This window comes from Scyliorhinus torazame, chromosome 7 (genome assembly GCF_047496885.1).
Source record: "Scyliorhinus torazame isolate Kashiwa2021f chromosome 7, sScyTor2.1, whole genome shotgun sequence".
Taxonomy (NCBI): Eukaryota; Metazoa; Chordata; class Chondrichthyes; order Carcharhiniformes; family Scyliorhinidae; genus Scyliorhinus; species Scyliorhinus torazame.
This window is the reverse complement of record NC_092713.1, coordinates 204,217,654-204,477,894: the sequence shown is the minus strand read 5'-3', so window position 1 is coordinate 204,477,894 and position 260,241 is coordinate 204,217,654. Positions and strand designations below refer to the sequence as shown.

Genomic DNA, 260,241 nt, shown 5'->3' with positions numbered 1-260,241 from the left:
GTTTCATTCTATGTTGATGACCGGCTCCTCTATGTGTCAAACTCCCTGGCCAACATGGGAAAGATAACCAGACTCCTCAGGGAGCTCAATGCCTTCTCAGGTTACAAACTCAACCTGGGTATGAGTGAAATCTTCTTGGTAAACCCCCAAGAGGGAGGAGTGGAGCTGGAGGAACTACTGTTAATGTAACGCAAACTAAGTTCACGTACCTGGGGATCCAACTGGCCCACACCTGGAGGAGGCTCCACAAATGGAACCTCCCCAGCTTGATGGAGGAGGTGACGAAGGACCTGTAAAGATGGGACTCACTCCCTCTTTTGCTAGCCGGAAGGATATAGACGGTCAAAATGAACAAGTTACCTAGGTTCCTCTTCATATTTAGATTGCTCCTGATCTTCATCTCCAAATCCTTCTTCATCATGGTTGACAAACTAATCATGGCCTTTGTCTGGGATGGAAGAGTACCTAGAATATGGAAGTCCATTTTACAATGAGGGCGGCATGTGGGGGGCCTGGGCCTACCAAATCTTCTGTTCTACCACTAGGCAGCCAACGTGGAGAGGGTGAGGGAGTGGCTAAGGGAGCCAGAGGCAGATTGGATCCGAATGGAGAAGGCCTCCTGCATGGGAACCTCTCTCCGAGTGCTGACAACCGCATCACACCCGAAGTGAGTGGCTGATGTACCACACACATACACCACGAGCCTGGTGGTAGTAGCCACCCATCGGACGTGGAAGCAGTTCAGATGCTATTTTGAACTAGTTAGGTGTCCACGGGGGCCCCCTCCTGCAATAACCACTGGTTTGCGCCTTTGGGATGTGGGGAGGAGACAGAGGAACACTGACGGTAGAGGACATATACGTAGACTTGTGACCCTGGGGGAGCTCACAGAGAAGTTCCACACTCCCGAAAGGGAACGAGCTCAGATATCTGCAGCTATCTAGCTTTCTCCGCAAGGCGATGAAAGAGTTCCCCAAAGACCCACGCACACACTCCTGGACACGATGGTCGGGCTGGACTGGTTAGGGGACGACAAATGCAGTGACATATACAGGAGGCTCATGGAAAAGGTTAGGACTCCACTGGATGAAACCAACGAAAGTGGGGAGAGGAATTTGGCACGGAGATAGGGGGAGGACTCTGGATCGAGGCGCTGCACAGGATCAACTTCACCTCCTCCTGCACTGGGCTAAGCCTGATGCAACTCAAGGTGGTGAACAGAGCATACCTTACCAAGACGCGAATGAGCTGGTTCTTCCCAGATGTGGAGGACAAGTGTGAGAGTGCCAGGGCGGTCTGGCCAACCACACTCACATGTTCTGCTCATGCCTCAGGGAATTCTGGTTGATCTTCTTCGAGGCTATGTCCATGGTGGTGGGGGTCGAGATGGAGCTGAGCCCATCTGTGGCAGTCTTCGGGGCAGGGAAAGAGGCGGACACCCTGACCTTCGCCTCACTGATAACCAGGCGAAGGCTTCTGCTAGGATGGAAGTCGGCAGCACCGTCCCGGGCCTCGGAATGGCTCCTAATCCTGGCTGAATTCCTGAGGCTGGGTAAAATAAGAGGGTCCGAACAGAGGTTCCACACCACGTGGAGCAGGTTCACAAACGTATTCACGGACCTGGTTTCAACCAGCAGCCAGTCGGGGAGGGGGGTGGGGGGGGGGGGGGGCAGGGGTGAGCGAGCTAGCTGGGGGGGAAGGGGGCAGAGAGGGGAAAGGAGGGAGGGGAGGATGGATCCGGAAAGCAGGGATAGGGACAGCCGCCCAGAGAGAGGAGAGCTAAAGAAGAATAGGGAAGGGAGGAGGAGGAGTGCCATCTATTGGAGGGAGCACATGCCTCACCTAAATGAGGAGAAACAGGGGTAACAAGCAGACCCACCCCTCTCGAAGGCATAAAGACCAAGGGGGAGGGAGTCCCCCTCCACCAAACAAGAGGGGAAACCACAAACACACCCAGGATACAGAAGGGGGAAATGAGAAACGACTCCTACTGCTAACTGGCAGGAACACAGACTGTTCTGAAAAACGAACATTGTTGTACAAATGTAATTACTATCTAGCGTTAGAACCCAGTCACGGCTATGGTGACAAAGAGGGGCTGGCTGTTCAAACTGATGTCTTTGCACGATATTTAAGGTGTGAAACATAGTTTTTTTTTCTCTGCGTTTCTTGTTTATTCTGTAATTGTTATTTGAAATACCAATAAAAATATTTTCAATAAAAAAATTAAAAACCAAAAAGTTCAAATGTTATGTTTCCATGTTGTAAATATGTAACATTCATTAAGTCGCAAAAAAGACACTTCTAGAGTGAACTTTTAAAAATGAAAAGATAATCTCTAAAGAGATTACTAATCTAACAGAAAATACTCAACAGGTCGGTCAATGTTGGTGAGGAGAGAACCACAGTTAGTTGTAATAAAAGTGAAATACTGTGGATGCTGGAAATCTGAAATAAAGACATTACAGCCTTGGTTCGAACATGGTCAAAAGAGCAGGGGCGTCATTCTCCGACCCCCCGTCGGGTCGGAGAATGGCCGTTGGCCGCCGTGAATCCCGCCCCCGCCCCCGCCGAAGTCTCCGAAGGGAGAAAAGTCGGCGGGGCGTTAATGGCGCCGCTGCCGCGGAGAATGTCACGGGTCTGCGCAAGGCAGCCGATTTTCGGCCTGCCGATATTCTCCCTTCCGGATGGGCCGAAGTCCCGTCGACGTGATGACCGTTCACGTCGACGTGAATCAAACCTCCTTTTCATCGGCGTGACCCGGTGCTCCAGGCTCACGCCGACCAGCGAGGAGGTGAGTGACGGCCTGGGGGGTTGGCTCTGGGCAGGAAATGGCGTGGCCGCAGACTGATTGCCTGAGGAGAGGTGTGTCTCGGCTTGTGTGTGTGTGCGGCGGGGGGGGGGGGGGGGGGGGGTTAGAGTAGGCTGGGCTCCGGGGGAGTGCCGGGAGGGGGTCCGTGCCGGGGTGGAGGTTGGGGGTTGTGGAGGGGGTCCGTGCCGGGGTGGAGGTTGGGGGGGGGTCCGTGCTGGGGTGGAGGTTGGGGGGGGGTCCGTGCTGGGGTGGAGGTTGTGGAGGGGGTCCGTGCTGGGGTGGAGGTTGGGGGTTGTGGAGGGGGTCCGTGCCGGGGTGGAGGTTGGGGGGGGGTCCGTGCTGGGGTGGAGGTTGGGGGTTGGGGAGGGGGTCCGTGCCGGGGTGGAGGTTGGGGGTTGGGGAGGGGGTCCGTGCCGGGGTGGAGGTTGGGGGGGGGTCCGTGCTGGGGTGGAGGTTGGGGGGGGGTCCGTGCCGGGGTGGAGGTTGGGGGTTGGGGAGGGGGTCCGTGCCGGGGTGGAGGTTGGGGGGGGGTCCGTGCTGGGGTGGAGGTTGTGGAGGGGGTCCGTGCCGGGGTGGAGGTTGGGGGGGGGTCCGTGCTGGGGTGGAGGTTGGGGGTTGGGGAGGGGGTCCGTGCCGGGGTGGAGGTTGGGGGTTGGGGAGGGGGTCCGTGCCGGGGTGGAGGTTGGGGGGGGGTCCATGCTGGGGTGGAGGTTGGGGGTTGGGGAGGGGGTCCGTGCCGGGGTGGAGGTTGGGGAGGGGGTCCGTGCCGGGGTGGAGGTTGGGGGGGGGTCTGTGCTGGGGTGGAGGTTGTGGAGGGGGTCCGTGCCGGGGTGGAGGTTGGGGGTTGGGGAGGGGGTCCGTGCCGGGGTGGAGGTTGGGGGGGGGTCCGTGCTGGGGTGGGTGTTGGGGAGGGGGTCCGTGCCGGGGTGGAGGTTGGGGGGGGTGGGGGGGGTCCATGCCGGGGTGGGTGATGGGAGGGCAAATGAGTTGGTCCACCTGGCCAGGTGCCAGCCTCCAACAGTTGGACCCATGCGGTCCATGCCACCTGGCTGGGGGGAGGAGGGGATATGGGCAATGATGACATGTCATCGTTCCCCTCCCCCCCACCAGGCTGTCATGTTTTCAGACCATCCAGCGATGTTGGCCGCCGTGGTGGCAGCCGCTCATGTCTATGTTGCCCTGGATGTGGAGGAGGAGGAGGAGGAGGAGGAGCGTGCCAGAGAGGCGGCGCAGGCTGCCGCAGAGGGGCAGGCGGCAGCCGCCCAGGCTGGAGGGACAGCTGACTGACAGGACGAGGAGGGGGAGGAGGACGTCGCGGCCCCACGGCAACGGAGGCATCCGAGGGCGCCCCGTGTGTACCGGCCCCGGCAGTCATACCAGGACCTCACGGACCGGGAATGCAGGAGGAGACTCCGGATGAGCCGGGAAACCGTGGCACACATCTGCCACCTGCTGGCACACCTGTCACCGCGTGGCACTGGCGGGGGACACCCTCTCCCCGTGTCCGTCAAGGTTACGGTGGCCCTGAACTTTTATGCAACGGGGTCATTCCAGGCACCGAGTGGGGACCTGTCCGGCATATCGCAGACATCGGTGCATCGGTGCATCCGGGCAGTGACAGATGCCCTTTATGCCATGGCGCACCGCTACATCCGCTTCCCCGTGGACCGGGCCAGCCAAGATGCCCGGGCCGTGGGCTTCTCTGCCGTTGCCGGGTTCCCCATGGTCCAGGGCGCGATCGATGGGATGCACGTCGCCGTGCGGCCACCTGCAGATAACAGGGCCGTGTTCACTAATAGGAAGGGGACCTATTCGATGAACGTACAGGTGGTCTGCGACCACCGCATGATGATCCTGCACGTCTGCGCCCGTCACCCAGGCAGTGTACACGACTCATTCGTGTTGTCGCGGTCATCCATCCCCGGCATGTACGAGGGACGCCATCCCCGGCTGAGGGGCTGGTTGCTGGGCGACAGGGGCTACCCATTGCGATCGTGGCTGATGACGCCTATACGGAGGCCACGCAATGAGGCGGAGAACCGCTACAATGATGCCCATGTAGCGACAAGGGGAGTGATCGAGAGGTGCTTTGGCGTGCTGAAGATGCGTTTCAGGTGCCTGGACCTCTCTGGGGGCGCCCTCCAGTATCGGTCAGATAGGGTCGGCCGCATCATTGTGGTGTGCTGCGTCCTGCACAACATAGCCCAGCAGAGGGGCGATGTGCCGCAGGCAGAGGAGGGCGGAGTGGAGGAGCAGCAGGAAGAGGCCCAGTCCTCCCCAGATGAGGGGGATGGGGGCAATGGTCAGGGCAGACGGGGTAGACACAGACGGGTGGCTGTCCACCGTTACCGGCTGGCCCAGCGGGCACGGGACAGACTGATAGACGCCCGCTTCACTGACTAGATGGGCGTGGGAATCGGGTAGTATGGCCACAGACCGCACACCATGACAACAGCCGACCACCCACACCCCCCACCCATCCACCCACCCAGCACCCTCACCCCCCTCCCCAACCCCACACACCCCACCCGCATGCACACCACCCCCCCACTCCCAATTGCCGATCCACCGGCGGCACAACGGGCCGGGCTCACCCAGTTGCGGGTGGACGCGTGTCTATCGCAGGCCATGGAGAATGATGACAACCCGCCTCCGATGAGCTCCTGGCTCTACATCGTTGGACTATGTCTGACCCATGGCCACAGTACCACCAACCACCCGGACCATCCCTGCATGCGGCTGTGACACTGCAGCGCACGGTCCCGTCCTCTGCCCGGGGGATGTTGATGGCGGCCCAGGGGGAAGGGGGCAGACTCACCTGGGGCTGAGGTAAGACCACCCCTCACACACACACTTGCGCTCAACGTACATGACACCCCCGCACACTTTGGACAGAGCACAAAGGCAGCTTCGGTAGGTGTAACATTGACTTTAATAACCAAAGGAGTTCATGCACGTGCCCTAGCGCCTAAAACTCATCTGTGCCCTGCACCCGTGCCAACTTACTCAGTGTCTAATTGTTTGGCCTTACGGGCCCTTTGACTACGTCTACGTGGTTCCCCAGACGGTACAGCAGAACTGGAGGTGGATTCCTGTGATTCCTGCCCTCTGACACTGGATCCCTTTGGCGGCCGTTTCCTGGGGCGTCCTGGCCTAGATGGGCCAGGCTGCGGCCCGGGCGACTGGGATGGCGAGCTGCCAGCCTGTCCTGCCCGTTGCCCACCCGATGCACCTGGGACGGAAGGGGGGGAGTCCGAGGTGTCGCGGTGTACCGGGACCTCCCCTACAGAGGGAGCCGGGACGGACCACACCACCTCCTCCTCCCTCGGGGTGCCCGATGGCCCCCAGGCCTCTACATGGGTGGGGGATGCGAACGGACTGGCCATCCGACGCGCCCCCGACATCTGGCGCTGCCAGTCCTGGAGGCCCGTGCTGGTATCGACAGGGGTCTGCAGGTTTGCAGCCATGGAGCCCAGGGGGTTGTCGAACCCTGTCTGCGACAGTGCGACGCCAGCTCGCACATGGCCACTGGCGCCGATGCCCTCAGCGATGGCCTGCTGAGACTGGGCCATGGCCTGCAGAGACTGGGCCATGGCCTGCAGAGACTGGGCTATGGCCTGCTGAGACTGGGCCATGGCCTGCTGAGACTGGGCTATGGCGTTGAGCGCCTCTGCCATCTGGCGCTGGCACTGGCTCATGGCCTCCTGTGAGAGGGCAGCCATTTCCTGGGCCACAGACGCCGCCTGCACGGAAGGCCCCAGGCCTCGCAAACCGTTCCCCAAGACTGACACCGTCGCACCCATTGCCTCCACCGCGGACGCCACCCGTGCGGTGTCAGCCTGGGTGGCACGCATGACCGGGACCACTCCCAGCTCCTGGACGCGGGTGGACTCCTCCACCTGCGACCGCAGCCGCCGCAAGCCACCCGTCACCCTATTCGCTCGTCTCCGTGTCGGTGGTTGCATCGGATCTATGTGTGGGTGTGGTAACTGCAGGAACCCGGGATCCATCTGGGCGGCAGATGTTCGCTTGGCCTGGGCTGCCCTCCGACCGCCCGGTCCCTCTGCTGCTCCTACCTCCACCTGCTGTACCGGGACGGCTGTGTTGTGCGCACCAGTGAGTGTACCAGACGCCTCATCACTAAAGTGCCCAACCGTGGTGAGTGTTTCTGCGATGGTGGAGGGTGTTGGTGACAGCAGTGGCGTTGTGTCGTGCTCTTCATCCCACTCTGAGTCCATGGCACTTTGGGGTGGGGGTTCGTCTCCACCCATCCACTCTGAGTCACTGTCCGGTATTTCGTCTTCCCCGGTAGGGGTGTCCTGGGTAGTGCTGTCCCGGGTAGTGCTGTCCCGGGTAGTGCTGTCCCGGGTAGTGCTGTCCCGGGTAGTGGTGTCCCGGGTAGGGGTGTCCTGGGTAGTGGTGTCCCGGGTAGGGGTGTCCTGGATAGTGGTGTCCTGGGTAGTGGTGTCCTGGCTCGGATGTGACGGGGGCCTGTGGCTGCCCCCCTCATCGCTGGGTGGTCGCTCCCGCACGTGACGGGGGTGTCGTCTCCCTGTTGCTCCAGGTCTCTCCGTCTCCCGTGGTCTCCGAGGGGCATCCTGCGGGCGTCGCATGCTGGAGGGTTCGGGTCTCTCCGTCTCCCGTGGTCTCCGAGGGGCATCCTGCGGGCGTCGCATGCTGGAGGGTTCGGGTCTCTCCGTCTCCCGTGGTCTCCGAGGGGCATCCTGCGGGCGTCGCATGCTGGAGGGTTCGGGTCTCTCCGTCTCCCGTGGTCTCCGAGGGGCATCCTGCGGGCGTCGCATGCTGGAGGGTTCGGGTCTCTCCGTCTCCCGTGGTCTCCGAGGGGCATCCTGCGGGCGTCGCATGCTGGAGGGTGCGGGTCTCTCCGTCTCCCGTGGTCTCCGAGGGGCATCCTGCGGGCGTCGCATGCTGGAGGGTGCGGGTCTCTCCGTCTCCCGTGGTCTCCGAGGGGCATCCTGCGGGCGTCGCATGCTGGAGGGTGCGGGTCTCTCCGTCTCCCGTGGTCTCCGAGGGGCATCCTGCGGGCGGTCTGCATCTGCGGGGATGGGTGCCTGGACGTTTGGTCCTGCGATACACAATGAAGCATGCATGGTTAGACATCAGGCAGTGATCAGGTGATACGGGAGAGGGGGATATAGGGGAGGGGGGATATGGGGACGGGCTGTTGGTGGCTGACTTGCTCGTAGGGCCCCGACCTCTGCATCAGCAACCTCCCGGTCCTCAGGTCCGCCAGCCAGTTCCAGGGCCCTTACCTCGTGTACGGTCAGTGGCCTCTCATCAGCGGGCCCTCCTCCAGTCCTCACATGCTCCCTATTGTTGTGTGCGCGCTTCTCCTGGGGGGGGGGGGCGGGGGGGGGGGGGTGGCAGGGGTAAAAGGCAACAGTGTTAGGTAGGTATATGAATGCACGCCATCGGTTGCGCGTGCATTGCAGAGGTTAAGGTTAGGGCTGGATTCACTTGGGGATATGGGGGATATGGGGGAGGGGGGATATGGGGGAGGGGGGATATGGGGGATATGGGGGAGGGGGGATATGGGGGATATGGGGGAGGGGGGAATATGGGGGATATGGTGGAGGGGGGATATGGGGGATATGGGGGAGGGGGGATATGGGGGATATGGGGGAGGGGGGATATGGGGGAGGGGGGATATGGGGGATATGGGGGAGGGGGGATATGGGGGATATGGGGGATATGGGGGAGGGGGGGATATGGGGGAGGGGGGGATATGGGGGAGGGGGGATTTGGGGGAGAGGGGATATGGGGGATATGGGGGACGCTCACCCTGCCTGCTCTGACGAGGTCGTTCACCTTCTTGTGGCACTGGGTGCCTGTCCGTGGTGTTAGGGCCACAGCGGTGACGGCCTCTGCCACCTCCCTCCACAGACGCCGGCTGTGGCGTGGGGCAACTCTGCGGCCGTGCCCGGGATACAGGGCGTCCCTCCTCTGCTCCACCGCATCCAGGAGCGCCTCCACATCGCGTGACTCGAACCTCGGGGCTGAGCGACGGCCAGCCATCAAGTCGGGTGTTGCGGTCGGCTGTTCCGGTCGGGTGGGGGGGAGCTGCGCGGCCTTATGAGCCGTCACGCCGTGCAGCGCGTATGACGCTGCACGGCGTGAACCACTGCGCAAGCGCGGATCCCGTTACGTCGCTGCTAGCCCATTTCGGGCCGCAGACTATCGGCCCATTTTTATGACGTGACGCAAGTGGGATTTGCGCCGTTTTTTGCGCCGATCGGCGGAGTTTCCGCCGATAACGGAGAATTTCGCCCCTGAACTCCAGAGGTGAGGTGAGAGTGACTGCCCTTGACATCAAGGCAGCATTTGACTGAGTAAGGCATCTAGAGGGGGGGGGGGGGGGGGGGGGGGAATCTCTGCTGGTTGGAGTCATACCTGGCACAAAGAAAGATGGTTTTGGTTATTGGAGGTCAATCATCTCAGTCCCTGGACATCACTGCAGGAGTTCCACAGGATAGTGTCCTAGGTCCAACCATCTTCAGCTGCTTCATCAATTCCTTTCAACAAAAGGTCAGATGTGGGTTGTTCACTGATGATTGCACAAAATCCAGCACCATTCGCGACTCCTCAGACACCGAAGCAGTCCACGTGCAAATGCAGCAAGATCTGGACACTATCCAGGCTTGGGCTGTCAAATGGCAAGTAGCATTCGCACCACATAAGTGCCAGGCAATGATCATCTCCAATAAGATTGAATCAAACCAATGCCCATTGACATTTAATGCCACAACCAACACTGAATCCCCCACTATCAACATCCTGGGGCTTACCATTGATTCGAAGCTTAACTGGACCAGCCATATAAATACTGTGTCTACAAGAACAGTTCAGAAGCTCAGAATCCTACGGCGAGTAACTCACCTCCTGACTCCCCAAAGCCTGTCGACCACCTACAAGGCATAAGTCAGGTGTGTGATGGAATACTCTCCACTTGCCTGGATGAGTGCAGCTTCAACAACACTCAAGAAGCTCAACACCATCCAGGACAAATCAGTCCACCTGATTGACACTCCTTCCAAAACTATTCATTCCTTCCACCACCAACCCACAGTAGCGGCAGTGTGTACCATCTACAAGATGCACTGCAGGAACTCATCAAGGCTCCTTAGGCAGCACTTTCCAAGTCCGAGACCACCACCGTCTAGAAGGACAAGGGCAGCAGATACATGGGAACACCACTTGGAAGTCCCCCTCCAAGTCACTCCCCATCCTGACTTGGAAATATATCATCGTTCCTTCACTGTCGTTGGGACACAATCCTGGAACTCCCTCCCTAACAGCATTGTGGCCGTACCTACACCACATGGACTGCAAAGGTTCACAAAGGCAGCTCACCACAACCACTCAAGGGCAATTAGGGATGGGCAACAAATGTTGGCCTAGCCTGCGAAGCCCACATCCCGTAAAAGAAGTGAATTAAAAAAAACCTGGCAGCATCTGTGAAGAGAGAAACAGAATTAAAGTTTCAAGCCTATATGACTTCTTCAGGCTATTGTGTTATTTTGGCCAGAATTGTGCACTCAATGCAGTGACAGAGCTTGCCACTGACCTCAAGGAAAATTGCCCACAAGGAACTAGCTATTTCCATTTTGTCAATTTCCCCTTTTCAGATGTCAGTTTTAATCTGGCACCAAGTTAAAGGGATCTCCAGTCATCCAGCACCAGTGATGTCATCAAGCAGAGTAATTAGCCAATCATATTGAAGAGTTCTCTCAGTCACCAAAAGCAGGCGGTAAAATGCACTGATAACTCTTCATTTTTAATTCACTTTTACAGAAAGCAAAATAAATGATTGGAAAGGGATTAAGCTTGAAGCTAAAATGTCATATTTTAAAAAATTAATTTGAAATTGTGATTATGCTTATAATTATGGAGAATTTGACATTCCAGATATAAATCTTGTTTTCCAGATTCAGAGAGATTTTTTCAAGCAGTAGCTATGAAAATAATTAACTGTTAAAAACCAAGTTACACTTCAACCAATAGGAGTTTTATAGGGTATTTACTGCAAAGCCAGCTCCATAACAGGACATCCTCTCGTCAGTTCAGTGATTTCTCCTTGATTTCTGACAAGGGGTGTGGAGTGAGTTCAATGGTGCACCCAATGGGACAGCAGAGAATCACTGACAGCAACCTCTGGATTTCTATGTTAACTTCGCACGTGTGGGCTCCAAAAGTTACTGACAATTTCAGAGGAGTAATCACAGTGAACCCTGACAATTTCACCATTGCAAAATCTGGATCATAAACAGAAAAGTCTTGATGGTTGAAAAGGTCAAATTTGAACTGAGGGGAAGGATGGAGAGGTTCTCCAATTCATGGGCGTTATTCATTATGCACTTTCGAGAATTGGATTACATCGAACATTGGGGGGGGGGGGGGGAAAGGGCTGGGAGAGTTGGGAGGAGCGGGCCTGTATGGGAGGCGATTCTCTGAGCCCTGCGCCGGGCCGGAGAATCGGCGCAACCGCGCCACGACGCCCCAACGCCGGGGCGCGATTCTCCGGGGTGCGGAGAATCGGCGTCATTTGCGACGGCGCGTTTGATGCAGCGCCGGCCGCGGGCCGCTGGAATCGGCGGGGCCACCGATTCTCCGGCCCGGATGGGCCGAGCGGCCGCACCCAATACGACAGAATCCCGCCCACGCCGTTCACCGCGGCGCCGTTCACCGCTGGTCGCTGCCGGTGGGAACGCTGCGCAAACAGTCGGGGGCGGCCTATGGGGGGGAGGGGGGCTCCTCCGATGGGGTCTGGCCCACGATCGGGGACCACCGATCGGCGGGCCGGCCTCCCCCCCCCCCCCCCCCCCCCCCCCCGGGCCTACTTTCTGGCGCGGCTGGCCCCTGAACACTGACGCATGTTGAGTCGGGGCTGGCGCGCTAAAGAAGTCCCCTGTGCATGCGCAGGTTGGCGCGGCCAAGCTGCGCATGCGTGGGTTGGCGCGGCGCCATTTGGCGTGAACCGCTCCAGCGCCGTGCTCGGTCGTACCCGGGTCCGGTTCGTGCCGTCGTGAAACGAGACGGCGTTCACGACAGCGCGAACACTTGGGCTCCATATTAGAAAATCGCCCCCTATGTGTTAATGGTGACTGTGGGCGATTCCTGATTCTCCTGTGTCATTTGTTTATGTTAACATGCAGGCTAATGTTTGGGGTTTGGTGGGAAGATGGGATCATTGTTATTGCTATGGGGATTGACATTACATTCGTTACTGATCATTGTTTATTGTTGGGTGTAAATTTGGGAGAAAATGTGAAAAAGGAGAATAAAAATATTTTAAAAACACAAAAATTCTGGAAATCTACCAGATGCTGCAGAAATAAAATAATAATCTTTATTGTCACAAGTAGGCTTACATTAACACTGCAATGAAGTCACTGTGAAAATCCCCTAGTCGCCGCAATCCGGCACCTGTTCGGGTATAGAGGGAGAATTCAGAATGCCCAAGTTGCCTTACAGCACATCTTTCGGGACTTGTGGGATGAAATTGGAGCACCCGGAGGAAACCCACGCAGACACAGGGAGAAGATGCAGATTCCGCACAGTCACCCAAACTGGTGACAATGATGGAAGTCACCAAAAGGCCCAGAAGCAATAAACAGGCTGAGAGAAAAATGTGTTTTGTGACCCATTTTTAAGAGCTGCTTCAATCGGGATTGGTACCCTTGTGAAAATATGCGGGGAGAGTAAATGACATTAACGCGGCATTGACGAGGGTTTGCAGGGTACGTGTAAAGAGCACTGAAAACACGGGCCGTCGTTTCACACGGTGAGTGTGTTTGTGGATCCATCCCTGGGGTTGTGAGCAACCAAAATGCCACTGAAAAAATAACTGGGGAGAACAACGGGAAATGATGCCAGACAGTGGAGCGAGGAGTCTTTGTTTTCTGGGAAATTTGAGCCAACATTCATACCAAGGAACATGTACAGGGTATTCCTGCGTCCGAGGGGCCGAATGGGCTCCTGTGCTGTGCCAATTCCGTGAATCTTTAATTGTGCAGTCAGACCTCCCAATTTGGGATTTGGGGCGGCGCTGGTGATAATTTATTTCAAATAAAGTTGGCTTGGGAGTGAGAAACATCAAAAACGAGTATTTAAAAAAAAACTTTCAATTAAAAAACTGCTAGCTTTCTGCAATGAGTGTGACTGGGTCCGTGTTTAGCCTCAAGGGTTCACATCCTGAAGCGAAATAAATTGCATTTCGTGCCGAGAAACACGAGTCCACGATCCACGTCTAAACGTGTAGCGTAACCCCACTGCGCCGATGGTGCAGAGCTGGATGTTTAATCGCGGGCGGGTGCGTCGGTCCTTGCTGATCGGCCCTGTTTGCACTAACTGGCAGGGTGGACTCATCAGGATGGAAGGTGTAAGGAACCTATCATCTTCCTCCACCTCTGATTGGATTACATGAGCAGCCCTGCCTCCCGAAGGCAGACTGTTATTGGTCCATTCCCCTGTCAATCACTAAGAATGCTACACCAGCAAGGCCCTGATGAACCAATAGTGTTACAAAAAGAGGAGCGGATGATCCTCATACACGAAGGGGAATTAGCTCAAATGGTAGAGCGCTCGCTTAGCATGCGAGAGGTAGCGGGATCGATGCCCGCATTCTCCAATGATTCTTTTTTGTGAAGGTTCATGTAAAATTAATGCAACCACCCGCCATTGAGAGCCATACTTTTTAAAAAACTTATATAATTTGTTTATATTTTCCTCTTTTTTCCTTTTTTAAATTTAGAGTACCCAATTCCTTCCCCCCCCACCCAATTAAGGAGCAACTTAGCATGGCCAATTCACCTACTCTTCACATTTTTTGGGTTGTGGAGGTGAGACCCACGCAGCCACTGGGAGAATGGGCAAACTTTGTTTATACTTTTCATTCCATTTAACATCAATAAGTGAGAGTGTGGTGGAGACAGATGCATTCTAAAGGGAATTAAACTGTTATCTGAAAAGGAATTCAGGGTTCAGAGGAGAGGAGGGAGAATGGCACTCAGGGAATTGCTTCATGAACCACCTTTGGGAGTGTAGCTCAACGGCTTTTCTGTAGGTTAATGCTAAATAGCAGTGCAATACTGGGTGCTGGATTCTCCGATTTCCAGGCTATGTCCGGAGGATCTGTGGCATTTTACGTCAAAACAATCTGCGTCGCCCCAGCACTGAACTTCTGACCGGTGAGGGGCTAGCAGCCGCGTCACGTAAAACGCCCGGCCTTCACGAAATAAACGGTCGGAGAATTGCCGGGTACGACCTGCAGCAGTCGCACAATACATCATGGCGCCGGCCATGCGCGGACCCGACCTGCCGGATTGCGCACCCCTTGACACCCACTCGCCACCCCCCACCAGTCCCCCCAGCCCTCGCCGAAGCCCCCCAGCCAGCAGCACGGCTCCCGCCCGACTGTGGCAGCGCTGGACAATGTTCGCAGCCGCCACGCTGTGTTCCCAACCACTGAGACCATACGTCCCCCGCGCGGTCGGGAACTCGGCCCATCGGGGGCGGAGGATTGGGGGAGGGCCTTCAGGTAACATCTCGATGATGCTGTTTTGGAGGGAGCTGAGCATACGAAAACAGGTGCTGCCCTCATTCCATCGTAAAAAGAGATTCTTCGCCTGATCGCCGGTTACGAAATCGGCTTTGGGGAATGGAGAATCCCGCCCTAGGTATTTTAAGCACTATTTAATGGAAGGTTTTAAGATATCTCTCAGGCTAAGGTTTTCATACAGAGCATATGTAATCAACATATCTCCTGCCTGTAGATATGCTAGTTATCCTTGATAATTGCTGTTCTTGCCGTATCCACCACTTTCACTGTGTACCTATGTGATGGCAAGTGGAAAATTAAAATATGCTGATCACTAACTTCCAAAAATCTGGGGCGAGGTTCTCCGTTCCCCGACGCCGATTTCATAATCGGCAATCGGGCAGAGAATCCCTTTTTTCCGCCGATGTCGGGGGCGGCGCCTGTTTGACGCAGGTTTTGTATGCTCCGCCCCCTCTGAAATGGGGTCTTCACGGCGCGCACCGCATGTCGTTGGGACGGCCTCAGTGCGTCACCTGAAGGCCCTCCCACGATACTCCACCCCCGATGGGCCGAGTTCCCGACCGCACGGGGGACGATGGGCTGAGTTCAAGATGGTGTTATGGCCCAGGGTTTAGAGAACTCCGAAGTGTATCATGGGGTTCACCTGACACCCAACTTTAAATAGATTTTGGTTATGTGGAACACAAGGGTGCACTTTACAGGTGTGATGCAACAGAGAACTAAGGGTATTTTTAAAGAAAAACAATGTTTATTCTATGAACCCAGGTAACATTTTATAAACATACAGTACTCTACAAGACATCCATAAGACAATAATCCTTTTTAAGAAGGACAGCAGGTTTAAATTCTCTACTGAGAGCAGTTACCACTTTGAAATCACCAAATGAACATTCTTTAGCTTGCAGAGATCTAAAACGAAACTAAAACAGAGCCACAAAGCAGCTTTTCAGTTCAAAATGAAAGTGAAAGACAGCCCAGCTCCACCCACACTCTGACATCACTGCTGCCATTTGAGAAACACACATTTCTTAAAGGGATTCTTATATGACAATGGCACTGTTGATTTTAGTCCCAGCCGTACAGGAACCCGGCGTGGCAGCTGCGGACCGTGCCCAGCGCCGCCACAGTTGGGCGGGAGCCTTGCTGCTGGCTGGGGCGGGGGGGGGGGGGGGGGGCTTCTGCGAAGGCTGAGGGGACTGGCAGGGGTTGGTCAGGGGGTGGCGAGGGGATGTCCATGGGGGCACTATCTGGAAGATCGGGTCTGTGCACGGTCGCCGCCATGTTTTACGGTGCGACCGCTGCGGGTGGTCACCGTGCGCATGCACGGCCACGGACCCGGCCATTCTCCGGCCGGTTTATTTAGTGGAGGCCGGGCGTTTTACGTGGTGCGGCTGCTAGCCCCTCACCGGTGAGGGGGCGCCGTCGATTTTTTCCACATAAAACGCCATGGATCCTCTGCACTTAGCCTCAGAATTGGAGAATCTGGCCTGTGGTATATCAAGAACACTTTGATACATACAAGTTCATGATGTTGCAATAATGTTGCCATTCCTTTATTATGCTGCAACAAGACAAAGCAGATCAATCATGCAGGCGCAAATCCAATTGTGATGGGGTACAAAATCGGTGGTGCATTTATAGGTGGGACATAGCTTCCACCCCCAGCCACCCCCCTCACCAACACCCATCCACCAACATCCCCTTGAAATGTTTTTATATTTATTTAAAAAATATATATTTTGGTTAACTTTAAGCTTTTTTTAAATTCACAATTTTCAGATCTGTGAGTGAGAAAGTTAAAAACATACAACATCCACTGTTCCAGACACAATTCATAAGATACTCTACCTCTTCAGATGCTGTGAGCCTAACTCACATTGCTCTTACCATGCTCCTCCACACAGTCTCTTCTTCCTCCCCACCCCTGCCCAGTTTAAACCGGTGGATTTTCCCCATCCACGCTCCTTAGTTCAACATGATCTTTCAACCTCAACATGTTTTGTACTGACACTTCCCCTCCTACACCACATTCTTCCCCAGTTCATGCTCAGACTTGCCTTCCCCTTCTTAGTTAATGCTGAAACAGTCCGATCTCTGTCTTTGTTCATGCTTGAACTCTCATTTCTGAAAGGCTACTTCCAGCCCCATTAATCCCTTATGCCCTTAGAGCACCACTCCCAACCTCTGTACCTTACCTCTCCCGCTCCTTCCTGTCTCCTTTTGTCCTTCCCTATCTCTGTAATCTCTTCCAGTTACATAACCCTCCAAGATATCGACATCCTCTAATTCTGGCCTCAGGAAAGGAAAAAGAAAAAAATAACTCAGCAAAGAAACTTCAAAAAACACATAGAAGATGATACACGCAGAGCTTCTGATCTAGTCCAGAAGGCCGAAAAGCACCAAGGTGAAAGATGATGGATGTGCTGTTCCTCTAGCTTGCGTTGAACTTAATTGAAAGACTGTAGGAGGGCGATGGACAGAAAGGTCAGAGTGGAAGCAATGTGGAGAATTAAAGTGAAACAGGAAACTTAGGGTTACGCTTCCAGACTGAACAGAGGCATTCCGCAAAGCGGTTACCCAGACTACGTTCGATCTCCCCAGTGTAGAGGAGAATACAGTACACTAAATTGAAAGTAGTACAAGTAAATTGTTGTTTCACTTGGAAAGAGAGTTTGGGGCCTTGGATTTGAAAAGGGAGGAGGTGAAAGGATAGGTGGTGCATCGCCTACACTTGCATGACAAGGTGCTGAGGGGAAGGGAGGGGGTGTTAAAGGTGACTGAAGAGCGGCGCAGGATATTGAAGAGGAAACCATCCCTTCAGCATGTTGAAAGAGGAGGGGAAGATGTGTTTGTTGGTGGCATCATGCCAGAGCTGGCAAAAATGGTGGAGGATGATTCATTGAATACGGAGTTGGTGGGGTGGAACGTGGGGAAGAGGGGAACCCTATCATGGTTCTGGGAGGTGGCTGGGCGTGTGCAGGTGAGAGCAGAAATGTGCAAAATGCATCCGACACGGTAGAACAGCCCTGTTAATCATGGTGATGCACTATCAATTACGACGAGACGAGAGTAGAGTGTAATCGAGGCTTTATTAAGCAGAGATGTGTAGCCTCCTGGCTGCAGCCCGGTGAGCACACACATTTATACTCCGCCTACTGGGCAGAGCCAGCAGGCAGGGATCTACTCCCATACCTGTAGTACAGGAGCCTTACCGTATTACATCTCGTATGTGATATATACAACAGTGGTGACGACCACACACGGAAACTTCACTTGAGGAAAAGGAAGACATATCAGCAGTATTGGTGAGAAAGCATGCAACGTCAGAACAGATAACTTAGGGGGCACAGATTTAAAGTAAGGGGCAGGAGTTTTAGAGGGGATGAGAGTTGGGATCTGGAACTCACTGCCTGAAAGGGTGGTAGAGAGCGGAACCCTCATAATATTTAAGAATCATTTAGGTGAGCAATTGAAATGCCATAGCATACAAGGCCATGGAGCAAGTGCTGGAAAATGGGATTAGATGGGTGCTTGATGGCTGGCATGGAGACGATGGGCTATAAAAACTCTTATGACTTTATAAGAAAGACAAAATGAAAATAACATAAGACAGGGTCACAAAGAGCCCTTAATATTTTTAATATGAATCTCTGACTTCCAAAGATTCACCACCCTCTGAGTGAAGAAATTCCTCCTCATTTCAGTCCTAAAGGCCTATTATCCCTTATCCTAAGTCTGTGTGACCATTCTAGATCCTCCGAGCCAGGTAAACATCCTTCCCCAATCTACCCTTTGCAGCCTTCTGTTACAATGAAAATGCCTGGCGCTGGAACTGCGCATGCGGCAAGTGCGGGCACGCATCTTGACGCATGGGCATGCGCACAGCTACGAGGAACGGAGCCGCAGCCTCTGGAGAACGAGCGGCGGAACCGCGCAGTCGCAGAAATCTTCCCCGCACCCCTTTCTGCCCTAATGAAATATGGCGACCCTGCCATTCTCAAATGGTCACAGCCCGGCGGCACGCATGCGTGAGTGAGGTCACTGGTGCTTGGAATGCCATTGGAAGCTGTCAGCGGCGCGCTATTTGAAAAAGGGGGAGTCGTTAGTGAGCGGCGCGCGGGGTGGAGGCGAGGTAATCGCGAATAATCCGCAACAACTCAAGGAGGCTGTGGCTCCCAGGTCAGTGTCATCGCGGGGGCGGGGGTTGGGGTTCGCATTAACTGGACTAGGTTGCGCGTCCCCCCTCCCCCCGATTCCGATCACTGCCTCGGGCTCCGGCCGGTTTACTGTTTCAGCCGTGAGGCAGCGGGTCAGCCTGGGCCCTGTCCCTGGTGCAGCACCCACCCTGCCCACCCCCATAGAGCTGGCAGCCAGTGTGCTGCAGGCTCGGAGCGTGGTCCAGCACAGCATCCCTCTCCCTACTGAGGAGAAAAGTAGATGCCTGCAACTTCCTGGAAAAGAGCAGCTCCGTCAATATCGACAGGCAGAGCAGGCTGCATTTGTTTACTTTGGAAGAGTTTGTGATCACCCACCTTGGGGTTCCTGCATATTTACATTGGGGCATCAATTTGCTGGCCAGTTGGGTGAGGGCTGGGACATTGTGTGTTTATGAGATGAGGGCAAGGTTGGCTTTTATGCCCATGCCTATTTTCTGAGTGAACACCAGGCAGGTGTTTTGATTTGACTGGGTGAAAGGCTAGTTCCCTTCTGAGAGTAGTTAACCAACTGTGGAGTCATGTATAAGCCAGACAAAGTGAAGGCAGCAGGCTTCCTAAAAGATATTCTCAACCCAGCTGACAATTTGATTGCTTATATCGTTTCCAGTTTTTAAAAGCTAAAGTCAAACCTTAACCTGGCATGGTGGAATTTGGCCTTCCATCCTGTTGATTTAACAGTCTTGCACTCCATAGAATCCATCCAGTGCTGAAGGAGGCCATTTGGCCCATCGAGTTTGCACTGGTCCTCTGAAAGAGCACCCCCTACCACATTACTGCAACCCCACTTAATCTTTGGACACTAAGGGGCAATTTAGCAGGGCCAATCCACCTAACCTGAAAATCTGTGGGAGGAAATTGGAGCACCCAGAAGAAATCCATTAAGACCTGGGGAGTTCAGTTCACCAGTCCAGTAATACAACGTGTTAGTGTACCCTGTTATGGTTTGATATTTTTAAAAATCTATTTTATTGTTGGAGATATTTCCAGGGATTCTAGTTTTAAAACCGTCAAAATTAGTAACTGCAAACCCCACTGGAGATGATCTCTCAAAGCAGACCATATGGAAACAATTTGACAGAGGGGCCACCACAGGAAAAAGGAAAGGAAGCAATCTATAATAAAATTCACTTGAGTTTAACCATTCTGCCCTGGGGCAGTGCTTTTGTTTGTGTTAAGATATAAAGAGGCACTTGAGCTGGTTTTCTGAATATGTGTTCCTCAGAGCTTTGCCTGCTGGCTAACCCTAATCCTATTGACAGATCTTGGACATACTGCCTGTGGTTTTCTGAATATTAATTGTGTGGAAAAGTATGGGCAGCATGCCTACAGTGTTTGTGTGATTATACAATTGATAGTTTGTGCTGATAATGTTGACTCATGAAAAAATGATCACACAGCAAAATAACTTTAGTCCTGGCATCCAAATGATGTTCTTGCAGAAGAGGGGTTTGGGTGACTACAGAACCTGTAGGGTGAATCAACTAATATGCTGTTTAAATGAAGATCCCCTTCCAGCAAGTACATGAAGTTGGTCTGCTGCATTTCTATCCACTTGTGTGTCTCTTGTGTAACTGGGACCAAATTTATTAGCATGACAGAGACTGGCATCTGATGTCCATCTTTTTTTTTAAAAGGGCTGATGACACAGGTCAATTTCCTGATATTTCTTAAAAGAGTTTATATCAATGGGATCTTTTCAAACTAAAATTGGAGAGTTTACCAGATATCACTGATCTGAAGTGCAGCAATTATTATTAAATGAAAATCATTCACATACAAATTCTTTATGTACAAGGTTTTATTTTCAAGAATGGGCAGCACGGTAGCACAAGTGGATAGCACTGTGGCTTCACAGCGCCAGGGTCCCAGGTTCGATTCCCCGCTGGGTCACTGTCTGTGCGGAGTCTGCACGTTCTCCCCGTGTCTGCGTGGGTTTCCTCCGGGTGCTCCGGTTTCCTCCCACAGTCCAAAGACGTGCAGGTTAGGTGGATTGGCCATGCTAAAAAAAAAAAAAAATTGCCCGTAGTGTCCAGAAGGGTTGGGAGGGGTTATTGGGTTGCGGGGATAGGGTGGAAGTGAGGGATTAATGTGGGTCGGTGCAGACTCGATGGGCCGAATGGCCTCCTTCTGCACTGTATGTTCTATGTAATCTATGTAATGCAAGCAAGCCACACCAGTCTACCAGTAATGCATTTTGTAGGTATTTATTTTATGTGCAAATCCAGTTTATATGCAGCTAAATGTAGATTCAGAATATTGCTGATTTATACTATCTGATATCCTTTGTGGAACTTTGTATTTTCCTGCTATGGCTTTCATGTTGTCTGTTAGGAATGTGCAATCTAGCAGCAATGTTTGCCAAGGAGAGTGCAACCAAAAGTCAGTTTGCAAATGATGGTAATGCACTCAGTATTGCAAAGACGTGTGTTGCTTTTTGAAGAAGGGAAGACTAGCTCCCTTTTCTCTCCAGGAACTGATGAGATTCATTCAGGATGGTTTAATTTAATGATTATTAGCTTGAATCTATTTTTAAAATATTCGTACTGTTAAATTGTCTCTGAATTTACCCAGTGAACAACTGAGCGATGCAGCCCAGAAAAATCCCAAGTCTGTTGAGTTGGCTAAACTCAGCTGGGGTGACTGTACAGGCATGTAATTTGGCTTCAGTGTCCCTAGTTTAGGACGGGTCGGGGGAAAAAAGAGCTAGAATTCCCTCTCCTGGTTGCTCCCTTTTGTGGATTTGTGGATTTAAATGTCTTATGAGAACAAAGAAGAACCATTGGATAAGGTCCCAGCAATGCACATGGAACTGGTGATGCAATGGGGGCACCCCATTTTGCCCCTTGAACTTTTCCATCATTTAATTAGATTGCAACTGTTCTGTATTTTGACTCAATTTGCCAAATGTTCCATTTCCTTTAATAAAAATCTATCAATCTCAGTTTTTGGAAGAAAGCGTTCTAGATTTCAGCTACATTTCCAGAATGCCTCCATTGTTGGTTCACCTGACTAGACTTCTGAATTCTAGGACTCCGAATCTAGGCATTAGCTATTGAGCCTGAGAGTTTAAGTTTTGCTAACTCGGCTGAATGTAAATTATCGCTTCTGAATGGCACTAATTAAAGATGAGCAGGACATTTCCTGTCTTTCTCACCATTCCTCCCCCAAACAATATGGTAAATGCATTGGGTGGGATTTACCGGCTGTTCATTTCGGTGGGATATTCTGATCCCACGACAATGCATGGGTTTCCTGGGAACAAGGGGTGCAGTCGACAGGAAATTCCGTTGACAACGGTGGGACCAGTAAATCCCACTGGCGGGCTGCCTTCGCTGCCGAAGAACAAGTGGCGGATTGGTCAGTAAATCCTTCCCATGAACTGATCACTCAGTTGACTTATTATTTTGGCAGTTCGGCATTGACCTGGAACATCTCCTCCACTTTGAGTGTTTCCTGCATTTTCTATTTCTAAATTTGTGGTGTTTGTGGGATCTTGCTGTAACTCACCACTCAACAATAGTGGTTTTATCAGAAAAAAACAAATGCATTGCTTGCGAAGCATTGGGACATTGAGGAAGAGGAAGTTTGCACAGTTATCGGTATAAATATAAATTAAGCTTTCAATGAGAAAATGTTAAAATATTAATCATGTGAAATAAACTCAAATGGAGATAAGTAAGGATGTAAGGATAATGGTGATTTGGATAATGAGATTCCACTGGGTTACAAACCCCTGAAGGATGTTTTATTTTTTATTTCACATGTATTTTTAGTTCTAGCTGAGAAAGCGTAGTTATTTGTCAATTGTGCGTGATCTGTTTTCTTGTGGAAACGTATCTCTTATTCTATAGCCTTGGCATTAGTTAAAACCAGTGTCAAAGTTTACTTGTTAACTGAGGCAGCCTTTGCTGCATTGGAGAGATCATTAGCTGGAAGTTAATGACTATCCTGCACTGTGGACAAGGGGGCAAAATTTCAAACGTCCAAAGATTTTATTTCTGTGTAACCAGAGCAGGCCGTTTTTAGATGCCCCGGTGACCGAATTCTCCTAACGATCTCTGTATAACATCAAATTACTGCTTCCCCTTTTGTGGATAAAGCACAACTTGTGACGGGGGCCTGTTTGCTGGAACAGTGTTCAGTATATCAGCGAGCTGTTGTCTGGAGCCTGGTCCTTACTCCTTGTGTAGTGTGATGATTGATCTAAACCAAAATCAAACCACCCATCTGGTTTCACTCTAAAGACAGTTGGTCCTGAAGTCACTATATTTAACATCTGGAGTGAATGGGAGTCTTTTTTTTTTGTGTGGCTAGAAATTTTGAATTTGATTGTTTGGATCACTGGCAAATGGGAAGCTGATCCAGCCCACTTTTAAATTCGCTGGGTCTTAAATGTGTTTGAAGGATGCAAATTCAATTCCTACCAACTGACATCAGTTCCATTGGTTTTCTTTTTCTCATTCTGGTTGAGAACTGTAAAGTTTCTACAAGCATATCTGAAAATCATTTGCTAATTATTGCTGACCCCTCTTGCATTTTAATACCTTTTGCAATAATTGGACATTGTGTTTGGAATGGTGAGTGGAGCAGGGAGTGAGATTGAGTGGGTCTAGATTTTGTGCTTAACTCTCAATCTTTGGTATTACTCAGACTTTTGAAGTGTCCTTTGTTAACAATGCACAGCAGTCTGATTTCAAGTTTCCCCTCCCCCTGGAATTTTTCCTGCCTCGCTGTAGGTGCCGATTATATGTGATTACGATTCCACAGATGCCAGCAGCCCTCTGGTAACGCATTATTTTTCTTGTGAATCAGACAGTGGATCGACACCTCCATCCTGTGTTTACAATTAATATAACATCTTAAGTATTCAGCCTGTTGTGCCTGTGTTACTTCTAAAGTGCTGCCTATGTTAGTCCCACAACCTTGCTTTCTCCCTCACAGTCCTGCCTTTTGAGGTTCCTGTGGAAACTGTCTCTATATGGGGATGGAACATTTTTAAGTCCTGCCCTCTGGCAGAACCCCCAAGACCATTGATATGTGGATTGAAAAATTGTGATTAGAGTTTCTGATATTGCTTTTTAAAAAAAAAAAAATTTTTTAATTGAAGTTTTCACAACAAAATATCAACAACAAAATGAAGAAGGAACCCAATAGAATTAAATATAAAACGACCCCCGTGCCCCCCTCCCCCCATACATAAATAATAAATTAACACCCCAAATTAACACATAGCAAATATATACCCCCCCTCAGATCCCCCAGTGTAGACAAACAAAAATAAAATAGAGCCCCCCCCCCCCCCCCCCCGGGGTTGCTGCTGCTGCTGACCATTGTCTACCGTTCTGCCAGGAAGTCCCAAGAACGGTTGCCACTGTCTGAAAAACCCTTGCACCGATCCCCTTGAGGCAAATGGTGAGGTTCCATCGCTATAGGGACAGGGAGATGGTCCTGAGTTGGGCTAAGAGGACACGGAGCAGCAAGTAGGAGAACGCGGTGATATGCGTATATCAAGATTGGAGTGCGGAGGTGGCGAGAAGGAGGCCGAGCTTCAATCGGGCCAAGGCGGTGCTCCATAGGAAGAAAGTCAAATTTGGGATGCTGCAGCCGGCAAGACTGTGGGTCACACACCAGGGCAAACACCACTACTTCGAGACGGCGGAGGAGGCATGGACATTCATTCAGGAAGAGAAATTGGACTAGACTTGAGAAATTGATGTCTGGAGAGAGGTAGCGAGGTGGTGGCACAGAAATGTGAAGTGGGGAGAGGGGAGGGCTAATATGTAATAATGTTGGACGGGGGAATTTTTTTTCTCTCTCTTTCTTTCTCTCCCCCCCCCCCCCCCCCCCCCCCCCCCCCCCCCCGACGAGGTGGGGGGGGGGGGGGGGGAGTTAACGGCCCCCCAACTCGGCTGATCACGTGGAATGTGAGAGGTTTAAATGGGCCGATTAAGAGGGCAAGGGTGTTTGCGCACCTAAAGAGACTGAAGGCGGATGTGGTTATGCTCCAGGAGACGCACCTGAAATTGGCGGATCAGGTTAGACTAAGGAAAAGATGGGTGGGACAGGTATTCCACTCCGGGTTAGATGCAAAAAACAGAGGGGTGGCAATACTGGTGGGGAAACTGGTATCGTTCGAGGCTAAGACCATAGTGGGGGCAGGTATGTGATGGTGAGTGGCAGATTGCAAAGTGAGGCGGTGGTGCTGGTGAACGTATACGCCCCGAACTGGGATGACGCGGGTTTCATGAAGCGAATGCTGGGACGTATCCCGGACCTCGAGGTGGGAAGCTTGGTAATGGGGGGGGGGGGGGGGGGGGGGGGGGGATTTTAACACAGGGCTGGACCGATCCAGATCCAGGACCGGGAGAAGGCTGGCAGCGGCCAAGGTGCTTAAGGGATTTATGGAGCAGATGGGAGGGGTAGATCTGTGGAGATTTGCCAGACCGATGGGGAAAGAGTTTTCCTTCTTCTCCCACGTCCATCAAGTATACTCCCGGATAGACTTTTTTGTCTTGGGAAGGGCGCTGATCCCGAAAGTGGCAGGAATGGAGTACTCGGCTATAGTCGTTTCAGATCACGCCACACATTGGGTGGATCTGGATCTAGGAGAGGAAAAGGAACAGCGCCCACTTTGGAGACATGGGACTACTGGCGGACAAGGGGGTATGCGGAAGGGTGAGGAAAAGGAACAGCGCCCACTTTGGAGACATGGGACTACTGACGGACGAGGGGGTATGCGGAAGGGTGAGGGGATGCATCGAAAGATACCTGGAGGTCAATGACAGTGGGGCGGTCCAGGTGGGGGTAGTATGGGAAGCGCTGAAGGCGGTGGTTAGAGGAGAGCTGATTTCCATTAGAGCCCACAGGGGGAAATGAGGGTGAAGAAAGAGCGAGATTGGTTGGGGAAATTCTGAGGGTGGATAGGCAGTATGCGGAGGCCCCGGAGGAAGGGCTATACAGGGAAAGACTAAGACTACAGACGGAGTTTGACCTGCTGACCACGGGTAAGGCGGAGACGCAGTGGAGGAAGGCACAGGGAATACAACATGAATATGGGGAAAAGGCGAGCCGGCTGCTGGCCCAACAACTTCGAAAGAGGGGGGCGGCGAGAGAGATCGGAGGAGTTGGGGACAAAATTGGAAAGATGGAGCAGGGAAAGTGAACGAGGTGTTCAAGACATTTTATGAGAGGCTGTATAAGTCCCAACCCCCGGAGGGGAAAGAGGGAATGATACACCTTTTGGACCAGCTGGAGTTCCCGAGGGTGGAGGAGCAGGAGGTGGCAGGTCTTGGGGCGCAGATTGAGGTGATCAAAGGAATTGGGAATATGCAAGCAGGGAAGGCCCCGGGACCAGATGGGTTCCCGGTGGAATTTTATAGGAAGTATATGGACCTGCTGGCCCCGCTTCTGGCGAGAACCTTCAATGAGGCTAAGGAAAGGGGGACACTACCCCCGACAATGTCAGAGGCGACGATATCGTTAATTCTGAAACGAGACAAAGACCCGCTGCAGTGCGGGTCATACAGGCCCATCTCCCTCCTAAACGTAGATGCCAAGCTGCTGGCCAAAGTGATGGCGACAAGGATAGAGGAGTGTGTCCCAGGAGTGGTACATGACGACCAGACAGGGTTTGTTAAAGGGAGACAATTGAATGCCAATATACGAAGGTTGTTGGGGGTGATGATGATGCCCCCACTGGAGGGGGAGGCAGAGATAGTGGTGGCGATGGATGCAGAGAAGGCATTCGATAGAGTGGAGTGGGACTATTTGTGGGAGGTGCTGAAGAGATTTGGGTTCGGGGAGGGGTTCATTAGATGGGTTAGACTCCTGTACGGGGCCCCGGTGGCAAGCGTTGTTGCAAATAGGCAAAGATCGGGTTACTTCCGATTACATAGGGGTACAAGACAGGGGTGCCCCCTGTCCCCGTTACTGTTCGCGTTGGCAATTGAGCCATTGGCCATAGCGCTGAGGGACTCTAAGAAGTGGAGGGGGGTGCTTAGCGGGGGAGAGGAACATCGAGTGTCACTATATGCAGACTATTTACTGCTATATGTGGCGGACCCAGTAGAGGGGATGCCAGAGGTAATGTAGATACTCAGGGAGTTTGGAGAGTTCTCGGGATATAAATTAAATATGGGAAAGAGCGAACTTTTTGTGATGCACCCCGGGCAACAGGGCAGGGGGATAGATGCTCTGCCGCTGAGGAGAGTGACAGGGAATTTTCGATACCTGGGGATTCAGGTGGCCAGGAACTGGGGAACCCTACACAAACTTAACCTGACGTGACTGGTAGAGCAGATGGAGGAGGACTTTAAGAGGTGGGATATGGTGCCCCTGTCATTGGCGGGCAGAGTACAGGCGGTCAAGATGGTGGTCCTCCCGAGGGTTCTTTTCGTGTTTCAGTGCCTCCCCATCCTGATTACTAAGGCCTTTTTAAAAAAAAAAAAAAAATAGATAGGAGCATTATGAGCTTTGTATGGGTGGGAAAGACCCCGAGGGTAAAGAGGGGGTTCCTGCAGCGCAGTAGGGACAGAGGGGGATTGGCACTGCCGAGTCTGAGTGACTACTATTGGGCCGCCAATGTGTCGATGGTCCGTAAGTGGATGAGGGAAGAGGAAGGTGCGGTGTGGAAAAGGCTGGAGATGGCGTCCTGTAAGGGAACAAGCCTGAAAGCGTTGGCGACGGCGCCGCTACCGTTCTCCCCGAAAAGGTACACCACAAACCCAGTGGTGGTGGCGACCTTGAAGATCTGGGGGCAGTGGAGACGACACAGGGGAGTGACGGGTGCCTCGGTGTGGTCCCCGATAAGGAATAACCACAGGTTCGTCCTGGGGAGGATAGATGGGGGATTTTAATGTTGGCAGCGAGCAGGAATTAGGAAGCTGAAGGACCTGTTTGTGGACGGGACGTTTGCGAGTTTGGGAGCATTGGAAGAAAAATATAAGTTGCCACCAGGGAATGCTTTCCGATACTTGCAAGTGAGGGCATTTACGAGGCAACAGGTGAGGGAATTTCCGCAGCTCCCGACGCAAGGGATCCAGGATAGAGTGATTTTGGGGGCATGGGTTGGAGAAGGTAAAGTGTCAGAAATATACAGGGAGATGAGAGACGATGGTAGAGGAGCTGAAGGGAAAATGGGAAGAGGAGCTGGGGGAAGAGATTGAGGAGGGGCTGTGGGCAGATGCCCTAAGCAGGGTAAATTCCTCGTCCTCGTGTGCCAGGCTTAGCCTGATTCAATTTAAGGTTCTACACAGGGTGCATATGACGGGAGCAAGACTGAGCAGGTTTTTTGGGGTGGAGGATAGGTGTGGGAGGTGCTCGGGAAGCTCGGCGAACCACACCCACATGTTCTGGTCGTGTCCCTCACTACATGAGTTCTGGGAGGGTGTGGCAAGAGTGGTCTCAAAGGTGGTGGGGGTCCGGGTCAAACCAAGCTGGGGGTTAGCTATATTTGGGGTTGCAGAAGAACCGGGAGTGCAGGAGGCGAAAGAGGCCAACGTTTTGGCCTTTGCGTCCCTAGTAGCCCGGCGAAGGATTCTACTTATGTGGAAAGAAGCGAAGCCCCCGGGCGTGGAGGCCTGGATAAACGCCATGGCAGGGTTCATAAGACTGGAGCGAATAAAATATGTGTTAAGAGGATCGGCTCAGGGGTTCACCAGGCGGTGGGAACCGTTTCTTGACTATCTCGCGGAACGATAATGGAAAAACAGAACAGACAGCAGCAGCAACCCGGGGGGGGGGCGGGGGGGGTTATTTCGTGTTTTTTTTTTTTCTTTCTCGCTTTATGCTAGTTGTGGATAATTGCTTCTTGTGTAATACTTTTTTCTCATTTGTTGTTAGTTTAATATATTATTGGTTAATGTACATTTTATTATTATTAAGTTGTAAAAATGGAAAATTTGTTTGAAAAACTTCAATAAAATATATTAAAAAAAATATACTGTATGAGGCTGAGCCTTGCGCACGAAGAGGAAGAGTTCACCCTCCCAAGGGCATCTGCCCACGTCCCCTCCTCTATATCCTCCCCCCAACTCCTCCCACTTACCTTTCAACTCCACCACCGAGCCCTCCTCCTCCTCCTCCTGCATCACCTGGTAAGTTGCCGAGATCTTCCCCTCTCCAACCCACCCCCCCGAGAGCACCCTGTCCTGTACCGTGCGTGGCAGCAGCAGCGGGAATTCCACCCACTTGCTGCCTGGCAAACACCCTTACCTGTAGATACCTAAAGGTGTTCCCCGGGGGGAGCCCATACTTCTCCTCCAGCTCACCTAGGCTCGCGAACTTCCCATCCACAAACAGGTCCCCCAACCTTCTTATCCCTGCCCTGTGCCACCCTGAAAACCCTCCATCTATTCTCCCTGGGACAAACCGGTGGTTCCCCCGTATTGGGGTCCACACCGAGTCGTCTCCCCCCCCCCCCCCCCCCCCCGTGCCGCCTCCACTGCCCCCAGATTTTGAGGGTAGCCGCCACCATCCGGCTCGTGGTATACCTCATTGGAGGGAGATGGCAGCGGCGCCGTTGCCAGCGTGTCCAGACTCGTACCCTCAAGACGCAGTCTCCAGCCTCTTCCATGCAGCCCCCTCCCCCTCCATCACCCACTTGCGCACCATCACCACATTGGCGGCCCAGTAGTACCTACAGCGGTTGGGCAGTGCCAGCACCCTCCCATCCCAACTCCGCTCCAGGAACACCCTTCTCACCCACTGAGTCCCTCGTGCCCACACAAACCCCGTTATGCTCCTGTTGACCCGCCTAAAAAAGGCCTTTGGGATAAGAATGGGGAGGCACTGGAACAAGAACCTTTGGAGCACCGTCATCTTAACTGACTGCACCTACCCGCCAGGGAGAGCGGGAACGGGTCCCACCTCTTAAACTCCTCCTCCATTTGCTCCACTAGCCTCGTGAAATTAAGTCTATGCAGGGCCCTGATATTGCTTTTCTTAACAATCTAGGATGCATTCCATCTTGACTGGATGATTTGTTAACTTTGAGCAAAATGTCAAGCTCTTCAGCACCTCCTTTATCTATTTTTATCCTATCCAAAGCTGCTCTTCCTGACGGTGGCATTAACTTCATCATTTTCTTTGGTGAAGGCTGGTGCAATATCTGTTATTTCCTCTCCCTTTCACCGTTTTTGGGGGTATGGCAGCATAATGGTTATGTTACTGGGCCAGTAGGGTGGCACGGTAGCACAGTGACTAGCACTGTTGCTTCACAGCGCCAGGGTCCCAGGTACGATTCCTGGCTTGGGTCACTGTCTATACGGAGCCTGCACCTTCACCCCGTGCCTGTGTGGGTTTCCTCCCACAAGTTCCGAAAGACGTGCTTGTTAGGTAATTTGGACATTCAGAATTCTCCCTCAGTGTATCCGAACAGGCGCCAGAGTGTGGCTACTAAGGGATTTTCACAGTAACTTCATTGCAGTGTTAATGTAAGCCTACTTGTGACAATAAAAGATTATAATCAAGAGATCTGGACTAGTGCTTCAGAGAAATAAGTTCAAATAGCACCATGGTAGCTGAGGAATTTGCATGTGGCGAATTAAATAAATCTGGAATAAAAAAAGAAACAAATTTATCACAAACGGTGACTGAAACTACCAGGTTGTTTAAAAACTCATTTGGGGACTCCCGGTTGCGGCAGGGATGAGCTAGCCGCACGTTTCGGCGGCTCCAGCTCCGACGGAACTTCGGGCTCTTTTAAGAGCCCCAACGGGGACTTTGCCGGCCGAAAAACCCGGTGCGAGGGAAGGGAGTCTCTCTTCCCCGCCCCCCCCCCCCCCCCCCCGAACGACGGAGGGAAAAACCGGCGGCGGCGGCCCGAAGAATCTGCAATCAGAAGGTCAGAGGGAGTGGAACAAAATGGCGGGGGAGGGATCGCAGGTGACATGGGGGCCTGAGCAGGACAAGGTTGTGAGACGGTGCGTGGACCTGCTGAAGAAGGAGGTAATGACCCCGTTGTGTGGGTTTCTAGGTCTCCCGGAGGGATACTAGGTCTCCCGGAGGGTGTGGAAGGAGTGGACTGTGGAGCGTACGCAAGTAAGATGCTGAGCTCACTGATGGGTGCTGAGGCCCCTGCGGGCCCCATGGAGGTGGAGTGGGCAAATCGGATCCCGGCGAGAAGACCAAAAGCGGGAGAACCACCGAGGGCGATAATCGTGCGATTCTACCGCCTTAAGGACAGCGAAGAGGTTCTGAGATGGGCTAAAAAGGTGCGGAGTAGCAGATGGGAGAATGCTGTGGTAAGGATCTACCAGGATTGGAGTGCGGAGGTGGCGAGAAGGAGGGCGAGCTTCAACCGAGCCAAAGAGGTTTTGCACAAAAGGAAGGTGAAGTTTGGGATGCTGCAGCCGGCAAGACTATGGGTCACGCATCAGGAGAGACACTATTATTTCGAGACGGCGGAGGAAGCATGGTCCTTCATCAATGAAGAGAAACTGGACCGGAACTGAGGGACTGATGCTGCAGGGAACTGTTATTGTTGTTATTATTGTTTTTGTTAATGGGATGGTGAAAGTTAATCGAGAAGTAAACAGGGAAGGTGGGGGGACACTGGGGAAATGTGGGTGCCGGTGAGGGGGGAGAGGCGGGACATGGGAGGGGGAGGGGAAAGGGAGCTGCGCCATAAGAGGCGGGTCAGGTAAAGGGATGTTCCCGCGCCAGAAAGAATAAGGCGGGAAAACAGGCGCAAGGCGGATGGGAGTTCCCTCACACCGGGGGGTCGAGGAGCGAGCAGGAGTAGCCGGGGTCAGTTGAAGTCAGCTGACCTACGGAAGTGATATGGGGGGAGCAATCAAGCTAGATAGGGATCTAGCGGAGGGGGGAAGGGGGACAACTGGGTTGCTGCTGCGGAAATCCAAAAGGAAATGGCTAAAGACTGGGTGGGCGGGGGCGGAATGCGCGCTGGGGGAGCGAACGGGAGTGCGGAGGCGGGATATGGGACTGGCCTAGAGAAGGTAATGGCTAGTCGACACTGGAGGGGAGCAGGTAGCCCCCCAGTGAGGCTGATCACGTGGAACGTGAGAGGCCTGAATGGACCGATTAAAAAGGGCCCGAGCGCTCGCGCATTTGAAAGGACTAAGGGCAGACGTGGTTGTGCTCCAAGAGACGCACCCTAAAGGTGGCGGACCAAGTTGGGCTAAGGAAAGGATGGGTGGGACAGGTGTTCCACTCCGGACTGGACGCAAAGAACAGAGGGGTGGCCATTTTGGTGGGGAAACAGGTAGCATTTGAAGCAAAGACCATCGTAGCAGATAGTGGAGGTAGATATGTAATGGTGAGTGGTAGGCTGGAGGGAATGGAGGTCGTGTTGGCTAATGTGTATGCCCCAAATTGGGACGATGCGGGGTTCATGAGACGGATGCTGGGGCGTATTCCGGACCTGGAGGCAGGAAATTTGATTTTAGGAGGGTACTTCAGTACGGTGCTGGACCCGGGGCTGGATAGGTCCAGCTCAAGGACCGGAAGAAGGCTGGCAGCGGCCAAGGTACTTAAGGGGTTTATGGACCAAATGGGGGGAGTGGATCCATGGCGATTTCTTAGACCCAGGGCTAGGGAGTATTCCTTCTTCTCCCACGTCCATAAAGTGTACTCCCGGATAGATTTTTTTTGTTTTAGGAAGGTCGTTGATCTCTAGGGTGGAAGAAGCTGAATACTCAGCCGTAGCGGTTTCGGATCATGCCCCACATTGGGTGGACCTGGAAGTAGGAGAGGACCGGGAGCAGAGAACACTCTGGCGATTAAATGTGGGACTGATGGCGGATGAGGGAGTGTGTGCAAGAGTGAGGGGGTGTCTCGAGAGATACCTGGAGGTCAATGACGACGGCGAGGTCCCTGTGGGAGTGGTCTGGGAAGCACTAAAAGCGGTGGTCAGAGGAGAGCTGATTTCTATTGGGGCCCACAAAAGGAAAACAGGCCAAGGAAAGGGATAGATTACTGGGGGAGATTTTAAGGGTGGACAGGGAATTTGCAGAGACCCCGGAGGAGGAGCTGTACAGGGAGAGGAGACGACTCCAGACCGAGTTTGACCTTCTGACCACCAGAAAGGCGGAGGTACTGTGGAGGAAGGCACAGGGGAGGAGGTATGAATATGGGGAAAAGGCTAGTCGCCTGTTGGCGCACCAACTGCGAAAGAGGGCAGCAGCGAGGGAGATAGGAGGAATTAGGGATGAAAGGGGAGACACTGTGCGAAGGGCAGGAAAGATAAATGAGGTGTTTAAGACCTTTTTATGAAGAACTGTATAGGTCTCAGCCCCCAGAGGGAGAGGAGGGGATGCGGCAGTTCCTGGACCAATTGAGGTTCCCGAAAGTGGAGGAGCAGGCGGTGGTAGGCCTGGGGGCACCGATTGAGGTGGACGAGGTTATTAAGGGACTGGGAAGCATGCAAGCAGGGAAGGCCCCGGGGCCGGATGGGTTCCCGGTGGAATTCTACAGAAAATATGTGGACTTGTTGGAACCGTTGTTGGCGAGGACGTTCAATGAGGCCAGGGAAGGGGGGGACATTGCCCCCGACAATGCCGGAGGCGACGATATCGCTAATTTTGAAGAGGGACAAAGATCCGATGCAGTGTGGGTCTTATAGCCCTATTTCACTATTGAACGTGGACGCCAAACTGCTAGCAAAGGTGCTGGCATCGAGGATAGAGGACTGTGTCCCAGGGGTGGTGCACGAAGACCAGACAGGGTTCGTAAAAGGGAGACAATTGAATGTTAACGTGCGACGGCTATTAGGGGTGATAATGATGCCCTCAGTGGAGGGGGAGGCAGAGATAGTGGCGGCAATGGACGCAGAGAAGGCATTTGATAGGGTGGAGTGAGAGTATTTATGGGAAGTGTTAAGGAGGTTTGGGAACGGGTTTATTCGCTGGGTTAGACTACTTGATGGGGCACCAACGGCAAGCGTAGTTACAGGTCGACATAGATCGGAGTATTTCCGATTATATAGGGGAACAAGACAGGGATGCCCGCTGTCTCCATTGTTGTTTGCGTTGGCAATTGAACCTCCTGGCCATGGCGTTGAGAGACTCCAGGAAATGGAGAGGGGTGACTAGAGGGGGAGAAGAACACCGAGTCTCGTTATACGCGGATGACCTATTGCTATAAGTGTCGGACCCCGCGGGGGGATGATAGAGGTTATGCGAATCTTGAGGAGGTTCGGGGAATTTTCGGGGTATAGGTTAAACATGGGGAAGAGTGAATTATATGTGATACATCCAGGGGACCAGAGTAGAGAGATAGAAGGCTTACCGCTAAGGAAAGTGGAAAGAAACTTCCGATACTTGGGGATTCAGATCGCTAGGAGCTGGGGAACCTTGCACAGACTTAATCTGACACGGCTGGTAGAACAAATGGAGGAGGACTTTAAGAGGACATGCAGCCTTTATCGCTGGCGGGCAGGGTGCAAGCAATTAAGATGATGGTCCTCCCGAGGTTCTTATTTGTATTTCAATGTCTCCCTATTTTAATCACCAGGACCTTTTTTAATAAAATAGATAGGAGCATTATGAGCTTTGTGTGGGCAGGGAAAGTTCCGAGAGTAAGGAGGGGGTTCCTTCAGCGCAGTAGGGACAGAGGAGGACTGGCACTACCGAACTTGGGAGATTATTATTGGGCTGCCAATGTGGCAATGATATGTAGATGGATGATGGAGGGTGAGGGAGCGGCGTGGAAAAGGCTGGAGAGAAGGTCCTGTAAAGGGATGAGTCTAGAGGCGCTGGTGACAGCGCTGCTACCGTTCTCACCGAAAAAGTACACCACAAACCCGGTGGTGGCGGCAACACTGAATATCTGGGGACAGTGGAGGCGACAGAGAGGGGTGTGGGGAGCCCTGGTGGGGTCCCCTATCAGAAACAACCATAGGTTCGCCCCAGGAAGAATGGATGGAGGATTTCAGAGCTGGTACCAGTTGGGAATTAGGAGAGTGGGAGATTTATTTATAGATGGGACTTTTGCGAGCTTGGGAGCATTGGAGGAAAAGTATAAGTTGCCCCGGGGAAATTTCTTAAGATATATGCAGGTGAGGGAATTTCCGTTGCTCCCGACACAGGGGATACAGGACAGGGTGCTTTCAGGGGTGTGGGTCGGAGAGGGCAAGGTGTCAGAGATTTATCGAGAGTTGAGGGAAGAGGGGGAGGAGTCGGTGGGCAAACTAAAAGGAAAGTGGGAAGAAGAATTAGGGGAGGAGATAGAGGAGGGTATGTGGGCTGATGCCCTAAGCAGGGTGAATTCCTCTTCCTCATGTGCCAGGCTTAGCCTGATTCAATTTAAGGTGCTACATAGAGCACACATAACGGGAGCAAGATTGAGCAGGTTCTTTGGAGTGGAGGACAAATGTGGGAGGTGTGGCGGGAGCCCGGCAAACCACGCACATGTTTTGGGCGTGCCCGGCACTGGAAGGGTATTGGAAGGGAGTGACTGGAGTGATTTTGCAGGTGGTGAAGGCCCGGGTCAAACCAGGCTGGGGGTTAGCTCTACTTAGAGTTGCGGAAGAGCCGGGAGTGCAGGAGGCGAAAGAGGCCGACGTTGTGGCCTTTGCGTCCCTAGTAGCCCGGCGTAGGATCCTACTCATGTGGAAGGAGGCGAAACCCCCCGGACTGGAGGCCTGGGTAAACGATATGGCGGGGTTCATTAAACTGGAGCAGATAAAGTTTGCCCTGAGAGGATCAGCTCAAGGGTTCACCAGGCGGTGGCAGCCATTTCTCGACTACCTAGGGGAACGTTAGAGGGAAGACAGATGACCAGCAGCAGCAACCCAGGGGGGAGGGGGGGGGAGAGGAGGCTTAGTTGAGTATAGGTCAATAGAGTACGAGGTTTTGTTACTTGTATATTATTATTATTATTATTATTAAGTTTAAAAAAATTCTGTTTTGTTATTGTTATCGTTTCGGTGGGTAACTGTAAGAGGGACTGGGAAAAAGCAGTCAGTGCAGGGTTTCCCTGCGGTCGTTCCCCTGAGAAACTAGTATACCGCTTTGGCTACTTGTGGGGGGGACGACTTACCAGGGGTAAGCCATGGGGTACGGGCCTCTGGCATGGAGTCTGTCCCTGTTGCTCAGAAGGGAAGGGGGGAGAGGAGCAGGGCATTAGTAATTGGGGACTCTATAGTCAGGGGCACAGATAGGAGATTTTGTGGAAGCGTGAGAGACTCACGTTTGGTATGTTGCCTCCCAGGTGCAAGGGTACGTGATGTCTCGGATCGTGTTTTCCGGGTCCTTAGGGGGGAGGGGGAGCAGCCCCAAGTCGTGGTCCACATTGGCACTAACGACATAGGTAGGAAAGGGGACAAGGATGTCAGGCAGGCTTTCAGGGAGCTAGGATGGAAGCTCCGAACTAGAACAAACAGAGTTGTTATCTCTGGGTTGTTGCCCGTGCCACGTGATAGTGAGATGAGGAATAGGGAGAGAGCGCATTTAAACACGTGGCTACAGGGATGGTGCAGGCGGGAGGGATTCAGATTTCTGGATAACTGGGGCTCTTTCTGGGGAAGGTGGGACCTCTACAGACAGGATGGTCTACATCTGAACCTGAGGGGCACAAATATCCTGGGGGGGAGATTTGTTAGTGCTCTTTGGGGGGGTTTAAACTAATGCAGCAGGGGCATGGGAACCTGGATTGTAGTTTTAGGGTAAAGGAGAATGAGAGTATAGAGGTCAGGAGCACAGATTTGACGTCGCAGGAGGGGGCCAGTGTTCAGGTAGGTGGTTTGAAGTGTGTCTACTTCAATGCCAGGAGTATACGAAACAAGGTAGGGGAACTGGCAGCATGGGTTGGTACCTGGGACTTCGATGTTGTGGCCATTTCGGAGACATGGATAGAGCAGGGGCAGGAATGGATGTTGCAGGTTCCGGGGTTTAGGTGTTTTAGTAAGCTCAGAGAAGGAGGCAAAAGAGGGGGAGGTGTGGCGCTGCTAGTCAAGAGCAGTATTACGGTGGCGGAGAGGATGCTAGATGGGGACTCTTCTTCCGAGGTAGTATGGGCTGAAGTTAGAAACAGGAAAGGAGAGGTCACCCTGTTGGGAGTTTTTTATCGGCCTCCTAATAGTTCTAGGGATGTAGAGGAAAGGATGGCGAAGATGATTCTGGATATGAGCGAAAGTAACAGGGTAGTTATTATGGGAGACTTTAACTTTCCAAATATTGACTGGAAAAGATATAGTTTGAGTACAATAGATGGGTTGTTTTTTGTACAGTGTGTGCAGGAGGGTTTCCTGAAACAATATGTTGACAGGCCAACAAGAGGCGAGGCCACGTTGGATTTGGTTTTGGGTAATGAACCAGGCCAGGTGTTGGATTTGGAGGTAGGAGAGCACTTTGGGGACAGTGACCACAATTCGGTGACGTTTACGTTCATGATGGAAAGGGATAAGTATACACCGCAGGGCAAGAGTTATATCTGGGGGAAGGGCAATTATGATGCCATTAGACGTGACTTGGGGGGGGGGGGGGGGGGGGATAAGGTGGAGAAGTAGGCTGCAAGTGTTGGGCACACTGGATAAGTGGGGCTTGTTCAAGGATCAGCTACTGCGTGTTCTTGATAAGTATGTACCGGTCAGACAGGGAGGAAGGCGTCGAGCGAGGGAACCGTGGTTTACCAAGGAAGTGGAATCTCTTGTTAAGAGGAAGAAGGAGGCCTATGTGAAGATGAAGTGTGAAGTTTCGGTTGGGGCGATGGATAGTTACAAGGTAGCGAGGAAGGATCTAAAGAGAGAGCTAAGACGAGCAAGGAGGGGACATGAGAAGTATTTGGCAGGAAGGATCAAGGAAAACCCAAAAGCTTTCTATAGGTATGTCAGGAATAAGCGAAAGAGTAGGACCAGTCAAGGACAGGGATGGGAAATTGTGTGTGGAGTCTGAAGAGATAGGCGAGATACTAAATGAATATTTTTCGTCAGTATTCACTCAGGAAAAAGATAATGTTGTGGAGGAGAATGCTGAGCCCCAGGCTAATAGAATAGATGGCATTGAGGTACGTCGGGAAGAGGTGTTGGCAATTCTGGACAGGCTGAAAATAGATAAGTCCCTGGGACCTGATGGGATTTATCCTAGGATTCTCTGGGAGGCCAGGGAAGAGATTGCTGGACCTTTGGCTTTGATTTTTATGTCATCATTGGCTACAGGAATAGTGCCAGAGGACTGGAGGACAGCAAATGTGGTCCCTTTGTTCAAAAAGGGGAGCAGAGACAACCCCGGCAACTATAGACCGGTGAGCCTCACGTCTGTAGTGGGTAAAGTCTTGGAGGGGATTATAAGAGACAAGATTTATAATCATCTAGATAGGAATAATATGATCAGGGATAGTCAGCATGGCTTTGTGAAGGGTAGGTCATGCCTCACAAACCTTATTGAGTTCTTTGAGAAGGTGACTGAACAGGTAGACGAGGGTAGAGCAGTTGATGTGGTGTATATGGATTTCAGCAAAGCGTTTGATAAGGTTCCCCACGGTAGGCTATTGCAAAAAATACGGAGGCTGGGGATTGAGGGTGATTTAGAGATGTGGATCAGAAATTGGCTAGCTGAAAGAAGACAGAGGGTGGTGGTTGATGGGAAATGTTCAGAATGGAGTACAGTCACAAGTGGAGTACCACAAGGATCTGTTCTGGGGCCGTTGCTGTTTGTCATTTTTATCAATGACCTCGAGGAAGGCGCAGAAGGGTGGGTGAGTAAATTTACAGACGATACTAAAGTCGGTGGTGTTGTCAATAGTGTGGAAGGATGTAGCAGGTTACAGAGGGATATAGATAAGCTGCAGAGCTGGGCTGAGAGGTGGCAAATGGAGTTTAATGTAGAGAAGTGTGAGGTGATTCACTTTGGAAGGAATAATAGGAATGCGGAATATTTGGCTAATGGTAAAGTTCTTGAAAGTGTGGATGAGCAGAGGGATCTAGGTGTCCATGTACATAGATCCCTGAAAGTTGCCACCCAGGTTGATAGGGTTGTGAAGAAGGCCTATGGAGTGTTGGCCTTTATTGGTAGAGGGATTGAGTTCCGGAGTCGGGAGGTCATGTTGCAGCTGTACAGAACTCTGGTACGGCCGCATTTGGAGTATTGCGTACAGTTCTGGTCACCGCATTATAGGAAGGACGTGGAGGCTTTGGAGCGGGTGCAGAGGAGATTTACCAGGATGTTGCCTGGTATGGAGGGAAAATCTTATGAGGAAAGGCTGATGGACTTGAGGTTGTTTTCGTTGGAGAGAAGAAGATTAAGAGGAGACTTAATAGAGGCATACAACATGATCAGGGGGTTAGATAGGGTAGACAGTGAGAGCCTTCTCCCGCGGATGGAAATGGCTGGCACGAGGGGACATAACTTTAAACTGAGGGGTAATAGATATAGGACAGAGGTCAGAGGTAGGTTCTTTACGCAAAGAGTAGTGAGGCCGTGGAATGCCCTACCTGCTACAGTAGTGAACTCGCCAACATTGAGGGCATTTAAAAGTTTATTGGATAAACATATGGATGATAATGGCATAATGTAGGTTAGATGGCTTTTGTTTCGGTGCAACATCGTGGGCCGAAGGGCCTGTACTGCGCTGTATTGTTCTATGTTCTATGTTTGTTTTGTAAGCGGGAAAAATGTTGCTCAGGGAAAAATATTTCAATAAAATATATTTAATTTAAAAAAAATTTCATTCGGTTCATTTGTTTTGTTTTGGGAAAGACCATCTACTGTGTTTGCCTGCTTTGGCCCATATGTGGCACCAGATTTGTATACGTGTTCTGAAATGGTCTAGCTAGCCACTCAGTTGCACAGGGATGGGGAATAAATACTGGTTTTGCTAGTGACATCCACATCCTTTGAATGAATCCAATATTGCACAAAGATACTTGGTAATCTATTCTTCAAGGATGAAAGTTACATTTTGCAAATCTATTGATATTTTCTGCATCCCCTGACTCAATAAGAAAAAGCATGAAATGTTGTGAGGCAGGACTTTAATTGTACGATTTGTATTTCAGTACAGAGACGAAGCTGCAATTGAAATGGCCACAGGACTAATTTCTCCGAATGGGCTCTCTGATGAGGAGGAGGTTGGCGTTTGGGAATCAACTGCTGTTGATGTGAACGTTGTGAATAAGCAATTGTTTCCAGAACTCTCTGTCATCTCACCCGGAGCCAACGTACCAAATTGCCGTGATGCAGGGCAAACTCTTGTGGAGACCTCTCCAGAAGGTAGAATGAAGGTTTACCTCCGGGTTAGACCATTCACTGAGACCGAGCTTGAGAAAGGAGAATCACAGGTCAGTGGCAGATTCAAAGGTTTCATTTATAACGTTCTTTTCAATTTCAGTGATCGATTGCCAGAAAGCCCATCTGGTTCACCAATGTCCTATAAAGGAAATCTGCTGTCCTTGCCTTATCTGGTCTTCATGTGACCCCAGAACCCCCAGCATTGTGGTTGACTCTTAACTGCCCTTTGAAATGGTCTCAAGCCCTCCAGGGTGATTAGAGATGGGCAACAAATACTGTCATTTCCAGCGATGTCTTCATCCCATGAAAGAGTATTGAATCATACAAACCATTCCACTTCTCCTGTACCATCCAGATATAGTGCAGCCGTGTACACCACCCACTCTCCAGGTAGTCTTGGAAGTTCCTTCAAGAGACCGATAACCGTAGGCCAATTTGTGGGAAAATGCTGGGAAATTCTTCTCTGACCAATGTGCTCTCTCAGTTTTCCAGTGTGCATGGCCTGTTCATTTGAATGTTGTAACTGTAAATATTTTGTGCAGCCATGCAAACACAGTAATTTGAAGGGGACAACTTGAGTGGCCTGCTTGGTACCTCTTGGTTGCTGTTCTGTGCAAACATTTATGTAACTTACAAAGAACAAGATGTTGATTCCAAAGGCAATGAAGCCTTGGGAGACCACCAAACCCATGAATATCTCACTACCTTTTATTTGAAAAGAAATCCCCACAGGCATTTAAAAATCCATACACATGCTCCCTGGTTCTCTCATAGAATTAAATCCTATTATCACTTAAAAAATCTATTTCCCTGATTCTTTTATTTTTCTGATAAGACATCTCTTAACTTAATCACCACATCCGGATAGTTTAAAAACCGCAAGCCTCTATATACATTTCCAAAGCCTTCATCATCCCCTTCCATGCATGGGATGAGCACGCAATGTATACTCAGTGGTGAATATGTGCCACCCGATTGAATGATTGAAGCACTTTGAGAAACAAATAGAAGGACACATTGATGGAATAAACTGAAGTAAGATGGGAGGAAGCTAATGTGGAACCTGAACATGGGCGTAAAGCAATTGTCAACTGGCCTGTTTCTGTGCTGTAAAGTTCTTTCTAATATTCTAAGTGTGGCTGTACAAGGTTGTTGTGCAGTATAAGCATATCATAGAATAGAATCCCTACAGCAGAAGGAGGTCATTTGGCCCATTGAGCCTGCACTGACCCTTGGAAAGAGTACCCTACTTAAGCCCACGCCTCCACCCTATCCCAGTAACCCCACCTAACCTTTTGGACACTAAGGGGCAATTTAGCATGACCAATCCATCTAATGTACACTTCTTTGGACTGTGGGAAGAAACCGGAACACCCGGAAGAAACCCAGGCAGACATGGGGCAAATGCACTAACTCCACACAGGCAATCGCCCGAGGCTGGAATTGAACCTAGGTCCCTGGAGCTGTGAGGCGGCAGTGTTACCATTGTGCCACCGTGCCGCCTAAAGTGCTTTAGGTTTTATGTTAAATTGTCTTAGCAGTATAACCCCAAACTCTTAATTGTTTTCCGGATAGATTCGTCATACTTGTTGAACACCTCAATTATTTAATCAGCTCTGGCCTTCAGGTTACTGCCCTGCTCTGTATTCCCTAGCAGGACCCTCTGCATTTCATGTTCCAGAAAGAAATCTGTGTTAATGGGACCTCTGCCATATATGGGCTCATTCTCCCAATTTATCTAAATGAGCTTTGTATGTCTGATCTAAAATCCCAACTCCCATGCACATCTTTTATTATCTGCAAGTTTGTGGATAGGTCAGTTTTAATATCCTCAATCATTTGCCATCGACAACCAGCCTCTTTGTTTGTCAGGTCTCTGAGCTTGCCACTAAGTAAGTGGATTGGAGCTTGCCACAAAGTAAAATAATTCTTTATACATTGGGTACCCGTGCGAGTGACCATGCAGCTTGATATACTTTGACAAGCCTGTGGGCAGTTTGTTGTCTTTCTGTTCCACAATTAATTATTCCCATTGTATATTTTGGGTCTAGTTATTCCATTCATTGTCCTGTTAATGAGGCTCTATTTGTGCACAGTAGCTTTCCCTTGGAGTGTCATGATATCTGGCATTACTGAATTATTTCCTCAAATGTGAAGCATGAAGGTCAATGCTTACCATAGAATGGAACATTGTTATCCCAAGGGAAACCAATTGGAACTGAATCAGTTCTTCTTTCCTTCCCACTCTTTCAGATTGCCCTGAATGTCGGTTGAGTTGGGATAATGAAACATGAACACAAATCTAATTTAATCTTTTACCACTCCTAGCTTTAAATTCTGGAAACCGTTGCATAATTGAATATTTCTGAATTCCCCACAGGATTGTGTTCGCATTGAGGATTCTGAGACACTTGTGCTGCGAGCTCCTAAGGACTCATTTGCCATGCGGAGCTCTGAGCGGGGGATTGGCCAAGCTGTGCATCAATTCACCTTTTCTCAGGTTTGAAATGGAAATTAGATATTTTAATCAGCTGTGCCAGCAGTGAGCCAATCTTTTGTTTTCCGTAGGTTGTTGCATTTAAATTGAGATCCACTTGCATGTTCCCTTTTTCTTTCAGTAGGATTTAAATTGAGATTAACTTTCATGTTCCCTTTTTCTTTCCCCATCTTCTGTTTTTGATACAAGGGAATCTCATTTAAGACAACACGGTGGGGGAGTGAAAGTAATTGGGCTATGTGGGAGTTTAAGTGAAGCAGGTTAATGTACTGTATTCATTCCTGAATGCAGATTATCATCACTCCGTGTGCTGACCTCCCTAGAGTGAGCAATTAAACTGTCTCAAAATGTCGTTGGTAGTGTCTTTCCAGTTGACAAGGGACAAAGAGCCGGTTCCTCTAATACAACTGCCATTCGTCCAACCCAAAGGCCAAGTATACTCAGTTTCCCTTCAATAAATCCCACCGACGAGAGTAAATCACTTTGCAATGGGCTGATTTTCAATCCTGTTCAAAAGCTCCATCCATATTTGATTTTTAAAAAATAAAATAAAATAGTGGTGAACGATTAAACAACTCACTGGAGGAGGAGGCTCCACAACTATCCTATCCTCAATGGTGGAGGAGCCCAGCACATATGTGCAAAAGACAAGGCTGAGGCATTCGCAATAATCTTCAGTTAGAAGTGCCGAGTGAATGATCCATCTTGGTCTCCTCTGGAAGTCTCCAGCATCACATGTCAATCTTTAGCCAATACGATTCACTCCACGTGACATCAAGAAACAGCTGACGATGCAACAGCTATGGCCCCTGACAATATCCCAGCGATAGTACTGAAGACTTGTGCTCCAGAACTTGCCGCACCCCCGTTGTTCCAGTACAGTTACAACGCTGGCATCTACCCGGCAATGAGAAACATTGCCCAGGGTGTCCTGTACACAAGACGCAGGACAAATTTAACCCAGCCAATTACCTCCCTATCATTGTACTTTCCATCATCAGCAAAGTGATGGAAGGTGTCGTCAACAACAGTGCTATCAAGTGGCATTGATTCAGCAATAACCTGCTCATGGACGCTTCGTTGGGTTCCGCTCAGTTGGGTTCCTGACCTCACTACAACCTTGGTTCAAACGTGCACAAAAGAGCTGAACTCCAGAGGTGAGGTGAGAGTGACTGCCCTTGACATCAAGGCAGCATTTGACCGAGTATGGCATCAAGGAGCACTACCTAAGCTGGAGTCAATGCGAATCGGGGGGAAAAGTCTCTGCTGCTTGAAGTCATCCCTGGCACAAAGGAAGATGGTTGTGGTGGTTGGAGGCCAATAATCTTGGCTCCAGCACATCACTGCAGAATTTCCTTAGGGTAGTGTCCTGGGCCCAACCATCTTCAGCTGTTTCATCAATGACCCCTTGAATCATAAGATCAGAAGTGGAGATGTTCAGCACCATTCGCGACTCCTCCGATATTGAAGCAGTCCATGTCCAAATGCAGCATGATCTGGATAAAATCCAGGCTTGGACTGACAAGTGGGCAAGTTACATTTGTGCCACACAAGTGCCAGGCAATGAACATAAGAATCAGGAGTAGGCCATCTGATTCCTTGAGCCTGCTCTGCCATTCAGTAAGATCATGGCTGATCTTTTTGTGGACTCAGCTCCACTTGCCCGCCCGCTCACCATAACCCTTAATTCCTTTACTGTTCAAAACTCCATCTATCTTTGCCGTAAAAAAACATTCAACGAGGTAGCCTTCACTGCTTCACTGGACAGGAATTCACAGATTCACACCCTTTGAGTGAAGAACTTCCTCCTCAACTCAGTCCTAAATCTGCTGCCCCTTATTTTGAGGCTATGCCCCCTAGTTCGAGTTTCTAGTGGATCTCCTCTGCACCACCTCCAGTGCCAGTACATCCTTTCTCAAGTAAGGAGACCAAAACTACACCGTACTCTAGGTGTGGCCTCCCCAGCACCCTATGCAGCACTGATTGGCGCCCGGTTGCAGCCTCCCTGTGGTGGAATCCAGAGATTGGGGCGGCATTTAAAAATGGCACCGAGCTCTTCCTATACTGACTAGCTGAGCTCGTCAATGCAGGAAATGAAGGCAAGTGCAACTTTGGCTGGGCGTTCCATCGAGGCGAAAAAGAAATGTCCTGTGAGAAGTGCCCTGCTAAATGCACCCAAAACAGACGCCTTGCTAAAAACGCGCAAAATGGAACTCTATTTTTCCCCATCTAAATCGTGCTATTTATTTGAAAATACCTGAGGACCTTGGCTAAGCCCAATTAAACTGCAGTCACCAGGTTTGTAAAGTTAACACAAATATAATTAAACTGATAAAATGTAACTGACTCCTAATGCCCCTTTTCCCCAAAAAAACACTCGCCCCACTATTATTTATGTACATATATTTCTTACTTCTAGGATTGAGATGGTTTTCTCTGGCCAGGCTTTCTTTGTCGATTCAAGATCATTTTAACTCACTGACTGTTGTCAGGCAGAACACTGTCCCTGACATACCCACAGGTTGCCAGCCAACCAATCAAACCAACTTCCTCCAAAGCTGGTTCTTAAACACCGATGAGCCTGTTTTCTCCTCTCCAAAATACAAAACCTGAAACACACTGTCCTGATTAGCAGGCTGCTTCAGCTTGAGTCCACTGCTTAAATGCAAATCCCAATTATAGGTCCACGGACCAAACGTAAATTAAATAAAAAAATAAAAAAAACTGGAACAAGGGGAAATTAAAAGGAGGGATTCCAACACTGTTTACAGGCTTTTCTTTGCCCAACTGCCAGCTCTCTATAAACATCTTTTTGATTCCACTGAGCTGATAGTTGCAACAGGCCCTTCCCCAAGCCCAACTGTCCAGCAGCACAGACCAGCGACCTTGAGAGGCTTTCTCAGCTCCCTTTGGGCTTCCCGGAGCCCCAACAGTACGGAGGTGCCAAATGGCTCCTGAGGCTTTTCTGAGCCCCCAACTAATTTCCACTTAACCACACACTTCAGCTGTAAGGAGTTAGCCAGCACCTTCTCAACTGCTCCTGACTCTTTGCCTAACTGCTGTTCACTGACCTTTGAACTGATCTGAGTGACCTATTTAAAATACCGGGCAGAATCTGATGTATCACCCCTGGACAGTTGGTGCTTTAAATGTTACAATCTCCAGTCAATGAATTGTCACTCCACAGCTGCTAACTTGCAGAACATACCGCCAAAAAATGGTGATTTCATCAGAATATAGAAGTTTGCCCGTCAAGTGACTGGATGACCTTCTGCTCCCATTTGTTCTTCTATTGCTTGTGGACCACCTTGCCTAACTGTTGGGGAGGGTAGGAAGGGAAAGGTCTGAGGCAATCTTCTTATAATAATCCAGGAAGCTGGGGAATCATGATTACCCATCGCACCTCATTGGATATTCTTCAATAACCTGTGGCTTTATCTGATTGCTGCCCCCTCAATTTCCCTGGGGATAGGTCTATACTGGATTAAAAATGACCATTTCCAATTGGCTCATTTTACTTCTGATATTACTTTCTAATTCGCCCTGTCTATCGAGCACTTTTCTCCACGCCACTAACATTTTTATAATTTCTTCCACTTGATAGGAACCGGATTAGGCCAGTCAGCCTATTGAGCCTTTTCTGCTACTCGATATGATCATGGCTGATCATCCACTTCGATGCCTTTCCCCACACTATCCCCATATCTCTTTGCCTTTTGGTATTTAGAAATCTGCCAATCACCTCCCATTCTTCAAAACTCCAGAGTTCCCCCAATCTATCTTCATCGGACAGTCCTGCCATCCTGGGGACTAGTCGGTGAACCTTCGCTGCATTTCCTCTACGACAATAATAGCACAGGGCTAAATCGCTGGCTTGGAAAGCAGGCCAGCAGCACGGTTCAATTCCCGTACCAGTCTCCCCGAACAGGTGCCGGAATGTGGCGACTAGGGGCTTTTCACAGTAACTTCATTTGAAGCCTACTTGTGACAATAAGCGATTTTCTTTTCATTTTCATATCCTTCCTAATATAAGGGAACCAAAACTGCTCAGCACTCCTGGTTCTATACAATTGTAGCAAGACTTCGCTATTCCTACACTCAAATTCTCTTGTGATAAAGCCAAATTCTCTTGTGATAAAGCCTTTGTAATTGCTTGCTTGTATATTTACCATGAATTCATTTTTTCTCATTTAAATTATGTCCTTTTTTCTTCTCATTTGAATTATGTTCTTTTGTCCTGTAGACTTATTTTCAAGCTTGCAGTCCATTGTACCTTAACGTATCCATACATCACTTATTATATTGACATCACATTTGCCTTTCACTAGTTCATTGGTAAAACTCCCATAATTAGAAATTCCAAGAAAGCCTGATTTCTCTCGCCACCTCATTTTTAAAGTCATTGATAGTACTCTTGTTTCTAATTATCTAATTATTGATCTAATTATTAACAGCTTTGCTCTTCGCAGCTCTGATTAACATATATTTTGTTTGCTCCTTCAGATATTTGGCCCGGAGACGAGCCAGAAAGTGGTCTTTGATGTTGGCATGAAGAGCTTAGTAAAGGATGCACTTGAGGGACAGAATTGCTTAGTTTATACCTACGGTGTATCAAACTCTGGAAAAACCTATACCATTCAAGGTCAAATACAAATTAGTGTCTGCTTTAAAATATTTGGTTTATCTCACTAATATGCTTGGTGCACTGCACAAAGGGCATGATTTATTGGATCCTTTTTCATTTGTAGGCAGCAGGCGTGACAATGGAATTCTCCCTCGATCATTGGCAGTGGTATTCAGCAGCATTCAAGGCAAACTATATCCCAGGATGGACCTGAAGCCTAACCTCTGTAATGATGTAATTAAGCTGGACAACAAAATGGTGAGACAAGAAGAACTGAAGAAACTTTCATTACTGGGTGTTATCAGAGAGGTCAGTGCTGAATTTCTACTGAAAACTTGATTATGGTGCCTCAGATGTCAATATTCCAATAATAAGGCCTTGTAGGTGTGAGCTGTTTGGTCACCATGTTAGACATTGGACTGGATTCTCCGCTGGTGGGATTCTCCGTTTTGCCGGCAGTGCACTCGCGCCCGGGGATTTCCTGACAACATGTGGCTGCCCACAAGGGGAAACCCCCATTGGCCGGCTGGCGGGATGGAGAATCCAACCCCACATTCGGACTCGCTAGTATCAATGATGCTCTATGATTACATGAATACAGAAAATATTGTACTAGAAACTGTATTCAGCCTTTCGTCTTTCATAAGAACATGAGAACTAGAAGCAGGAGTAGGCCATCTGGCCCCACGAGCCTGCTCCACCATTCAATGAGATCATGGCTGATCTTTTGTGGACTCAACTCCACTGTCTGGCCTGAACACCATAACCCTTAATCCCTTTATTCTTAAAAAAACTATCTATCTTTATCTTAAAAACATTTAATGAAGGAGCCTCTACTGCTCCTTCACTAAATGAGGATTTACTGGGCAAGGAATTCCATTGATTCACAACCCTTTGGGTGAAGAAGTTCCTCGTAAATCTACTTCCCCTTATTTTGAGGCTAAGCCCCCTAGTTCTGCTTTCACCCGCCAGTGGAAACAACCTGCCCGCATCTATCCTATCTATTCCCTTCATAATCTTATATGTTTCTATAAGATCCCCCCTCATCCTTCTAAATTCCAATGAGTACAGTCCCAGTCTACTCAACCTCTCCTCGTAATCCAACCCCTTCAGCTCTGGGATTAACCTAGTGAATCTCCTCTGCACACCCTCCAGTGCCAGTGCCAGTACGTCCTTTCTCAAGTAATGAGACCAAAACTGATCACAATACTCCAGGTGTGGCCTCACTAACACCTTATACAATTGCAGCATAACCTCCCTCGTCTTAAACTCCATCCCTCTAGCAATGAAGGACAAAATTCCATTTGCCTTCTTAATCACCTGTTGCACCTGTAAATCAACTTTTTGCGACTCATGCACTAGCGCACCCAGGTCTCTCTGCATAGCAGCATGTTTTAATATTTTATCATTTAAATAATAATCCCTTTTGCTGTTATTCCTACCAAAATGGATAACCTCACATTTGTCAACATTGTATTCCATCTGCCAGACCCTAGCCCATTCACTTAGCCTATCCAAATCCCTCTGCAGACTTCCCGTATCCTCTGCACTTTTTGCTTTACCACTTATCTTAGTGTTGTCTGCAAACTTGGACACATTGCCCTTGGTCCCCAACTCCAAATCATCTATGTAAATTGTGAACAGTTGTGGGCCCAACACTGATCCCTGAGGGACACCACTAGCTACTGATTGCCAACCAGAGAAACACCCATTAATCCCCACTCTTTGCTTTCTATTAATTAACCAATCCTCTATCCATGCTACTACTTTCCCCTTAATGCCATGCATCTTTATCTTATGCAGCAACCTTTTATGTGGCACCTTGTCAAAGGCTTTCTGGAAATCCAGATATACCACATCCATTGGCTCCCCGTTATCTACCGCACTGGTAATGTCCTCACAAAATTCTACTAAATTAGTTAGGCACGACCTGCCCTTTATGAACCCATGCTACGTCTGCCCAATGGGACAATTTCCATCCAGATGCCTCGCTATTTCTTCCTTGATGATCGATTCCAGCATCTTCCCTACTACCGAAGTTAAGCTCACTAGCCTATAATTACCCGCTTTCTGCCTACCTCCCTTTTTAAACAGTGGTGTCACGTTTGCTAATTTCCAATCCGCTGGGACCACCCCGGAGTCTAGTGAATTTTGGTAAATTATCACTAGTGCATTTGCAATTTCCCATGTCATCTCTTTTAGCACTCTGGGATGCATTCCATCAGGGCCAGGAGACTTGTCTACCTTTAGCCCCATTAGCTTGCCCATCACTACCTCCTTAGTGATAACAATCCTCTCAAGGTCCTCACCTGTCATAGCCTCATTTCCATCAGTCACTGGCATGTTATTTGTGTCTTCCACTGTGAAGACCGACCCCAAAAAACCTGTTCAGTTCCTCAGCCATTTCCTCATCTCCCATTATTAAATTTCTCTTCTCATCCTCTAAAGGACCAATATTTACCTTAGCCACTCTTTTTTTTTTGTTTTTGTTTTATGTATTTGTAGAAACTTTTACTACCTGTTTTTATATTCTGAGCAAGTTTACTCTCATAATCTATCTTACTCTTCTTTATAGCTTTTTTAGTAGCTTTCTGTTGCTCCCTAAAGATTTCCCAGTCCTCTAGTCTCCCACTAATCTTTGCTACTTTGTATGCTTTTTCCTTCAATTTGATACTCTCCCTTATTTCCTTAGATATCCACGGTCGATTTTCCCTCTTTCTACCGTCCTTCCTTTTTATTGGTATAAACCTTTGCTGAGCACTGAAAAATCGCTTGGAAGGTTCTCCACTGTTCCTCAACTATTTCACCATGAAGTCTTTGCTCCCAGTCTACCTTAGCTAGTTCTTCTCTCATCCCATTGTAATCTCCTTTGTTTCAGCACAAAACACTAGTGTTTGATTTGACCTTCTCACCCTCCATCTGTATTTTAAATTCCACCATATTGTGATCGCTCCTTCCGAGAGGATCCCTAACTATGAGATCATTAATCAATCCTGTCTCATTACACAGGACCAGATCTAGGATCGCTTGTTCCCTCGTAGGTTCCATTACATACTGTTCTAGGAAACTATCGTGGATACATTCTATAAACTCCTCCTCAAGGCTGCCTTGACCAACCTGGTTAAACCAATCGACATGTAGATTAAAATCCCCCATGATAACTGCTGTACCATTTCTACATGCATCAGTTATTTCTTTGTTTATTGCCTGCCTCACCATAATGTTACTATTTGGTGGCCTATAGACTACTCCTATCAGTGACTTTTTCGCCTTACTATTCCTGATTTCCACCCAAATGGATTCAACCTTATCCTCCATAGCACCGATTTCATCCCTTACTGTTGCCCGGATGTCATCCTTAAATAGCAGAGTTCCACCACCTCCCTTACCATCCACTCTTGTCCTTCCAAATAGTTTGATACCCGTGGATATTTAACTCCCAGTCGTGACCATCCTTTAACCATGTTTCAGTAATGGCCACTAAATCATAGTCATTCACGATGATTTGCACCATCAACTCATTTACCTTATTCCGAATACTACGAGCATTCAGGTAAAGTACACTTATGTTGGCTTTTTTATCTCTTTTCTGAATCTTAACACCTCGATCAGTAACCTCTCCTAAGTTATATTTCCTCTTAACCTTTCTCCTAATTTTCCTTGTCGTTGAACCCATATCTTCATGTAACAACCTGCCGCGTCGCTTACCATTAATGTTTTCACTTCCCGTTTTATTCCTTTTAGTATTCCTGGTCCTATTCACTGAGCTCCCCTCAGTCACTGTACCTTGTACTGTCACCCTTTTTTGATTTTTGACTATGGCTTCTCTGCCTTACACTTTCCCCCTTACTGCCTTTTTGTTTCTGTCCCTGTTTTGCTACCTTCCAACTTCCTGCATCGGTTCCCATCCCCCTTCCACATTAGTTTAAACTCTCCCCAACACCTCTAGCAAACCCCCCCCGGTCATCGGTTCCAGTCCTGCCCAGGTGCAGACCGTCCGGTTTGTACTGGTCCCACCTCTCCCAGAATCGGTTCCAATGTCCCAGGAATTTGCACTCTTGCACCATCTCTCGAGCCACGCATTCATCCTATCTATCCTGACATTCCTACTCTGACTAGCTCGTGGCACTGGTAGCAATCCTGAGATTACTACCTTTTTGAGGTCCTACTTTTTAGTTTAACTCCTAACTCCCTGAATTCAGCTTGTAGGACCTTGTCCCGTTTTTCACCTATATCGTTGGTGCCTATGTGCACCACGACAGCTGCCTGTTCACCCCCCCCCCCCACACCCAGAATGTCCTGCAGCCGCCCCGAGACATCCTTGACCCTTGCACCAGGGAGGCAACATACCATCCTGGAGTCTCGATTGTGTCCGCAGAACTGCCTGTCTATTCCCCTTAAATTGAGTGTTATGCTGCCATCAAAACATCTAAAGCATTGGATTTGTTTATTATGCTGAATGTATATTCACTTCTTTTGTTGCCCACCTAGGTTTCCATTACTTGTGTTTAGGTCAAGAGACCTCTTTGTATTCTAATGTTGTTTATGTATTTTATGAACTAGTTTGAACTGATCTTTGTATTTGCGAAGCTTTGATAGGATTACCATGTCTATTCTCCACATGAGCAATAGTCCTAATCCCATGTGTCTTCTCTGACTGCATGTCCTATCCCTCTTTTCTTCAAGCACCTATTTTAACCTAATCTGAAATGTTGATGGACTGGTGCTTTCAATGAAAATGATTAATTTTGCTCGGTGAAAAGGATGTGTTAAACTTGATAAAAGCAAATTACTGTGGATGCTGAAATCTGAAACAAAAGAAAAAATGCTCTTACAAAGGGGCATCTGGACTCAATGTTAGCTCTTTTCTCTCCTACAGATGCTGCCAGACCTGCTGAGAATTTCCAGCATTTTCTGTGTTAAACTTGAGATCTTTTAACAATTGTTATTTGACGATCCACAGATTTATGGAACAATGATGCTTGATAGAGAAAAATCTTTTATGTTTATTAATGGTTTGTAAAAGCTAGCTGACTTCCAGTAGATTTTGTTTTAAAGTTTCATGTGTATTAAAAGATGCACATCTGTCATGCCCATTGGAGGCATGTCCTGTTCATAACTTCAAACATGGACGTGTTAATGAAACCGTCTGATGTGTTTTAAAATGGGTACTCTCAAGGTGGCTAAGGTGGTGACCATTGCTTACTCGCTGCAGAAGTGGACTATCTTAAGTTTCCATGAAGCTGAATAACCTGGGTGGGGAACTTCCCCTTGAATGGACATGCCTAGACAACACCCCTTTGGGAAATTCATACCTGCCATTACTCAAAGTTTACTCCAAACATAGAATCCGTGGACCCCCAGACTCTAATGGCCCGAATCTTGGGTTGGAAACCCGATTTCCAACTCTAATCAAACAAAAACTTACCTACTTGCCTTCCTACGATTTTTCAGTACTATCGTCTGAATTGGGATCCTTCCAAACTTGCACAGTGCAGTAATCCACACACAAAGCAGTGGAGAGAATCATTGTAGCAGCCACGCCCCCTTTCTATTGTACTAGCTGCCATATTCCAGTAAGCAGAGAGTTTAAAGGTCCTAAAGCCACTTTGAAAAGCAATGGAGAGAAGGTAAGGTGGGTGATGGGGTACGGTGGATTGAGGGATGTCAGGGAGTGGTTGGGGAGTTGAAGGATTGGGAGAGGTCAGCCGGTATGATTGATTATGTATAGTTACCCAGGAATTGGAACAGTTTATCTGCCATTTAACAGTTCTTAGATGACTATATCCAGGTAAGTAAGCCCGAACCATCCAAAGTTTTCGACTTTGAACTCCATATTTGATGATTCCAGATGCAGGGAATTGCCTATTTGAATCCAATCCAAACCTCCTGTGCAATTCCTTCATAGTTTGTGCTCTGGGATTACCGAGTGATTTCAAACCATTTTGGCTGGGTGATACCAATATTGGTCATGTGATTGGAACTGGCTGGAGGTAAATGAATTTTGGTGGTCTCCAGAAAAACACCAAAAAGACAATGGGACGATTCTCTGGGCACATTGCAAGTTCCATCCCCTGACAACGGTGCGTCTCGGAGTCAGCACCCGGAACAGGGTAGCACAGGGGCATGTGCTGCCAGCAAGTGAGCCGGGACCATCCGGCCCCAGAGAATGCCTGCCATTTGCTTCAGTGGGTTTTCATCGCCCACATCCTCGACAGTGACCTGCCTACAGTGCCGACACAGTCCCATCACCCTGGAGTGTCCCATCACCCTGGAGTGATGTTACACAGACCCTGGGAGGGTAGAACAGGGTGGTGAGGGGGAGGAAAGGGGAGAGGAGGTGAGATGACCGACAAAACCACGTCCAATATGAAGCGGGTAAGGATGAGCATCCCTGGCTCTCTGGACATGCCAGACCTTCGCCGCTGCCGCTTGTCCACCATCCTCCGGGTCGTCCCAAGGATTGTCCTCCAGCTCCTCCTCGTCTGGCACCACCTCATCCTCCGAGGTGGCCGCATGTTCGTCCACTTCCAGACGTTGCATGTTCCTTCACTTCCAGCACGTTGCCTTGCTGCTGTGCCAAGTTGTGGAGGGCACAGCAGATCACCACAAAGCGGCGGCCCTCTGGGAGGTGTACTGCAGCGCACCACCAGAGCGGCTGAGGTATCGGAATTGCATTGTGAGCAGTCTCGTGCATCGCTCTTGTCAGCCTGGAAGGACCTCGTTGTATTGGGTCTTTGCATCGGTTTCCAGCCTCCATACTGCCGTCATTAGCAAGGTCCTCATTGACAGATATCATCCTCCTCCACGTGGTGCCAAGTCCGCAAGGACATGGCACAGGTGCTGGACCGTGCCCTTGTTGAGGCAGAGCCTCCTGCGCCACATGCTGTCTATCATCTGTTCGAAAGACCAGCGATGCCTGTATCTTGGGCCATCGCTGCTGCCCCCCCCCCCCCCCGCCCCACCCCCACAAGTCTGTGTCGACGCTGCAGCAGCTGCCTTAGCTGACGGCTGGGCCTGCTAGCATCACAGCGAGGGCAGCTTCCGCGAGGTCCAACATATTGTCCATCCTGGTATTATCTGTGAGGAATCGGCGAGGGTGAGGGACTGACAACCAGTGGTGTCTTCCACCCTGGGACCCTCCATATCCGGGTTGATGGTTACTTGCCTCCTCGGATCCCTGCAGCATCCAAAGATGTACTAATCGGCACCCATATGACCACTTGCTTGGGAGGCCATTAAATAGGGAACTGTTCCCGTTAATAGTATGGAGATTGGCCTTGAATGGTGATTATTGGTTTTGCACCACGGCAGGATCTTTTATTTTGCCAATGGGCGTGGGTTGATAGATTGCAAACCGAGCGGTGCCCAGCGTGGTCCTCTATCTTGGTCTCCCGCAATCTAATGGCCGGGTCATGGTCGCGCCACATGGCTGTAAAATTGCACCATTATGTGGGATACCAGAAATAAAGATGCATATAGTCCTGAAACAATCACTTTTAACTCATTGCTTTTACACCTTCTAGAGGCTGGTTAAAAGTTGATGTGCACTGTTTATCCATAGCTGGAGATTCGCTTAAATACAGATCAGCTATGTGTTGTACCTTTTTTGCTTTCTCTCCCTTTCCTGCCTATGCATCCATTATATTGCAACTGTTTTGTTTGTATATGAGATGTTGATGCTGTTGGTGTTTATTGCTCAACCAAAGGTGCTGGTGAGACTCATGTTGAACCCTTGCGATCTCTGATGGATCTTATTTCAATGTACTACGTAATCTTTCCTTAAACCACGTAAAATACTGCTCACTTTATTTTTCCACTAATGTACTAGAGCTGAAATGGCTAAACATGAAGTGCTGAGCACTTTACTTGTTGTATAAATCATATTCCTCTATTATTGACTTAAAATAGGAAGATCTGCAAACTCCAATGAAGAAAAACAAGAGCACAGAGTTTATATCCAGGGCAGGTCTTAGCTGTGATTCTGATAGTGGCATTGGCAGCATGTCCTCTGTCAGTAACTTGGAAGGTAAGGTGGTCATTCATTTGGGTATTGTGACCAGGTGATCAATTCTGGAGCAATTTCACCTTTTTTTGTCTTTCTAAAGTAGTCATGAGAACAATGTGTGTCTGTAAAGTAACAAAAGCTTCCAATTTGAAACTACAGCACAATGAAATAAATGACTGGTTAATTGAGTTTGTTGATACAGGAATTAATATTGACCAGAACACTGGGAACATTTCCCAGTTACCATTGTCTGGGTCAGTTACAGCATATGTTTGTTTCAATTTTAAATATTTTTCTGTACAGATCCTTTGCAAGTCTTTCTAACTGGTTAACTGAGATAATAGAATATTTTGTATTGCTTAAAATGTCTGTATGCTTGAAATTACTTGTGTGGTGCGATGCAAAAATCAATTGTATATCATTTTGCTTAATGGAAACTTTCAAAACTGTTGAAACCCACCAATGGAGATTCTTGAAAGGAACAATTTTGGACTTGAATATAGATCAACTGTGTTGTATCTTTGCTTTCTCTCCTGCCTATGCATGCATTATATTGCAATTTGTCTGCTTAAGGTTTCACTGTTTTTTGCCAACATTCTTATTTTTTCCCTTGCCCTCTCAGAGTCTGCATCCCGCTGGGCAGATCATGATACAGTTGTTCTCTGCCAGGAACAGCGCACACATTACTCCATTTGGGTCTCCTTCTTTGAGATATACAATGAACTCGCCTATGACTTGTTGGACACTGTTCCTGCGACAAACCGCAAACGACAAACCTTAAAATTGTGTGAGGATAAGAATGGAAATTCCTATGTAAAAGGTACTAGCCCTATTCTGCAAATGGCTCTTTGCCTGCAGTTTTGGAAGAATAATGTTTATTCTGGTAGTCTTGTGTTTTGCATCCTGAAAATAGAGATTGTGCTATAGTTTAGTAAGGTGATAGGGAAAAACAATGAGGGCCATGTGCTGATCAATTCATAATTCTGTCCTTGGGCTTGGCGTTGACTTGCTTACTGAAACAGGAAAACAATTTAATTGTACTATTTTGTAATGTTCTACACTCTACTGTCTAGTTTATTCTACTTGTATGTGCTATTGCACATTCTTATATTGTCAATTTGGGTATTTTATTTGGTGGATTTTGGTGATGGAGTTTCCAAAACCTAGCCTGATTATATATACCATATGAACCCTGACAGCATGGTCAGATTGTAATCGGTGTTGTGATTTCTATGTTTTTTTAATGCTTATATATGATGTATTCTGTGCTGTAATTTGACTTCGGAATTCCTTCTGCAAAAAGTTGATTCAGGAACCCGGGTCGGAATCTGCCCCGTCGCCGGGATTCTCCGTCTTGCCAGCCAACCAATGGGATAGTGCCAGTGCATCGGAGAATCCCGACAGCGGAGAATCCAGCCCCAGGTTTTTGACAAATGGGGTGGGATTCTCCGACCGACCGACCCCCCCCCCCCCCCCCCGGCTGGATTGGAGAATCGGCAGGGGCTGGCGTGAACCCCACCCCCGCCGGCCGCTGAATTCTCCGGCACCGGATATTCGGCGGGGGCAGGAATCGCGGTCGCGCCCCCCCCCCCCCCCCCCCCCCCCCCCCGGCGATTCTCCGGCCCGCGATGGGCCGAAGTCCCGCTGCTGTCCCGCCAGCGTGAATCAAACCACCTAACTTCCCGGCGGGGGTCCTGGGGGGGGGGGGCGATCTGGCCCCGGGGGTATCCCCACGGTGGCCTGGCCCGCAATCGGGGGCCCACCGATCCGCGGATGGGCCTGGGCCGTGGGGGCACTCTTTTCCCTCCGCCTCGGCCATAGCGTTCGCCATGGCCGACACAGAAGAGGGCCCCCCCCCCCCTACTCCCCTGCGCATGCGCGGGGATGACGTCAGCCAAAGGCCTTCCACGCCAGCCGGTGGAGCAGAAACCACTCTGGCGCAGGCCTAGCCCCTCACCGTGAGGGCTTGGCCCCTAAAGATACGGAGAAATCCGCATCTTTGGGGCGGCCCGATGCCGGAGTGGTTCCCGCCGGGACCCCCCGCCCAGCCGGGCAGGGGAGAATCCTGGCCACGGACTAAATTTTTAAAAACCAGCGCTACGATCTTCCTTATTGTCACTGGGGTCTTGTGCTGAGATTGGGTGATCTCTCCCATAGATACGTCGGGCAACAATCTGACATAGTCATATTCATCAAATCATATCTTGCACCCAGTGGATTTGGATTTGTTTTTATTGTCACGTGTACTGAGATGCAGTGAAAAGTGAAGTTCCAGATGGATCATTCCATACATAAAAACATAGGACATACATAAATACATAGATACAGGCATCGGGTGAAGCATCGGGTGTAGTACTACTCCGTGGAGAAGATGTGTGAGAAGGGATCAGTTCAGTCCATAAGAGGGTCATTCAAGAATCTGGTAACAGGGGGGAAAAAGCTGTTTTGAACCTATTGGATTAGATTTTGTCTATTGTCATGTGTACCAAGGTACAGTGGAATGTATTTTTCTGTGAGCAGCACAACAGATCATAAGTACATTAAAAGAAAATACATAATAGGGCAACACGAGGTACACCGGCATCGGGTGAAGTATTAATGAGGTCAGTTCATAAGAGGTTCGTTTAGGAGTCTGGTAACAGCGGGGAAGAAGCTGTTTTTGAGTCTGTTCGGGCGTGTTCTCAGACTTTTGTATCTCCTGCCCGATTGAAGAAGTTGGAAGAATGAGTAAGCCAGGTGGGAGGGGTCTTTGATTATGCTGCCCGCTTTTCCCAGGCAACGGGAGGTGTAGATGGAGTCAATGGATGGGAGGCAGGTACGTGTGATGGGCAGATAGGATGCTTTCTGTGGTGCATCTGTAAAAGTTGGTAAGAGTTGATGTGGACATGCTAAATTTCCTTAGTTTCCTGAGGAAGTATAGGTACTGTTGTGCTTTCATGGTGGTAGCGTCAACGTGGGTGGACCAGGACAGATTTTTGGAGATGTGTACCCCATGGAATTTGAAACTGCTAACCATCTCAACCTCGGCCCCGTTGATGCTGACAGGGGTGTGTACAGTACTTTGCTTCCTGAAGCCGGGTGGGAGGGTTCTTTGATTATGCTGCTCACTTTCCCAAGGCAGCAGGAGGTGTGATGCTGACAGGGGTGTGTACAGTACTTTGCTTCCTGAAGCCGGGTGGGAGGGTTCTTTGATTATGCTGCTCACTTTCCCAAGGCAGCAGGAGGTGTAGCCAGAGTCAATGGATGGGAGGCGGGTTCACGTGATGGACTGGGCTGTGTTCGTGACTCTAGTTTCTTATGGTCTTGGGCCGAACAGTTGCCATACCAGGCTGTGATGCAGTCAGATAAGATGCTTTCTGTAGTGCATCTGTAAAAATTGGTAAAAGTCATGTGGACATGCCGAATTCCCTTAGTTTACTGAGGAAGTATTGGAGCTGTTGTTTTCTTACATAGACATACAGAGAACATATAGTGCTGAAGGAGGCCATTCGGCCCATCAAGTCTGTACCGACCCATTTAAGCGCTCACTTCCACCCTATCCCTGTAACCCAATTAACCCCTCCTAACTTTTTTTGATCACTTAAGGGCAATTTGTCATGGCCAATTTGTCATGGCCAATCCACCTAACCTGCACGTCTTTGGACTGTGGGAGGAAACTGGAGCACCCGGAGGAAACACACGCAGACACTGGGAGAACGTGCAAACTCCAATCAGACGGTGACCCAGCGGGGAATCAAACCTGGGACCCTGGTGCTGTAAACCCACAGTGCTATCCACTTGTGCTACTGTGCCACCCCTCTTGTGCTACCGTGCTGCCCCTTTCTTGCTCGTAGTGTCAATGTGGGTGGACCAGGACAGATTGTTGGTGATGTGTACACCTACACCTCAACACCATTGATTCAGACGGGTGTGTATGATACTTTGCTTCCTGAAGTCAATGACCAGCTCCTTAGTTTTGCTGATGTTGAGGAAGATATTGTTGTTGTTACACCACCCACTAAGTTCTCTATTTCTCTTCTGTACTCTGACTCATCGTTGATCAAGATCCGACCCACTATGGTCGAGTTATCAGCAACTTGTAGATGGAGTTGAAGCCAATTTTGCCACAGTCCTGTGTGTGTGTATAGGGAGTATAATAGGGGCTAAGTACGCAGCCTTGTGCCCCGTTTATTGAAGACTATTGTGGAGGAGATCTTGTTGTTTATCCTCACTGTCGGTGCTCGAACCCATTGCCCCTCCATCCAAAGGTGAATCCCAGGGCCCATTGAGCACCGACCGAGAGGAGGGGGTGCTGAGTGACATCCCTAACCTGTCCCATGGAGTGGAGACGGTGACCATCAGCTTGTCCTAGATTCATCCCTCTGAGGCCGCATCTCGCAGCCAACACCCAGAACAGGGCGACTGCATGTGCTGCCAACAAGTGAGCTGGGACTCTCCAGCCCCAGATCTCCCCAAAGGACGGCCCGCCAGGGGCATCGAAGGCCACGGCATGTGGTAAGCAGCTGGCTGCTTCGATCTCTGATGTACATTTTGGGGACACATCTAGACATAGTGGTAGAGGTGGGGAGGGAAGGGGGGCAGCTTGAGAAGGGGGGGGGGGAGGGAAGGAAGTGGGGGGGGTAGATGGATGGCACCATCGGGAGCGTGGGGCATTGGTACACAAACACCCTTGTGCACGACCAGTATGGTGTGCGTCATGCAGCGCCATGTGGGTTGTGAAGTGCTCACTTAACCACGATTGCCAATGCCATATTACCAATAGCCGTCAGCTGCACGGCGAAAGGCCTCGGTTGTCGGTGGGGCAGATGGGCACGGACCAGGGCTACCCCCAGAATGGGTACACACACTCCAGGCACTGCCATGGTGCTGCGAGTGGATGCCCCCGCTCCTCCTCTGCCGCCCAGCGCCCCCGGCTACTCACCACCTTGGCTCCCCACAGAAGCCCTCCCGCCAGGTTCACATTTTTAAAAAGGAGTACTAATCGGTGCCAGTGTGACCACTTGCTGGAGAGGCTGATAAAAGACAGGAGACCGTTGGATATGGGGTGGCTCCCATTAGTTGTATAGAAACAAGGCTTAAGTGGTGATAATTGGTTTCTCTCCACGCTACGGCGAGATTCCGATTTTGCCTCGGGGAGCTGGCCGGTTGCATAGCAAACTATTTGACGCCTGGCGCGGTTCCCGTTTTTGGCCCCACCCGCTATTCACCGGCCTCACTTCCTTCGAGCAAGAGCGCAATGAGGCTGGAGAATCATGCCCCATGGCTGCTAAAGCTGTGATTAAGGGGTTGTAAAAGGGAGGGGATCATTGATTTTTCAGTTTTAAGTGTTCTGCTAATGGAATATTGTTTTATGTTTAATGGAAAACTGGGGTGTAGACAATTTATGGGGTATTGTGTTTGATTCTGGCTAAACCGTTCATGGGACGTCTTGTGGGAGGTGACAAAAAAACTTGTGCTTTGGGTACAGATGATGAGTGCGGGAGTCACATCTCTCTGAAAAGTTAGTTCTTCCTCTGATTTTAATCTGAACCAAGATATTTCAGTTTTGATCCTGAAGGATTCTGCACAGAGAAACGCAAGTAGAAACCTGGGGCGAAATTCTCCGGAAATGGCGCGATGTCCGCCGACTGGCGCCCAAAACGGCGAAATCCGACGGGCATCGCACCGCTCCAAAGGTGCGGAATGTTCCACATCTTTGGGGGCCGAGCCCCAACCTTGAGGGGCTAGGTTGGCGCCGGACGAATTTCCGCCCCGCCAGCTGGCGGAAAAGGCCTTTGGTGCACCGCCAGCTGGCGCGGAAATGACATCTCCAGGCGGCGCATGCGCAGGAGCGATAGCGGCCGCTGACGGCATTCTTGCGCATGCGCAGTGGAGGGAGTCTCTTCCGCCTCCGCCATGGTGGAGACTGTGGCGGAAGGGAAAGAGTGCCCCCACGGCACAGGCCCGCCCGCGGATCGGTGGGTCCCGATCGCGGGCCAGGCCACCGTGGGGGCACCCCCAGGGGCCAGATTGCCCCGCGCCCCCCCCCCCCAGGACCCCGGAGCCCGCCCGCGCCGCCTTGTCCCGCCGGTGGTTTAATTTACGCCGGGGGGGGGGGGGGGGCGTGCCAACCGGCGCGGCGCGATTCCCGCCCCCGCCGAATATCCTCTGGTGGAGCATTCGGCAACCGGCGGGACGGGATTCACGCCAGCCCCCGGCGATTCTCCGACCCGGCAGGGGGGTCGGAGAATCTCGCCCCTGGTTGTTAACTTGATTCATGACTGGTATTGAGAATCCTGTTGGTTTGCTTAATTGGAATCTCTAGGCAGGTTTCGAAAATAAGTTTAAAGTTTCTGTTTTACTTAAGAACTGTTTAAACTGCTAATTGTAAAGCTATTTCTCTGTTGTTAATTCTGTGTTTTATTTAAAGTTTCTTTTGACATAAAAACTTGTCCATGGCAGTATTGGTAGGAGTGAGCACCGCATGTTCCTTGAGACAAAATCCCATCTTCACATCCAGGATATCTCCATCGTACTTTGTGGTACTTCCACTGTGCTGAATGGAATTGATTTAGACAGATCTAGGAGCTCAAAACTGGACATTCACAAAGTGTGTGGGCCATCAGCAAAAGCAGAATTATATTCAAAAGTTTTAATCTTATCGTTTGTCATATCCTTCCCTTTACCATTACAACCATGATTCAAAGAAGAGTGCAGGAAAGCATGCCAGGAGAAGCACCAGGCATATCTAAAATTCATGTGTCAACCTGGTGAAGCTACAACATAGGACTACAAACAATCGTACAACCAACTGATCCAATCAAAGCTCTGCAGTCTTGCCACATACCGGCAGCCGTGTGCTCCAGAACTAGTCCAGTACAGCTACAACACTAACAAATACCCGACCATGTGGCGGGATAATTGCCTCAGTAATTGCAGGCCAGAAATGGGATGTTCACTGATGATTGTGCAATGTTGAGTATCATTCGCAACTCCTCTGAAATTGCGCCATTCTGTGTCCATTATTCAGCAAGACCTGGACAACGTTCAGACTTGGCTAATAAATGGCAAATCACATTTGTGCTACACAATTTCCAGGAAATGACCATCTCCAACGAGAGAATCTAACCATCACCCCTAGACATTCAATAGCATTACCATCACTGAAACCCCCACTATCAACATCCTGGGGGTTATAATTTACTACAAGCTGAACTGGACCAGCCATATAAATAATGTAGCTATAACAGCAGGTCAAAGACTGGGAATTCTGTGGCAAATAACTCTGCTCCTGACCCACCAAAGCGTGGCCACTATTTACAAGGCACTAGTCAAGAGTTTAATGAAATACTCCCCATTTGCCTGGATGAGTGCAACTCCCAACAAAACTCCAGCTCAACACCATCCAGAAAAAAGCAGCTGCTGGATTGCTACCCCTCCACCACCGATGTACAGTGGCAACAGTGTGTACCATCTAAAAGATGTTCTTCATCAACTCACCAAGGCTGCTCCAATAGCACCTTCCAAACCCATGACCTCTTCCACCTAGAAGGATGAAGGTGACAGATGTATGGGAATACCGACACCTTCAAGCTCCCCTCCAAATCACAAACCATTTGACTTGGAACCATATCACAATTCCTTCACCGTTGCTGGGTGTTCACTGTTGCTGGGTGTATCCTCACTGTTGGCGTTCCTATACCACATGTACTGCAGCAGTTGAAGAAAGTGGATCACCACCACCTTCTTGAGCACAATTGGCCAATAAATGCAGGTGTAACCAGTGAGACCCATTTCCTGTTAAATAATTTTAAAACATTGTGTTTCGTTAATGATTACAGCATTCCAGTTATGTAAAGGTGTTCTTTGACCAATTCTAAATTTGGTCTTATTTGCTCCATTCAGAACTGACGTGGATCAATGTGATGGATGCAGAAGAAGCCTGGAAAATTCTGAAAATTGGCCGGAAAAACCAAAGCATAGCCAGCACTCACATCAACCAAAACTCCAGCAGGAGGTAATTTATTTTTATTTAGGATTTTACCAATTCCCCCATTAATAGGTGATCATTAAGTCCAGCTCATTGTACCAGACACTGTAGGGTGAATAACATACCCAAGATCATTTAAGTACCATTTTCCCACAGTAAAAACATTCATTCCTGCTTGTTCAAAAGCATTGGATTTACCACTCCTTAACCTTCCTCTCAAAATTATTTTGCACAGAGCTGGGTATTTGTGGTAACAAATGTCATCACTGAAGTTTTCGGACCTCAATTTGAACTCTTATGTAGCATATGAGTTTTGAATAAGTGAAAATGGCGCCCTTAATCTTGATTGATAATTCCAAGAGCTGTTCACAGCCTAAATCCTCCTGTTTTTGTTCAGTTAAATTTTAAAGTGAAAGTAGCCATTTCTTGTATGACCAAGCTACTTAATGCAGTTAGGCAGTAAATGTTCTTGTTGTATTCTGATATACTGTGATTATCGTGTAGGAGAAACAAAATATTCAGTATTTTACTTTTTACTGCTCCTGACTCTCTCTCTCTCTCTCTCTCTCTCTCTCTCCCCCTCCCCACGGCATCTTGTTTATAGTCACAGTATCTTCTCTATTCGGATCCTGCATGTGTCTGAAGACTGGAAATCTGTTATTAAAACGAGCGAGTAAGTATTGATCTAAGTAAATGTTATGCTTTTTATCCTGACAATCCATTGCAGTGTTTGACAGAAACATGGGGTGGGATTTCCGGGAGCAGAAATTCCCACCGGTCAATGGGCCTTTCAATCATCCGTCAAATTGTCTGCCCCGCCAGCATAGATTCCTGTGGGGAGTGGGATCAGAAAATTTACCCCGTAGTAAATCTATGGCCATTCAGACCATTGTGACTGCGCCAGCCAATAAATAGCTATGCACCCTAATCCCACTTTCCGGCTAATGGTCTATAGCCCTGTACATTTTAAGTGCATATCCAATTTCTTTTTTTAATGCGATGAAGATTTCTGATTCTGCCACACTTCAGGCATACTCCTGTCTGCCTGCAACCTCCTGGGTGAAGAAATTGTTTTCATTGACTTCCTTCCAATCCTTTTGCCAATAACTTTAAATATATGCTGTGGTTAATGATCTCTCTACTAACAGAAATAGATCTTTCTAATCCATTCTTATCTGATTCTAGATGGTCATAATGTCATATCAATTAAATCTCAGCTCAGCCTCTTCTGTTTCAAAGGAAACAACCCCAGCATTCCCAGTCTTTCCTCATAATTAAAATTCTCGATTCCTGGCAACAGCCTCACCTCTTCTGTATCCGCTCCTAGTGTGGTCACATCGTTCCTGTAATGTGGTAACCAGAATTATACACCATGCTCTGGATGTGGTCAAACTAGTGTTCTATATAGCTCTAGCGTAACCACTCTCTTCTTATGTTCTATGTCTCGGCCATTAAAGGAATGCATCACTTTTTGCTGCCTTAACCACTCGGTCCATCCACCCATCTTTCCGTTCCAAAAGTACAGCTTATGTACAGGCCCTTCGGCCCTCCAACCCTGTGCCTATCATGTTGCCCTAACATAAAAAACAAACCTTCTGCCCTTACTCGGTCTGTATCCCTCTATTTCCTCCCTATTAATCTACCCATCCAGATACCTCATAAAATGTTGCTAATGTGCCTGCTTCCACCACATCCACTGGCAGCATGGTCCAGGCTGCACATCCCACCACTTTCTGCATGAAAAACCTATCCTGCACATCTTCAAACTTTTCTCCCCTTGTAATTGACACTTCCACCCTTGGAAAAAGCCTCTGACTATCCACCCAGTCTATGCCTCTCATAATTTTGTAGACCTCTATCGGGTCTTTACTCGGCCTCCGTCTTTCCAGTGAAATTATTCTGTTATACTTAATTTCAGACCATTTATTGTGTAGTGCCTTGCCTTTTTTTCCCTCCCCAAATGCATAATTTCTCATTTCCAGAGTAAACTGCATTTGACATTTCTGTCCACCTGACCAGAACATTAATATTACAACTTTTTTCATAACTATCAGACTGTTAATTTTTTTTGTTCTCTGAAAAAATCCTAATCCTGCTCCTTGCATTTAAGTCTAAATCATTTATACACCATGAACAGGGTGGCACGGTGGTTAGCACTGCTGCCTCATGGCACAGAGGACCCGAGTTCAATCCCGGCCCCGGGTCACTGTTCGTTTGGAGTTTACACCTTCTGTCTCACCCGCATAACCCAAAGATGTGCAGTGTAGGTATATTGGTCATGCTAAATTGCCCCTTAATTGGAGTCTGTGACGGTAAGAATGGATAGCTGATTCTAGCAAGCATGTTTCCTGACCAGTGGGATATGTATCTCCCTGTTTTTAGTGAATCCAAATTTTACTTTGTAAAAATGAACTTGCATATCTGATGTTGTCATGCCAAATAATGAAAGCAAAATACTGCAGATGCTGAAATGAAAATAGAAAAGCTGGAGGAGATGATGTTATGACCCCAGCTGATGTCACTCCTGAACGGTCAGGTCTCAAAATGGAAACCAGGCTCAATAGACCGTAACTTTTTTATTTTTTGTTTTGAGACGCAGACAAACTGAGTCTCAGGACTCCCCTTTGATTTGTAACGTCAACAGTCCAAAGATGTGTAAGTTAGATGGATTGGCCACGCTAAATTGCTCCATAATGTTCAAAGATGTGCAGGTTACCTGTGGTTACACGGATAGGGTGGTGGTGGGGTGGTTACAGGGAAATGGCGGAGGGTCGGTGCAGACCCAATTGACCGAATGGCGTCCTGCACTGTAGAGATTCTATGGAATAAAACACTGATTAAACATGAAAAGATTGACCATAATAGAATAATATTCACCTAATAATAATAATCGCTTATTGTCATAAGTAGGCTTCAATGAAGTTACTGTGAAAAGCCTCTAGTCGCCACATTCTGGCATCTGTTCGGGGAAGCTGGTACAGGAATTGAACCTGCGCTGCTGGCCTCGTTCTGCATTACAAGCCAGTTGTTTAGCCCACTGTGCTAAATCAGTCCCTATACCTTCACAGATGTACACACATTTTTAAGGATAACACAGTACAAGATATATTTTGTAACTTGTAATGCTCTCGATAAGTATACAGTCCATGTAAATCAACAGGTCAACTGTGGCCAGACACGCCACACTCTGAAATCAAATGACAAGATGTCACCCAATTGAACTTCTGTGCTTTTCTCATCCAAAACCCCCCAGATGCTTATCACATTGTGAGCCAACTGGTCTCACTGGAACTCTATTTCTGCATGAGTGTTTCCCAGGCTCCTCTCTCGAAAAAACATGCTTTAGAATCTTCTCTGAGACAATGCTTTATCTTGGATGCCTTCAGCAAGGATCCACTTCCCAGATTTCAGTCTCTTTTTCTGGATTGTCACATGCATTCAAGCTTCCACACGATCTCTTGGATAACCAACCATACCAACAGAACACTACTGTTTCACAAACTGTATTAAGGTGTCACCAACCGTAGGATTACTTCAAATATCTGGCTTTGCACTGGCCCAACGTCATTAGGTCTGCATCTTTCAGCTCTGTCTTTAACTAGGAATCTGTCTCTGCTCCTTTAACTTCAGTGAACAGTACCTTGTTCAGATTCCAGTTCCTTATGTCCATTTTGACTTCACTGGGATTTCTTTCTCTCACTTCCCCCTCCCCCCTGGTTTCTAAGGCTTGCTTTCTGCCCCTTACTTCATTGTCTTGCCTATCTGCCGGCAGTTTCTGTGAGAGCTGCTTTCTTCTCGGGTACTAGGTTCCAACTGAACTACAAGTGCTTAGGTTTTGCAGTGTGAGCCCCTGGCTGCTAAGCAACAACCTATTCTTTCTTTGAACTCTAGTTTTTTTTCCATGTTGTAAACCCTTTTAATTACAATGCAGGCACAGCTTAAATTGAAACCAAAACCCACAGACATGTAGGCACTGTTGTTTAACATGAGCTAATTGAAATTTTAACCCTTTCTTGTACAGAAACATAAAAATAAACTTACTTAAGCTATACCCTGTTTCTAATATCCACAAATTCCAATATAGATTATTTAAAACTTCCTCCAATTCCTGACATGCAAAAGAGTTAATGTTTCAAGACTGTGTGACACTTCTTCAGAGCTCTGAAGTAAAGTCATATGGAGTTGAGACATTTAATGCTTGATAAGTGGACTACAAGATCCAGGTCATTTTCAGGTGTGAATTTCTTTACTCCTAGTCTCACTGCCAGAACCATTATTTTTTTTATGAAGTCGGGGAATTGAAGCCATTGTGACAATGTCAATGAGCTAGTAATCCAGAAGTACAGGCTACTGCTTAGGCAACACGGGTACAAATCTCACTGTATCCGCTTGTTAATTTTAAATTTGATCAATTAATAAAAATCTGAAATTGACGGCTAGTCTCAGTGACCCATGATCATCGATTGCTGTAAAAACCCATCGTAGGGGTCGGTCCTCGGACCTCAACTGATTACAATCTATAATAATGATCTGCAAATTTGCGGATGATACTAAAATAGGTGGGAAAGAAGGCAGTGAAGAGGAGATAAAGATTTTATAGACTGATATAGATATGCTGGAGATTGGGCCAAAATTTGGCAGAAGAAGTTTAATGTAGATAACTGAGGTTATCTATTTTGGCTGGAAAAATAGAAGGCAAATTATTATCTAAATGGAAAGCAAATTCAAAATGCATCTGGGCAAAGGGATCTGGGTGTCTTTATTCGTGAATCGCAGAAAGTTGGTATTCTGGTAAATCATATAATTAAAAAGGCAAATGGAAGGTTAGCATTTATTGCAAAAGGACTGGAGTATAACAGTAGAGAAGTGTTGTTGCAAGTGTATAGAGTGTTGGTTGGACCACATCTGAAGTATTGTGTCTAGTTTTGATGTCCTTATTTGAGGAAGGATGTGGTGGCATTGGAGGCAGCTCCGAGGAGGTTCTCCAGATTGATTCCAGGGATGAAAGGGTTGACGTATGAGGAGAGATTATACAGTTTGGACTTGTATTCGCTGGAGTTTAGAAGGATGAGAGGGAATCTGATCGAGGTACATAAAAGGGATTGATAAAGTAAACATAGACCAAATGTTCCCCTTGCAGGGCAATCTAGAATGAGAGGACACAGATGTAGGTTGAGAGGCGGTAGATTTGGAACTGAGAAGAGGAGGAACTACTTCTTCCAGAGAATGGTGAATTTGTGGAACTCGCTGCCCATAGTGCGGTGGAATCTGAGTTATTAAATGGTTTCAAGGAGATAACTGGTTAAAGGGATATGGGGAACAGTTAGGGAGGTGGATTTGAGACCAGGAAGAGATCAGCCACAATTTGATTGAATGGTGGAGCAGGCTCAAAGGGCTCAATTGCCTATTTCTGCTCCTAATTCCTATGTTCCTAATTCCTATGTTCCTATCTGTTTCACTTATATCCTCTTAAGGAGCAAATCCTTACCTGATCTGGCCGACATGAGGCTGCAGACTCAATGTTTGGTTGACTCGTAACTACCCTCTGAAGTAGCCTGGCAAGCTTGCCAGTTCAAGGGTTGGGGGTGAGCAAGGCCCACATCCAATGAAATAATTTTTTAAAAATAGCAGCTTTTTATGATAAATTAAACAGCAGAGATGAATTGTATTGGTATTGAGCTTCCTATTGTCCAGTAACTCGAGTTGTTGACAGTGTTGGATACAGTGATTTCTGCAGTGTTGTCCATTTGCCCTGTTGTTTTAGAAGAGCACTCTTAGGGCTAGATAGACGGTTGGGGGTGGTGGGCTGAGGAATATTAACTTCTAAGCCTTGTTGATGGGAAAACCCGTCCATTTTTAAGATTTGTTTCTTGTAATCCAGAATTTGCTGCAACCTGGGCAAATTGATTCCTTTTCTTTACTCCAGACTAACTTTGTGTGACCTGGCGGGCTCGGAACGCTGTAAAGAACAGAAGTGTGGTGAACGGATGAAGGAGGCAACTAACATCAACACCTCCCTGCACACACTAGGCAGATGCATCAGTGTCCTGCGCCAGAACCAGCAGATCAAGTACGTATGCCATGATCTTGTTCTTTGGCTAGCTCGTTGCATCCACTTCATTTCCATGCTCCAGCTCTTTGAGATTTTCAAACATGTGCCATAGCTACTGTAGCAGCAAGGATATGGGGCGAAATTCTCCGGACACGGCGTGATGTCCGCCGACAGGCGCCCAAAACGGCGCCAATCAGACTGGCATCGCGCCGCCCCAAAGGTGCGGAATGCTCCGCATCTTTGGGGGCCGAGCCCCAACATTGAGGGGCTAGGTCGGCGGCGGAGGAATTTCCGCCCCGCCAGCTGGCGGAAACGGCCTTTGTTGCCCCGTCAGCTGGCGCGGAAATGACATCTCCAGGCGGCGCATGCGCGGGAGCGTCAGCAGCCGCTGACAGTTTCCCACGCATGCGCAGTGGAGGGAGTCGCTTCCACCTCCGCCATGGTGGAGACCGTGGCGGAGGCGGAAGGGAAAGAGTGCCCCCACGGCACAGGCCCGCCCGCGGATCGGTGGGCCCCGATCGCGGGCCAGGCCACCGTGGCGGCACCCCCCAGGGTCAGATCGCCCCGCGCCCCCCCCCCCCCCCCCCCCCCCAGGACCCCGGAGCCCGCCCACGCCGCCTTGTCCCACCGGTAAGGTAGGTGATTTAATTTACGCCGACGGGACAGGCAATTTATCGGCGGGACTTCGGCCCATCCGCGCCGGAGAATCGAGCGGGGGGCCCGCCAACCGGCTCGGCACGATTCCCGTCCCCGCCGAATATCCGGTTTCGGAGACTTCGGCATCCGGCGGGGGCGGGATTCACTCCAGCCCCCGGCGATTCTCCGACCCGGCGGGGGGTCGGAGAATGTCGACCCCGGTGTGGGTTGACTAAACCGAGGAAGTGGAAAATTAGAATAAAGGTATTCAATCTTGGGGATAAATATTCATCTTTTTAAAGGACAGCCACAACAGAAGAATATAGAGATTGAATGAGAAAAGTGAGAATTTAATATTTACTTCAGATGGTTGACTCCCTTTCTATTACGAAAAAATACACTGCTTGGCTGTGTTAATGATTGAGTGTCTCTGATTCAATGTGGGAATTTGAATACGAGAGTGTCTTGCAACTAAGTACCGCTGTCTGGCACTCCTTGTGATTCAGGTTTGTTTGTTCTGAGTGACCTGGGGCGAAATTCTCCCCCAACGGTGCGATGTCCGCCGACTGGCGCCAAAAACGGCGCCAATCAGACGGGCATCGCGCCGTCCCAAAGGTGCGGAATGCTTCGCATCTTTGGGGGCCGAGGCCCAACATTGAGGGGCTAGGCCGGCGCCGGAGGGATTTCCGCCCCGCCAGCTGGCGGAAATGGTGTTTGTTGCCCCGCCAGCTGGCGCGGAAACGTGGCGCATGCGCGGGAGCGTCAGCGGCCGCCGACAGTTTCCCGCGCATGCGCAGTGGGGAGAGTCTCTTCTGCCTCCGCCATAGTGGAGGCCGTGGCGGAGGCGGAAGGGAAAGTGCCCCCACGGCACAGGCCCGCCCGCGGATCGGTGGGCCCCGATCGCGGGCCAGGCCACCGTGGGGGCAGCCCTGGGGTCAGATCGCCCCGCGCCCCCAGGACCCCGGAGCCCGCCGACGCCGCCTGGTCCCGCCGGTAAATACCAGCTTTGATTTACGCCGGCGGGACAGGCAATTTCTGGGCGGGACTTCGGCCCATTTGGGCCGGAGAATTGAGCGGGGGGTCCCGCCAACTGGTGCGGCCCGATTCCCGTCCAATCTCCGGTACCGGAGACTTCGGCGGGGGCGGGATTCACGGTGGCCAACGGCCATTCTCCGACCCGGCGGGGGGTCGGAGAATGACGCCCCGATTCCTAAATTTCTGTACTGTCTTTCCAGGTCCAAGCCTAATATGGTGCCCTTCAGGGACAGCAAATTGACTCGTGTGTTCCAAGGGTTTTTCTCTAACCATGGGAAGTCCTGTATGATCGTAAACATTAATCAGTGTGCATCTATGTATGATGAAACATTGCAAGTCATGAAATTCTCTGCTATTGCCAGCCAGGTAAGAAATCCAAAGTTCTTGTAATGCTTATTTTGAAGTGAGTGCAAAATCCTATTAGTCATAGTTGGGTTCTGTGTATACTTGGTTTGATTTTATGCTTGCAATTGTGATACAAGCTGTTTAATAAGGAGTTCTTTTTATATAGGATATAAAAATATGGGGGAACAGTCACAGGGCTGCTAATTTAGTTTTGACAACAGCAAAAAAAAGATTAAACATGAAAAGTTGGATTATTCAATTCTCCTTTTATTCCCCCCCCCCCCCGGGCCAAGGTTTGACAATTCACACATTTTAAGATTAACATAACACAGATTACAAAGTACATTTAAGCTACAATGGGACTCGTTGACACATCCAAGTCCCTTAGGCACACACTGACTGGTCAAATACACGCACTCCACTTACACGCACTCCACTCTGAACCCAAGGTGTTTGTGGATTTCTCCTTCGAATCTCCCAGGTGATCACATGAGAGTTTCCTAAAAAACGCTTTTAAAATCCTCTCTGCTAATAATGCTTTCCTTTGGCGGTTTCAAAATCCAGTCCAGGTTTACAAATGACTCTGAATCTAAACCATTGCTCTATTTTTAACAGTGAATCCAGTGCAGGATTTTACACCACCCCCTTTTAGGTTTCCTTTGTCTTAACTGTTTTTACACAAACTCCGAGATCCAGCCACCGATTTCCATAGTTATTTCAATTCACATCCTACAGGCTGTCGTAAAGTCTCTCAAACCTGAACATCACTTCCGATATCTTTCTGTCATCTCGGCCGCATTCTCTGCTCTTTTGGTCTTTACTAAACAGGGCCAGGATTCTCCCCTACCCTGCGGGGCGGGCGGTCCCGGCGGGATGGAGTGGCGTGAACCACTCCGGCGTCGGGCCGCACCAAAGGTGCGGATTTCTCCGCACCTTTAGGGGCCAAGCCATCACCTTTGAGGGGCTAGGCCCGCGCCGGAGTGATTTGCGTGCCGGCGGGAAAGGCCTTTGGCGCCACGCCAGCCGGGGCCGAAGGGACACCGCCGGCCGGCGGAAGTCCGTGCATGCGCGGGAGCACCAGCTGCTGACGTCATCCCCGTGCAGGGTGGGGTGGGGGGGGGGGGGTCACTTCCACATCGGCCATCGCGGAGGCTATGGCCGAGGGGGAAGGAAAAGAGTGCCCCCACGGCACAGGCCTGCCCAATGATCGGTGGGCCACGATCGTGGGGCAGTCCACCGTGGGGGCACCCCTCCCCGGGGCCAGATCGCCCCAGGACCCCGGAGCCCACCCGCGCCGCTAGTCCCGCAGGTAAGGTAGGTGGTTTGATTCACTGACATGATAGCAGCGGGACTTTGGCCCATCGCACGCCGGAGAATCGGTGGGGGGGGGGGTGGGGGCGGGGGGAGCGCTGACCAGCGCACGCGATTCCTGCCCCTGCTGATTTTTCGGTGCTGGAGAATTCGGCGGCCGGCGGGGGCTGTGCTATAGTGTAGACCTTGATTGTGATAAGTCAAATTGTAGCAAAGTAGAAAGCTTGAGTGTAAATATGATTTACCAAACTAAGCAGTAATTAACCAGCCTAACCAGTTATACTTCCCGTTTCGGCTATGGGCAATAGAACATTTAAAAGTCCAGACTACACATTCTGTAGACGTCTCAGAATTTTGTAGTTCCTTCAGATCTTGGAAATCAACAGTCCTTTAGATCCCTGATCCCAGGTAGGGGCAATCCCTTCCCTTTGGATCTTTCTTTCCTCGACTGCAACAAACATGGTTTCAATCTCCTTTCTTTCCCCCTAAACAGTTAAATATTCTCCTTGTTTACAAATCATTTAAGCCAATTATCAGAGTATGTAATTGCTTTAATCAGTACCTGCATCTAAACATTCCTAATTTAGAAAATTCTCTCATATCCGGATCCTTATCCATGGTGTACTGGTTGTCAGATCCTTATCCATGGTGTACTGGTTGTCACTAGTTCAGTCGAATTCCATGCAAATATGAAGCTAAGGTTGCAAACATTCACTTAGAATCTGAAGTAACATACTTGAGGTTATACCGGCATGTGCTAAAGCTGCAGAATTTAAATAAATGGTTCAATTCCCTTCGAAAGCATGATTCTAAAGCATGGTGTGGTGAACCACTGTAATAGGAGATGTAAGGTAGGACCTGCACTACCGGTTATGCCGGTAGCTCCTGCCGGCTGGCTCCGCCCACAGAGAACTGTATAAATATGCATGACACCCAGTGCCGTGCCATTTCGCCAGCTGCAGCAGGAGGCCACACATCTGACTGTAATAAAGCCACTGCTGTACCCAACTTTAGTCTTTGTGCAATTGATCGTGCATCACATGGTTTTCTTATAAATTGAGTCAGAATACAGACTAAACATTCGATGAGTGGGTGGAGGAACAAAGACATTTGTGGGTTCACGACCTCTATTCATTTCACTGTGATGATGGGACCAGTTGATAAGCTTTATAAATGGAGGTATGGACCAGTTGATAAGCTTTATAAATGGAGGTATGGAGTACAAAAGTTGGTAATTGTGATATGCCTTTAAATCACTGGTTTTGATTTGGCCAGAGTATCGTGTGCAATTCTGGGCACTGTGAAGAAGGAAATCCAGGCCTTTACCAGAATGATACCAGGAAGGAGGAAATTCAGTTTATGCAGAGATAAACTGGGATTGTCTTCCTTTAAAGCAATGAAGTTTAAAAGAGATTTCATGGAGGTGTTCAAAATATCCAGTGTTTTGAGAAGAGTAGATGAGGTGTTGTTTCCACTGATCGGGTCGCTAACTTAAACAAACAACTTAAATTGGCAAACAAAAAGCTGAGGGAAAATGAGAATTTTTTTTTTTTACATAGCAAGTTATGATCTAGAACGCACTGCCTGAAGGAGTGATGGCACGTGGAGGAAAAACTTGAAGGAACGTTATATTGTAGGATATATTCTTAACTTTATTTCCTTTTTAAAAATATTATCATGGCTACTAAGACTCATTTCTCACCATTTTGACAAAGTAGGGCAAACCATGACGATTAGATTATTGCTTAATATAATCAATGATAAAATCTCTGCATGTTCCCATTGCTTGTTATCAGGAGGCCAAGCATAATAGGTGTTGTTTGAATCTGCTCTTGCTATATATCACATAAATGGGAAATATCTGACTTTCTATACCATCCATTGTAGCTGATACAGGCACCGTCATCAAAGCTGTTTCCTTCTTTCCGATCACTACTCCGAGAGCGCGATGGCTGGAGCAACTGCAATGCTCAAGAACCTCTTGAAGAACAGGAAGAATTGAATGATGATGAGGAGGAGGATGATGAAGATGAGACTGATATCAGCATATTGGATAAAGAGGTAGGCTCATTGCACACTCGCACACAGCAATGAATCTCTATCATGTGGCCTTTGGTGCCTCTTAATCTTCCCATGTGTGCTAATATTGTAGAGTCTTGGCTGCACAGCTCTGGTTTATGTAGTGGGGAACTAAGACAGGAAATCATTCAATTCGAGGTCAACAGTATTACAAAATGTGTTTTGGCTCAAATGTTGTGTATGGGTTTGCTGTTAGTAAAACCTCCCTCTGGGTGTTTAGATTTTTTTTTCATAAGTTAATAAAAGTAGAATCTGTTAATGCTATAGTGAGAGAAACCTGGAATCTGGCACCCGAGAGTACAAGGAAGCAGCCAATCAAATAAAATAATTGTTAAATAAATAGCCCACAGGCTGAAAAGGAAGTGTAAAATAAATTGGATGAATTCCATGTTAAATCCGGTACGGAAAGAGAAATAGAGACAGAAAGAATGATTGGATAAAGATTAAAAAAGAGACAGAAAGATTGGAAAAACCCAAAATGTTTTTTACGTTAAATATTTAAAATGTTACTTTTTAAATTCTCAACAACACTTGATTATTTGGAGGAATGAGCCTCCCATTGTAGCAATTAATTTTCAGTGACGGAGAAATTTACTAGCAATAATTATTATTTTAAAAGACACTTAAATGACAAGACTGAACTTTCTGTGAGGTGTTTAGTTTCTGTTCTACTGTGCCAAATGTGCCATCTTCATAGCTTCAATAGATTTCAATGGCGAGGAAGATAGTGAGATGCTGATTTTGCAACGCTAACAGTGGAACAGCATAACTCTGTAACCTTTAGGCATTCTTGTTAACTGCATCTGTCAAGCATCTGAAGTTTCTGTAACATTTACGCAAAGAAATACAGTGCCTTTAAACTCACTGTTTATTTTGACCGGAAAATCTAGCCCAATTTCTTTTTTAATATGTTCACTTGCTGCTTGATTTATAAAGCTTTTTATTATTGCTCTATGTTTAAATGGGGTGACTTTGTTTGCAAAAAGTTGACTTTTATTTCTGATTTCTTCTTTTTTTGTCTATCTCGCGCTTTTATTTTTTAACTGACCGTGAGTTTATTCCTCAGTCATTGCAGAAAATTATCGAGGGCCTGCAGCGACACCTGCTTAAGGAAAAGCAGGAGAAGTTCTTAATGGAAAGTGAGATCAGGCAAAATGTTGTCGGTGAGATGATAGAACAATACAACACCATGGAGAGACACTGGAGGTAGATGTTTAGATTTAGAGTGTGACATTATTGCCTGTTGTCATTAGGATTGTAAAATAGTACCAAGGATTGCCTCCAGTATGAAGCTATGTATTACTGGGCTATGTATTACTGGACTTATCTAAATTTGGTCAAACCTGCCAACTGGAGAATCATGACATGTGTCAAAGAGCGAATTATTTATGAAGCACTTTTTCCACATCTTCCAGACATCATAAGATGTGATAAGTATAGACATTTGCTTTTGTACACCAGTACAAGTTTCCACAAACAAAAATTGAGTGAATGACTGATTTGTTTTGGTGGTGATTGTTGAAGATGAATGTTGGCCAAAGTACTGAATAAGCTCCTTGCTGTTCCTTTGAAAAGTGTCACGGGGAATCTTGCATTCCAATGGAACAGGCTTTGGTTTAACATGTCATCCAGAAGGTGCAACAATAAAAGTGTGGGCTAAATGTCACCAGTCCTGGAGTGGGACATGAACATGCAACCTAACTCTGAGCTAACCACGGAGCCAATTTAATGCTCCAAAATTTGATTTTCTAAATCATGGGTTTAGATTTTAGTCAGCTGCTTTTTATTGCTGCAGAAGGTTCAAATTCAAGTTTGCATCTACCGTCCACTAATGTTACTGTAGATTTTTTTTTTAAATTTAGAAGTGCAAATTCTTCTTTTTTTTTTCCCAATAAGGGCAATTTAGCGTGGCCAATCCACCTACCCTGCATATCTTTGGGTTATGGGGGTGAGACCCACGCAGACACAGGAGAATGTTAAAACTCCACATGGGATCTAAACCAGGTCCTCGGGGCCATGAGCCAGCAGTGCTAACCACTGTGCCACCATGCTGCCCCTGTTCTGTAGATTCTTGAAATAGTCACTTAGTAGTATAAAGTTTAATATTGCTGAAAAGGGAGACGGTTGCTGAAGTTCTTCATTTGCGCTCATAAGGGCAAATGCAAGAATGCCACATTTCAAATGGTCACAACAATTTATACTACAGGAGAGAGGTGTGCTGATTGGTAGGTCCTCTCTGACTGAGGCATTTCCCTGGAAAAAGCAATGGGGGACTATCGGCTACCTAAGCATTAGGAAATTCAAAAAAGGCGCAAAGCATGTTGTGATGGTACAGTGGTTTGCACTGCTGCCTCACAATACCAGGGATCCATGCTCAAATCTGGCCTTGGGTGACTGTGTGGAGTTTGCACACTGTCTCTCCCCGTGTCTGCATGGGTTTACCCTGGGTGCTCCGGTTTCCTCCCACAGTCCAAAGAAGTGCAGGTTAGGTGGATGGTTGGCCACACTAAATTATCAGTTAGTGTCCTAAGATGGGGTTAGGTGGGGTTGGGGGGAAAAGGCAGGGGAGTGGGGTGCTCTTTTTTTTGTGTGTGTGGGGGGGGGGGGGGGGGTCGCTGATTTGATGGGCCAAAAGGCCTCCTGCACCATAGGGATTCTATGATTCTAAATTAACATTCCTTTTAGCAGAGGTCAGGGGCAGGATTCTCCAATAATGGGCTAAGTGTTGACGCCGACGTAAACGCTGGAGCGTTTTACAACGGCTTCATCTGGCCGCTAGGAGCAGCAATCCCGTGCCACACGGGGCTAGCAGGGCAATGGAGCGCTTCATGCAGCTCCAGCTGCCGATACGGGTGGTGCGGGTCCGCGCATGCGTGCCACGGCCGGTGCAGGTGCGTGCATGCCCGTGGGTTGCCGTCTCCGCGCCGTCCCCCGGGCAACATGGCGGAGCCCGACATGGGCCTGGTGCAGAGGAACATAAGGCCCCCTCGGAATCAGCACGCCGGCCGATCGGTAGCCCCCGAAGGCGGGCCTGGCCACCGTGGAGGTCTCCCCCCACCACCAGGATGGCCCCTGCAGCCAGAACAGTGAGGTCCTGCGCGCGGGTAGGACGACACGCGAACGACGCCGGCAGAACTCGGCGGGCATTTGGCCCGTCAAGTGCAGAGAATCGCCCGGTTGGGGTGGGGGCGTTAACGACACCCGACCGGCGCTGCGGCGATCACATCGGTGGCCCGGTGTCTGAGTGGCGTTGTGGTATTCGCGCCCCCCCCCCCCCCCTGTAATTCTCCAACCCGGCGCGGGATCAGATAATCCCGCCCCCTGTGTATGAATGTGTGTCACATCTAGCAAGTTTAAATAGGTCATGTTACAGGCTCTACTAATGATCTTAAATTGGTTGTTAGTGTAGCTATTGGCGCAATCTGCATTGTTCAGCTAGTGTTGCCCAATCGCAGAATCACATCTAACAGTAGATGTTTAGTTTTGGGTTTTGCAAGCCTGGGCTCGTTGAGTACAGTCTGTATTCTGCCTACTATGCACAACCAAAGGAATACGTTGTGCTTAGATCAGCCAATCATTGAAGAACGGCCTACCTGGCACCGCTAGGACTGAAATTCATGGACAACAATGCTTAATTGTGTGATAGGCAGGAAGTATTCTTGGACTGATGGCAGCATCCGGTTGGTGGAAGATACCCTTGCATAGCCGCTGCGTTGGAGCAATGTGAAACGACTTGCTTGGCGTGTTTGGATTTATTTGAAATATTTTGGGTTTTTGAGATGTTTTGTGTTTCCAGGGTAATTTGAGGTAGACTTTAATCCATTTGCGAGTTTGCACAATATACATGATCTGATCGGGATAGCCATTGCCCCACAGGATAGCTTTGATGAACTCTATTTCTATGTCAAACTTGCAAATGGCTAGGACCCTATTTACAAAATTGTTGATGAGGCCAATCCTACAGCATGTGGTGAATCCCAATGTGTACATTTACCGGTGAAGGTAGATAAAGACGGAGAATCCATTGGTGGGTTTCTCAACTCGTGCATTGAGGAAACAGGGCGTTAAACTGCTGCATCTCGTGAATTGGGAGTGCGGTATGGAGTGGCTGCAGATTCAAAGGTGGCGAACCTATCTACATATTGGAGATATGCATGGCATAGGTGATAAAAGGATCATTCCTTCAAATTTTTTCTCAATGTACTTATGGCTACATCTATTTGTGCATATGTGGTGACATGAAAACTGAACTCGACTGCATGAGTTGCTAAGTTCACCAGTTCAGTGCATACAGATTCAGGAAATGGTTACACGACATATTGTCGTAATGTAATGCAAATGTTGATTTCGGTGCTGATGTGATGCCAGATACGTAGCCTGTATGTCACAATGATAGGCTGATCGAATCAAACAGCAGGTTCCTTCAGTAGTTCATAATAGGCAGAGTACAGATTGTACTCATCCAAGCCTGAACTTGCAAAACCCAAACAAAACACCTACTGTTAGATGCGACTCTGCGATTGGTGAACTATCCTGTGTGTGTGCTAATAGCTACGCTAAACAAACAATTAAAAATAATTAATTGAGCTTGTTATGTAGTTCATTTGCACTTGCCGGAAGCAACATACCTTCTACACAAGGACCCATTCTCTGCAAACAAAAGGAATATGTTCAATCACCGTACCTTTTTTGGATTATCCAGGATCTTGGGAGCCTATAATTCCTGCTGTCCCCATAGCAATGCTGCAGCCACTTGGCAACCTTTTCCCCTGTAGTATGAATTACAGTGATCACTTCAAATTTAGCATTCTTGCGTTTATCCTGATGAGTGTAAGACAAAGCTCCAGCCACTGGCCTCTTTTTAGCAATATTCCTGAAATACTAAGGACCGCATTCTTGAACCTCCTTAAATTTTACATACTGGGCCACACGGTGGCGCTGTGGTTAGCATTACTGCCTCACGGCGCCGAGGTACCAGGTTCGATCCTGGCTCTGGGTCACTGTCTGTGTGGAGTTCGCACATTCATCCCGTGTTTGTGTGGGTTTCACCTCCACAACCCAAAGATGTGCAGGCTAGGTGGATTGGCCACGCTAAATTGCCCCTTAATTGGAAAAAATTAATTGGGTACTCTAAATTTTTTTTAAAAATAATAATTTTACATACTATTTGACTGTCAGGCCATTCATTCCTTAACTGTATTGGATATTTGTTATGCAAGTCAAGGGTGCTTTTTTTGCTACTGTTATTCAGTAGCTTTTATTGCAATGGATTTTGAACCCTGTTTTAGGATTCCAATCACCATCTATCTACTGTTTTCAAGCAGCCCTTGAATTTTTGCGATGAAAATCCCTCTTGCCCCTGTCCACCAAAATTAATATAGTGGAGGAAAAAATGTTGTAGCTTTCAGTTTTATGTTCCAGTTTCTGAGGAGGGAAGGCAGTGTCCTTGTGGAAATGGGGTGAAATTCAACTGTTTGCTTACTTTTCAGAGAGCAGCTTGAGGAACAAAAAGATAGTCTAGAAGATGCCTTTGAAGCAAAGATGAAAAACTATCAAGAGTATGTGAAAATCTATTATCAACTATCCTCCGAGGAGGATTCTGATGATTCTGGTGATGAAATGTGTGATGGTAAAGCAATGGTAAGAAATATCTCTTTTAATTCCTAATATTATGATGTTTCGAATAATCCTGAGAAGCAAAAGATCCTATTTTGATTTGTGCAGCAACGAGGAAACAGGCAAAAGGAAAACAACAAATGTACAGACTTGGAATTGATTAGGTTGTTTACAGGGCTTACAATCCCAGAATATCTTCAACTGATTGTCAGTCTTGCAATGTTCCCAATATATTAGCACTTTTTAATAGGGAGACTTTCCTTTGGGAAGCCTGTGAAGCTATATTTCCTTTTGTAGAAGATATGTAGAAAAGTGTATTCCACTTGTGTGGATGGATACCATTTAAGGAAAAACTGGAAGTTTGAATTAATTTGTTTCTACAAGTATGTAGTAATAATAATAATAATCGCTTATTGTCACCAGTAGGCTTCAATGAAGTTACTGTGAAAAGCCCCTAGTCGCCACATTCCGGTGCCTGTTCGGGGAGGCCGGTACGGGAATTGAACTGCGCTGCTGGCATTGTTCTGCATTACAAGTCAGCTGTTTAGCCCACTGTGCTAAACCAGCCCCTAAAGCAGGAAAAGTAAGAATGTTGGTCCTTTAGAGAGCGAGAATGGGGAGATAATAATAGAATAAGGAAATAGTGCATTAAATTAACAAATTTTGTTTCTGTCTTCACTATAAGAGGATCCAAAAGAATTCCTGTAATAGCGGTAAATCAGAGGTAGAGAGGAGAGGGGAACTTGGTAAAATTAGAATCGCTAGGGAAGTGATTCTGAACAAACTCTGATGAAGCTCTGAGCTGATAAGTCTCTGGGTCCAGGTGGACTCCATCGTAGGAGATCATTAGGCTCATTAAATAGTAGGTGCTTTGATAATTTTCCCAAATTCCCTAGATTCTGGAAAGCATGCATCAGACTGGCAGCAGATATAGCACGTAGGGCAGCACGGTAACATTGTGGATAGCACAATTGCTTCACAGCTCCAGGGTCCCAGGTTCGATTCGGCTTGGGTCACTGTCTGTGTGGAGTGTGCACATCCTCCCCGTGTGTGCGTGGGTTTCCTCTGGGTGCTCCGGTTTCCTCCCACAGTCCAAAGATGTGCAGGCTAGGTGGATTGGCCATGCTAAATTGCCCATAGTTCCAAAAAGGTGAGGTAGGGCTATGGGGATCGGGTGGAGGTGTGGGCTTAAGTAGGGTGCTTTTTCCAAGGGCCGGTGCGGACTCGATGGGCCGAACGGCCTCATGCATTGTGCATTCTGATTCTATGAACAGGACTTTAGTGAGACTGCATCTCAAATACTGTGTGCAGTTTTGATCTCCCTGTTTGAGGAAGGATGTAAATGCTTTGGAAGCGATTCAGAGGAGATTTACTAGATAGATACTTTGAATGAGCGGGTTGTCTTATATGGAAAGATTGGACAGGCTGGATTTGTTTCCACTGGAGTCGAGAAGAGTGAGCAGTGACTTGCTAAGATCCTGAACAGCATTGACAGGATAGATTTGGAAAGTATGTCTCCTCTTGTGGGGGAGTCCAGAACTAAGGGGCACTCTGTTAAAATTAGGGATCACCATTTTAGGACAGATAAGGAACCTTTTTTTTTTCTCTTGGAAGTTTGTGTGACTTTGGAACACTGCCTCAAAAGACTGTGGAAGTGGGATCACTGAATATGTTTAAGGCAGAGGTAAATAGATCCCTATTATGCAAGGGAATCAAAGGTTATCTGCGGTAGATGGGAATGTAGATATCAAAACCCAAACTGATCAGCCAAGATTTTATTGAATGGTGGAGATGGCTTGAGGGGCCGAATGGTCTACTTCTATTGAGTGTGTTTGTATGCGACTCATCAGTGTGAATCTGCTCAGACTAAAACTACTTGGCAGATTTTAACTCATTGGTTGGTTGGTAGGTCTGTTTTGAGACTGACGTCATTAACATGCCACCAGCAAGTTGCATGCAGGAAACGAGCATCCTGCTGCATGGCGGGGGGGGGGTGCTGCTCGGTGGAAGCCAGGTGGTATGAGCTCAGTTGGCTGGATGGCTGTTTCATGGTGTGGAGTGATTCCCGAACCAGCTGAAGTTATTCATGAAGCCCCCGCCTTCTCAACCTGTGGTGTGGTGACCCTCCGGTTAAATCACTGCTAGTCAGCTCTCAAAGGGGAGAGCATCCTCTGGGACTATGGTGACATTTATAATTTTACAATCACCACAGCTGTTTTTCTTCTCCCACTGCTCCTTTGTTTTCATCGAACAGGCCCCTTGGAAACTGCACAAGTTTCCTTATACACTTTTCTCTTTTCCCCCCCCTGTTATCACTATACCTTGCACACACCACCTGAGATTTTGAAATTGTGCCTGACCTTCATAATTAAGTGCTTGAGTGAGCTAGACTTTTCCCCTCAAATTAATTCTTTCCAATAAAAATGGGTCGAAACATAATTCTTGGCAAGTGAAAACTTCGCAAAAAATAACAAGAAATTCTGCTCTGAAATTAAGATCGAGAACAATTACGTTTCTTTATCAGAAACGAGATCTCTTGATCAATTCTGCATTCCCAATTGGGATGCCTGTTTTTATACTCTTAGACGAACACTCTTGGCTCCTTGGTTCAGCCTTTTATTTTGAGAGATTTGTTTTTTCCTGCTCCAAGTCGCAGAAAATCCGAGAACTGGAGGCAACTATTCAGCAGTTGAAGGCTGAGAGAAAGTCTGCTGGCCGGCCGACACGACAGTCTGCTCGCTTGGCCAACACAAAACTTAGTGATGAACTGCACAATCTGAAACTGGAACTGGTAAATGTAAAAACTGAACTGGAGCAAATCAAAGTAGAAGCAGCGACCAGTGCAGAAGGTGAGTGCTCCTTGGACTAGCATGATCTCTGTAGATAATAGATTGAGAGAAATGAAGGGAGCTCAACCTAAAATATATTTTATTTGTGGTTATTGCTGTTCTTGGTGTTTCCTCTGTTCAAAAATATTTTTCAAAGCAATTGTGGAGCATTTTAATTAGGACAGTGTTAATTGACAACCAATAATTGCAGCATTCAAGACTGCCCAACTATTGAAACTAAATATTCAGTAAGACTAAGAGATGAAAGGATTTCAAACTCAACAACTGAACAAGGATTTCCTCCCTAGAGAACGTCATTAGTGGGAGCAGGTACCGCCTGGGCTAGCAGACCTGCTGAACAGTATCAATCGTATGGATGTAGTGGATGAGGAAGCTCTGACTGATTGGGCAGGCCGTACTGAAGGGGTGCACCAACTGTCCAATGGCAATTTGCAGTATAATTTGCACATTCTTCCTGTGTCCACTGCAGATTAGGTGGATTGGCCACACTAAATTGCCACTTAATTGAGAAAAAAATAATTGGGTGCTCTAAATTAAAAACAAACAAACATTGCTGTAGACCTTTTATCCTGTAGTAACTATTCTGGCACCCACATGGACCCCCAGGCTGGCCTGAAGCCATGAAATGCACACCTGATGTTGCAAAAATCAGTTTTAATTTAGTTTTTATTTTGAACATCATGTAAAGTCAGTGGGGGGAGAAATGTAAAGTCAGGGTGGGGGCAGGGGAGGTATGGGATTTAAAAAAGGATTGAGCTGAATGAGCTAAACTTTACTAAAGCATGTCATCAGTTACTTGCTCAGTCACTTGCTCAATGTCCAGCCCCTTCAAGATTTAAAGTTGAAACTGTGGTTTTGTATCTACATCCTGGATAGACCTGCAGTGTCCTTGCAGTCCCTTGGCTCAGACGTGTTGGCTTTATGTTATTTACATAGCTGTATGATGCCATGGAGTTTTTTTAAAAATAAAATCTTTTTATTGGCATTTCTCATATTTATAAACAGTTGTATATACACATCACATTTTTCTCGCCTGTGCTAATTTCCTTTATTATACAGAGGTTTAGTTTGTCCTTTGTTTAACTAACCCTACGTGCCTTTCATTGCCCTCTGGATCGGTCTATGGTCCCCCCCCCCCGGCTTTGGCTGTGCTTTTTCTTTAATTTTCCGGACAGAGTAGAATAATCTCTCGAGGTTTCCCTGTCTTCCTTCCGTCTCTCTCTCTTCCCCCCCCCCCCCCCCCCCCCCCCCGGGGTTGCGCAGTCTTTTTTGGTTTTATTAGGTTACTCCTCATTGTTGGCCTCGAACAGGTTTTGGAACAGGCCGACAAACTGCCCTCAAGTATCCAGGAAGCCTTCCTCTGACCCTCGGGTGGCGTACTTAATCTTTTCCAGGTGGAGAAATTCCGAGAGGTCAGTGAGCCAGTCTGCAGCTGTGGGTGGTGCTGCCGATCGCCAGTTGAGCAGGATTCTCCAACGTGCGATTAGGGAAGCGAAAGCAAGGGTATTGGCCCCCTCCCCCATGTGTAGCTCTGACTGCTCCGATACCCTGAAGATTGCCACTATTGGGCATGGCTTCACCCTCACCCCCACAACCTTGGACATTGCCTCGGAGAAGGTTGTCCAGAGCCCAGCAAGCTTGGGGCAAGCCCAAAACATGTGGGTGTGGTTGGCCGGGCCCCTCTGGCACCGCTCACATTTGTCCTCCACCTCCGGGAAGAACCTGCTCACTTGGGTTCTGGTCAGGTGCGCTCTGTGCACCACTGAGAGCTGCATTCGGCTTAGCCTTGCGCAGGAGGTGGAGGAGTTCTCCCTACTCAGTGCTTCGCTCCAGAGCCCCCATCCTACCTCTGTCCCCAGTTCGTCCTCCCATTTTTGTCTGATCTCATCCAGTGGAGTCCGGACTCTGTCCAGTAGCTGTCCGTATATTTTCCCACATAGTCCCCTCTTCCCGTTGCTTGTGCCTATCAGGTCCTCTAGTAGTGTGGTTTCTGGGGCCCCAGGGTACCCCACTGTCTCTTTGTGGAGGAAGTGTTTTATTTGGAGATGTCTCAGTTCCTGTCCTTTTGCTAGCCTCCACTTCCTCGTCAGTTCGTCTAGTGTCGCCAGCCTGTGCCCTACGTAGAGGTCCCCAACTGTCAATGTGCCCCTGTCCCGCCTCCATCTTTTGAAGGTGGTATTTAGCATGGCTGGGGAGAATCTGTGATTGCCGCAGATGGGGGGGCCATGGGGGACATTTTAGTTATCCCGAAGTGTTGTCTGAGCTGGGTGTTGTCTGAACTGGGTCTATGTTCTCAGCGTGGCCGCTACGACTGGGCTTGTTGTGTATCTTGTTGAGGGGGATGGGAGTGCTGCTGTAGCCAGGGCCCGGAGGGTCATTCCTTTCCAGGATGCCTCCTCCATTTGTACCCAATCTGTCGGGTTCTTGTAACCATCCCCTCACACTTTCTGCTGTTGTTGCCCTTTGATTTTCCTTCTTTGCAGTGTCTGTTTTGGGATTCTCTGGTTCTTACCCCCCCCACACAAATGCCATGATTAGACTGTCTACGTTTTGGAAAAAGGCCTTGGGGATGAAGATCGGAATGGATCTAAACAGGAAGAGGAACCTTGGCAATACGTTCATCTTCATCGTCTGCACTCTCCCCGCCAGGGAGAGTGGGAGTGAGCCCCACCTTTTGAAGGTCTTTTCTTACTTCCTTCACCAGGCTGGTCAGGTTCCACTTGTGGATCTGTGTCCAGTCTCTGGTTATCTGGATCCCCAGGTAGCGGAATCTGTTCTGGGCTGTTTTGAATGGGAGCCCCTCCAGCTCTCTCCCTCCCCCGTTTGGGTTCACTGGGAATGCCTCGCTTTTGCCCAGGTTAAGATTGTACCCCGAGAAGGTTCCAAACTCTTTCAGCATTTGCAGTATTGCCTTCAGTACCTCCTGTGGCTTCAAGACATAGAGGAACAGGTCTTCTGCATAGAGTGAGACTCTGTGCTCTCTGTCTCCTCTCCGGATTCCCTTCCAGCTTTTCACGTCCCACAGGGCTATCGCCAGGGGTTCAATGGCTAGCGCGAACAAGAGTGGGGACAGGGGGCAGCCCTGTCTTGTTCCCCTCTGCAGCTGGAGGTATTTAGAGCTGGTGGTGTTAGTTCGGACGTTCGCTTTGTGAACATTTTTTTTTTTTATATAAATACTTTATTGAAAATCTTTGGTCAACCAACACAGTACATTGTGCATCCTTTACACAATATTATAACAACACAAATAGCAATGACCTATTTTATAAACAAAAAATGAATAAATAATAAATAACAAAAATGAAAACTAACCCTAATTGGCAACTGCCTTATCACAAGTAACACTCTCCAAAAATATAATTTAACAGTCCAATATATAATTATCTGTAGCAACGACCTATTCATATTATACAGTATATATTAACAACCCTGAGAGTCCTTCTGGTTCCTCCCCCCCCCCCCCCCCCCCCCCAGATCCTGGGCTGCTGCTGCTGCCTTCTTTTTTCCATTCCATCTATCTTTCTGCGAGGTATTCGACGAACGGTTGCCACCGGCCTGGTGAACCCTTGAGCCGACCCCCTTAGGACGAACTTAATCCGCTCTAGCTTCATAAACCCCGCCATGTCATTTATCCAGGTCTCCACCCCCGGGGGCTTGGCTTCTTTCCACATTAGCAATAACCTGCGCCGGGCTACTAGGGACGCAAAGGCCAAGACATCGGCCTCTCTCGCCTCCTGCACTCCCGGCTCTTGTGCAACTCCAAATATAGCCAACCCCCAGCTTGGTTCGACCCGGACCCCCACTACTTTTGAAAGCACCTTTGTCACCCCCATCCAAAACCCCTGTAGTGCCGGGCATGACCAAAACATATGGGTATGATTCGCTGGGCTTCTCGAGCACCTCGCACACCTATCCTCCACCCCAAAAAATTTACTGAGCCGTGCTCCAGTCATATGCGCCCTGTGTAATACCTTAAACTGAATCAGGCTTAGCCTGGCACACGAGGACGACGAGTTTACCCTGCTTAGGGCATCTGCCCACAGCCCCTCCTCGATCTCCTCCCCCAGCTCTTCTTCCCATTTCCCTTTTAGTTCATCTACCATAGTCTCCCCTTCGTCCCTCATTTCCCTATATATATCTGACACCTTACCATCCCCCACCCATGTCTTTGAGATCACTCTGTCCTGCACCTCTTGTGTCGGGAGCTGCGGGAATTCCCTCACCTGTTGCCTCGCAAAAGCCCTCAGTTGCATATACCTGAATGCATTCCCTTGGGGCAACCCATATTTCTCGGTCAGCGCTCCCAGACTCGCGAACTTCCCATCCACAAACAGATCTTTCAGTTGCGTTATTCCTGCTCTTTGCCACATTCCATATCCCCCATCCATTCCCCCCGGGGCAAACCTATGGTTGTTTCTTATCGGGGACCCCCCCAAGGCTCCAGTCTTTCCCCTATGCCGTCTCCACTGTCCCCAAATCTTCAGTGTAGCCACCACCACCGGGCTTGTGGTGTAGTTCCTCGGTGAGAACGGCAATGGGGCTGTCACCATAGCCTGTAGGCTAGTCCCCCTACAGGACGCCCTCTCTAATCTCTTCCACGCCGCTCCCTCCTCCTCTCCCATCCACTTACTCACCATTGAAATATTAGCGGCCCAATAATACTCACTTAGGCTCGGTAGTGCCAGCCCCCCCCTATCCCTGCTACGCTGTAAGAATCCCTTCCTCACTCTCGGGGTCTTCCCGGCCCACACAAAACCCATGATGCTCTTTTCAATCCTTTTAAAAAAAGCCTTCGTGATCACCACCGGGAGGCACTGAAACACAAAGAGGAATCTCGGGAGGACCACCATCTTAACCGCCTGCACCCTCCCTGCCAGTGACAGGGATACCATATCCCATCTCTTGAAATCCTCCTCCATTTGTTCCACCAACCGCGTTAAATTTAACCTATGCAATGTGCCCCAATTCTTGGCTATCTGGATCCCCAGGTAACGAAAGTCCCTTGTTACCTTCCTCAACGGTAGGTCCTCTATTTCTCTACTCTGCTCCCCTGGATGCACCACAAACAACTCACTTTTCCCCATGTTCAATTTATACCCTGAAAAATCCCCAAACTCCCCAAGTATCCGCATTATTTCTGGCATCCCCTCCGCCGGGTCTGCCACGTATAGTAGCAAATCGTCCGCATACAAAGATACCCGGTGTTCTTCTCCTCCTCTAAATACTCCCCTCCACTTCTTGGAACCCCTCAACGCTATCGCCAGGGGCTCAATCGCCAGTGCAAACAATAATGGGGACAGAGGGCATCCCTGCCTTGTCCCTCTATGGAGCCGAAAATATGCAGATCCCCGTCCATTCGTGACCACGCTCGCCATTGGGGCCCTATACAACAGCTGCACCCATCTAACATACCCCTCTCCAAAACCAAATCTCCTCAACACATCCCACAAATAATCCCACTCCACTCTATCAAATGCTTTCTCGGCATCCATTGCCACTACTATCTCCGTTTCCCCCTCTGGTGGGGCCATCATCATTACCCCTAACAGCCTCCGTATATTCGTGTTCAGCTGTCTCCCCTTCACAAACCCAGTTTGGTCCTCGTGGACCACCCCCGGGACACATTCCTCTATTCTCATTGCCATTACCTTGGCCAGGATCTTGGCATCTACATTTAGGAGGGAAATAGGTCTATAGGACCCGCATTGTAGCGGGTCCTTTTCCTTCTTTAAGAGAAGCGATATCGTTGCTTCAGACATAGTCGGGGGCAGTTGTCCCATTTCCTTTGCCTCATTAAAGGTCCTTGTCAATACCGGGGCGAGCAAGTCCACATATTTTCTATAGAATTCGACTGGGAATCCATCCGGTCCCGGGGCCTTTCCCGCCTGCATGCTCCTAATTCCTTTCACCACTTCTTCTACCTCGATCTGTGCTCCCAGTCCCACCCTTTCCTGCTCTTCCACCTTGGGAAATTCCAGCCGATCCAAGAAGCCCATCATTCTCTCCCTCCCATCTGGGGGTTGAGCTTCATATAATTTTTTATAAAATGTCTTGAACACTCCATTCACTCTCTCCGCTCCCCGCTCCATCTCTCCTTCCTCATCCCTCACTCCCCCTATTTCCCTCGCTGCTCCCCTTTTCCTCAATTGGTGTGCCAGCAACCCGCTCGCCTTCTCCCCATATTCGTACTGTACACCCTGTGCCTTCCTCCATTGTGCCTCTGCAGTGCCTGTAGTCAGCAAGTCAAATTCTACATGTAGCCTTTGCCTTTCCCTGTACAGTCCCTCCTCCGGTACTTCCGCATATTGTCTGTCCACCCTCAAAAGTTCTTGCAGCAATCGCTCCCGTTCCTTACTCTCCTGCTTCCCTTTATGTGCCCTTATTGATATCAGCTCCCCTCTAACCACCGCCTTCAACGCCTCCCAGACCACTCCCACCTGGACCTCCCAATTATCATTGAGTTCCAAGTACTTTTCAATGCACCCCCTCACCCTTAGACACACCCCCTCATCTGCCATTAGTCCCATGTCCATTCTCCAGGGTGGGCGCCCTCCTGTTTCCTCCCCTATCTCCAAGTCTACCCAGTGTGGAGCGTGATCCGAAATGGCTATAGCCGTATACTCCGTTCCCCTCCCCTTCGGGATCAACGCCCTTCCCAGCACAAAAAAGTCTATTCGCGGAGTAGACTTTATGGACATAGGAGAAAAACGAGAACTCCTTACTCCTAGGTCTGCTAAATCTCCACGGGTCTACACCTCCCATCTGCTCCATAAAATCTTTAAGTACCTTGGCTGCTGCCGGCCTCCTTCCAGTCCTGGACTTCGACCTATCCAGCCCTGGTTCCAACACCGTATTAAAATCTCCCCCCATTATCAGCTTTCCCATCTCTAGGTCCGGAATGCGTCCTAGCATCCGCCTCATAAATTGGCATCATCCCAGTTCGGGGCATATACGTTTACCAAAACCACCGTCTCCCCTGTAATTTGCCACTCACCATCACGTATCTGCCCCGTTATCCGCCACTATAGTCTTTGCCTCGAACATTACCCGCTTCCCCACTAATATAGCCACCCCCCTGTTTTTCGCACCTAGCCCCGAATGGAACACCTGCCCCCACCCATCCTTTGCGTAGCCTAACCTGGTCTATCAGTTTCAGGTGCGTTTCCTGTAAACATAACCACATCTGCCTTAAGTTTCTTAAGGTGTGCGAGTACCCGTGCCCTCTTTATCGGCCCGTTGAGCCCTCTCACGTTCCACGTGATCAGCAGGGTTGGGGGCTTCCTACCCCCCCCCCTTGTCGATTAGCCATCCCTTTTTCCAGCTCCTCACCCGTTCCCACGCAGCTGTATCTCCCCCAGGCGGTGCCCCCCCCGCCCATCCCCTCCCATATCAGCTCCCCCTCTCCCCAGCAGCAGCAACCCAGTAATTCCCTGCTTCCCCCCCCCCCCCCCCCCCCCCCCCCGCTAGATCCCCCGCTAGCGTAATTACTCCCCCCATGTTGCTCCCAGAAGTCAGCAAACTCTGGCCGACCTCGGCTTCCCCCCATGACCTCGGCTCGCACCATGCGACGCCCCCTCCTTCCTGCTTCTCTATTCCCGCCATGATTATCATAGCGCGGGAACCAAGCCCGCGCTTCTCCCTTGGCCCCGCCCCCAATGGCCAACGGCCCATCTCCTCCACCTCCCCTCCTCCCCCCATCACCACCTGTGGGAGAGAGAAAAGTTTACCACATCGCAGGATTAGTACATAAAACTCCTCTTTCCCCCCCTTTTTAACCCCCCTCTTTGCCCCCCACATTCGCCCCACCACTTTGTTCAAACGTTCTTTTTAATAACCCGCTCATTCCAGTTTTTCTTCCACAATAAAAGTCCACGCTTCATCCGCCGTCTCAAAGTAGTGGTGCCTCCCTCGATATGTGACCCACAGTCTTGCCGTTGCAGCATTCCAAATTTTATCTTCTTTTTATGAAGCACCGCCTTGGCCCGATTAAAGCTCGCCCTCCTTCTCGCCACCTCCGCACTCCAGTCTTGATAAACGCGGATCACCGCGTTCTCCCCATTTACTGCTCCGAGTTTTCTTTGCCCATCTAAGGACCATTTCTCTATCCTTAAAACGGAGGAATCTCACCACTATGGCTCTGGGAATTTCTCCTGCTCTCGGCCCTCGCGCCATCACTCGGTATGCTCCCTCCACCTCCAACGAACCGCCGGGGCCTCTGCTCCCATTAACGAGTGCAGCATCGTGCTCACATATGCCCCGACGTCCGCTCCCTCCACACCTTCAGGAAGACCAAGAATCCTCAGGTTGTTCCTCCTTGCGTTGTTCTCCAGTGCCTCCAACCTTTCCACACATCGTTTCTGATGTGCCTCATACGTCTCCGTCTTCACCACCAGGCCCTGTATGTCGTCCTCATTCTCGGCTGCCTTTGCCTTCACGACCCGAAGCTCCCGCTCCTGGGTTTTTTGTTCCTCCTTTAGCCCTTCAATCGCCTGTAATATCGGGGCCAACAGCTCTTTCTTCATTTCCTTTTTGAGCTCTTCCACACAGCATTTCAAGAACTCTTGTTGTTCAGGGCCCCATGTTAAACTGCCACCTTCCGACGCCATCTTGGTTTTTGCTTGCCTTCCTTGCCGCTGTTCTAAAGGATCCACTGCAATCCGGCCACTTTCTCCTTTTTTCATCCGTGTCCAGGGGGGATTCCCTTCTGGTTTACCGCACAGTGTTTTTAGCCGTCAAAATTGCCGTTGGGGCTCCTATCAAGAGCCCAAAAGTCCGTTTCACCGGGAGCTGCCGAAACGTGCGACTCAGCTGGTCATCGCCGCACCCGGAAGTCCCGCTTTGTGAGCATTGTACAGGAGCTTCACCCAGGCGGTGAACCCTGCTCCTAGCCCAAACCGTTCCAGTACCTCGAGGAGGTATTTCCATTTGACTCTGTCGAAGGCCTTTTCTGCGTCCAGGGAGACGATCACCTCTGGTGTTCACTCCCCAGAGGGGGTCATTATTACAATCAGCAGTCGCCTGATGTTCGCTGTGAGCTGCTTACCCTTGACAAAGCCCGTTTGGTCCTCTGCGACTACCTCTGGTACACAGCCCTCCAGCCTTCTGGCCAGGATCTTTGCGAGTATTTTCGCATCCACATTCAGCAGTGAAATGGGTCTGTATGATCCACATTCCGTCAGGTCTTTATCTTTTTTGGGTATCAGTGAACTTGTGGCCTGCGCTAGCGTTGGGGGCAGGGTGCCCCTTGCCAGTGAGTCTGCGAACATGTCCCTTAGGTGTGGGGCCAGGACTGTTGCAAATCTTTTGTAGAAGTCTGCCGGGAACCCATCGGGTCCCAGTGCCTTCCCCGCCTGCATGGAGCTGATGCTCTCCATGATTTCTCCCAGGTCTATTGGTGCTTCCAGCTCCACCCGTCTGTCTTCCCCCACAACTGGTAGTTCCAGTCCATCTAGGAACCGTTTCATCCCCGCGTCCTCGTTGGGGGTCCCGGAGGTGTACAGTCCCCGGTAGAAGGTCTCAAATGCCCGATTGACCTCCTTTGGTTCTGTTACCAGTCTGCCTCTGCTATCCTTTACCTGCACTATTTCCCTTGTGGCTGCCTGCTTTCTCAGCTGGTGAGCCAATAGGCGGCCAGCCTGGTCTCAGTGTTCGTAGAAGGTCCCCCGTGGACTTTCCTCGTGGATAGCAGGTTAAAGTCCATTTGCAGCTTTTTTTCTCCGCCAGCAGCTCTATGGTCGGGGCCTCGGAGCATTTTCTATTGACTTCCAGGATGGAGTACACCAGTTGTTGCCTGGCCACCCTCTCTTCCCTATCTCTGCTTGCCTTGTAGGCTATGATCTCTCCTCTAATCAGGCCTTCAGTGCCTCCCAGAATGTGGAGGGTGAAACCTCCCCGTTTTGGTTGTTACTCACGTAGTCGCCTATGGCCTGCAATGTTTTCTGACAGAAGGCCTTGTCGGCCAGGAGATCTGAGTCCAGCCTCCATGTGGGGCGCTGGGCATGGTCTGTCTCCAACCTCACATCCATATAGCATGGAGCGTGGTCAGAGATGACGATCGCAGAGTATTCCGTTCCCATGATCCCTGGAAGCACCGATTTCCCCACTGCAAAGAAGTCGATACGGATGTATACCTTGTGTACTTGTGAGAAGTATGAAAATTCCTTCTCTCCCGGGTGCAGGAACCTCCATGGGTCCACCGCCCCCATCTGCTCCACGAATGCTCCTAGTTTCCTAGCCATGCCAGTCTTTTTCCCTGCTCTGGGATTTGATCGGTTGGTCAGTGGGTCCTGTATACAGTTGAAGTAGCCCCCCCCCCCCCCATGATCAGTCGGTGTGGTGTGTCAAGATCGGGGATTTCTGCCACGGTCTTCTTTATGAATTCTGTGTCGTCCCAGTTGGGAGCGTACACATTTACCAGTACGACTGGTGCCCCTTCCAGGACACCGCTGACCATGACGTACCGTCCCCCTGGGTCCATGACTGTTTTGGTTTCCGTAAACCTCATCCTCCTTACTAATTAATATTGCTACTCCCCTCGTCCCGTAGCATGAGTGGTATGTCTGTCCCACCCAGCCCTTCCTTACCAGCAGTCGGTCCTTCTCCCTCAGGTGCGTCTCTTGTAGGTAGATTATGTCTGCTTTTAGGCTTCTTAGGTGGGTGAAGACTTTGGATCTTTTGACCGGGCCGTTGAGACCCCTTGCGTTCCAGGTAACAATCCTGGTGGGGTTTTTTTTTTTTTTAAACCCCCCCCCCCCCCGGTCCTGTGGGGTCACCCATACTTACCTGGTGGACGTGCCCCTGCCCTCCGGGGTTTCCCTTCGTTTGGGGGCCGTACAAAATGGCCGCGGTCACCGCTCTCACCATGAGGTCGGGCCCCAGGGCTCCGGGTTTTCCTTTTGTCCAGGGGGCACCCACCATGGCCGGCAGCTGTGTGTACGCCACGTGGCTGCGCCCCTGCACTCCAGGGTCTCCCTTCGTCCTGAAGCCCTCCCGAGTGGCTGTTTGTGGCACCAATTTGGTTCCTCGCCCTGCTCCATGCCCGCCGAGGCCTGCGTTCGTGCTGCTTATCTACCTCGCCCTTCCCTTTGCTTCTCTTTTTTGTTTTGCGCTCTCCCCCCGACTCTTCTCCCCCTCCCCCCCCTTAGTCCCTGTTCCTCTTTCCCCCCCCTTCTCTTTGTGCCAGGCGCTCCCTCTCCCCTGAGAAGCGTGCCGCGGCCCTCCTTTCTTCCTGCCCTCCCATGTTAGCCCTCCTCGCTAGCATGGTGGCCCCCCTCCCTGCACTTGCCCTGCTCTGGTCCTGTTTTACCTTCCTTTTGCTAGCCCTTGTCTTGCCCTCCTGTCCGCCTTTTTCACCCTCATTCACCTTGCTTCGCTCCCCCCCCCCTCCATTGCATTGTGAGGTGGAACAAGCCCTGGGACGGGTTAGCACAGTGCACCAAACACGTGTACAGTTCGTGATCGTATTGTCTGTTTGCGGTCTGCCCGCTGCTCTTTGTTCCGATTTTTCCTTTCTTTTCCATCCCCTTCGCTTTTCATGATGGCCGTTGTGGCTGTCCCTCCCCCAGTTTGTTTGCTCTAACAAACTCCTCCGCTGCCGCTGGGGTGTTAAAAAACAGCTCCTTCCCCTCATGTTACTCAGAATTTGTCCGGGAATAGCATCCCAAATTTCACATTACTTTTGTAGAGTGCTGATTTGGCCCTGTTGAATTCAGCCCTTCTTTTGGCCAGGTCCGCTCCAATGTCCTGGTACACTCTTATGGTCTTCCCTTCCCACGTGCTCGATTTCGTCTGATTTTTTTCCCACGTCGCCGCGTCCTGTTGCTGCTCAGCTCGCCAGCTTTTCCGCTTCCTGATTCGCCTGAACCTCCGCCTCGCCCCATGGGGTCGTCTGCCTGCGTGGCCGCAGCTCCTGCTTTTTTCCTTTGCCTTCGCTGCTGTTCCTTTTTACATTTCGCCGCCCCCCCCCTCAATTTATAATTTGGAGGCATATTTCTGTCTGTGCCTTTCTCTCTTTTTCATGGGTTTTGGTACAGATTTTTTTTTTCCAGTGTTTTGTTTCTTCCCCCCCCCCCCCCAAAGAAAACAATTTTTTTTTATAACAAGGGATTTATTTTTTTGAAATTTCTTTTTCCCTTTAAAAAAGATTTTCTCTTTAAAAAAAATTTGCAGGAGAGGAACAAGGAAGGCTGAATTAAAAAAATTCTTATTTTGTTCTTGTCATCCTCTCCGTGCTCCGACCTTCAGGCCGTTTCTGAGCGATCCCCACTCCTCCTCCATGTGCAGCTCACCGGGACCAGTCTTTCCTTTGTTTTTTTTCTCTCCCTCGCCAGCTCTGGATCGGAGCTTTGGCGCCTGGGCAGGGCCGAATTTGCAGGGCCTAAAGAGTTTATAAAAAAAATTTATATTAAAAAAAAAAAAAAAAAAAAAATTGCCTGGGAACCCCCCCCCCCCCCCCCCCCCCAAAACAAGCCGTGATTTCGTGGCTGTGCAGGAGCACCTTACTGCGGCTGCTCCGTTCGCGATCGCCACCGGAAATGATGGCATAGAGTAGACACTGACCTACATATCAGCTGTCAGGTCCTGCTCATGGCTGCCATTTGTAGGGGGTACCGCGTCTGAATGAACGTAGCACAACAATCAATCTCCAGTTTTGAACTCCTCCATTTTTAAACATTTTTAAATAAATTTAGAGTACTCAATTTTTTTCCAAATTAAGGGGCAATTTAGCATGGCCAATCCACCTAACCTGCACATCTTTGGGTTGTGGGGGCGAAACCCACGCAACACTGGGAGAATGTACAAACTCCGCACGGACAGTGACTCAGAGCCGGGATCGAACCTGGGACCTCAGCGCCGTGAGGCAGCAGTTCTACCCACTGCGCCACCATTGTTGCCCTAACTCCTCCATCATGGCTGCCTTGCTACTCTTTGTACCATCTTGCATTCCAGGAGAGCTGTCCTTTCCCTTTTCCCACAAAAATAATCTAAATACTCCCCCCATCATGGGGGGAGTAACCATGCTAGATGGGGATCTAGTGCGGTGGAGGGGGGGGGGTCAACTGGGTTGCTGCTGCTGGGAACGAGAGGGAGCTGGCAAGGGAGAGGTGGTCGGGACGGGAGTGCGCCGCCTGGGGGACGGGTGGGTGCGCGGGACCTGGACGGGGGACTGGTCTAAAAGCTGGCATTTGTTGCCTATCTCTAGTTGCTCTTGAGAGCAGTTAAACGTCAACTACATGAGTCTGGAATCCCATCCAAAGCCAAACCTGATGAGGATGGCAGACTTCCTTCCCTGAAGAGCATTGTGTGAACCAGATGAATTTTACAACAGCCAATGATAGCTTCCTGATCACCATTACTGAGTCCAGCTTTCAATTATGTAATTGAATTTAAATTCCAATAATTGCTTTCGTGGGATTTGAACCGATGTCCTCCAAACATTAGCCTGGGTCCTCAGCAGTTGCAAAGCCTTACTCGTGTTTGCTCTAGCTGGAATTCAATTCCTTTCAACAGATGCACACTATACACAGATGGATTAACATTGGTGGTTAACTAGCCTTTTAGTTTAGAAATCTAAGAAATTGTAATTGCAGTCAATTATAGAATTACCACTTTTTCATTACACCAACATTGAATACTGTTTGAAAACTTGCTGTAACAAAACTGTTTTTCCTGTATGTTTTGGGAAACTAATGCTAGTTTATTAAACTTGTAGTTTGACACTTGTTTTTTTTCTGTCCCTCCTGGAGGTGTGTCTTGTTGCCTGATGCCAATTACATAGAACTTGTTGAAAATAAAACCTATGTGGAAAAAGGGACTGAGGGGGGGGATGGGGAAGCTGCGCCATGGGGGGCGGGGCCGATCCAGGAAAGCGTGGTTTTTTTCCCGCGCTAGGGAGATGATGGCGGGAAGATAGGCGCAAGAAGGATGAGAGTTCCACACACACTGGGAGTGGGGGGTCAAGGAGAGAGCTGGAGTCAGCTGCCTTTCGGAAGCATCATGGGGGGAGTAACCATGCTAGATGGGGATCTAGCGCGGTGGGGGGGGGGGGGGTCAACTGGGTTGCTGCTGCTGGGACGAGAGGGAGCTGGCAAGGGAAGAGGTGGTCGGGACGGGAGTGCGCCGCCTGGGGGAACGGGTGGGTACGCGGGACCTGATGGGGACTGGCCTAGAATAGGATTAAGGCTTAATCGGCGCGGGGGGGGGGGGGGGGGGGGCAAATCACGTGATCAGCCGGGAATGTGAGAGGCCTAAACGGGCCGATTAAGAGGGCCCGAGTTTTCGCGCACTTAAGGACTGAAGGCAGACGTGATCATGCTTCAGGAGACGTATCTGAAGGTGGCGGATCAGATTAGGTTAAGGAAAGGATGGGTGGGACAGGTGTTCCACTCAGGGTTGGACGCGAAAAATAGAGGGGTGGCAATATTGGTGGGGAAACGGGTGTCGTTCGAGGCTAGGAATATAGTGGTGGACAACGGTGGTAGATATGTGATGGTGAGTGGTAGATTGCAGGGAAGGGAGGTCGTGCTGGTAAATGTATATGCCCCGAACTGGGACGACGCGGGATTTATGAAGCGGATGCTGGGACGTATCCCGGACCTGGAGGTGGGAAGCCTGGTAATGGGGGGATTTCAGTACTGTGCTGGATCCAGGGTTAGATCGGTCCAGATCCAGGACCGGAAGAAGGCCGGCAGCGGCCAAGGTGCTCAGGGGGTTCATGGAGCAAATTGGGGGAGTGGATCCGTGGAGATTTGCCAGGCCGTTGGCCAAAGAGTTCTCCTTTTTCTCCCATGTCCATAAGGTATACTCCCGGATAGATTTCTTTGTTTTGAGCAGGGCACTGATTTCGAGGGTGGCAGGAACGGAGTATTCGGCCATAGCCGTTTCAGACCATGCCCCGCACTGGGTGGATCTGGAACTAGGAGAGGAGAGGGAACAGCGCCCACTCTGGCGACTGGAGGTGGGACTATTGGCGGATGAGGGGGTCTGTGGAAGGGTGCGGGGATGTATTGAGAGGTACCTGGAGGCCAATGATGATGGTGAGGTCCAGGTGGGGGTAGTATGGGAAGCGCTGAAGGCGGTGGTTAGGGGAGAGCTGATCTCCATTAGAGCCCAGAAGGAAAAAAAAAAGAGGGCAAAGAAAGGGAGAGATTAGTGGGGAGATTTTGAGTGTGGATAAAAGATATGCGGAGGCCCCGGATGAAGGACTATATAGAGAGAGGCGAAGACTTCAGACGGAGTTTGACCTGCTGACCACAGGGAAGGCAAAGGCACAGGGGATGAGATACGAATATGGGGAAAAGGCGAGCCGGCTGCTGGCCCTCCAGCTTCATAAGAGGATAGCGGTGAGGGAAATGGGGGAGTCAGGGATGAAACGGGAACTACGGAGCGGAGAGCAGGGAAGGTAAATGAGGTGTTTAAGACCTTTTATGAGAGGCTATATAGGTCCCAACCCCTGGAGGGAAAAGCGGGGATGCAACAGTTTCTGGACCAACTAAGGTTCCTGAGGGTGGAGGAGCAGGAGGTGGCAGGTCTGGGGGCGCCAATCGGGGTGGACGAGGTGACTAAGGGCTGGGGAACATGCAGGCAGGGAAGCCCCGGGACCAGACGGGTTCCCGGTGGAGTTTTACAGGAAATGTGTGGACTTGTTGGCCCCGCTGCTGCGAGAACCTTTAACGAGGCCACAGAAGGGGGGACTCTACCCCCGACAATGTCGGAGGCGACGATATCACTAATCCTGAAGCGGGATAAAGATCCGCTGCAATGCGGGTCGTATAGCCCTATCTCGCTCCTGAATGTAGACGCCAAGTTGCTGGCAAAAAGTGCTAGCGACGAGGATCAAGGATTGTGTCCTGGGGGTGGTGCATGAAGACCAGACAGGGTTTGTAAAGGGGAGACAACTGAATGTCAACGTGCGACGGCTGTTGGGGTGATAATGATGCCCCCAGCGGAGGGGGAGGCAGAGATAGTGGTAGCGATGGATGCAGAGAAGGCATTCGATAGGGTAGAGTGGGAGGTGTTGAGGAGGTTTGGGTTCGGGGAGGGGTTTGTCAGTTGGGTCAAACTCCTCTATGGTGCCCCAGTGGCAAGTGTAGTCACAAATTGGCAGAGATCGGAGTATTTTCGGTTACATAGGGGAACAAGGCAGGGGTGCCCCCTGTCCCCATTACTGTTCGCGCTGGCAATTGAACCACTGGCCATAGCGTTGAGAGACTCTAGGAAATGGAGGGGGGTGGTTAGAGGGGGAGAGGGACATCGAGTGTCACTCTACGCAGATGACCTACTGCTGTATGTGGCGGATCCTGTGGAGGGGATGACAGAGGTTATGCAGATATTGAGGGAGTTTGGAGATTTTTTGGGATATAGGCTTAATATGGGGAAGAGTGAGCTTTTCGTAGTACACCCCGGGGATCAGGGAAGAGGGATAGACGCCCTGCCGTTAAGGAGAGTGGAAAGGAGCTTCCGATATTTGGGGATTCAGGTCGCCAAGAGCTGGGGAACTCTACACAAACTTAATCTGACGCGGCTGGTGGAGCAGATGGAGGAGGATTTCAAGAGGTGGGATATGCTGCCGCTCTCTCTGGCGGGCAGAGTGCAGGCGGTCAAGATGATGGTCCTTCCAAGGTTTCTTTTTGTGTTTCAATGTCTCCCCATTTTGATCACTAAGGCCTTTTTTAAGAAAATAGATAGGAGTATTATGAGTTTTGTGTGGGCAGGGAAGACCCCGAGGGTAAGGAGGGGGCTCCTGCAGCGCAGCAGGGACAGAGGGGGACTGGCGTTGCCGAATCCGGACGACTATTACTGGGCCGCCAATGTGGCGATGGTTTGCAAATGGATGAGGGAGGGAGAGGGGGCGGCGCGGAAGAGGCTGGAGATGGCGTCCTGTAAAGGAACGAGCCTAAAGGCGCTGGTGACGGCGCCGCTACTGCTTTCCCCGAAAAGGTATACCACGAACCCAGTGGTGGTGGCAACCTTAAGGATCTGGGGACAATGGAGGCGACATAGGGGGGTGACGGGTGCCTCGGTGTGGTCCCCGATCAGGAATAACCATAGGTTTGTCCCAGGAAGGATGGACGGAGGGTTCCAGAGCTGGCATCGGGCAGGAATTAGGAGATTGAGAGACTTGTTTATTGACGGGGAGTTTGCGAGCCTGGGAGCGCTGGAGGAAAAGTATGAGTTGCCCCCGGGGAATATCTTTAGATATATGCAAGTGAGGGCGTTTACGAGGCAACAGGTGAGGGAATTGCCGCTGCTCCCGCCACAGGGGATCCAGGATAGAGTGATTTCGGGGGTATGGGTCGGGAGGGCAAAGTGTCCGAAATATATCAGGAGACGAGGGGGAGGCGCTGGTAGAGGAGCTGAAAGGAAAATGGGAAGAGCTGGGGGAGGAGATTGAGGAGGGGCTGTGGGCTGATGCCCTAAGTAGGGTAAATTCCTCTTCCTCGTGTCCCAGGCTTAGCCTGATACAATTCAAGGTTCTACACAGAGCACACATGACGGGAGCAAGACTGAGCAGGTTCTTCGGAGTGGAGGACAGGTGCGGGAGGTGCTTGGGAAGCCCGGCGAACCACACACATGTTCTGGTCGTGTCCGGCACTGGATGAGTACTGGAGGGGAGTGGCAAGAGTGATTTCAAAGGTGGTGAAGGTCCGGGTCAAGCCAGGCTGGGGGTTAGCTATATTTGGGGTAGTGGAAGAGCCGGGAGATCAGGAGGCGAAAGAGGCCGATATTCTGGCCTTTGCGTCCCTGGTAGCCCGGCGAAGGATCTTACTTATGTGGAAGGAAGCGAAACCCCCCGGTGTGGAGGCCTGGATAAACGACATGGCAGGGTTCCTAAAACTGGAACGGATGAAGTTTGCGTTGAGAGGATCGGTTCAGGTGTTCTCCAGGCGATGGCAACCGTTCCTTGACTATCTCGTGGAACGTTAAGGGAAAATAGATCGTCAGCAGCAGCAGCCCAGGGGGGGGGGGGGGGGGGGGGGGGGGGGGGGGGAGCACTATTTCTTGTTACTTTGCTAGTTCACTATTTTATTTAAATAATGTTACTTATTAGTTATTGTGTTATCTCTTATGGAAAAATTGTGTTTGAAAACTTTAATAATATATTTTTAAAAAACCTATAAAATTCTGACAGGGCTGGTATAGACTGGACAGATGTTGTTTCCTCTGGCAGGTGGTCTAGACTCGGGATACAGAATAGGCCATTTAGAATTGAGATTAGAAGAAATTTCTTCACTCAGAGGGTGGCGAACCTATAGAATTCTCTACCATAGAAATCTGTGGAGGCCAAGTCACTGAATACATTTAAGAATTAAATAGATTTAGGGCAGCATGGTGGCGCAGTGGGTTAGCACTGCTGCCTCACGGCGCCAAGGTCCCAGGTTCGATCCCGGCTCTGGGTCACTATCCATGTGGAGTTGGCACATTCTCCCCATGTCTGCGTGGGTTTCGCCCCCACAACCCAAAAGATGTGCAGAGCAGGTGGATGCCCTTAATTGGAAAAACAAATTGGGTACTCTAAAATTTGGGGGGAAAAAATGAAATAGATTTATAGACACTAAGGCACCAAAGGGTATGGGAGAGAATGAGTATGACATTGAGATGGAGGATCAGTCATGATCACACTGAATGGCGGAGCAGGCTCTATGGGCTGCATGGCCTCATCCTGCTCTTATTATTTTGTTCACTGTAGTCTTCAATGAAATGAACATTCCTGACTAATTCCTATTTTTCCCCTTGCATAGTAATTTTAATGGTAACAGATCCTGTTTATTGCAAACCCTACTTCACAGTTCAACTGTTGAGTCCCGGGGGTTCCGACTCCTGTGGCGGTGTAGACAACCTAACTGGGATTGAAGTTTTAGTCCAATTTCTGCACTTGTTCTTCTGTACTTGCAAGTTGCGATTAACTGCTTTTGTAACTCCGTTTTTGTCTAGGTCTTGAAAAGCAATCTCTATTCTCCTATCCACCCACTAAATGTCACAAGTGGATTTCCCCTATTAATAATATCCTAATAATTTGAATGTTTGGCATCCAGATTTGTGGAACTTTTTCAATAGAAATTTCACGAAGACGTATGCCGTTAGAATTTGCTGACAGTCATTCAGACTTATAGATGTGTTTGGGTGTGGCTTTCCAAAAAAATTAGCAGTTTCTGACACTGATTGTTTCTCTGCCATATTGCAGAATTGAAGCGATACAGGGACACGATTGAGCTTCCAGCTGGAATGAAGTATCTCACAGTTGATGCAGATCGTAAACTAGAGGCAGGACAGAAGGTGGGTCATGCATTTCCATCTTGGACTAATCTAATACAGTGGGATTTACCTTTGACATTTTGTAGCCGGCCGATTGCTTGGCGAGACTGTTACCATGCAGCTGCATTATGGCACCACGGAGGCACTATGATGCATCCATCTGAACAATACACTCGGGTCTAGAGTTTAACTGGAATGCGAAGCTGCTATGTAACGATTAAGATCTGGCATAGGAACAAATTATTGAGAAACCTCTGGATGAGATGGTTGTCTCCCAATCATTTAGCACAATTGAAATGAAATGAAAATGACTTATTGTCACAAGTAGGCTTCAAATGAAGTTACTGTAAAAAGCCCCTAGTCGCCACATTCTGGCGCCTGTTCGGGGAGGCTGGTATGGGAATTGAACAGTGCTGCTGGCCTGCTTTGGTGCTTTTAAAAGCCAGCTCTTTAGCCCTGTGCTAAACCAGCCCCTAATTGCACACCTACAAACAAACAAAGAACAAAAATGTACAGCACAGGAACAGGCCCTTCGGCCCTCCAAGCCCGTGCCGACCATACTGCCCGACTCAACTACAATCTTCTACACTTCCTGGGTCCGTATCCTTCTATTCCCATCCTATTCATATATTTGTCAAGATGCCCCTTAAATGTCCCTATCGTCCCTGCTTCCACTACCTCCTCCGGTAGCGAGTTCCAGGCACCCACTACCCTCTGCGTAAAAAACTTGCCTCGTACATCTACTCTAAACCTTGCCCCTCTCACCTTCAACCTATGCCCCCTAGTAATTGACCCCTCTACCCTGGGGAAAAGCCTCTGACTATCCACTCTGTCTATGCCCCTCATAATTTTGTATACCTCTATCAGGTCGCCCCTCAACCTCCTTCGTTCCAGTGAGAACAAACCGAGTTTATTCAATCGCTCCTCATAGCTTATGCCCTCCATACCAGGCAACATTCTGGTAAATCTCTTCTGCACCCTCTCTAAAGCCTCCACATCCTTCTGGTAGTGTGGCGACCAGAATTGAACACTATACTCCAAGTGTGGCCTAACTAAGGTTCTATACAGCTGCAACTAATCTGTATCTTGTGTTTAGTATCCTGGTGACTTTTGTTATGATCCTAGTTGATATTATAAATGGTCGGCAAGATTCCAGAATGGAACCCTGGTTCAAAAGACCATAACTTTTTTAATATATAAAAGTGGAGGAACAGGCACAGGGCCTCCTAATTAGTTTTATCAACAACAAAAATAAATTAAACATGTAAAGTTGGATGATTTATACAGTACTCCTTTACTCCTTCTTAGCTTAACAATTAAACTCAGATTTTAAGATTAACACCGATTACAAATTCCATTTTAAACTACAATGGTCTCGTTGTCACAAGTCCCTTAAACTACAATGGTTTAATTGACACACAAGTCCCTTAAGACACAAAATAACTGCAGTCAAATACACGTACTCCACTGGGAACCCACGTTTGTATCTGTGGATTTCTCCTCCGAATCTTCCAGATGATGATCATATGAGAGTTCCAAACTCCACTCCCAAAAACCCGCTTTACAATCTTCTCTCATGCTTTCCCTTAGCGGTTTGCCTTTCAAAATCTAATCCAGGTTTTACAAATGACTCGATCTAAGCTTCTGCTCTACTTTGAGCAGCAAATCCAGGCCAGGATTTTACACCACCCACTTTTCGATTTCTTTTGTGATAACTTTTTACACAAACTCTTGAGATTCAACCACCAATTTTCATGGTTATTTCAACTCTTGTCCCACAGGCTGTCGTAAAGTCTCTCAAACTTGAAAATCACTTCAGGCATATTTGTGTCACCTTAGCCGCATTCTCGGCTCTGTCTGTCTTTACCGAACAGTTCTCTGATCTAGTACCTTTAACCTCCGACTTCTTGAAAATTATTTCTCTAGTCTCCTTAACTAGCTGCCTCCTTAACTAGCTGCTATTCAGATCTCTGCACTTGTTTTCTTAACCATTACTCCAGCAAAGATGAGAGATTGTCCCCTCTAGCCTTCTAAACTAGTTGCTTCTAGGAGAGCGGTCTTCTCTCTCCAACTCCAAACAAATTAGCTAAACTAAAACTTAAAAGCTTCTCTACCTTTTAAAAAGGCCCCCGTTGCTAAGCAACACCCACATACCTGTGTCTTTTATTTATTCTTCTCGTCGTATGAACCACAATAGAAACACAGTTGGACCAACCCCCATACATACAGACACTCCCATACATACAAACCCCCTTATCCAGCATGAATCTAGCTATAGGTTTACCCTTCTAAGCGCAGAAACGTTAAATTAAACCCACTTAAAGCTATACCTTATTTATAATGTTTACAATTACAAATCCCTCTAAACTATACAACTCCCTTTGTTTTCCTAACACTTTGAAACATGAACTATCCTCTCTGCTACTTGTAAAGGAGCAACAATAAATAGAATAGGAATTGTTTACTTTTGCAATGTAGGAGTTCACCCAGGTCAGTAGCCAACGAAATACATTTGTAGTATTATCAATGTTGTAATGTCGGAAATGCTGCAGCCAATTTACACACTTAAACTCCCACGGACTGTAATCTGACAATGACCAGGATAACTCCCATGTTCTTCGAAATTGTGCCATGGGATCTTTTACATCCACTCGAGAAGGCAGATTATATGGCACTTCAGACCATGCAAAACTCCGTGTGTGCTATACTGTAGCCTTGATTGTGAACAGTCAAATTGTAGCAAAGTGGAAAGCATAAATTATGATTTGCTAACTAAGCAGCAATTGACCAGCCTAAATGGTTATACTTCATGTTTTGCCAATGGGCAACAGAGTGTGCAAAAACCCAGACTGCACTCATTTTGTAGATTTCTTGGAGTTTTGTGGTTTCTTCAGACCTTGGAAATCTGGTCAAGTTTTCTTTAGAGATCTGATCCCAGGTAGGGGCAATCCCTTCCCTTTAGATCTTTCTTTCCTAAACTGCAGTGAACATGGTTTCCACCTCCTTTCTTTTCCCCTAAACAGTTAAATATTCCCCTCTTTTACAAACCATTTGAACCAATTATCAGAGCACGTAATTGATCTTTAATCGGTACCTGTATCTAAACATTCCTAATTTAGAAAATTCTCGCACATCCAGATCCTTATCTGTGGTGTACTGGTTGTCACTAGTTCAGTTGAATTTCGTACAAACATGAAGCTAAGGTTGCAAATGTTCACTTGGAATCTGAACTAAGGTACTTGAGGTTATACCGACATGTGCTAAAGCTGCAGAATTTAATTAACTGGTTCAGTTCCCTTAACCTGTGATTCCAAAGCATGGTTTTCTTCCAAAATTGAGTCAGAGTACAGACTAAACATACAATAAGTGGGTTCATATTCTCCATTGATTTGATTGTGATGATAAGACCAGTTGATGAGCTTTCTAAATGGAGGCATGGAGTACAAAAGTTGGAAGTTGTGACATGCCTTTAAAATCACTGGTTAAGATTTGGCTAGATTATTGTGTGCAGTTCTGGGATCTGTACTTTGAAGAAAGGAAAACTAGGCCTTGGAAAGGATGCAGCGGAGATCTCCAGAATGGTACCAAGGAGGAGGAAATTCAGTTGTGCAGAGATGAGGTAAATTGGGATTGTCCACTTTAAAGCAACAAAGGTTAAAAGAGATTTCATGGTGGTGTTCAAAATTTCAGGGGTTTTGATCGAGTTAATGAGATGTTGTTTCCAATGATAATTGGCAAATAAAAAGCTGGAGGGGGTGATGCGCAATCAATTACACTCGAGACGAAGGTAATCAGTAACTGAGGCTTTAATACATTAGAACTTTACTCCAGCAGCTTCGGTACAGAAAGTGAAGGCTGCTGGGACGACACCATCTCTTATATCCTGCCTTCATGGCGGAGCTACGTCATACAGCCAATGGTAGACTCCAGGGTCTTGACCAATGGCGTCGGCCTCTCAGGTACCGCAATACCTGGTACTACCACAGGGAGAAGTGAAAATTCTCTTAGCAAGTTATGATCTAGAACGCACTGCCTGAAGGAATGATGGAAGCAGTTTCAATGATAACTTCTGAATGGGATTAGATATCTGTTGAAGTAAAAAAAATTGCAAACCATGGGGGGAAAGCCAGGGTACGAGACTAATTATTATTGCTTTCAGATTCAGCGCTAGCGCATCAAGCCAAATGGTCACGTGCTGTGTAATTCTAATTTAGCAGCCTCTCCTTTAACCGCTATTGTAGATTATTCTTGCACTGCTGCCTCTGCTGGAACATTCTCTATTTTAAAAGCCTTTTGTTTTAACACACATTCCCTGAGCTCCTCTCTCTTTGGTAATGATCTCCATTAATTTTCAGAATGCAAAGGCCCTGCAGATAGAATTACAGAAAATAGGCCAGGCTCTGCAGGCATCGGAAAGAGCATGTTGCCATAACACTGGAGCAGAGAACCTACGCCGTACTCTAGCCAAATGTGAAGATCTCATGGTAAAACAGGTATGTTATCGCTTATCCTTGAACTACAAGTCAGTGACAGTCATGCGTCACATTGATCTTGGCTCAATGCACAGATTTTTAAACTTGTGTAGCGAAGTGGGGAAACTTGCAACCTTGGATAAAGTTTCAAAGCATTTTTTTCCAGGCAAAAGTTTGGTAAGAGAAGGGTAGAATTTTGAGGGTAGACATCATAAAACGGATTTTATTCGCTGCTTAATTTTTTAATGTTAAAAGAAAACACACACATTCTGCTTAATTACTACTTGCAGCTCCATTTTACAAATCTGCTTCTTTGTTTTTGATGTAACAAATTTTGCTGGGTTCAGTAATTCAAAATTGTTTTTCCCAGCTTTAAGTTTGAGATGGCTCTAGTAGACAACTACCACTGTGTATAACCAGGGTCTGCTAATCAACATAGCAATGGATCAATTACATTAAATGCAAATTGATCCATCAGGCGCAAGAATCCTACTGAGACCATTCGGGTATTACAAAACTGCGGGTTTAATATTTACATATTGTATGCATTTGTAATATCTGCCTGTATTTGTATCTAAGATTATGTGCAACTTTAATTGGTGAAACTGCCATTGAGTTTTTCTCTCTCTCTCTTTCTTTCCCCCCCCCCCCTCCCCCTCCACTGCTGTCCTCTTGCTACTTAATCTGGATTGACTCGCCTTCACTCACTTAATGAAGGAGCTGCGCTCCGAAAACTAGTGATTCCAAATAAACCTGTTGGACTGGTGTTGTAAGACTTCTTACTGTAATCTGGATTGAGAATTGCTTCTGCTGTGATTCCAGTTTATTAATAACTACCCTTTCTAGGCCTACCCCTGTAGACAGCACTCCTTAACTTGGTTGGTTCAGCTGGAAAGATTGAGCATAAAGCTGATAAATGTTTTGAGGGGACCTATCTACCTTGTGTCAATTCCATAGTATTTCATCTGCATAATGGCTTGTACAGCATGCTGCCTTGCGTGACTCGCACAGATGTTATGCAGGAATCTGGGTTCACATCTAGACCTCGGGAGGATATCTTCAAAAGGTGTTGATTCTGGTACAATTCGGAGTGCTCCCAGCCTGTGATAAAAAGGCCATACTTAATCTCAGCAGGTTATCTGATCATTAGTGGGCATCACCAGCAAGCCAGTTGTTGCTTCATATCCATACATGTTCCTTTTGCCAGCAGGATCCACTGGTTAATTTGTGATTTTGCAACTGACTTTTGTCTTCAAGGGTGTTGAGTCTAAGTGTGCTTTAACTCCTGTCTGAGCTGAAATGAATTAAGTCAGCACAGACCAGAAATCAAAACAAGAGTCTGTTTGTCTGAACGGTTTGGTACTGCTTTTTACCAACTAGGCCTTTCATTTGTAATGTGTTTTGTGGGTGTGTCCAGAAATAGGAGGTAATCCTTTTAGGACAGAGGGTTGTGTGATTTTTGGAATGGCCTCCTAGAGTGGAGGTGGAATTAATTAATCTATTTCAGATGTAGATGGATAGATTCTTGTTGGGCAATGGAATCAAAGATATCTGGGGTAGGTGCGAAAGTCAAGCTCAACACAAACAGATCAGCCAAGATATTATTGAATGGTGGAGCACGCTCGAGGGGTCTAGGGCCTACTCCTGCTTTTTCATATGTTTGTATGTCCTGGTCCCAAAGACATTACAATGGGAAGGCGTTAAACAAAGACCAAACACTTCCACAGTCAGCAAAGAGTTATCCCTGGGATAAAGGTGCATATTGCAATTTTAGAATGGATCTAATAGGAAACTAAATAGGTTTTTCTATGCTTGTGGCTGCGAATGTGTACGAGAGGACAATTTAAAAAAATAACTTTAAAATTGTATTGTCCTTTCATTTAGTGTGAATATATTTAGAGCCTTGCTGCACAGAACTCTTTATCAAAGAGTTTTTTTTCTTTCTGACAGGATCAAACTTTGGAGGATCTCCAGAAACTGATGATCATGATAAAATTGGACCTGAAGAAAAAAAATGCCTGCATTGCGGAGCAGTATCAGACAGTTCGTCAGCTTCAGGCAGGCCCAGGCTGCAATAAACGTCGTTGTGCTGGCAATATTGAAAATCAACCACCCCCAGGGAAAAAACCATTCCTAACTGGTCTCCTGAGACTTGCTCAGCAGCAGCGCAGTAACACTCCTTCCAATTGTATTCTACGATCTAGAGCCAGACTGCAACAGACAAAGGCACAATATCAAGTAAACTATTAGGGAAGTCATGGTAGACTTACTTTTCGCATTTTATTTGGAAATTAGGTCTAATTAAAAAGTATTTACATTGTAATGATTCCACTATAACGGTGTTTGCTCTTTTTATTATAACTGTTTGGCAAAGATTTGTGCGGAACAGGGAATGGTATGCTGGGAGATTTGTGCCAGAAGTTAAATGATCACTGTTTACTTTAAGTATTTTGTATATTATGCTGCTCGAAGAATCCATTCTTCAACCCGTTTTTTTTTTTTGTGTGTCCGGCCAGTATTTGTTCAAATGTTGTTCAATGTTCTATACCACATAAGTCAAAACAAAGAATTAGGAAACAGGAAATTATTAATGCATTGGATATTTTGTAGGGAATAGCGCGTATGGGTTAAGTATGGGTAGAGATTATCTTCAATATCCTGACAGATATTAAGTTGAAAACTAAAAAAGCATTGGCATTTAGAATTTCCTTTTGTTTGGCCGAATATGTATCATATAGAAGATTTGGGAAGATTTTGTTTGGATAACGCTTTGGATCTTTGTTATTTTTGCAACTCCTTCTTGGAAATAAGCAAGCTTTTTCGCCATTAACACTTTTTATGTCACTTTGTTGAGCTATATATATATATATATATATCCCATGATTTCAAATAAGCCATATTTGTTTGTGGTATCCTTTCTGTATATTCCAAAGATATTCATTTGAGGAGTAAGTGTTGAACCAAAATAATGTAAATTCAATCTGTGTCCATTTGATTTTGTGAGCTTCCACATTCTTTAACAGAACTGCTTAAACTTCCAGGTAGTGTCTTTTATATATTGCTGAAAGCATTGCAGTTTCTCCCTGTATGGTTTAATGGTTAAACACGAGTGGCATTCACACTAATGCAACTAGCAGAGATTTTACAGAAATGATGTAGGAGTGCTACAAAACTAGAGTTGTAAATTCAGTAAAAGTGCTATTGTTAAAGCCCATTTGATCATAGTTTCAAAATGATCAGATGTGCAACCACAAGAAATTTTAAGACCGTACAGTACTTGCTGTGTACATCATTCTGCTAGGAGTATTTTTTCCCAGTTTTGATTTAAGCAGTCTCTCCAACTGATTCATACTGTGTATGTAATCATTGAGCTGCATGGGTCTTTGTGCCTGATGTACCAAAAAAATTAAATGTTTGTTGTATCATTAACAAAACACTTGCTGCAGAACAACGTCAACTGAAGCCTACATAATAAAGGTTATTTTAAATGTGCCTTTTCTTAAAGATCACCACTCCTGTATCTTGAACATTATTGTACTGGTATAGCTATTCAAATCTTTTTATTGAAATATTTACTCTTACACTCTTGTATCCTACGGCATGCCTGTGAAATTAAACTGAATTTTGCCCACAGTCATTTGTAATTGTTTTTATGAAAGAAAATCCATTCACTGACATACACATTGCTTCTTCTCTTTTTGGCTAAGATCAAGCATCAGGTCAAGTCCAAGATGAGGTGCAATGCCTTTTCTGGTCAGCTTGAATCTTGTCTCTCTTGTGGAGGCCATGAATTGGGTTGAATTTGAATTTTTTTTGAGCAATGAGATGGATTAAGGTTTGCCCTGTCCACTCTGCACATTAGCTTTGTAACTTTTAGGGGTGAGATTTGAGATGTTGTTGTTTTTGTGAAATACTGAGTTTGGGTTTGCAATACCTTTTCTAGATGTTTTCTAGGTTTGAAGCTGCCTATTTTACATTTTTCATTCAGTTAAAGGATGTGGACTTTGCTGGCTAACCCCAGTATTTATTGCCCATCCATAATTGCCCATGAAAGGGGGGGGGGGGGGGTGGTGAGCCGCTGCAGTCTGTGATGTAGGTACATCCACAGTGCTGTTGGGGGAGTTCCAGGATTTTTTTCCCAGTGACAGTGAGGAATGGTGATATATTTCCAAGTCAGGATGGCGATGAGACGTGCATGGGAATTTACAGGTGGTGGTGTTTCCATATGGCTGCTGCCCTAGCACTTCTAGATGGTAGCAATCCTGGGTTTGGAAGGTGCTGTTTTAAGGAGCCTTGGTGAATTCCTGCAGTGCTTCTTGATCTATATTGCTGATACTGCAACCGTGGTGGAGGGAAGAAGGCATGTTTGTGGATGGGGTGCGAATCAAGTGGGCTACTTTGTCCTGAATGTTGTTGAGCTTCTTCCATTCTTCCACGCTGTTGGAGCTGCACCCATCCAGGCAAGTGGGGAGTATTCCATCTCACTCCTAACTTGTGCCTTTTAGATTGAGGGGAAGGGGGAGGGCGCTTTCAAAGGCCCCTGGTTCTCCGGTCGTCGGAGAATCGGCAGCCGCCTCCCCCCCCCCCCCCCCCCCCCCCCCAACCGGGCAATTCTCTGACCCGGTGCGGGATCAGAGAATCCAGGCCGTTAACGGAGTGCCTTCTGGTTACAAAAGACAAGTTGGCTACAACAAAATTGCAGTAATCGTGACCTCTTCATTGAAGTAATCAAGAAGGTAGAAGTGCATTTTTTATAAACATATTTAATATTTACACATGCAGATATTATGCTTTCATAAATACAACATCCAACCTTCAGCAAAGAGTTGCCCACAGCGATTGTGGTTGTAATGGAGTAGAGTGCCATGTTGCTTTCAGAAAGCAGCACTGGCATTTTCATGGTGTGATGGAAGATAGGTTGAGTGGCGGCAATTTTGCAGAGGGAGTGTTGACTCCAGGGACAAATGTCCGTGATGCATCGGCAGACATGGGTGTTGTTGCCACGTCACCCTGGCTACGAAGCTGTGAAATCTGTCGAAGCAGAGCTTTTCCTTCTTCTCTAGTCTGGAGAAAGAAAAAAGAAATCAATATTTTAAGTCCAAAAGAATAAGTATTTTATTGAAGGTTAACTTCTCAGCTCATTTTGTACAACAAAATTGAAAATAAATCCACTTGTGTATATTATTCCATCACGGGACATTTAAAATCACTATATAGCTAATGCAATAGCGACATTACAAGAATAAAAATTTTCAAATGCAGCAATTAAATAAATGACCAGAGATTTTCTACTAAGTATTGGTTGAGGGATAAAACGTTGACCGTGCTCTTTTTGGCGGTCACAGGCTCAGAAAGTCTCATCAAAATGAGTTAATCTTGGAAAAATATTCCTGTTAAAATAGAGATTTACCCAGTAACTGCTGCAGCAAGACTAAAACTAGTAAATCTGCTGGATTACTGTGGGAGAGAAAAACTAGTTCCCTCGTGCCCACTTTGCACATGGCAGCAACTCAAACGGCTATCAGAGATTTGGTTAAGACTTACATCATTGTAATCACAACACTTCTGTGCGCAGACTGATGCCTCATCCCACCGTTTACATTTAAAATAATACTGTGCCAGGGCTCGAAATGCAGTGCTCATTTCATGATGCTCCAGAATTTCCTAAAGATTGAACAACAAAAATTACTTAGTCCAGGGAATGACCAAGAGAAACTTGCATCGCTTTTCATTTATATACATTTGGAATAATTTTCTCTACAGCTCTTAAATGTGAAGCCACAGTGCAAAACATACCCACTTACAACCTGACTAATAAGTAGATAAATATTCACTTCAACAGTTACAGCTCCAAAATCATTTTTTCTTTGACATCTGAAGACATGTATTTTTGAAACTAGAAAATTGCTCTTTTTTGCCCTCATTGCTTCAGTTACCACAATGAAAGTGATTTCATCTCTTTCCCCCGGTGGTAAGATTATTCTGTATTGCATTCTGTATTGCACTTTATACAAACACACATTAATCTAATTCAAATTGCAGGAATACAATCCGGTATCTGTGATTCCTCGAATCCAAGAGGACTGTGGGACTGTCCTGAGCAAACATCTGCATGAAATGGGGTCAGTGTCATGGAGAGGGGGGGGGTGGGGAAGAGAGAGAGAGAGAGAGAAAGATGTATCTGCACACAGTTCACAGATCTTGGTTACCATCTCTTGGAAGTTCAGATTCTGCATCGGTGTTGGTTGCACCTACGCCATTCTGAGTACAGGGAACACAGATGAGAGGGAGAACAAATATCTTTAGAAACTGACCCAATAGAGACAATTGGAAGGGCAGCCAGAAATGAAGACCGTGTACTTTGGAGCAAGATACTGTCCAAAGTGGGGGGTGGGGTGGCGCTATATGATGCGAGGGTGAGGGACAGCATGAACTGAGTTCACAAGAAATTGGAGGTGAAGGATCAAGTCACTGATCCACGTTCGGGCTGACAACGTAAGGAAGACAAAAGGTTCTGTAGGAGGGTACCAGGAACAAAGATCTAAATTAAAGCACTATGGATTATCGGAGCTGTGTGAAAATCAGCGTAGGGGTAAACAAATTAGGCAGGCTTAAGAAGTAATGTGGGTTAGAGGGATTCAATTTCATGGGACACTATTACTATTACTGGGGCAGTAAGAAACCGGCAAACAACCCGATTTGGTCTGGGACCAGGATTTTAAAGTCGTCAGTGCAGGGGGTGGGGGGCTCAGATGGAAAAGGTAGAGATAATAGTTTGAAAACAAACAAAAGGGAAAAGAATAATACAGGGATATTAATTAGTGACAAATAACAGGACAGAGAACCAATTACCTAAGTTTGCAAATACTTAAGGATAGGGGACAATCTTAGTGCCGATTGAAGTGTGAAATTAAAGATAGTTAAAAAAAATGTTTTGCATGGATAGAAGTGGCTGATGGATCCAAATGTGACCTGAAAAGAATAGTGCTGAGATTTTGAAGTCCAGGTACATAAAATCATTATTTTCTGACCTATTCAAGACATTTTAAACAGAAGACTAACTGAATGCCTACCTTGATATTTAGAGGGCTGGAGTACAAAGGGGTAGAAGTCATGCTTCAGGTTGACAGAACCCTGGTTGGACCACACATGGAATCCTGAGAATAGGTCTGGGCACCACACTTTATATTGGCCTTGGATGGAATGGAATGTAGATTTACCAGAATGCTACCTGGGCCCCAAGTGTTACCAGGAGAGATTACACAAAATAGTGCTGTATTCCTTGAAATTTAGTTAAGGGGTGATTTGATCAGAGTTGAAGAAAGGAAAGGAAACTGAAGTTATTTTTACCATTGGCGGAGTCTAGGACTGTGGTGCACAGTCTAAAAATCATAGCCAGGTCTTTCATGAGAGAAGTTAGGAACACGTCTATACGAAAAGCGGTGTTGGAAGTTTGGCTCTTCCGCAAGCAGCAATTGGTGCTGGATCAATTGTTAATTATAAATCTAAGACTGACAGATTTTATTAGTCAAAAGATACTCAGGGATTTGGGACAAAGTGGGTAAATTTAGTTAGGTCACAGATTAACCATGATCCCATTCAATGGCTGAACAGGGTCATGGGAATATAAGGCCTACTCCAGTCCCATATTCACTAAACAGCTATTAATTGCTTGTTTCAACTCAGAGCTGATTGTCACCATGTGTGAAGTTTTAAAAGGGGGGGGGGGGGGAGAGACACAGTACATGGGTAATATTGGATGGTGATGTCTGAAGTTTTGCTTTTAAACTTTGTTGCAAATGAAATAACAATAGTATAAACACTTCTCTGGAACCAAGGCAGCAAAAGCAATATGATCTGTGCTGATTTGTTCTTGCCTGTGCCAGATTCACATTAACCCTGAAGAGACTTACCCCACAGTCACAGATGTCTTGGACATACTTGATGTAGCACTGCGCTGCTTGATCTGATTCACCTAACTGCTCGTGGATTCTGCAATATTATAGAAGGAAACGGACATTAGATGAATGTGAACCAACCAAGCACAAAGCTCTGGATCCTGCACTCTCAATGCTGGATGCATTATAGACCACACCATGCAAAACTTCAAATAACTGAAGGTTCTTCCCAATTGTCTGTTTCCAGTTTGTCTCCCCCCCCCCCCCAATTCCACCGGTTCGAAATGGAATTGGCAGTTGACAGCAAGTCAGTGGGATATAAATGGTTCAGGGAGACCGTGGTTAAAAAAACTGTTGAAAGTCTGGTTGAAATGTATATCTATTTGACAGGATTTTACCATATTATTCTCATTTGGGGCAAGAACTCTCCAAAAGTACTTACTTTGCTAGTTTCACCAAAGCCATTTTCTCCACATCCCCAACAGAAAATGCTCTCCAGTAACACTGCCAATGAAAAACAGAAAGGAAGGCAAGTAATTTAATTTCAGGAGTCGCTGGTGAATTGGCTGGAGAGTACTGCATGCTACAGCTGCAGGAGTTAGGCGTCTTAAAACACACTCTGACTGTGAGGTTAAGTTGTTAAACGCATGCTGGGATTGTTACAACTTGGTCCACTGATCTGAACTGAATAAATGTCTAGAACATAAAAAGAAACCTGCTCACCCCAGCTTCAACTTGTCTTACAGTAAATTGGGAATAACCACCGGTGTTATGCTGACCTCAGTTGGGGATCATACCAGCATTTCGGACAGAATATTCACTTTTACCAGAGAGATTTTTATCAGAGAACAAAATTGGACTTGCAGTGTCTGAGGTTTCATTGTAATCATCCTTTTGATCACTTAAAAGATTTCAAACCTCTGCTCTCATTTCTCCACTGAAGCTGTAATATGCTGCCATTGCTTGCAGTGCCACTTAAAAAGTCAAACTTCTAAATACAACCAAGGTGGAAAGTACCTTCTTGGCTTCAGACAGCTGATTCAGCTTTTCATAACATTCACCCAAGGCGATGAGCATTCGAGAGTCATTGGGTCTGTGGGGGAAAAGTCACATTGATGCCAAACCTTCTCAAATTACAGATGGCACATGCTAATAAGAATTTCAGCTGCAGCCTTGTTCTCATCAGTGGCTTACCTCAGCTGATGGGCTCGTCTGTAATAATACAAACAGTAAAATGGCATCTTAAGAATCTCGTAGGTCTGTCCCAGTCCGTACCAAGCCCTGTAATCTCGTTTGTTCACCTCAATGGCATGTCTGCAGAAACACAAAGAATAATTGGCTCACGCTGTTCCTTGGCAGGAAACACAGCGAACTAAAGACATTTTCCCCAGAACTTAGGTCAGACTCCATCTGGAGTACAGCATCGGTTTTGGGCTCAGGAAGGATGTACTGGGCTCAGAGGAGGTACAGATTCACCAAAATTATACCAGTGCTTAAAGGGTTAAATTATGACAACTGGTTGCATTAATTTGGCTTGTTCTCAATGCAGTTTAGGTTGATGGGAGTGACCTAATTAAGGCTTTAAAATGTTGAAAGGATTTCATTCATACAGAGAGAAGCCATTTTCTCAGGCGGTAGAGCCCAGAATAAGGTGACAAAATCTTCAGATTAAAGCTAGTTTACTCAGGATTGAAATCAGGAAGCACGTTTTCCTCAGAAATAGTAGTGAAAATGTAGAATTTATTCCACAAAAGACTGTGGATGTGGAGTCAAGTTAAATTTTCATGACTTCAGGTCAACAGATATGAAAGGATATAAAATAAACTGAGGTATAGACCAGCCTCGATTTAAATGAATGTTGGATTTAGTTCAAGGGCTGAATGGCCACTCTTGTTCCTATAGTCCTAAGAATTCAGTATTTACTTCAGCACTCTGATTTAAGGCAGTCAGGACCTGATACGCTAGCTAATCTGCTTCGTCTGCACAATAATGACCTGTATAATCAAGGTTGCCTCCAATCAGTGGTGTAATAATAGCTCTATTGCTTCTTAACTCTAACTAGATTCTATCCGTGGGACATTCTCTAGATTTAGATTTATTGCACATGTACAGACGTACAGTGAAAAGTATTGTTCTGAGTACAGTTCAGACAGATTGCTCCATACATGAAAACATAGAACATACGATAAATACATGAAGATACACAATGAAAATACATAAACATAGACAGCAGATAAAGTATACGGTATACAGTGCTACAATTATAGAGAAGATGTGTAGAAAGATCAGATCAGTCATTATGGAGTCTGGTAACAACGGGGAAGAAGCTGTTTTTGAATCTATTGGTGCATGTTTTCAAATTTTTGTACCTTCTGCCCGATGGAAGAGGTTGGAAGAGAGAATAACCTGGGTGGGATGGGTCTTCGAATATGCTGCCCGCTTTCCCAAGGCAGCAGGAGGTATAAACAGAGTCAGTGAATGGGAGGCTGGCTCCCGTGATGAACTGGGCTGTGTTCACGACTCTCTGTAGTTTCTTACGGTCTTAGGCTGCGCAGTTGCCATATCAGGTTGTGATCCAGCCTTTAGGATGCTGTCTATGGTACATCTATAGAAATTGATAAGAGTCATTGTGGACATGCCAAATTTCCTGAGGAAGTATAGGCTGTGTGTGCTTTCTTGGTCGCAGTGTCAACATAGGTTGACCAGGGCAGATTGTTGGTGATGTTTACACCTAGGAATTTGAAGCTGTCAATCATCTCCACCTCAGCACCATTTATACAGAGGCGTGGAGGACACTTTGCTTCTTTCTCTCTCTCTCTCCCTCCCTAGCACTAATATTGTCATTAACCAATGTTACATTCCATTGTCCTTCCTTTCTTTCCCTAACTTTCTTGACTACTTTGCATCCAGGAAGGAATATTTAGTACCCAGTCCAGGTCTCCATTATCACCACAACATCATATTCACATGTAGGTACTGTGCTTGCAGTTCACCAAGCTTATTTATGACATTCTGTGCAGTCACAGAGATGCACAGTAAACCTGATTTAGGCCTTATTACATTCCCTCATACATTACTGGGTGCATTCCATATGCCACCAATTGATGGTAACAAGAAAGATAAATAAATTGGCCAGGAAATTACAGAGACGCAAAAACATAATGCACTTATAATGGGGGCTTTAATAACCTAATGTAGGCTGGGCTAGTCATAGTGTATAAGGAAAAGGGGAGGGGGGGGCGAGTTTATGAACTATGTTCAGGAGAATTTTTACATCAATGTATTCTCGGTCCAACAAACAAGGGACATTGCTCGATCTGGGGAGGTGAGATGGATCAACTGGATCAAGTGTCAGTAGGAGAACATTTGTGGGACAATGATCATAGTAACACAAAGTTTAAGTTGGATAGGCAAAAGAGTAAAGAGCAATCCAGAGTAAAAGTGATTAATTGAGGGGTGGGGGTTGCAACTTCAATGGGATGAGAGTGAACCTTGCCCAAATAAATTAGAATTTAGAACTGTCAGGCAAAACTGTAATTGAACAATGGGCTGCCTTTAAAGGGATGGTCCGGGTGTAGTCGAGGTACATTCCCACTAAGGGGAAAGGGCAGGCAACCAAAGCCAGAGCTCCCTGAATGCCGAGAGCGAGAAAGATGAAGCAGAAAAAGGGCCTCAGATTTCAGGTTGATTATACAAGTGAGAACAAAGCAGAATATGGAAAGTTTGAAGGGGAAGTGGAACAGAAATAATACCAGCAAAAAGAAGTGGGACTAACTGGATTGATCCTATAGAGAGCCGGCGAGGCCACAACAGGCCAAATGGTCTTCTGTGGTATAACCATTCTATGAGTCTATGGTGCCAAGGACATGTCAATGCAAAAGCTAATAGATGCTCTCAGTGACACATGTCAAACAAGATACTAGGTCTTACATTAGCTTTGTTCTCCCTCAGGACCAAATTTGTACTTCAGGATGGGAACTGATGCATTATTCAGTGAAGTTTTGTTTCTTGTGAATGAATGGAAAAGGGCTACAGTATCAGTTTAAAGAGATTTTTTAGATGAACAGTCAATTGGTTTGTATACCTGTAGGCCTGAATAGCTGCTGATATGTTCTTCATTTCCATGTACTCGTGACCCATTAGTGTCCAGGCACCAAGGTAGCGAGGATTTAACTTCAGTGCTCGTTGGAAGTACAGGGCTGCCTTTTCGTGTTGAGACCTTAAACTGTAGTAATTGCCTTGATGAGAAGAGAAAGAATATTGGATTCAGAATCCAGATGCAGCAGCTCTAAACCATACAGATCTGAAGGTCCCAGGATGAAATACTGATCTGCACTTAGCCAGGCGTCTTGAGCAAGGCAGTAGTTGGGGTGTTACAATTAGCTTGAAGGATCCTTAGCCAGGGAAGTGGAAAAAGATACATTTCCATCAGCAACAACTAGAAAATGCATGTGCACCATAGTTGATGAGTAGAATATTTTTCACATGTGAAGTGCTTACTTGGGTCAAATTCTAGCACTTGTGGAGCCACGTCTGGACAACAGGAGGGGATAAAATGTAGACAACTTATAAATGGAGACGTCACTGTTAAACTTTTCAACTCTAGTAGAGATGACTAAACCTCAATAGTTTAGCATTGCTCCATTCAGCTATGTTGTGCAGCACAGAATCAACGTCTAGCACTACAAGGTAGAAGAATGAATCCGTGCACTTGCAATTCCTCACACAGCAAGCTCCTTGACACATCCAATTCCTGCTGGTCTTGTGACAGGAACAGATATCAATTCCATTCAACACCCTGGTAGCAAGTGGAACATTTTTTCTTGTTGATTTCCCTGCTGTGTTGTGGAGAAGGAGTATGGGCGGAAGACAGAGAAAGAATGTAGCTAATCCATTGTGAACCTTCAACTGACCTCAAAGAAACCCTTCTAAAGAACTAAAGTAGCAGAATGGAGCCTTAATGTGCTGTGCCACTGGACGATGGATAATACAGTGGACTTGTGAACCTTTGCATAGACTTTTCAATCACGGATATAGGAAAGATCAAGTATGGGCAAGTTCCATAGGGAGAGAAGGAAGGGGAGATAGACAAATATCAAAGAATTAACCTGGTTTCAGAGAGGCAATGGAAAAAGCAACTCATGCAGAAGTTTGGGAAAATCGAAGAAAACAGGAGCTAAAAATATAACACAGAAGTCACATTGGGTGCACCAATTAATAATAGGTTAAATGCCCAGTGACTGCAAACCAGAAAGCGTGCTTTAGTTTTGAGTTGATCAATTGAAAAGGCAGTCTCCTGTTGAAAACAAATTGTACTCACCAATTACACAACAGGTTTCTACTCGATACTTGTCAATTTCACAGAGATTATGAGCCAGGTAGCTCAGCTCAGGCTTCATGTTCTAACAGAAAAATAAAAATGGGAATGGATTTATAAAACACAAATTTCCACAACTACCGTTAAGAAAATTGCGCAGCTCGAATAAAAACAGAAAATGCTGGAAAATCTCAGCAGGTCTGACAGCATCTGTGGCGAGAGAACAGAGCTGACATTTCAAGAGTCCGGATGACTCTTTGCAGTTCTCTCTAGCTTTGACAAATTCATCCAGGCTCGGAAATGTTAGCTGTTTCCCTCTGCACAGATGCTGTCAGACCTGCTGAGATTGTCCAGCATTTCTGTTTTTGTTTCAGAGTCCAGCATCCGCAGTAATTCGCTTTTATCCTAGTGGTCAACTAAAATGATGGTCTATTCTTCTTGATTTAAAGTTGCTTAAATCAAGCAGGCTGATAAATCAACTTGAGATGTTCATGAGCAGGTTGTGTACTTGTACTTCAAAGAGAATTTAAAAGGAGGACAATCTGATACACTGGGTTTAGAAAAAATTGTCCTGACTTTCATACCTTATGGGTGAAAGAAACATACCTAAAGATATCTAAAGATATTTATTTGAAGCACATAATTTATCCTTCCAGTGAATGTACATTTTGTCTGTTGAAAATATAGACTTTGCATACAGGCAGAAATATTTTCTCTTCTTTTCTCAAACTTTCTGCAACATTAGCACTTATTTATCCTTTGGCAGCTGACATTATTTTGAAATTTAGAACACAATTCAATATTTACAGCGTGGCTCCTCCCACATAGGTTTGAAAATTACTCATATACTGGTCCAGGGACAATACAAAATTTAAACAAGTTTCTTCTAATTTAAACATTCAACATTAACTCTCATCAAATCCTATTTATCTCCATCTCCTGCTTTCTTATTCTGACAAGCTCTACTCCAACTCCCAAAATGAAAGAGGTATATTTTAGTTTTCTTGCCTTACTGCTTGCGCTAACTCAATCATCAACTTCTCACCTCCCATCCCTAAAAATCTTTCCCTCACATCACTGCAGTGTTTTTATTCTCCTAACCGAAGATAAATCCCAAGCCAAATAAAATCTTTCAACAATACCTTAAAGTGGGCATCAGCACCTTATGTTATTTGATTCATTCACTACTTAAATCCAGTATCATAGACCGGCGGTATCCAAGGAAAATTCTCTTTTTTTGCATTAGCCATTTGTAATCTCCCAAGCATTGTACAAGAATAACTTATGCCCATTTCTCACATCAATGACGTAGCAAGCCAGCAGAGTCAAAGATGATCAACTCTCAGATTTTCCCTCTCTCTTGTACAGAAGTCCAGCAGTTCCCTACAGTCACACAGCAAGGCCAGAAACATGAGCATTTCTGTTATCAATCATTGCAAGTGGATGATGGATTAATGCTTTCTGCAATGTGGTAAGGGTTATTCCTCGTGCAGCTGATGGGTCATCTAATTAATAGACACTACTCCGACAGTAGAGTCATGAAAACAATGTCTAACTCCTCCAAATGTTAACTCCTCCCACCTGACAAACAAAAAGCCGCCACCTCAACTTTGCAAGTGTTTGGAACCAAGCAGGAATAAATTATTCTAAAAATAGATAAAAACCTGACTGGGTGAAATGGAGATGAGGAAAGGCTATGCATCAGATGACAAGCTTTTTTCTAGTATCTTGACCAGAAGTGAAATGTGCTGAGAGGGCCTCTCCTGCTTTACAAGCAAACAAATTAGGAGTAGGCCATTTGGCCCTTCGATGCCTGCTCCCCCATTCAATAAGATCATGGCTGATCTGATTGTGGCTCAACTTTTGATTCGGTCCACCTCAGATAACCTTTAACTTCCTTTTTTTTTTAAACAAACAATTCTATTGAGGTTATTTTTTTGGCATTGTAAACAGTTACAGCTAACAGAAATGTGCAAACATCAATATAAAACCATCAATATAAAACCACTACTTCAATCAAACCATACTGCACATGCCCGCTCCTCTCCCCTAGACACTACCCGCCTATTTATCCCTCCTACTCTACCCTAATCTCCCCCCTCCGCCCCACCTGCTGACGTTCATTCACCCGCGAAGAAGTCGCTGAATGGTCGCCACCTTCAGGCGAACCCCAGTACAGATCCCCTCAAGTCGAACTTAATTTTTTCCATACCCAGAAAACTTGACATGTCCGAAAGCCATTGTTCGGTCTTCGGGGGTTTTGAGTCCCTCCATGCCAGCAGTATCCGCCGCTATTAGGGAAGCAAAGGCCAGAACACTCTTTCTCCCCCTGGACTCCCAGGTCTTCCGAAACCCCAAAAATTGCCACCCCTGGACTCATCACCACCCTTGTTTTCAGCACCTGGGACATTGACCCCCGCAAATCCCTCCCAGTACCCCCTAAGCTTAGGGCATGCCCAAAACATATGAACATGGTTCGCTGGTCCTCCTACGCATCTAGCGCACTTGTCCTCTACCCCAAAGAATTTGATCATCCGAGCTACCGTCATGTGGGCCTGGTGAACGACCTTAAATTGAATCAGGCTGAGCTTGGCACATGTTGCGGTTGAATTTACCCTACTCAGAGCTTCCGCCCACAGCCCGTCCTCCATCTCCCCGCCAAGCTCCTCCTCACATTTGAGTTTCAGTTCCTCCCATTTGAGTTTCAGTTCCTCCGTCTGGGACTCTTCCCCCTTCATGAGCACCTTGTAGATTTCCGAGACTCTACCCTCTCCTCCGTCTCCTCTACAGACTATTCTGTCCTGGATCCTTATTGGTGGGAGGCGTGGGAAGGATGGGACTTGTCTGCGTACAAAGTCCCGCATCTGTAAGTACCTAAAGTAATTTCCCCTTACCAGCCCAAATTTCTCCTCCAAGCCCCTCAAACTCGCAAAGCTCCCCTCCAGGAACATATCGTCCACCCTCCCCACCCCCGCCCGCCGCCATGTTCGAAACCCTCCATCCATGTTCCCGGGGGCGAATCGATGGTTATCACATATTGGAGCCCAAACAGACGCACCCCCCACACATGCCTCCTCCACTGGCCCCATATCCACAGGGCCGCCCCCACTACTGGGCTGGTGGAGTACCTGGCCGGCGACAGTGATAGGGGAGCCGTGACCAGGGCTGCCAAAATGGTGCCCCTGCACGAAGCCGCCTCCACTCGCTCCCAGATAGACCTCGTACCCGCCATCCACTTCCTTATCATGACTATGTTAGCTGCCCAGTAGTAGTTGATCAGACTCGGCAATGCCAGTCCCCCATCGCTGCGGTTCCTTTCAAGCATCGCCTTCTTCACCCGCGGGGATTTTCCCACCCAGACAAAGCTCATGATGATTTTGCCAGTCCTTTTGAAGAAGGACCTTGGGATAAAGATCGGGAGGCACTGGAAGATCCTCATGCTTCAGAAGCAGTTGCTCGAAGAAATAAACGTTCCATTTTCTTAAAAGATGCAATTTTTGATAGAATGATTCCTTTCTATCGGGAAATGAGGATGGAGAATAAATTGAATAAAATAACAACCATCATACAAAACGTAGCAGATTACACCGCCACTGCCCTAGATAAAATTTCTGACGAAATGCGAGCAATTCGAACCGTGGTATTACAAAATCGAATGGCACTTGACTATGTGCTAGCTGAAAAAGGTGGCACCTGCGCCCTGATTGGTGCAGAGTGTTGCACTTTCATTCCCGATAACTCTAAAGAAGTTAAAGATTTGGCATTACATATCCAACAAGAAATCAAAAAACTTGATCCACCCCAATTTATCTCTCTCTGGGATAAAATTTGTGGGTGGCTTGGACACACTGGAATGTCCACAATAAGAATAATCCTATTCTCCTGTGTAGCTGCATTCATCATTTACATAACATACCAATGTGCTAAGTGCATAAAAAAACTATTCGCTAAACGCAGGGGACCAACTATCAGAATGATTCAAACTAACCCAACTGTACCCGCAATTGATGAACTTGAGCTGAAATACTATTATTGAAATGTTACTGATCAATCAACTATTTGACTATTATTAACATATTGTATAATTTATTAATACTGAATCAGTAGGATCAAATTTGATTAATTTATTAATTATAATAATTATTTTGACTATTATTAACATATTGTATAATTTATTAATACTGAATCAGTAGGGTCAAATTTGATTAATTTATTAATTATAATAATTATTTTGAAATGCCTATTGCAATGTTAAGTGTCCATTTTATTGTTTAAAACTGCAATGATTCTTTGCGCTTTTACCTATCCTATCGCATTAATGATGTATTTTATCTTCTGGCAATATATCTCACTTAATTTTTCGATTTATCAAAGGGCCGACTGTAGAAGCCAGGTATTTCAAATACAACTAGTATAGGTAAAAGATAGCTGTTTAAGCATAAATATTAAGCCCTAGTTTTAAATACTCATTTTAAAAATGAGAATTTTAGCACACATAAATTCAGGTCTTCAACATGATACATGAAACAGCATAAAATTCCATCATAGATTATAACAGCACAGTTGCAAGACAATTTGACACTGCTTGTGCTAATTGTCAAGGACAAGGACTGAGTTCCATGGCAACGAGGTGGCAGGAGTCCAATGCAGTTTGTAAGAGCATTGAATCATATATATATTTTCTCGATATGAAGTCTCCATTGTTACATTAGCCAAGCTAGTTTAAAACCAGTCTATTGCTGGTAAAGATTAGCAGAATATCACATTCCATAACATGTAGACATGAAACAATTAAAAAGCTGATGTTGCACATTGAAGATGGACGGCTTGCCATCAAATCAAATGTGTTTGAGTCTAACCCAAACCAATTAGGATTATATTGGGGTGTGATTAGATGACTTAAGACAGATATGAAAGTGTATAACTGAAAAGTTTCCGCCCGCCATTTTAGAGATGTCTTTTGGGGGTTCTGTCAGTCTGTCAGTCTGTTAGTCTACTTTTGACTTTGAGTTTGAGTTTAGCTGAAGATTAGCTCTCTCTCTCTCTCTTCATGTTTCATTGCCAGACTTTGACCTTTTAAAAGTTACTTTCGAGCTGTCTGCCTAAGCAAAAAAGATAATGTCTGTAATTCTCTGAAAGCTTTGAATTGTCTACGAATTGCCTTTTAAATGACTTTCAAATTGTAATCAAGCAACTACAAATAAAACAATTCTTTTTGGCACCTGAGAAGTTTTAACTGAAGTTTCTGCTGAGTCCCAGTATTCGCAAAGTGCTACTGGTAACCGAATAGCAGAAATAATATAAATTCCTTCAACTTTACACAGTCGAATAATACTAGGAATCGAACAACTTGGCATAGTCCAGAAATATTACAAATCTTACAACTTGTCGTACTGCGCCAGGACTTTGATTCATCAACTAAGCTTCCCCCAACTTGGCATAGTTCGGCAGGTTAAGATCCTATAAATTAAAGATTCCAACAAAGATGAACAGAAATCTAGGGAGGATTGTCATCTTTACAGTCTGCACCCTCCACGCCAGTGACAGCGGGAGTGCATTCCATCTCCGAAACTCCCTCTTCATTTGTTTCACCATCCTAGTCAAATTTAACTTATGCAACCTGCCCCAGTATCGTGCCACCTGTATCCCCAAGTACCGGAAACTTTCCCCAACCAGCCTAAATGGCAGCTCCTTCAGTCTATTCTCCTGGCCCCTTGCCTGCACCACAAACATCTCACTCTTGGCCATATTTAATTTGTACCATGAAAACCGGCCGAACTTCCTCAATGTTTCCAGTGTATTTTCCATCCCGGCCAGTGGGACCGACATGTACAGGAGCAGGTCGTCCGCATAGAGAGAGACCCTATGCTCCCCCCCCCTCCCATGTCATTCCCTTCCACCCCTTTGCAGCTCTCAACGCCATCGCCAACGGCTCTATGGCCAGCGCAAACAGCAACAGGGAGAGTGGGCACCCCTGTCTGGTCCCGGGGTGTAGTCTGAAATAATCTGACATTATCCTGTTCGTCCTAACGCTAGCTTTTGGGGCCTGGTACAATAGTCTGACCCAATTAACCAGTCCCTCCCCGAACCCAAACCGTCCAAGCACCTCCCACAAATAGCCCCACTCCACCCGGTCAAAGGCCTTCTCAGCGTCCATTGCCACCACTACCTCCACCTCCTTGCCCGTCGGGGGGCATCATGATCACATTAAGCAATCTTCTCAAGTTAGCTGTCAGCTGCCTGCCTTTCACAAACCCTGTCTGATCGTCCCCAATCACCTCCAGTACGCAGTCCTCAATTCTAATCGCCAGGAGCTTGGCATCCACATTGATCAGGGAGATTGGCCTGTATGACCCGCAGGATTCCGGGTCCTTGTCCCGCTATCAGCGAGATGGTGGTTTGCGACATCGTCGGTGGCAGGGTCCCTCTGTCCCTCGCTTCAATAAAAACCTTTGTCAGGACCGGTCTCACTATCTCCGAGAACTTCTTGTAAAACTCTACTGGGTATCCATCCGGTCCCGGGGCTTTCCCTGACTGCATGGCCTTTAGGCTCCCCAATACCTCCTCCGCTCTAATCGGGGCCCCCAGCCCGTCCACTAGTCCCCTGCCTACTTTTGGAAAGGTTAGTCCATCCAGGAACCTTTTCATCTCCTCCGGCTCTTCCAGGGGTTCTGAAGTGTACAGCCTACTACAGAAGTCCCGAAATACCTTATTCAGTCCTGCCGGATCCTCCACTCTGCTCCCCTCCCCATCAACCACTCTACCTATTTCCCTAGCCACCTCCCTCTTCCTGAGTTGCTGCGCTAGCAATCTGCTGGCCTTCTCCCCATGCTCATATACCACTCCCCTCGCCTTCCTAAGTTGTTCCACGGCCCTACTCGTGGACAGCACCCCCAGTTCCGCCTGCAATCTCCGTCTCTCCCTGAGTAGGTCCTCCCCTGGGGACCCCGCATGCTCCTCATCTATCCGGTGAATTTCCCTAACCAATCTGTCCATTTCTGCTCTGTCCGCCCCAACCCTGTGAGCCCGAATTGAGTTCAGCTCCCCCCTCACTACTGCCTTCAGCGCCTCCCACAGGGTCGCTGCTGAAAGCTCCTCCGTATCGTTCACCTGCAAGTAATTTTGCATACACTTCCGAAGTCTCTCACATATCCCCTCCTCCGACAACAGTCCTACGTCTAACCTCCATTGCGGGCGTTGGTAATTCGCCCCCCCCCCGACCTGCAGGTCCACCCAGTGCGGGGCATGGTCCAAGATAGTGATTGCCGAGTATTCCGTATTCTTTACCTCCCCTACACAGTCCCTGCTCAAGATAAAGAAATCAATCCTAGAATATACTTTATGAACATGCGAATAAAACGAGTAGCCCCTTCCCGTCGGCTGTCTGGCTCTCCATGGGTCCACAGCCCCCATTTGCTCCATGAACCCTTTCAGCTCCCTTGCCATTGCTGGGAGTCTGCTCGTTCTGGGACATGACTGGTCCAGCCCCGGGTCAAGGACCGTATTAAAGTCCCCCCCCATTATCAACTTACGTGAGTCTAGGTCCGGGATCTTCCCCAGCACTCTTTTGATAAAGTTAACGTCGTCCCAGTTCAGCACATATACGTTCACCAGCACCACTCTTCTCCCCTCCAGCTTGCCCCTTACCACAAGGAATCTGCCCCCGCCGTCTGCGACTACGCCCTCCGCCTCAAATTGAACCCGCTTATTGATCATAATTGCTGCCCCCCTGGACTTAGAATCCAAGTCTGAGTGGAAGACCTGGCTGCTCCAGCCCCTCCTTAGCCTAGTCTGGTCAGACACTTTCAGATGTGTCTTCTGCAACATAATTACGTCCGCCTTTAGAGCCCGCAAGTGCGCGAACACACGTGCCCTTTTAACTGGCCCATTTAGTCCCCTGACATTCCAGGTGATCAGCCTGGTTGGGGGGCACAACCCCCCACCCCGCCGGTCAGCCATAACCTTTCTTGGGCCCGCCCCCGGCCCATGCGCCGTGCCATTCCTGGTTCGCCTCTTGGCTGCCTCCACCCCCGACCTCCTTTCCATTACCTACTTCAGATCCCCCCCCCCCTCCCCCCCTAGCAACATCCCCCGATAACCCCACCCCTACCATTCACTGGCTGTATTCTCCCCCCCCCCCACCTGACTCCCTTGACTAGCCAATCTGCTAGCCCAGTGACTCATCGCTCCGGCGCCCCCTTGTCTCACTCCCAGTTTCCCCGACCTCATCTCCCCACTCCCCAGCACACCATCCCCCACTCCAACCCACTGGAGCAGTCTCACTAAAATGGGAAAGATCAAACAAGATGTAAACATCAAACAGCACCGTGAGGCTGCTCCAGGTACAATACAGTCCCAGCCGTGTACACAGAAAAGTGTTAACCCACGTCCCTTTCTGAGCACCAAAAAGAAAAAAGAAAAAAAAAAGAACTATATAACACCGCAATACAAGGGAAAAGATCATTCAAGAGAGATACCCTCCCCCCACATCCCCCACAGGCAAAAACTGCCCACAAAAAAAATACACAAGGCACCTTTAAAGCAGTAAACAGTCGACCTGCAGTCCAGGCACAGTAGGCGTCCCTTCAACCAGTAATTCTCAGACCCTGGCTTGCGTCCGTGGGACCTTTTTTCGAGACCAGCCCCTGATCTCTCACGAAGTCCATCGCTTCTTCGTGCTCGGAGAAGTAGTGGTGTTGGCCCTGATGCGTAACCCAAAGACGGGCCAGGAAGAGCAGACCAAACTTCACGTGCTTTTTGAACAACACCTCCTTAACGTGTTTAAAGGCTGCTCGCCACCTGCCTACCTCCTGGCTTAGGTCCTGGTAAATGCGAAGGACACTGTTATTCCACGTGCTGCTCTTAGTGCTCTTTGCCCACTGCAGCACCCGCTCCTTCTCCACATACCTGTGGAACCTAATCAACATCGGACGGGGGCACCCCCCCGGATGCACCTGTCTCGCCTGTACTCTGTGTGCCCCCTCCAGCTCCGGTGGTCGCGGACAGGCTTCAGCCCCCATCAGCTGCATCAACAGGTCCGCCACAAACGCTGTGGCATCAGCTCCCTCCGCCCCCTCCGGGAGGCCGATGATCCTCAGATTTTGTCTGCGGGCTCTATTTCCCAGCTCCTCTACTCTGTCCAGCAGTCTTCTCTGTCTCTCCTTCAACCCGTCGACTTCTAGCCCAGCATTCGCCTGCTCCTCCACCGCCTCTCCCAGCTCCTTAATTTTTTCGTCCTGGGCATCCAATCTCTGGTTCAATTGATCCACTGCCTTCTGAAGTGGGTCCAAGTTATCCCGCTTCAACGATTCAAAACTGCTTTTTATCACCTGCAGCATGTTTTCCAGCGCCTGCTGGATCGCCGGGTCCGAGGTCCGCAGGTCTGCCATCTTTGCTCCCGGGTGAGCTTCCCCTGTACCTTGTCTTTGTCCCTTCCTCTCCCGTTTGCGCTGCTTTCTGCTCTCCCGCAGTTCCATGCAGCTCTGTCCGTTCCTCAGCACCTCCGTGGCCGTCTTTCCAGCGCTCCGCAGTCCTGCAAAACCGGGGAACCAGGTCCTCAGGGGTGGGGTTACCGCCGGAGTGAGAGTCCCCGAATGTGCGGCTCACTCACTCATTGCCGCCACCGGAAGTTCAACCTTTAACTTCCTTGTCGGTCAAGAAACTATCTACCTCTACCTTAAACATGTTCAATGCCACCTGCCTCCACTGCTCTCTGGGGAAGAGAGGGTTGCGAAAATTCACGACCCTCAAGAGGAAAGAATCCTTCTCATCTCCATCTTAAATGGAAGACCCTTTATTTTTAAACTGTGGCCCCTCGCTCTAGTCTTTCCCACAAGTGGTAACATACTTTTGGCATTCTCCCAGTCAAGTCTCCTCAGGATCTTGCATGTTTAAATAAGATCACCTCTCAAATTTCTCAACTCCAGTGGATACAGATCCAGCCCGTTCAGCCATTCCTCTCAAGACAATAACCCCCCGTCTCCCCATTTCAACTATCGGTTGTGTTTTTACTGCTTCAGAGGCACCATTCAGTCTTGCACACACTTGTGGTCGAGAGAAAAAAAAAGTATTTGCCATGAGATAAGAAACCCATCTGTGAAGTGAGCCCTTTCAATGAAGATATCGGAGCTCCAACCAATAACAAGTATGTCAATAGATGAAGGATGACTCAAGAGTTCCATCAAGGCAGGAGATGGTTGTTGCTGAATAAGGTTGGATGAGAAATGGAAAAAGAAAATGAAGAATTGAAACAAAATTTCATTGTACTTTGACAGTAATGGGGAAGATCAAGTTGGGAGAGCACTGGAGACTATAATATTGCAGTCACTCAATATATCAAATTTGACAAACAGAGGGTGCAATCTTCAGCAAAAGTTTGATAGCTTTGAATGATGCGAGGAAGTAATTGTTGGTATAAACACCCCGTTACCCCGCAAGGAGAACAATGCCAACTTCTTGTAGCTAAAATGCCTCATCCCTCAAAGCATTCCAGTAAATTATTGTTAGATTTGTAGAATTAAAATAATTGTGACAGGTCGGAGTTATTTGAACCTTTCAGGAAGGCAGTAACTCCAAGTGGGATATGGGTGCGGAACACCCTCTTGTCTCTGGCAAAACATAGGAACATAGGAATTAGGAGCAGAAGTAGGCAATTCAGCCCTTCGAATACACATGTCAAACCTTTGCCATGTGTTCACACATGCACATTCCAGCAGGGTCTACTGAATAGTAAGTATGTAATCCAGAGGTACTGAGATAAATGATACAGATTAATTATAATTAGTAATCATTATATAAATTATATTGCCAGGACTGAAACCCAATTAACTCAAAACAAATCCTGGAACATAACCAAGGACCCACTTTTCTAAATAGTTTAGTGCTGTATTGCACAGTGTCTTTACCAGAGAATTACAGGGGAGCTGGAGGCTTCGATTTTACATGACTGATGTCAATAAATAAACACAATAGGTATCAGCACTAAGGATGCCTTGGTATTATTTACAACATTGTTAACAGAATGTGTCACTGATTGAGATACGTGGAATAAATGAAAACATTTATTTCTAATCAAAAATAGAACGGATAACTGGATTAATATTGAGTTTACTGGAACAGAATTTTCACAGTACCTTCATTGCAGTGTTAATGTAAGTCTACTTGTGACACTAATAAAGATTATTATTATGGATTAATGCATCAGCTCCATGTGTCCTTAAAACCTGCACAAGCCCATAAACCAGGATAGCCAGCCTTACCCGAACATACAGCAGATTGGATAATGTGTCCATATTCTCTATCCTATATGGGTCCTGATTCCGTAACTCATTGAAAAGGGTTAAAGCTCTATCAATGTCTAAAGATTAGGGGAAAAGAAGGAAAAATAGTTCAACGTTTCCCAAGATACATGACAGTACCAGATAACTACAAAAGAACACAGTAAATTGAAAGTGGTCATTGTCTACTAAACATAGGATAACACAATCCAGCACATATCATTCAGCAATAACACACCCAGCTCATAAGATAATCTCACAACAGTAGACCTGGAAAGATATGTATCTTAATTTTAAAACACATCAGTGCGTTGCAGAAATAAGAAAAAAATTAGACTTTTATTCTAAAGCTAATAGAGAGGCACTCCGTGCCTAATCAGGTTGTTTTATTTGTACAAAAAATAAAATCGAATGCTATTGTATGAGGCAGCCTTCATCTCTCAGCTTCTCGCACACACAATACCATTAAAACACTATTTTTCAATGCACAGTAGGAAATCCTCCTATTTTCTTAGGTGACCCAAAGAAAATGATTTGAACAAATTCAGAGTCAGAATTTTTAAAAGTTCAAACTTATGGCCCGCAGAACCGCTGTGTAAAACAGGGACCCAGGATGCAATTAAACAAATGTCCTGCAGTAACAAAAACTGTGTCAATCAAGGGACATGTCAAACTTAAATTTAGCAAGTAAAATACTGCCATGGGTTCCATTTCAAGTGTTACACACGTGGTTGGCACAGTCTATTTCATCCTAGAAAAGTTAGCCTGATTTCCTTTCTTTAAAATGTTGTTAAGATGGGGACTGATAAAGAAGCTCTGGCCTGGACTTTCCACTTGATTGCTCTGGATTTTCCAATGTAAGTGACCTGAACTGGACAGAACCGGTACAAATAAAAACGCAGAATTTTAAACACTAATTGTGTTGAGTGCAATTCGGGTTTCCATGATATTTTGTGCCAGTTTAAAAAAAAATTCCACTAGAAGCAAATCCCATCCACAAAACTGCCTACCCATAAGGGCGAACTGATCACCAATGGGTGTTTCCGCTCACCTAATCTGCTTGCAGGACTTCTACGAGGCTCCAAAAATCAAGTTGAGTCTTTTGGGCATAAGAACACTAATAGGCATATTATAAAATATTTTAGATGTTTGTTATTTTAAATTATTAAAGAATTGGTGTTTGCATACAAATCTAAATGGAAAACAGCTTTGTATTTGTGTTAAAGTCATTTTCAACAAGGAACATTTTCTGAAGCATTTTTATTTCATGGATCAGAAGGTACTCGTTATCCTGGCATCAGGACCACAAATGCTATGATGCCACATTAAGTGGAGACAGGGACACACGTTGGTATCCAGATACCTAGTGTTAAGTACTAGGTCTGCAGGGTGGCAGTCCCAAATATACAATGGCCAAGTCTTGCATCTGATTTTGAAAATTATGAAATGAAGTGAAAGTTGCCATAGTCCCCAAGGGCCATAGGTTGCTCTCCTCTTTTATATAATAATCTTTATTGTCACAAGTAGGCTTACATTAATGCTGCAATGAAGTTACTGAAAAAAGCCCCTAGTCGCCACATTCCGGCGCCTGTTCGGGTTCACAGAGGGAGAATTCAGAATGTTAAATTCACCTAACAGCACTTTCGGGACTTGTGGGAGGAATCAGGAGCACCCGGAGGAAACCCACACAGACACGGAGAACGTTCAGACTCCACTCAGTCAGTGATCCAAGCCGGGAAACGAACCTGGGACCCTGGGGCTGTGAATCAACAGTGCTACCCACTGTGCTAGCGTGCTGCCCTTTTGTGAGACAGCTGACTGGTTGAACCTGAGGGTCACCACACCTCAGAGAGAGGTTGAGAAGGTAGGGCCTTTATGGATGAACTCAGCCAGTACAGGAATTGAACTTGTGCTGTTGGCAACTTTCTGCATCATGAACCAGAAGTCCAGCCAACTGAGTTAACCAACCCCAAATAAGTGAAGGAATTGGTGGGATTAAAAACAGAAAATGCTGGAGAAACTCAGCACGCCAGGCAGCATCCGTGGAGAGAGGTACAGTTAAAGTTTTGAGTCTGTATGACTCTGCTTAACTCTGGATCTCTCTCCACAGAAGCTGCCAGAACTGCTGAATCTTTCCAGCATTTTCTGTTTTTATTTCAGATTTGCAGCATCCTCAGTATTTTACTTTTATTTTAAGGATTTGATGGAAGCCGGGTTGGATCCAGGCTTGGTTCCAGCTATACTTAGGAGTCACTGCTGAGATAGGTTTTTACTGCAAACATTCCTAAACTCCGGAAATGTTGACTGGCAGGAAAGGAGGCCAAAAGACTGCATTCTAAAAATAAAAATTACACACAAAATCTGGGACCATCCCAATTTGATTTTGAAACACTAAAATGAAGAGACCTCAAACAAACCCTATCACTGACCTCGAACATTGTGATAAGCCACAGCAATTTGGGAGATGATATAAGTGCTTTTGGAGAAGCCAGCATCAATTAGGTTCTGGTATTTTTGCAGTGCCTCCTCAATCAGCTGCAGTTCCGTGTAGATGTGAGCTAGGAAGAACTCTTTCATCCATGTACTGGGTAGTACCATGGGCTTCAGCTGGAAGAGGAATGCAAAGGACACCAGGTATCAGTGGTGTGGACAAGCCAAGATTAAAATCACTATGATCAGAGTCCAAGTGCCTGGGGAGACCCTTGAAATTCCAGACAAAGCAGTCGAGGCAGACACTCTGGAATCATTTAAGGAACAATTTAATAATGCAATAGGCGAGAGTAAGATTATTCTGGATAAATGATTAAACCAGGTTTCCTCATCTGCAAGCATCATGATCTCCTTGAACGGTGGGTCCATTATGGTATCCTACATGGGGGACCTCCAAACTTGCTTTAAATGAGCCAGATTAAAGGGCTTTAAAATGAGGCACTAGTGAATGCCTGGCTTGAAAAACCAGACTCAATCAGGAATAGACCCAACTTTTACATTAGAGAGACTATGGAGCAAGTGAACAAAACCCATTGAGATCTGTTGGAAGTGCGAGTTAAGCTGCTGTACCACCCTCCTTTTTCAATTTTTATTTGGTATAAAGTTTGCACCATAATTAGAAGAAAAAAGGCCTTGTATTTATAGTGTCCTATCATATCTCTCAAAGATTCCATAGTACTTCATACAGCGATTGATTTGAAGTGCATTCACTCTAAAGCAGGCAAACGTGATTCAGCAAGGTCTCAGTGACAGTAATGAGATTCAATAACTAGCTAATCTATTGTTTGTGGAGGAATATTGGCCAGGACACAATGAACTCCTTACTCTTCTTCAACTACTGCCAGTGCATCTTTAATTTACTCTGGAATGGACAAATAGGTTGACACCTCTGGCAAAGTAGCTCTCTCTTTGCAATAAAATATGAGCTCCCCATCTGGGTGTCACCATCATTAACTGGGCCCCTTATTTAACAAGAGGTGCTATGGAAGAATAAACTGTCTCTCTCTCTCTCTCTGTCTACCTTTTCCCAGAACAGTGAACAAGCTAAGGATCAGAAAACTGTTGGACAAGATCAGTTGGGCGAAGATCAGTTACCTCAAGATAAATTGATATTTGAAAATGGGGTTTCCTTTTTTCTTATTACAGAACTATACTCGAGGGGAATTTCATCCATTAATATGTCCAGTGTCAGGGTTTTATTTCTTTTTCATTCACTTTTGGACCAGCAGCACTTTAAGTCACTGATGTCCAATAACATTTCATGATTTTTCTTATGCCCTTGCAATGTTTTGAGTTGCCACTCAGTTGAAGAGAAACAAATGCACTCACTAAGTTATCATCCATGAGAGAAACACCCAGGAAATTAATAAATGAGTAACTTACCATCTCCTTGTCAGTAATGAGGTTGCAGAGTTCAAGCCAAGCTCCCCAATGCAGAGGCAGACTGTGCGTGGCTTCCACAAACACGTCAATAGCTTCTTTAACCAGATCCAGTTTCCGCAGGACTACTCCGTACCTAATATACAGACCCTGAATGAACTTCAGCTTACATGGATATATATAATTAAACTGATCTATACTTTGATAATTCAAGGTTAAACTCGCAAAGCAATAACTATAACGGAGGTTGAACTAGCTTGTGCCCTGAGAAACAATGGTGGCCAGTTTAAGTCATCTAATTCCTGAGTTCACACTGCAAACTTTGACGTCTCTCAATAAAATAAATACAGGGTTCTGCCACCTGGTGCGGACTTGTTTACATACCGTTACACAAAGCCTCAACCGTCTGGCACATAGTCCAAGCGTGCATTTAATCACTGAAACTATCCTGCTAATGCTCCCACAATTGGGAGACATTACTCATTCTGTACTGTTGTATTTTCATAGAATAGAATCATAGAAGCACTACAGTGCAAAAGAAGGCCATTTGGCCCATTGAATCTGCACTGACCCTCTGAAAGAGCATTTCAATCAAGCCCACTGCACCGCTTTATCCCAATAATCCTTTAACCTAACCTACACATCTTTGGACACCAATAGGCAATTTAGTGCAGCCAATCCACCTCGCGTGCACATCTTTGGACTGTGGGAGGAAACCCGAGCACTCAGAGGAAACCCACACAGACACGAGGAGAGAGTGCAAACTCCACACAGTCACTCAAGGATAGAATTGAACCTGGGCCCCTGGCGCTGTGAGGCAGCAGTGATGATTACTGCGCCACCATGCTGTCCTTTAAATTTTGTCTCCAAAAGGAAAACATATTGATTTTATTAGGCTGACAATAAATATAAGCATTTTCAAATAACTGCGCTAATCCATTGACAATGTTAGAATATATTCTATTGAATTGTAACACCCTTCAGGTGCTACAAAGGGAGATATTTTAACATCTTTCACTCATCCTCTTATCAGGGTTTCCCAAACATTTCCAGCCACATAACCCTTTTGAACCCCAAAGAGGACCGACAGAACCCCTGAGAAACAGTCTTATTATGTTGAGGAGTCAAACAACAAACAATGATTGTTTTGTGCAATAAGTGTCATGTGAGAGTACCTTTCAGAAATGGGTGTTGATCAAATAGCTGTGGTGGATGTACCTTTAGGAAACGGGTGTTTATCAAATAGCTGCAGTGATGTCAGAGTGTGGGTGGAGCTGGGCTCTCTGTCTGCTTTGACTTTCGTTTTTGAGCTGGTAGCTACAGTGTGTGTTTAGTTTCGTTTTCAGAGTTGGAACTGCATCCAGCCAAACAAGGTGAAATTCTGATCTCTCTCTGTATGAAAAGAATGTCTTCAGATCACTTGCTAAGTTAAAAGTGATAACTGCTCTCAGTAGAGAATTTAAACCTGATGTCTTTGTTAAAGAGGGTATGTGTCTCATGGATATTGCTAGGAAAGATTAAGGGTTACTTATAGAGTACTGTATTCTTTGGGAGAAGTATTTGAATGGATAGTTGCTAAGATGTTTACTGTGTGTTTATAAAATGTTAACTGGATTCATATAATAAACATTGTTTTGTTTTAAAAGTACTTTAGATCTCTGTTGCATCACACCTGTAGAGTGGGCCCCTGTGCTCCCCATAACCACAATCTATTAAAAGTTATGGGTCAGGTGAACTCCATGATACACTTTGGGGTTCTCTAAACCCTGGCCCGTAATATAAGTATCAACATACAAAAACATATTTATAGAAGTCTTTTCCATTTCTTATATGTATACAATTTTATAATTACAACATTATCTTAATCAATAAATACTTAAGTCTTACTTTCTCTTTGTCATTTTTAGTGGGAGGAGTGATGCTGCTTCTTTTACTCACAAGTTTAATATTAGGAGTGCTGTGGAGAACCGGATTCTCATGTCAGACACAAACACTCTCCCTCGCACCACACACGCACACACACACCAAATGCTGGGAGAAACAAGCCTCTGATTGGACAAGCAGCATCACATCATTTTCCAAATTTTTATACAGTCAGCCTGACCATTGCAGAATCCCTGAATGCATCCAAAGAAACCCCAGGGTTCCATGGAACCCAGTTTGGGAAGCCCTGCCTTATTACAATTCTGAAAGGAATTGTCATTTAGCTCACCAGATCATTCATCCAAAAACAACCTTGAGCTCTCCTGTTTCTTTGTTAATTCCAGACTTTTCACCCAATTCCCTACCGAGAAATCCATTTCACATTGATTTCACACCAGTAGAATGAAGAGGGACTTCCTAACATTAATCCTAAGTTTGCTTTTCACTACTTTATATTTGAAGCCCCTTGCTTGTGTGTTATGATTTGGTCTGAATTAGTGTTCGAATTTACATCTTTTATACCATTTACTATCCTCATACAGCTTTACAAAGTCACCTTTCAAGACTGAAAACCACAAGTTCCTCCAGCCTTTCCTCACAACTCAGTCCACTGGAACCTCTGTCTTGTAAGTCTTCTATCCAACACTCCCAAGGTGCTGAATGCTTTGGTGAGCACAACGGAGCACACTACTCATGGACGAAAACAAATTATTGCAGATGCTGGGAATCTGAAATAAAAACAGAAAAATCTGGAGCTACTCAGCAGAGCTGGCAGCATCTGTGGAAAGAAAATCAGTTAATGTTTCAGGTCAATGGCTGTTGGTCAGAACCAGCTCTAATGAAAGGTCACTAGCCTGAAACATTAACTCTTGTTTCTCTCTCCACAGATGCTGCCAGCTCTGCTGAACTTTTCTCAAGGTATGGTCTGATCAAAGGGCGGAAGGTTGTTTTCAGGACTCTCTCAGGCTGGCAATCTATTGTTTAAACTAAGTTCTGCACTTTAGAGAGAGCCATCTCCTTGGTTTGGGAAATTGCAAAAACAACAGGAATAAGAACACAGGAACAGGAGTAGGCCATTCAGTCCCTCGAGCATGTCCCATCACTTAATGAGATCATGGCGGGTCTGTGACCTAACTCCATATACTTGCCTTTGGCCCCGTGTCCCTTAATATCTTTGCTTAACAAAAATCTATCTCAGATTTAAAATTAACAACAGCTCTAGCTTCAACTGCTGTTTGTGGGAGAGAGTTCCAAACCTCTACCACCCTTTGAGTGAAGAAGTTCTTCCTGACATCTCCCCTGAATGGTCCAGCCCTAATTTTTAGACCATGCCTCCTAGTTTTAGAATGTCCAACCAGTTGAAATAGTTTATCTTTATCTACCTTGTCTTTCCCTGTCAATATCTTAAAAACTTTGATCAGATCACCCCTTAACCTTCTAAATTCTAGGGAAAACAGGCCTAATTTGTGTAATCTTTCCTTGTAATTTAACCTGACATTAACATTCCAATAGCTCATTATCCCTGGTCACAATGTCATGGAGTACAGCTTCACAATGGAATGGCTTCTAACTAAATGGTTAGTTTTCAGGCTGCCTTTTAGCATTTCCTAAGTACAACACATGGCAACAAAGAATGGCTAAAATATGGAGCAGTGCACAGATAACACCCTTCCATTCCCACCACCACCTTTGTACATAGTTGTGAGGAAATTCAGTAAAGTCACCTTCCCAGAATTGTCAGCTATCTCATTCAGCACAATTTGGGGAAAAAGACAGTTAAATAGTCACATAAGGCGGTACATACAAGTATAGCCCAAAACCATCCAATTCCCTGGCTTTATGTTTTTTGCTCAGTTCAACTCGCAATTCCCTCAGAGACTCATTCTTCACTTGTCCTTTCTCCAAGGGTCCTGTCAAGCAGATAGAAAATAAACCTTCACACATACAGGCCAAGGACAACCCTGATGTAGCTTGGAGTCACAGATCACAGTTTAGCAGACAAATAATGCAGGAGCCTCTTTGTTCTTTTCATGGTCTTTCAATACTAAAATGTAATGCGACTATAAGCCTTCATAAACTTAAACAATCGACCAATGAAATAAACTTAGACTTAAAGCATCTTTTCACAGTTTAGCCTTCCTTAACAGATTTTCATACATTTAATAAAACATAGGTGCCATTAATAATGCAGGTCAATAAAAACATTGTAGTCACCATCTCTTACTTCAAATACACATTAATGAATTAAAACTTCAAATACAAAATGATGCATAATATTCATTTCAATGAATGTAAGGATGGTTGATAAATCTGTGTGGCCCTCCCAACAGGCTAGTTGATAAGGACAATAGACATCAAATACTACCAATAAAATCTTTATTAGTGTCACAAGTTGGCTTACGTTAACACTGCAATGAAGGTACTGTGAAAAGCCCCTAGTCGCCACACTACGGCACCTGTTCGGGTACACAGAGGGAGAGTTCAGAATATCCAATTCATCTAACAGCATGTCTTTCGGGACTTGAGGAAGGAAACCGGAGCGCCCGGAGGAACCCCACGCAGACACAGGGAGACTCTGCACAGTCAGTGACCCAAGCTGGGAACCGAACCCCGGTCCCTGGCGCAGTGAAGTGACAGTGCTAACCGTTGTGCCTCACTGTCACTCTACTAAAGGCAGGCTGCAGAGAAATATAGCATAAAATAAGGGAGTTTTCAATTACCACACCATATGTTCAATAATATTGTATTTAATTAAGTTCAAATCCCCTACTGATTTAGCCAATTGACCCAATGAGGACATGAATGCAAATAATCAAAATCTCGTAACAAGCAATAACCGCAATGTGCCTTCAGTGGCCATGGGGAAACAATTTGCGCTTGTATTTGTGTCATGTAGGGATGTACACTGCCTTGTTTATTGGCAGCTTTGGTAGTAAAAGTGTAGCACTGCTATTTGTAAAGCTCGTGGACAGTTTTAGATTTAACTGAATCGCCATATGATGGGTAAAACGAAGGATTGTTAACCAACTAAGAAGATTCACACGGAGAACCAAAGAAGAATGCGGCCAGAAAAGAGAATTGAAATGAGAAGTTTTGTATTATTCCATCGTAGCTGCATGCAACACAGCAATAGAAAAGTGCATACAAAATTTCTTTAAGTTTCAAAAAAAGTCAAAGCTTTTAAGTATGTTAGTAGGGAATCTTCAAATAGTGGTTTGGTATTGCACAAAAAGTTTTGATACTGAAACCAATTTTCTTTAGATTAAAAAAATTGCATCGTTTTAAAAATTAAATGTGGGTTTCCTCCGGGTGCTCCGGTTTCCCCCCACAGTCCAAAGATGTGCAGGTTAGGTGGATTTGCCATGCTAAATCGTCCTTGGTGTCCAAAATTGCCCTTAGTGTTGGGTGGGGTTACTGGCATATGGGGATGGGGCGGAGGTGTGGGCTTGGATAGGGTGCTCTTTCCAAGAGCCGGTGCAGACTCGATGGGCCGAATGGCCTTCTTCTGCACTGTTTATTCTATGAATAAGTCACACAGATCAGAAGTGCCCATGTTTGATCACTGGCCTAATCTGGGTTAGCTGATCTCAATCAGGTTGGCAGCGGGGTATTACTGTTGGCTGCAGTACACTTGAGTTAGGAACGGAGGGTCAGAAGAACACATAATCTCAGATGATATCATATCATCTGTAGCCCTCGGGACTCCAACACGGAGTGCAGCACCTTCAGATTTCTGACCTTTCGACTCCATCTTCAACCCTCCTTTTAAAAAAAATATTCCATACACGCACTGCTTCATTGCAAACACCCCCTCCACCTCTCACACCAGGCCGTCTGTCTTTTGTTCTGCAAATTGCCACCTTTTGTTGCAGTTTCTACATTCTTCCTCCTTTCTGTTGTGACAAAGAGTCTATGGACTCAAAACATTAACTCTTTTTCTGCTGGGCAGCACGGTGGCTACGGTGCTGAGGATACGGGTTCAATCCCGGCTCTGGGTCACTGTCATAGAACATAGAACATACAGTGCAGAAGGAGGCCATTCGGCCCATCGAGTCTGCATCAGCCCACATTAAACCCTCACTTCCACCCTATCCCCGTAACCCAATAACCCCTCCTAACCTTTTTCGACACTAAACGGCAATTTAGCATGGCCAATCCGCCTAACCTGCGTCTTTGGACTGCGGGAGGAAACCGGAGCACCCAGAGGAAACCCACGCAGACACGGGGAGAACGTGCTGACTCCAGCAGGGAATCGAACCTGGAACCCTGGCGCTGTGAAGCCTCAGTGCTATCCACTTGTGCTACCGTGCTGTCCATGTGGAGTTTGCACATTCTCCCCATGTCTGCGTGGGTTTTGCCCCCACAACCTAAAAGGTTAGGTAGATTGGCCACGCTAAATTGACCCTTAATTGGAAAAAAAATAATTGGGTACTCTAAATTTATTTTTAAATATAATTTTTAAAAACTCTGTTTCGGCTGGCTGCAGCCCCCCCATCCCACCACCACCACCCCGTCGCCCCCCCCCCTCCGTCCCCACACACACACAACTTTGCTGAATACATAAGTGTGGCTGTAAAGTGAGAGCAGGATTGCACTTGTCATCTATGATATCTATCTAGCAGTCAAATATCTGAGCCGGGAATCGCGCCCCGACACTGGCTTCCCCATTCACCGATGCCGTTTTTCGGGCGCTCGCGGGATTGCCGCCACGACGGTCGGGGGGCAGTTGACAGCACCCCCTACCCCCGGCGATTCTCCAGGGCCGACGAGTTTGGCCGAGTCCCGCCGACATGGATTACTCACCTCCCACATGGCGGGACCTGGAAGGTGAGTGTGCGGCAGCCGTCCTGGAGAGGGCGGAGGGACAGTCCGTCCCCGGGGAGGGGCCCCACAGTGGCCTGGCCTACGATCGGTGGGTGGGCTGGTTCCGTGGGCCATTGTTAGAGAATCCCGCCCCATGTTTCTCACACAGCCCAGGGTTATATATGAATAAAGGCAGAGTGACCAGTGCGTGTACTACTATAGGCTTTGACAAAGGGTCACCTGGACTCGAACATTAGCTCCTTTCTCTTCCTACAGATGCTGCCAGGCCTGCTGAGATTTCCCAGCCTTTCCTCTTTGGTTTCAGATTCCAGCATCCGCAGTAATTTGCTTTTATCCGTTTTTACTACTATAGCCCAGTACGAATCAACACCTCAGCTAAAAAATGACTTTTTAAAAAAACTTTAAAATAGTAATCTTTTTTTAGTGTTCTAACACGGAACTCGATTGCAAAGTTTCATGCAATGGACAAAATTATAGCTTATTGCTCTGGTGTCCAGTTATTGATGGCAGACTGACTTACCCAAACTGTCCACTGTTTCATCATCCTTCTTCTTTTCCCCAGACTAGAATACCAAAACACAGTCACTAAACATTTAAAATAACTTCGCCTATTAGAATCAGAGCATTACAGCATAGAATCAGAACTAGAACATAACAGAGTCAGTAACTGGGATGATCTTTACATTATCCATATTCCTTTTAATCATTTATCTGTCGTCACCCACCCCACCACCCTCCTGAGGATATTTGCCCAAGACACTGGGATAACTCCTCTCCTTCGAAACAGTGACATGGGATCTTTTACATCACTCGAGCAGGCAGATGGGGCCTTTTAACATCTTATCTAAAACACAGTGCAGCACTCCCTCAGCGTTGCACTGGCGTGTCAGCCTTGATATTTGGGCTTATGTCCTGGATTGTGACCTTGGCAGATGGAATTTGGAGATTCTTGTTTATTACCAACTTGCTTTGTTCGCTGGGTAGGAGAAGGAATCTTCACAACAGATAATGAAGTTTCTATCAGATCTCAGAAAATGGTGTTTAGTATGTGTGGCCCTTGCCCAAAACCTGCTGGGAAATATGGTCAAGTGAAAGGAACACTAAGCCTGCTGGGAAATGTGGCCAAGTAACAGGGACGTTGAAGAAACAAAAGAGGCATTAAGAGCTGAGAGTACAGATTCTGAAACAGGACAGCAGTTGGCGGCCTCCGACTGTGAGATTTATCGTTATCGACAAAAAATGCCTGAGGCAAGAGATAGAAACAAGGTCTGGGACCAGTTCATTCGTTATATTCAGGAGGGAGCTGGACGTGGTCCTTGCGGCTAAAGGGGTCAAAGGGAATGGAGAGAAAGCGGGAGTGGGATACTGAATTTGCATGATCAGCCATGATCATATTGAATGGTGGTGCAGGCTCAAAGGGCCGAATGGCCTACTCCTGCACCTATTTTCTATGTTTCTATGATCACCTGGAAGGAGGAAGGATGAGCGATATGCAGGTGTGAAATATAGAGGGTCATAAACATTAGCTGTGGCCTGTCCGATGAAAAGGGAGGTGGTCATCGATTGTGTAGAAATGCATGTAGTCAATCAGGCAAACAGTCCCAAGAAAGATGTAAATATCAATGCAGAAGTGACCATGGTATGCGAAACCTCGAAGAACAATCGCTGAAGTAAATCTCAGTCTCTAGCCTGAAGACGGAGTCTGAACCCCGCTTGTGCCTGGCCAGTGCAATTGGGTGGTGAGGTCTCCATAGATCCACTAAAAGTCATTAGATAAGTATTAACGGTCTAACATATGCTCATGAACTGATAATGGTAGTACAGGAAGGGAGAATCATTTGTGTCCTTTTGATACAGAGTATGATAGAACCTCTCTTGTAGTAATGATAAACATTGGGATTTTTATATTGTGTTTAACAAAGAAGTGATTTGATTCAAAGTTAAAGGTGTTGTGTCATCAATCGACTGGAGCAAGGGTCCCTGTCAACATATGACTGTCCAGCAAAGATGGCAGAATATGATTTCATCCCATTAGTCTAGGTTGAATTTAAAACAAGCTCCAGGATGAAAGTCACCCAGAAATGCATCCGATCGGTCGCTGCATGTTTACCATTAATGAGTGTTCTCTTACCAGGTATCTGGAGTACATATACAGGAAATAAGCCTTCTGACTCTGACAGCCTTTCAGAAAATACGCTGCTCGGTCATATTCCTTCAAGTCAAAGTATGACTTGGCCAAAGTGTAGGCATCCAAATCCACCAGGTCTTCCTAAACAGAAACACATTTTTACAAAAATAAAAATCAATCAATTACTCAAAAGTAGATCTCTCGTGAAATGCAGACACAGCCCCTATTCTGGACACTGAACTGTAATGCAGCTGATTTCCTCTGCACACAGTTATCAGGATTTTGTTAATGGACAGGACAGAATGAAAAGGGATTTCAATTCCTCATTCATTCCCCACCCACCCCCACCCAAAGCAAGCACCAGGATAGAAAAGTATAAATTACATCCTGATGCATTATGAGCTTACCCAGGCACACCCTGCTCTATTAAAGCTGTGTGTCTCCTTTTCAATAGTAACACCCGGGAAGAGGATCAATGCAACACCCCTTTTATACTTTTTCTAAACTCAACCTAGTGGAAAACCGAAAAACAAAGCTTCAGTTCCAATGGTTTCAGACCTTGTAAAACTGAGGCATCTCCATTTCAGAACTGCATCTATATAGCTGCCTATATAAAATGAGTGGAATCTGTGTACTGTTTGAAATAAAGAACTGTCATACCTCTGTCAGTGTAGGGGCAGGTGGCAGCTCATCTTTAGGAAGAGGATCCAGGGAGAAGGCCAACTCTGAAGCCCTGTGCATAGTAGAAAGAATCAACCTTAATCAGAATGCGAGCAATCCAGACCTCTCCCCAAATTCCATGTAATATAGGCAAACCCATCAGAATAGCTCTTTACACAATCAAACAAAGAAGAGAACATCACAGAATCAGATAATGAAAGTGCAGAAGAGGCCCTTCGGCCCATCGAGTCTGCACTAATGCATGAAAGACACCTGACCAGCCCACCTAATCCCATTTGCCAGCACTTGGCCCATAGCCTTGAATGTTATGATGTGCCAAGTGTACATCCAGGTACTTTTTGAAGGATATGAGGCAATCCCCCCCACCCCCGGCCACCCTCCCAGGCAGTGCATTCCAGACCGCCACCACTCTCTCGGTAAAGAAGTCTTTCCTCAAATCCCCCCTGCCCTTCACCTTGAATTTGCGACCCCTTGCAACTGACACTTCAACTAAGGGGAACAGCAGCTCCCTATCCGCCTTGTCCGTGCCCCTCACAAACTTGTACACCTCGATCAAGTCGCCCCTCAGTCTTGTCTGCTCCAGCGAAAACAACCCAAGCCTATCCAATCTCTCTTCATAACTTAAAATGTTCCATCCCAGGCACCATCCTGGTAAATCGCCTCTGCAACCCCTCCAGTGCAATGACATCCTTCCTATAATGTGGCAACCAGAACTACAGACAGCACTCCAGCTGTGGCCTCACCAAAGTTTTATTCAACTCTAACATGGCCTCCCTGCTTTCGTAATCTATGCCTCGAGTGATAAAGCCATGATGGGGAGATGCCGGTGCTGGACTGGGGTGGGCACAGATTTATTTGGAATCACGAGCTTTCGGAGAGCTCACCTGATGAAGCAGCTACGCTCCAAAAGCTCCTGATTCCAAATAAACCTATTGGACTTTAATCTGGTGTTGTTCGACTTCTCGACTGATATAGGCAAGTGTCCCATATGCCTTTTTCACCACCCTACTAACCTGCCCTTCTTCCTTCAGAGATCATGGGGCATACATTCCACAGTCCCTTTGTTCCCCAGAACTACCGAGTGTCATGCCATTCATTGAATACTTCCTTGTCACATTATTCCTTCCAAAGTTCATCATCTCACACTTTTCAGGGTTAAATTCCATCTGCCACTTATCCGCCCATTTGACCAACCCTTCTATATCTTCCTGTAACCCACAACACTCAACCTCACTGTTAACCACCCGGCCAATCTTTGTGTCACCCGCAAACTTACTAATCCCATCCCCCATATTGTCATATATGTCATTTTTATAAACGACAAATAGGGGACCCAGCACAGATCCCTGAGGTACGCTTCCAGTCACTAAAGCAGCCGTCTGTCATCACCCTCTGTCTCCTACAGCTAAGCCAATTTTGGATCTACCTTATCAATTTACTATGTATCCCATGTGCATTTTCCTTCTTTATAAGTCTCCCATGTGGGACCTTGCCAAAGGCTTTGCTGAAATCCATATAACTACATCAACTGCACCACCCTCATCTACACACCTGGTCACATGCTCCAGAAATTCAATCATATTTGTCACCACCACAACCCAAAGATGTGTAGGTAGGTGGTTTGGCCATGCTAAAATTGCCCCTTAATTGGGGGAAAAAAATTGGGGACGGGATTCTTCGATAATGGGGCTAAGTGTTGATGCCGTCGTAAACGCCGAAGTATTTTATGACGGCGCATCTGGCCCCTAGGAGAAGCGATCCTGCGCCACACAGGGGGCCAGCATGGCATTGGAGTGCAAGTTCGCGCATGCGCGCCACGGCCGGCGCAAATTCGTGGATGCGCGTGGGTTGCCTTCTCCGCGCTGGCCCCCGGGCAACATGGCGGAGCCCAACAGGGGCCTGGCGCGGAGGAACTTAGGTCCCCGCCAGGATAAGCCCGGCCTCCGATCGGTAGGCCCAGATCGCTGGGCTGGCCACCGTGGATGCCCCCCCTGGAGTCGGAACCCCCTCCCCTACACCAGAATGGCCCCCGTAGCATGAACGCCGAGGTCCCGCCGGGTAGGACCACACGCGAACGACGCCGGCGGGACACGGCCCAACTCGGCGGGTATTTGGCCCGTCGAGCTTAGAGAATCGCCTGGGGAGAGGGGGGGCGCGTTGAACCGCCCCCGACCGGCGCCGGCGATTCTCCGACCCGGCACGGGGTCGGAGAATCCCGCCCTGGGTACTTTAAATTTAAAAAAATTCTGTACACTGAAAAAATAATAGTCAACACTATCACTGCAACGTTATAAAGGTAATAATCAATAAAGTCTGTAAGTTGATAAGCTTAAACAGATAGTCATTCAGAGTTGAAAAAAGAAATTTGTAAATAAAAACAAGTAACTACAGCTAAATATTAAAAGCAACTACAGTTAGTTTACCGTCAAGTGGGGAAAACTTCCCCAAATAATAATTGTGATAAAATTAATAGTCACATGGACAAGCATGGATAATTAAGGAAAACCAGCATGGATTTCATAAGGGAAAATCATGTTTAACTAACTTGTTGAGGCTTTTTGGTGAGGTAACAGAAAGGGTCGATGAGGGTTATGCTGTAGTGTACATGGACTTCCAAAAGGCACTTAGCACAGTGCCGGACAATGGACTGGTGAACAAGGTTATAGCTCTTGGAATAAAGGGGACAGGAGCAACATGGATACAAAATTAGTTTTGTGACAGGAAACAGAGTAGTGGTTAATGGGCTGGAGGAAGATTTGTAGTGGAGCTCTACAGGGGTCAGTGTTGGGACCTTTGCTTTTCCTGATATTTGTGATTGACCTAGACCAGGACACAATCTCAAAATTTGCAAATGATTCAAAACTTGGGAAGCATTGTGAACTCGGAGGAGGATAGTCTAAAACTTCAAAGGGATATGGGCAAGATGGTGGAAAGGTGGCAGATGAAGATGCAGAGTATTGTGAAGTGATTAATTTTGGAAGGAATCACTTCCAAAGCGTGATTGCTTCCAAAGACAATATAAAATAAAGGAAACAACTCTAAAGGGGCTACAGAAATAGAGGGATCTGGGTGTATATGTGCATAAGTCATTGAAGGTGTCAGGACACACTGAGAGCGTGGTTCATAAAACATAAAGTGGCCTAGGTTTTATTAATAGGGACATAGAGGATAAGAGTAAACTTGCTGAACTTGTATAAGACATTAGGTCGGCCTCAGCTGAAATATTGTGCCCAGTTCTAGTCGCTGGACTTTGTGAAGGATGGGAATACATTGGAAAGATTACAGAGAAGGCTGAGGGGAAATCTGACAGAGATATTCTAAACCATGAGGAGTCTGAACAGAGTAGATAGGGAGAAACTGTCCCCACTTGTGAAAAGATCAAGAGGGCGCAGATTTAAAGTAATTGGCAAAAGAAGCAAAAGTGACATAAGAATTTGTTTTTACACAGCTAGGGATTAAGGTCTGAAATGCACTGCCTGAAAGTGTGATGGAAGCAGGTTCAATCAAGATACTCAAAACGGAATGAAGACTGTTAACTGAAAAGGAAAAACATGCAGGGCTACGGGAACGTGCAGGTGGGAAAATAGCATAAAGTGAATCGCTAGTTTGGTGCAGACACAATGGGCCGATTGGCCTCCTTCTGTACTGTAATTCTGAGGTATTTCTAACTCTACCCTCATGCTGAACCAGTTACACTTTACATGTCCGTACATAGTAAACCATTTGCACACATTAGCACAAGGTGGAGGTGTGTAAACTGCTCTGACAAATCCAGATTGAAGTCTGATGTACGGATGTGTTTTACACCCTTCATCATTACTGAAGAGTAGATAACAACAGGGAATAGGAGATTAAAGCGCAGGGAGGGGGATGCTTGAAGTGAAGTTGATCATCAACAGCGAGTGTGATGGAAATAGACTGAAACACATTGTGTTGTATTTGCAATTTCAGCTCCCGGTTTGGCCTCCTGCTGCTGTTGTTGTTAGTCTCAGCTCCCTCCCGCCGGCTCTCTCACTCACCACTTGGCACTCTGAAGCAAGCCGCGCTCCCTGCACAGGACGCTCACCGCCATCAGGCCCCGTTTCACCTCCTTCAACTCTGGGAACTCACTCAGCCCCGCCATCTTCCTCCGGTTCACCCTCACAGCCAATCGGAACACGGTCCTCTGCACAGCCAATCAACACGCTGCCTCAATTCAGACCAATCACAGTTCGGCTATCTTCGCAGCCAATCAGTGGGGCTCCTCCAATCAGTCAGTCACATGGCCAGGTCAGTCCCAGCCAAACACAGCACCGGTCCACTCCCAGCCAATCACAGCTCGGCCTCCCTGACAGCAATTCACATGGACGCCGCATTCGCCGCCAATCAGCGTAGAGTATTCATTGACCAATCGGAATATGGTCATACTTCAGGCCAATCAAAGCACCGCAACGGTTAAAACCAATCAGAGTGCTGCATCCTTCACAGCCGCTTAGCAACTCCTCAACCGCCAACATCCGTTCAGCGGGTTGGACAGAATTCTTACAGCTCCGGATGTCTATTATGTGAATGGTGATTTTTGTGGGAAGTTATGAAGAAGAAACGTCCAGTTATTATTCATCAGACAGATATAGCGATAATTATATGAAAGGATGTTGGAGAGGACTTCTTACAACTAACCAGACCCAGGGACAAGTCGCAGGCAGAGCTTTCTAATAGAGCTCTGTGCTCTAAACCGCCGACACTACCCCCTTCTCCAGTCCCCCTGTCGTCAGCACCTCCTCCTGCAATGTGGAGGCCGGCTCCACCGGGAAGCTCTATCTGCTTTCTGGCAAAATCTCGAACCTGCATGGATCTAAACATTTCCCCCAGCTCCAGCCCATACTTCGCTTCCAGCTCCTTCAATCCTGCAAACCGCACCCGAAGAAACAAATCTTTTAGCGTCTTAATCCCCTTCTCTTCCCATTTCCTAAAATTTCCATCCCACCTCCCTGGCTCAAATCTGTGGTTCCCCCAAATCGGCACTTCCCTTGAGCCTACCCCCAACCCTAAGTGTTGGCGAAACTGCCTCTAAATTTTCAATGAAGCTATTATTACCGGATTCCCTGAATATTTACCCGGAGCTATCGGGAGCGGCGCTGTTGCAAGTGCTTTCAATCCCGACCCCCTGCACAAACTCTCCTCCATTCTGACCCACTGGGAATCAACCCCTCTGATCCAGCTCCGCACCTTCTCCACATTCGCCGCCCAGTAGTAGTACAACAAGTTTGGGAGACCCAAACCCCCTGCCTGCCTTCATCTCTGCAGCAGCACCTTTCTAACTCTGGTCACCTTCCCTCCCCATATGAACAAAGTAATCCTTCCCTCAATCTCTGAGAAAAGCCTTTGGCAGGAAAATCGGCAGGCATTGAAAAATAAACAGAAATCGCGGCCTGTACCCGACCCGCCAGTGACAGAGGGAGACCATCCCACCTTGCCAGATCAGCTTTCACTCTCCCCACCAAACTAGAAATGTTGCACCTGTGGAGCCCCTCCAACTCCTGGGGAACCTGCACCCCCAGGTACCGAAAGTGAGTCCCTGCCCTACGGAATGGCAGACCCCCCACCCCTGCCCCCACCCCGGCCGAGACACCACAAAATACTCATTCTTGTCTAGATTTAGTTTGTACCCCGAGAAAGACCCAAACACTCAAAGCAGCTCCAATATTCACCCTATCGACACACTCGGTTCTGACACATATAACAGCAAATCATCGGCATATAAGGACACCCTATGCTCTATTCCACCCCCCCCCCCCCCCACCCCCGCACTATTCCTTTCCATACCACCAAACTTCCTAATGCGATGTCCAGCGGCTCAATCATGAGTGCAAACAGTAGGGGGACATAGTGGAAAGAAAAGTATCTTGAGCTGATGTTGTTTGTGCGAACTCTCAGCCTCAGCTCCTTGTTAGTAGCTTTACCCAGTTCACATATCTTGGTCCAATCCCAAACCGCTCCAAAACTACCATCAAGTACCCCCATTCTACCCGGTCAAACGCCTTCTCAGCATCCAATGCCAAAACCACCCCTGTTTCCTTCCCCTCTGCCGGTGCCATAACGACATTCAATACCCTTCTAACGTTTGAAAAGAGCTGCCTCCCTCTCACGAACCCTGTCTGATCTTCACCTATCACCTTCGGGAGCACTCCTCCAACCTACCCGCCAGTACCTTCGCCAAAACTTTTGCGTCCACATTCAGAAGTGATATGGGCCTATACGATCCACACTCCTTCGGATCCTTATCTTTTTTTAGCAACAGGGAAATCGATGCCTGCCCTCAGGTCTGTGGCAACACACCCTTCCCTATCGCCTCTTCAAACATCCCCACCATCAGGGGTGCCAGCTTATCCTTGAATGTTTTATAATATTCCACCGGAAACCCACCTGGCCCTTCCACCTTCCCCAACTGCATCCTCCCAATCGCATCCTTGACCTCCTGCTCCACTATCGCTCCTTCTAATGTAGCCCTTCCCCCTCCCCTAACCTCGGGTACTCCAACCCATTTAGAAATTCCTGCATCTCACGGTCTCCCCCAGGTGGCTCTGACGGGTACAACCTCTCATAAAATTCCTCAAAAACCTTGTTAATCAGATCCGGAGCCACCACCAACTTCCCTGTCCTATCCCTCACCTGAACAATTTCCCTTACCGCTGTTGTGTTATGTTATTGCTTGTAACATAAGCTGCCACTTGATGTAGGCTCTGCTGAAAGATGCTCCAGACTCGGAGATAAGTTTAACGTATTTATTGAACAATTAACAATGCTCTTAAATGAGTTAGACACTCTACTAATCTGCCTCTAGTAACTTAGTCTATTCTGCTAACTATACAAGCTTGCTCTCGACCATGTGCTAGGGTGTGATGTTGCAGGACCCTGTCCTGCTCTCTTGGTTTCTGCCGGTGGAAGAGGCAGAGCCTGTGTGCCTTGTCCTTTTTGTATGGGTCGTGTAGTGCCCCCTTGTGGTAATGCCACCTCTGGGTGTCCTGATTACTCATTGGTTGTGTCCTGTTCTAATGACCCATTGATTGCATGTCTGCATGTCATGACATCTCTTGTGCTCCCTCTAGTGGTTACTTAGTTGTAGTGTATTTACATTAACCCCTTGTGTATACACAGTGATGCATATCACTACAACCGCTACCGCTGCCTTCCTCAGAAGCTGACCTGCTAACATAACAGGAGCCTTATCTCCATGTTCGTAAACTGCACCCCTTGCTCGTCTCAGTTGGCGCACCGCCTTCCTGGTAGATAGTCAGTCAAAGCTCGCCTGTAGTTCCTTCCTCTTTTCCAGCTTCGCTGGGTCCCCATCTTCTGCATAACTCCTATCTACCTCCAACACCTCATCTCTTACCCTCTGCCGCTCCAACCTCTCCTCTTTGTCCACCCTGGCCTTAAACAAAATCGCTTTACCCCTCACCACCGCCTTTAGAGCCTCCCAGCCAACTGTCTTCGACACCTCAACCGTACAGTTGAAACCTACATATTCCTCAATTACCTTTTCAATTTTGTCACAGAATCCTTGGTCCCCCAAAGTCCCACATCTAATTTCCACCCCGGCCTCTGCGCTCCCTCCTTCTCCAGTACCATATCCACTCAATGCGGAGCATGGTCTGACACTGCAATTGCCGAGTATTCCGACCCCTTAACCCCAGCCAGCAAAGCCTTCCCCACCATGAAAAAGTCAATCCGCGAGTATACCTTATGGACTGCTGAGAAAAACGAGTACTCCCGTTCCCTCGGGTGCACCCCTCCCATTTCCACCATTAGCCCAGCCAACGCCTTCGCCCCCTCTGATGGGACCAGCGAGCGTGGCCATGGCCTGTCCAGCCTTGGCTTCGCTCCTACACCAAGTTCCAGTCCCCCCCCCACTATCAGTTTGTGTGTGTCCAAGTCGGGGATGGCCCCAAACACCTTCTTTGCGAATCCCACATCGACCCAATTGGGACCGTATACACTTAACAGTGCCACTAACCTCCCCTCCAGCGCCCCTGTCACAATCACATATCTACCCCCCTGATCTGCCACCACCTTCTCCATCTGGAAGCGTACTCCTTTGCTGACCAGCACCGCTACCCCTTGAGCCCTTCTGTCAAATCCAGAGTGAAACACATGACTAACCCAGCCCTTTTTAAGTCTCACCTGGTCCTTCACCCTCAAGTGAGTCTCCTGCAGCATTGCTACATCAGCGTTCAAACTTTTAAGATGCGCAAGCACCCTTGACCTCTTGACCGACCTCCTAACCCCCTCACGTTCCATGTGACTATCCTAACTGGGGGTCTCTCACCCCCACCCCCCCCACCCTTCTTATCCGCCATCATTATACCACTGGGCCCTGCCCCATGAGGCTGACCTGTCCCTATCCATTATTAACATCAAATCCCTTCCCCCCCTATATTTCCTTTCGAAAAAACATCTCCCAGCATCAATCCCCCCCCCCCCCGCTCGCCTCGTAGGCCTATCAAAACCTGTTAACCAGGCTCCAATGTCCACAGCCCTCACCTCCGTTTAGCCTAAGGTAGTTAAAATCCTTATCCGTCATGCCCCATTTCTGACAACTAATTTTTAAATATAATTGAAACAGTATAATTGCATGTAAAGCTGTGATAACATATAATTGCAGTATAATTGCACAGTCCTAAAAGATTCTAAAGCTCTCCCTTCACCTTACCTATCTTGTTAATTCTTATTATGTATTTCTTTTCCCTAGCCTTTATTTATGCCAATCCAAAACTCCTTTAGCTTTTACTTTAAGTCAGTTTTTCCATTGCAGTGTTTTTGAAACTTTGTTGCCTGGACCCATTTTTACCAACTGGTCATCTGTCGGGATCCACGCCGGTCAGCCAACCTTTGCGACCCATGCCGGCTGACCTTCGCGACCCATGCCGGCTGACCTTCGCGACCCATGCCGGCTGACCTTCGCGACCCATGCCGGCTGACCTTCGCGACCCATGCCAGCTGACCTTCACAACCCACGCCGGCCAACTTTTTTGCTTACGTTTAATGCAACAGGTGAGCCTGTTTGATTCTCACGATCTCACTTGCTTTGTCATTCAATGTTACATTCCTGCTAAGGACGTCAGCTGTTGATTTAAGTTCTCACAGTATCCTTTGAATAAAATCAAGAGATTTGTCCTCGAACTTGCCATGCCTTTGAAATTTTAATCTTTCATTTGCCAGTACTTCCCTGCACATAACGTACATGGGCTTTGCATCCTGATTTGCATTGGCACAGTTAACAGCTATACCTCAAGAAATCATCTCTGTACTGCTTAGCTTCAAATTTCAGCTTCTTCTTATTGGGTTGTTTATCAGAGCCCTGGAACCAACACCAGCACTGTGTTGTCCAGCTGTGGAGTCACCTGAGAAGCTCTCTCCAGCAGATTTAATTGTGAGATCCTGGCCTGTTTGTGTCTCTGGCCCTCTCTTCCTTATTACAAACTGATCCATGTTCAATTCTTCACACACTCATGTTGCTTGCTTGCTGGCAGCTATAAAATGGAGGAATCTCTCTTCCATGATTTCATGACCAAAGCACTGATTGCGTGACGTCCGTGTACGTGCCGGGCGCATGACTTGCTCTCTCTTACCACTTCTGGTGCGAAGGCTCTGCCATTTTAAAAAAGAAATGTGGTCCTGGGACAGCCCACTGCTGTCAGGAGGAGACAGTACTGGGACAGCACGCTGACATCAGGACAAGACAGTACTGGGATAGCGTGCTGACATCAGGAGGTAGCAGTCTGCCCCGCTGGGCACTGGTTCTGTGCACTGTCGGACCTGCCTAAGGGTGCATGCATGCGGATGCCATTCCCTTTTCTTTTATTTCATAGAATTTACAGTGCAGAAGGAGGCCATTCAGCCCATCGAGTCTGCACCGGCTCTTGGAAAGAGCACTCTACCCAAGATCCACACCTCCACCCTATCCCAGTAACCCCACCCAACACTGAGGGCAATTTTGGATACTAAGGGCAATTTAGAATGGCCAATCCACCTAACCTGCACATCTTTGGACTGTGGGAGGAAACCGGAGCACCCGGAGGAAACCCACGCACACACGGGGAGGATGTGCAGACTCCGCACAGACAGTGACTCATGCCGGAATCGAACCTGGGACCTTGGAGCTGTGAAGCAATTGTGCTATCCACAATGCTACCGTGCTGCCCTAAACAGCACATTGCATCCCATGGGTTTTATTTGTGAAGACTGATCACTTATAATACACCATTATTGTGACATGATTGCAGAGGTTTCAAACATTCACACACATTTCACATGCTGGTGCTTAAATTCCACTTGCCCTGCCCCAGAGGAGAATCACACATAATTTATTTTCTGTGATTGCTGCTGGAGCCTTCTTCTTGGACCTCAGTTTGAAGAACAAACAAATTGCTGCAATCTCTATGTAGCTAGCACATACTTCCTCCTTCATGTGATCGTGTAAGCATTGAAGTATTTGTGGAAGCCAGTGAACTGGTGCTGACTGCCAGCATCGTGACCCGCCATTCTCACTCTTCACACAAACTTCACTCGGCCGCTGTCCGTGTCCTTCACAGGCCCGAGCTCCAACAGTCCCACCACCGGAAGTACAGGCCTGCCTTCTCCTATTGGTCAGCGGGACAATGAGGCGCCAGATGTGACATTGGAAAGCTAATCGCCCATTGGATAATCCGGATGCCAATCGGATGGAGCAATCAAAATGCTGCAGCTGCTGGCAGACGCGGGCGGCATTCTCAACTTAAAAGACGGGCGCGGCTGTTGGGCACTTCTCCCGCGATTGGGAGTGCCATGACCGATCACTCCGCACCTCCCAACACCCGCCCGCGGGTCGTGAGTTTGGAAAACCTTGCCCTATGGAGTATGCATCAGTGCCTTGATCATTAAAAAAAAAAATCTTGCTTTACAGACCGTATTAACCATTTCATGCCGCATTGTTTGTCAAGTAGCTGAGCAAGTCCAATTCTTCAGTGCAGCTGCACCATGTACTCTTGCATGTTAGTTCATAAATTACAAACCACTTCTGAATTCTCACATCGTGTTCCGATTCCTTCTTTAATCCTCTGTTGGAACATCACATTCCGTAAGCCATCTACACACATTCCCCTACCTGTTGGATGTTGTCTCGCCTGTTTTTTTATAACCAGAAAGTGTTCTTTTGTCATGCTTGCTGGCCTCTCTGCCCTCTCCCACAAATCCTTGTTTTGCACTTGTGGAAAGTTTATCCCCAATCAGTGTCATCATATTGGATTTCACTGCCTTTAAAAGGATGCACTGTTCAATAATTCTTCCAGCAGCTTCTCAAGAAATAAAAAGTCGTTGAGGGTCACCGCCTCCCTTATTTCCCCCTGTACAGTTTAAGATGGTGGCCAGATTATCAAATTCAGTTCCCTTTAAAAAGTTCAAAGGCAAAGACACAAATATCTCCAAGAGAAAGTTGGAGCTTCATACATCTCATCCAAAGTTTCCTTTCACTAGAATTTTCAATACCCAAATTTCTGCATTCCTTGATCGACACTCTCAGGTGTTCTGTAGAATCTTTATAGTCAAATAAAACATAACATATTAGAACATAGAACATACAGTGCAGAAGGAGGCCATTCGGCCCACCGAGTCTGCACCGACCCACTTAAGCCCTCACTTCCACCCTATCCCCGTAATCCAATAACCCCATCTAACCTTTTTGGTCACTAAGGGCAATTGATCATGGCCAATCCACCTAACCTGCACGTCTTTGGACTGTGGGAGGAAACCGGAGCGCCCGGAGGAAACCCATGCAGACACGGGGAGAACGTGCAGACTCCGCTGAGACAGTGACCCAGCGGGGAATCGAACCTGGGACCCTGGTGCTGTGAAACCACAGTGCTATCCACTTGTGCTACCGTGCTGCCCAAATATACTCATAATATCTTTACAACAGAAATCAATAATTTCTGTTTGATTCCAGATATTAACTAATTTTGTTTGATTGCTCTTTTCCTTAAACATCAGGTAAATTCCATTTTAAATGTTTGAAATAGCATCTCGTATCCAGATATTTATCCATTCCAACTTGAAAAGGTGGTTTTCAGAATGGTAAAAATCTTTTACTCTGTGCTTTAATTCCCAAAGCTTCGGGTTTCAATAGGAGCTGGAAACCATCATCTGTTTAAAAAGATCACAAACATTCCATTCTGGCAAATCATAGGTTACATTAAAACACAAAGGCTGTGTGGATTTAAAAAAAAAAATTAACTGTCTGCTGAAAGGGTTAACTTTCCTGCAGTACCTGAGGGAAGAGGAATGGGTGGAGAACACTTGGCACGCAATTCTGTCACATTAGGTCATTTAAAAAAAGCTTATTTTGCTCTACTTTCTTTGATTTTCCTCAAATTTAATCTCTTTTGTCCATCCCTTGTCTCCTTTCAACCAATTTCAATTTCCAATATTGGCTACTTAATCAAAGTTGAAAGAAATACTTTGTGAAATGTGCTGTTACCCAAATCTCAACAATTGTTTTGAATTCAAATGCTTTCGAAAGTTCAAATTAGGTTTCTGTCGCACCTAAGGCTCATCTTTACGTTTTAAGAACAAACTGCTCTCTTGGATGGAGAGGTCTGGGTAGTTAGGCTGTTTGATGATTATTGGCATTTCTCATTTTTTTCTGTATATATTTGAAAATGTCTCTAATAAAATATTTGTTAAAAAAAGAACAAACTGGCCTTCATAATTTTAAATTTGTAGATTCATTTCAAGCTCAAGCACAATCCTTTCAAATTTGAGCAGTTTGACTTGCTTTTAAACAGAAACATGCTGCAGTTCGAATTGAATGAATTTTAGTTCCCTTCCCAAACTAACTATTTGAATCTATAATGCTTGCAAACCACACCCTGCTTCAACAATGAATTGATTCAAATGTACAAGGCATTCCTTTAACTCGGCAAAGAAACTCGGAGTAAGGGTCATAGATAATGACAGTACAGGAGTCACGGTGAACCTCACACACCGGCATTCCCTTATCGCACAGAAGAGGTGGAGGAGAGGGGGGCGTGCTTTCAACTGTCCTGGTTTTGGAGATAGTAAACTCAGTCTGCTCCCCCATGACTGATTTATGTCTCAGGTTGTTTGATTTTAGCTAAGCACAGGGAGTGGTCTGCTTCAGGGGTGGCAACACTTTATGGCTCAATTAACTGCCTCAAAGTCCCCGATGCACCTTCTAGCTCCTCACTTGGTTTGGTACTTTCTGACTGTAAATCAATATCTTGTTCCAATCTTTTGTTTAACAGCAGCAGCTTTCCCTTCGCACCGCCCGCCCTATCACGTGTCCCCTGTTCCCAATGTAATTGATTGCTCAGGACAGATGTGCTCTCCTGCCAGTAATCATTTCCATTCTGCAGCTTATCTACCAGTTCCCTTAACTCTTTGCACCTTTTAATCAATTGTAAGGCACACACATGTGCACAGATGGGCAGCACGGTAGCACAAGTGGATAGCTGTGGCTTCACATCGTCAGGGTCCCAGGTTCGATTCCCCGCTGGGTCACTGTCTGTGCAGAGTCTGCACGTTCTCCCCGTATCTGCGTGGGTTTCCTCCGGGTGCTCCGGTTTCCTCCCACAGTCCAAAGATGTGCAGGTTAAGCGGATTGGCCATGATAAATTGCCCTTAGTGACCAAAAAGGTTAGGAGGGGTTATTGGGTTACGGGGATAGGGTGGAAGTGAGAGCTTAAGTGGGTCGGTGCAGACCTGATGGGCCGAATGGCCTCCTTCTGCACTGTATGTTCTGTGTCTATGTAGGTAACTTATTCTGAACGTTTTCCAACTTGCTGTTTCCTTTCTGATCCTCTTTAGAAAACCGATCAAGGATGCACTCATAATCTCGGTCACATTCTCCTACTGCTCCTATGGTATCATTTGTTCCTGGTGCTCCTGTCTCCTCCGTCAAACTGTCCATTAGTGGCATTCTGGCATATGCCTAAATCATTGTGATTCCTGCTTCTACTGTTCTAAAATCCGGGCTGTTGTTCTGCAATAAACCTTTCGATGGAGCCCTTGGCTCCCAAATCGAAGTTCATGGGATGTTGGTGCTGTCGTGGTCGAAGTTGACTCCGGGAGCGTGCCAAAATCCTCTTCATCAACGGGGGTGGGCAGGGAGAGGACGGACAGTCCTAGGGGGTGGGGTGATGGGGGTGGCGGGGGAGGGGAGGGTGGCGCCGGGGGTGGTGTGGGGGCGGAACCTGCTGGTGCCAGGTCCCTGAGGGAGACGGTATCCTGGTGGCCGTCGGGGAACGCCACGTAGGCGTACTGTGGGTTTGCGTGGAGCAGGTGCACCTTTTCCACCAACGGGTCCACCTTGTGGAGCCGCAAATATTTACGGAGAAGCACGGTTCCCGGAGCTGTGAGCCAAGTTGGGATTGATACCCCGGATGTGGACTTCCTGGTGAAGGCAAAAAGGCGTTCATGCGGTGTACTGTTAGTAGCAGTGCAGAGTAATGAGCAAACGGAGTGGAGTGCATCAGGGAGGACCTCTGGCAAGCGGGAGGTCGGGAGATTTCTGGACCGTAGGGCCAGCTGGACGGCCCTCCATACCGTCGCATTCTCCCTTTCTACCTGTCCGTTTCCCCGGGGGCAGTAGCTTGTCGTTCTGCTGGAAGCGATACCCCTGCTGAGCAGGAACTGGCGGTGCTCATCACTCATGAATGAGAATTCCCTGTCACTGTGGATGTAGGCGGGGAAGCCAAACAGAGTGAAGATAGAATTAAGGGCTTTAATGACGGTGGCAGACGTCATGTCGGGGCATGGGATGGCGAAGGGAAACCGGGAATATTCATCGATCACACCGAGGAAATATGTGTGTCGATCGGAGGAAGGGAGGGGGCCTTTGAAGTCCACGCTGAGGTGTTCAAAGGGGTGGGAGGCCTTCACCAGGTGTGCGCGGTCTGGCCGGTAGAAGTGCGGTTTGCACTCCGCACAGACCTGGCAGTCCTTGGTGATGACCTTACTGCCTCGATGGAGCAGGGCAAATGTTGTGCCTTAATGAAGTGGTACAACCGTGTGACCCCTGGGTGACAAAGGCTGTCGTGCAGGGCCTGGAGTCGTTCTACCTGTGCGCTGGCACATGTACCTCGGGATAGGGCGCCTGGGGGCTCGTTGAGTTTGGCAGGGCGATACTTAATCTCGTAGTTATAGGTGGAGAGCTCGATTCTCCACCGCAAGATTTTGTCATTTTTGATCTTGCCCCGCTGTGTGTTGTTGAACATGAAGGCTACCGACCGTTGGTCAATGAGGAGAGTGAATCTCCTGCCAGCCAGGTAATGCCTCCAATGTCGCACAGCCTCAATGATAGCCTGGGCCTCATTTTCGACGGATGAGTGCCGAATTTCGGAGGCATGGAGGGTGCGGGAAAAGAATGCCACATGCCTGCCTGCCTGGTTGAGGGCGGCAGCAAGGGAGACGTCCGATGCGTCGCTTTCTACTTGGAAAGGAGGTGTTTCGTCTACAGTGTGCATTCCAGCTTTGGCAATATCAGCTCTGATCCGGGCGAAGGCCTGTTGGGACTCTGCCGTCAGGGAGAAATGAGTGGACTGTATGAGTGGGTGGGCCTTGTCCGCATAGTTTGGGACCCACTGAGCGTAATACGAGAAGAACCCCAGGCAGCGTTTGAGGGCCTTGGGGCAGTGGGGGAGGGGAAGCTCCATGCGGGGGCGCATGCGGTTGGGATCGGGCCCCAGAACTCCATTCTGGACCATGTAGCCAAGGATGGCTAAGCGGTTTGTACGGAACACACACTTCTCCTTGTTATACGTGAGGTTGAGGAGAGTGGCGGTGCGGAGAAATTTAGCGAGGTTGGCGTCATGGTCCTGCTGATCATGGCCGCAGATGGTCACATTGTCTAGGTACGGAAACGTGGCCCGCAAGCCGTACCGGTCGACCATTCGGTCCATCTCCCTTTGGAAGACCAAGACCCCGTTTGTGACGCCGAAGGGGACCCTAAGGAAGTGGTATAGGCGGCCGTCTGCCTCGAAGGCGGTGTATGGACGGTTCGATTTATGGATGGGGAGCTGGTGGTAAGCGGATTTCAGGTCCACCATTGAGAAGACCCGGTACTGTGCAATCTGGTTAACCATGTCAGATATGCATGGGAGGAGGTACGCGTCGAGCTGCGCGTACCTGTTGATGGTCTGGCTGTAGTCCACGACCATTCGATTTTTCTCCCCAGACTTAACCGCTATCACTTGAGCTCTCCAGGGGCTGTTGCTGGCCTCTGACTCTCTCCCGAAGCAACCGCTGGACCTCGGACCTGATGAATGCCTTATCCTGGGAGCTGTACCGTCTGCTCCTGGTGGCGACGGGTTTGCAATCTGGAGTTAGATTGGCAAAGAGGGAAGGAGGATTTACCTTTAGGGTCGCGAGGCCGCACACAGTGAGGGGTGGTTAGGGTCCGCCGAATTTAAGGGTCAGGCTCTGGAGGTTGCACTGAAAATTCAGGCCAAGAATAAGTGCAGCGCAGAGGTTAGGGAGGATGTAGAGGCGAAAACCGTGGAACTCTACGCCTTGGACTGTGAGCCTGACCGTGCAGTACCCCCGGATCGCTACGCGATGGGATCCGGAGGCCAGGGAGATACTTTGATTGGTAGGGTGCACCGTAAGGGAGCAGCGCCTTACCGTATTTGGATGTATAAAGCTGTTGGTGCTCCCGGAGTCCAGTAGGCAGGAAGTCACGTGGCCGTTGACTTTCACGCTGGTGGATGCGTGGTCAGAGTGTGTGGTCTGGACTGGTCGATTACCATGGATGCGAGTTGTGGTTGATCGTCGGGTAGTGAGGCGGCCGCCGTGTCGGGGTCCTGAAATGCCGTTGGTCTCCGTGTGCTGTGGGGTAGACAAGATGGCGGCGCCCGGAGGTCCTGGGGGGTCACAAAATGGCGGTGCCCATGGAACGCACGTTGTGGGGGTGGAACAAGATGGCAGTGCCCATGAAACGCACGTGTTGTGCAGGGAAGAAGATGGCGGCGCCCATTGCTCGCACATGGCCTGGGAGGAGGGGAGGATAGCGGCGCCCATTGTCCGGGGGCGGGGGGGGGGGGGGGGGGGGGGGGCGTTCGCTGCCGCTGAGTGGGCCTGGCACACCGCTGCGTAGTGGCCCTTCTTCCCGCAGGCCTTACAAAGGGAAGCGCGGGCCGGGCAGCGTTGGTGGGTGTGTCTTTGATGGCCGAAAAAATAGCATCGGGGCCCCCCCAGAGATCACTAGCTGGCGCGTAGCGCAGGCATACTGGGAGGGTAGCGCCCCCTCTGGGGTGGCTGCCTGTGGGGCCCATGAAGCGTAGGAGGAGTGGGTCGCGCGGTTGGGGGCGTAGGACTGTACATTGCGCAGGGCGACCGTCATGGAAAGCGCTAGTATTTTAGTCTCTGCGAGGTCGCGCGTGGCCCCTTCTAGGAGCCGCTGCCTGATAACATCGGACCCAATCCCAGTTACAAAAGCGGCCCTCATAAGGAGATCTGAGTGCTCCTTAGCTGTAACGTCCTGGCAGTCACAGTCCCGAACTAGTGGGATCTGGGCCCTCCAGAAATCCTCGATTGACTCACCAGGTAGTTGAGTACGCGTTGCGAGCGCGTGTCTGGCGAAGAGCATGTTCGGCTTCTGCTCATAACTCTCTTTGAGTCGAGTCAAAGCGTCAGCGTAATTGGGCGCATCCTGGATCAGCGGGAAGATTTTAGAGTTGAGTCTGGAGTACAAGGTTTGAATCTTCTGAGCCTCTGGAACAGGGGTCGGCGCCGCGTTGATATACACTTCAAAACAAGCTAGCCAGTGCTGAAAGTCCTTTCTGCCGTCGCTTGGGTGTGGATCCAGCTGCAGTCGATCTGGTTTAATCCGGAGGTCCATCTTCTGAATCAGATACTAATAAATTGAGGCACGATCAATTTGGCTGGAGACGAAGTTGAATTCAAACTGAGGCTTTATTAGTATCTGAAGTGTGGCCTCCTACAGCAGCTGACAAAATGGCTGCGAGCTGAAGGCCACGCATATTTATAACCCGGCTCCGGGGCGGAGCTAGCATGCAGGGGCCCAGGTGAACCTGTAGTGCAGGTTCTACCGTACAACCCTTAATATAGGAACTTTAATGCAGCACTTTATGAAATGTCTTTTGGAAATTCATGAATATCGACAGCAACAGCATTGCCCTTGTCAATCCTCTCTGTCACCTCATCAAAAAACTCAAGCAAGTTAGCTAAACACAATTTTCCCTTTACAATTCTATGCTGGCTTTCTTAATTAACCCACGTTTATGCCAGTAGCTATTAATTTTGTCCCAAATTATTGTTTCGAGAAGCTTCCCCACCACTGAAGTTAAACTGACGGACTTGTATGGGCTTATTTTTACACCATTTTATGAGCAAGGGTGTAACGTTTGAAATTCCCCAGTTCAGGGGGAGACGGTGGCAAAGTGGTATTGTCACTGGGCCGTCTAATGCTAATGCTCTGGGGAAAAGGGTCCGAAACCCCACCATACCATTAGTGGTGGAATTCAAATTCGATCAATAATCTGGTATTGAAAAGTTAGTCTCAATAATGGTGACCAAGAAATTGTCGCCCATTGTTGATTGTTGTAAAAACCCATCTGGTTCACTGATGTCCCCGTCAGGGAAGGAAATCTGCTGCCCTTACTTGGTCTGACCTACATGTGACTCCAAACCGACAGCATTGCTGTTGACTATTAACTACTCTCTAAAATGGTCTAGTAAGCCTTGGCAGTGATGCTCACATCACATGAAAAAATAAATTGGAAAGAAAGCCCTTTGGAACCTCCCTGGATCTGAGGAAGACCAGAAAGTTATGGCCACTGCATCCTCAATCTCCATTCTTATTTCCCTCTGTGTCCTTGGATGTAGCTCATCCAGCCCTGGTACTTCATCAACTTGAAGTTTTGACAATATCTCCTCCTTCTAATGTATTGATTTTAAACTCTTCTAGTGTCCAACTTACCTCGGGCGGTATTCTCCGCCGGCAGGAGTCTCCGTTTTGCCAGCGCCCGGGGGTTTCCCGACAGCTTGGGGCTGCCCCACAATGGGAAACCCCATTGATCGGCTGGCGTAAAGCACTCTGGTGCCTGTTCGGGTACACTGAGGGAGAATTCAGAATGTCTAATTCACTTAACAAGCACGTCTTTCGGGACTTGTGGGAGGAAACCGGAGCACCCAGAGGAAACCCACGCAGACATGGGGAGAACGTGCAGACGACACACAGACAGTGACCCAAGCTGGGAATCTAACATGGGTCCCTGGCGCTGCAAATCAATAGTGTTAACCACTGTGGTACCGTGCCGCCCTTGAAGACTTTGGGACTCTCTCTTATGTTAGCTGCCAGTCTCTCCTCATACTCTCTTTTTGCTTGTCTTACTTGTTTTGTCACGTCCCCTCTGGACCTTCTTACATTCATCCTGGTTCTCCATTGTAGTATCCAACCGACATCTGTCATAAGCACATTTTTGCTTCTTCATCTTAATCTCTATCTCTTTTGTCATCCAGGGCGATCTGACTTTGTTTGCCCTACCTTTCCCTTTCGGGCGAATATACTTTGACTGAAATGCCTTTTTTTGAAGATAGTCCATTGTTCAGCCACCGTTTTTCCTGCCAACCTTTGATTCTAATTTATTAAGTCCAGATCCATTCTTTTCCCAGTGGAAAAGTTGCCCCCCCCCCCCCCCCCCCCGTTAATTTAATTATTCTTCATCTAGATTGTCCTTTGTCCTTTTCCATAGCCAACTTTAACCCTATGATACAAAGATCACTGTCCCCTTAATGTTCTACTGATACTTGGTCGACATGGCTCACCTCATTTCCAAAAGCCAGGATCAGCAGTGCCTCCCCAATTAGAAAAAAACTATTTGCTAAAAAAGCAATTACTGAAAAACTTTGCCAACACATTGCGTTCTTAATCCAAAAGGAATTCTGGTAACTGGAGAACTATCCAGTGAACTATCTTTGGAGATGGAAATAGTTTCAGGTTGATGACCTTCCATTAGAACTTACAGGTTTTTCTTGATATATTGGCATAGACCATCAAGTGTAAGGTGGAAGAATCTGAAATTTCAAACATGGGTGCCCTCCAAGTGGGATATTGTTGGTGGGACTGTGAAGTGACATCCTATCGAGAATCAAACCCCAGTCATGAGTTTTCTGGACAAACTCCGAACTTAGCAAAATCTACACAAAGATGAATATTGTATTTTTCAAACCATGAGTGGAATTTCTGTTTATTTCTACCTCAGAACCCACATTTCTCCTCATTGTTCCTCTCCACCTCAGCTAGGGCTTCAGCAAACGAATGGCCGCATTATTTGCAGGACTGGACTTCCACTGTTAAACCCATATTTCCGACTTTAATTGGCACCATTTTTAAACTCTGGGTCAGTATGAGAATCGCTGCTGACACTGGCGGAAATACTTAACCCAAAGCAAATGTAAAAGTTCTGAAGAAAAGTTCCTGTAGTGTTGTGGCCAATGTTCCATTCTCAACCAACGCAGTGGCAGATTACATCCAGGTAATCATGAGTGGATGCAATCATATATTTCCAGCACCTTTAAACTATGGAATCCCTCTCCTGCCTTGTGGAATTGCAATGCTTCAAACATCATCAGCAATATAATGTCCAGCACAATTTTGTCTGAAAAGATAATGGAAAGCTTTTTTCCTGGATACAGCTGGGTAGCTGCTAGGCCATAAGAACCAAATACATTAGCTTGGGACTGGAGTCACATATTCCCCACCTCGGTCTCAAAAGTCACAATTATTCTGGCCGGACACCACCTTCTCCACCTCACGTATCGTCGGCCCTTGTGCCTTGAGGCACTTCTCCACCCGGTTCATCGATCCATGCATAGGTGCTACTGCTCCCTCAATTTCCCCCGTCCAGTCGCCGTGCATCTCTCTCCTTTGCTGGTTAAATTCCTCCTTGATGAAGGCCATCAACTGTTCCATCAGGAGTTTTCCCACTGACGGCGACCCTTCCCCATCCGCCATTCTCGAAATTGTTGCAGTGCCACAGGCCTCCTCCAACTCCTTAGCCAAGTGTTTAACTGTTTTTTGTCGGGTCTGGTAGTCAGTAGACGTGCCAATCTTGAGGAGAACCTCTCCTTCTACACCTTCTGTGCCACTTTTCTGACGGAACTACCCCGCTAATGGGTATAAAGTGCCCAAACCAATGCCTTCAAGCCGGAGTTGCTCTGTGTGCGACCACTCACTCGATGGCCGCCACCGGAAGTTCCTTTCACCTAAGTTTCTTAATATGTGAAAAGGGAACCAGTTGATACAGGGAATGTCATAATGTCTAATTAAGTACACAACATTGGCATCATCGTATGATCTGTCTGTGAGTCCATTTTCCTCACTATCCCTCATTCAGGGTCAATCTATGTAAGATCCATTTATAGTACTGTCCATAAGACCATAAGACATAGGAGCGGAAGTAAGGCCATTCGGCCCATCGAGTCCACTCCACCATTCAATCATGGCTGATTTCAACTCCATTTACCCGCTCTCTCTCCATAGCCCTTAATTCCTCGAGAAATCAAGAATTTATCAACTTCTGTCTTAAAGACACTCAACGTCCCGGCCTCCACCGCCCTCTGTGGCAATGAATTCCACAGACCCACCACTCTCTGGCTGAAGAAATTTCTCCTCATCTCTGTTCCAAAGTGACTCCCTTTTATTCTAAGGCTGTCGTATTGAATACGATATAAATGTGACATTTTATGATTTATTCACTGGTAATTATTTGTCGACCTGCTTCTGTGCTGTTGGTGCTATGTAATTGCGTTTGGTATTCTCGGCAATCAGCATCCTAAAATGATGTGGGAGATCAAAGGTGCAAAACCATGTCCCACCACTGGGTGGCGGAATGTGTTCATTACCCAGTGAACTGGCTATTCTGGTTATTTTTCTAAAAAAATGTTAAATAACAGCTAAAGTGCAGGTATGACAGTGCCAACTGCAGTTTTGGAGTTCTCATCAGCTGTTCCGAGTAGTTCAACAGACAAAGTCCTTTAAGGTGCTTATGCAGCCACCTTATCAACATATGTTGGTTTACACTGCAACTTGACACTAGAATGGCAACACGACTGTGGAGTTGAACTATCACCAGTATTTATAGCATAGTGGCGCTGAGTCCTGCAGCCAGGCCAGTCTTTTTTAAAAATAAATTTAGAATACCCAATTCATTTTTTCCAATTAAGGGGCAATTTAGCGTGGCCAATCCACCTACCCTGCACATCTTTTGGGTTGTGGGGGCGAAACCCACGCAGACACGGGGAGAATGTGCAAACTCCACACGGACCCCGGGCCGGGATCGAACCTGGGACCTTGGCGCCGTGAGGCTACAGGGCTAACCCACTGTGCCTCCAGCCAGACCAATCTGATGCTGCATGGGCTTAACACCACACGGCATCTGACTGCCCCTGGTCTCAAAACTGCTCAGGTGGCCCACTGAGCTTCATGGGCTCTTTATAAATTCACTGCACTCTGCTTTAATGTTGCTCTCCAACCTTTAGAAGCTGTGTCGTGTGGAAATAGGCTTACGCACAGCCGTGCGGGGTTTCTGCTAACAGGCTGTTTCCCAGCCACAAATGCCAGGGGCCTTGCCCTTTCTGCTTTGTACAATTATCAGGTGCCTCAACCTAAATGGCTGGAGGTTCTCAAATCTTTGTTGAAAATGCATGTGAAAGAAATTGCACTGTTAACAGTTAATGTAGCTGTTATAACCTGCCTGCTTACCACTGGCTGGGGACTAATGGCAATCCCACAATCATTTGGGAGTATGAGCTTCCCCAATTGTGGGGTGGGGGGGGGGGGGGGGGGGTGGAGAAACCATCAACAGATTCCCTGCATAAATAAAACTGGCCAGTTTGGAACCAGCTAGAGAGGAGTGAGCAGCAAGGGAATTGCTGCTGCTGTTGTATATATATTTTATTGTAAATAAATGTTATTTCTTTCTATCCTTCAACCCGTACTGGATTCTTCGTGGACCTCACAAAATTGGCGATGAGGATTAAAGTGGATAGCTGTCTACACTGCTGAAGCCACCTCCCTGGATTTTTGTTGGATACAGGTTGGAAGTTGTTTTTCTATTATACCATGCCTCTGTACGAACGTTTGGATGTTTTTGATGCTGCGCTGGAAAGTTGGAACCAGTACGCGCAACGGATGTGTTACTATTTCCGGGCAAACAACATCACCGAAAATGAGCGCCAGGTGGTCATTTTGCTCACCGCCTGTGGCCCGCATATGTTTAGGGTGATTAGGAGCCTTACGTACCCAGCTGTGCCGGACACCAAGGCGTTTGGTGAACTTGTGAACTTAGTGGGGCAACATTTTAACCCAACCCTGTCCATGATAGTCCAGCGTTACTGGTTTAATACCGCTGAGACCTCAGGAGAATCCCTTGCAGAGTTTCTATCCAGGCTACGGAAGATTGCGGAGTACTGTGACTATGGTGAGAACTTGTCAGAAATGTTACGCGACCGTTTTGTTTGCGGGTGAGGGTGGTGTTGGGGCGAGGGTGGTGTGGGGGCGAGGGTGGTGTGGGGACGAGGGTGGTGTGGGGACGAGGGTGGTGTGGGGACGAGGGTGGTGTGGGGACGAGGGTGGTGTGGGGGCGAGGGTGGTGTTGGGGGCGAGGGTGGTGTGGGAGCGAGGGTGGTGTGGGAGCGAGGGTGGTGTGGGGGCGAGGGTGGTGTGGGGGCGAGGGTGGTGCGGGGACGAGGGTGGTGCGGGGGCGAGGGTGGTGCGGGGGCGAGGGTGGTGCGGGGGCGAGGGTGGTGCGGGGGTGAGGGTGGTGCGGGGGCGAGGGTGGTGCGGGGACGAGGGTGGTGCGGGGACGAGGGTGGTGCGGGGACGAGGGTGGTGCGGGGGCGAGGGTGGTGCGGGGGCGAGGGTGGTGCGGGGGCGAGGGTGGTGCGGGGGCGAGGGTGGTGCGGGGGCGAGGGTGGTGCGGGGACGAGGGTGGTGCGGGGACGAGGGTGGTGCGGGGACGAGGGTGGTGCGGGGGCGAGGGTGGTGCGGGGGCGAGGGTGGTGCGGGGGCGAGGGTGGTGCGGGGGCGAGGGTGGTGCGGGGGCGAGGGTGGTGCGGGGGAGAGGGTGGTGTTGGGGATGAGGGTGGTGTTGGGGATGAGGGTGGTGCGGGGGTGAGTGTGGTGCGGGGAGAGGGTGGTGTTGGTGTCAGGGTGGTGTGGGGGTGAGGTTGGAGTGGGGATGAGGGTGGTTTTGGGATGAGGGTGATGTGGGGGTGAGGGTGGTGTTGGGGAGTACCGAGAGGGAGCAGCGCCTTACCGTAGTGGGTGGATGAAGCTCTCTGTGCTCCCGGAGTCAAAAAGGCAGGTCGTCTCGTGCCCATCGTGCACTGTCGTCGTCGCGGTCGCGAGATTGCGGGGCCGGGACTGATCCAGGTGATAGAGGTGAGCTGCGGCAGATGCTGGGAGGTCCTGGGCTGGTCAGCGGTGGTGGAGGTAGCGGCAGGCAATGAACGGCCAGACGAGCAGGGGTCCTGAGACGCCGTCCAAAATGGCGCCGAAGATGGCGGCGCCCACGGGGCGCACATGGTGGGCAACATCAAAGATGACGGCAGCCACGGGCCGCACGTGGCTTGCGGTGAAGAAGATGGCGGCACCCACGGGCCACACGTGGCTTGCGAAGGGGAAAATGGCAGCGCCCGTGGGTCACACGTGGGGGGTGTAGGAACGCCGGGCCTGGAAACAGCGGCGACCAACCGGGCCTGGCAAACAGAAACAAAGTGTCCCTTCCCACAGCTGTTGCAAGTCGCGCTCCGCGCCGGGCAGCACTGCTTGGGGTGTTTGTTTTGCCCGCAGAAATAGCACTTGGGCCCCCCAGAGTTGGCTGGCTGCCGCGCGGCGCAGGCTTGCGGTGGGCTGGAGTCGGCAGCTGGTGGGGCCCACGATGCCCACGAGGGTGCCACGTGGTCGGGGGTGTAGGACTGGACGTTACGGGAGGCCACTTCTAATGAATTAGCGAGCTGCCTAGTTCCCGCAAGATCAAGCATACCCCCTTCCAGTAGTCGCTGGCGGACATACGCAGCCTTCATGCCCGAAACGTAAGCGTCTCGAATTAAAAGTTTGGTGTGCTGGACTACCGAAACTGCCTGGCAGTCACAGTTCCTACCTAGGATGTGCAGGGCACGCCAGAAATTGTCCAGAGACTCCCCGGGGAGTTGTTGTCTCGTGGCCAGGAGGTGCCTGGCCTATACTTGATTGACTGGTCGAACGTAATGTCCCTTCAGGAGCTCCATCGCTTCAGAGTAAGTGGGCGCATCCCGGATGAGAGGAAAAATGTCAGGGCTCACCCGTGAATAGAGGACTTGGAGCTTCTGCGAGTCCGAGTGTTCCTCAGCGGATGTTCGGAGGTAGCTTTCGAAGCAGGCTAGCCAGTGGTCAAAGGCGTTGGCTGCTTGAGGGCTCAGCTGCAGGCGATCAGGCTTGATGCGGAGATCCATCGTTTTAACAAATTTTTGCTCAATAAATTGATGCACTATCAATTACCACAAAGACGAGAGTAGTGGAATAATCGAGGCTTTATTGAGCAAAGATGTTGTGCCTCCTGTAGCTGGAACCAGAATGGCTGCAGCACCGGTGAGCACACACATTTATACGCTGCCTACTGCGCGGAGCCAGCAGGCAGGGATTTACCCATGTACCTCTACTATACGGGCAGCGCCATAATACATGTAATACAACTAGTGGTGACTACCACACAGGTGCAACGCCAGTTTTTCTGTCGTGAAAGTCCACGGAATCTGCATCGGTGTCAACACTTCATCTCAGAAATGGAGAATCCCGCAAGCGAACTAACACAGCCTTAGTGGCAAAGTTGTGTTAGTCAAATCTGACTGAGCTATTTCAAACAGTATTTGATTCAATGTCACAGAATAGACTTGTTAGAAAACTCAAAGCCCATGGGATGAAATGATCAGTAGCAGCAGAATGAGAATGGAGAGTTAATAGTATCATATAATGAAATGGCGGATGAATTTAACAGATATTTTGCTTCTGCATTCACTATAGAGGCTACAAGATACATTCCAGTAATACCAATAGATCAGGAGGCGAGGGAGAGGGGAACTTGGTAAAATTAGAATCATTAGGAAAGCGGTATTGAGCAAACTGATGGAGCTGTGGGTTGACAAGCCTTTGGTTCCTAATGGACTTCATCCTAGAGTCTTATTAAAGGTGGTTAATGAGGTAGCTGATGTGCTGGTGTTCATTTTCCAAAATGTGTTAGATTCTGGAAAGGTTCCACCAGACTGGAAGTTGCAAATATAGCCCCTCCATTGAAGGAAATCATGTTTAAACAATTTACAAGAGTCCTTTGAAGGAGTACCATATGCTGGTGGATGGAGGGGAACTTGTTGACGTACTGCACTTGGATTTTCAGAAAGCATTTGATAAGGTGCCACATCAAAGGTTAGTACAAAGATTAAAAGCTCATGATGCGGGTTGTCATGATATCCACATTAACATATCATGGTGCAATCACACACACACACTGATGGACAGGTAGATGGACCAACCAACACACACACAACATCGCAGCCAATCACCAGTGAGAGCACACGCAGTATAAAACAGGGAACACCACAGTTCCCGCTGATTCTACCAGGAGATATCTCAGAGCACAGAGCTCACAGCGTGCCACTCAGACATACACCATGTGCTGAGTGCCTCACTAAGGTAGTGAAAGGGCTGGGTCCACAGGGTAGCTGGTGAAGCACGAACCTCAGCCAGCAGTTAGTAGTTGTTATTGTTTAAGACAATAAAACAGAGTTGTACCATCTACAACCGTGTTGGATCATTTGTGTATCGGAACACCCAACACGACACGGGTGTAACATATTTAGCTGGATAGGAGATTGGTTGGCTGGCAGAAAACCAATAAATGGGTCTTCTTCTGATTGACAGGATGTGACGAGTAGAGTATCGCACGGGTCTGTGCTGGCACTGCCAAGGTGCCCAGGTGACACTGCAAAACTGGCAGGGGCACTGCCGGGGTGGGCAGGTGGCATTTTGCCAGCACCGGGGATCGGGCCCAGGCTCGAGGACCCTCCAACAGGTCCTGTTGGGATGGCCCAGGGGTCGTGTCAGGAAATCGGGGCACTATTTAAAGATGGCGCCCTGATCTCCTCCTGCATGTACGAGCTCTGCTCGTTTGAGCTCCTCAGTGCAGGAGGTGCAGCTAAATGCGGCATCGGTGGACGTTCTCCATTGAGGCCCCAAGTAAAGGGGAATAACCCCTCCAACCCCACCCGGAACAAACTTTTTCTTTTGCTTAGATCATGCCCAGTGTTTCCTCCTGAGTGAGTTCAGAACCAGGGCGCACTGTTTTAGGGGTCAGAGATGAGGAGAATTTTTTTCTCTCAGAGGGTTGTGCCATTTTGGAACTATCTGCCTTCGAAGGTGGTGAAAGTGGGATCACTGAATAATTTTCAGGCAGAGGTAGCCAGACTGCTGTTGGGCAAGGAAATCAAAGATTATCGGGGGTAGCTGTGGAATGTGGAATCCAACACAGACAGTTGTGATTTTATTGAATGGCGGAGCAGGCTCGAGGATCCAAATGGCCCACATCTGCTCCTATTTCATATGTTTGTATGTCCGTATGAGAGCACTACAGCGGCGTCAATGGGATATGTGGACCAGTCTCTATCCATGTTATGTGAAAGACAGTGGGTTCGTTACACAAGATACTGTTTCTCTGTCCAGCTGGAGACTGAGAGTTTACATGCGTCTTCCGCAATCCTCCAATTCTTCGTAAACACCAGCAGAGGATGCTGCAAACTACCTCTTGGCTTGTCTCAGCTTCACCACACAAGCAACTGCTACCCTGGTTGCCTTGACAACCAAGTGCTGCAGCCCAGTTAATTTACTAAAAGGTTTTTCTACCAGATGATGTTTTTTTAATTTCTGCAAAATGATCTGACACCTAGGTGCTCCTGCATTTGACAATGAGTTCCGAGGAAAATGATTTATATCTCCCTGTTTGCTGATGTTTACAAAGGTCCTTCGATGACTGAGGCAGCTGCTGAGGTAAACAGATGGATAATCTAAGTATTGTTTACAGGGCCTGAACAGGTGCGTGCTGAGTTCAAAGTTTCTTTTTCTCATTGTCGGAAAGGTTACTCAGACAGACGGAAAGGTTTCAGCCTGATTATAATCACAGTGCTACCTTCTGTCAGGTTACATAGGGAAAGAGGGGCTCTGGTCTGAATAATCAACTGGACTGATACTAGTCTGCAGTAAAGTCTCATTATACAGGCCTTGATACCCTGTCACAGAAACATAGAAAATAGGAGTAGGCCCTTCGGCCCTTAGAGCCTGCTCCGTTCCGCTACTCATTGCAATCATGACTGATCATCCAACTCAGTAACCTGCTCCTGCTTTCCCCCATATCCTTTGATCCTTTAGCCCCAAGAGCTATATCTAACTCCTTCTTGAAAACATACAGGGCGGGATTCTCCATTGGCTGATGGCAAAATCGGAAAAGGCGATTGGGCAGAGAATAGGTTCTGACGGCAATGATGCACGATCAATTGCCCAAAGACTAAAGTTGGATACAACTGTGGCTTTATTACAGTCAGATGCATGGCCTCCTGCTGCAGCTGGCGAAATGGCAGGGCACTGGAGGTCATACATATTTATACAGTTCTCCGTGGGCGGAGCCAGCCGGCAGGAGCTACCGGCGAACCTGTAGTGCAGGTCCTACCTTACATCTCCTATTACAGTGGTTCACCACATTCACCCCCTGTTAAAAATGAGTCCGGCGTGGCTGACGTGAAACTACATACAATTAGTGCAATTATGTACAGTGGTAGGGAAAGAAAAGTCCATGTTGACGGTCTGGAGTCCGCCAAAGGTTCAGCCAGTCCGGTACTTTGGTGCTTCGTTGGGAGTGGCGTAATGGTGGCGGCGAAGTCGGTGCTGGCGGTGGTGGAGGTGGCACCGATGGCGCTGCTGATGCTGGCCAGTCATCGGGGAACTCCGGGAGCATGCAGAAGTCCTCTTCGTCCTCTTGTGCGGAAAAGGGGAGGGGGGTATGGTCTGGTGGGGTCAATATTGGCGGTGCGGTGGGAGGTTGGGTGGGGGGGCATTTGTGTGGGGTTGTGTTGGGGTGAAACCTGACGGTGCCAGGTCCCTGAGTGAGACAATATCTTGGCGGCCGTCGGGGAACTCAACGTAGGCATATTGAGGGTTGGCGTGGAGCAGGTGAACCCTGTCCACCAAGGGTTCCGCCTTGTGGAGTCGGATGTGCCTACAGAGAAGGACCGGTCCTGGAGCAGCGAGCCAAGTCGGGAGCGACACCCCGGATGTGGACTTCCTGGGGAAGGTAAAAACACGTTCATGGGGTGTGTTATTGGTGGCGGTGCACAATAGTGACCGGATGGAATGCAGAGTGTCAGGGAGGACCTCCTGCCAGCGAGAGGCTGGGAGGTTCCTGGACCGTAGGGCCAGCTGGACGGCCCTCCAAACCGTCCCATTTTCCTGTTCTACTTGCCCGTTTCCCCGGGAATTGTAGCTGGCCGTCCTGCTGGAGGCTATACCCCTGCTGAGCAGGAACTGACGCAGCTCATCGCTCATGAATGAGGATCCCCTGTCACTGTGGATGTAGGTGGGGAGACGGAACAGAGCGAAGATGCGCTGAGGGCCTTGATGACGGTGGTAGACGTCATATCGGGATGGCGAAGGGGAATCTGAAGTACTCATCGACCACACTGAGAATGTACGTGTTACGGTCGGTGGAGGGGAGGGGCCCTTTGAAATCCTCGCTGAGGCGTTCAAAGGGGTGGGAAGCCTTCACGAGGCACGCACGGTCTGGCCGGTAGAAGTGCGGCTTGCACTCCGCACAGACCTGGCAGTCCCTGGTGACTGTCCTTACTTCCTCGACAGAGTAGGACAGATTACGAGATTTGACCAGATGGTACATCGAGTGACCCCCGGGTGACAAAGGCCGTCGTGTAGGGCCCGGAGTTGGTCCACTTGTGCGCTGGCACATGTACCTCGGGAGAGGGCGCCTGGGGGCTCGTTGAGTTTGCTGGGGCGATACAAGATCTCGTAATTATAGGTGGAGAGCTCGATTCTCCACTGCAAGATCATTTTTGATCTTGCCCCGCTGTGTGTTGTTGAGCATGAAGGCTACCGACCGTTGGTCCGTAAGGAGAGTGACTCTCTTACCGGCCAGGTAATGCCTCCAATGCCGCACAGCCTCAACGATAGCTTGGGCCTCCTTTTCGACGGATGAGTGTCGAATTTCCGAGGCATGAAGGGTGCGGGAAAAGAATGCCACGGGCCTGCCTGACTGGTTTAGAGTGGCGGCAAGGGCGACGTCTGAAGCGTCGTTTTCTACTTGGCAAGTTAGTGACTCGTCCACTGCGCGCATCCCGGCCTTGGCGATGTCTGCTCTGATGCGGGCGAAAGCATGTTGTGCCCCGGCCGCAAGGGGGAATTGGGTGGACTGAATGAGTGGGCGGGCCTTGTCCGCATAGATTGGGACCCACTGAGCGTAGTAGGAAAAGAACCCCAGGCAGCGTTTGAGGCCCTTGATGCAGTGGGGGAGAGGAAGTTCCATGAGGGGGCGCATGCAGTCGGGGTCGGGCCCGAGAAGTCCGTTTTGGACTATATAGCCGAGAATGGCTAACCGGGTCGTGCTGAACACACAATTCTCTTTGTTGTAGGTCAGGTTGAGAAGAGTGGCAGTGCGGAGGAATTTATCGAGGTTGGCATCGTGGTCCTGCTGGTCATGGCCGCAGATGGTGACATTATCTAAGTACGGAAAGGTGGCCCGCAAACCATTCGGTCCATCTCTCTTTGGAAGACCGAGACCCCATTTGTGACACCGAAAGGGACATTAAGGAAGTGGTAGAGGCGACCGTCCACCTCGAAAGCAGTGTATGGCCGGTCCGACTTCCGGATGGGGAGCTGGTGGTAGGCGGATTTCAGGTCACTTGTTGAGAAGACCCGGTACTGCGCAATCTGATTGACCATATCAGATATGCGGAGGAGGGGGTACGCGTCGAGCTGCGTGTACCGATTGATGGTCTGTAGTCCACAACCATCCTGTGTTTCTCCCCAGTTTTAACCACTACCACTTGGGCTCTCCAGGGGCTGTTGCTGGCCTCGATAATACCCTCCTTAAGCAGCCGCTGGACTTTGGAAATGATGAAGGTCTTGTCGTGCGTGCTGTACCGTCTGCTCCTAGTGGCAACGGGCTTGCAATCCGCAGTTAGATTGGCAAAAAGGGAGGGGGGATCGACCTTGAGGGTCGCGAGGCCGCAAACGGTAAGGGGGGGGTAAGGGCCTGCCGAATTTGAGGCTCTGGAGGTTGCACTGGAAGTCCAGGCCCAACAGGAGTGCAGCGCAGAGATTAGGAAGGCCATAGAGGCGGAAGTTATTAAATTCTACGCCCTGGACCGTGAGGGTGACTGTACAAAAGCCTCGGATCGGGACGGAGTGGGATCCGGAGGCTAGGGAGATTCTATAATTGGCAGGGTGGACCGTGAGGGAGCAGTGCCTTACCGTATCTGGGTGAACGAAGCTTTTGGTGCTCCCGGAGTCCAGCAGGCACGAGGTCGCGTGGCCGTTGATTTTAACCGTCGTTGACACGGTGGCCAGGTTGTGCGGGCGGGATTGGTCCAGCGTCATCGAAGCGAGCTGCGAGTAGCCATCGGATGCTTCGTGTGGCGAGCGTGTGCGGTTCCGATGTTGGGATGTCCGGAGACCCTGTGGGGGACATGATGGCGGCGCCCATGGTGCGCACATTGCGGGGTCGGGACAAGATAGCGGCGCTCAAGGGGCGCACGTGGCCAAAGGGGGACAAGATGGCGGCGCCCATTGGTCGCACATGGACCCGGGAGGAGAAGATGGCAGCTCCCATTGTGCGTCTGGCGTGGGGGAGGGGGCGATAGCAGGCGCGATCGCAGAGTCTGCGCGGGCCTGGCACACCGCCGCAAAGTGGCCCTTTTTACTGCAGGCTTTACAAACTGCAGTGCGGGCCAGGCAGTCTTGGCGGGGATGCTTCTGCTGACCGCAGAGGTAGCAGCGGGGACCCCCGGGATGCGCGGATCGGTGTGCGGCGCAGGCGTATTAGGAAGGCAGGGCCCCAGCTGAGGAGGTCGTCGGCGGGGTCCAGGAGGGGTAGGAAGGAGTAGAAGGGTGGGCAGCGCGATGGGAGGAGTACGATTGTACGTTACGAGATGCGACCGTCATGGAGAGCGCCAAGGTTTTCGTCTCCGCCAGTTCGAGCGTGGCCCCTTCCAGCAATCGTTCTCGGGTGCGGTCCGACGCAATCCCCGTCACGAAGGCATCGCGCATGAGGGGATTCGCGTGTTCGGCCGCCGTAACGGCCTGACAGTCACAGTCCCGGACGAGTGGAATTAGGGCCCTCCAGAAGTCTTTGATGGACTCACCAGGTAGTTGCGAGCGGGTGGCGAGTACATGCCTGGCGAAGAGCGTGTTCCCCTTCTGCGCGTAGTGTTCCTTAAGGAGTTCCATTGCTTTTGTGTAATTTGTGGCGTCTTGGATCAACGGGAACACGCTGGAGCTCAGTCTGTAGTACAGGACGTTTATCTTCTGAGCCTCCATTGGCTCGGGGTCCGCAGCCTTGATGTAGGCCTCAAAACATGCTAGCCAGTGAGTAAAGTCTTTTCTGGCGTCGAGCGAGTGCGGATCCAGCTGCAGGCGATCGGGTTCAATTCTGATATCCATTCTGTGGAAAATCTGACTGTAATAATATTTATACAGTTCTCCGTGGGCGGAGCCAGCCGGCAGGAGCTACCGGCGAACCTGTAGTGCAGGTCCTACCTTACATCTCCTATTACAGTGGTTCACCACAGGCAAAATCGTGGCTGGCGCCGATTTGATGCAAAATCGCAATTCTCTATCACTTTGATGGTGGCGTCAATACGGTCTGGAATGCACGTACAGTAAACACCATTTGCATATCATTAGCAGGCCTGACCCGGTATTCTCCGAGGCCTCCGTGATTCTCTGCCTCTGATGGGCCGAGTTCCCGACGGCCCAGTTCACTTGTGCTTTTAAAAATCGTGAAACCAGCATCGTGGCTGCTGAGGGAGGGAGAGGGGGTACAGAAAGTGTCCAACATCACCATAGCTTGCTGACAGTTGTGCCACTCGCCGGGGGCTTCTGCCAGGGCCGGAGGGTGTAGCGGGGGGGGTGGCCAGGAGGAAGGCTATGGGGTCGGTGTGGACGGGCACAGAACATCATTTCCGCAGCCAGAAAGGCAGCCATGCAGCAGCGTATGCCACTAACAGCCCACTGTGAACTTAGGGCCACGGGTCGCGTAAATGTACCACCAGGCCACCCCCTCGGCGCCCTCTGGCCCCAGCTGACCCATCAGCTGTATGGACATGCTCCAGCACAACCAGTTGGCTGGGATGAGTGTGTGTGGGGATTGTAATGTGTATATGCGGCTACAGCTTGTCAGCCTCCTGGGTGTCAATCATGGACCTAGTGAATCCCGCACTGTTTTTCATTGGAATCGATTGTGTTCCATGTGGCGCTGGTTCTAGCCCCTTCACAGTCGCTAAATCGGTCCACGTTCAGTGTCAGTTTTGCTGTCGTGAAAGTTCACGAATTCTGCACCGCCGTCAACACTTTAGTCTCAGAAATGGAGAATCTCGCCCACAATGTTTTGGCCTCAACTGTTTCTTGTGACAGAGAATTCCACAGGTTCACCACTCTCTGAGTGAAGAAATTTCTCCTCATCTCAGTCCTAAATGGTCTCCCCCATATCCCCAGACTGCGACCCCTAGTTCTGGACTCCCCCGCCATTGGGAACAGCGTCTGCCCTATTTAGTCCTGCTGAAATTTTATAGGTTTCTCTGAGATCCCCCATCAATCTTCTAAACTCCAGTGAACATAACGCTAACCAACTCAATCACTCCTCATACTTCAGTCCCGCTATCCCAGGAATCGGTCTGGGAAACCTTCACTTCACTTCCTCTATTGCAAGAACATCCTTCCTCAGATAAGGAGACCAAAACTGCACACAATATGTCGCATTGACATAGTCACCAGAGTGAAATCTGGCAATACCAATCTAATTTTTGATGTCTCATTCACGCACCCTTTCAGGCACTCAATCAGTGACAGTTCCACTATTCTGTGTGATATTGGTAACAGCATCACTGCCCCGTGGATGTTTAATTAATATAAGATACAAGAATTTAATGCAAACTTATTGATGCTTTGCTGCTAACATCAAACCACACCAATTCTGCCTCACACTCTTGGAAACTTTGATGAAGTCCTTACAGGGAGAATTGCCTGACCTCAAAGGCCCGATCAATGATGAAGTTATTCTATTGCAATGTGCCCTCAGGACTGTCCCTGATATCATTAGTGAACTGATATTTTAAAAATAAATCAATTCTGAAAGACTGAAAATTGATGTTCTTATTGTACTTTAATTAGAATGGTGACTCTGTCAGCCACTGTCTCAATGACATATCAGGGCAATAAAAAGACTGGATGGTTTGTTGTGTTTACAGTATGTTTGTTGCCAAATCTCTCCATAATCCTAGCTGTAGGTTTGTTGGGGCATATTTCCAATGACACTTCCACACTCCAGCTTTTCAGCATTGTGCCTTGTCTACATGTATTGCTACTTAAAGTTGCAGCTAGGCCTAATCTAAGCGGTCTGCTCCTGCAGTCGCACTCAAGTTGATTGCAACACTGCTGAGATCATCGACTCAACATAAATGAGGGGTACTGTAGAGTTCCCATCGTCGAGTTCAAATACCTCCAGGACCTTGCTCCTACATTTGTAACTCTCTACAACCCTCCCAGAACTCAGCGTTCCTCCAAACCCAGAACTTCTTTGTGCCATTATTAGCCTTCGACTCGCTAATTCAACGCTATGATGGAATCCCCTCCTTAAACCTCTTTGCCTCTTTTAGACAATTTTTTAAGCCTACCTCTTCTCCAAAGTTCATAGTCACCTGTTGTACTACCTCTGTCTTTGATATGATGTTACTGTTGGATTGCATGCTTATGAAATGCTTTGGGCTACTTCACAACATTAAAGGATGCTATATAAATGCAAGTGGTTATTGTTGGTCCTGTGGTTCGACACCTCAGCACCGGCGAATTTATCTCAACAACCAGCAGGCCTACCTGAAACAGTCTATTTTACAAATCTGTCACCCTCATTTTTCTGCTTTTCCTCCTGTTTATTTTCAAACTCTGTGATGCGCAATCAATTACTCTCAAGACGAAGTGATTCATAACTGAAGGCTTTAATCTGCTAGAACTCTTCCCCAGCAGCTTCGATACAGAAAGTGAAGGCTGCTGGGATGGCACCGTTTCGTATACTCCGCCTGTCAGGGCGGAGCTACGTACATCAGCCAATGGTAGACTCCTTGGTCTAACCAATGGTCATCCACCTCTCAGGTACCGCAATACCTGGTATTACCACACTCTGACAGTACCAGACCCGTGGTATTCCGGGAAACCTGGGGTCTGCTGCAGTAATGTCAGAGCAAGAACACCAATTTGCATTTGTATAACACAGCTCATTTAAAAAATGTTTGCAGTGCTTCACAGAGGGGGTAATCAGACAAAATGGGTGCCAAACCAAGGAAGGAAATATTAAATAGGGTGACCAAAGAATTGGTCATCGAGGTTGGTAAGCTATTGCTAATTGCATCACTGCAGAATGCCAACTTTCTATAGAGGGCTACAGAGATAGGGCTGGGGAATGGGACTGGTTAGGTAGCTCTTTCAGGAACCGGTGCAGATATGGGCTGAATGGCCTCCTTCTGTCTGGTAAAATTCTATGATTCCAGTGGATAAGGGGACGAGGACAGCAGCACAGTAATAATTTGCCTTGGTTTACCATTGTGCATCATCTATTGGAAAGCACTACATTGCTTAATTTAGGTATCACATGGCCACAGTTAAAGCGGGTGAATTTCCCCTCTTAATAAAGGGCAGGAGAATGCATGCCTTCTGGACAATTTTGATCACGTAACAATGAAACATTTGCTTTTTAAATCTGTTGTTTTTATCACCTGGTCCTTTCAGGAGCTTGATGGGTCAGATGATCAAGAGATGGTTGGGAAACCCAGAACAAAATAAGGGGTCCCTCACTTAAGATGGACATGATGAGGAATTTATTCTCTCAGAGGGATGTTAGTCTCTGGAATTTCCTTCCTCAGCAAGCAGTGGAGGCTGGGTCGTTGAATGTATTTGAGGCTGGGTCGTTGAATGTATTTAAGGCTGAGTTAGGCAGATTTTTGTTCCACAAGGGATTCAAGAGTAATGGGGGAGGAGACAGGGAGGTGGTCAGCAGGAAGTTGAGGCCACAATCATACTGGCCTTGATCTTATTGAATGGCAGAGAAGAATCGTGGGGCCAGATGGCCTATTCCTGATTCTTTTTTATTATGACCCTACTTTCTAATTTAGGAGAAAGGAGTTTCTTCAAGCTGTTGAGATTTTGATTCAGTATTACCTCACACTCCAAATATTGTATGTCGTTGTTCAAGGTGAAATTCGTGCTTTCAAAGTATCTCAGCCATTTCTCCATTTCTGGACCTCGTAAAACCTGGCCAAGGAAGACAGGCAAATTGCTCCTTAAAGATCTCAGACTTTGGGAAAATCTGGTCTTTGGAGATCCCTGGTGTGTGGAAGCGAAGAGCAGGTAGGGTTGGTGCTTTGCTGAGGATAAAGCATGGTAAAGGATGTGGCACCAGTTACCTGTTCACACAGGGAGGCAAGTTCTTGATGCCATCAGGGAACCACACATAGGAAAGAGCACGTCATTCTATGCCTCAGTTGTAGCCCAATTACGGGCACTGAGTCAGAGGATCATGGGTTCCAGTCCATTCCAGAGTCTTGAGCACAAAAATCTAGGCTGTACACCTTTAACATCGACATAGAATAGTACAGCACAGAACAGGCCCTTCGGCCCTCGATGTTGTGCCGAGCATTGTTCTAAACCAAGATCAAGCTATCCCACTCCTTGTCATTCTGGTGTGCTCCATGTGCCTATCCAATAACCGCTTGAAAGTTCCTAAAGTGTCTGACTCCACTCTCACAGCAGGCAGTCCATTCCACACCCTAACCACTCTCTGAGTAAAGAACCTACCGCGGACATCCCTCCAATATCTCCCACCCTGAACCTTATAGTTATGCCCCCTTGTAACAGCTACATCCACCCGAGGAAATAGTCTCTGAACGTCCACTCTATCTATCCCCCTCATCATCTTATAAACCTCTATTCCTCACCGCTCCAAAGGGAAAAGCCCGAGCTCCCTCAACCTTTCCTCATAAGACCTATCCTGCAAACCAGGCAGCATCCTGGTAAATCTCCTTTGCACCCTTTCCAATGCTTCCACATCCTTCCTATAATGAGGTGACCAGAACTGCACACAATACTCCAAATGTGGTCTCAGCAGGGTCATGTACAGTTGCAGCATAACCTCGCTGCTCTTACACTCAAGGCCCCTGTTAATAAACGCTAACATACTATAGGCCCTCTTCACGGCTCTATCCACTTGAGTGGCAACCTTCAGAGATCTGTGGATATGAACCCCAAGATCTCTCTGTTCCTCCACATTCCTCAGAACCCTGCTGTTGACCCTGTAATCCGCATTCAAATTTTTCTACCAAAATGAATCACCTCGCACTTATCAGGCTTAAACTCCATCTGCCATTTTTCGGCCCAGCTCTGCATCCTATCAATGTCTCTTTGCAGCCCACAACCACCCTCCACCTCATCCACAACTCCACCAATCTTGGTGTCATCACCAAATTTACTGACCCACCCTTCAGCCCCCTCCTCCAAGTCACTGATAAAAATCACAAACAGCAGATGACCCAGCACTGATCCCTGTGGTACACCGCTGGTAACTGGTGTACCATCCACCACCACCCTCTGTCTTCTATGTGATAGCCAGTTACTTATCCAATTGGCCAAATTTCCCTCTATCCCACACCTCCTTACTTTCTTCTGTGCAGTAATGAGGGAGTGCTGCACTGTCAAAGGTCCACTTCTAGGGAGGGAATTACCGGCCTCCTAGCTGAGGTATTTGAGTCATCGACAGCCACAGGAGAGGTGCCTGAAGATTGGAGGGTAGCAAATGTTGTGCCCTTGTTTAATAAGGGCTGTGGGGATAAGCCTAGGAACTACATACTGGTTAACTTTACTTCTGTTGTGGGTAAATTGTTAGAAGGTATTCTGACGGACAGAATCTACAGGCATTTATACAGGCAAGGGCTAATTAGGGAAAGTTTGCATGGCTTTGTGAGGGGAAAGTCATGTCTCATGAATTTGATTGAGTTTTTTGAAGGAGTAACCAAGAAGGTAGATGAGGGAAGTGCAGTCGACGTTGTCTACATGGACTTTAGCAAGTCCTTTGACAAGCTACTGCATGGTAGGATGTTGCAAAAGGTTAAATCTCACGGAATCCAGGGTGAGGTAGTCAATTGGATACAAAATTAGCTTGGCGACTGAAGCCATAGGGTGGTTGTCGAGGGTTGTTTTTCAAACTGGAGGTCTGTGACCAGCGGTGTCCCTCAGGGATCGGTACTGGTCCACTGTTATTTGTTATATATATTAATGATTTGGATGAGAATGTAGGAGGCATGGTTAGTAAGTTTGCAGATGACAGCAAGATTGGTGGCATAGTGGATAGTGAAGAAGGTTATATAAGATTGCAACAGGATTTTGACCAATTGGGCCTGAGGGCTGGTGGATGGCAGATGGAGTTTAATTTGGATAAATGTGAGGTGATGCATTTTGGTAGATCAAATCAGGGCAGGAACTACTCAGTTAATGGTAGGGAGTTGGGAAGAGTTACAGAACAAAGAGATCTAGGGGTACAGGTTCATAGCTCCTTGAAGGTGGAGTCGCAGATGAACAGGGTGGTGAAGAAGGTATTCAGCATGCTAGGTTTTGTTGGTCAGAATATTGAATACAGGAATTGGGACGTCTTGTTGAAGTTGTACAAGACATTGGGAAGACCACACATGGAATACTGTGTTCAGTTCTGGTCACCCTATTATAGGAAGGATATTGTTAAACTAGAAAGAGTGCAGAAGAGATTTACGAGGATGCTACCAGGACTTGATGGTTTGAGTTATAAGAGGAGGCTGGATAGGCTGGGACATTTTTCCTTGGAGCGTAGGAGGCTTAGGGGTGATCTTACAGAGGTCTATAAAATAATGAGAAGCATAGATAAGGTAGATAGTCAACATCTTTTCCCAAGGGGAGAGGAGTCTAGAACTAGAGGGCATAGGTTTAAGGTGAGAGGGTAGAGATACAAAAGAGACCAGAGGGGAAATATTTTCACAGAGGATGGTTAGCAACTGGAACAAGCTGCCAGAGGCAGTGGTAGAGGCAGGTACAACTTTTTCCTTTAAAAACAGGTAGACAGTTACATGGGCAGGGTGGGTATAGAGGGATATGGGCCAAATGCGGGCAAGTGGGACTAGCTTAGTGATAGAAACTGGGCGGCATGGCCAAGCTAGGCCGAAGGGCCTGTTTCCATGCTGTAAACATCTATGACTCTATGGGGTGCCATCCTTCAAAGGAAATTACCCACCTGCCTTCGTGGGTGGAGGTAAACAATAGCGTGGCATGATTTTGTAGAAGTGCAGGGGCATTCTGGCCAAGATTTATCTCACAATCACCTGAAAACAAATCACGTAGCTGTTTTTTGGGAGATTGCTGTATGAAAATGGCTGCTGTACTTCCTCTGTTACAACAGTGTCTATACTTCAAAACAACTGGATTGGCTGTAAGGCGCATTGGGACATCCTGATGTTGGTGAATGGGGCGGAATAGATGCAAATTCTTTTTCATAAATTTCATAACACGTTGAACTGTGTCTTCAGTGACACCTCAGTCATTCCTGCTGCTGCCCTGACCAGCTCGTCACTCAAGACTATTGCTTCAGGAAAATATTGAATGGTTTACTTTATAATAAACGAGGGGACTGCAGCTTGTTCAATAGGCGATGTTCCCTATAAATCATAAAAGCAGAACGTTTATAGCTGCCGTGAATTTTTAATGTAAAAAAAGTGAGCCAGATTGTTCTAGAAGGTTCTTTCTGCTGCACAGAGGGAATTCTAAAAGCTCCAATAAACGACTCATGGATTCAAATAGTTTATTGCAGATGCTGAAAGGTCGAGATACAGAATCAACACTTTAAGGTGGGTTAATTCAACACTGTTCACAGGCTAACATGGAGCCAACATGCAACCTTTTATTCAATACCTTTTTTAGCTAAAATATTTGGAACTACACACCAGACTGACATTAGGCCACACTGCACCTGGGCGTACTATGCATTTTTATGGTCTCCATTTTATTAAAAAAAGGATATCGAGAAGCTGCATGATACTACAACTGGGATATAGGGTGAGGTCCTCCAGCCAAGCTGCGCCGGAAAACATCTGTGTGGCGCCGGGAGACCCCGCTCCCGGCATCTACTTGGCTCGCAACACTCGTGAGATTCAACGCAATCTTGCGAGACATTGCAAGAGGAATCCCGCCCACAATGCCTCACAAGACTTGTTGAATTCTTTGAGGATGTGACGAGACACATTGATGAAGGTCGGGCAGTGGATGTGGTGTATGTGGATTTCAGTAAGGCATTTGATAAGATTCCCCATGGTAGGCTCATTCAGAAAGTCAGGGGGCATGGGATACAGGGAAATCTGGCTGTCTGGATACAGAATTGGCTGGCCGAAAGAAGACAGTGAATGGTAGTGGATTGGAAGTATTCCACCTGGAGGTCAGTGATCAGTGGTGTCCCACAGGGATCTGTTCTGGGACCTCTGATCTTTGTGGCTTTTATAAATGACTTGGATGAGGAAGTGGAAGGGTGGGTTAGTAAGTTTGCCGATGACACGAAGGTTGGTCGAGTTGTAGATAGTTGTAGATAGTTGGTCGAGGGCTGTTGCAGGTTACAACAGGACATTGACAGGATGCAGAGCTGGGCTGAGAAGTGGCAGGTGGAGTTTAACCAAGATAAATGTGAAGTGATTCATTTTGGAAGGCCGAATTTGAATGCTGAATACAGGATAAAAGGCAGGATTCTTGGAAGTGAGGAGGAACAGAGAAATCTTGGGATCCACATACATAGATCCCTCAAAGTTGCCACCCAGGTTGATAGGGTTGTTAAGAAGGCGTATTGTGTGTTGGCTTTCATTAACAGGGGGATTGAGTTTAAGAGCCGCGTGGTTTTGCTGCAGCTTTATAAAACCCTGGTGAGACCACACTTGGAATATTGTATCCAGTTCTGGTCGCCTCATTATAGGAAGGATGTGGATGCTTTGGAGAGAGTGCAGAGGAGATTTACCAGGATGCTGGCTGGACTGGAGTGCATGTCTTATGAAGAAAGGTTGAGGGAGCTGGGGCTTTTCTCACTGGAGAGAAGAAGGAAGAGAGGTGAGTTGATAGAGGTGTACAAGGTGATGAGAGGCATGGATAGAGTGGATAGCCAGAGACTTTTCCCTAAGGCGGAAATGGCTGTCATGAGGGGACATCATTTTAAGGTGATTGAGGAAGGTATAGGGGAGATGTCAGAGGTCAGTTCTTTACACAGAGAGTGGTGGGTGTGTGGAATGCACTGCCAGCGGAGGTGGTGGAGTCAGAGTCATTAGGGACATTTAAGCGACTCTTGGACAGACACATGGTCAGCAGTAAATTGAAAGGGTGTAGATTAGGTTGATCTTAGATTAGGATACGTGGTCGGCACAACATCATGGGCCGAAGGGCCTGCACTGTGCTGTACTGTTCTATGTTCTATGTTCTAATGGACAGGATCACTTTTTAGCAAATCTGCATATTAGAGCGAGGCAGTGAGTCTTACTCTAATGTGCAGATTCCCAAGGTACCTGAGGCTTTGAGATTCAATCCTTTCACTTCGGGGACCTTGGGCGAGTGCCATTTGGTTCTGGTCCCCACAAATGGGGGCCAGATGGAATGGCACTCATGGGGGCTCTTCAAGGGGATGGGAGGCCATCAGCTGCATGCCTTTTGGGAAGGGTGGTGCCCTGTCACTGCTGGTGCCAGCCATTTAAGAATGGTGCCCTGATCTCTCAGTACAACGGGGAATTCTGGCGAGCGGAACTCCCCATTGTTAAAAACGGGGCTATGTGCGGCCTCGGCCGCGCAAACCCCGTTTAAGCACCTTATTCAAAGCAAGTCGCGCTGAATAGCCACGTGTTTCTCGGCACTGCGAGTGACGGGAAACATGCACTAAACAAGCTCGCTCGGGGACTTTGTTCCCTTTTGGGAAGATCGCGCCCATAGGCGCATTAAGGATGCTCCCACTTGAAGGACCTTCCAAAACAAAGGGCCATATGTATAGTCAGTCATAAATCCAATACAGGGCTCTAAGAGAAACTTGGCTCAGAGAGTGGTCAGAATGTTAACCTTGCTGCCACATGGAATATTTGAGGTGATCAGCAGAAATGCACTTAAGAGGAATCTAGATAACCATGTGAGGAAAACAGGAATGAATGGGATGGAAATTTTACTCAGATATGGCTCTAAAATGGGCAATATTGGATCGGCAACCTATCATTCCCAGTGCCTGATATTCCATCCAGTACAATCCATGGAATTCAGTATTAGGCACTGTATAATGTGCAAGTGTCTGTAGTGAACATCTGTCCAAGACAAATTTTTACAGCCCGATATGTTGATGGGGTTAGATGAAGAGGGGAAAGACTCATGTGTGGCATGAACCAGCTGGGCCAAATGGGCAGTTTCTTTGTTGGAAGATTCTGCATGGACACATGAAAAATTGTAACTTTATGAATCACATTATATTTTAGGGCTATGTGGGTGCCTAGGCCCAATGATGAGCTCCATTCTCCTCAGTGACCACTAGTACCCATCCCTTTGAAGCAAAATCAAATGCAGCCTCCCCAACAATACAGTTGTTGTGGGAAAAATCAACCACTTCAAGAGTCAGACTTGCTGTGAACAGATATATGCAGTTTTATTGTTACACAAAGCTTCGGGAGAAAGCGTATGTACCCTGCGGTACAGTAGCCAGCCTTTCTCCCGGTTTGAATGGCAGTCATTCATTTTATACTTTGGGTTCACAATGAGCCCAGATACAAAACAAGTATCACCTTGTTATCTTTAAACATTTTATAGATTGTACATCGCTATTTGTAAGCATTTTGCCATTTACACATGGCCACAGTCAAAGAGGTTTTACAGGTACAGGCAGCTGGAAGGTAGTATTGATTGTCCCTTTGTTTTAGGAAATGGCCCAAGACATTCGTATTAGCATATCATTGTGTACACCTTGGCTGAAGCCAGCTTTATTCAAGTGGTGTCCCGCATTTATGTATTTCTTAAACTTCCTGTCTGGCTCCCTTTGTCCTGGATCTGTTCCTATCTGTCCCACTGGCACCCCACCCCACTGGGCTCCAGGCATCAGTTATGTCTGCTTTATTCTCTGTGTCTCCATCTTGTGTGTCAGGCAGCCATCTTCTGTGCCAAGTGCCCTTCTGAACCATTTCCCACTTCAACTCCTCCTTTTGGTCCGGGCTGTTGTCGCCCCAACAGCCCCGTAGACCAACACCACGGTACCTCTCATAGGTACAGGTCCGCAACTTCCCGTCTTTCTCTGCATCTCCTGGAGTCTTCAGGGAATATCGTGGTTTTGTTAAGGGTGACACTGGCTCCTGACACAACCTTTATTACGGTACTACAGCAGATTTTTAGACACCCAAAGTTAAGGCAGCACACCAGTGTGACCGATATGAACATGACCAGTCCGTGTATTAAATAGGGTCCCCAGATATTTCCCACTAGCCACTCTAGCCAGCTACTTCCTTTTGTGGGTCCCTGTCTGAAGTTATCCAGTTGTTCCCTGATATTGTGAATGGCCGCTGTAATATTATAGGATTCGTCTATGACATGGGTTATACATTTATCTCCTATGATTGTACACACTCCCCCTTGTTGGGCTAACTGGTAGTCTACTGCATACCGTGTCTGTTGTGCATATAATCTGAGTTCAGCCATTTCTTGGTTGACAGCCTCTAGCACTTTTGAGGTACTGTTTCCCAAGATTGTTAATCCACAAACAATTACATTTCTGTGCTTAGCACTAATTGGCTCCCCAGAGATAGAGTCCCGAGGAACCCGTACCCCAGGGATGATCCTAATGTAACCGGGGTTTCCCAATCAGCGCAGAATTCCTTACTGATAGCCTGGGTCACAATTCTTCTCCGAATATGTCCCTTCTGAGGGCATGGTACAGTGAGTGGTCCTATGGTTCCCACTGCAAAAAGGCCTGGGAGATGTAGTGTTTCTGTCGCGTATGTTCCATTGAAGAGGAAGATGTATCCCTCCTTTGCCCGGTAGCATGTAGTGTCCTGATTATGAGTCTGCCTGTATTCCCAATTTTTCAGTTCCCCTGACTCCCCGTTGGATTCCACCACCTGGTAAGTATCAAACGGGTATGTCCATGTGGCTGAGCTTACGTGACTCCCATTGCACTGCCCACACATGAGCTGCCTTCCTGCGGTTATGTTCAGGCATTTTAGTTCATTGCAGGTGCAAGTAAACTGCCCTTTATTAACCCGACAATGCTGGTGGATGCACTGCGTCCGTATGCAGGAATTATTTGTGGGGACCAGGGCATAGGCACATCCCCATCCCTGCCCTGTGAAACAAAGCGGATAGCTTGCTGTATCTTGACCAGCTTTCCCTCCCTCCTTTTGGAGCTCCCCACCCCCAGAGTCGGTGGGATTTACAAGTTTCACACATCTGCCCTGTATCCCCTTTTTATACTTTCCGATTTCTCCCTTATGTATCACCTGATGTATCAACTATATATAAATTGCAAGGGATCCACCCAGGGGTGGCTACAAATAGGGCTTCTACCGACTGTGCTAATGGGTAGCATACAGTTCAATTCCCGTGTAAGTTTATGTGGGCTTTGTAAAATAGATTATCCTCTAGCCCAGTCAAATTTACAGTCGCGACAACGCAAAGTATCATAATCACACCCGTGGTTACACACATTTTTACAATGAGCAAGTATCAATTCTAACACTATAGTTTATAATCTGTCTGTATGCTTGGTAGCAGAACTGTTCTATACTTTCCTCGTACACTGGTCCTTCGCTCGCGGTCTCCTCCTGTGTTTGGGGGAAAGCAATCGGATTAGTTCATTCATGTTCAGGTTTATACAATTTTAGCTAGGTCCAGTGTTTCCATGTTCCCTTCCCTCTTATGTCAATACAGGCACAGGTGCCTCCACTAATTATGACTTCATATGGCCAATTCCATTTTGAGGCAAATCCTGGTTTAACAGGTAGTATTTTTATTAGGACGTGACTTCCCGCTGCTGGGACATCAGGGAATATTTCAAGCTCCCTTTGTTTGTCTTTTTGTTCCTGATTGTCTTTTACAAATTTGCGCATCCCTTTTAGCTGGCTGCTCAGTTCCGAAACATATCTCCTGATTCTGTCTTTTAGTGGACCTACATCGGTCCCACCTTTTGTGATGCTTTCTGGTAATTGCATCGCCCGTCCTGTCACTAGCTCATAAGGGGTTAATCCGGTTGTCCGGTTTGTAGTAGCTCTTAGCCTCATTAGTATAGTGGGCAACACCTCTGTCCACATTTTTCCCGATGTTTGCATGTCTTTAGCTAATGTATTCTTAAGTGTTCTATTCATACGTTCCACCATCCCAGAACTCTGTGGATGATAGAGGATATGGAATTTTTGTTTTATCCCCATCAGCTTACATACTGTTTTCATCACTTTCCCAGTGAAGTGTGTCCCCTGTTCCGAATCAATTTGTAGGGGCACTCCCCATCTAGGGATTACTTCCTCTGCCAATATTCTGGCTACTGTGGTAGCAGTACAATTTCTGGTAGGGAATGCTTCTACCCACCGGGTGAATTGGTCTATGACGACCAGACAATAAGTTTTTCCATGGGATTGTGGTAGTGGCCCTGTGAAATCCATTTGCAGGTGTTCCCAGGGTCCCTTGGGTCTGGGTTGGTGTCCCATTTTAATTTTGATGGGTTTACCAGGGTTGTGTTGTGCACATATCACGCATCGGTGGCAGTGTCGGGCTACGTCTCTTCCCATCCCTTTCCACCACCATTCTCTTCCTACGCTGGTTATCATGGCCTCTCTACCCACATGCGAGAGCCCATGGTGTAATTCCAATAGGGTGCTCTGTATGCATTCCGGTGCTATCACCTTATCCTCTCGTCTCCAAACATTATCAGCCCCTTTGGCTGCACCCTGCGCTTCCCATCTCTCTCTCTCCTCACTTGGGGTGTTCTCCTGTAATTCTCTAATATCTATATCTTCTTCTACTGGTTCCGTAGCTGCTATTAGTAGCTCGCTAATCGTTTTTTGTTCTAGAGCCAGTTGTGCTGCTGCATCAGCTGTTTGGTTTCCTTTGAAATTCAAACAATCCAGGTTGTCTCTTCCTGGCTCCTTCTGGTGCGCTTTAATTTTGATTACTGCGGCTTCTCAGGGTTTCTCACTGGCTTTTAAAGTTCCGCCAGTGGTTATGAACCCTCTCCTTCCCCATGTTGTCATGTAATCATGTATAATTCCAAATGCATACCGGCTATCCGTGTATATGTTCACGGTTTTTCCCTCAGATAACTCTAGTGCCTGTGTGAGAGCCACTAGTTCAGCTACTTGCGCGGATTGACCTCCGTCAATCCTTCCTGACCTTATGGTTTCTAACTTATCATTCACTACTGCCCACCCTGTCCGGGGTGATCCTTCCACATATTTTTGTGACCCATCTACAAAGAGGGTCTCCTCAGCTGTTGTTAATGATGTGTCTTTTATTCTACCTTCTCCTTCATCTCTGCCTACATCTCCACATGTGTGTGGCTCTCCAGTATCTAAAATCCCTTCTGCTGGATTCTCCCCTATATCTCTTACTATTACTATGGACTTGCTTGGGGGTAGGAGGACAGCTTCCCACTTGGCCCTCCTTATGTTCGAGACTGACCTCAATTTCCCCGTATTTAACATTTCCACCAAGGTCTGCTTGGTGTGGAGGATTATGTTCTCTGCCATCACTACTGGTTCGCTAATTCCTACGGCCCAGGCGGCACAATCTAAAGCGGCTATGCATCTTGGCAACCCGGTGACTGTCGGTCGCTCTGCAGTCGAATAGTACCCTATGGGTCTCCTCTTGTCGCCATGGTCCTGTGTCACTACTGCGGAATAGAATCCTCCCTCATTGCTACAATGGATATGAAAGTCTTTATTTGAATCTGGTAACCCTAGTCCAGGGGCTGACATTAGTTCTGTTTTTAGTTTACTGTAAGCCTCTTCCTGCTCCGGTCCCCATTTTACGGGCTCTAACGCTGGTTTTTCTCCTTTGACTAGTCCCTGTATTGGTTCGGCCAATTTTGCGATACCCTGGGATGAAACTTTGGTTATAGTTGAATAACCCTAACACCTTCCTGACCCCTCTTATGGTGACGGGTCATGGCATTTGTTGAATTGCCTGCTTCCGATCTGCTGGTATTTCTTTAAGTCCTTGGGATATAAGGTGTCCTAGATATAGGACCTGTGCCTTCCCGATTTGTGCCTTCTTGGGGCTTACCTTTAACCCTGCAGTTTCTAACTGGTGTAGGATTAGGTACAGTGCTTCCTGGTGTCCCGACTTGGACCCTGAAGCTATTAGGATATCATCTACATATTGTAGGGCCGTGCTGCCCTCTGGTAGTTCTACCCTATTCACGATGTCATTCATTACCCAATGGAAGATAGCGGGGCTGTTGTGGAATCCCTGTGGTAGGCGAGTCCACGTGTATTGTCTGTCCCCTACTGTAAAGGCGAATTTGTCCTGGGATTCTGAATCCAATGGTAGGGACCAGAATCCATTGGCCATGTCCAATACTGTGAATATTTTATGTTCCTGCGACAGTCCGTTCAGGATTGTCGAGGGGTTTGCTACAATGGGGTGCAATTTGGGCGTGACTTTATTAAGTCCGGTATAGTCTATCGTGAGCTTATAGCTCCCATCAGGCTTGTTTACTGGCCAGGTTGGGGAGTTAGTGGTGCTTGTGATCTACCTTAGGATTCCCCTCTCCACTAACCCTTTGACTATTTCTACTACGGCCTTTTCTGCCTCTGGCTTACTTGGATACTATCGGTGGAGCTTATGCTCTGGTCCTGGTACCCTTATCGGGTCCGTTTTAGTCAGTCCAGTATCTAATTTTGTCTCCGCCCACACTCTGGGGATGGAAGCACAGATGGCTCCGAATCCCCCTGTCTCTAATTCCCAATTTCTAGCGGTGACTGTGGCCACCTTAATGATTTCCAAGTGATTTGTAAGTTTCCCTATTGTAGTTTTCCCACCGTCCTGTCTTGGCCAAATCAATTCTCCCTTTCCACAATCTATTAAAACTTTATATTCCTTCATTAAATCATTTCCCATTATTGTACCCTCGTTATTTTGGCATACATAGAATCTCATGGGTATATACAAATTATTTATTTCTACCGTGGTTTCTAACGTGGTTTCGCTCAGGTAGGCGGGTGTTTTGTTCCCTCCTTTCCCGGTTAGGTGAATCATTTTGTTTGTATGGGGTAAGGGTAGGTTGGTAACAGATCTGGACGCTCCTGTGTCCACTAGCATCTCACATTGTCTGCCCCCTACTGGTGCAGACACATAAATTCTTCCCTCCTTTTTACCCTTGTGAGTGGGGGCTGCAGACAGTCAGCCCTGTTGACCTCTGAGGTTCCGTGATCCCTCCGGTTCTGTGGTGGTCCTGGATCGGGTCGGGGGGGTCTCCCATGCTTCTCCAAACACACTGCCTCTGAGTGTCCATACTTATTACTGTGGCTGCAATGCTTCCCACTGTCTCCCGGTCTGTCTCCTTTCTGTGGGGCCCCGCAATCCCTCGCATCGTGCCCTTGCCGGCCACAATTGTGGCAGGTCAGTTTTGGCTTGGCCCAGTTCCCGTTACTGGGGGTTGCTACTCTTTCTGGTTTGCTCTGACCTGGGATGTCTCCTCTGCCTGTACACCGCTAGCCCACTCTACCAACTCGTCGTAATCCTGGGACATAATCACTCCCATTTTTAGGATAGCCTGGTGGGCACTAGAGAGTCCATCTTTAAAAGCTTGGATGAACGCCCGATTCCCACAGCATGGGTTCCCTTGCCCTGAGCACTCTTGGTACACGTGGAACAATTGTTCCCCGTATTCAGAAGCTCCTTCCCCTTTCTGCTGTCTTGTGGCAGTGATCTTACTCCAGTTAGTGGGAGCGTTCCCTAACACTCTCTGGATTTCCGTTTTAAATTGGGCGAAGAGGTCCTGCTGTGCATCTATCTCTGCTGTTAAAGTGACGGCATGTGTCCACCGTCCACCGTCATAATCCTGGGCTGCAGGAGTGGCGGGTCCGCCAGCTACCTGCCTCCACTTATCTGCTGGACAGGCTGCCCTGACCAGCTGGTGTACGTCTCTTAGGTGTAACTGGTGTCCTACCCAGATTGTGTCTAATTCTTCCCAGAATTTGGTGTTTGCGCTTCTAGGTTGTAATTTGCCCAGGGAAGCCATTATCTGCTGTCTCTCACCTGGGGTAAAGGGTTTATAATTCGCTTTTGGCTGCGCCTCTGTTCCCCCTCGGGTTACTGGCGCTAAATTGTATTCTAACGCACCCCACCCTGCCGAAGGGGCGGTTGGCCCCTGCTGTGTGGGCTCGTAAGGGGGTAGGGGATCAGTTTCCCCGCTCCCTTGTTGTTCTCTCAACACGTGGTTGTGTTTCTCCAGTTCCCTTACTCTAGATTCTAATTCCCTGATCTTCTCTTTGTCTTCCTTCCACTTTTCAGTAGAGGTGCCTGCTTGTTCAATTAGTCCTGCTAACAGATGCACGAACATTATCCCTATCTTTTTAGTCTTGTTTCTCTTCTCTTTGTCTATCCAACCCCTCTGTTGTTCTAAGGTCTGGGAAGTGTCCCAGCCGTCCTTCTTCATCTTTTTTATCAACGCTTGTCTGTCTGTCATATATGTCTCGATAAGAGAACCTGCAGATCCCCTTTTTATATCATTGCCTGCCATCTCGCAGACTTCAATACCCCCGGTTACTATGAGTAAAGTGTGCTCTCTACTGGAGGGACTTCACTACCCCGTCCCAGCCACTATTACTACCCTAGCACCGTCTGTACGGCCGCAGCTGCCTCCTAGCAAAGTGTGCTCTCTACTGAAGGGACTTCACTACCCCCCAGCCACTATTACTATTCCAGCGCCGCGCTATTGCTACCGTCTCTCAGGGTTTGACTTATACTCACGGTGTCCACTACTACCACCTCGGCAACGTGCTTCTCCACCGGAGCTCGGCTCTAGGTCAGAGTTGATCAGCTCCTTTTCCGCACTGCTAATAAGACATTTGACAGCCCAGTACCCAACTTATGCTCTACTTTCATACAAGACCTCTGCGTTTGTTCGCCACTACAGAGTTCGGGGTTAGGCGATTTCTGTTCTTGTGCTTGACAATCCTTAGTGCCTTTGGTGCCTCAATACCCACTTCAAATCCTGACCTTCACGTGGGAGATTCCTCCTCTTGACAGCCAGTCTAAGGCTGGGCGTTTGGGGCAGCACTACCTTGTCTGTTTGTTGATCAGCACAAGCCACAAATCTTTAATACTATCAGCAGTTAGTACCAAATCTGATCTATTATCATGTCACTGTACAGTCAAGACTTATATCACTCTGCTTATCACGATAGGTACCTTATTTTAAACGGCACCTTTTGATGAGTCTGACTCCTGCAGATCTTTACCCCGGCTTTCCGATCGAGGCCTTCGATCGGAACTCACCAGAAGTAAGACACTGCCAGACTACGCCAATATGTTGTGGGAAAAATCAACCACTTCAAGAGTTAGACTTGCTGTGATCAGATAAATGCAGTTTTATTGTTACACAAAGCTTCGGGAGAAAGCGTATGTACCCCGCGGTACAGTAGCCAGCCTTTCTCCCGGTTTGAATGGCAGTCATTCATTTTATACTTTGGGTTCACAATGGGCCCAGATACAAAACAATTGTCACCTTGTTATCTTTAAACATTTTATAGATTGTACATCGCTATTTGTAAGCATTTTGCCATTTACACATGGCCACAATCAAAGAGGTTTTACAGGTACAGGCAGCCGGAAGGTAGAATTGATTGTCCCTTTGTTTTAGGAAATGGCCCAAGACATTCGTATTAGCATATCATTGTGTACACCTTGGCTGAAGTCAGCTTTATTCAAGTGGTGTCCCGCATTTATGTATTTCTTAATCTTCCTTTGTCCTGGATCTGTTCCTATCTGTCCTACTAGCACCCCGCTGGACTCCAGGCATCAGTTACGTCTGCTTTATTCTCTGTGTCTCCATCTTGTGTGTCAGGCAGCCATCTTCTGTGCCAACTGCCCTTTTGAAACATTTCCCACTTCTCAGTCTTATAGCCTGTCAATGAGATTGAGTGCTGCTAGGTGACATGAACAGCAAGGTTTTGAAAGAAAGGGTGCACTTTGATCCTCATCAAATCTTTCAGTTGTCTTAAAGTACTTCTCATAAGATTGGTACGTGTGACTGTCACTGTATAGGCAAGTCATTGATACCGCACAATTTGTATGTGTGTTTGTGTGTGTACGTGTGTGTGTATGTGTGTGTGTGTGTATGCACGTGTATGTGTGCATGGATGTGTATGTGTGTTTGCATATGTGCTTGTACATGTGTGTATGTGTGTTTATGCATATGTGAGTGTGTGAGTTTGTGTGTACACGTTTGTTTGTCTGTGTGTATATGTGTGTGTGTTTATGTATATGTGTGTGTTTGTCTATGTATATGTGTGTGTTTGTCTATGTATATGTGTGTCTGTATATATGTGTGTTTGTCTATGTATACATGTGTTTATGTTTGTGTGTTTGGCTGTGTGTGTGTGTTTGCCTGTATATGTATATATGTGTGTGTGCTGCAGTGTTAGTTCATATATACATACAAAGCACAGCATATAAAACAGAAGAAGTCACTTCTCTCTAGTTCTGTATGCCTCCTATAGGCTCCAGTATATTTATGCTGCAATTTGTGTTAGAGCAGAGGGAACAAATCTCCAGATACCGTACTGGTGAAGAAAGAGATGCTACTCATTCATCTGACACTTCAGCAGATACATCAATCATGTGCAGTTCCTACTTGAACTAATCAGCCATTCTGTACCGAAGAATCCTCTGTAACATTGTTTGTGTTAGATTCCTCCTGTTCCAACTTACCTCATGGTTTGGGATTTGGTGGCCATCAGTGACTGATGGATAGAGCTGCCCTAGCTGCCATTAGCTGATGAAAAGCCTGTTTGAAAATGACATTAATTAATGTTGCGCTCAATTAGTCTCAGCAGCAATGTTATCAATTGCCATCAGACAAAGACAATTACAAGTAGTCAATCCATGCTTTAAAAAGATTGGTTGCCCAGTATCTTAAAGGGAATGATTCCATATTCCGAGAAAGCTTCCCAAACCATTCTAAAAGGAAGGTAGCTCCGAACTTGACTGTTTTCCGAGTTTCCTCTTATTGCTTGACTTAGAGCTTGCACTTATATTGTGCTTTTCATAACCTTACACAATCCCAGAGCGCCACAGCCCCTGAAGTACCTTTGTGGTGTAGTCACTATTGCAATGTAGGAAATCCAAAAGCCAATTTACACACAGACTCCTAGAAACAGCAACACAATAATTTTTAAAAAAGTATTTTTATTGAAGAGTTTCATTTATAAAAAACAAATAAAATAAAATATAATCAAAATATACAACAGTAACATGAAACCCCCCCGATATTTACAAAGTGCAGCACTAGAGAATTTTTTAAAAGGGTGGAAATTCATTAGTTCTCAGGGCAATGTTATCGTAATACTGATTGTAAGCAACATGCCACGGGTGTAGTGCAGACACTTTTTTCTTCATAGTGATGGGAATGGATGTAACCCCCTCCCCTCCCCCCGCCGACCCCTAGCTCTCCACAACCCCCATAGCTGCTGGTCAGGAGCAGGTCTTCGAAGATGGTGGTGAACTGTTTCCACCTGAGGTCGAGCCCTTCCTCCGATCCCCTCATGGCAAGTTTTATTTTTTCAATACTCAGGAATGCTGCCATGTCAGCTATCCGAGCAGGAGCCATCATTGGTCTATTAGGGAGGTGAAGGCCAGGGAGTCGGCCCCCCTTCCTTTTGAAGGACTCTGCTGCTCTGATACACTGAAGACCGCCACTAATGGGCATGGCTCTACCCTAACCCCCACGACCTCGGTCATGGCCTCGAAGGAGGTGGTCCAGAATCTGGCCAGCCTGGGGCAAGTGGGAGTGGTTGGCCGGACCCTCCTGACACCACTCGCATCTGTCTTTTGTCATGAGCATGTCACTTTAAGAAATGGTAGTCTGTTAAAGTTACTGTAGTGATGTCAGAGTGTGGGTGGAGCTGAGCTCTGGCTCTGCTTTTTAGTTTCACTTTGAGAAAAGCTTGGTGTGTCTGTGTTTTTTTGGTTTTGTTTCAGTGTTGGAGCTGCAGTCAGCCAGAGAAGGTGTAATGTTGTTCTCTCTGCCATGTAAAGACTATCTCTTGATCATTTGGTGAATTCAGAGTTATAACTGTTCTCGGTAGTGAATTTAAACCTGATGTGCTTCTGTTAACAGGTTTTTTTTAATGTCTTACGGATGTTAAAAGGAAAGTAAAGCTTACTTAGTGGTGTATTCTTTGGGGGTTGTATTTGAATTGCTGGTTGCTAAGATATTCACTGTGTGTTTTAAAAAAGTTAACTTGAGTTCATAGAAAAACATTGTTTTGCTTTAAAAAGTATGTTTTGATTTCTGCTGTACCACACCTGCAGAGTGGGCCGTGTGCTCCCCATACTAGAATCTAGTAAAAGGCGTGGGTCAGGTGAAGTCCATGATACACTTTGGGGCTCTCTAAACCCTGGTCCATAACACTTCCACCTCTAGGAAGAACCAGTCGTCTCATCAGAGCTTTCGCCAGGACTTTGGCATCAGTGTTCAGGAGTGAGATGGGTCTGTGGGATCCGCACTCTGCTGGGTCTTTGTCTTCCGACAGCATCACTATAATGACCAGATAATCTGGTTTTAGGTTTTGTTGGAGAGATATTTGCCTGGACAATGGGGAGAACTTCCCTGCTCTTCACATGAGTGGGTATTTTTCTTTACACCCGCTTGAGAGGGCAGATCAGGGCCTTGGATTAAAGTCCCATCTGATTCTCCATTAGTGCAGCACTTCCCAATACTACAGTGGACCATCGGCTTAGATTTGTGCTCAGTTCCCTGGAGTGAGGTTTGAACCAAAAATCTGGAGTGAGAGGCCAGAATGCTCAAAAATCAAAAAGGGCGACAGTACAAGGTACAGTGACTGAGGGGAGCTCAGTGAATAGGACCAGGAATACTAAAAGGAATAAAACGGGAAGTGAAAACATTAATGGTAAGCGACGCGGCAAGTTGTTACATGAAGATATGGGTTCAAAGACAAGGAAAATTAGGAGAAAGGTTAAGAGGAAATTTAACTTAGGAGAGGTTACTGATCAAGGTGTTAAGATTCAGAACGGAGGTAAAAAAGCCAACATAAATGTACTTTACCTGAATGCTCGTAGTATTCGGAATAAGGTAAATGAGTTGATGGCGCAAATCATCGTGAATGGCGAAAAAGTCACTGATAGGAGTAATCTATAGGCCACCAAATAGTAACATTATGGTGGGGCAGACAATAAACAAAGAAATAACAGATGCATGTAGAAATGGTACAGCAGTTATCATGGGGGATTTTAATCTACATGTTGATTGGTTTAACCAGGTCGGTCAAGGCAGCCTTGAGGAGGAGTTTATAGAATGTATCCGCGATACTTTCCTAGAACAGTATGTAATGGAACCTACGAGGGAACAAGCGGTCCTAGATCTGGTCCTGTGTAATGAGACAGGATTGATTAATGATCTCATAGTTAGGATCCTCTCGGAAGGAGCGATCACAATATGGTGGAATTTAAAATACAGATGGAGGGTGAGAAGGTAAAATCAAACACTAGTGTTTTGTGCTTAAACAAAGGAGATTACAATTGGATGAGAGAAGAACTAGCTAAGGTAGACTGGGAGCAAAGACTTTATGGTGAAACAGTTGAGAACCTTCCAAGCAATTTTTCACAGTGCTCAGCAAAGGTTTATACCAACAAAAAGGAAGGACGGTAGAAAGAGGGAAAATCGACCGTGGATATCTAAGGAAATAAGGGAGAGTATCAAATTGAAGGAAAAAGCATACAAAGTAGCAAAGATTAGTGGGAGACTAGAAGACTGGGAAATCTTTATGGGGCAACAGAAAGCTACTAAAAAAGCTATAAAGAAGAGTAAGATAGATTATGAGAGTAAACTTGCTCAGAATATAAAAACAGATAGTAAAAGTTTCTACAAATATATAGAACAAAAAAGAGTGGCTAAGGTAAATATTGGTCCTTTAGAGGATGAGAAGGGAGATTTAATAATGGGAGATGAGGAAATGGCTGAGGAACTGAACAGGTTTTTTGGGTCGGTCTTCACAATGGAAGACACAAATAACATGCCAGTGACTGATGGAAATGAGGCTATGACAGGTGAGGACCTTGAGAGGATTGTTATCACCAAGGAGGTAGTGATGGGCAAGCTAATGGGGCTAAAGGTAGACAAGTCTCCTGGCCCTGATGGAATGCATCCCAGAGTGCTAAAAGAGATGGCTAGGGAAATTGCAAATGCACTAGTGATAATTTACCAAAATTCACTAGACTCTGGGGTGGTCCTGGCGGATTGGAAATTAGCAAACGTGACACCACTGTTTAAAAAAGGAGGTAGGCAGAAAGCGGGTAATTATAGGCCAGTGAGCTTAACTTCGGTAGTAGGGAAGATGCTGGAATCTATCATCAAGGAAGAAATAACGAGGCATCTGGATGGAAATTGTCCCATTGAGCAGACGCAGCATGGGTTCATAAAGGGCAGGGCGTGCCTAACTAATTTAGTGGAATTTTTTGAGGACAATACCAGTGTGGTAGATAACGGGGAGCCAATGGATGTGGTATATCTGGATTTCCAGAAAGCCTTTGACAAGGTGCCACACAAAAGGTTGCTGCATAAGATAAAGATGCATGGCATTAAAGGGAAAGTAGTAGCATGGATAGATGATTGGTTAATTAATAAAGAGCAAAGAGTGGGGATTAATGGGTGTTTCTCTGGTTGGCAATCAGTAGCTAGTGGTGTCCCTCAGGGGTCAGTGTTGGGCCCACAACTGTTCACAATTTACATAGATGATTTGGAGTTGGGGACCAAGGATAATGTGTCCAAGTTTGCAGACGACACTAAGATAAGTGGTAAAGCAAAAAGTGCAGAGGATACTGGAAGTCTGCAGAGGGATTTGGATAGGCTAAGTGAATGGGCTAGGGTCTGGCAGATGGAATACAATGTTGACAAATGTGAGGTTATCCATTTTGGTAGGAATAACAGCAAAAGGGATTATTATTTAAATGATAAAATATTAAAACATGCTGCTGTGCAGAGAGACCTGGGTGTGCTAGTGCATGAGTTGCAAAAAGTTAGTTTACAGGTGCAAGAGGCGATTAAGAAGGCCAATGGAATTTTGTCCTTCATTGCTAGAGGGATGGAGTTTAAGACGAGGGAGGTTATGCTGCAATTGTATAAGGTGTTAGTGAGGCCACACCTGGAGTATTGTGTTCAGTTTTGGTCTCCTTACTTGAGAAAGGACATACTGGCACTGGAGGGTGTGCAGAGGAGATTCACTAGGTTAATCCCAGAGCTGAAGGGGTTGGATTACGAGGAGAGGTTGAGTAGACTGGGACTGTACTCGTTGGAATTTAGAAGGATGAGGGGGAATCTTATAGAAACATAAGATTATGAAGGGAATAGATAGGATAGATGCGGGCAGGTTGTTTCCACTGGCGGGTGAAAGCAGAACTAGGGGGCATAGCCTCAAAATAAGGGGAAGTAGATTTAGGACTGAGTTTAGGAGGAACTTCTTCACCCAAAGGGTTGTGAATCAATGGAATTCCTTGCCCAGTAAATCCTCATTTAGTGAAGGAGCAGTAGAGGCTCCTTCATTAAATGTTTTAAAGATAAAGATAGATAGTTTTTTGAAGAATAAAGGGATTAAGGGTTATGGTGTTCGGGCCGGAAAGTGGAGCTGAGTCCACAAAAGATCAGCCATGATCTCACTGAATGGTGGAGCAGGCTCGAGGGGCCAGATGGCCTACTCCTGCTCCTAGTTCTTATGTTCTTATGAATGGGAATCATGACTGGAATTCCTCAAAAGAGGAAAGCTTACTGATGGGTATTAATGGATCCGGTTGTTCCCAACTCATTCAAAAGCAGATGATCAACCTTCACCTAAAGGCTTCATTGAGAAGCTTTGGGAGCCAATGCTCCTGTGGTTAGCAAAGTTGGTGGCAACTAGAGCCACATGATGCTGGCTGGACAACTCCACTGAGCAAGTAATCAAAAGTTCAAGAATAGAGTATTAAAGAACTCTGCTTCATAGTCTTGAGTATATTAACAGCAAGTTTTTATTGTCAGCATTCGCACCACACAAGTGCCATCTCTGATAAGAGGGAATCGAACCAGTATCCCCTGACATTCAATGCCATGAACATATCTGAATCCCCCACTATCAACATCCAAGGGGTTACCATTTACCAGAAACTGAACTGGACTAACCATATAAATACTGTGGCTAAAGGGTGGCATGGTGACACAGTGGTTTATCACTGCTGCTTCACAGCGGCAGAAATCCGGTTTCAATTCCGACCTCGGGTGACTGTCTGTGTGGAGTTTGCACATTCTTCCTGTGTCTGCGTGGGTTTCCTCCAGGTGCTCCGGTTTCCTCCCACAGTCCAATGATGTGGAATGGCTATGCTAAATTAGGTGGATTGGCTATTCTAAACTGCCCCTCAGTGAGGTTACAGGGTTAGGGCGAGGGATTGGGCGTAGGTAGGGTGCTCTTTCGGATGGTTGGTGTAGACTCAATGGGCCGAATGGTCTCCTTCTGAACTGTGGGGATTCTATGATCCTAAAAGCAGTTCAGGGCCTAAGAATCCTGCTGAGTAACTCAACCCCTGATTCCCCAAATCCTCTCCACCAGCTACAAGATACAAGTCCGGAATGTTATGGAATGATCCTCACTTGCCCTGATGAGTGCAATACCTTCTCAAGGGCAATTAAGTTTGGCAATAAATGCTGGTCTAACCAGCGATACCCACATCACATGAATGAATTTTTAAAAATTTCATAACCATGTACATATGTAGAGTACAGTGTACTGGTATGATGCTGACTCCATCCTAAGTCTTTATTTAACTCTTTTCATCTACAGACTGACCCTGGCTCTGAGTTATGTGCCTTCTCCCTAACCCTCCCATAACTTGTGCCAAGTGAGGCAAAAAACTTTGTTTGTCAGTTGGCTGACTATCACTAGGAGACACTAGAGGTTGTGGACAGAGCGAGGGCTGGAAAGTGGGCAACGCCCTTGATTTTGTGTGGGTTTTTAATGCCGATAACGTGGCCCAGGGACTGGATGGAGGTTGTGGTAAGCTCATGTTTATCATTCAGCGACAGCCCTGCCTCTTGCAGCCACTCTAAAGCTGCTGTGAGCCTTTTGTTATGCTCTTCTCTGTGACCCTGTGTACCAGAATCTTGTCCTGGGCAAACACAGCCAAAAAGAATAAAATGTTGCCTTAAAGAACAAAAATGATATAAGTGATACTGGAATAGTGACAAAGAACAATGAACAGTTTCTTTGTTGGTAAATCGATCACTTATCACTGTGAGGTTAGATACAGGAGCAAGAGCAAACCTCATAAGCATAGAATTTACAGTGCAGAAGGAGGCCATTCGGCCCATCGAGTCTGCACCGGCTCTTGGAAAGAGCACCCTACCGAAGCCCACACCTCCACCCTATCCCCATAACCCAGTAACCCCACTCAACACTAAGGGCAATTTTGGACACTAAGGACAATTTAACATAGCCAATCCACCTAACCTGCACATCTTTGGGCTGTGGGAGGAAACCGGAGCACCTGGAGGAAACCCACGCACACACGGGGAGGACGTGCAGACTCCGCACAGACAGTGACCCAAGCCGGGAATCGAACCTGGGACCCTGGAGCTGTGAAGCAATTGTGCTATCCACAATGCTACCATGCTGCCCCAAAGAGCGTCCCATGTTTCACATTAAAATAGAAGAAAACAAACAACAATTCTACCTCTTGGGCTTTCCTCTTGTGGAAACGGATTGGGTCATCATTTCATGGGTTGAATGCCCTCTATCCCCAATTCCTTAAGGTTACTTTACATCAATTTGGACATTTTCTACCCTCTCAGACCTTCAGACCTTAATACCAAAAGCCCTACAAATGTGAAGCCCAGTTTTATGTTAAGCTTTCACATGTACTGTACAAAATTGAGAGTGCCCAAACTAACTTCATTTAGGACCATTGGAGAGCGGAAACTTTTAGTTCAATCTTTCACAGGTCCATGCCCAGGCATCGAGGTGAAAAAACAACCCTCTAATACATTGCATTATCCAGCATGCCTTCCACCAAGTTCGTAATGTATTATGGCACTTGACTTTGTCCTGAATTTAATAATGGATCAATGCAGGAAAAACAAAGTCTCAAGGCAAAACCAGCAGTAGCTACATGGGAAAACCTATTTAGCAAGATCACCAATTAAATCACCTAGAATTAAACTAGATTTACAAAATAGTACTTTGTTACATCAGTAAAAAATTCAGGAGCTTTCCAAATTTCTGAGTATAACTGAACAGAATACATGTTGAATTGATTATTTTTGTAATATCAGAGCAACATTTCTACAAAACCACTGAATTTCTAAACATCATATCCATCAGTACATAAATTCAATGTCAACAATTAAACAGCAGTGGAAAAGAGGAGGCAAAAGTTAAGAGTCTTTACTTGATCATGAGATCAAGACTATGCAATTAAAACCGAGAATATTGAATAAACCAGTCTTGATGAAGAACTATAATGGTCAGAAAATTGGGAATGTGTGAATTGGATGTACAAGTAAAAAATAAAGTGCAAAAATTAAAATTCTTGATAGTTGCTGAACATCATGAATCGTTATTAGGTTATGAAGCGTGTGAAGCACTGGAGCTGGTGAGGTGAGTGTATAGTGGATCAGTGGAGTCCATTGTGCAGGCTTTTCCAGAAATATTCCAGGATTTTGGTGTTTTACCTTTCACTTACAAGACTCAATTAAAAATGGATACTCAACTGGTGATACATGCTCTGAAAAGAGTTCCAGCACCATTACATAACCATCTAAAGGCAGAGTTAGACAGGATAACACATCTTAGAGTTATAAAAAAGATTAAAGAGCTGACAGATTAGGTCAATTCGATGGTACATGTAAAAAAAAAACAATGATCTTTGAATATGTATGGACCCCAAAGATTTAAATGCGAATATGAAAAGGGAACACTGTCCGATACCTAAAAGAGAGGAGATCACAAGTGAAATGTTTGTAGCGAAATATTTCAGCAAACGTGATGCTTCGCAAGCATTCTGGCAGCTCCAGCTAGATGAAAAAAGTACCAAGTAAGGTACGTTCAATTCTCCATTTGGTAGATATTGCTTTCCTCATATATCCTTTGGCATAATCTCAGCGTCAGAAATATTCCACAGAGCGATGGAACATATTATTGAAGGCATTCAGGGTGTTCGAGTATACGTCGATGACATCATAATTTGGGATTCCACCCAAGAGGAACACAGTGACAAACTAATTAGGTATTGCAAAATATCAGAAGAAATGGGCTATGACTCAATAAGTCCAAATGACAGTTTGGTGTAAAGGAAATAACGTTCCTAGGAGACAGATTATCTGTTCAAGGAACAAAGCCTGATGGCATGAAGATACAAGCCATCACAAATATGCCTCGACCTACAGATAAAAAGGGAGCACTAAGAGTACTGGGCAAGCCTAACATCGGTAGTGGGGAAAATGCTTGAATCCATTATCAAGGACTTTATAGTGGAACATTTAGAAAGCAGTGGCAGGATCAGTCAGAGTCAGCATGGATTTATGAAGGGAAAATCTGTTGGAATTCTTTGAAGAGGTAACCAGTACAGTCGACAAGGGGGAGCCAGTCGATGCGGTCTATTTGGACTTTCAGAAGGTGTTTGACAAAGCCCCATATAAGAGATCATTGTGTAAAATTAAAGCGCATGGGATTGCGGGAAATGTATTGAGGTGGATAGAAAACTGGTTGGCAGAGAGGAAACAAAGAGTAGGGATTAATGGGTCCTTTTCAAATTGGCAGTCAGCAACCAGTGGGGTACCACAAGGATCGGTGCTGGGACCCCAGCTATTCACAATATATATTAATGATTTCGATGAGGGAACAAAATGTAACATCTCAAAGTTTGCAGATGATACCAAACTAGGTGGGAGGGTGAATTGTGACGAGGATGCAAGATCTGGACAGGTTGGGCGAGTCGGCAAACCAATGGCAGATACAGTATAATTTGGATAAGTGTGAGGTTATTCATTTTGGAAGCAAAAACAGGAAGGCAGATTACTACCTGAATGGTTGTAAATTGGGAGAGGGGAGTGTGCAGCTGGACTTGGGTGTCCTTGTGCACCATTCGCTGAAGGTAAGCATGCAGGTGCAGCAGGCGGTAAAGAAGGCTAATGGTATGTTGGCCTTCATTGCCAGAGGTTTCGAGTATTGAAGCAGGGATGTGTTGCTGCAATTGTACAGGGCCTTGGTGAGGCCACACTTAGAGTATTGTGTGCAGTTTTGGTCTCCTTCTCTGAGGAAGGATGTTCTTGCTCTCGAGGGAGTGCAGCGAAGGTTTACCAGACTGATTCCAGGGATGGCGGGACTGTCATATGAGGAGAGATTGACTAGGTTGGAATTGTTCTCGCTGGAGTTCAGAAGAATGAGAGGGGATCTCATAGAAACTTATAAAATTCTAACAGGACTAGACAGGGTAGATGCAGGGAAGATGTTACCAATGATGGGTGTGTACAGAACCAGGGGTCACAGTCTGAATATACAGGGTAAACCATTTCGGACAGAGATAAGGAGACATTTCTTCACACAAAGAGTGGAGAGCCTGTGGAATTCATTATCACATGAAGTAGTTGATCCTAAAACTTTGAATATATTCAAGAGGTGGCTGGATATAGCACTTGGGGAGAATGAGATCAAAGGCTATGGGGAGAAAGCAGGATTAGGCTATTGAGTTGGATGATCAGCCATGAACGTGATGAATGGCGGAGCAGGCTCGAAGGGCCAAAAGACCTCCCCTTGCTCCTATCTTCGATGTATCTATGTATCTATGATCAATTTCATTGGAAAGTTCATACCAAATCTCTCAGCAAAGACAGCATGCCTTAAAGATATCCTGAAAAAAGTGAACAACTTCACTTGGACTGAACAGCATGAAGAAGAATGGATAAGACTAAAGAAAGCTCTAACGACAACACCAGTATTAACATTTTTTGATCCAACAAAAAATACCAAGATTTCAACAGAAGCATCGAAGGATGGTCTAGGCGCAGTATTGCTGCAACAAGAAAATGGTAGTGATTGGAAACGAGTAGCATATGCTTCAAGATCTTGACAGAATCTGAATGTCGTTATGTACAAATAGAAAAAGAGTGTTTAGGGCTATGAATGGCTTAGAGAAATTCCACGGGCTGGATTCTCTGCCCCACTGCGCCACATTTCTGTTTCACCCCACCGGCGGGATGCTTCGTTACACCGGCCAGTCAATGGGGTTTCCCATTGTGGGGCTGCCCTACGCCAACGGGAACCCCCCGTGCTGCCGACAAAATGGAGCATCCTGCCGGCAGAGAATCCAGTCCCTCAGCTACATATATGTTCCACCTATGTTCATTGTCAAGACAGATCATAGACTGCTGGTTGCAATAATCAAGAAGAATCTCAATGAGATGTCTCCTTGTTTTCAACGTCTGATGATGAAACTTCAGAGATATGACTGTGAATTAATCTATACACCTGGCAAGCATATTCTGGTAGCGGATGCATTGTCTAGAGCTACAACAGCGCAAGATATCAGCTCCACAGAGGATGTGCAGGTTCATGTAGATATGATATCGAAAACACTACCAGTGACAGATGCAAAGTCAAAACTGATTGTTGAATAAACAGAGAAGGATGAAGTATTACAAATGGCGATACACAATCTCAACAGTGAATGGCCGAAAGGTTAATGCTTTAAATATCACATATGATCAGAGCCAAGTGTAGCAAATGCTTTGTTACTGAGACAAGAGAGAATCGTAATTCCACAGTCACTGTACAAGGAGTTACTACAAAAAGATTCATGAGGGTCACCTTGGAATTGAGAAATGCAAGCGAAGAGCGCGAGATACTGTATATTGGCTGGGAATAAACAAAAACATACAGAAAGTGTACCACTTGTCAACGATATCAATATCGACAAGCAAAGGAACCAATGAAAATAGGTGAAATTGTGTCAGTTCCCTGGCAAAAGGTTGGAATAGACTTATTCTACCTTGATGTTAAAGAATATTTGGTAGTAGTAAATTATTACTCAAATTATCCAGAGATAGCACATCATCTAGCTCATCAGCAATTTGTGTAATCATGCATACAAAAGCAACATTTGAACAACATGGAATACCTGAGTTAGTAATGAGTGATAATTGACCATCTTTAACAGTAAAGAATGGCAGGGGTTTGCACGGCAATATGATTTTAAGCTTGTAAGTTCAAATCCATTATACCCGCAATCAAATGGCAAAGCAGCGAAAGGGGTTTAGATAGTTAAGCAGTTACTGAAGAAGGCTATGGACAGTAAAAATGATCCATATTTAGCACTGCTAAGTTATCGAACATCTCCATTAAGTTGTGGTTTATCGCCAGCAGCAATGTTGATGATCGAAAACTGTGAACACCTCTGCCATGCCACAGCAAGCAAAGGCTGAATGAGAAGATCAGAAGAAGAAACAAAAGGAATATTATGACAAGTCTACCAGGAGTTTGAAACCAAATGACATGATGAGAGTGGAGGATCCTGATGGCTGGTCAAAATGTGTTAAGGTGTTGCAGAAAACAGGTCCAAGGTCCTATGCTGTGATAACTGAGCAAGGATAGGTTTTACGAAGGAGTAGATGAGCACTCCTAACAGTGAAACAGCTTGTTGCTGAACAGCAAGGCGAGGATGTATATGAAAGTTTGTGTTCATCGAAACCGACACAAGTTAAATGTCAATGTACAGAATGATGTTCAGTACAATGATACAATCATAGTATATCTACCTACAGAAGTTCAGAACTATCACAGATTCACCAGATTTACCAAAGTTGAAACGATCAATGAGAAACAGAAAGAAACTGGAAAGGTTGGCTCTGTGAACGGACAATGTAACTGTACATGATGTAAAATACATTGTTACAAATATCATATGTAATATTTACTGAAATAATGTATTTTATGTTATCTTTGAAATCTCAAGGAAAGGAGATGTAGTGATATGCATTAACAAGTGTATGTGTAAATATGTATAGCCTCCGACCAGTAGGTGTCAGGCAAGTAGTATCACGTGACACTGTAGCCTGGGGGGAACCTTGAGGAGAAACCATCATGGTCAGTCGGGTTTGTTTTAGTTCCAGTTTTATAGCATTAGTTTCCGACCCACAGTTTATTATACTATAATAAAATTAACTAGTCTTGAACTAGATGTTCTTTAGTACACCGACTCAGTAATTGTCTCTGTGCAAGAACATAACATTCTGAACAATAGCATCCTGCGGTTGCTGGTTTTTGGCGTGTTTACCAGAATGGTGGCAGCCTGCTTCAGCTTGAAGAAGGGCCCACAGTGGCTGCCAACTTAATTTAATCAGCGGTATAGCGTTGCGAGTCGGGGCACTTAGAAAAGAACCGCAGGCTTGCTGTTTAGGAAGTCGGATGGTTGCAAAGTACCTGAAGTAGACAAAATTAATTATTCTCATTTTTCGTTCTGATGAATTTTCTCCATGTCTGTAGCTTCAGTAGGGACTTTGTTTCAGTTCATAATCTGTTGAAGATATGCTTTTTCTTAGTTTGCTGCATTCTGGTGAGGATATGGGCTTTTGATTTGGACACTGCCAGCATGAAAAATCCTGCTTCAGACACCATGGGCGCGATCCAATGGCCATGCCAAGCCCAAAAAGCAGCTCGCCGCAACGCAGTGTGGCTGATAAAAGCCGGGATTCCCGCTCCCAGGAACTTCCCGGCTCGCAACATCTCACGAGATCCAATGCGATCTCGTGAGATGATGTGATGTGAATCCTGCCCATTGTGAGCGGGATCACTTTTTGGCAATCTGGATATTGGAGCGAGATAGCTGGTCTCACTTTAATATGCAGTTTCCCGAGGTACCTGAGGCTTTGGGATTCATCCCTTTTGCCTTGGAGACTTTGGCAAGTGCCATTCAGCACTGGTCCCCACAAATGGGCACTTGTGTCAGTAAACCAGGGGATCAGAGGCCTGCAGCTGCATGCCCTTTGGGTGGGGTGGTGTCCTGGTGTTGCTGGTGCCACCTAGCCACCCGGCTGTGCCACCTGGATATCTGGCATTTCCAAGGATTCCAGGTGGCACTGCCAGTTGGCAGAGGCATTGTCAGGGTGCCAAGCTGGCAATTGTGCATGCGTGAACAGGCCGCGGGTGCCCTGTGTGGGTGTTGGAGGGAGTGGGGAGGGGGCATGGGGGCCAAGGACCCTCCCATAGTGCGTTGTGGCTGGGGAACGGCCGGGGGCATTTCGGGGGTCTCTGAGATCGGGATGGTGTCCTGCTCTCTCGCTACATTGTGTACAAAACGGGGCTGTGTGTGACCTTAGGCGCACGTTCCCCGCTGAGGCCCCTTATATAACACAAGCCATTTGTTTCTCAGTGCTGCAAGTGCAAGAGAAACAAACGGCTGAACGCGCTCGCCATGGGGGACTTTGTTCCCAATTAGTTGAATTATGCCCATGAGGTAGGCTTCCTAGTACTGAGTATATTAACAGCAAGTCTTTATTAACAACTGATAACTGGTTTAGGGGCTGGTTTAGCACACTGGGCTAAATAGCTGGCTTGCAATGCAAAACAAGGCAGCAGCGTAGGTTCAATTTCCGTACCGGCCTCCTCGAACAGGCGCTGGAATGTGGCGACTAGGGGCTTTTCACAGTAACTTCATTGAAGTCTACTTGTGACAATAAGCGATTATTATATTATTATTATGTACATATGTACAGAAGTGGGTTCAGGTGTGGTGCTGACTTCATCCCAGGTCTTTACACATTTCTATCCATCACTAGAGTGACCGTGGTTGTGGGTCTTGTGCCTTCTTGTGTGTGGGTGTACTGTACCACGTTAACCTTGTATGTACCAGACCCTACTGCTACTGGCATGTCTGACACAATCGTAGATATGTCAGTTTGTCTCTTATGTGAAGTGTCTGCTGCAGTTTGTTTCTTAAAATTGAATCTATAACAGACAAACACATCCTGGTTCATTCAATGCAGGCTTGTCCAACATTTTCACGAGGGACTGACAAATTTCAATTTCTTTTCACTGAAGGGGCCGAAGAACACATTTCGGAAAGATAAAGGGCGCGATCTACTTGGATGGGAACAGAGCCTCATAATGAGTGTGTTTAGCCAGGTGTTTTCCGGCACTCAAAAGCACCTCGTCCCCCCTCCCGTACCCCCCTGCACCTGCACAGGGCACCACTGGACCCAATCCCTGCAGTGGGAAAAATGCCAGCTTGACACTGCCGGTACCCCTGCCAGCTGGCAGTGTCATCTGAGCACCTTGCTGGCACTCAAGCAGCATTTTCAGGGTGCCAGGCTGGAAGTGCCAGACTGCCAGTGCCAGGCAGCAGTGCCAAGATGCCCAGGTGGCACCTGCAGTGCCAGGGTGCCACCCTGTCCAGAGGGCAAGCACCTAGGGACCTCAGCGCTGAATGCCATTGCCCAAGCTCTCCAAGGCAAAGGGATTGGATCCCAATGCCTTGGGTAGATCGTGGCAGTGCATATTAGAGTGAGACTAGCTGTCTCACTCTAATATGCAGATTTCTAAAAAGGTGATCCGCCCACGATGGGCAGGACTCGCATTGCAATGTCTTGGGACATCGCGAGGCATGACGAGCCGGATAGATCATGAAAAGAGATCTCCCGGCATCTACCAGCCGCTCTGCCTTTTGGGCGTAACGCAGCCAGTAGATTGTGCCCGAGGTTTGGTGCAACACTAAACATGAATTTTAAAAAACTGAGGTATGAAAAGAAAGAACTTGCTTGGCCTGGGCTCCGCCCCCTAGCACCCATGCTCCCTGGCACCTCTGATCCCTGGGCCCCTTCCCAACATCTCTGATTCCTGGGCCCGGGTCCCTAGCACCTGATATGTTGGGTGCTTTGGATCCGTGGAACACATACAGGCTGCCAACACTTAAAATAGAACAACACTATTTTATTAAGCTAGAAACTGTTGAACATACTTTCACTGTGGGTTAACACAATGTTAGATTAAACTAAAGACCTATGCCTATCCTAACCAGTCTATGCAGTCAGCGCATGGTGAAGATCTGTGCTGTAAGCTGTAAGCTCTGTCCTTCTGAGAGGCCGCTTCCCGAATGAGCGGGGAAACTGATGCCCTCTGTCTTTATAGTGAGTGTGCTCTAACTGGTGATTGGCTGCGGTGTTCTGTGTGTTGACTGGTCTTGCTGTGTGTCCATCAGTGTGTGTGTCTGCACCATGATATACTGGTGTATATTATGACAGCACCTACACTCCCTGTTCTGGCATTTACGATCCTTGAGCCTAGCTATCCAGCTTTCGGCTCCTGGGTCCTGGCACCCTGCCCTTGGTTCCCTGGAGCCTGCTCTTAACTGCACACAACCCTCAGCTCCCCAGACCCTGCTCCTTGGATCCCAGGCCCTCAGCTCCTTGGGCCTTGCTCCTTGGCTCCTGGTACACCGCTCCTGGCCCATAGCTTTCTGGGCCCTGCTCCCTAGATCTTTGGCCCTCAGCTCCTCGAGTCCTGTTCCTTGGCTCACCAGGCCTGAACTCACCGCTGCTGGTGCCTTTTGCCCCTTCAATCACAGATTGTTTCTGTCTAACATTTTCTGCTGATAGGCTCATTAGTGAGGCTGATAGTGAGCCTATCAAACATGGGAAAGAAATGGGCAGTGATTGAAGGAGCAGTTCCATCCAAACATACCCTTTTTCCCGGCATTTTGAAAACTGGCTCCAGAGGGCCGCACTGAGGGTCTTTTGAGGGTCACATTGGGATACAGGCTGGACAGGTTTGATTCAATGTGTTGCACAACTGGTTTCTAATCAAGGTTCGTTCCAATGGATCTCAATAATTAGACTGGAGCAGGAGCAATTTCAGTTAACTAAATGCCGCCTGATGGTTAAATAACAATCTCTTCCCTAATATCATAAGTCTACCAGTCTATTTTTCCACCATGTTCTTTGTGACAGCGATGATGAGTGCCTGCCCACCCCTCAAAGAAAACAAGCACGAGCTGAGGAACACCCTGTGTAATGCCGCCTGAAGAGAACTCCAAGAATTGGGGATAAAATGAAGCATTTGTCATTCTTAATCCACTTTCAACGAGGCAAAAATCAATCATTTATTTATAAGGCATCCCATTAGTCAGCTTCAGCTGTGGCAAAGGGCAGCAGTCCTGGTTGTAAATAGATGGCAGTGCTGGACAGCAGGTTGGCGGAGATGGGGTGGGGTATGGGCATTGTGGAAAGGATTTTTGTGTGTCAAGTGTAGCCACGTAAAATGGCTGCGTTCCGATTAATCTGGCCAAAACCCAGTTTGAAATGGCTAACCTGAAAGACTGCTGGGGAAAGCAGCTAACAAGACACAAGCAGGCAGCTGCAGACAGTATTGCATATTTGGCTCTGGGGAAGTTAGCCCAGATCGATTCTCAGGGCTATCAACAGCCCATCAACCCAGGTATTTGCAGTTACATTCAGGACTGTTTGCAGCCCATCTATTCAGACATCTGCAGTTAAATCGGCTATCCCCGGGAACAATTGCAACATATTAGCAATTGAATACCGGGCCAGACCTGTCGGCGCCTGCAGTGGCCGAAACAAAGACAGGTGAGCGACCACCCCCCGATCGAGGAATCGCCTCACCATTGGACACATCGACCCCAGAGATTGGGGACAGATCCAATCACTTGGGACTCAGGGTCAAGGGCCGCCCCGGGAGGCGGGAAGCCCCTGGGCCCTATAAAAGTGAGGGACCAAGTTCAGATCTCGCTCTCCTCTTCGCTTGCTCGAGACCTTCGCAAGACCAGCAACTGGCAACTGTAAGTTTGAATCCAGCGATCGCTATCCGGTAGAGACACCTAGCCACCGACCTGTAGCAGCCTTTTGAATCCCGCGGGCCAGATCTGATTGGACAAGCCATTCGTTTCCCTGACCTGGTGGGCTCTTCCTAAGTTAAGTATTGGCCAGTAGTGATAGGTTGGTTATATAGAAAGTAGTATTAGGGTATTAATATTGCTTGTTGTATATAATAAATGACCGTTGTTTTAATCCTTACTAAGCAGTGTGCTGTATTATTAATCATAACCTGAACTTGAACCACGTGGCGGTATCATAAAGCAACTCGTGAGAAAAGGTGACGTAATCAGAGCCAATAGACTAAGGCTAAAAAGAGCAACACAAGTACACAGAAACATTCATAATTCAGCCACCCTGAGGCATTTTAAAGCAAAAGATTTGAGTTCTTGTTACTTTATTGAAAACAGCAGGGAGTGGGGGGACCACACTGTGACTCAATAGAGAAGCTTTTATTCCTAAAAGCCGATTAAATGCTCCCAGCAGTCTTTAATCAAAGAAATAACATTTATGTTTGCAGTAAGTAAACTAATGCAATTATTAATATTCTTCTGATTAGGGCCTTCCATTACCACAGGCTGCCCAGAGGTAATTATTCAATCCTCGCAATGCACTTGCCTCTGAGTAACATTCCAGATGGATTTGTAATTATTTCCTATTTGGGGCAAGGTAAATTAATGAATTTTTTGCTGGTTGGTAACCATCAAGGGATGGAGAGGCTCTTTTTCTCCTATTCCCTCTCCGCCTCAGGTTTTTTTCAAAATGAATTTACGGGATGTGGGCTTCGCTGGTTAGGCCAGCATTTATTGCCCATCCCTAGTTGCCCTTCAGAAGGTGGTGGTGAGCTGCCTTTTTGAACTGCTCCAGTCCCTGAGGGGTAGGTAGTGGCAGCCGTGTGTACCACCTACAAGATGCACTGCAGTAACTCGCCAAGGTTACTTAGACAGCACCTTCCAAACCCACGACCACTAGCATCTAGAAGGACAAGAGCAGCAGATATCTGGGACCCCCACCACATAGAGGTACCCCTCCAAGTCGCTCCCCACCCTGACTTGGAAATATATCGCCGTTCCTTCACTATTGCTGGGGCAACATCCTGGAACTCCCTCCCGAACATGGTACTGAACATTGTGCAATCATCTGCGAACACCCTCACATCTGACCTTATGATGGAAGGGAGGTCATTGATGAAACAGTTGAAGATGGCTGGGCCTAGGACACTATCCTGAGGAACTCCTGCAGTGATGTCCTGGAGCTGAGATGATTGGTAGCACGGCGACACAGGGGTTAGCACTGTGGCCTTACAGCTCGAGGGACCCGGGTTCAATTTCGGCCTTGGGTAATTGTCTATGTGGAGTTTGCACTTCCTCCCCACGTCTGTGTGGGTTTCCTCAGGGTGCTCCGGTTTCCTCCCACAGTCCAAAGATGTGCAGTTTGGTGGATTGGCCATGCTAAATTGCCCCTTAGTGCCCAAAATGATAGGTGGGTTACTGCGTTATGGGGACAGGATGGAGGCATCGGCTTAAGTAGGGTGCTCTTTCCAAGGGCCGGTACAGACGCAGTGGGCCAAATGACCTCCTTTTGTACTGTTAATTCTATGATTCTATGACCTCCAACCATCACAACAATATTTCTTTGTGCCAGGTATGAGTCCAACCAGTGGAGAGCTTTTCCAACTGGATCCTTGACTTCCTCACCCACAGTCCGCAATCTCCACGATAGTCCTCAATACCGGGGCCCTGCAAGGCTGCGTACCTTGCCCCCTACTATACTCCCTATGCACACACAACTGTGTGATGGAATTCGGCTCCAGCTCCATCTACAAGTTTGCTGACGACATGACTGTAGTGGGTCAGATCTCAAACAATTGGGAGTCAGAATACTGGAGGGAGATAGAGAACCTAGTGGTGTGGTGTAACGACAACAATCTCTACCTCAAATGTCAGCAAAACTAAGGAGTTGGTCATTAACTTCAGGAAGCAAAGTGTCGTCCACGCCCCTGTCTGCATCAGTGGTACTGCGTTGAAGATGATTGAATGCTTCAAGTTCGAGGTGTAAACATTACCAACAGTCTGTTCTGGTCCACCCACTTCGACGCTACGGCCAAGAAAGCACAACAGTGCCTTTACTTCCTCAGGAAACTAAGGAAATTCAACGTGTTCACAATTATTCTTACCAACTTTTACAAATGCACCATAGCAAGCATCCTATCTGACTGCATCACAGCCTGGTATGGCAACTGCTCGGCCCAGGACCGTAAGAAACTAGAGTGTGGTGAACACAGCCCAGTCCATCACACAAACCCTTCTCCCATCCATCGACTCTGTCTACACCTCCCCTGCCTTGGGGAAGTTGGCAACATAATCAAAGACCTCGCCCACCTGGGTGTTCTCTCTTCCAACCTCTTCCATCGGGCAGCACAGTAGCACAGTGGTTAGCACTGTTGCTTAACAGCACCAGGTTCAATTCCTGGCTTGGGTCACTGTCTGTGCGGAGTCTGCACGTTCTCCCTGAGTCTGCGTGTGTTTTCTCCGGGTGCTCCGGTTTCCTCCCACAAGTCCCGAAAGAGGTGCTGTTAGGTAATTTAGACATTCTGAATTCTCCCTCTGTGCACCCGAACAGGCTCCGGAATGTGGCGACTAGGGTCTTTTCATACTAACTTCATTGCAGTATTAATGTAAACCTACTTGTGACAATAAAGATTATTATTATTGAGAATACGCACCAATAGATTCAAAAACAGCTCCTGAATGGGTCTCTTATGGACTGAACTGATCTTTCTGTGCTTCTTCCATACAGTTGTAGCACCCTACTCCGTATATTGTGCCTGGTGTCTTATGTTTATGCATTTACACTGTGTATTCATAATGTGTTCTATATTTTTCATGTATGCAACGATCTTCCTGGACTGTGTGCAGAACAATACTTTTCACTATACCTTGGTACACATGACAATAAATCCATCAAATAAATCCGATGACACATTGACCGTCATTGTGGCCAGGTGCCCAACATCACTGACCCACTTTGGAAAAGGAACGTGGACCTCCTGAAAATGAAGATGGATCTCTAAGAACATTCTGAGGCTGGAAGGTGGACATCCTCCAGGGAAGATCCAATCTTTAGATGCTCCCCCACCCACTGCTATGGTGTTCCGCGGTCCAGCATTGTGGGCGGCCTCCATCCTGAAATCTGGATGGAGCCTCAGGCATTGTTTAGGTGGGTCCAGGCATCTGCAAGCCAAGTTGTTACAAAGGTGTTTCACACCGCCGTGTTTTATCGCCGATGTTGTAGAGAACAGGGCTTGGGTGGAAGATTTTGTTCCCCATTAACGGGAAGAAAATCAGTTTACTTTGGCCTCCAGTGGGTTTCCCGACACGCCATGCATCAGCGGAGGTTCCTGCAGGACATTCATGCATGCATGAAATAGGGGCGGGATTCTGTCATCCTGAGGCTTGATGCCGTCAGAAGCACCGTCGCGTTTCCTGATGGCGTCAACACGGCCTCAGGATCAGCAATTCTGGCCCATAAAGGGGGCCAGCACGGCACTGGAGTGGTTCACGCCACTCCAGCTGCTGATCCCAGCGTGAACTGGGCGCTGTGGGATCTGCGCATGCGCAGTAGCACCGGCGCCAACGCGTGCATGCGCAGTGGCTTCCTTCAACGTGTCGGCCCCGACGCAACATGGCGCAGGACTACAGGGGCCGGTGTGGAAGAAAGGAGGCCGCCAGCCAGAGAGGCCGGCCTGCTGATTGGTGGGCCCCGATCGCGGGGCAGGCCACATCGGAGGGCCCACCTGGGGGTCGGATTCCCCCTCCCCCCCTCCCCCCAACAGGCTGCCCCCCAACCCTTCCACGCCAGGTTCCCGCCGGCTGAGAGCAGGTGTGGACGGCGCCGGCGGGACTTGGCGTTTTTACGACGGCCCATTCCGGGCCGAAAATTGGTGAGCCGGCCGTGCAGAGCGGCCCCGACCGGCGCCGTGCGGCCCCCGACCGGCGACGTGCCAACCATGCCTTCGCCAATGGCGCCGATACTCCGCTCTGCAGAGAATCGCGTGCCGGCATTGGCGCAGCGTGGCGTGATTCGCGCCGGTCGCGGGGATTCTCCGGCCCGGCCTCGGCCTGAGACAATCCCGCCCTTGATTTCTGGGCCTCCTGCCGAATTCTCCTCACTGCCCGCCATTGAATCTACTGGCGGAGGCATAGGAGAATTCGGCCCTTTGTTTGTCGAGGTGTTTCCTGGGACCGGATTAGATGTTGACGGTTCTCCCCACATCCCAGCATAAATGTTGGGGGTGAGACCTCCTCTGCTCAGCCAACCTGCCCCGCTTTACACATGGGCTACATCGCTGGCAAGTCTTATATGACATACAGAACAATTAGCAATACTTGTGTTAGCTACTGTAAAATCTACCAGTGTCCTGTTGCACACTCTGCAACCAGCAAATCAGGTCCGATCTGACGCGTCGTGTTTATTGTCAAGTATTTTAGTCATTGTTCAAACTTCTCAAAAATAATTTGGTTTTAAAAATGCATACGAAAGTCTGCTTTGCAGCAGCTGATGGCTGAGGTGGTAACAATACCACGGAAATATCCTGGCTATCGCAGGAACCAAGCTGATCCAGACAGATTTGGCCATTGCCCCTTTAATGTTCCTCTTGCTGATATTACCAAGGCTGAAAAAACAATAATCACTAAAAGTCAGATTTCTAAACATAGTTAAACCTTCAAGTCAATGTTCCTGTCCTTTTGCGTCAATCTCTTCCTTGATATCTTGCCATTATCGCCCCGAGTTTGTTTACATGTCTTCATGGATTCCTTGTGTCAATGTAACTTTACTACATATAAACCCATCAACATTTTACTGGGATATTTTTATACTGTGTTGACGTACACTGATATATATATATAGCACTAGCAAGTGTGTAAACACACTGATAAAGCTGTGAAGTTACGTTAGCGGTGTCTGTGTACATTTGACTATCAGTCTCCATCATTTAGCTTAATTTCAGCCGAACAGATTGCAGTTGTTGTAAACGGATGGGTGAGGCTCGATTTTATGATCCAGGTTTTGAACAGAAATGGAGACCTGGGGCGGGATTCTCCGACCGCCCCGCAGGGCCGGAGAATCGCCGGCGGGTGGCGTGAATCCCGCCCCGACTCCGGCTACCGGATTTTCCCAGGGCCTGTTTTTCGGCGGGGGCGGGAATCGGGTTGCGCCGGTTGGGGGCCGTTGGCAGCGACAACCCCGGTGATTCTCCGCTCCGCGATGGGCCGAATGGCCGCCCGTTTTCGGCCAATCCTGCCGGCGTAAAATACACAAGGTCCGTATCGGCGGGACCTGGCTCTGTGGGTGGTCTGCGGAGTCCTCGGGGGGGTCACGGGGGGTTCTGGCCCCGCCGCGGCCCCCACGGTGGCCTGGCCCGCGATCGGGGCCCACCGATGTGGGGGCACTCTTTTTCTCTGCGCCGGCCGCTGTAACAGTCCGCCATGGCCGGCGCGGAGAAGAACCTCCCTGCGCATGCGCTGGGATCACGCCAGAACACGCTGGCGCTCCCGCGCATGCAACAACTTGCGCCAGCCAGCGGAGGCCCTTCAGCGCCAACCCCGCCGGCGTCGGCCTAGCCCCTGAAGATGCGAGGATTCCGCACCTTCCGGGCAGCCCGACGCCGGAGTGGTTCACACCACTCCTCGGCGCTGGTTCGGCCCCGCCCCGCCGGATAGCGGAGTATCCACGGTAGCCTTGTGGATAGCACAATTGCTTCACAGCTCCAGGGTCCCAGGTTCGATTCTGGCTTGGGTCACTGTCTGTGCGGAGTCTGCACATCCTCCCCGTGTGTGCGTGGGTTTCCTCCGGGTGCTCCGGTTTCCTCCCACAGTCCAAAGATGTGCAGGTTAGGTGGATTGGCCATGATAAATTGCCCTTAGTGTCCAAAATTGCCCTTAGTGTTGGGTGGGGTTGCTGGGTTATGGGAATGGGGTGGCGGTGTTGACCTTGGGTGGGGTGCTCTTTCCAAGAGCCGGTGCAGACTCGATGGGCCGAATGGCCTCCTTCTGTACTGTAAATTCTGTGAAAATGCTATGATAATCCCGGCCTAGAAATGGAGACCTCTTGCTCATTTTGATTTGAGTGCAGCACACAATATAGATTCACATCCTAACTCTCTTTAATGGTGATCTGTGGCACTCTGTGGAATAGCCCTATTTAGACCAGAGAAAGAAAAGGTGGCTTGCATTATTGTGACAACCGGTTTAAATAGCCTGTGAGAGGCAAAGAGGAATTTTGCAGATAAGTTTTCCTTTCATGGGTCCATTTCCCCCCCTTATTATGCCCCCGTGGGGCAGCACGGTAGCCTTGTGGATAGCACAATTGCTTCACAGCTCCAGGGTCCCAGGTTCGACTCCAGCTTGGGTCACTGTCTGTGCGGAGTCTGCACATCCTCCCCGTGTGTGCGTGGGTTTCCTCCGGGTGCTCCGGTTTCCTCCCACAGTCCAAAGATGTGCAGGCTAGGTGGATTGGCCATGATAAATTGCCCTTAGTGTCCAAAGTTGCCCTTGGTGTTGGGTGGGGTTGCTGGGTTGTGGGGATAGGGTGGCGGTGTGGACCGTGGGTGGGGTGCTCTTTCCAAGAGCCGGTGCAGACTCGATGGGCCGAATGGCCTCCTTCTGCACTGTAAATTCTATGATTCTATGATTCTATTTTGCCCCTCTCAGGAGATTTACATGCTTACAGTGAAGGGGCAAGGAATGGAAGTGGGTGTGGTTTGAAGGTAAGTAATGAAAGAAAGACAAGCGCTTGCATTTTTGTGGTGCATTTCTCAATCTCGGGGCTTCCCAAAGCACGTTACTGTGAAATTAAATACTTTAGAAATGCCGTCAATGCTGTGAGTATCTCATCATGGCCTCCTCGGCATTATCACTGTGGGGCAGGTTTGATGGGCCATCTGGGATTTTTCTGCCTGTCAGCACTTGTGGGCTGTGGTCCTCTTGTTGGCTCAGCACGTTTGCCCAGCAATCTGGTGAGTAACATAAAGACCAGCAAAGTCCAAATTTCGATCCCACCCTCCCCAACTCCCTCTGTGCTGAGTTTATAAAACATTATTTTCAACGGAACAAAAATTTCAACGGATGCCAGCCAATCTGGCATTGAGGCAGTGCTCCTGCAACGCGATGAGGCCTCATCATTGGCCCCCGTTGCATATGCGTCATGTGCCATGACCCCCACGGAACAGCGCTATGCGCAGATCGAAAAGGAGTGCCTGGGCCTCTTGACTGGGGTCGACAAATTTCATGATTACGTGTACGGCCTCCCCCAATTTACTGTCGAGACCGACCATCGCCCGCTGGTCAACATTATACAAAAAGACCTGAATGATATGACCCCTCGCCTCCAGCGCATTCTGCTTAAACTCCGGCGGTACAATTTCCAGCTCCTACACACCCCGGGCAAGGACCTGATCATAGCCAACGCTCTGTCCAGGGCAGTCAACACCCCGTGTGACCCAGAGGGGTTTGTCTGCCAGGTTGACGCCCATGTGGCCTTCACGGTCTCCAATCTGCCAGCCACGGATGAACGCCTTATCCACATTCGCCGCGAGACTGCGGCTGACCCCCTACTACAGCATGTCATGTGCCACATGACGGACGAGTGGCTCAAGGGCCAATGCCCGCAGTTCTACAATACCAGAGACGATCTGGCAGTAGTCGATGGTGTCCTCCTGAAGCTGGACCGCATCGTGATCCTGCACAGCATGCGCCAGCTCGTTTTGGAACAGCTACACAAGGGCCATCTTGGCGTGGAGAAGTGCCGACGGAGGGCCCGAGAGGTTGTGTACTGGCCCGGCATCAATGAGGACATCGCCAACACAGTGCTCAACTGCCCCACCTGTTCCAGCCGGCCCAACCACGTGAGACCCTACAGCCCCATGAGTTGGTCACGTCCCCTTGGTCTAAGGTAGGCATTGACCTGTTCCATGCGCTCGGTAGGGACTATGTTCTGATTGTAGACTATGTTTCGAACTACCCGGAGGTCGTACGCCTGCACGACATCACATCATCGGCGGTCATCCATGCCTGCAAGGAGACCTTTGCTCATCACGGCATCCCACTCACTGTGATGTCGGACAATGGCCCCTGCTTCGCGAGTCAGGAATGGTCCAACTTTGCCAGCAGGTCCAACTTTGTGCATGTGACATCCAGTCCCCTGCACCCCGAATCAAATGGCAAAGTGGAAAAGGGCGTCCACATCATCAAACGGCTCCTCTGCAAGGCTGCCGATGCAGGATCTGACTTCTACCTCGCCTTGCTAGCCTATCGTTCGGCCCCACTCTCCACGGAGTCACCAGCCCAGCTGCTCATAGGTCGCACCCTCAGGACCACGGTGCAGTCCATTCACGTCCCAGACCTCGACCACATTCCGGTCATTCAGCGGATGCAACAGTCTCGTGCACAACACAAGGCGGCGCATGACGCTCGGGCGACTGATCTCCCTGCTCTGGCGCCGGATGACAACATCCGCATCCATCTTCCGGAGGGTGGCTGGTCTGCAACTGCTGTGGTTCTTCGGCAGGTGTCTCCCCGCTCGTTCCTGGTTCGTCTGCCAGATGGTTCCATTCGCCGCCGCAATCGGCATGCCCTTCGTCTCGCTCCACGCTCGCTACGTGATCCTCTACCGGCGCCACGCCCTCCTGTTGTCCCCAACCTGGACTGTGGAGATTCCGAATACCCTGCAACTTCCTCACTCTGCCGTGGCCCAGCCCGTTCCTCAGCCGGTGGCTCCTGACCCACCCTTGAGGCGGTCAACCAGAATTCGTCGCCCACCTCAGAGACTTGACTTATGAGTTTTACGATGTTGGACTCTTTGATCTGTTCTGTTATCCTGTTTCATCGTTCCAGTAGTTTGTATATAATGTTCATTTCGTTGTTGGTGTGACACCCTATTTCTCGGCAGCAGGCACCTTCCCGTGTAAATAGATTAGCCTCATGTACATAGTCATGTAAAAACACACACACACATAGTCAGGTACATTCACTACACAATATTTATTGTCACGCAGGCACATATTCGTTATATAAAAGGGGGGATGTCATAATATACACCAGTATATCATGGTGCAGACACACACTGATGGACATGCAGTGGACCAATCAGCATACACAACACCGCAGCCAATCACCAGTGAGAGCACACGCACTATAAAGACAGGGGACAGGAGAGTTCCCGCTCATTCTAGCAGCAGCCAGCTGGGAGCACAGAGCTCGCAGCCTGCAACTGAGTGCATCACCTGGTTAGGACTAGGCAAGTATCAACAGTTAAAGCTGGTATTGCATTTACCCACAGTTCAAGTATGTTAATATAGTTAACCTTATAATAAAAGAGAGTTGCACCACTTCCAGTGTTGGTGACCTGTTGTGATCCAGAACACCCAACACATCAGCTTTCATGTTTAACACACACAGCGGGGCAAGATCAAAAACAATAAAATCTTGTGTTGGAGGATCGAGCTCTCCAACTACAACTACGAGATTTTGTATCGCCCCGGTAAGCTCAACGAGCCCCACGATGCCCTATCCCGAAGTACATGTGCCAGCGTACAGGTGGACCGACTCCGGACTCTGCACGACAACCTTTCTCACCCGGGAGTCACGTGTTTGTACCACTTCATCAAGGCCCGCAATCTGCCCTACTCCGTCGAGGAAGTCAGGGCAATCATCAGAGACTGCCAGGTCTGTGCAGAGTGCAAACCGCACTTCTACCAGCCAGCCTGGTGAAGGCCTCCCGCCCCTTTGAACGCCTCAGCGTGGACTACAAAGGGCCCCTCCCTCCACCAACGTAACACGTACTTCCTCAGTGTGGTTGATGAGTACTCCAGATTCCCCTTCGCCATCCCATGCCCTGATATAACGTCTGCCACCATAATCAACGCCCTCAACATCATCTTCGCTCTGTTCGGCTTCCCCGCCTACGTCCACAGCGACAGGGGATCCTCATTCATGAGCGATGAGCTGTGTCAGTTCCTGCTCAACAAGGGTATCGCCTCTAGCAGGACGACCAGCTGTAACCCCCAGGGAAACGGGCAGGTGGAGAGGGAGAATGGGACGGTCTGGAGGGCCATCCAGCTGGCCCTACGGTCCAGAAATCTCCCGGCCTCCCGCTGGCAGGAGGTCCTCCCTGACGCACTGCACTCCATTCGGTCGCTCCTATGCAATGCGACTAATGACACACCCCATGAACATCTCTTCACCTTCCCCAGGAAGTCGACCTCCGGGGTGTCGCTCCCGACTTGGCTCGCAGCTCCAGGACCCGTACTCCTTCATAAGCATGTACGACTCCACAAGGCGGACCCGTTGGTTGAAAGGGTACAGCTACTCCACGCCAACCTGCAGTACGCCTACGTAGCGTACCCCGACGGCCGCCAAGATACTGTCTCCCTCAGAGACCTGGCACCAGCTGGTTCCACATCCACACACCCCTCCAATCCACCACTGCGGCGCTCCCAATTGCAGATCAAGGCTCCGGACCGACTGAACCTGTAACTTGATCGGGACTCCATTTTTCTCTGTAGCTAAAACATGTACTTGTATATAGTTCTCCACCAACCCCGCTGGACTCAATTTAAACAGGGGGTGAATGCGGTAGTCACCACTGATGTATATATTAGGTGATTTGTGGTAAGGTCCTGTACTACAGGTACGGGGGTAGTTCCCTGCCTGCTGGCTCCGCCCAGTAGGCGGAGTATAAATATGTGTGCTCCCCATGCAGCAGCCATTTTACCAGCTGCTGTAGGAAGCCACACATCTTAGTGTAATAAAGCCTCGATTACATCCTACTCTCGTCTTTGTGTAATTGATCGTGCATCACACACAAAGTTTGTGAAGGTACATCGTTACATCATGTATCCTCCATAAGCACTTGCCCATATCTATCAACAGACTCAGGAGTTCAGACTTTGAAATAGAGATTTTTTAAAAATAAGCTTCTAACAAGCTAATAAAGCTCTCACTTAAACACACCTCCTACAGCTAAAACTCATTCAAAAACCCACTCAAAAAGTTAAAGCTCCTTGTGGTCAATCTGCTGTAAAACAAACACCTACTTCATCAACTCCATCAAAGTCACATATGTTTAAACTGTTTATTGAAGAGGCATTTACTCTCATGGGGGGGGGCCTTTAGAAATAGTGGGCACAGTTTAAAAATAAGCGATGGGATTCTCCGTTCCTGAGACGAGGGGCTGGATTCTCCAATTGCCGACTTCAAAATCGTGTTCAGCGATCGGCAGGAGAATCCGTTTTTCCTCTGGAATTGGAGGCGGATACTCCGCCCCCTTAAAAGCGGTATACTCGCGGAACACGCCGCATGCCGTCGGGATGGCCTCAGGACCTCACCTGAAGGCCTCCTCCGATGCTCCATCTCCAATGGGCCGAGACCCCGATGGTCCAGCGCCGCCACAGTCGAGGGGAGGGGGGAACCGTTCCACTTGCGGGGGAGAGGGGGGGGCTTTGGCGGGGTCTGGGGGAGTGGTCCGGGGGTGGCGAGGGCGGTTACAGCGGGGTCGTTGTTAGCAGGCCAGGTTCGCGCGCGGCCGCGTCATGCTGTACACCAGGCCATTCTGCGGCCGTATCTGCAGGTAAAGCCAGGCGTGGCGCGGCTGCTACCCCCCACTGGGCGGAAGATCGGTGTGGTCCTTTTTAATAGGATGATTTTTAAAAGCACAAGTGGACCTTGTCGTCAGGAATTTCCCCCAGTAGAGGTGGAGTATCGCGGAGGCCCTGCAGGGTAACGGATCAGGCCTGCTAATGATATGCAAACGGTGTATACTGTACGTCTGTCCTGGAACGCATTGACACCGTTATTAAGACACCGGAGAATTGCGATTTGGTGTGAAACCAGCACCCGCCACGATTTCGGCATCAAAACCAATTCTCCGGTCAGTCGCGTTTCCTGATTCCAGCGCCGGCTGACGGAGAATTCTGCCCAAGGGGCCTCCCATTTAAGAGGGAGATGAGGAGGAATTTCTTCTCTCAGAGGTTCATTAGCCTTTGGAATTTTCTTTCTCAGCGAGCTGTGGAGGCCGGGCCATTGAATATATTCAAGGTGGAGTTAGATTTTTGTTTAACATGATTAACAGTGCATTTCTGCACTGTAAATTCTATGATATGAGAATTGAGGGTTATGGGGAAGGCCAAGAAAGTGGAGTTAAGGCCACAATCAGTTCAGCTATGATCACATTGCATGGTGGAGCAGCCTCGAGGGCCTGCCTTCAAACATGGAAAATAGGAGCATAGAAAATAGGTCATTTGGCCCTTTGAGCCTGCTCCACCATTCATTATGATGTGGAGATGCAGGCGTTGGACTGGGGAGGGCACAGTAAGAAGTCTTACAACACCAGGTTAAAGTCCAACAGGTTTGTTTCAAACACTAGCTTGCGGAGCACTGCTCCTTCTTCAGGTGAATCACCTGAGGAAGGAGCAGTGCTCTGAAAGCTAGTGTTTGAAACAAACCTGCTGGACTTTAACCTGGTGTTGTAAGACTTCTTACTGTGCTCACCATTCATTATGATCATGATTTAGAGTCCAGATATCTATTTCCTTCTTAGATAGGGGCTGCTTTAGCTCACTGGGCTAAATCGTTGGCTTTTAAAGCAGACCAAGGCAGGCCAGCAGCACGGTTCGATTCCCGTACCAGCCTCCCCGAACAGGTGCCGGAATGTGGCGACTAGGGACTTTTCACAGTAACTTCATTGAAGCCTACTCGTGACAATAAGCAATTTTCATTTCATTTCATATATTCAGTGATTTGGCCGCACCTCCTGTGGTGGAGGATTCGACAAGTTCACACCCCCCCCCCCACTGAGTGAAGAAGTTTCCTCTCATCCCAATCCAAAATGGCCTACCCCATTTCATGAGACGGTGACCACTTGTTCGAGATCCCCCAGCCAGAGAAAACAACATCCCTATACCCAGTCTGTCCAGCACCGTCAGAAATTTATACATTTCAATGATATCCCCTCTTTCAAACTCGAGTGAATACAGGCCTAGTGAATCCAATCTCTCCTCATACGACAATCCTGTCATCCCAGGAATCAGTCTGGCGAACTTTCCCTCCCTCTGCCCTCCCTCTCTGGCAAGTATATCCATTCTTAGGTAAGGAGGCTACACCTGCACACAATACTCCAGATGTAGCCTCACCAAAGCCCCTGTAGTAAGCCATCCTTGCTCCTGTACTGAAATCCTCTTGCAATAAAGGCCAACATACCATTTGCCATTCTAACTGCTTGCTGCACCTGCATGCCTGCTTTCAGTGATTGGTGTATAAGGATCCCCAAGTCCCTTTGTACATCAACATTTCCCAATCTATCACTATTTAAATAATACTCTGCCTTTCTGTTTTTCCTACCAAAGTGGCTAACTTCACATTCATCCACATTATGCTGCATCTGCCAAGGATTTGCCCATTCATTCAACTTGTCCAAATCACCTTATAATAATAATCTTTATTATTGTCACAAGTAGGCTTACATTAACACTGCAATGAGTTACTGTGAAAATCCCCTAGTCGCCAAATTCCGGCGCCTGTTCGGGTACACAGAGGGAGAATTCAGAATGTCCAAATTATCTAACAGCACGTCTTTCAGGACCTGTGGGAGGAAACGGGAGCACCCGGAGGAAACCCACGCAGACACGGGAAGAACGTGCAAATTCCACACAGACAGTGACCCAAGCCGGGAATCGAACCTGGGTCCCTGGCGCTGTGAGGCAACAGTACTAACCACTGTGCTACCTTGAATCCTCTTACATCCTCGTCACCATTCACATTCACACCTACTTCTGCTCCTATTATCCATGTTTCTATGAATGTGTTCCCTGCCAACGTCTCGGATGATGGGTCCAGAACGCCCCTCTGCACCTCCCGCAAGCCTCCACCCCCCCAAGCTCAGGTCCAGCAATACCCTTTGTTAATTACTCTTTCTCCCATCTTTTTCTCACTTACTCATTCTTTTATGCATTCATCATTGCAACATAGCACACTTTATCTTGCAAGTTCATATTTCATGTCGACTCTTACAGCCAGCATGGTCATTTATTCCGTCTGACAACCAGGAGGTAACGGGCAGATTGGCCATTTATGACATAAAAACAGAAAATTCTGGAGATACGCAGCAGATCTGGCAGCATCTGTGGAGGGAGAAGCTGAGTTAACATTTCGAGTCTTCCGTGCCGATGTTAACTCGGTTTCTCCCTCCACCGACGTTGCCAGACCTGCTGAGTGTTTCCAGAGATATTCTCAATGTTGTGGTCCGTATTGACCTGCTGAAGCAGGATATCTGGCTATTCACCTTCTTGAATGTGGGAGCTCGCTGTGCACAAATTGGCTGCAGCATTTTCCACATTGTAACAGTGACTGCACTTCAAAACAAATACTTCATTGGCTGTAAAACGCTTGGACGTGCATTGAGGTTGAGAAAGATGTTATATAAATGCAATTTCGTCCCACCTGGATTGCAACTTGATCAACATCCTTTAACTGCCTGTAATTGTGAAGCAAATACAGGCATGAAAACATAGAGGACATCCTTGTTTCAAGCCCCTTGTCCTCCTGTAGGTTAGATGGTCCCTTACCACTCATTTTGTACAATTTGTTCCATGCTGTAATTTGAAATGGTGTAGCCCTTATTCTAAACACACATGAGAGATATATGAGGCTGTGATTAGACTGAGAAACTGGAAATCTTTTGACTGCACTGACCATAAATAACTAAAGGTTAAATTAAAGCAACTCTTGTCAGGTTTAAAAACTGCTGTCATTTTGAGCCTATTGTAGCGCACAAAGACTCCGTGAGACGAATAGAGTGAAGTCGATGAGGCTTTATTAAGCGTGTCTGTTCCCCCGCAGCTCGATAGTAGAATGGCCTGCGGGGGAGGACTCTGGCTTCTTATACTCCGCCTTCAGGGCGGAGCTAGAGGTCAACAGCCAACCAGGACCCGGGATCTGTCAGCCAATGACATTAGGGCTTCCAGTCCCACATGACCCCTAATACATACTACCACATTCACCCCTTGTCAAAAATGAACCCGGCGGGGTGATGCTTCGTATGGTGGTAAGGGTTTACAGGGCTGGTCCTGGGAGGAAAACATTCACATGGCAATACAGTATTGTACAATTTTGTCCTGTTTCAACTATTTACAGAAGGTATCGGGAGAAAAGCAAAATGTTCTTGTGAAAAGTCCATATATTGATTTAGATCGACGCCACGAGTTGGTCGGGCGGTCTGTTTCCGTGTCGATCGCCTCGGCCCCGGTGGTGGTGGTGGTGCTTGTACCGGTGTTGTCGTCTCCGGGAGCCTTACGGTTTCAGCTTGGGCTTTATTCTTGGTCGGGCCTGAGGGGAGGGGAACCGATCCTCCTGGGAAGGGGGCGGGGTGCGGCGGTGGCAGGAAGGGTGAATGGTGTCGGGGGTGTGTGTGTGTTGCCGGCGGGAGCCAGATCCCGCAGGGAGACCGTGTCCTGTCGGCCGTCGGGGTACTCCACGTAAGCGTACTGCGGGTTCGCGTGGAGGAGGTGAACCCTTTCGACCAACGGGTCCGCCTTGTGTGCCCGCACATGCTTTCAGAGCAAGATGGGTCCTGGGGCCGCCAGCCAGGTCGGCAGCGACGTTCCAGAGGAGGACCTCCTAGGGAAGATAAGGAGACGCTCATGAGGCGTTTGATTAGTGCTCGTACATAATAGCGACCGGATGGAGTGGAGCGCGTCCGGGAGGACCTCCTGCCACCGTGAAACTGGGAGGTCCCTGGACCGTAGGGCCAGTAGGACGGTCTTCCAGACAGTGCCGTTCTCCCTCTCTACTTGCCCGTTCCCCCGGGGGTTGTAGCTGGTCGTCCTGCTTGAGGCTATGCCCTTGCTGAGCAGGAACTGGCGCAGCTCGTCACTCATGAAAGAGGACCCCCTGTCGCTGTGGACGTATGCGGGGCAACCGAACAGTGTGAAGATGGTGTTCAGGGCTTTAATGACTGTGGCCGCGGTCATGTCAGAGCAGGGAATGGCGAATGGGAAGCGGGAGTATTCGTCCACCACATTAAGAAAGTATGTGTTGCGGTCGGTGGAGGGGAGGGGCCCTTTGAAATCCAGACTTAGGCGTTCAAAGGGGCGGGAAGCCTTAATCAGGTGCGCACCATCCGGCCTGAAAAAATGCGGTTTGCATTCCGCGCAGATGTGACAGTCCCTTGTGACTGTACGGACCTCCTCTAAAGAGTATGGGAGATTGCGGGACATTGTTTCTTTTTCCTACCGGTATGGCTGAAGTGAACCGCACGTAAAGCAAGGGCAAATGAAGTGAGATACATGCTGATTACACACAGCATTGACTGTGAGAGCTGTGCGCTCCCTCTGCATTCAAAGTGTAAATATTTCTTTTGTTTTTGCCATTTGAAATTGATGACAGCTATATGAATATATAAATGATTAAGAATTTTCTGTAACTCATTGTGAAATATTTGAATGTATTTAATCTTATTCATGGGGTCCTGGTTAGTGAACAGAGACAATTTCAATCTTGCTACTAACTGAGATGAAGGAGGGCCACTGATGCCCCCCATTCACTAGCCTAGGTTGCCCATCACAGCGCTAGATAACCGGAGATCAGGTAAAGCATAATTTAAATGCAAAGTGGAGCTTCTTATATTCAGCTTCAGTAATGTGCAATGAGAACAAATCGATACATATTTGTTTCTGATTTAGTTTGTTATTAGCTACTTAAGTGTTAGGGCTATTCAATAAGTCACATTCCCATTCTATGTAACAGAACTTGAAATTTAATTTCGAGTTCTGTTACATAGAATGGGAATGTGACTTATTGAATAGCCTTAACAAAGAGCTGGTACAGGGCTGATGGACAGGGTGACTTCCTTTTGGATCATTCTATGATTCTGTATGAGATTAAACATCGGATATATTCACGGAAACTATTTTCCAGATATTTTTGTTGCAGCAATTGATCAGTTTTTCTGAAGACGGGCATTTGGTGGAGAACACATATAAATCAAATTCAAACATTGTAAACATTTGTGCAATTTGTTCATTTATTTATTTAATTTGCAACACTTATGAATTTACAGTTAAATTCTGTTTGGTTGCAATCGCTGTTTGGTCGATATCTATCAGCCTACTTTTGTTGAATCAGGAAATCTTTTTCTGGAACTTTGAAAGATGGGGATGGCAAACAGGGGTATGAGGGTTTTATTGGAATTATTGAAAAGTAGTTAGTCAAGCCAGATGGCTTATATTTTTATATATATATATATATATAGAGAGAGAGAGAGCGAGAGAGAAAGGTACCATGCCCAAGTGTAGTCATACAGCCATAGTCATCATATGTTTTACAGATTTCTACCTCAAAAAGATTCTCTGGGACATAGGGCTCATCTATGCTATTGATAATCTGCAATAAGGATGGATAAAAGAGTCAAAATTAGCAAGGGCTGGATTTTCTGTCCCGCCACAGCCAGTTTTCTGGTGCAGTGCACCACTGCTGGCAGCGTGATATTCCATCCCGCCAGTCGGCCAATGGGGTATCCTAATGTGGGCAGCCCCACGGCTTTGTGAAATCTCCGGACGTGGGTGCGCTGGTGGCGCACCGGAGAATCCCGCCAGCAGAGAATCCAGTCCCATGTGTCTTGGCCCCAACCTTCACGAAAAATCCCATTCATAATAATGATAATCTTTATTAGTGTCCCAAGTAGGCTATGAAGTTACTGTGAAAATCCGCTATCGTCACATTCCGTCGCCTGTTCGGGTACACTGAGGGAGAATTCAGAATGTCCAATTCACCTAACAGCATGTCTTCGGGACTGTGGGTGGAAATTGGAGCACCCGGAGGAAACCCACGCAGACACGGGGAGAATGTGCAGACTCCACACAGACTGTGACCCGGGTCCTTTGCGCTGTGAAGCAAAAGTGCTAACCACTGTGCTACCGTGTCGTCCATTTGTACTTAAGACACTAAGACTTTCCTGGGTGAGTCTGCTAATTAATGGTAAATCACAGGCCAACCTGCCAGGATTGCCTCTAAGACCCACAAGCTGAAAATTAATCCCCTTCACACCTAGAAGGACAACACGGGAGAAGAAAATATGTTGCTGTTTTTTCCAATTTCTTTTAATTCTTTCATTTACTACTTCGCAAAATATTGGAGCTGGGTAAAGGGCTCCTTGGCTGGGTAGGGCACAGGGAGTTGGGAGCTCATGTGGTGACACATCCAAGGATACTTCACACTAGGCTTTGTGACCATGGACAGAGCGTCTACCTGTGCTTACGAGGCATATAAAATCCCCTCCATGATCTTACCAGCACCCCATCTGCCTGTAATTTTGTGCGGATGCCTGGTTGGAAAAACTAGTAAAACCTGGAAATGACTGGTTTTAAGGTATTTTATTTCCATTTCCATTTTAAGGTACACAAGGCCAGTTCAGACCAGTGCCACTTATTTCCCAAGTTTGGGTGAGGTCAAGGGCAACCCACTCACCCTCACCTTAATTGAAGTCCTTAAGTGGCCATTTAGTGAGCCATTTCCAGCCTGGTCTCAATCTTGAGGTCAACGGGGAAGTTAGGAGACCGGGTGGAAACCCGGCAGGCTAGCCCACTCAGGTCTCCTGAGGGAAAGGCTGAGGGGCCCTCCATCCCTGGCCCCATTTCCTGATCATGGTCTCCAGCTGAAAGCCGGTCTTGTTCAGGTCCTCCCACCCCTCCGGCCTCTCCACAGCACCCCTGCCATCCCCACCATGACAATCCCTCGCACTTCCCTCCATCCTAGCTTCGGCATGTAAACACGATCATTGGGACTGACTGTAGTTCCAGCCTTGGCCAGAACTCTGGGACAGACTGAGCTGCAGCTGTCTGAGGCAGGACTTCCTCCCGAGTGAGGGGCAGACGTCACACCTCCAGCTAATGGAGGATACATATTCTGCTAACTCTTCTGGTGTTGGAGCAGGAAATCCCACCACGCATTAAATCCTCCCCCATACTTCTCCCTCAGCAGACAGGAAATGTGACGGAAGCAGATCGAACCAGGCATCCAATATGGCAGTGAGCAATGGGCCATTGCAGGACCATCTCTTCAGTCAACAAAGAGAGACATAGGAATCCTAAAAAACATCCAGCAGCCAGCTATTTATTCTCACCACTCCAGGAACCATTTGAAGAGCTCAAGAATGAGTAAATCAGATAGGCCTGCAGTTGTCTCGTCTCCAGGAACAGTGCTGCAGTGGCAGGAAGAGGTAGTGCAAGAAGCTTCCTGAACTTAAGTTAAGGGAACCAGAGAAAAAGGTGAGTGTAAGAGGTCTGAGAAGGGAGGATAGGGAAGGCCTTGGGGTGGAGGGGGGCTCGTGAGGGATGCAGTTGGGGTGTCAGGGAATAGGGTGGAGGAGAAAGAAGGTCTGCAATTCCACAAGCCTTATCTGGAAGGTGCCTCCAGTCAGTAGGGGGCTTCTGAAGGAGGCTCTCCCGCTGCACCCACTCAGCACCTTCCCATTCAGGACCTAACTCCCCCCGCCCTCCCCACCTCCCTCCTGAGCTGTCATCCACCCGCCAGCCTAAAAATTGAGGCTGTGTGGGAAAAGGCCCTAAAGTGACCATTAAGTGGCCACTTACGGGCATTGACTGGGACAAGGGTGGGTGGTCTTTCCCTCTAGAGGTCTTGGCACCCCAGCATAAAATCGTTACTGGGTTGGGATGGGCAGGAACCCAGAGGCAATTCCCTTCATGCAATTTCACACCCCTTCCTCCCAATGCCTCAGACCCCCGCCAGGGGTAGTATACATTTCTGGGCACTGAGTGTAGCCATGTAAAAGCTCTTGACTAAAACACACTATACACTGAGCACTCATATGGTGTGGAGTAAATTGGATTTAATTTATCAACATATTGTTCAGAGAGTGTCAATTTCAAATGCCCCATTTCACCTTGCACCATCTTGCACATGAAGTGATTGAAGTGCTTTGAAAACAAAACTAGGCATTAAGTCATCCATGAGGTGCTCAAGGGCAGTGGACTCTATCTTTCCAGTTAGATGCTTTACCTCAAGTTCAGACAGCTATTTGACAGATTCCTTTAAAAAAAAAAAAACTTTGCTGAAGTTTTTGGAAGAGTTTATTGATAGTTTCTCTGTGATATTGGCAACAATTTCCTGCAGGCTGAAATCACTATTGGTCAGAATATTTACATTAATGATCCGAGTCTCTCAGTGTGTATGCTGTAACTCACTCACAGTATCCATTCCTCCATATTTAAACCAACTGAACCCCTCGATTAGATTCCAGCCTGTAACTCACTCTGATGTATCCGTTATTGTATAAATAAACCATCACAGTCTGTTGATTAGATTCGAGTCTGTAACTCACTCTGATGTACCCATTATTATTCCATAAAATTTTTGAATTCTGCAATAAACACGTCTAAAAATAAAGGCTGGGATAATGACGTCAACTGGCTCATGCCCCTCTCTAGGGAAGGACACATGTCTACAAACATAGCTTCAAAGCCAAATAAATCACATCCATTGTTGTCCTTATGGGGGATAGTCATTGTCTCTCATCTCATACAAACTGCCCCAGGGAGCTATAAATTATAAAAGACAGACAGTTTATGTTCTGAGAACCTAGACAAATAATTAGTCAAAGACCCGGAGAAGTGACTATCGCCCCAGATTGGAAGCACTGACCCTTTCGGAAAATGAAAAATATTTAATGGGAGGGGGTGTGTGCAGAAATTATTAGGAGCAATTAAAAGGGGCAATAAACCTATCACCCTATTGTAATAGATTATGGTATAATTGGTGGCAGACTAATAAATGTTTGTCCAAAAATGAAGATAACTACACGAACATTGGTGCAATGTGAATAATTATCAATATTAATTGGAGTGGTTTGGGGAGAGATGGAAGAACTCGCATTGATATGTCTGTTATGTCCTCAGGATATCCACGGCGCTTAGCAACCATCAGTTACATAGACTTGACACATAGGTCAAAGCAACAGCCAATCTGCACGCAGCAAAGTATCACAAGTAATAAGAAGAAGAATCTTTATTATTGTCACAAGTAGGCTTACATTAACACTGCAATGATGTTACTGTGAAAAGCCTCTAGTCACCACATTCCAGCGCCTGTTCAGGTACACAGAGGGAGAATTCAGAATGTCCAATTCACCTAACAAGCACGTCTTTCGGAACTTGTGTGAGGAAACCGGAGCCTCCGGAGAAAACCGACGCAAGCACGGGGAGAACGTGCTGACTCCACACAGATAGTGACCCAAGTCGGGAATTGAACATGGGACCCTGGTGCTGTGAAGCAACAGTGTTAACCACTGTGCTACAGATGAGATGAATGGCCAGGTTATCAGTATTTGAAGATGGTGGTTGAAATTTGGTTTAAATAGTGCCTTGAGAAATTTTACTCCACCAACACAGTGAGACACGCTCTTGCTATTACAATAATGAAATAATTTTTCTTTTCCATTTTATCTTTGCAGCTATACTTGTTTCTGGACATCTTTCCCCCCTTTGTTCAACATTTAATGTGTTCCGACATGTTCCAATTTTCACCTTGGGGAACTCATTGCCTTTTATCCCTACAATTTTTGACAGGAACATTTCCTCTTCATTTTACGTCTAATTAGACGTTACAACATTTTGGATGATGCTTGTTTGTTCTGTGTTTTTTGATCTTGTTTATATATTTTGCCTGCATGATCAGCATTATTTCTTTGATGGCAATCCATGCCACTTCTCTGGGCTTGACACTTTCTAATTCACTTTCACAGAGTTATCCTGCAGGTCAGTACACCAATTCTTGTTAACTGAAAAAAATAATTAAAATGACAAAATATTGAACCAGTCATGCTGAAATTATGTTATCCACTTAAAAATGCACTGGAAACTATAAGCAGCATGTGTCAACGGTGCTGCAGGGGCTCTGAGGAATAGTGTTCCTTCAAAACTACTGAACTCTGTAAATACAAATTATTTATTTCTAGTTCCATGTTTGTCAGTTCCTACGTTGAAAAATCACTCTTCGCCTCCGAATGATTTCTTGTCAGAATATCAGGTTGAACAGGAAAGCCCATCTTTCAAATTGTTGGAAGCTCAAGATGCGAAGAAAGGGAAAAAGAAAATTTACATTTACATCCCAGGACATCCCAATTCACTCCACAGACAATAAAATTGCTGGAATGCAACAATCACAGCAATCAATCACACAAGGCAAGCTTTCATAAACAGCAAGGAGGTAGAAGCATTTAGAGAAAAAAGTATTGTATTTATACAATATCTCTCATGACCCCCCCCCTCCCCCACCCCGCACCTCCAAGGCGTTTTGGAGCACTTTACAGCCAGTGAAGTGTTTTTTGAAGTGTTGTCACTGTTTTAATGTAGGAAATGCGACAGTCAATTTGTGCACATCAGGGCCCTCAAAGTGATCTTGGGAACAACAAAGAGATCTTGGGCAGATATTCTACTTTGTTTTTGGTATTAGATTGAGGGGGAAATGTTGGGCAGAACACTGGGAAAATTCACGGTTTTGTATGTCCACCTTAAAGAATTTGCTTAACATCTCGGTTGAAAGTTGAACTGATAGTGCGACACTGCCTCAGTGCTGCACTGAAATGTCAGCCTGAATGATATATTCAAATTCCTGGAATGGGATTTGAACCCACCGCCTTCTGCTTCAGTGGCCAGTGGCAAGACTGCTACCCATTAAACCATGACTGACACCTTTAAAGAGAGAGAGTTTTAGCAGGGATGAGGGAACAATAATGTGGGATGGAATTTAGTGAGGCCGATGTGGGCGGTGGGGCAGTTGCGGGGGCAGGGGGTGGTGGCTGACTTCCATCACCAAATCTAGTGGCATCCTAATGGACCAAATCACCGGGAACCTTGAGGGAATTAAGTCCCTAATTGGCAGCGGGAACTCTGCTGCCGGGAACCCCAGATTCAAAAGGGACATTTACTTGCTGCACTTTCCCCAGTAGGGTGAAAATCCCACTCCGGAGTAGCTGGCCAATCAGAGGCTGTCAGCTCTCCATTACCGACAATCCCTTCCTGATGTAATCTGCTTGCTTTTACCCAAATTGCTACTAATCTTCAGCTTTACCTTTATCTCTTTAGGTATATACCTTGACCAGAACCCTCCCTTATTACTTTAAAGCCCTATCTACCATAGTTATTTGATATGCCGGGTTAATGGTCTCAGCCTTGTTTAAATGGAGCCCATCCCAGTGCATTATCACTCCCTTTCCCCAGTACTAGTTGGCGCTAGTGCCCCATGAATTGAAACCACTGCCTCCCAAACTATCCCTTCAGCCATGCATTCAATCCTCTAATAATGAGCAAGCCCCTGTGCCAATAGTGGCAGGGCTCAGATAGTAATCCAGAAATTATCTGTGATATTCTGCTTTTTAATTTTTACCTTAACTCCCAAACCCCATCATTGTAACCTCATTCCTAACTCTACTGATGTCACTGGTTCCCATGGATCAGAACAATAGGATGCTTTCTCTTCTTTTGCATCCACAAGGAGATGTCCTGAACCCTGGCACCAGGCAGGCAACACAACCTTCAAGGCTCCCTGCCGTGGCCGCAGAGAACGGTATTTTTTTCTATTCCCTTGACTAGTCTGTCCCTATCAATCCTACATTCCTTTTCATTTTCCCCACTTAAATGGCCTCTTGCACCTCAGGGCCATGATCGTGCCAGCCTCCCCGAACAGGCGCCGGAATGCGGCGACTAGGGGCTTTTCACAGTAACTTCATTGAAGCCTACTTGTGACAATAAGCGATTATTATTATTATCAACTTGTCCACCCTTCCTGTAGTCTTTTGCTCTCATCCACTTCATTAAGCGTTTGGGAGCCAAGGCTGAAATTTAAAGTGAGATTACAGATCAGCCAGGATCTCATTCAATGGTAGAACAGGCTTGAGGGGCTGAATGGTCTACTCCTTTGTTCCTATATGTCAATATATGGCAGCAGCTTCACCAAATGAGTAAATAAAGGGGAAATTACTGATCCTCAGGTCACTGTGCAGAGGATGAACGGAAATGTTTCCAGTAAATGGTTGATCGAGATCTGGACATCTTTCTTACAACACTGCCAAGGAAGTTAATTTAGTTACAAAAGGGGCCTTTTCTAAAGTGCACTTAATAATCAGGATTCTCTGATCACAGATAGTTTCATTCCCTACTCTATGCAAAACTGCTGATGTTTGAGTGGAATGCTCAGTGGTCCTCTGAGTACAGGACTGCCTGTGTTTGAACATGCAGTCTGAGTGGGGAGGGTGGGGATTTTACTGCCCAAATGCTGTGACTATACATAGCCTGGGTTTGTATTTCAGGGTATTGATGCAGCCTCCCTCCCTCTATGCCTCAATATGTGAACAACACAGGCAGGAGCTAAACTCAGGCACAGGCCTCCTTCTGGAGGGGTGTGAAGATCATTCAAACTAACTGGTATGTAGCTTCCCAATGGTTTCAGAAGTCAGTGCATCACATGACATGGCACAAGATCAACTAAAAAATCCCAGGTTCAATTCTCAGTGTATATTTGGTTTTAGTTGGGTCAGCAGTTATCATCAGCAATCTCTGTAAGAGAGAGGGGTGGGAAAGTCTGCTTGCATTCCTCTCCCTATTAACTGAGCACCAATCCCTGCTGAGAAGCCCACATGTGGGCTTAGAAACAAACGTCAAACGTGTGTTTATACAGCACTATTCACAACCTCAAAATGCTCTGCAGCTAATTAAAGACTTTTGATATGCAATCACTGTTAGGCATTAGGAAATGGGGCAGCCTATTCACACACAGAAATGTCCCAAATACAGCAATGTTGGGTTATGTGCTTTCATTTTAGAAAGATGGATAAACAAAGAACAAAGAACAAAGAAATGTACAGCACAGGAACAGGCCCTTCGGCCCTCCAAGCCCGCGCCGACCATACTGCCCGACTAAACTACAATCTTCTACACTTCCTGGGTCCGTATCCTTCTATTCCCATCCTATTCATATATTTGTCAAGATGCCCCTTAAATGTCCCTATCGTCCCTGCTTCCACTACCTCCTCCGGTAGCGAGTTCCAGGCACCCACTACCCTCTGCGTAAAAAACTTGCCTCGTACATCTACTCTAAACCTTGCCCCTCTCACCTTAAACCTATGCCCCCTAGTAATTGACCCCTCTACCCTGGGGAAAAGCCTCTGACTATCCACTCTGTCTATGCCCCTCATAATTTTGTAGACCTCTATCAGGTCGCCCCTCAACCTCCTTCGTTCCAGAGAGAACAAACCGAGTTTATTCAATCGCTCCTCATAGCTTATGCCCTCCATACCAGGCAACATTCTGGTAAATCTCTTCTGCACCCTCTCTAAAGCCTCCACATCCTTCTGGTAGTGTGGCGACCAGAATTGAACACTATACTCCAAGTGTGGCCTAACTAAGGTCCTATACAGCTGCAACATGACTTGCCAATTCTTATACTCAATGCCCCGTCCAATGAAGGCAAGCATGCCGTATGCCTTCTTGACTACCTTCTCCACCTGTGTTGCCCCTTTCAATGACCTGTGGACCTGTACTCCTAGATCTCTTTGACTTTCAATACTCTTGAGGGTTCTACCATTCACTGTATATTCCCTACCTGCATTAGCCCTTCCAAAATGCATTACCTCACATTTGTCCGGATTAAACTCCATCTGCCATCTCTCCGCCCAAGTCTCCAGACAATCTAAATCCTGCTGTATCCTCAGACAGTCCTCATCGCTATCCGCAATTCCACCAACCTTTGTGTCGTCTGCAAACTTACTAATCAGACCAGTTACATTTTCCTCCAAATCATTTATATATACTACAAAGAGCAAAGGTCCCAGCACTGATCCCTGTGGAACACCACTGGTCACAGCCCTCCAATTAGAAAAGCATCCCTCCATTGCTACCCTCTGCCTTCTATGGCCTAGCCAGTTCTGAATCCACCTTGCCAGCTCACCCCTGATCCCGTGTGACTTCACCTTTTGTACTAGTCTACCATGAGGGACCTTGTCAAAGGCCTTACTGAAGTCCATGTAGACAACATCCACTGCCCTACCTGCATCAATCATCTTAGTGACCTCCTCGAAAAACTCTATCAAGTTAGTGAGACACGACCTCCCCTTCACAAAACCGTGCTGCCTCTCACTAATACGTCCATTTGCTTCCAAATGGGAGTAGATCCTGTCTCGAAGAATTCTCTCCAGTAATTTCCCTACCACTGAAGTAAGGCTCACCGGCCTGTAGTTCCCGGGATTATCCTTGCTACCCTTCTTAAACAGAGGAACAACATTGGCTATTCTCCAGTCCTCCGGGACATCCCCTGAAGACAGCGAGGATCCAAAGATTTCTGTCAAGGCCTCAGCAATTTCCTCTCCAGCCTCCTTCAGTATTCTGGGGTAGATCCCATCAGGCCCTGGGGACTTATCTACCTTAATATTTTTTAAGACACCCAACACCTCGTCTTTTTGGATCACAATGTGACCCAGGCTATCTACACCCCCTTCTCCAGACTCAACATCTACCAATTCCTTCTCTTTGGTGAATACTGATGCAAAGTATTCATTTAGTACCTCGCCCATTTCCTCTGGCTCCACACATAGATTCCCTTGCCTATCCTTCAGTGGGCCAACCCTTTCCCTGGCTACCCTCTTGCTTTTTATGTATGTGTAAAAAGCCTTGGGATTTTCCTTAACCCTATTTGCCAATGACTTTTCATGACCCCTTCTAGCCCTCCTGACTCCTTGCTTAAGTTCCTTCCTACTTTCCTTATATGCCACACAGGCTTCGTCTGTTCCCAGCCTTTTAGCCCTGACAAATGCCTCCTTTTTCTTTTTGACGAGGCCTACAATATCACTCGTCATCCAAGGTTCCCGAAAATTGCCGTATTTATCTTTCTTCCTCACAGGAACATGCCTGTCCTGTATTCCCTTCAACTGACACTTGAAAGCCTCCCACATGTCAGATGTTGATTTGCCCTCAAACATCCGCCCCCAATCTATGTTCTTCAGTTCCCACCTAATATTGTCATAATTAGCCTTCCCCCAATTTAGCACATTCATCCTCGGACCACTCTTATCCTTGTCCACCAGTACTTTAAAACTTACTGAATTGTGGTCACTGTTACCGAAATGCTCCCCTACTGAAACATCTACCACCTGGCCGGGCTCATTCCCCAATACCAGGTCCAGTACCGCCCCTTCCCTAGTTGGACTGTCTACATATTGTTTTAAGAAGCCCTCCTGGATGCTCCTTACAAACTCCGCCCCGTCTAAGCCCCTGGCACTAAGTGAGTCCCAGTCAATATTGGGGAAGTTGAAGTCTCCCATCACCACAACCCTGTTGTTTTTACTCTTTTCCAAAATCTGTCTACCTATCTGCTCCTCTATCTCCCGCTGGCTGTTGGGAGGCCTGTAGTATACCCCCAACATTGTGACTGCACCCTTCTTATTCCTGATCTCTACCCATATAGCCTCACTGCCCTCTGAGGTGTCCTCTCGCAGTATAGCTGTGATATTCTCCCGAACAAGTAGCGCAACTCCGCCTCCCCTTTTACATCCCCCTCTATCCCGCCTGAAACATCTAAATCCTGGAACGTTTAGCTGCCAATCCTGCCCGTCCCTCAACCAGGTCTCTGTAATGGCAATAACATCATAGTTCCAAGTAGTAATCCAAGCTCTAAGTTCATCTGCCTTACCCGTAATGCTCCTTGCATTAAAACATAGGCACTTCAGGCCACCAGACCCGCTGTGTTCAGCAACTTTTCCCCGTCTGCTCTGCCTCAGAGCCACACTGTCCCTATTCCCTAGTTCTCCCTCAATGCTCTCACCTTCTGACCTATTGCTCCCGTACCCACCCCCCTGCCATACTAGTTTAAACCCTCCCGTGTGACACTAGCAAACCTCGCGGCCAGGATATTTATGCCTCTCCGGTTTAGATGCAACCCGTCCATCTTATACAGGTCACACCTGCCCCGGAAGAGCTCCCAGTGGTCCAGAAAACGGAAACCCTCCCTCCTACACCAGCTGTTTAGCCACGTGTTTGTCTGCTCTATCTTCCTATTTCTAGCCTCACTGGCACGTGGCACAGGGAGTAATCCCGAGATTACAACCCTCGAGGTCCTGTCCTTTAACTTTCTGCCTAGCTCCCTGAACTCCTGCTGCAGGACCTCATGCCCCTTCCTGCCTATGTCGTTAGTACCAATATGTACAACGACCTCTGCCTGTTTGCCCTCCCCCTTCAGGATTCCCTCTACCCGTTCGGAGACATCCTGGACCCTGGCACCAGGGAGGCAACATACCATCCTGGAGTCTCTTTCACGTCCACAGAAGCGCCTATCTGTGCCCCTGACTATAGAGTCCCCTATTACTATTACTCTTCTGCGCTTTGACCCTCCCTTCTGAACATCAGAGCCAGCCGTGGTGCCACTGCTCTGGCTGCTGCTGTTTTCCCCTGATAGGCTATCCCCCCCGACAGTATCCAAAGGGGTATATCTGTTCGAGAGGGGGACAACCACAGGGGATTCCTGCACTGACTGCCTGCCCTTTCTGGTGGTCACCCATTTCCCATGCCACGTTGAGGACACTTCTCCTTCAATCGTGCCATGGGAGCTTTTACCTGCCTGAGAGGTAGAGTCTCAGTTCAATATCGCAACTGAAAGTCAGCACCTTGAACAGTGCAACACTCCCTTGGTTCTGCATTGGAGTATCGTCACCCTGGATGATGTGCTCAAGTCTCTAGAGTTGACTTGAATCCACAAATTTCTGACTCAGTGATGGAAGTGTCACCATGGAGCTTCACACAACTCCAGAACAGGAGAGAAAGAGAGAAACAGCAAGTCCTGAATCTCTGCATCCGAGACTCGAGTGCAATCCTAGCTCCACAAACACGAGTCCTGAGGATCAGCCCCATTTGGTGGGAGGGTGGGTTGTAATGAGAGATGTGTTTGCACGCTGCACAGCAGCTGCAGGGTGGAGAGGCAAACTGGGTGGAAGGCTAACCCCAGTGATCCAGCAATTTATCCAGTGTCGAACTAAACTAAAAACACCTGTCCAGCCCTCACAGTCCCTCACCACCCCCGCAACACACTACCATGACCCATCCATGCCAACCCATGTCTCACTAACCTTTATGGCACCTCATACTCTCCAAGCCCATCTATACCCCTTTACCCACTCCCATAGTCCTTCATACCCTCCATGCCAACCTTTTGCCCCACCTAAAGGGTTGTGAATCTATGGAATTTCTTGCCCAGTGAAGCAGAAGAGGCCCCTTCATTAAATGTTTTTAAGATAAAGATAGATAGTTTTTTGAAGAATAAAGGGATTAAGGGTTATGGTGTTCGGGCCGGAAAGTGGAGCTGAGTCCACAAAAGATCAGCCATGATCTCATTGAATGGCAGAGCAGGCTCGAGGGGCCAGTAGGCCTACTCCTGCTCCTAGTTCTTATGTTCTTATACCAGCTCATCTAGCATCCGCCGTCCGCCGTACACAGACTGCAGGACCCATGCTGAGAGGAAACAAAATAAAGTTCTGAGTGTCTTGATGACATCATTTTTATTTTAAAAAGCACTTTCATTGATAAAACCCATTCACTATATTTAAGTTCCTCCAACTACTTAATCCTTTATAACAACAAGCATTTGTATCCATTTCCCTACATTCAAGATTTATTAAGCACTTGGCACTGTCAATCAAACTGTGAATTGACAGGCACCTCTGTGTGATAATAATAGCTCATGAAATCAGTCACGCAGAACAAATCCTAAAATGACAACCTCCAGGCCTATGCCAACAAACAGAGTGAAATAAAAGGTATTGATTTTTTATAATTGCTGTATAATTCTGTAGAAGAGTCATATGGATTTGAAACATTAACTCTGTTTCTCTCTCTACAGATGCTGCCATACCTGCTGAGTTTATTCAGCATTTTCTTTTTTAACTTAAATCCCTCGACAGCTTGACAGTCCCCTTGACAGCTTGAGAGTTTGATCGTTCCAATGAGCTTGACAGTTTCAATTAGTTTATCTGCTTGTTATGCACATTTATGTCTACCTTTAGTGATTCCCAAAGGGCACTTGACCTCTCCCAAAGGGCATATTATCTCTTAAAAAGGACATCTGTCCTCTAAAACAGGGCACCTCACCTCTCCTAAAGATACCTCTGGACTTATCCAAAAATGTACCTTGCCTCTCCAAAGAACCCTGCTAACTTTAGATTTTCTCCTGGAAGTCTGAAGTGCACAAGTCATATTTTGCACATCCAACGAGCAATAAAATTGGATCTGACTAAAGGCAGTTTAAAAAGCCAGCCGTCATTGACCACAGATGAGCAATGTACAATATGCCCCCATTCGCCTTGCTCTGGCAAAAATGGCAGGTTTTGATGTGTTGGGTGCTCTGGATCCGTGGAACACACACAGGCCACCAACACTTAAAATAGTGCAACGCTACGTTATTAAGTTAGAAACTGTTGAACATACTTCCACTGTGGGTTAACACAATGTTAGATTTAACTGAAGACCTATGCCTTGTCCTAACCAGTCTATGCACTCAGCACATGGTGAAGATCTGTGCTGTAAGCTGTAAGCTCTGTCCTACTAGGAGTCTGCATCTTGACTGAGCGGGAACTCTGATGCCCCCTGTCTTTATAGTGAGTAACTGGTGATTGGCTGCGGTGTTGTGTGTGTTGATTGGTCCCGCTGTGTGTCCATCAGTGTGTGTGTATCTGCACCATGCTATACTGGTGTATATTATGACATCCCCCTTTTTATAAAAGAATGTATGTGTGTGGCAATAAATAATGTGTGGTGAGAATGTTCCTAACTACGTGTGGGGTGCGAAGACGTACTTCCAGGACTACGTACATGAGAACTAAGCTATTTACATGGGAAGGTGCCTGGTGCAGAGAAGCAGTATGCAACAAGAATAACGAGATCAACACTATATACAAACCAGGGAAACGATCAAACAAAGCAATGAAACAATTCAGAGAGTCTATGAGTCCGCAAAATTCATAAATTAAGTCTCTGAGGTGGGCGCCGAATTCTGGTTGACAGCCTCAAGGGTGGGTCGATAGCCGCCAGTTCAGGAGTGGGCTGGACTGCGTCAGAGTCAGGGGGATGCAGAGTGACAGGGAGCTCTGCGTAGCCCATGGCAGGGTCAGCAGGAGGGCGAGGCGACAGTGGAGGATCACGTGGTGAGCGTGGAACGAGATGAAGGGCGCGTCGATTGCGGCGCAGAATAGAGCCATCCGGCAGACGAACCAGGAACGAGCGGGGGGCCATCTGCCAAAGGACAACAGCGGTTGCAGACCAGCCACCATCCAGAAGATGGACGCAGATGTTGTCATCTGGAGCCAGAGCAGGGAGATCAGCTGCACGGGAGTCATGAGCCGCCTTGTGCTGTGCACGAGACAGCTGCATCCGGCGAAGGACCGGAACGTGGTCGAGGTCTGGGACATGGATGGACGGCACCGTTGTCCTCAGAGTATGACCCATGAGTTACTGGGCTGGCAACAGGCCAGTGGACAGTGGGGCAGAGCGATAGGCCAGCAAGGCGAGGTAGAAATCGGACCCAGCATCGGCAGCCTTGCAGAGGAGCCGTTTGGCTATATGTACTCCCTTCTCCGTTGGATTGGGGGTACAGGGGACTGGATGTCACATGGGCAAAATTGTACCGCCTGGCAAAGTTGGACCATTCCTGGCTGGCGAAGGTGGGGCCATTGTCCGACATAACCGTGAGCGGGATGCCGTGTCGAGCAAAGGTGTCCTTCCAAGCACGAATGACTGCAGACGAGGTGATGTTGTCCAACCATATCATCTCCGGGTAATTCGAAAAGTAGTCCACGATCAGGACATAGTCTCTACCCAGCACGTGGAACAGGTCGATGCCCACCTTGGTCCATGGTGACGTGACCAACTCATGGGGCTGCAGGGTCTCACGTGGTTGGGCCAGCTGGAAGCGCTGACAAGTGGGGCAGTTGAGCACTGTGTTGGCTATGTCCTCATTAATGCCGGGCCAGTACACTGCCTCTCGGGCCCGGCGGCGGCACTTTTCCACGGCAAGGTGGCCCTCGTGTAGTTGTTCCAGGACAAGCTGGCGCATACTATGCGGGATGACAATGCGGTCCAGTTTTAGAAGAACCCCGTCTACTACCGCCAGATCATCTCTGACATTATAGAATTGAGGGCATTGGCCCTTGAGCCACCCGTCCGTTAGGTGGCGCATGACACGCTGTAGCAAGGGGTCAGCCGCCATCTCATGGCAAATTTGGACGAGGCGTTCATCCGTGTAGGTAGATTGGAGGCCGCGAATGCCACATGGGCGTCAACCTGGCAGACAAATCCCGCTGGGTCACATGGAGTGTTGACTGCCCTGGAGAGAGCGTCAGCAATGATGAGGTCTTTGCCTGGGGTGTATACCAACTGGAAGTCATATCGCCGGAGCTTGAGAAGAATACACTGGAGACGAAGCGTCATGTCGTTCAAGTCTTTCTGTATTATATTGACCAGCGGGCGATGGTCGATTTCGATGGTGAATTGAGGAAGTCCGTACACATAATCGTGAAACTTAACCGCACTGGTCAGAAGGCCCAGGCACTCCTTTTCTATCTGCGCATAGCGCTGCTCCATCGGGGTCATCGCATGTGACACATATGCGACGGGGGCCCATGATGAGGCGTCATCACGTTGAAGGAGCACTGCCCCAATACCGGATTGGCTGGCATCGGTTGAAATTTTGGTCTCCTTTGCTGGATCAAAGAATGCTAAGACCAGGGCAGTGGTCAGTTTTGTTTTGAGTTCTTTCCATTCGCGCTCATGGGCAGGGAGCCATTGGAAGTTTGTCGTCTTCCTAACCAGGTTCCTGAGAGCTGTGGTATGAGAGGTGAGGTTAGGGATAAATTTCCCTAAAAAAATTGACCATGCCCAGAAATCGGAGGACCGCCTTCTTGTCCTCTGGTGTTTTCATAGCTGTGATGGCAGCTACCTTGTCCGCATCCGGCTCCACGCCCAATTGGGAGATGTGGTCCCCGAGGAACTTGAGTTCCGTCTGACCAAAAGAGCATTTGGCCCTGTTGAGGCGGAGGCCATGCTCATGTATATGTCTGAATACGCGCTGGAGGTGACTAACATGCTCCTGCGGGGTGGTGGACCAAATGATTATGTCATCGACATAGACGCGAACCTTCAATGCCTTTCATCATTTGTTCCATGAACCTATGGAACACTTCTGATGCAGAATCCCATACCAGCCTCCCCGAACAGGCGCCGGAATGTGGCGACTAGGGGCTTTTCACAGTAACTTCATTTGAAGCCTGCTTGTGACAATAAGCGTACTTTACTTTACTTTAGATATGATCCCAAACGGCATCCTGTTGTAAAATTATCTGCCAAAGGGGGTATTAAATGTGCAAAGTTTCCTGCTGGATTTATCGAGCTGGATTTGCCAGAATCCTTTTGAGGCGTCGAGTTTGGTGAAGAGCTTGGCGCGAGCCATCTCACATGTGAGCTCTTTGCGCTTGGGAATTGGATAATGCTCCCTCATGATATTGCGATTTAGATCCTTGGGATCAATGCAAATTCTCAATTCGCCGGAAGGCTTTTTTACACATACCGTGGAACTGACCCAGTCGGTCGGTTCTGTGACTTTGGAAATCACTCCTTGGTTTTGGAGGTCCTACAGCTGCTGCTTGAGGCGATCCTGAAGGGGTGCTGGGACGCTGCGAGGGGCGTGCACCACAGGCGTGGCATTCGGTTTTAATAAAATCTTGTAGGTGTACGAGAGCGTGTCCATGCCCTCGAAGACTTTGTGGTACTGGTTGACAATGGCGTTGAGCTGCGCCCTGAAGTCGGTGTCCTGAAAGGCAGATGTGTCAGCAGGAGAGAGAGAGTGAACTCTCTGAACTAGGTTCAACAGCTTGCATGCCTGCGCGCCAAGCAGGGAGGCTTTCGAGGAGCCCACAATTTCGAAGAGAAGGATGGCTTTGCATGACCTGTGCGTCACTTGAAGTTGGCACGAGCCGCTGGCTGCAATGGCATTGCCATTGTAATCTAATAGCTGGCAGGCTGATGGCAGGATGGCTGGTTTGACACGAAGGCTTTGGAGGTCAGACCGCACAATGAGATTGGCGGAGGCACCAGTGTCCAGGTGGAATCGTATTTGGGACCAGTTGATCGTCAGGGTGGCACACCACTCATCGTCTGGATCGATGCTGTATACCGATAGAGGCTGGATTCTTTGCTTCGGGGACACCCTGTTTTTTGTAACGATACCGACTCGAAAAGGCGTCTTCGGGTCCTCGGTGTCAATATCGGGTAGTCGGTCCACATCGGACTCGGTGACCGTGGGTTGAATGGCCCGGACATTCCTGCGAGGCTGGCTGAAGTGATGTGAGTTGGCAGGCTGAGCTGATCTGCATAAAACAGCATAGTGGCCAAGTTTGCCACATCTCAGGCATTGTCAGGATTTGGCAGGGCATTGCCGCTTTAAGTGGGCGGAGCCACAGTTGCCGCACGTCGTAGCGTCAGTACGTTCGCTGCGCCACTGCGCATGCGCGGTGCGGTTGTACGTGGTGCGCGCCTGCGCAGTATGTTCGTCGACGTCGCCGTCCCCTCGTTTGGTGCGCACAAGCGCAGGAGTCCGCGAAAAGTGCGCGAAATGGCTGCCTTCATCCAGGCTGAGGCCCTGGAGTTGCTCGATTGCTTGGACCCTTTCTGCCTCGTGGGGACCTTGGCGCGCTGTTTCAGCTGCTTGGATGTGGGAATAACGACTAGTGGCGTGTTCGTGTAGCACGCAGGTCTCGATGGTGGTCGCTAGGGTGAGCTGCTTTACCTTGAGGAGCTGCTGGCGTAGGGGGTCCGACTGAACACCGAAAACTCATGGAGTCGGAGGTGGGCCCGTAATTACAGGACTGCGCAAGGATGCGGAGGTGGGTGAGAAAGGACTGGAAAGGTTCATCCTTAACCTGCAAACGCTGTTGGAATACATAGTGCACAAAACTTTCATTCACCTCTATGCTGCAGTGAGTGTCAAACTTGAGGAGGACCGTCTTGAATTTTGCTTTATCTTCATCATCAGCAAAGGTGAGAGAATTGAAAATGTGGATGGCATGTTCCCCGGCCGTGGATAGGAAGAGAGCGATCTTCCTGGTGTCCGAGGCATCCTCACGGTCTGTGGCTTCAAGGTAGAGCTGGAAGTGCTGTTTGAATATCTTCCAGTTGGCCCCTAGGTTACCGGTGATGCGGAGCGGCGGCGGCGGGCGAACGCTGTCCATTTTGCAGGATGACTGTATGCTGGTGGAAGGCAGATCACTTGCAGGTAGGTCTAAGAAGTTCTAATATCCCTCAACTCCTGGTATCATGATGTGTTGGGTGCTCTGGATCCATGGAACACATACAGGTCACCAACTTTAAAATAGTGCAACACTATTTTATTAAGTTAGAAACTGTTGAACATACTTCCACTGTGGATTAACACGATGTTAGATTAAACTGAAGACCTATGCCTTGTCCTAACCAGTCTATGCACTCAGCACATGGTGAAGACCTGTGCTGTAAGCTGTAAGCTCTGTCCTACTAGGAGGCTGCATCTCGAATGAGCGGGAACTCTGATGCCCCCTGTCTTTATAGTGAGTGTGCTGTAACTGGTGATTGGCTCCGGTGTTGTGTGTGTTGATTGGTCCCGCTGTGTGTCCATCAGTGTGTGTGTCTGCACCATGATATACTGGTGTGTATTATGACAGGTTCAATGGTATTTCATCCTGAATAGAGCCTCAGCCTCCATTTTGAATAAGCTGGAGATCCTCTTCTGTAATGCAATAATTCATGCCAAAGTGAACATGGGAAGGTTCACAGAGCATAACAGAGAAAAATAAGGCTGCTATTTCACTTGGGTCCATTGAAATGATCAATATTAGTTCCATTTAAAAACTTTTAAATCAAAAAGTCTTGGGACTAAGGACCCAGTGTAGGGAACCTGGATGGATCAAAGTTAAAACTTACTTTGCATGAACCCTATTCCATCATTCAACCGTTGTTCTGGATTGACACTACATAGTCTTATCTGCTTGTGGGCTGGGTATTCTTTTGGTTGCACGATTACCAACTCCTGCTTGAGGAGTTGGACGTGTGACACTGAAGACAAAGAGTAAGAGAAGGCCTGTTGATTTGGTGGGGGTTAAGGAGAGGCTGTTGAGAGTGGGATGGTGCTCAGGACAAAGAACCTAATGAACACAGAGCGTCTGTGAGCATCAGCCCCTTCCCCTTGGGACCAGGGTAATTCAGTAAATTGCAGGCACTCGACTCAGTTTAATTAATCCTTTGGTGAATAATTTACGAGGTGTAAACAATTCAATAATCGAGGCTGTTCATTAAAGTCTCCTGATGATTGAGCACGAGACAGAAAATGATTTTTTTTTTGTTCTTGTTAAGGTGAGAGATGGAAGCAATGTCAAAACTATCCTTTAGGAAAAGGCCATCTAAGGATCATTATCTGGTGTCTCGAATGCCACAGAATTATGGGCAGATTAGGACAACTTCCACATCCAGATTTATTCCTGTACAAATGCGCTGGCATCCTTCAGGGTACCTTGTGAGAAAAAATATACATTCATGAACCATACGGTCAGGACATTTCAACATACTTCGCAGCCAATTAATTACTTTTGAAGTGTGGGCAACATAGTAATTGTGCAGACAGCAGGAGGTCACAAACACTAATTAACCCTTCAACCCTTGCTGATATTGGTCGAAGAAGGGATATCAGCCACTGAGAGAAATTACTCTTCTTTTTACCCACTAAACAGGCAAACTTATTAAATTCTTTCATGGGTAGCGGTTATCGCTGGCAAGGCCAGCATTTGTTGCTCATCACTAATTGCCCTTGAACTGGGCGACTTGTTAGACCATTTAAGAGTCAACTACACGAGTCTGGAGTCACAAGTAGGCCAGACCAGGTAAGTATGGCACATTTCCATCCCTAAAGGGCATTTATGAACCAAATGGGCTTATACACAAGTGACATTGGTTTCATGGTCACCATTACTGGGCCTAGTGCCTAGCTTTAAATTCAGATTTCTGCCGTGGTGGGATTTCAACCCATGTCCCCAGAACATTGCAGCCCAGTGTCAGTACCACCATGCCACCGTCACCTCCGAACTCGGGTTAATATTTCATCCAAAACACGCCATGTTGAACAGTTACTCCCTTAGTAATGCAGTGAAAGTCCAGCCCATTTAAGAAATAAAATACTGGTGCGATATTGAACAGTATTCTGACTCCATAGTGGGAGACAACCAACCAAATTAATCTGGCATAAAATATTAAACTAATTTTAATTATTAGCTTCTTCATCAATTTGTTATATTTTTAAATTACTGTACGAGTCACAAAGTTCTTTTGGAATTGTATGTGTAGCTGACTCTTGTGAGGGTCACTTTCTGTGACAGGGTAAGTAGATTTTGACCGAGTAAGGTTACGTGCCACGGTGCTCTTTACCGTATAGACTCGTATAAAAGTCACATTTTTGATACCAACCTTTCGGACCAAATGCCATGGGGTCAATGTTTTTAGGGGTTTTAAGGGTGTGCTTGATTTGGGCTCCAAGTGAAATCCAGAAAATGGAACAAAATAAAAACTAGCAACACTAAAACATTCATATTAGTTATCTAATATTTACTTGTTTTATAATGTTACAAACTATGTACATTTCATTCATACTAATTATCTAACATTCTCTCTTTTATTTACCAGCATGAGTTTTCATCAGTATTTACAATGAAATAGAGTCATTAACACAAGACTTTCCAGATTGTAGGTCATGACCCCAAGGTGTAAGACAAGGGGAGCGATCTACTGGCCACGTCGCACCGAGCAAGAGAACGAGCAGGCTGGTTAGATAGCGGGAGAGGCCGAAATTGAGAACCATGCCAGGCATGGTTTCCGATCTAACCGGCCCGCTCTTGTTAATGAGATGCGGATCCTGCCGCAGTGTGGCGAGAAGCCAATAATCACCAATTAAGACTAATCTCCATCCTCCATCCCATTAACGGGAAGGACTCCCTATCGAACGGCCTCTCATGATCCAACTGCCTCCCCAGCGAGCGGTCATGTGGCCGCTATTTACGACACCTATTTAAAAACGTGAACTAGCGAACTGGCTGCTGGGGGATCCAAGGAGGTGAGAAGCCACCTTTGAAATCGGGCAGTCAGCCCAGAGGCACTGGGGTCGCTGCCTCAATGCACAGTGGGGGTGGGACTCTGTTGGGGGGCTGGGCTGCTATCGTTGGGGGAGTCACCCCTGGGCTGGGGGTGGGGGTGGTGGAGGGTTGTTGCACCCGCAAGTTCAGCATGACACAACCCGGATTTGTGCTCCCTGCGTTTGGCTGCAAGACTGCTTGAAGACGTGTTTTGTTTGCTTCTGCCCTTTCTGCTTCTGAAGCCTGGAATGAGGTAAAGTAAAGGTTATGAACAAGCCTACTACCAGCCTGAAGCCTAAGGGGGAGTGGCTCTTTCTCACATCTTCGCTATGCTTTGTGCTAGTGTGGCTTCAGGTACTGACTGTTCCTGTTTTGGGATTCTGCTACTGGAAGCTGCTAGAGGGGGAGATTGCTACTGCAATGCCTGGGGCTGTGTTTCTGCTTGTAGCTGCCTTTCTGCTTTTTTAGCCTGGGATGAGGCAAGGGGAGGATTATGGCTGACCTACTACTGAGCTGACGATGGAGGAAGGTTTACTTTTGCAGTTTGGTGGAATATTTTGTTTATTGACTCTTGACTGTTTATTGAATTATGTCTGGAACTGTGTGTTTCTGGCTGGTGTTAGGAGACCAGATGCCGATACGGCAGGAGTGGAGGGGCAGCAACCCTGTGATACACCATCAACAACACATGATGAGTGATGAACGTAGCTGAGGCTTTAATACACTAAACAGCAAGCCTCCTGCCTCTGGACCCGAACTGGGTCGGAGGCGTAGACTTGCCACCTTTATACAGAAGCCCGAGGGGAGGAGCCACAGGCGGTGCCAGCCTGGACAAGCCCAGGCTTGCACAATACAATACAATACATATATTCAACCACTACAAAAACACAAAAAAGGAATGAAACCAGATGGACTACCCGGCATCGAACCGGGAACCGGAAACAACAACGGCAAACCCAGCCCTGCCGACCCTGCAAAGTCCTCTTTACTAACATCTGGGGGCTTGTGCCAAAGCTGAGAGCGTGTCAGGCTAGTTAAGCAACAACCTGATATAGTCATACTCACAGAATCATAACTTACAGACAATGTCCCAGACACCACTATCACCATTCCTGGGTATGTCCTGTCTCACCGGCAGGACAGACCCAGCAGAAGTGGCGGCAGAATGGTATACAGTCGGGAGGGAGTTGCCCTGGGAGTCCCCAACATCGACTCTGGACTCCATGAAGTCTCATGGCTTCAGGTTAAACATGGGCAAGGAAACCTCCTGCTGATAACCACGTATCGGCCACCATCAGCTGCTGAAACAGTATTCCGGGGAGTCCTCAACATCGACTCTGGACCTCATGAAGTCTTGTGGCTTCGGGTTAAACATGATCATGGAAATCTCCAGCTGATTACCATGTGCCGGCCACCATCAGCTGATGAATCAGTACTCCTCCATGTTAAACACCATTTGGAGGAAACACTGAGGGCAGCAGAAACACAAGGACGCAGGATATGCTCTGGGTGGGGGACTTCAATGTCCATCACCAAGAGTGGCTCGGTAGTACCACCACAGACCGAGCTGGCCAGGTCCGAAAGGACACAGCTGCTAGACTGGGACTGCAGTAGGTGGTGAGGGAACCAACAAGAGCAAAAAACATACTTGACCTTACCCTCACCAATGTGCCTGCCGCAGATGCATCTGCCCATGACAGTATCGGTAGAAGTGACCACCACACAATCCTTGTGGCGACAAAGTCATATCTTCACATTGAAGATACCCTCCATCGTATTGTGTGGCACTACCACTGTGCTAAATGGGATAGACTTCAAACAGGTCTAGCAATTCAAGACTGGGCATCCATGGGGCGCTGTGGGCCATTAGCAGCAGCAGAATTGTATTCAACCACAATCTGTAACCTCATGGCCCGACATATCCCCCTCTCTACCATTACCACCAAGCCAGGGGATCAACCCTGGTTCAATGAAGACTGCAGGTGAGCATGCCAGGAGCAACATCAGGCATACAAAAAATTAGGTACTAACCTGGTGAAGCACAGGACTACTTGTGTGCTATACAGCTTATGCAGCAAGTGATAGACAGAGCTAAGCGATTCCACAACAAACACATTCTAAGCTCTGTAGTCCTGCCACATCCAGCAGTGACAATTAAACATGATCAAGGTTGTGGACAATTAAACAACTCACTGGAGGAGGAGGCTCCCCAAATATCCCCATCCTCAATGTGGAGGAGCCCAGCACATAGTGCAAAAGATAAGGCTGAGGCAATCGCAACAATCTTCAGCCAGAAGTGCAGATTGGATGATCCATTTTGGTCTCCTCCAGATGTCCCAGCATCACAGATGTTAGTCTTGAGTCAATACGATTCACTCCACATGATATTAAGAAATGGTTGAAGACACTGGATACTGCAAAGGCTATGGGCCCTGACAATATCCTGGCAATAGTACTGAAGACTTATGCTCCAGAACTTGCCACACCTCGAGGTAAGCTGTTCCAGTACAGCTACACCACTGGCATTTATCTGGCAATGTGTAAAATTGCCCAGGTGTGTCCAGTACACAAGAAACAGGACAAATCTAACTCAGCCAATTACTGCCCTATCGGTCTGCTCTCCACCATCAGCAAAGTGACGGAAGGGGTCATCAACAGTGCTATCAAGCGGCACTTACTCAGCAATAACCTGCTCACGAGCACTCAGTTTGGGTACCGCCCGGGTCACTCAGCTCCTGACCTCATAACAGCCTTGGTTCAAACATGAACAAAAGAGCTGAATGCCAGCGGTGAGGTGAGAGTGACTGCCCTTGACATCAAGACAGCATTTGACCAAGTGTGGAATCAAGGAGCCCCAACTAAACTCGGTCAATGAGAATCAGGGGGGAAACTCTCCGTTGGTTGGAATCTTACCTGGCACAAAGGAAAATGGTTGTGGTGGCTGGAGGTCAATCATCCCAACTCCAGGGCATCACTGCAGGAGTTCCTCAGGGTAATGCCCTAGACCCAACCATCTTCAGCTGCTTCATCAATGACCTCCCTTCCATCATAAGGTCAGAAGCGGGGATGTTTGTGGATGACTGCACAATGTTCAGCACCATTCGCGATTCCTCAGACAATGAAGCAGTCCGTGTCCAAATGCAGCAAGACCTGGGCAATATCCAGGCTTGAGCTGACAAGTGGCAAGTTACATTTGCGCCACACAAGTGCCAGACAATGACCATCTCCTACAAGAGGGGATCTACCCACTGCCCCTTGACATTTAATGGCATTGCCATCACTGAATCCCCCACAATCAACATCCTGGGGTTACCATTGACCAGAAACTGAATTAATACTGTGGCTACCAGGGTAGGTCAAAGGCTAGTAATCCTATGGAGTGTAACTCAGCTCCTGTCCCCCAAAGCCTGTCCACCATCTCCACGTCACAAAATCAGGAGTGTAATGGAATACCCTCCACTTGCCTGGATGAGTACAGTTCCAACAACACTCAAGAAGCTCAACACCGTCCAGGACAAAACAGCCCGCTTGATTGCTTTCCTCCCACAAACATTCAAACCCTCCACCACCAGCGGACAGTGGCAGCTGTGTGTACCATCTACAAGATGCACTGCAGTAACTCACCAAGGTTCCTTAGACTGCACCTTCCAAACCCACGACCATCTAGAAGGATAAGAACATAGATACCTGGGAACCCCATTCTCTGGAGTTTCCCCAACAAGTCATTTACCACTCTAACTTGGGAAAATATCGCCGTTCCTTCACTGTTGCTGGGGCAACATCCTGGACCTCCATCCCCATCAGTGCAGTGGGTGTACCTACACCTCATGGACTGCAGCGGTTGAAGAAGGCAGCTCACCAACACCTTCTGCAGGGCAACTAGGGATGGGCAATAGCCTAACCAGCGAAGCCCACATACCGTAAATGAATACAAATAAAACTCCAGGGTGATGGGCCTGTGTTGGTACTGTCAGCGGGACAATATGCAAGGCAGGAGGGTGGGGAGCTGTGAACTGAGCTCTGGTGCCCCTCAATCTATGCCATAGTTTGACTCCTGTTTGTCTGCAGAGTGCGCACCACACCCGTCAATTGCACGTGGTACGTTTTGGGGGAGTGGGGGCTGGTCCCGTAGCAGGGAGCTCAGGGTTGGGGCCAGGAGGGGGGGGGGGGGGGGGGCGCAGGGAGGGCCAGGGCAGATGGAGGAAGAGGGCGCAGACCAGCCTGCAGGGCAAAATAACAGGCCCCACATATCTTGGGTGCAACGTATGTTTAATGGTGTACAATCGTGATCCTAATTTTTCGTAGCTTCCAATGTTGTTGCCCTCTTCCCTCCCCAGTACCCTCTCAGTGATCCTCAATCTTCCTAGCCCTCAAAGATCTTACTACTAAGTCGAGCTGTTTCCCCTGGATGCACATCAGAGGTGGAGGCAGCCTGCTGCCTATTGTGTCCTGTGGTCTTTGATGCTCCTGGCGGGCGTCTTCTGGAGGGCCTGGGGCCTTGATATGTCACCCTGTTCCGCACGCTGACCCCGAGATGCGCCCTTCTTAGTTGGGGTGGACTCGAGAGAGCTGGTGACCATCGTTGACTCCCTGTAGGGTGGTTCCAGGTTGGCCTCCCACTCTCTCTCCTCCCGGTCAGTGCCCTCTGGACGGAGGGCAGCTGGATTGAGCTCCGGCTGCCTCTGCAACATCTGCCTCTGCCAGCCCTGGATGCTTCCAATGTTTGCACCATGGTGTCGGTGCCCTCAGCGATGGGTCTCTGTGAGTGGACCATGCTCTGCCGTGCCTCGTCAGTGCTGCATCTGGGTCACGGTCCTCAGCCACACGATGAGGAGTGCCTCAGCAATGCCCACCTGGGACTGGAGCATGTGCAGCAGTGCCTCAGAAAGGTCCAGCTGCCCTGGGGCACATCCCCCAGCGACTCAAATATGCTGTCGAGGTGCTCAACCATGGCCGTCACTGACTGAGCTATGCCTTGGACACCATCATTTATAGTGCTGACATTGTGCACCAGGCTCTCCACTGTGGTCACCCCCTAGCAGTGTTGGCCTCGGTGCCACGCATTGCCAGCGCTATCTTCTGCACCCATAGCCTTTAGGACTCCTCTAATATGGACCCACTGGAGGGTTGCTGACATCCCCCTCTGAATCTCACGGCCGCACCCGATCGGCTGCATCAGCTCTAAGATAGGCTTGACATTTGACTGGAACTCAGCTGGGTCCTGGGATCCAGCAGACCTCTAACTGCTATCGCTGGCGGGCGACAGGCGTGGGCACTGACACTGGTCATGGATGGGGTGTGCTGGTGGTGCCAGGGTGTGCTGGATATATGGCGGTATTCTGCTGGGGGGGTGGGGGGGTGGGGCAGGGGCCCAAGCAGCCTGGTGGAGGTCATTGAGCTACTTGGGTACTGGGTGGTGGTCCTCCTTGTCACACTCCCTGAGCTGACGGCCCCTGCCTCCCAGTGGCACTGGCTGTCCTGTGGCTGACCTTCCGACACTCTCGGGTGTACAGGGTGCCCTGTCTTGGCTCCACCTCATCCATTAGTCTGGCCCGGTTTGCATCTCTGAATCATGTAGTTGGTCTGTGCGATAGCATGGCTGTATGCTGTCCGGGTTTTGCTCTGTGGGACCGATTTAAGTGCTGCTCCCCCTCGTCAGTGTGGAGCTGCTGAATGTGAACTACCGAATCAGCCAGTGCGACAGTCATAATAATAATAATCTTTATTAGTGTCATGAGTAGGCTTACATTAACACAGCATTGAAGTTACTGTGATAAGCCCCCAGTCGCCACATTCCGGCGCCTGTTCGGGTACAATGAGGGTGAATTCAGGATGCCTAATTCACCTAACAGCATGTCTTTCGGGACTTGTGGGAGGAAACTGGAGCACCCGGAGGAAACCCACGCAGACACGGGGAGAACGTGCAGATTCCACACAGACAGTGACCCAAGCCGGGAATCGAACCTGTGAAGCAGCAGTGTTACCCACTGTGCTACTGTGCCGCCCATTTGCAGCATGAAGCCGATAGGGCTCCATTAAGTGGCCAAATCAACGTTAGATACCGGTGACAGCCTCGCCTTGTTGCTGGTCGGGGAACTCCCAGCATTTCCTGCTCACTACCACGCTCAGAATGATCACATCCAAGACTTTGGAGTTATGAGCTCAGGACGTCACCTGAAGGCCCTCCCCCGATGCTCCGCCCCCGATGGGCTGGGATCACGACAGCGGGGATCACTTGTGCTCTCAGTTTTTCTCAACCTCGCGTGTCAGTTGCGGACTGTCCAGTGGCGCCACAGTCAGGGGGGAGCCGTGCCGCTGGCCGGGGGTGGGGGCTTTGGCGAGGGCTGGGGGGTGGTCCAGGGATGACACGGGGGGGGGGGGGGGGGGGGTAGGGGGGGATCCGGGGTGGCACTATCTGGCAGGTCCGGTCCGCACGCGGCTGGAGCCATGTTGTACGGCTCGACCGCTGCAGGTCATCGCCGTGCGCATGTGTAGCCACGGACCCGGCAATTCTCCGGCTGTTTTTGGTGTGGGAACTGGGAGTTTTACCCGGCGCTGCTGCTAGCTCCTCATCGCTCCTGGAATCGGGGAGGGTTCGGTGCTAATTTCGACCTCGTAGAATGTCACAGTTCCCACGCCGCCGCCGGCACTTAGACACAACATCGGAGAATCTAGCCCAAGGTACATAAGAGAAAATACGCTTTTTTTTAAGGTCAAAGATCATGATGGTTGTCCATTATATAAGATCGATAGCGAGCGGAAATTGCTGCGAGCTTCCTGGCACTCAGCGCAGTGAGGCCGGTAACGCTATTCAATGTTAATTAGTCCACTTAACGAAGCCCCACCGCAAATGAAGGCTTGCCAGCCGATACCCCTGCACCAAGCTCGGCAGCTCACCACTAACAAAGTCGAGGAGCACTTAAGCTGCACTTGCTCAGTCAGCCCCAGCCAGCTCTCAATAATGGCGCCGAGGAGACCGGCTCCAAGATTCGAGGATGCTGACCTAGGGGGGCTCCTAGGTGCAGTGGAGGTCAGGAGGGATGTCCTGTTCCCCCGAGGTCCTGGAGGGTGAGCCATAGGACAACCAGTGCTGCCTGGGACGAGGTGGCGGCAGCTGTGAGCGCCGAGTGTGACCAGGAGGACTGGCCTCCAGTGCTGGAAAAAGGTCTATGACCGACCCGACACCGAGCAGCACGAGTGAATAAACACCAACACTCATGCCGCAACCCCCCCGCCCCCTCCCGGGCACCCCCACCCCCCCCCACAGACCTGTTCACCCCCCCAACTATCCATGCAACCACCAACCCTCCCTCCACCACCTCCCTTCAACCATCCCCCCCAACCCTCTCTGTGTCTCCTTAGGAAAAGCTCTTCCCCAATCGCCGGAGAGGGCCCAGACTGGCCGTGGGTATGACAGACCTAAGAATCCTCACCCTCTTCGAGGAGCAGGCCCTGGAGGTGACCGGCGTGGCAGAGGACGGGGGGGGGGACCAACATGGAGGCTGGCGGATGCTGCAGAGGTGAGGAACCACCGGGCCCACCTCGGAGGATCTGTCAAACATGAGTTGTTATTGCCTTACTGACTGACCTATCCCTCCCACTGACCACATGTCCTTTCTCCCGCAGGCCCTCCGCCGACAACGCCGGCCCATCCCGGGCGGGACCCTCTCCAGTCTCCCAGAAGACCGCCACAGAGGAGAGCTCCAAGAATGCCACTGTACTAGCTGCGCCACAACTGTCATCCCTGATGTGCTAGGCAGGTTGGTTCGATGTGGACTGCACTCGATGCAGGGAAGCTAGAAACAGACGTCTAACACTGGAGAAGATCCAACACTGTTTTATTCAACGATAGAACTGATATACATGTTCAGCTGTGGGTCGACTCTATACTGAAATGACTGGAGACCTTGTAGTAGCCTGACCAGACTTACTAACTACGCATGGTGTTTGCATTTGCTAGCTTATGGACTCTGACTGTCTCAGTGGCTGGGTCCCGAGAGAGCGGGAAACCTAGTGCCCTCTGGCTTTATAGTGGTAGTGTCCGGTCTGGTGATTGGCTGCACTGTGTTGTGTGCTTACTGGTCATCCTGTGTGCCAATCGCTGCCT

At 47.8% G+C, this 260,241-nt stretch overlaps 2 protein-coding genes and 1 non-coding gene across 5 annotated transcripts; 2 read left to right on the top strand and 1 right to left on the bottom strand.

Annotated features, from left to right (window-relative positions):
* Positions 1-13,387: 13,387 nt before the first annotated feature.
* Positions 13,388-13,460, top strand: trnaa-agc (transfer RNA alanine (anticodon AGC)). The gene has a single exon. It is a non-coding gene; the product is annotated as a tRNA-Ala (tRNA).
* A 4,994-nt stretch (positions 13,461-18,454) lies between these two features.
* Positions 18,455-110,172, top strand: kif20a (kinesin family member 20A). 2 transcript variants are annotated; one of them, XM_072511977.1, is made up of 18 exons: positions 18,455-18,569; positions 39,561-39,842; positions 42,173-42,292; positions 46,793-46,931; positions 47,038-47,222; positions 54,825-54,942; positions 55,544-55,741; positions 62,806-62,917; positions 63,501-63,563; positions 68,817-68,960; positions 70,814-70,979; positions 74,157-74,330; positions 75,415-75,554; positions 79,838-79,988; positions 82,615-82,813; positions 101,997-102,088; positions 106,423-106,560; positions 108,490-110,172. In XM_072511977.1, the coding sequence occupies exons 2-18, from the start codon at positions 39,585-39,587 to the stop codon at positions 108,787-108,789; spliced, it is 2,697 nt and encodes an 898-aa protein (XP_072368078.1). In that variant the 5' UTR covers positions 18,455-18,569; positions 39,561-39,584; the 3' UTR covers positions 108,790-110,172. The 2 variants fall into 2 exon arrangements, with proteins under 2 accessions (XP_072368078.1, XP_072368077.1); XM_072511976.1 differs by having other exon boundaries at positions 63,495-63,563.
* Positions 110,173-111,275: 1,103 nt separating this feature from the next.
* cdc23 (CDC23 (cell division cycle 23, yeast, homolog)) lies at positions 111,276-148,600 on the bottom strand. 2 transcript variants are annotated; one of them, XM_072511974.1, is made up of 16 exons: positions 148,476-148,600; positions 144,436-144,508; positions 143,779-143,916; positions 142,168-142,210; positions 138,628-138,733; positions 134,904-135,036; positions 133,460-133,637; positions 131,013-131,110; positions 119,758-119,839; positions 118,522-118,675; positions 115,632-115,751; positions 115,455-115,530; positions 114,880-114,941; positions 114,453-114,531; positions 112,084-112,203; positions 111,276-111,603 (listed from the first exon to the last, which is right to left on the bottom strand). In XM_072511974.1, the coding sequence occupies exons 1-16, from the start codon at positions 148,577-148,579 to the stop codon at positions 111,436-111,438; spliced, it is 1,734 nt and encodes a 577-aa protein (XP_072368075.1). In that variant the 5' UTR covers positions 148,580-148,600; the 3' UTR covers positions 111,276-111,435. The 2 variants fall into 2 exon arrangements, with proteins under 2 accessions (XP_072368075.1, XP_072368076.1); XM_072511975.1 differs by having other exon boundaries at positions 111,277-111,603; positions 148,523-148,558.
* Positions 148,601-260,241: the final 111,641 nt, after the last annotated feature.

Excerpts from the sequence above, each read along its gene's own strand:
- cdc23 (XM_072511974.1), bottom strand. The coding sequence starts at position 148,579 with ATGGCGGGGCTGAGTGAGTTCCCAGAGTTGAAGGAGGTGAAACGGGGC. Across the intron at positions 142,211-143,778 it reads ATATGTACTCCAGATACCTG|TCTGGGGAAAAGAAGAAGGA; the intron begins GTAAGAGAACAC and ends TTGGTATTCTAG. Across the intron at positions 138,734-142,167 it reads TGAAACAGTGGACAGTTTGG|GACCCTTGGAGAAAGGACAA; the intron begins GTAAGTCAGTCT and ends TCTGCTTGACAG.
- kif20a (XM_072511976.1), top strand. The coding sequence starts at position 39,585 with ATGGCCACAGGACTAATTTCTCCGAATGGGCTCTCTGATGAGGAGGAG. Across the intron at positions 62,918-63,494 it reads AACCAAAACTCCAGCAGGAG|TCACAGTATCTTCTCTATTC; the intron begins GTAATTTATTTT and ends TCTTGTTTATAG. Across the intron at positions 63,564-68,816 it reads TCTGTTATTAAAACGAGCGA|ACTAACTTTGTGTGACCTGG; the intron begins GTAAGTATTGAT and ends TCTTTACTCCAG.